This window comes from Xyrauchen texanus, chromosome 24 (genome assembly GCF_025860055.1).
Source record: "Xyrauchen texanus isolate HMW12.3.18 chromosome 24, RBS_HiC_50CHRs, whole genome shotgun sequence".
NCBI lineage: Eukaryota > Metazoa > Chordata > Actinopteri > Cypriniformes > Catostomidae > Xyrauchen > Xyrauchen texanus.
In genome coordinates, this window is record NC_068299.1 from 32,945,704 (window position 1) to 33,150,117 (window position 204,414).

The window sequence follows — 204,414 nt, forward strand, 5'->3', positions numbered from 1 at the left end:
GTTTTTTTTTAGATATGGTCCATGGTATTACCATGTTTTTTTTAGATATGGTCCATGAAATTACCATGTTTTTTTAGACATGGTCCATGATATTACCATGTTTTTTTTAGATATGGTCCATGATATTACCATGTTTTATTAGATATGGTCCATGGTATTACCATGTTTTTTTAGATATAGTCCATGATATTACCATGTTTTTTTTAGATATGGTCCATGGTATTACCATGTTTTTTTTAGATATGGTCCATGAAATTACCATGTTTTTTTTAGATATGGTCCATGGTATTACCATGTTTTTTTTAGATATGGTCCATGGTATTACCATGTTTTTTTTAGATATGGTCCATGATATTACCATGTTTTTTTTAGATATGGTCCATGATATTACCATGTTTTTTTTAGATATGGTCCATGATATTACCATGTTTTTTTTAGACATGGTCCATGATATTACCATGTTTTTTTTAGATATGGTCCATGATATTACCATGTTTTGTTTAGATATGGTCCATGGTATTACCATGTTTTTTAGATATGGTCCATGATATTACCATGTTTTTTTAGATATGGTCCATGATATTACCATGTTTTGTTTAGATATGATCCATGGTATTACCATGTTTTTTAGATATGGTCCATGATATTACCATGTTTTTTTTAGATATGGTCCATGATATTACCATGTTTTTTTTAGATATGGTCCATGAATGGCCATTGGGCGTGGCTAGAGTGCATATAAGCGTAGTTCGTAGGCTGGAACCCTGATTTTCATCTCTTCAGCGAAGCTCTTTGCATCTCTGAACTGGAAGCTGCTTCGCCGTTCGAGGGGCATCTAGCAAGCTTGGACAGTGCTCGAAGAAGCCGGCCGTCTTCGCCACCTTCAGCCATCCTGCGAGCTACGCCATCCGGCGACGTATCCTTTTTTAGAGCAAGCTAAGTTCCTCAGCGAACTTCACAAAAAGAGTATCGAGCGTCTTTTTAAAGATGCCTCGCACTTCCTGCGGCTCATGCCGCGCTCCTCTCAGCACCGGAGACCGCCACCTCATCTGCGCTCTCTGCCTGGGACGGGAACATGCAGAGCTCGCCCTCGCTGACGGCGGATGCGACCTCTGCGAGGAGCTTCCGATGTCGACCCTGCGGGCTCGACTCGAAGCATGCAACACCGAAGCCGCCGCGCCGCTTTTCGTTTCGCCGTGCAATAAGAAGCGCTGCTCCCAAAGGCTGCCGGAACCGGTGTTAGAAGCGACTGCCTCGCAGGAGCCTCTCCCTCAAGTCTTGCTTTCACCCTCCCCGCCCCCCCGGGACGCGCAATTGCCTCCGAGCGGCCGCACTGCTGCCATCTGGGATGACGAGGCGGAGGATAAGGGTTGCTGTTCCATCATGGCTTCGGACAGCGAGGAGTGGTCAGGCTCCCAAGCTTCCTCCTCGACCCAGGAATCCAGAGGATTCGGTAGCAGCACACCTTTGCCCGCCCTCCGCGAGATAGCGGTCTAAACCGGTGCTCCCGTCTAGGCCTGCAGAACTACTTCCGCCTGTGTTGGCCGCGCCTATGCCGCCGCCGGCCAAGCCGCATCTGCTCTGCATTCCATGGCCGTCTTACAGATCCTCCAAGCGGACCTCCTTCGAGAATGGGATGAGAAAGGCGGACACCCAGAGGCTGTTTCAGATCTAAGGAGCGCGACAGACAACGCGCCGCTCTCTCCGTCCGGTCTCTTCGGTTCCGCGGTGAGTGGCATTGCTGAACGTTTCACGGAAGTCCAGAAAGCCACCCAAGCCATGAATCTCTTCCTGCCTCGTCGCGCTAGCTCCTCTGCAGGCCGCCCACGTAACCAGCCTCCTGTATGAGCCTCTTCACAGCGCCCAGCTCAGCAAAGCCAGACTTTTCAGCGTCGATAGGGCGGCCGCCCTAGGTCACGCTCAGACAGCCGCCGCAGACCGCCGTCCCCCCGCAGGCCTTGGCCTAAGATTGCGTTGAAACCTGAGCAACCGAAGTCCTCCTAGCTTTGTTGAGAAAACGACGGCTCAGTCCCGCCGCAGCCGGACAGCCGTCAAAGCTTCGCCGTCTGTCAGTCCCCTTCTCTCAGGCTACTGCAGTGGTGGATTCAGCAGCCAACAAGCCGGTGATACTGCCCGCTTGCCTGCACTCAAATGCCGTTTTCACGGCGACCCAAAGAAATCTTGTAAAGAGCAAACATGTCTTATGTGTAGAAAATGTGCCCACAATCCAGTGTTCACCCCTACACACAAGCATTACACTTCCCGTGTTCCTATCAGAGCCCACTCACATAAAGCGGACACAGCCCGCTCGAGTGTTAGAGTCAATAAACGCGCCCACGAATCCGTGCGTGCGCCCCTTCTCTGGCCGCTCTGTCACACGACCAGCCTTGTGTAGAAAATGTGCCCACAATCCAGTGTTCACCTCTACACACAAGTATTACACTTCCCGTGTCCCGATCAGAGCCCACTCACATAAAGCGGACACAGCCCGCTCGAGTGTTAGAGTCAATAAACGCGCTCACGAATACGTCGCGCGCCCATTCTCTGCCCGCTCTGTCACACGGCCAGCAAACACTTCTCTGTATGTAAGTCCCGTGCCCGTGACTATGCTCGCGCATCACTTAACAGATGTGACTCTTTCCCCATTCACCTCAATCGGGAAGTCACTCACAGAACAGCCTGTCCCTGCTGTCTGTGAGCAGTCATGCATAAGCACAGTAAGCGCGCTCACACATTCTGTTCAGCGCGCTGTGTGCGGCAATCAGGGCGATTTGGCCATTCACCCTCTAGCGTTACGCTTCAAAGCGTGGGAAGCTATCCCAGGATATCCAAATGGGTGTTAAGCACAATAAAACAGGGCTATTTGCTACAGTTCGATCGCCGCCCTCCCCGCTTCAGAGCGTGGATCGAATCTATTGTGAACACAGAAGCAGCCTGCATGCTTCATTCAGAAATAGCAAACCTTCTGTGCAAAAGGGCCATAGAGAAAGTGCCGCCTTCGCTGAGCGAGTCGGGTTTTACAGCCGTTATTTTCTTGTTCCCAAGAAAGACGGCGGCCTCAGACCAATATTAGATCTCAGGGTTTAGAAGAAGGTGCTTGCAAAAAGACAGTTCAAAATGCTTACAATCAGGAAACTCCTCGTGCATACGCGCCAGGGGGACTGGTTTATCTCTCTCGATCTGAAAGATGCCTATTTTCAGATTCAGATAAATCCCCGTCACAGGCCATTCTTGAGATTCGCCTTCGACGGCCAGGTTTATCAATACACCGTCCTTCCGTTCGGCCTGTCTTTAGCACCCCGTACTTTCACGAAGTGCATGGATGCGGCGCTCGCACCCCTGCGGAGTCAGGGCTTGCGAATTCTGAACTATTTGGACGACTGGCTGATTATGGCACAGTCACATACGGAGCTTCTGTCTCACAGAACAGTTCTCCTCAGCCATCTGAACAGTCTGGGTCTTGCAGTCAATTGGACCAAGAGCTCACTACAGCCCAGTCAGGCAATTTCCTTCCTTGGAATAGAACTAGACTCCGTGGCAATGACGGTTCGCTTATCTACACAGCGTGCGCGCCGTGTTCAGCGACTAGCCGCGTCCTTTCAGATGAACAGCCTCACGCCTCTGAAAAAATTTCAGAGAGTGCTAGGTTACATGGCCTCAGCCGCAGCAGTACTTCAGCTGGGTTTACTGCGCATGCGCCCGCTTCAGCATTGGCTAAACACCCGCGCATCTCGCCGGGCTTGGGCCACAGGCCGCCAGCCGATCAAGGTGACTCAGACCTGTATTTCAGTTCTGCAGCCCTGGACAGTGGCCGAATGGTATCAGCGGGGAGTGACGATGGGAGCTGTATCTCGCCGAAAAGTCATCTCGACAGACGCATCCAACACGGGTTGGGGCGCGGTCTGCAAGGTCTCTCTGGTTTTTTTGGCCTATGGTCAGTTCAGGAAAAGCTCCTTCACAAAAATTGTCTGGAAATGATAGCGGTCGAGTATGCGCTTGTGCGCTTTCTCCCGGTCATTCAGGGTCACCACGTACTGGTCCGTTCGGACAACAGATCTGTGGTATCCTACCTAAACCGTCAGGGCGGTGTCAGATCCAGGAACCTCTTCCATCTGATGAAACGCATACTGAGTTGGTCCCAGTGCCACCTGCGCTCGCTGAGGGCGACGCACGTGCCAGGCCACCTGAATGACGGCCCAGACAGACTGTCCAGAGACAATATTCCCCCAGGGGAATGGTCCCTGCACGCTCAAACAGTCCAGAAGTTATGGCGCATATTCGGCAGAGCAGAGATAGACCTCTTTGCATCAAAAGAGAACTCTCACTGCCCAATATTTTTCTCGAAAAGCGAGGGCGCGCTGGCCCAGGACTGGCCCAACCGCCCGCTTTACGCCTTCCCTCCCGTCTCGCTATTGCCACAGGTAATGCAGAGGATCAGGGAAACGCGTCACTCGGTTCTCCTCATAGCCCCGCGTTGGGAGAATCAGACATGGTTCCCGAAGCTTACGCAGCTGTCACTGACAGCGCCGTGGCCCATCCCAGTGAGAGCAGATCTCCTCTTTCAAGCTCGCGGCACGATCTGCATTCCCACCCAGAGCGCTGGGCGCTGCACGCGTGGGTGATCAACGACTACCCATCGCTCTGCCAGAAGGGGTAATAAACACCATCATACACGCTAGAGCCCCTTCCACGAGAAGACTCTATGCGTCAAAATGGTCTGTGTTTTCAAAATGGTGCCCCGACAGAGACCTGGACCCACGGACATGTGGGGTGTCGTCGCTGCTCGTGTTTTTACAAAGAGCTGCTGGATAAGGGCAGATCCCCATCCACGCTCAAAGTGTATGTGGCGGCCGTTGCGGCGTTCGCTGAACCCCTGCACGTCCAGTCACTGGGAAAAAAACGAGCTGGTCATCCGCTTCCTCAGGGGAGCTAGAAGGATGAACCCCCCGCGCCCCCCATCGGTTCCTATCTGGGATCTTTCTATAGTTCTCGAAACTATGAAAGCCCCCCCTTTCGAACCGCTTCAATCCGTGGATTTGAAATACCTTTCACTCAAAACCGTTTTTCTGACTGCCCTGTCATCAGTCAAACGTGTGGGAGACCTTCACGCGCTGTCTGTCAGCGCTGCGTGTCTTGAGTTTGGACCAAGTGACTCCAAGATCATTTTAAAGCCTAGACACGGCTATGTTCCCAAGGTGATCGGTACTCCTTTCAGAGCACAGGTCATTTCCCTATCGGCGCTGCCAGCATCCAATAGCGAACGCGACGCCAATCTCCTTTGCCCAGTCAGAGCACTGAGATTGTATACTGCGCGCTCCGCCTCTTTCAGACGCTCTGAGCAGATTTTCGTTTCGTTCGGAGGGCGCACCAAAGGTCTCGCCGCCTCGAAACAGACATTGTCTAGATGGATAGTGGACGCTATTGCTGCCGCATACGAGTCAAAAGACCTGCCATGCCCGTTGGGCATTAGGGCTCACTCCACTAGAGGCATGGCCTCATCGTGAGCATGGTCCAGCGGGATATCCATTCACGACGTATGTGTGGCAGCTGGCTGGGCTTCCCCCTCCACCTTTGTCAGATTTTACAATCTGGAAGTGCCCGCCCTGCAGGCAAAACTACTAGCGGTTTAATACGCTACAGCTCCCCTGGTGAGTTGCACTGATGGGACTCATTCCACACAGACCGGCACCGCCGCTCTGTCGTTCCCTTCCCACAATGTGCTTATGTATTACACACACACTGGCCCGCACTCTTGCCGGCCAAATATTATTTCCCCACTCACAAGGGCTCCCCCGGGTCCCCCCACCCCCGGGGCTCATGCAGTGGATGCTTGGCGCGCACAGCGTTGACAATGGGTTCCCGTAGTGTAAGCTAGCTTACGCAATACGAGAGAACCTCTCGTAAGAGAACGAATCGGTTACCTAACGTAACCTCGGTTCTCTCTATACGAGGGAACGAGTATTGCGTAGCCGGCCGTGCTCGCGCCACGAGTGACTTTCGCTTCATTCAATGAAAACCAGGGTTCCAGCCTACGAACTATGCTTATATGCACTCTAGCCACGCCCATTTTGGCAGGCTTTGATGCAGTAAGCGCGCGGACGCCTCTCATTGGACGCGAGTTCGCCCAAGTTCGTCTATAGGCTGCAGCAGTTGCCGCAGAGCAACCAATGAGCTCGCTAGCTAGCCCGCTCAAGGTCTGCAGTTGCTGCACTGCGTTGACAAATGATACAAAATTAAGGATAATTTTTGGCTTCAATATCTCAGAAAAGATTAATCTTTCCCATAGCGTAAGCTAGCTTACGCAATACTCGTTCCCTCGTCTAGAGAGAACCGAGGTTACGTTAGGTAACCGATTCGTTTTTTTTTAGATATGGTCCATGATATTACCATGTTTTTTTTAGATATGGTCCATGATATTACCATGTTTTTTTTTTAGATATGGTCCATGGTATTACAATGTTTTTTTTTAGATATGGTCCATGATATTACCATGTTTTTTTAAGATATGGTCCATGGTATTACCATGTTTTTTAGATATGGTCCATGATATTACCATGGTTTTTTTAGATATGGTCCATGGTATTACCATGGTTTTTTTAGATATGGTCCATGGTATTACCATGTTTTTTTTAGATATGGTCCATGGTATTACCATGTTTTTTTAGATATGGTCCATGGTATTACCATGTTTTTTTAGATATGGTCCATGGTATGACCATGGTTTTTTAGATATGGTCCATGGTATGACCATGGTTTTTTTAGATATGGTCCATGGTACTACTATGTTTTTTTTAGATATGGTCCATGATATTACCATGTTTTTTTAGATATGGTCCATGATATTACCATGTTTTTTTTAGATATGGTCCATGGTATTACCATGGTTTTGTTAGATATGGTCCATGGTATTACCATGGTTTTTTTAGATATGGTCCATGATATTACCATGTTTTTTTTAGATATGGTCCATGGTATTACCGTGTTTTTTTTAGATATGGTCCATGGTATGACCATGGTTTTTTTAGATATGGTCCATGATATTACCATGTTTTTTTTAGATATGGTCCATGGTATTACCATGTTTTTTTAGACATGGTCCATGATATTACCATGTTTTTTTAGACATGGTCCATGATATTACCATGTTTTTTTAGACATGGTCCATGATATTACCATGTTTTTTTTAGATATGGTCCATGGTATTACCATGTTTTTTTAGACATGGTCCATGATATTACCATGTTTTTTTAGATATGGTCCATGGTATTACCATGTTTTTTTTTAGATATGGTCCATGGTATTACCATGTTTTTTTAGATATGGTCCATGATATTACCATGTTTTTTTAGATATGGTCCATGGTATTACCATGTTTTTTTAGATATGGTCCATGATATTACCATGTTTTTTTAGATATGGTCCATGGTATTACCATGGTTTTTTTTAGACATGGTCCATGGTATTACCATGTTATTTTAGATATGGTCCATGGTATTACCATGTTTTTTTTAGATATGGTCCATGGTATTACCATGTTTTTTTTTTAGATATGGTCCATGGTATTACCATGTTTTTTTTAGATATGGTCCATGGTATTACCATGTTTTTTTAGATATGGTCCATGGTGTTACCATGTTTTTTTTTTAGATATGGTCCATGATATTACCATGTTTTTTTAGATATGGTCCTTGATATTACATGTTTTTTTTTAGATATGGTCCATGATATTACCATGTTTTTTTAGATATGGTCCATGGTATTACCATGTGATATGTCCATGTTTTTTTTTAGATATGGTCCATGATATTACCATGTTTTTTTAGATATGGTCCATGGTATTACCATGTTTTTTTAGATATGGTCCATGATATTACCATGTTTTTTTTAGATATGGTCCATGGTATTACCATGTTTTTTTTAGATATGGTCCATGATATTACCATGTTTTTTTAGATATGGTCCATGATATTACCATGTTTTTTTTAGATATGGTCCATGATATTACCATGTTTTTTTTAGATATGGTCCATGATATTACCATGTTTTTTTTAGATATGGTCCATGATATTACCATGTTTTTTTAGACATGGTCCATGATATTACCATGTTTTTTTATACATGGTCCATGGTATTACCATGTTTTTTTTAGATATGGTCCATGGTATTACCATGGTTTTGTTAGATATGGTCCATGGTATTACCATGTTTTTTTTAGATATGGTCCATGGTATTACCATGGTTTTGTTAGATATGGTCCATGGTATTACCATGTTTTTTTTAGATATGGTCCATGGTATTACCATGGTTTTGTTAGATATGGTCCATGGTATTACCATGTTTTTTTTAGATATGGTCCATGATATTACCATGTTTTTTTATACATGGTCCATGGTATTACCATGTTTTTTTTAGATATGGTCCATGGTATTACCATGGTTTTGTTAGATATGGTCCATGGTATTACCATGTTTTTTTTAGATATGGTCCATGGTATTACCATGGTTTTGTTAGATATGGTCCATGGTATTACCATGTTTTTTTTAGATATGGTCCATGGTATTACCATGGTTTTGTTAGATATGGTCCATGGTATTACCATGTTTTTTTTTAGATATGGTCCATGATATTACCATGTTTTTTTAGATATGGTCCATGATATTACCATGTTTTTTTTAGACATGGTCCATGGTATTACCATGTTTTTTTTTAGATATGGTCCATGGTATTACCATGTTTTTTTTTTAGATATGGTCCATGGTATTACCATGTTTTTTTTAGATATGGTCCATGATATTACCATGTTGTTTTTAGATATGGTCCATGGTATGACCATGGTTTTTTAGACATGGTCCATGATATTACCATGTTTTTTTAGATCCATGGTATTACCATGTTTTTTTTAGACATGGTCCATGATATTACCATGTTTTTTAGATATGGTCCATGATATTACCATGTTTTTTTTAGATATGGTCCATGATATTACCATGTTTTTTTTAGATATGGTCCATGGTATTACCATGTTTTTTTAGACATGGTCCATGATATTACCATGTTTTTTTTAGATATGGTCCATGGTATTACCATGTTTTTTTTAGACATGGTCCATGATATTACCATGTTTTTTTTTAGATATGGTCCATGGTATTACCATGTTTTTTTTAGATATGGTCCATGATATTACCATGTTTTTTTTTAGATATGGTCCATGATATTACCATGTTTTTTTTAGATATGGTCCATGGTATTACCATGTTTTTTTTAGATATGGTCCATGATATTACCATGTTTTTTTAGACATGGTCCATGATATTACCATGTTTTTTTAGATATGGTCCATGGTATTACCATGTTTTTTTAGATATGGTCCATGGTATTACCATGTTTTTTTTAGATATGGTCCATGGTATTACCATGTTTTTTTAGATATGGTCCATGATATTACCATGTTTTTTTTAGATATGGTCCATGATATTACCATGTTTTTTTAGATATGGTCCATGGTATTACCATGTTTTTTTTAGATATGGTCCATGATATTACCATGTTTTTTTTAGATATGGTCCATGGTATTACCATGTTTTTTTTAGATATGGTCCATGATATTACCATGTTTTTTTAGATATGGTCCATGGTATTACCATGTTTTTTTAGACATGGTCCATGATATTACCATGTTTTTTTTAGATATGGTCCATGATATTACCATGTTTTTTTTAGATATGGTCCATGGTATTACCATGTTTTTTTTAGATATGGTCCATGGTATTACCATGTTTTTTTTAGATATGGTCCATGATATTACCATGTTTTTTTAGATATGGTCCATGGTATTACCATGTTTTTTTAGACATGGTCCATGATATTACCATGTTTTTTTTAGATATGGTCCATGGTATTACCATGTTTTTTTTAGATATGGTCCATGATATTACCATGTTTTTTTTAGATATGGTCCATGGTATTACCATGTTTTTTTTAGACATGGTCCATGATATTACCATGTTTTTTTTAGATATGGTCCATGGTATTACCATGTTTTTTTTAGATATGGTCCATGGTATTACCATGTTTTTTTTAGATATGGTCCATGATATTACCATGTTTTTTTTAGATATGGTCCATGATATTACCATGTTTTTTTAGATATGGTCCATGATATTACCATGTTTTTTTTAGATATGGTCCATGGTATTACCATGTTTTTTTTAGATATGGTCCATGATATTACCATGTTTTTTTTAGATATGGTCCATGGTATTACCATGTTTTTTTTAGATATGGTCCATGATATTACCATGTTTTTTTTAGATATGGTCCATGGTATTACCATGGTTTTTTTAGATATGGTCCATGATATTACCATGTTTTTTTTTAGATATGGTCCATGGTATTACCATGTTTTTTTTAGATATGGTCCATGGTATTACCATGGTTTTTTTAGACATGGTCCATGATATTACCATGTCTTTTTTTAGATATGGTCCACGGTATTACCATGTTTTTTTTTAGACATGGTCCATGATATTACCATGGTTTTTTTTTTTTTTATATTGTCCATGGTATTACCATGTTTTTTTTTTAGACATGGTCCACGGTATTACCATGTTTTTTTTTAGACATGGTCCATGATATTACCATGTTTTTTTTAGATATGGTCCATGATATTACCATGTTTTTTTTTTAGACATGGTCCATGGTATTACCATGTTTTTTTTTAGATATGGTCCATGGTATTACCATGTTTTTTTTAGATATGGTCCATGATATTACCATGTTTTTTTTTTAGACATGGTCCATGGTATTACCATGTTTTTTTTTAGATATGGTCCATGGTATTACCATGTTTTTTTTAGATATGGTCCATGATATTACCATGTTTTTTTTAGATATGGTCCATGGTATTACCATGTTTTTTTTTAGATATGGTCCATGGTATTACCATGTTTTTTTAGATATGGTCCATGATATTACCATGTTTTTTTTAGATATGGTCCATGATATTACCATGTTTTTTTTAGATATGGTCCATGGTATTACCATGTTTTTTTAGACATGGTCCATGATATTACCATGTTTTTTTTAGATATGGTCCATGGTATTACCATGGTTTTTTTTAGATATGGTCCATGATATTACCATGTTTTTTTTTAGATATGGTCCATGGTATTACCATGTTTTTTTTAGATATGGTCCATGGTATTACCATGGTTTTTTTAGATATGGTCCATGATATTACCATGTTTTTTTTAGATATGGTCCATGGTATTACCATGGTTTTTTAGATATGGTCCATGATATTACCATGTTTTTTTTAGATATGGTCCATGGTATTACCATGTTTTTTTAGATATGGTCCATGGTATTACCATGTTTTTTTTTAGATATGGTCCATGGTATTACCATGTTTTTTTTTAGATATGGTCCACGGTATTACCATGTTTTTTTTTAGATATGGTCCATGGTATTACCATGTTTTTTTTTAGATAGGGTCCATGATATTACCATGTTTTTTTTAGACATGGTCCATGATATTACCATGGTTTTTTTTTTTGATATTGTCCATGGTATTACCATGGTTTTTTTTTAGACATGGTCCACGGTATTACCATGTTTTTTTTTTTAGACATGGTCCATGATATTACCATGGTTTTTTTAGACATGGTCCATGATATTACCATGGTTTTTTTTTTAGATATGGTCCATGGTATTACCATGGTTTTTTTTAGACATGATCCATGATATTACCATGCTTTTTTTAGATATGGTCCATGGTATTACCATGGTTTTTGGATGTACTATCATAATACCATGTCTTTTTTGGACATGTGACATTTTAAACAGGTACCATGTTTGTTTGTGTTTTTGAGTTTTTTTTATGTAACATTGTAATACCATGTTTTTTTGTTTTTATTTTTTTTTACATATATCATGATAAAGGTTGTTTTTGGACATGCACCATGGTATTACCATGTTGTTTTATACATGGTCCATGGAATTAACATGGTTTTTGGACATCTACATGGTAATAACATGATTTTGGACAAAAATCAAGGTATTGAATTGTCTTGTTGGGTTTGTTTCATTGTATTACCTTGTTCTTTTGGGCACGGTCCACACACTGCTTTTTAAACATGGTATTACCTTGGTAACATGGTACCACTTCAGCACCACTGATGGTAATCAAAGGTAAATATTAGACTTTAAAAGTTAAGATTATCACAACCTACTTCAAAATCACATTTTATATATCAGGGAAAAAGGTTAGAAATACAGGACATTTGTGGCTGTGTATATCAGTGGCACAAATACCTGTTGGCTTCTTTCTCACACACTTGCGGGTGGCATGTTTCCAGCGCCCTCTTGCGTAGGCTGCCAGTTGAGCAACCGACCTCCCTGCATCTGTAACTGTTTTCACAGAAACTGGAGAAGCAATGACTGGCTGCACTGACTAGTCAAATACACACAGTAGTACAAACATTATCAGATGACTAAATAGTTTAGCTAAAGGTCAGTAGTTAAGCTCTGAGTGAAATCCACACAGAACTCTTGTTAAAGGTATCGAGGTGCTTCTCAATGTGTTGCAGGTCTCAGGTTGCAGACAGCGGGTGGGGTGTGGGTTTAGGATACCAAAATAAATTGGCTGACCAAATTTTAAAAGGGAGTAGACAACACTTTCCTTATCTTTTGTTGTTGACGTCAAAGGCAGTGTGTCTAATCAAGCTCTACAGTATTTTGCCACAAATCCATCAGGCATTTTTCAGAAGCTAGCCTTATTAGGCCGATGCCAACCTGGACATTTTGCATAACATGTTCAGATCCTCAAAAACCATGAACAAAAACAGGAAGTGTATAAGACTAATAGTTACTTAAATGCAGGTTTATTTGCAACAAGGATAAACATAGCTTGTGCCGTCCACAATGGGATTTGTGCAGGGAACTATTGTCTTAAATTTGGTACTGTCAAAGCAGTTCAATGGAAAGGAGGAGGCAAAAACTTGACAATATAACTAATATTTTAATCAAGAACTTATCCAAAAAGACGCACACAAAACACACACGGGGCAGCTGCCCATAAACGCTCTCTCTCTGTTGCACCACCGTCCGCAGTCGGCCTTTATACCTCTCTGAGGCTTGATTAGCCTGATAAGGGACCAGGTGTGAAGAATCACAGCCCGCCCTCCGCAGTCCAATATCTTGCTGAATTTTGCCATTGAAACTGTGGAGAATAGAGAGCACTCTGTCTTCACGAAACTCTCTCTCAACTGTTTGTAACTTTGACTTCGAGTCTTTGTCTATATTGGTCTTTTAGGTGAAGCTGTTTCCCACAATACGACCCAGACTAAATTAAATAGGGGTTCTTTTGAAACTACGAAACCCATGGTTTGTCTCCAACACAATGAGTGTAAATTATTGGCCGCAGAGAGCGTCCAATAAACCATCAAAATTCAATTTTGTACAATAAACAATCCTGAAGCAAAACCAGTTGAGAAGCACTGCTTTAGAGGATAAATTAAACAAAGATAGTGGTTTGGGTTGATTTCTCACCTGACTGGAGACTCCATCAATCAGTTCAAGCTCAAGACTTTTCCTGTCAGGTCCAACTCGCCTAATCCTCTTCATTCTTCTAATGTATTTTACCGAGAGCACTTGACTATATCTCCTCTACCTTCTAAAGATGCGAGGAGAGCCAACTTATAGCCAAATAAATAAAATGTACCCTTAAGTTACTAACCATAAGCCTAATATAGCACTAAGTTTAAAATAAGCAGCTTCCCTTCAGTATATCTTGAATATTTAGAGGAGAGATCTTCACTGATGTTCGTGAGGTCTTAAATAACGGTGTTTGTTGTCAGATTATTTGTTCTTTAGTTACCCACCCTGTGAGTCGACAAGCACATGTGTGTTACACATCAGCTCACAGCACTCATTTACACCCTCCCTGTAATAAACCATGATGAACTAACATTTGTCTTATAATGTTTAACTGGACATTGCAAGGTAACCCCTAACACAAGCACAAGCTAATGTTTAGGATATGTTTATGGCAGCTTATCAGACATTACATGTTCTGGGACTACAGATAATGACCATCGATGGCCATCTAATCACCATATAAACCAAACAACACACAGACAGGCTTATGCATGCACATTGCCCTTCAAAATGACACACTTATAAACAAAAGTGAGTGACACTGTTGTGCAGACAGTGAACAGTGAAAGACTGAAGTGGTAAATGCTTGACATGCCAGGAAATTAATGACATCTTCATTCATAGATATCAAATTAGATCAATAATAGAATAGTATTGTCTGGTAAAGGAACGTTTGTGAAGACAAACTTTGGATGTTGCTGAGACAAAGCCTAGTCTGAAAGTTTACAATAGTGTTTGACAGACAGACATATAAATAGAGAAAGACAGATAGATAGACAGACAGACAGACATAGAGATGATACAGATAGACAGACAGATAAATAAATAGAGAGCCAGACAGATTATAGACAGACAGACAGATAAATAACCAGATAGACAGACAGACAGACATATACACATAGAGAGAGGCAGACAGACAGAGATAGACAGACAGACAGAAAGATAAATATAGAGACAGAAAGACATATTGATAAGATAGACAGAAAGACAGACAGATAAATAGAGAGAGAGACAGAAAGATAGAGATAGACGGACAGACAGGCAGGCAGAGAAACAGACAGACAGACAGACAGACAGATAGATACATATACAGACAGACAGATAACTGGAAAGAAAGACAGACAGAGATAAAAAACAGACACAGACAGACAGACAATAAATAGAGACAGACAGACAGATATATACATATATATATATATATATGCAAACAGACAGATAGACAGACAAATAAATTGAGAGACAGACAGATCGATAGATAGATAGACAGATTGAGATAGATAGATAGACAGACAGATAAATAGAGAGACAGACAAATAAATAGACAGACAGATTGAGATAGATAGACAGACAGATGAATAGAGAGACAGACAGACAGATAAATAGAGAGACAGACAGACAGATAAATAGTGACAGACAGACAGATGGATCGATAGATAGATAGACAGACAGACAGATAAATAGTGACAGACAGACAGACAGATAGAGATAGATAGACAGACAGATGAATAGAGAGACAGACAGACATACTGATAGAGACAGATAGGTAAACAGACAGACAGACAGACAGACAGATAAATAGATGTTGGAATTCAGTGGCTAATGGATGGAAAACATGACTCACAGGATTCATTGAAACATTTTAATAAGATTGTGATACACATGATAACAATCAAAATATGTGTGGTTACCACAGATACATATGAATGTCAGCAGGATGATATGTATTATTAAATCATTAATAATGACTTGATAGTGTTCTGCAAGTGTTCCATTTGTTGCTATACAAACAAACAATGGTCTCCATTCCCTGAAGTTCAGCTCATGGTGCGAATGTATCTCGCTCATCCAAACCAGTGGTTGCTCATACATTCCCTGTTCCACTCCACACGACACAGCCAGCACCATTCAAACTTACACTGTGAACGCGAACACACCATGTGCATACAGCCGCCTGAGGAGATGATAAAAAGAGGATCAAACTGTCAGAAGATATGGACACATATATGATCTTCTTTTCAATGTTAAAGATAAAAAAATGATGTACAAATAATCCAACCACTGATAAAAAAGTTTGTAGGATAAACAATAGAATGCTCGATTGAAACTGTCATGTGTGGGAGACAGTGAAGCCCTGGCAATATACAGAATGGAATCTCTGTGTATGCTGACAGCAATTTAAAAACATTTCCATATATATATATATATATAAAATGTGAAACAGTATGCATTACATAACAATTAAAACAGTAGTATGCTTCATGAGCGCATTACATACATGTTTAATTCAGCAAGTGGTGTCCAGTTATCAACTTGAAAATGAATATCAAACTCAAACTCAAAAATACCTTAACTCTTAATAATCCAAACAAATAATGAGTCAAGAATGTTAAAAGTGTAGTTCACCCAAAATGAATAATTCTGTCATCATTACTAACTTTTCAGTCTTTCGAAACCTGTATGATTTTCTTTCTTCCATGAAACACAATTTTTTTTGACAGCAGCTTGTCCAAGTTGAATGGAACTGTTAAACTGTTATGACACTAAATAGTGACCACGCGAGAGATTTTCAAGGAAAGATTTTCATTGAATAATGACTTGAATTGCAGTCCTTTCCTCCTTTTCTCTTTTGTGATAACTTGACCTTTTAGTCATTTTTTTTCTACTTTCATTGAATGAAAAAGTGTCGAGTGCAGCTCGGACATTCTGCTAAATATCTTATTTTGCGCTTCATAAAAAAAAAAGCAAGGTTCATATGGGTTTGAAACATTTGTCATAATTTGTCAGTGAACTACTCCTTTAAAAATAGTCTCTGATATTACTTTTGGCTTCATTTATCCCACTGGAAATGGAAGGTCAAGTTAAAGGTGCACTAAGTAAGATTTAAGTTGTCTCTTATTTGTCCCATCGGTCTCAGTGGTACTTGTGGTTGTGGACTCTAGACTGACACCCATCGACCTGGATACTGGAAGTTTGTTTACTAAGTGCTGCCACTTTACACTGAATATATTTGTTTTGTTACTTTTAGTCTGTTTTTATCCATACCATAATACACACATCGCTATGGACAATGTCCTAAGGGTCATTCTTGTATTCAATCCAAATTAAGTTGCTGGACTGTGAGTGTGAGTGTGCATCTGCAGCTTACGAGCTCTCTACCCCTACTGGACACCGCCTTGTGCTCATGCTTGATATTCAATGTTGCGCTGCTTATCTGTGAGAGCTGCAGGGAGTAGCAGTTTGTTTCATGACCCCAGCAGGAACATCTTGTTTGGGCATTTTATCTTTAACTTTGCACTCATTCTGTTCGGACTGTCTGGTGGATCACATTCCTTTTAATCAATATCATACCATCACTCTGGACTATACTGTTGACATGTGCTCTGTTGTTGTCTGAAGTATATTGTGTTTGTTGTCATATTGTTTGGTCTAATTGTTTTGTTTACATGTGCTTTTGTGTTTGAGAATTAGCTGGAAGTTGTTATTATTTGTCTGTATGTTATTATTAATGTCATTATTAGTGGTAGTAACTCTGTCAATTGCATGGCACAGGTTGTCATGTGCTGTCAACATGGCAGCGCCCATGAGGGGCGACCCGCTCCATGTAAAATTAAACAGCTTTTATTAGGTTGCTGATATGACTGGAGTCTTCATCTATTGTGAGTGTACATCATTTCAACATATTTCTAAAAAGTTATTTTCATGTCTTTATGCGTAAAACTTTTTTAATTAGCAAAAACTTAGTGCACCTTTAAGTGCACTGCACTTGTTGAATGTGGCATATAGCATTCTACGCAGTTTGCTCTCTTGTGTCCTAGTATGCAAGCTCACTTGTTGCCTAGTATGCATACTGAAAACGTGAAGAAATAGTACAAGTAGTATGATGAATGTGCATTATTTCAAACACAGCTGCTGAGAAACTACAGATAGGTCAAGAGAAATGTCTCACCGTTCTTTTCCACAGGAACTTGGCATTTGGGGCAGGGGTGAGTGGTCTGGGCTATAGTGTCCTGTGAGGCCTGATCCCAGCGGGCACGGAGGGCTGCTTCCTCATCTACAATATAACTCTGAAAACACACACACACACACACACACACACACTTGTTTTTATATCATCGTGGGGACTTTTCATTGAATGCTATTACTTTTATACTTAATTATATTTTCAATCCATTAAACCTGCCCCTTAACCGAACACAAGCCTTTCTGCGTTTTTAGGTTTTCATAAAATCATTACATAAATGAAATGACCATGACATCACATTGCAGGCAACTGTGCTTCCAGGTTCTTCAGAGCAGCAGCTTTTAATGGTGGATAGGAGCAGCGCTGTGGTTTTAATAATTTTAAGCATTGTATAATCTAACAATGTTTGTTAAAAATTATTATTACGGTACTGTACACTCACCTAAAGGATTATTAGGAACACCATACTAAGTTTGACCCCCTTTCGCCTTCAGAACTGCCTTAATTCTACGTGGCATTGATTCAACAAGGTGCTGAAAGCATTCTTTAGAAAAGTTGGCCCATATTGATAGGATAGCATCTTGCAGTTGATGGAGATTTGTGGGATGCACATCCAGGGCACGAAGCTCCCGTTCCACCACATCCCAAAGATGCTTTATTGGGTTGAGATCTGGTGACTGTGGGGGCCATTTTAGTACAGTGAACTCATTGTCATGTTCAAGAAATCAATTTGAAATGATTTGAGCTTTGTGACATGGTGCATTATCCTGCTGGAATTAGCCATCAGAGGATGGATCCATGGTGGCCATAAAGGGATGGACATGGTCAGAAACAATGCTCAGGTAGGCCGTGGCATTTAAACGATGCCCAATTGGCACTAAGGGGCCTAAAGTGTGCCAAGAAAACATCCCCCACACCATTACACCACCACCACCAGCCTGCACAGTGGTAACAAGGCATGATGGATCCATGTTCTCATTCTGTTTACGCCAAATTCTGACTCTACCATCTGAATGTCTCAACAGAAATCGAGACTCATCAGACCAGGCAACATTTTTCCAGTCTTCAACTGTCCAATTTTGGTGAGCTCTTGCAAATTGTAGCCTCTTTTTCCTATTTGTAGTGGAGATGAGTGGTACCGGTGGGGTCTTCTGCTGTTGTAGCCCATCCGCCTCAAGGTTGTGCGTGTTGTGACTTCACAAATGCTTTGCTGCATACCTCGGTTGTAGCGAGTGGTTATTTCAGGCAAAGTTGCTCTTCTATCAGCTTGAATCAGTCGGCCCATTCTCCTCTGACCTCTAGCATCAACAAGGCATTTTCAGCCCACAGGACTGCCGCATACTGGATGTTTTTCCTTTTCACACCATTCTTTGTAAACCCTAGAAATGGTTGTGCGTGAAAATCCCAGTAACTGAGCAGATTGTGAAATACTCAGACCGGCCCGTCTGGCATCAACAACCATGCCATGCTCAAAATTGCTTAAATCACCTTTCTTTCCCATTCTGACATTCAGTTTGGAGTTCAGGAGATTGTCTTGACCAGGACCACACCCCTAAATGCATTGAAGCAACTGCCATGTGATTGGTTGATTAGATAATTGCATTAATGAGAAATTGAACAGGTGTTCCTAATAATCCTTTAGGTGAGTGTATATCTATAGTTTCTAGTGAAGAAAAATACGGTATGCAGCTTCCTTTTGTACTATCCACAAAACCAGTTTTAAACTGCATAGGAAAAAGATTTTGATTGATGTATGCCATCTCTGATATTCACATTCTCATTTGTTAACACCTCTAAAGCCTAAGACATGCAATTCGCTTCTTTACTGCGTAGATTATTGGTCAATTTTTAACAAATCAAATAACTTAAGGCATTCAAAATAAATATAAAGACATATTTTATTAGTATCAGTGGTGGAGTAGTGGTGGTGTAGTGGGCTAAAGCACTATACTGTTAAGCAGCCACCACCATTGTGTCCTTGAGCAAGGCACTTAACTCCAGGTTGCTCCGGGGGGATTGTCCCTGTAATAAAAGCACTGTAAGTCACTTTGGATAAAAGCATCTGCCAAATGCATAAATGTAAATGTAAAACATTCACAAGTCACAAACAGCCAGTACGTGCTGCAGTGATGAAGACGGGGTCTGGTACAGGACACATTTTCATATACTGTAGATTATAGATATTCATACAAGATCATTGTTAGGTCATTTTGGCCTCATATACACAGGTATGTTGCAGAGGTTGCAATTTGGAAATGATAAACAGCCGTTTGCAGTCATAGTCTGTGCGATTCCTTTCTTGAAATGTTCAAATCTACCAACAGCAGCTGCGTGCAGACGCAGTAACAATGACAGTGATCAGTGACACATAATTAGTTGGCGATTTATCTATGGTGATTCTGATGAATCTGGTCAGAAATGGGGTGTTTTAACCCATAAACAGCATTTTTTGGGGCATTTCCAGCTCAATTTTGAACAAAGTGCCCTGTTCTGGGGTGCCAAAAGAACCTGGAAGTGCTGCTGCAAGCATTAGTTTGTAAACAGTAACTTAATCTATAGTAGGTGTATTAAGCCATTTTCATCATGGGAATTGTTGGCTGGTCTCCATATTAAAAGTGATTTCAGATTTTACTATTCTTGTGTATACCAATGTAGGCAAAACCTAGCCCACACATACCAGAGATCAGACACCACACAGTAAGAGAGACAGAGGGAGAAATTATCTTAAAGAACCATTCGTCCTCTTTTATGATTATTTTATGAATCGAGTGATTTGTGGACGGCTTGTAGGCATTTTCGAGCACTGACACTCAGTTAGCTATATTCTCTGGATTTCTCGAGTCAAAAGAAAGAATATTTAAGCAGACAGAGTGTTTTCATCTTTTGGAATGACAGACTATATCCGCTAGCCTGCATAAATTGAACTGCATCCATGCATATGTGAGCAGGTTATACTAAAAGAGTGAAGATCTCACCTGCAGGGTACTGCCCGCCTCGAAGGCCGTCTTCTGTCTGCACTCTCCCTCGTGATACTCCTCCTTACAGTTCCTGCAAAATTCAAACTGAACGCAAACAACAAACCAGTTGCCAGCAATTAGTGACACCATACAAACCTTCTGAATGGATATCAAATAAATACAGTGGTCTCAAATGTGTTTGGATGTTTAAAAGTAATAGTTCGCCCAAAAATGAAAATTCTCTCATCGTTTACTCACCCTCATTCCATCACAGATGTGTATGACTTTCTTTTGTTTGCTGAACATAAAAAAAGATTTTAAAAGAATATTTCAGCTCTGTAGGTCCATGCAATATAAGTGAATGGTGACCAGAACTTTAAAGCTCAAAAAAGCACATAAATGCAGCATAAAATTGATCCATAATACTCCAGTGGTTAAATCCATGTTTTCTGAAGTGATACGATAGGTGTGGGTGAGAAACAGATCCATATTTAAGTCCATTTTTACAATATGCAATATTGTGGCAATATGAATGAAGGATGTGAATCAACAAAAACAAAAGAAAAAGAATGTGAAAGTAAAAGTGAAAGTTTATAGTAAAAAAAAACAAAAAGCCTTAAACATTGATCTGCTCTCACCCACACCTATCATATAACTTCTGAATATATGGATTAAACCACTGGAGTAGTATGGATTATTTTCATGATTCCTTTATGTGCTTTTTGGAACTTCAAAGTTCTGGTCGCAATTCACATACATTAAATGGACCAATATTCTTTTAAACATCTTTATTTGAGTTCTGCAGAAGAAAGAAAGTAATAAACATCTGGGATGACATTTGAGTGAGTAAACGATGAGGTTGAGCCATCCCTTCAAGTCAGACTTAAAAATGTAAGAATATTATTGCATTAGATAACAAATAACAAAGAATGTGGTATTTATTTTAAGGAAGCATGGAAAAAAGCACACTTTCAAGCTAAATCATTCCACAAAAAAAGTATATTAGGTTTTAAATGATAAAACGACAGATATAGTGTTCAAAATGAGGACACAAAATAAACTTTCTGGTAGTTAAAAGTTAGTGGAACCTGTCCATGGTTAATATGATGAAGTACACAAGTGGTTACTCTGCTAGGACATCTGATTTACTACATCCACTAAAAAAATCAAACACAGACACCAGTTGTTAACAAGTTGCTGCATAAATGGCTCAGAAAAGAGTATTTTCCTCTTGGCTTGATATTTTTTAGTATCTAATGAAATAACATTCATAATTTGTTAAGTGCAGTTTTATTGTCCAAATACATTTTTGATGCCACTTTATAGCTATTCAGAAACACATAATTCAGTATGAAGGACTTTAAAGATAACATTAAATAAATTACTTGTAACATTGTGCACAATTCATTCATTCTAAAGATAAGATATTTTATCTAAAGTGTGGTAATTCTTCTCCCTTGAAACAACTTGTCTTTTTCCCCGGGGTGTGGATGATGCAATTTTAACCAATAATATCAAAGTCTAACATGTTTCGCCTCTTTACAAGCCATTCAAATCCCATATCTTGAGGATATCCCACATAAAACATTTATATAAGCAGTTAAAACATTGCTCTGATTGTTTGAGCAACCTGACATGTCAACTTTTGGCTAAATCTTTTGGCAAATCCGTTTTGCTGAAAGGTGCAGAAATGATATCCATCACCTTTAAAGGTGCACTCAGTAATATTTATGTTGCACTGACACCTAGAAGCAGGTGTCTCAACAGGCGTAGATGCAGCATCACTCAGTTACTGATGTCATCATAGAAATGCACAATATGCTGTCAGCCATGATACATTTATTCTGCGAGTGAAAGCATCCAATAACAAGCATTATCAAGACATGGAGTAATATTCCGCTGGTCATAGGATCTTAACATGGCAGCACTCATGAATGTGCAACCAGATATATAGGATGAAGCAGCTTTTTCTATAAGACTGATAACAAATAAATAAAAAAATTCACCAAGAGTACAGGATATGACTTTATATTCTGATACAGGAACTGCATTTCCATGCAGCATCCAAAAGCCACATTAGGGGGCAGCCTTTCTCCATGATCCCCTTCTCAGCAAGCTTTGAAAGTGAGGAACCAAGACTCTGAGGTTTAGCACACATCTCTTCTCCAGCTCTTTTGGAGCTCTATGCTGATTTAGTATTTCTTCAGAGACTCACACTGCGAAGTTGAGAAGCATCATGTTTTTGAGCATTATTATTTGTGGTGCTCATGACAGATCCTCTCAAGATCTAGAGACAGACGTGTATTTGTTTTCGCTCTCGGCTGTAATGATGAGGAAACAGAGTTCATTTGACAGCCACTTTCTTTCGAATGTTTTCACCGCTGCTGTAATTTGTTCCCTCTTAGACATGCCACCATTCATGTTTATTACCCACATCGCTGGTGTCCTTCTCCAGCGTAACTGTTTCATATGGTGTCTGAGTCAGGAAGGATGAATTTGATGTGGAGAGTGGAACAGGCTGAAACCCCTCTTAGTGAAATTAATGGCACTTTACAGCCCTGAACAAAGTGTTATGAGTTCTTTACTTGTTTTAGTTATGGATTGTTAAGAAAGTTCTGGTTTTAAAGGAATAGTTCACCCAAAAATGTAAATTTAGTCATCATTTAATCACTCTGATGTTGTTTCAAACCTGTATGACTATCTTTCTTCAGTGAAATAAAAGGAGATGGCAATGTGTTATTTTTAGTCTTTTAGTATTTTAATTAATTAACCCTGTTAATTGTATTATGCTTTACCCTAATAAGAGTACAGTACTCTCAGCTGTTCAACACTGTGGCAGCGGGGGTGTGGTTAAGTGCCCATCCAGAGAGAGGGAAGCGGTAAGGGCACTTACACCTGAGCTAAATTATCCGCTCTCCCCGTGCTCACTGGAATTAGAGACAGGTGTTAGACATAATTTAGCTCAGATGTAAGTGCCCTTACCGCTTCCCTCTCTCCGGACGGGCACTTGACCACACCCCCGCTGCCACAAACGCATTTTATCATGACTCCATTCTGCACAATTCTGCAGATATTCACGCAAATCATACACCTACAGTATACCGAATATACACGCTCTTATATATGTGAGGATGTTGGGATACTTCATATGCCACTGCCTGAACCTTGGACTTAGGATAGATCTCACTGAAATGACCTGCCTGTTGAATTGCGATGCACCTCATTGATCTCTGCGTGCATCACCTCGGTCTAATGATGGACTACACTTGAAATTGAATACATACTGTAGACTATCAATTAATTGCCAAAAAAAAAAGCCTTCATCAGCCAACTAACAAAGGACAATGTGAACTTGAAACGATATGTGTTGTGAAAAGCACTATACAAATAAAAATGACTTGACTTTACATGTTGCATACAATTAAAACACTGTGGGCACTAAGCCATAAGGTGATTTGGTCTATGATCCAAAATGTATAAAAGCAATCAACTCTGTTGTGTGTATGTAGACTTAGACAGGATCTGACAGTGGCAGTGTGATGTGTGTTAAATAGAACGTCAGAGTGCAGCGGTAAAAGAGCTCTTAGATAGAGAGACTTCTCTGATCATCTGCCAGACTGATCTCTCTCTCTCTAACACACACACAAACACATGCTCACAATCTTGACCCAAATGTATGGCTTCGAGGTAATAATAGCATCTTTCTGATATACTATCCCCAGCACCCAGAGCAGCTATAGACACAAAAAGACAGAATAGAGTCAAAGACAGTAAGACAGAGATGGTACAACAGCAAGCTTCTAAATTTAACACACTCACAAACATGCCAGACATTTCGCTCTATGTTTCAATAAAAGTTACATTTAATTATCTTGCATGTTACATAATTTGCGTACAAAACAGGACATAAACTCTTGGAATGTCAAAGAAAAAGTCACATGTGTTATTTTTCATCAAAGTGTTGGAAAGGAGGTATAAACTTCAAAAAAATGTAGCTTGTCCATCTCAAAAGGTTAAAGCAAATATTATGTTGGTGCAAACTTTGTTCAAGTATTTTATGTTATCTGGGACAAGTCTGAAGACATGCTTTGTCTGGGAATTGTATGCATACATGTTTTGTTTTGTCTGGGATATGTCTAAAGACATATTTTGTTTTGTCTGGGGCAAGGCTGAAGACATGTTTAGTTTTTTTCTGGGGCATGTATGAAAATATAATTTGTTATGTTTGGAGATATTTAGTTTTGTTTGGGGAAAATCTGAAGACACATTTGTATTGCCTGGGGCATGTTAATAGACATGTTTTGTTTTGTCTGGGGCATGTCTGAAGACATATTTTGTTTGTATGGGACATGTATGAAGACACATTTTGTTTTGTCTGGGGCATGTCTGAAGACATTTTGTTTTGAATAGGGGATGTCTGAAGACATTTTGTTTTGTCTGGAGATAAATTTAGCATTGTCTGGGGCATATCTTGTCTGGGACAAAATCCTATGTTTTGTCTGGGGCATAACTGAAGATGTATTTTGTTTTGTCTGGGGACATTCTGAAGATATATTTTGTTTTGTCTGGAGCATGTTTAGAGACATGTTATGTTTTGTCTGGGGCATGTCTGAAGACATGTTTTGTTTTGGACATGTCAGTATACATGTTTTGTTTTGTCTGGGGCATGTCTGAAGACATATTTTGCTTGTATGGGACATGTCGGAAGAACTTATATTTTGTTTTGAATGGGGCATGTCGGAAGACATGTTTTGTCTGGGTCATGTCTAAAGACATTTTGTTTTGTCTGGGGCATTTATGAAGACATATTTTCTTTTTGCTGGGGCATGTCTAAAGACATACTGTATTTAATTAGGTCTGGGGCACGTCTGACATTGTCAGGAGACAAATTGTGTTTGGTCTGGGGCATATCTGGAGGCATGTTTTCTCTGTGACATGTCTAAAGACATATTATTCTGTGCCATTCTGGGCATGTCTGAAGATGTATTTTGTTTTGTCTGGGGCAATTCAGAAGACATATTTTGTTTTGTCTGAAGCATGTCTGGAGACATGTTTTGTTTTGTCTTGGGAATGTCTGAAGACATGTTTTGTTTAGTGTGGGACATGTCTGAAGACATATTTATCCTATATGGGACTTGTCTGAGGACATTTTTTTTTGTTTGGGACAGCGGTTGGCAACATTTTAGGAGAGCCATTTTTAATTATACTTGTTAATGGCTTGTTGCTCTCAAATTGTAGTTTTGAGTCACCATCATTGTGGTTGAATGCTGGGTTGAAAATCTTGAGCATGGATAGCATAGATGTATTTTTATTCACATCAAGGAGCAAAACAAACAAAACAAAACATGCATGCAGTCATATCCCAGACAAATCAAAACATGCCAAGACATTTTGTTTTGTCTGGGACAAGCAGGAGCCTTTTATGTTTTGTCTGAGGCATGTCTGACTTGTGTGATTTTGTTAATTTCTTGCAAAAGAAAAAAAACATTAAATACACAGGGTTTCAAGTAACATGGTTGCAGATTCTGCCTAATTTTAACCATCACTCACTAGTTAACTAGTTTGGCACCAAATATTAACTTGTATATTTCCCATAAAAGTTCATTTCTATCAGAAAGACTCACATACTTAAGTAAAGTTGGCATTTATTTGATAAATAATTTGAAACAGGAATGTAATGTCTCTTTTTGGCATAAGCCCCATCTGGTTGTCTGATGAAATTGCTACTCAAACTGTCAGAACCTGCTGGAGACAGGGGGTGAGGAGCCTACCCAAAAAGAAGAGCTAAAATACTACCCCCAAAAGAGAGGAGTCCCAGGCGGGTTATGAACCAGGTCTCGTGGACAAATTTCCAATCAGTTGAAGAGAAATGGAGATGTGAAACACTTAGAATTTGACAGTTGTGCATAAATTCTACAATATCACTGGCACGGTTTGTGAAATACCTTTGCAATGGGATAAGCCATGCTTGTGTTAACTGATGACAAAGGGGGGCATAGTTTTAGTAATATCCAATATTTTAGGATATCCATGCTTGAGTATGAACATTAATTATGCAGTATCTTTGTAGGAGGATAAACAACATTCATAGGGCCCAGTGATAAGTGCTGATAAGTACTGTTGAAACAAAAACAATGTATAAGTTTGAGCCCTATGTTAAGGGCGGCCGTTGTTTGTGCATAATCTTTGCCCAAAGATAACGCAATGGGATGGCCCCATGGTAAGGGTGAAGTTGTTGTGCAATACCCTTTGTGAAAAAAAATAATAGTTGATAATGAGCCCTCCGACAAGGGTGGCCGTTGTGCAGTATCTTTGCCAAAGGATGAATAATATAATGTGAGGCCCTACGATAAGGGCGACATTGTTGTACAATAGCTTTTATTGAAAGATAAACAACAATTGATTATGAGCCCTCCGATGGGGGTGGACGTTGTTTGTGGAATATCTTTCCCAAAAGATTAACAACATAACATAAAAAACTACAATAAGGGCAAAGTTGTTGTGCAATACCTTTTGTCGAAAGATAAACAACAGGATTATGGAAACCCTGGTGAGGAGGGCGGATATGATTATACGGTATCCTTGCAGGATGATAGACATGCTTGAAATTGATAATTGTGTGCTAACCCTACGGAATGAGAGGCCTCCATGAAAAAGGACTAGTAGTCTGAAGATTCAGGTTTCTCGTTGTGAAAAAAGAAATACCATTCCAGTGATTTAATATCAGGGACCAAAAAAGGAGGTCAGAACGACAGCCATCATCAATTGATATATTGTCGGAGAGGTGTTCCATGGAATGGGCTAACATGAGGAGGCAGGAGATTAAGGAGCGGCCTTGAGGAATGATACACATAGTGAAACTGAGGTGGGCCAAAAGTGATGAGAATGCGTTTGGAGACGGAAACTGACAGGAGAAATGACATGCAAACTGACCTGATCCTGTCTAGTTTGTCATGAGGCAAGGAAGCTTGCATGTTTTGGGACTCGGCCTCGATGCCGAGAAATTTGAGAGATGTAGTGAGGCTCATGGTTTTCTCACTGGAGAAGAGAACACGCAGCTTATGAACAGGCTTGATTAGAATATCCATACTGGAGTTGTGAACATAAAATGTTGACTCCTACTTAACACAGAAGAGGGGCAAGTCAGCAGGGTGAATGGGCATGATTTTGAAAGCGTCTTTCATGTCTTCTTTGGCGAGGAGGGCACCATGCCCTGCCTTGATCATTTATGGAATGGCATAATCAACTGAAGCGTAAAAATGCAAAAACAGATCTAGTGGAATCATGTCATTGACACTAGCCATGTCACCCGACAACGGCGTCTTTTCTTGCCTGAATATTTGCGAGTGGCTAGGCCGATAGGATTCACTCTAAAAAGACAGAAGCTGGGCTTCCCAAGATGGTATGGGTGAGCTGGTTCACCTGAGGCCTGGAGAGATCGGGGTTGATGGAGATGCCTTTGTCGACTAAACTTTTTAATATCCTTCCGAGAGCGCAGCGATCCCACTGAAATGCAAGTTGCAGATGAGTGCTGCGGCGAGGAGCTGTCTGATCCTGGATAGAAAGTAAGGAGTAGGGAATTAAATTAAATGTCCAGAGCGGGTATTAGCTCGTCGTGGAGTGAAACTGACTATTCGTCCGACATAGTAAATGTCGAACACTGAAACAGCAATGTGATAGATTGTAAACTGACTTATAAAGCAAGGACTGATACATGATTGGCTAGGAGCTACCTAGATAACAGCATAATGGTGATGTACAGCTGCAAGTCTTCCTGCTAGAACTACGCTAGGCTTACATTTCCCATAAAAAAGTTGAATCCTTTGTAACCAGTTGTAAAAATTTCTTAATACTTTACATTATTAAATCATTTATAAACAAGAGTGGAAATAAAAATGAAAATATATAAAAATAAATAAATAAAATACATAAGTAAAATAAAATTGACTTAATATAAACATGTTTTGTATTTGCTAAATTGCTTATCCCTTAACTCAAGTAGTAAAGAATGATGCTAGCATATTTAAGGTTGCCAGCTCTTTCTCCATCACCAAAAAAGGTTAGACGATCTTTCCTCTTGTGACACTTACACACCGACCACAACCACAAAACCCTCCCAAAATAAAACCAAAAAACAGGTCTAGAGCTGGTAGAAATTGCTCTATCGCCTGCAGCTTTCAGTGAGATCATCTCTAGTATTCAACACACAGCGTTGCTGATACAGTGCCCCTAAACCCCCAAACAAAAGAGAGGAAGGCGGTATAAAACTGTAGAGGAGATATAGAGAGGGGATATATTGATTTTTCTGTAAGTGAAGTAGGACAGGTAGGTTGCGAGGTGTACCTCAGGTCCAGAGCATGTAAAAAGCTCCCTCTATTTGTGTGTGTTTTTATGTGCCATCGTTGGTTTATATGTGCATGCTGGTGCCAATGGTTCATTACCGCCAACACCAATAAAGGCTTTATCTGCAGCTCACAGATGCAGTGCTGACCACACCACTGTCAGCTACCCGGTCAGAAAGCAGACACACACTTGCTCACTCTAACATTGCGCTCAAACTGATACTGTTAAAGTAGGTATTTTCAAAAGATAAGGGCACAACTCTCTAAATTCATAACTTATGAACATTGTCACAGACAAGGTCTCTACTTAAGGGAAAGGAGGAGTCGGGAACCGGCTGAGCAGTCAACGTAAACTTTTAATAAACAAATGAACAAAACACACACAAACACAAGACCGCTGCATACATCTCTCTCTCTCTGTCTCTCTCTCTCTCACACAAGACTGCTGCATACATTCTCTCTCTCTCTCTCTCTCTCTCTCAAACTGGCATCCCTGGCTCCTCTTTATACCTCCCCCTGCTGATTGGGCAGATTCAGCGCTGGGTGTCCATCGCTATAGACCGGCAACACCCTCATCCTCGTCACAAACATAAAAACACAGAAATGTACTACAATCCAGTGACAGGGGTGAAGGATTATGTTGAAAGGATAGCTAAAATGATTTTCTATTGCAAATATACATTTACATACAAATTAACCAATGTGAACTCATTGGTGTTTGTAGGTCTCCGTTCATAAATTGCGATTTTAGCACATGTTCAGTTTCATATGTTTAAAACATTTACATTTACATTTATGCATTTGGCAGACGCTTTTATCCAAAGCGACTTACAGTGCAATTATTACAGGGACAATCCCCCCGGAGCAACCTCCGCAACCTTGCTCAAGGGCACAATGGTGGTGGCCGTGGGGTTCGAACCAGCGACCTTCTGATTAACAGCCCTGTGCTTTAGCCACTACGCCACCATCACTCCAAAAAGACAAAGACTAAAAGTAACTCAAGTACTATCACACTCGCAACACCAATAGCCAATAATAATGTTTTAGATGCTATAAATAGATTGATATTGTACTTATACTGTATGTGTCTATTCAAAATTAAAACAATGTTTGTGTACACTTTTTAGCTCCAATGTTTAAAAAGACAAATTAATATAGCTTAAATGAATGAATGATTTAAGGTAGTGCTCTATAATGTAGGTCAACACTCAAAGTGGCCTCCTTTGACAGAGACAGACAGGAGCACAGATATCACCCTGCAGAAGCAATGAGGTTTGTGTCTAAAAACATGCAATTATCAGCACTAATGGCAGCTGAACTGCACCCTAATCTTTAATCGAATGGCTAATTAGAAAAAATCATGCAAATTGTGTGGTAATTACATCTTAATTGTGCCGTGATTGTTCGAGTGGGGTATGCAAGCGATAGAGGCCAGGGACAACACAAACACTAATTGTCAATGAAATGATTACAGATCATAGATTGGATGCGCTCTGTTTGACTGAAACCTGGCTTAACCCGGATGAATATATTAGTTTAAATGAATCTACTCCCCCAGGTTATTGTTATAAACATGAACCTCGTCTGAAGGGTCGAGGAGGAGGTGTTGCTACAATTTACAGTGAAGTTTTTGGTGTTACTCAGAGGACAGGATATAAATGTAAGTCTTTTGAACTAATAATGCTTAATGTGACACCGTCAAATACAAATATAAATAAAAAATCTCTGTAGTCCTTTACCCTTGCTACAGTGTATAGATCACCGGGCCTTATTCAGATTTCCTTAGTGAATTTGCAAATTTTTTATCAGATCTTGTAGTTACTGTAGATAGAGCCTTAATTGTTGGTGACTTCAACATTCACATAGATAATGAAAATGATACATTGGGATTAGCATTTATCGATATTCTCAACTCTCTTGGAGTCAGACAAAATGTAACAGGACCAACTCATCACCATAATCATACGCTAGATTTAATTCTTTCATATGGAGTTGATGTTGATAATATAGAAATTCTGCAGCAGAGTGATGACATCTCGGATCATTACCTCGTATCTTGCATGCTGCAATCAGCTAATGTTACTCAATCTACACCACGCTATCGTTCAGGTAGAACTATTCTTTCGACCACTAAAGATCACTTCACTAATACTCTTCCAGATCTATCTCATATACTCAATAAACCCCAAAGCCCAGAAGAACTTGATGAAATAACAAAAAATTTAAATGCAGTCTTCTCTAGCACCCTTGATGTTGTCGCCCCACTTCGATTAAAGAAAATTAAAGAAATAAGCCCTGCACCATGGTACAATGATCACACTCATGCTCTCAAGAGAGCAGCTCGGAAAATGGAGCGCATGTGGAAAAATACAAAATTAGAAGTATTTCAGGGTGCATGGAAGGATAGTGTCTGTAGCTACAAACACGCACTCAAAGCTGCCAGGTCAGCATATTTTAGTAAACTCATAGAAAATAACCACAACAATCCTAGATGTTTATTCAGTACTGTGGCTAAATTGGTTAGGAATAAAGCCTCAACCGAACCAGATATTACGTCACAGCTCAAGAGTAATGACTTCATGAATTTCTTTACAGATAAAATTGAAATAATCAGAAATAAAATTGGAATTATGCAATCATCTGTCATAGCACCTCAGAAAACAGTGTCGAATAATTTCCCTCATGTGCAACTTCAATCCTTCGCTATCATAGGTCATGAAGAGCTAACAAAACTTATCGAAACATCAAAAGCCACAACTTGTTTGTTAGATCCTATACCAACTAAGCTCTTAAAAGAGGTATCTCCTGTAATATCAGAACCTCTTCTTAATATCATTAACTCCTCGCTATGCTTAGGACATGTCCCAAGAAACTTTAAAATGGCAATTATCAAACCGCTAATTAAGAAGCCACAACTTGATCCTGGAGAATTTGCTAATTATAGACCGATTTCAAATCTCCCGTTTATGTCAAAAATACTAGAAAAGGTAGTATCCTCCCAAATATGTTCATTTCTACAGAGAAATAGTATATATGAAGAATTTCAATCAGGATTTAGGCCTCATCACAGTACAGAGACTGCACTTATCAGAGTTACAAATGACTTGCTCTTATCATCTGATCGCGGCTGCATTTCTCTTCTAGTGCTTTTAGATCTTAGTGCTGCATTCGACACGATAGATCACAACATTCTCTTGAATAGGCTGGAGAATTATGTTGGAATTTGTGGAGTGGCATTAGCATGGTTTAGGTCATATTTAGCAGACCGCTACCACTTTGTCTATTTAAATGAGGAATTGTCAAACCAAACAAAAGTAAAGTATGGAGTGCCACAGGGATCAGTTTTAGGGCCTCTGCTTTTCTCCATGTATATGCTTCCCCTGGGAGATATTATCAGGAATCGTGGAATAAGTTTCCACTGCTATGCTGACGATACACAACTTTATATTTCTTCAAAACCTGATGAGATTTCACAATTCTCAAAATTAGCAGAGTGTATCAATGAAATAAAAGATTGGATGGCCAGAAATTTCCTTCTACTCAATTCTGACAAAACAGAGGTTCTAATTATTGGACCAAAAAACTCTAAAAATAAGCCACTAAAATATAATTTGACTCTAGATGGATGTACTGTTACATCATCTTCAACAGCAAAGAACTTAGGTGTTATATTTGATACCAATCTGTCCTTTGAAAATCAAATTACAAATGTTTGTAGAACAGCATTCTTCCACCTAAGAAATATTGCTAAATTAAGGCATATGCTCTCGGTTGCTGATGCCGAAAAACTAATTCATGCGTTCATGACCTCAAGACTAGATTATTGTAATGCATTACTGGGAGGATGTCCAGCAAGATCAATAAATAAACTTCAATTGGTTCAAAATGCAGCAGCCAGAGTGCTGACGAGAACCAAGAAATATGATCATATTAGCCCCATTTTATCATCGTTACATTGGCTACCTGTTAAATTCCGTATTGATTTTAAAATTCTGTTAACTACGTACAATGCTTTGAATGGTCTAGCTCCGCAGTACTTAAGTGATCTTCTAACACGCTATATTCCAACACGTTCATTAAGATCGCAAAATTCTGGCCTATTAATAGTTCCTAGAATATCAAAATCCACTAAAGGAGGAAGATCCTTTTCATATTTGGCTCCTAAACTATGGAATAGTCTCCCAAACACTGTTCGAGATGCAGACACACTCTCTCAGTTTAAGTCTAGACTAAAGACTCATCTATTTAGCCAGGCATACACCTAATTTATCCCACAATTAGGCTGCTTTAGTTGGGTCTGCCAGAACCAGAAACCAGAAACATTGAGCATGATCTCTAACTCTGCAATAAATTCAATGGCATCTACGCTTACATCTTTTTATTTGTTTCCCTGTCTCAACCTCGGGACTCGTATCCTGAGGTCACCAGAACCGGCTGGATCCAGCAACATTCCTGCTTCATGTTGGACTCCACTGCTACATGTCGCAGAATGATGATGACTAAATGTAGCCGGTGCCAGCCAAACATCACTTCAATCTATTATGACGGACTTCAGAGTATGAAATTATGCCAACTCCAACCTGCATCACCTCGGTCTATTTATGGACTATGATCCTGAAATGAAATGCTTAGACTAACAATTGCCAACAAAAGCCTTCATCAGCCAATTAACAAGGACAATTGCATCTGTGAACTTCTGCAATTAATCAAGATGGACTTCAAAGACTTTGGTCATTAATCTTACAGTTCAAACACAATCTATGTTTAATCAATGACCCTTATCACTTAGTTTAATAATTTTAAACCATGATTTTACCTATACATAATTAATATTTACATTACATTCATAATGTTAGCCAGAGGGGAACTGGCCCCCCCACAGTGAGTCTGGTTTCTCCCAAGGTTATTTTCTCCATTAATCTACATCTTATGGAGTTTTGTGTTCCTTGCCACAGTCGCCTACAGCTTGCTCACTGGGGTTATTAATACAATTATAATTTAATTATTTATAAACACTATTAAAATTCGTATTTTATCTAAATTACACAATGATGATTAATTGACTTTATAGACATTACAGTTCTTATCGTCTGTTAATGCTAATATTCTGTAAAGCTGCTTTGAAACGATGTGTGTTGTGAAAGGCGCTATACAAATAAAATTGACTTGACTTGACAAACAGAAAAGCCATACTAAACTGGGACGTAAAGGTCAAAGGTTTCTAAACTTGGCAACTGTTGTCATATCAGGTTTGCTAATATATCTGTAATGTTACAAATGGGACTGTTGTGGACTTTTTTTGTGGACATTTTATACTTCTTGATTATAGGCAACATACACCATGTTAAAAGTGAAGTGTGCCATTTCTGCACCACTAACATCATCAAACAGAACTGAAAAAATTAAAATTTTCAAAGAGGTTTCCTGGATACTCCTCTCGTCTGCCATTGGTCTGTAAAAAGATAGTCCCGCCCCAAACTCACACTATTGGTTGAGTCAACATTGCTGTGTCAGCTTGTCAGAATGTTCAAAATGCAATGCAATGTTTGGATATAGTGTATTAGTGGCAGCTGATATTGTTAGGTCTGTTCTGAGGTCCGTGAAGAGGAACTCTGAAGGTCTTACCCCACAGCCGAGTCCATTCCCTAACTCACAGCAGACTCTTCTAACATCATCTTCAGGAAGCAGCCCAGCACCACATCCTGGGGCGGGACACAGCACACCTCCCATCTGAAGAACACACTCCTCCGCTGCATACTGCTGGTAACGCTCATACTGGAAAATACATTGAGAAAACAACAATCATAAATAGCGAAATTTCATTAAACAGTTTAGCCATATTGACGCATGTAATACTCGTGCGACCCCGCGACGTGGACATTGTGTTTTGGCTTCACTATATGCAAGGCATAATTGAAATTAATTTAAACCGACTCATCTTAGTTCAGAAGACTGTGGGATGTCAATTAAGGGTTAAACCGTTGAAGCACTGAGTCATGTGACAAAACAACATGACGCGATCACAGTGAAGTTTGTCTTTGGGAGAAATGCCAAGAAAACTGGTAAGAAACCTCATTGAGTTTTTACATTGAAACCTGTTTGAGTCAAAAGAATAGTCTCTAGTTTCAATTTTTATTTTTCCTTAGAAATCCTTTATTTACTGTGCATTATCACATTAAGGATCAATATATTGATCCAAAAGCTGAAAAATGTTGCTTTCAGAGGCTTTGTATGGAGTTAGGATGAAAATAAGGTGCATTTCGAACTGTTCTGAGATAAGTGGAAACAAAGAGCACACTGAAGATTAAGACTTTCACTAAATAGGGAGCATGCAGTCAAGTGCATTCACTCCAGTAGTCAAAATGATTTATGAGGGGGCGTGTCCAGAATTAGTTGACAGATGTTTATGTTTGATAACCACTGTGACAGGTTATTATCTTTCTTGTAAAGGAGGAAGCTGGAGCCGGATAAACAATTCACTTGAATCTTAATTTCTACACACTTTTCAGTATTTTCATCACTGTTTGCTTTTCAGCACAACATCCACACACATAGCTTTGTGCGTCTCTCTCTCTCTCCTCTGGTGGACTGAACTCTCACCGCAAACACAAACAGCTGTTAGAGATATTTTCTCACAGGTGTCAATCCTTACTGCTATTCATCTCGCGGCCATGCTCTCCACAGACATTGCTTGGAAACACCCCCATCACCACAGCGATGTAAAACAAGAGATGTTAAACAGGTAGGTAAATCGTGTCATAATATATAGGGAGCCTCCAAAAACAGCCTAGTCCTTCAAGAGAAAGGATCATTAGAGACTTGCCAATTTGCCAACAAATGGTTCAGCAAATGCCGAAGTGTCCTTGGGCAAGACACTGAACCCCAAGTTGCTCCTAATGGCAGGCTAGCACCTTGCATGGCAGCTCTGTCGCCATTGGTGTATGAGTGTGAATGTGTGTGTGAATGGGTGATTGGGACAGAGTGTAAAGCGCTTTGGTTAAAAAAAAGAGCTATATAAGTGCAGACCATTTACCATTTTTTTTTACCATCCAAGCTGTTATTACCATCAGGTCCAAAAGCCAGTGTCTGTGTGAGCCAGGGGTGTACCATGGCATGGGTAACTCGCACATCAGTGAGAACACCATGAATGCAGAGAGATATGTACAACTTTTGGAGCAACATTTACTGTCATCCAGCATTGTCTTTTCCAGGGACATCCCTGCATTTTCTAGCAGGACTGCCCAGATTTCAAGTGCATGGGTGTGTGAGCAAAGGGCGTGGGTACTAGATTGGCCTGCCTGCAGTCCTGACCTGTCTTCAACTGAAAATGTTTGGCGCTTTATGAAGCACGCCATACGGCAAAGAAGACCCCATAAAATTGTGCAACTAAAGACCTATATAATGGATGACTGGGGAAAAATTATATTTTCTAAACTTAAAAAACTTGTGACTTCAGTGCCCAAATGCTTAAAGGGTTAGTTCACCCAAAAATCCCATAATTTACTCACCCTCAATCCATCCTAGGTGTATACGACTTTCTTCTTTCAGCCAAACACAATCGTAGATATATTAAAAAATATCTTCCAAGCTTTATAATGGGAGTGAATGGTACCTTAGATTTTGAAGCCCCAAAAAGCACATCCATCCATCAAAAAAGTAATCTATTTGGCTACAGGGGTTTAATAAAGGCCTTCTGAAGTGAATCAATGCATTTTTGTTACAAAAATATCCATATTTATAACTTTATAAACTATAATCACTGGCTTCTGGTAACGGCCATCTGTGCATTCACAAGAAAGTAAAGTTCCGGCATACGATGTAGGCGTAGCATAAGCTCCGGTGAGCAGTGATGGGCATTCTGGCTCTTTTCAGTGAGCCGGCTCATTTGGCTCAGCTCACCAAAAAGAGCCGGCTCTTTTGGCTCCCAAACAGCTCTTTAAAAAAAATATGTTTTGTATTATTTCAAGTCAAAATGTTTGTGATAGTTTGACTATGATTGGTGTTTATTTTTTGTTCTTTGAATTAGTTAATCCTATTAATTTAAATCTTTTGATTATTGATATCTTAATTTTTTAATATTTGTATAGATTCCGCTCTTCTGATATGGGAGCAGACTCCCAATATTCACCTACAAGAGCTGGCTCTTAGTAACCACTTGTTCGCGAACAACCCATCACTACTGGTGAGATGTGATAAACACGGAAGCGCACGTTGTTTACAGCAAAGGAATACGGCGAAAAGAAGTGAGTTGTTTTAGCTATACTGTAGATTTGTATTAGTCTTAAAATGGTGTGTTTGTGCCTCTCTCCAGTTATTCCAATCATCCATTCATGGCAGCAAACACTCTCAGCCTCTGTTGGCATTAGCTCACATTTCCTGCATGAGCACCACCACGTCTCCCCGTACTCTCCGTCTACCAGATTCTTTTGTTTGTGTCGCTGCTACAGCCTCCTCCATCTCCTGGAGTTCCTGGTTGGTGTACTCTGGTTCAAACAAATAGTGCTGGGAAAAAAACTAAATCTCCTCTTCTCTTATATCAAAATCCACCGACATTATTCATTAAAAATCCTCATTGTTGTCTTCTAATTAGTGACCTGCGTTTTATTTTGCTCTATCCTCTGCGCTTCCGCGTTCGTCATTTCTCATTGAGCTTACGCTACGCCTATGTCATACACCGGAACTGGACTCTCTTGTGAACGCACGGATGGCTGTTAACCGAAGCCAGTGATTATAGTTTATAAAGTTATAAATATGGATATTTTTCTCACAAAAATGCATTGCTTCGCTTCAGAAGGCCTTTATTAACCCCTGGAGCCATATGGAATACTTTTTTGATGGATAGATACGCTTTTTTGGGCTTCAAAATCTAAGGTACCATTCACTCCCATTATAAAGCTTAGAAGAGCCAAGATATTATTTAATATAACTCTGATTGTGTTTGGCTGAAAGAAGAAAGTTATATATACCTAGGATGGCTTGAGGGTGAGTAAATTATGGGATAATTTTCATTGTTGGGTGAACTAACCCTTTAATAAGTGTTATTAGAAGAAATGGTGATGTTTCACAGTGGTAAACACTCGACTGTCCCAACTTTTTTGGAATGTGTTGCAATCATCTGATTTGAATTTACTGTACATTTTCAAACACATCTGGAAACATAATAAAAAATGTGATTAAAAAAGTCTGGCTATCTATAGCTTGGAATCATTTAAAATTGTACAACTTAGCTGATGAAATATGTGAACATCAATTTCACATGTTTATTAGGTGCTACTGGTTAAAAATAAAAAAGGAAATGGAAAATATACACAGCAGTCGCACTTGGGTCTCAGAAGCTTAAATAAATACAAAATTCAGCATTTTATACAAAAAAACACCAGCTATTATGCTTAAGCAGGCACTAAATGCAGTGGAATAGTGGTGCACCATATTTAAATTAAGTAATTATAATTCTCTCAGTGTGAACACGCCTGCTTTGTATGTAACAGGATTTTTATAAATTGAACCTTATTCACAAAAGTCAGCGATATTTGCCTGCCACATTTAACAATGCGCTATTTCCATACATGGAAATCAGGTGGTAAACAGATTTTTAGTTAAAAGTGAATGCAATCATGATAAAAGAGATTTATTATAAAGTGCATTCAGGTGTCTGGATCAATTCAGCATTGGAGTATTGTAATACAGCACAACTGTCTGGTTTCAGAAGTAAAATTACATACATTTATTTTAATAGACAAATTGATTTTTAATGTTAACTCTTTTATTTTTAATGATACACTTTTAAAAACAGACAAACAGTGGATATTAATCAATGGTAAAAAGTATGCCTCTGTTGGAGCCATCACTCTGCTTTATTTCAACTTGTTTAATAGCAGAATTTCTGGTGAAGAGCTACACTATCCATGATCATTAAGGAAAACAATCTACTAATCAATGAATTGCGGTGAACAAACCATGGCAAACCAGCCCTGCAGCGACCGCCCATTCCCATGAACCACGGTGAGTGACACAATTAAGTTGATCTCCCTACATTCTCAAAATATTTATACATTTCCATATATCTGGATATTTTGTAATACAATTAAAATATAGAAATATAGTGTTTCTATACTTATAATCAACAACTTTAAATCAAAAGTTTTATTATTTGTCCATGGTTTTTACTTCATTCACATCATTCACAATGCTTAATGGGATTGTAATTTATTCTTTCATTACAGATGTTAAGTACACACTCTTGTAGCTTTTTCTTTTTGTCCAATTTTCAAATACTTTAAAAAAATCTAAATTTGGAATGCTATGATTCACATCTGAGCTGCCAGATTTGGTTCATGGCTTAGAATTATGTTAAAGGACTTAATGAAATCTTTATTGAAAAAAATAAATAAAAAATGAATGAATGGGACAATACTTCCAGAACCAAGACAACTGATTGACAACTGAAGTGGGTTGGCACTGTAGTGCTCTATACAGTTCTAGCAAAGTATGCCAGATTGTGATAGTCTGCTGCAACCTCCATTTTAGGCATATTTGCACCATTATCTGACTTGTATAGTTTTAGTGAATTAAGTGCTAAAACAATGAAGAGAGCATGTGCAAATAAATTATGTTATCAGTGGATACAAATCACTCCTCGTAAGATTTCAGTTAAGTAAACTTCCAAACAACATGTCCTGAAGCATAATTGCACAAACATCACTAAAGATACGTTTCGAAGGTGTAACTTAACAGCTCAAATTGGTGCGAAAACTTCAAAGACCAAAAGCTGGCGAAGATGCAAGGGTGGTTGGCTTGACAGTATTGAAGAAAGGTAAGAAGGTGAGGGAGGGCTTAGTGAGGGGTGTGGGGACAGGCATATGGGCCAATTTAAAAGCCTCTCGCATGTGACAATCTGACAATCAGGCTGAACTTAGATTTCTCCTGAGCCTAGACCAGGACAGCGAAGGTTACTTAAAAGATGTGTGTGTGTGTGTGTGTGTGTGTGTGTGTGTGTGTGTGTGTGTGTGTGTGTGTGTGTGTGTGTGTGTGTGTGTGTGAGCGTGTATTTATCACTTTGTGGGGACCAAATGTCCCCATAAGGATAGTAAAACCTGAAATTTTTGACCTTGTGGGGACATTTTGTCGGTCCCCATGAGGAAAACAGCTTATAAATCATACTAAATTGTGTTTTTTGAAAATGTAAAAATGCAGAATGTTTTCTGTGAGGGTTAGGTTCAGGGGTAGGGTTAGGTTTAGGGGATAGAATATAAAGTTTGTACAGTATAAAAACCATTATGTCTATGGAAAGTCCCCATAAAACATGGAAACACAACATGCGTGTGTGTGTGTGTGTAAGTAAGAGAGACCTGCTACAAATCCAAACTTACCTGCTCATCTCCCAAGACTCGGAAATGATGAACCTCTTTAATGAGCGAGTCAGGACAGCCGGCTAGAGAGACAGAAATAAAGAAAAGAAAAGTAATACAGTCAGGATCATAGAGTTAGCATGGGCTAAAAAAAACTATGAAAAGCAGCTGAACTTAAAGTCAACAAGAAACTGCATTCTGAACCTGTTTTACTTGATCATAATCTGATGTATTTATGAGTGAAACAGGATATTGATCAATAAAAAAATTTAGGTTGGGTATTTTTATCAAGAATTGATTGGATTTTGCAAAGTGGCCGTTACATACCAAAAATCCAAAAGCCAAAAATCACTTCAGTCTATTATGATGGGCTTCGGAGGATTAACTTATGCCAACTCCAACCATAAGACATGGGATACTTCATATGCCATTGTCTGAACCTTGGATTTAGGATGGACCTCACCGGACCTCACCGAACCTCACCAACATTACCGGCCAGGTTGAACTGCATTTCACATCCCTGATCTCTGCCTGCATCACCTTGGTCTATTGATGGACTACGATCTTGAAATGGAATGCATAGACTAAAATTTGCCAACAAAAGCCTTCATCAGCCAATTAACAAGGACGATTACATCAATGTGAACTTCTGCAGTTAATCCAGGATGGACTTCAAAGACATTGGTCATTAATCTTACAGTTCAAACAAAATCGATGTTTAAACACTGACCCTTAACACTTACTTAGTTTAATAATTTTGAACCATGACTTTAACTATACATAGGTGGTATTTGCATTGTGTTCATGATGTTGGCCAGAGGGGAACTGGCCACAGTGAGTCTGGTTTCTCCCAAGTTTATTTTTCTCCATTAATCAACATCTTATGGAGTTTTGTGTTCCTTGCCACAGTCACCTTCAGCTTGCTCACTGGGGTTATCAATACAATTATATTTAATTACTTATTTTTAAACACGATTAACAATCATATTTTATCTAATTACACAATGATGATTCATCAACATTATAGACATTACAGTTTTATCTTCTGTTAATGCTTGATCTTCTGTAAAGCTGCTTTAAAACGATGTGTGTTGTGAAAGGCACTATAAAAATAAAATTGACTTGACTTGACTTGACATACCAGAAAATAACCTGAATGGAGATTAAGAGGGATTCGTGACATGCTGGTCATTGCAGCACACCATTCCTCATGAGACACAACAGGAAAAGACAATCACATAAATTAACATACATTACACTTCATGTCCCATACTAGCGAGTTGCACATACATAGATGCTAATGAGTGGCACTCTTTGGGAAGCCCACCACTTGCGATGCCGATACGCACACAACAGCCACCTCAGGGTCACGCTCTGAGAGGAGAGGCCATTTATTTGAGCCTCATAATCTCCAGGAGAGAGGAAAAGCTCCTTAATGAGGTGTAGAGTGAAAGAATTCCATCGTATTTTCCAGTCCATACACTGCTGAAAGCTAATTGGTTTGTTTAATGAAGCTTAACATTGTCTTTGTGTTTGTTTTTGAGTTGCCACAGTATGCAATAGACTGGCATGTCTTAAGGTCAATATCAGGTCAAAAATGACAAAAAAAGAAACAGCTTTCTCTACAAACTCATCAATCAATCATTGTTGTGAGGAATGAAGGCTATACAATGCTTGAAATTGACAAAAAACTGAAGATTTCATTCAAAGGTGTACACTACAGTCTTAAAAGACAAAGGACAACTGGCTCTAAGAAGGACAGAAAGAGATGTGGAAGGACAGATGTACAACTAAACAAGAGGATAAGTACATCAGAGTCTCTAGTTTGAGAAACAGATGCCTCACATGTCCTCAGATGACAGCTTCATTGAATTCTACCCGCTAAACACCAGTTTCATGTACAACAGTAAAGATAAGACTCAACTAAAGAAGACTCAGGGGTGCAGGCATTATGGGAAGAATTGCAAAGAAAAAGCCACTTTTCAAACAGAAAAACAAAAATAAAATGTTAGAGAGGGCAAAGAAACACAGACATTGGACAACAGTTAATTGGAAAAGAGTGTGATGGATCTTAACCCCATTGTGCTTTTGTGGGATCAGCTAGACTGTAAGGTGTGTGAGAAGTGCCCGACAAGACAGCCACATCTATGGCAAGTGCTACAGGAAGTGTGGGGTGAAATATCACCTGAGTATCTGTCCAAACTGACAGCTAGAACGCCAAGAATCTGCAAAACTTTCATTGCTTCACGTGCAGGATTTTTTGATGAGAACTATTTGATGTAGTTTTTGAAAAAAAAAAAAAGTGTAATAGTAATTTTTCATGTTATTAATGTGCTGGATATATATTGTGATCAGTTGAATGCCACTTTGGTGAATAAAAGTACCAATTTCCATAAGAGCTAAATTTGTACATTATTCCAAACTTTTGGCCACCAGTGTAGATGTAGAGATAAAGACAGATATCCTTTAGTGCTTACAGTACAACAGATGCTTTTCAAATTAGCTAGCAGAGAAAATTCACATCACAGTTCCATTCCCTGCTGATTCAATTTTGTGCGCAGTAGTGTTGGCTAAGTTGTTAGCCAATGCAGATGCTAACATCAATGGTGTTGCCACAAAGTAAAATCTGTCAATTTAAAACCCTTAACTGAATTTGTTATGAGTTGCAATCTAAATGCTAGTTAATCTTAATCCTGGTTGATCTTATTAATATTTCTAAATTATTTCTGGAGTGAGAGCTACTGATTTTCTGAAGTGCTGGCCTCCTCAACAAATGACATGAGATTGGGGCTGAAATATGACTGACAAGTGGCTGTTGGCAAATCTATTTGAAAACAACATAATTTAAGTCAGAGGTCGATTACCATTGGAACACGGAGGAGTAATCACAGGCACGCCAGCAACGATGAAAGAGAAGTAGACTATTTTATTTATATGAATTTCCACACCTGCATTACAATTTACATCTTGATGTAATCCTTCCTCATGATCAAACAGCGTGTTTTCATGAGATGAATGGGAGGCTGGAGTGGAGGTTGAAATGCAGGTGTGAAAAACTTCTCTCGCTGTTGCTTGCGTGCTTACCCCTCTGCATAATAAAAAATTAAGACAATATAAGAATTATTTAAGATTCCACACAATTTCGTGATCAGTAGTCGAATAAGCAAATTTGTGACATTAACGGTGTTAACTCATTTTGTACAAAAGGACAGGTTTTCTTTCTTTCATGGGGGCAACGGCACAGCCATTGACCATGAAAATAAAAAATGGCACTCCATCTCAAAAGATTGCCAACCCCTGATTTAAGTAATTCTGTTTGGTCAGAATTGGTTCTTTTAGTGCCACAGAAATTACACACTTCATCTTTAAAGCTTTTAAATACCACATAAAATTCCCCTGCTATACCTGACAGACATGACTGAAATCAGTGTCCTGAGAAATCACTTGTCTGTGACACCCCTAGGCTTTGTAATAATAAAAAAAAAATGCTTGTGTTAGCCAATCAGAAATCTTGGAGAGAGCTCTCTTCCAACCTCAATCAATGGCATGAGATGCTGAAGGGCTTATTTTCACAACTCTGTTTGGTGCTTCTGCCGAATAAATAGCTTATAGCAGCTTTAAAGTTTTTATTATTATTATTATTATTTCTGCACCACAAAATGCACTAAATGGAATTGCATAAAATGAGGATTGTTACCAAACAGGTTTCCATAAATTTTGTATCCTCTGTAACTACTTCTATCCACTTTCCGACCACCTTTTGGCTGGAAGTATTTTTTCCATATGGTTTTTATTTATATATAAAAAAAAATCTTCATTAAAGAGTGAACAAACCAACCAGCTCTGAGGTGATTCACAACATTACAAACTTTGATTTAAAGAAAAAAGTATTTGAAAATCAGACAAAAAGGTACAAGACTGCATTTTTGTGGTGGTGGGGGCATGGTTAAGCGCCAACTTGTGAATGTCTTAGCCTTGCGGTGTCTTAGATGTCATGAGGGAAAATTGGGAGGAGGGTAAAAATGACCTGATTTCAAAACACTACACATTGGGGAAACTATCACAGGAGAATTTTCTACAGGCTCAAGAACGTCAATCTGCATAACAGGGGAGCTCAGCTACGGGAATTTACACAGGTAGATAAAGTCCTTGTATTACTACCCACATCAAGCTCTAAATTACTCCCAAAGTGGCAAGGACCCTTTAAGGTCGGGGAAGTTGATTATGAGGTTAAACGAATGGATGGGGCGGAGCTTACTCAACCTCTTAAAACAGTGGAGGGAGGTGGTCCCTGTGGCTTTGTTGACAGTGGTACCAGAGAGTGAGGAGCTCGGGCCGGAGGTGAACATAACTGTTCCTGTAAAGCCAATTGTGGCACCCCGGTAAATTGCGGAGACCACCTCTCACCATCACAAGTCACGGACATAGCCCGGTTGCAAAGACAATTCTCAGATGTATTCTCACCTCTTCCCAGTTGCACGACCCTTATAAAACACCATATCAAAACAACCCCAGGGGTAGTGGAACACAGTTATCCCTACTGATTACCCAACACAAATAAAAGTGATTCATGAAGAATTAAAGGGCATGCTGGATATGGGGGTAATAGAAAAATTCCACAGTGACTGGGCCAGCTTGATTGTGCTGGTTCTGAAGAGCGACGACTCGGTCAAGTTCTGTGTGGATTATAGAAATATAATATAGTCTAAATTTGACGCATATCCAATGCCTCGTATGTACAAACTGCTTGATTGGTTGGGTGTGGCTTGCTTTATTCGACACTGGATTTAGGTTATTGGCAAATCCCCTAAACACCAATGTCCCATGAGCAAACAGTCTTCTCCACACCGTTTGGCTTACACCAATTCGTAACCCTTCCATTCGGTTTGTTTGGAGCCTCAGCTACGTTTCAGCACCTTATGGACTGAGTCCAAAGTCCGCACTCTGTGTACGCCGCTGCCTATCTGGATGACATCATTATATACAGTAATGATTGGCAGCGGCATACGCAGCATCTGGGGCGGTTCTGAGGTTGCTGTGACAGCGGGACTCAAGGCAAACCCTAAGAAGTGCACAATTAGATGGGTGGAGGTAAGGTATCTGGGGTTCCACTTGGATCACGGGCAGATGTGCCCCCAAATTGATAAGACTGCAGCAGGTGTAGCCTGCCCGAGACCCAAGACCAAAAAGTAGGTGAGACAGTTCCTGGGACTGGCTGGCTATTATAGGAGGTTTGTGCTTAATTATTCGGACGTCACCAGCCAGCTGACTGATCTCAGTAAAGCCACAGACCCTTTCCAGTGGTCGCAGTCATGCTAACATGCTTTTATGCAGGTAAAGGCTGCGCGTTGCTCTTGGCAGGCCAGATGGCTCCTGGCCTGAGTCAGGCAATGGGGGTATATGGTGGTGGGGGTGTGGTTAAGTGGCAGTTTGTGAATGGAGAGTGAGATCAGGATCATCACCTGGCAATGATTGTCTCTAACAGCTGTTTGTCATTGAGAGTGAGAGTGGGCTTTTAAGAGTAAGCCAGATGCCAGTGAGGCAGAGAGAGCTGCATAGAGCAGAGTTTTCCAGACTCTGGGAAATAAAGCCCTTTGATCTTGCCATCTCCCGCTTCCTCTCTTGTCACAAAAACGAAGAACTTTGTTAAAAAATTGTATAAGGGGGCCCACCTCGTCATGATGGAGCCTGTTGCTTCGGAGAGAGTTATTTGTGGTGTTGGACATCGTTTAATTAACTGCTGCCAGAAGACACTGATGAATGTATGTAATATCTCTGAAATGGCTGTTATACCCGTACGCCATAGCTAACGCCTGTGCTCAAAACAACTAGATTTGAGTTTAAACTTCAGAATGTCAAGGGCTATGTAGGAAAAATGTTGTACCTTTTGTTGGGCCAGTCACAAGCTATCGCACACCCATACCAACCAACGAGTATAATGCCATCATGCTTTACATGCACAAATGGTCAAAACACGTCAATAATATATGAATAAACAGTTCCATCACCTTAATGCGCATTTTAACTAATGCGAAACTCTAGAAAATCCACCTCCCCCTAGCGCAGTACATTTCTATGTGAATTGTGAGTTTATTCAAGCATTTCCAGTTGCAGGGATTCCATCCAAAATGTTTCACACTTTTTAAGCCCATTTCTAAAAATCCAAAAATACTAAAATATTTAAGAAAATACTAATTGTTGTGTGTTTCCATCCACTAAGTAATGCGCCTTGTCATGATGGAGAAGCTGAATGACCTCTCCCTGCGTTTGGCAAATTTTTCTTAATTTGATATTTTATGAAATGTATCCATGAGACACCGCAGAATAAGTGTAATATCTGATATAATGTTGGCTGAAATAGCTGCAGTGCCCACACACCGCCAGTCTCCGCATACCTGGGAGCGCCTGCTCTCAAAACTGTTCTGGTGGATTGTGAGGACCCAATTTATTGACCAGCTATGGGTTAAAAACTTCCAAATGACAAGTGATATGTTCAAAGGTTTGTGTGCCAAGGTCGCATCTTTTTGTGGACTTGTCACATCAAGCAATCATACACTCCTAATACATGCACGAATGGTCAAAACGCCATCATTTTGCGAATAAACCTTTTCCATTACCTTAATGCCCATTTTAACTGATGCAAAACTCTAGAAAATCCACCTCCTCCTAGCGCAGTACATTTTAAGCAAATTTAGAAAGTTTATTCGCATATCTAGCTTTTCCATTTAGTATTTCTAATGCGCAATTTCAAAATGCGCATTCAAAATAGTTGGATCGAGACCCAGCTACTGTCAACTACACTGAAGTATTATCTTAAATATAAAAATGATGTAACTGTAACTATTAAACAGCATTCAAACAGATACACCAGTGTAAATAAATGTAAATGTCTCCATGTAAATAAATGAATCAAAAACAATTGTGAACAGCAACATTTAACAAAATATTCAGCAACATATAAGATGTGAAATAATGCATAGAGCACTCTGTGTAGAACATAAAATGAATTGCCCTTTAATCCGGTTTATGTACATGAATACTCCAAACAAACCGATTCACTAAAATTAATTAAACTTACCAATGCTTCATATCAGAGGGAGAGGACGGTTTAGTAGTGCTTCATATCTATGACTCGTCTAAACAAACTGATTCACTAAAATTAATCTGACTTTTTAAAGATTCACACCCGCAGCCTTGGCCTCTCTCTCTCTCCCCTTCCCGTTTGAAGCGCTGCTCATCGCAGAGAGGATCAAGCATGGACCGGTAAGCCCGGCCGCAGAATGAGGCGGCTGGAATAAGAATATTTTCCCCAACTGAGTGATGGCGAACCAATGAGCAGAGTGCTTTGTTGATGCCATTATTGTCTCTGAATTCTATCAGGAGAATTCTATTTGTGAATCATGCGGGTGTTTTGACAAGAGAAGAGACATGCACTGCAACCTGTGCCCGATTTTTCAACGGTGGCATGGATGTCACTCTTTTCAGACAGCTGTTGGATCTACAAATGATGGTTTTGCCATCCAACCAAGCGCATTGCGTTAAGGAATGCCTTTGTGTTCACCGGCTCCGTTTGAACTTTCAGTCAATCCACTTATACAGTATGTAGCCATATGTAGCCATAACCCCATAATTGCACTGGCGAATGAGCATTGAATATTTTCAGCTTGAGTTTTGCCTCTGCCTCCATGACCAAGGGTTTCGGGGAATGCGTAATATAACTCAATGTACAATAAATATAGGTGTACACACAAGCCTGATTGGCCTGCTGTGTAATGAAGGGTGAGCCCCAATTTAGTGAACAAAATTGGACCATATAAACATATCCGTTTCTCCCCTTTTTGCCCTTCGGTCAGTATCGGGATGAGTTCACCATTGTACACAACCAGAATATGGTTCAGTTTCCCCCCCCGCAGCTTGCTCTGGTGAGCGAACATAAAAAAATACCAGTGCAAATGTTTATTCTTTCATCATCCCTGCTGCAAATACATTTCAGGACACTCATCGTTTATGCCTGATTTCAAATAGCACGGGTACCAAAGTCAGCACATATTGCTGGGCTCATTTGGTACGCTTTACTGGCTGTGATTCTCAGAATGAAGTTGAAATAACGCTAATGGCTGATGACTGGTGGCTTCAACAGAAGCATAAACCATCAATTAACAACCCCAGTGTCACGGTATTTAATCCTATGTCTCTTCCTTGTCTCGTGCCTTGTTCTTAGTGTGTGTTGTGTGGGTGCGTGAATGTGTGGGCGTGTTGTTTGTACCATGATTAGCGCTCTGCCGCAATCACTCCTCTCACCAGCTGTTACTCATTCCCATTCCCTTTAAATTCTCACCACTCTCTCATCTCCTTGTCAGATCGTTGTTTGTGATGTCCGGTGTTGTTCGCTCTTCAGAGTTCCAGTCCAGTTCTCTCGTTGTCCCTGTTTCGGTGTCCTGTTTGCTGTTACCCGGATTCGCCGTGTCTGTTCAACACTTCGCTTCACTCTTCTCACCACGATCATCTGACCATTGGAGACTCTGCGCCACTAGACCATCACCCCGGACTTTTCCCCTATCTTCTCAATTTGACTGTCAATAAACTAATTGTCAACTTGCAACTTGCTTCCTAGCTTCATTACGTCACACCCAGAGCTCATTGTAGGTTTGTATTTAAAGGTTTCTAAGTTATCGTAAAAATCAATTTGCCTATGGAGAAAATCAATGGGATGTTTACTTACAGAACCAGACTGTTGTGCTCTATTGTTCATTTAAACATTAGTCCCACTCAAAACTCATGCCATTAGTTGAGCAAGAAGTTGATATATTGGACTGCTCAAACTAACAAAGCAACACATTTAAAGCACCACAGAGCAACAGTGCTTACACTCATCAGGAAGTCTACAACCGGCTTAGATATTTTTGTCAATGAACATTAAAATAGGATAGTAGAGAATATTTTTTTGTTGTTAAAAAACAAAACAAAAAACAATGGATGGAACGTTTTAAAGGTCAGAGAGTAGCAACCTGTAACCTCTCAAGTCTCCAACAACACATACCATCCTGTGGGCTGCGGAATGCTAATGTTGCTAATATTCCTCCAAGGACACTAGCGCAAACTTCACCTCACTTTTCTTATGCAAATGTTGGCAGTGCTCACTAATCGTGCCGGACTCAACTGGGGACTCTCAAGCTAGCAGCCAATATTAGAATTATAGAGGGAAAAAAGACTCACATTTGCCTAAAAAATTATTAAAGACACAGACAATAGAGGGATGTAGTTACCATGGCAATGAAGGAGTGTGGTCTACTGAAAAGTGAACTCTTTCAGAATATAGAGACAAATCAAGCATAACTCATTCCTGTAAGAAGTGATCTAAGCTATGGCACAGCAGTTAGTGCTGTCACATCCATTAGACACATTGAAGCTGTGGTGGTCACACAGGTGACACAGGTTAAAGTCTGGCCTACGATGTGTCCTGATTCCATTTCATGTCACTTTCTGTCACTTTTTGTTTGCAATTGATTTTATTTTGTCATGCTGCAGGATCCACCATCTGCCTGGCAAAACTGAGATAAAACAACTGACAAATAAACAACAAAAAAAACCTCAGTATATCTCATGCTTGGCTAGTCAATATCTTTTAAGCTTCTCTTGCAATTTAATTGATCGATTGTACAATGTAGTTCAATTTTACTTACAAAAGCAAATGTATTACAACATCAATACAGACACCAGTGGTCTGCCTAATGGTGGCCTTTATTGCAAAACAAACATCTTTTGGTTGGTATGTAAACATATGGGGTCAATGGCGATTTAAATCCTCATATTTTAAACCTATTTTTTATGCACTGTAGAGTTAGGGAGTAACTAACTACAAGGAGTAATGCTACTAACTTTACTATTATTTTACTTTTCAGGATATTTCAGTAGCATGGCAGTAGTTCACCTATTTTCAAAACACTTCGGCTTTTCAAGCACTGAGCTACTTTTTTCAATGACTAGTGGTATAGCTTCACAAAATGCAACATTGCTTTGGTCACATTATTCCACACGCAGTAACACAGATGAGTGAGAGAGAGAGAGCCAAGAATGAATCAAATGCACTCAAATAAAATGACATTCTTTATATCTAGCATTGGGAAGTCCAAATCATTTTAGTGAATAGGTTCATTCGGACAGTTCATGTAAATAAAACTGGTTAAAATAATAAATTCTCTGATTCACTTACATTTGGGTTGGGAAGTTCAAAACATTCATTTAGATCAGGGGTGGGGAACATTTTTCCCTATTAAGAGCCATTTGAATATTTAAAAAATGATCCATGGGCCATCCAATTGCTAGTAATTTCTGATTGTAGGTTCATGTATGCATTCCATTACATGCTCAAGCACCAAGATAAAACACCAAAATGTTTGTCTATTACACAATAGTTTGCGTTATCATTTAAAATGATTTTTAATCATTATTTTAATTGTTAATTTTTTATTTATTTTTTACAGTTAATTGAATCAATTTTTGAAATATTATTTCTCAAATTATTTCTTAAATGGCATCATGGGCAGGTTAAAATGGTCTCACAGTTCCCCACCCCTGATTTAAATGGTTCATGTAAATGAACCTGTCCGTTTGTATAGAAAGTTCATGTAAGTTAACATGTTCAAATGAACAATTCTCAGATTCTCTAATATGTTGCATGGGGAAATCCAAAACAGTTAAGTGAATTAATTAATTCAGATGGTTCATGTTAATTAACCTGTTCAAGTTAACAATTCTAAAATTAACTTATACAGTATGTAGCGTTGGGAAATCTAAAACAGTTAATTGAATTGGTTCATTCAGATGGTTCATGTAAATGAACCTGTTCAAATAAACGATTCTCTTATATGTTGCATTGGTAAGTCCAAATCATTTTAGCGAATGTGTTCGATCAGACAGACGTAAATCAACCTGTCCAAAAAAAATCAATTCTCCAATTCTCTGATTCACTTATATGTAGCGTTGGGAAGTCCAAATAATTTTAGTGAATTGTTTCATATGGACAGTTCTTGTAAATGAACCGTTACCAAAACATTTTTTAAATCATTCTTCGATTCAATATATATATATATATCGCTGTGAAGGCTAAACAATTTAAGTGAATAAAACACTTAATTGAACAACAAGTGAACAGTTCATTATTAGTTCATGACACATAATGCATTAACAAATGTTAATTAATATAACCTTACTTTGTTATATGTAATTTAAATGTATATGTTTAATTTAATGTTGTAATTTTAGTTGTTTAATGATTCCCTTGTTAAGATCTTGTGATGTTGATGTGTTTTGTGCCAGATAAATAATGTTCTGATTGCAGAAATAAATATCAATATTAAATGTTTAAAAAAAGTTGAATAGCTTCAATGTATTTTTGTTGTTGTTGTTAGAACAGTAGCTTGTAGTGTAGCTAACATTTATTTAAAAGAGTAGCTGACTTTAAGTCAAGAATAGATTGTAGTTTGGGGATGTTACTGTAGGGAAGAGGGGGCACAAACTAACACCTTTTGGTTTCTTAAGTTTGTGTAAATACACTTGGTGTTCAATGTATTTGTGTTTTTTCATAATAATTTTACACATGTCTGGTACAAATATGTGGACTTATTTCATGAATATAGCTTGTACTTTTTTCGCCATCTAAAGTAAAATATTATGGTGAACGTCGTAACATCTGATGGGCAAATTTGTAACATGACCATTATGATGGCTTAAAATCCCCCTCTAACAACTATATCTGGTCTAATTAAATAAGTAGAAGATAAACTAAAATATGATGTCAATATAAACAATGCATTAACTTATATATTATAGCAATAATTTTGACACTTGATAATAAATCCACAACAAATCCACAGCATTGGCCAAATGAATACATTAATTGATCTCTCTCACACACACACACACGCATGCATTAAGGTGAATTATATAAATTATATACACTGGCGGCCAAAAGTTTGTAATAATGTTCAGATTTTGCTACTTCAGAAGTAAATTGGTACTTTAATTCACCAAAGTGACATTCAACTGGTCACAAATTATAGTCAGGACATTACTGATGTAAAAAACAGCACCATCACTACATTTTTGATGAAATCTAGACAAATCCCCATTTCCAGCAGCCATCACTCCAACACCTTATCCTTGAGTAATCATGCTAAATTGCTAATGTGGTACTAGAAAATAAATTGCCATTAAATCAAACACAGTTGAAAGCTATCTGGTTCATTAAATGAAGTTTAACATTGTCTTTGTGTTTGTTTTTGAGTTGCCACAGTATACAATAGACTGGCATGTCTTAAGCTCAATATTAGGTCAAAAATTACAAAAAAGAAACAACTTTCTCTAGAAACTCATCAGTCAATCATTGTTGTGAGGAATGAAGGCTATACAATGATTGAAATTGCCAAAAAACTGAAGATTTCATACAAAGGTGTACACTACAGTCTTCAAAGACAAAGGACAACTGGCTCTAAAAAGGACAGAAAGAGATGTGGAATGTCAGATGTACAACTAAACAAGAGGATAAGTACATAAGAGTCTCTAGTTTGAGAAATAGACGCCTCACATTTCCTCAGCTGACAGCTTCATTGAATTCTACCCGCTCAACACCAGTTTCGTGCACAACAGTAAAGAGAAGACTCAGGGGTGCAGGCCTTATGGGAAGAATTGCAAAGAAAAAGCCACTTTTGAAACAGAAAAACAAAAATAAAATGTTAGAGAGGGCAAAGAAACACAGACATTGGACAACAGTTAATTGGAAAAGAGTGTTATGGATCTTAACCCCATTGTGCTTTTGTGGGATCAGCTAGACTGTAAGGTGTGTGAGAAGTGCCCGACAAGACAGCCACACCTATGGCAAGTGTTACAGGAAGTGTGGGGTGAAATGTCACTGGAGAATCTGGACAACTGACAGCTAGAATGTCAAGGATCTGCAAAGCTGTTATTGCTGCATGTGGAGGATTTTTAGATGAGAACACTTTGAAGTAGTTTAAGAAGTTCAGAAAATTTTGTTCAAATTGTAATAGTAATTTTTCATGTTATTAATGTGCTGGATATACATTGTGATATACAATTACCAGAGAGAGAGAGAGAGAGAGAGAGAGAGAGAGAGAGAGAGAGATGCACGCAGCAGTTTTGTATGTGTGTGTTTTGTGCTATGCCGGAAAGCAGTTTTATATTGTGTTTTGTTCATTTGTTTATTAAAAGTTTACGTTGACTGCTCAGCCGGTTCCCGCCTCCTCCTTGCCAATTCTGTGAACATGTTACACTGGTGTCGAAACCCAGGAAAGGAGGAAGGACATGCTGTCCGGGAGAACTCACCGCTGCCATCTGCCGGGAAGCATAGGAGCTGCTGCCGTCTGCCAGGAGTTGCCGCTGCAATCCGGATGGCGCCCCAGCCTAATACACACACAGCAGTCTTGTGTGTGTATTTTGTGTTATGCTGGAAATCAGTTTTATGTTGTGTTTTGTTTATTTGTTTATTAAAAGTTTGCGTTGAGTGCTCAGCCGGTTCCCGTCGCCTCCTTGCCCATCCTGTGAACCCATTAGACCCTGCATTAGTTTGTGCCCCGCTCTCCCCTACCATTTTAAAGTAGCTTACCCAAAAATTATGCATGTACCATTTGGGGCGGATCAAAAGATGCAAGAGGAAGATCAAAGTTTGTCTCCAACCCTTCGTTTCAAAATCTATCAAGACCTCTGCATGCCAAACACACACTAACACTGCAACAGAGCGAGAGAGGGAAGTTACAAAGACAGCATAAGAAGCCTCACAAGACTATTAAGCCTCATTTAGCTTCTTCCATAGCTTAATTACTATTCGCAGTTTGCCTGCAGGGAGGCGGCTTAATGTATAGTGTTTCCTACTGTTTGACACAGCAGTTTGAGTCACACTCAAGAAATGTTTCAGGAAATGAAAGCAGCGGGGTCTACAGCAACTCTAAATTTAATCCAACCACAGGGGTTTGTTCGCTATTTAATGTGGATTGTACGGTTGAGGGATATTTTCAGTGATTTTCATAATTATTAAATTGTAGTCTATTCCACATAGAACACTATTGCATGCATTCAGAAGACTTGGAATATATTGCACAAGTCATATGTGCTAGTTTTGTGAATTTTGGATCTTGATACCACCTGCCTTTTATGTTCAACAGAAGTCATATGGGTTGGAAATGGCATCAGGGTGAGAAAAATAATAATAAAAAAAATTAATAAAAAAAAATAATAATAATAAAAAAATATATATATATAATGTATAAGTTGGACCAATGTCCTTTAAAGGAAAATCAGTTCACTTGTCGGCCATGTTGGTAAGATGCCCAGGCAGTGCATTTCCGAAACGTAAGATGGAAGAGTCGTTTATTGTCATGAGGAGAGCAATACCTGATTGGACGATTCAGTAATATTCATCAGGAAAATGCCACCTGATTGCTCTGACAAAATTTAACCTAACCCTAACCTAAACAAATCATTATGTATGTGTGACTCTTTAATATGGATGACTCTTCCCTTACCACCATACATTTCGGAAATCCGTGCCCAGGTAGTTATTTTCTATGAAGATAATTGACATGTAAGTACAACTTTTATTTACTGTACCTGAATGGAGAAAGACAGAAATCTCAAAACCAGTTTATGTTTCCAAAAAATAATTTAAATCACCTATATAATCTGACAACAATGCTATCATAAATTGTGAATACAATGCAATAATAAGATTCTTTGGTACAAATCATGCAAGAAATTATTTTTAATATACCGTCCATGCATACAGAGTAAATAAACTATTAAAAAGGTGTTTGACTCTTTCAACTTAACGCAGATACTTCGATTTCCACAGCCGCCATATTGGGTGTTAAAATTGTCCAATTATCTCATCCCCTTTTTATCATAGTTTGACCACATAGTAGAAAGAAAAAGTGTCCAGCATCTAGACAAAGTGTGGCTTTTTTGAAGAAGCTCAAATATGAGAAATATTTGATTTGTTTAACATTTTTGGTAACTGCATAATTCCTATTATTCCAGTAGATGTGTACAAACTTTTGATCGGTAGTGTAGCTCACTTGTGTGCAGACACAGTGACAGGCATTTTCATTCCAGGGACGGGGAGAGACTGGGAAACAGAAAACAGATGGTTTGCATTCCTGTGCATAAACCTGTTCTCAAAACGCAATCTATTGTTTGTCCTTTGAGTTGTCAGAAGATTTTCTCGAATATGCTTTACCTTGGGGACTTCAGTCAAATATAACATTACCTTTAGGTGATAACTTTGTTTGTTCTACTTGTTTTGATAGTTCAAAGAACAGCAAGAGCTATGAGTGTTTCAAGACACATAAAAAGTATTTTTCTTGTCTGGAAAGGTGGTTTGAAACTTTTTAAAATATTTGCAAACTGGCACATACACTCCTTGCCAGTGGTGCTGGATGCGGCATGATGAACGATTAGTGATGTAATGAAATGTCAATTGCTTATCTTATTAATTATGAACATTAAAAAGGTAATGATGACATTGCTGTGTAACCATCCTGAACTGCCCAGTCACATAAAATAGGATTGATAAATTATCTGCTCATTATCCAGGTAGGCATTTTATACATTTTATTATCACCCTACTAAGTTTGGTTGATGGGTTAAAAGTGTGGGGGTGCTACGGCCCCCCTGGTTCCGGCACCCCATAAAAATTTGGCGTGTTGCACTCTCCGCTGTAGATTATGCACGCATATCCTGACAAAGTCTCATCACCTAGTCTTTATCATCTCCAGCATACAGCCTCATAACCTTTGATATCCTGGCACAGGGGCCAAGGTCATTATTGTGGAAAACCTGTGTTTGACACTTCACATTTGACAGGCCTTTGTTGCTTTACCCTCCCTTCTCTCCCTCAAATTTGGATAATGGCTGAAATGCAAGAGGTGACCCCTGCAAATCTGACACACTCCCTTAAAGTCACCTTATCCTAACAAATCAAGCTCCGATTGTGCCCTGTTTCCCAAATTCGATCGGCCCGAATTAGCATTTGAAAGCCCAATCAGAAGCCAAGTACTTAAAGAATGCCTAAGTAAGTAGGTAATTAAAACCCCCTTATCCCACTTCCCTGACCACACTGTGAAAATCACAGCCTGGAATAATGACGTTTCCATTCAATAACAAGAATAAAATACTGACAGATATGCTAGCCTTTCTCTATACAGCCACAGCTTTCCAAAAAAACCAGGCTGAGATCACTAACAAAAGCAGGCCGTTGGCAGCCAGGCCCATTTACTCATTGAAAACGCTGACCAAACGTTGGTCAATGTTGGCTGTCCCTCCTCTTTTGAGTGCTTAGTGCCATTGTGTAAACATAGATTTTGATTATTCACAGGTTGACAAATTTAATTCACTCTTGAAAATCAACATAGTTTCTGACTCACTTAAGGTTTAACACGTCCATGCTTGTTATTGCGCATGCAAAAAAAAGCAGATCAACTGACTAAAATAAGATCCAATCAACTAACATAGTCTTCTGAGGATTGTGTCTTTCATATACGCAACATAGCACATCTGGGCAATTTTTGCATGTTTCCCTATATGAATATGCAGTTTAGAAGCACGCCTTGAACATACGCAAAATAAAGAGAGGCGTCTACAGTATGTAAATAGATTGAATTGCAGTCAAGCCTAGAAAGTCATTTCAGAAACTGTGACTGTGAGGTAATTGTGAGAGCAAATGAATATGACGAAAGGCATGTATTGTGCTGATTGATGCTGCTGATTGTTAAGATGCATTAATGTGATATTAAACTATTTCTCATGAAAAAAAAATCATTAATTTAAAGGTATAGATCACCCAAAAATGAAAGTTCTCTCATTATTTACTCACCCTCATGACATCCCAGGTGTGTATGACTTTCTTTCTTCACCAGAACACATTTGAAGGAAAATAGAAAAATATCTTCGCTCAGTAGGTCCTTAAAATGCAAGTGAATGGAGATTTCTCTTTTGAAGCTCCAAAAATCACAGACAGTCAGCATAAACATTATCCTAGGGCTGGGCGATACGGCCAAAAATATTATCACAATATTCTTTTTCATATCATTTAATATCGATATTTATCCCGATATACATTCAGATTTGTTCATCACACATTTGTTTTGAATTTCCAAGTTTGCAGAAGAAAAAAGACCTAAAGAGTAAAAATACTCAAAAAAACTGAATTGGGGGCCCAGACACTGCCAAAGCACTGGAGTCAGTGGATTTTCTACCAAAATATTAAAATATTTTATGTTTATCAATCAAGTGCATTTGGATATGAATGTTAAAAGACCATCTGTTCGTTTTGAAGCTTAATAACATCAATCCAATATTTGTTTGAATATTTTTATAATCAGATTACATATTTTTTTTATAGCTTTTTTACATTTTGATACACAAGTATGGGGGCATAGAAGCCCTTGTGACTGAGGAATGATACTGCAGGGGGTTCAGATTTATCCCCACAGAGAAAATTTAGAAGTCTGAATGGCCCATTTGATTATTTTGATTAAGTCAGAAAGACTAGGCTCCCAACTAATAATTTTATTGCCTTTGATGACATCTGTTTAATTTACACAAAATTAGAACAGAAATCTATTTGTTTATTATTAAAGGCTCGTAATATGCTGACTGATATAGAAGGAAAAAACATTATGGTCTAAAGGCATTTTGGAACCACGTTAATTTATGCGGCGGTGAAAATGAGGCAACGCATGCAGAGCGGGACAGGGCATAAATGAGGCGTTTGGTGCTACAGAAAAATATTCAGGAATACAGTGCAGAAAAATCAGATCTGGTGTACACAGCACTGCTGTTTTGTCATGCTGCCCACTAGAGAAGATGAGAGGGTGAAACTGTCGTCATGATTTCGATCACTCCGGGGTCTGGACCTAGGGGCGGCTGTGGCTCAGGTAGAGCGGGTCGGCCACTAATTGCAGGGTTGGCGGTTCGATTCCAGGCCCACATAACTCCACTTGCTGAAGTGTACTTGGGCAAGACACTGAACCCCAAGTTGCTTCCAATGGCAGGCTAGCACCTTGCATGGCAGCTCTGCTGTCATTGGAGTGTGAGTGCGAGTGTGAATGTGTGTGTGAATAGGTGAATGGGACACAGTGTAAAGCGCTTTGGTAACCTCTAAGGTTAAAAAAGGCACTACAGAATTGCAGACCATTTAGCATTTTAGCATTTTAATTATTAGCAAGTAAGCTAACGTTAGCAACTTAATACAGTCTGAGAAAGCCAAACTGCTTGCGTTTTTCTGCGACACGCACCTGATCATCAAGACGTAGAACACAGGCTAAATATCGAAAATCACAGATTCTTTTATCGCGATAAATATCAAGACCATTTTATCGCCCAGCCCTACATCATCCATACGACACCAGCTGTTAAATGAATGTCTTAAAAATCAACATGATCACTTTTGGTGTGAAAAACATAAATATTTAAGTACTTTTTAAACTCTAAATCATAATTCCGTTCAGGAGCTGTACTCGCATGTGATGTCAACGCATTGGCATTTGAAACATGCGAGAACTGATGAACTAAAGCAGCGCAGTTTCAAGTGAGAAGGAGGAATGCTGAGGCTTGGTTGGTTTTGGTTTGGATCTGTATTCATCTGTTTCTTTACTCAAAATGGTGACATTTGTGTGCTCATCCTGGATGTCTCAAGTGAGTGGAGACACAAGAGACCGCTTTAAATCTACACTCTCGTGAAGCTTACCGGAAGCGTTTGATTATAGTTAAAAAGTACTTAAATATTGTTCTATTTTGCACCAAAAATGACTGTATTGCTTTAGAAGACATTCATTTAACAGCTGGGGTCGTATTGATGACGTTTATGCTGACTGTCTGCGATTTTTGGAGCTTCAAAAGAGAAACCTCCATTCACTTGCATTTTAAGGATCTACTGAGCTAAGATATTGATCTATTTTTCTTCAAATGTATTCTGGTGAAGAAAGGAAGTCATACACACCTGGGATATCAAGAGGGCGAGTAAATAATGAGGGAATTTTCATTTTTGGGTGAACTAACCCTTTAATTATTCTAGAATACAAAATCATAACTAATAACACAAATGATGGCAATAATTATTATAACTCTAAGAAAACAAAAACTAACAATTTATGTCCAAATTATGTCCTATTTCAATGTTTCAAACATTGACTTTAACTGGTGAAACAGCTTGTAACCAATGGCTTTCTTTCTTCCTTGTTTATCTTGTGAGGTTCTCTCTCTCAGTGTGCTGCATTGGAAACCATGGTAAAGAATTTGTGGTTTGGAATTCAGATTTTGTTTTAGTATACATCCGTGCTGCGGTGGCTTAATGTGTAAATAATGCAGTATTTCCTTCTTTGTAAATTATGAATTTAGGCGATTTATAAACATGTTTTTTTATTTTGATGATGATTTCATCAGATTGTTTAAAAAAATATAAGCCTAATGTTTATAGCATTTATAATAAACGCCTTATCCTAGATTAGCCATTATCAAATAAAACTAAATAAAATGGTATTTAATGAGAGCTGTAAGTGAGCCGCATGGTTACATATGCAGAGGCAACTACTGAACGATTGGATTGTCCCAGGCTCTCCATCTGTATGGAACAGTATTTTTCAAACTGAGGCTAAATGTGTGACTGAACCAGTTGTAGCTATTATGCTTCTTTGAGGTGAAATTACCCTTCAAATGACTCTTTAAGATGAACTATTAAGACATGCGATTGGCACAACAGGTGTTTACCTGTCGATAACCAAGCCAGATTTGTATCTGCTTACCGGGATACTGACCTTACACTCTGTTCTTTTGTGATAACAAAGAAAGGCACCACACAGAGAGCTTTAAGAGGAATGCATTAGGAAGTAGTGTGGGATCAGGGTTCCCTTCACAAACTCTACATTAATGCACAGGTAAACCTGGAGCTGCTGATATTGTAGGGCTCTGCAGCTAGTTTTAAAAGAGATAATCATGGTGAGGGAATATGAGAGATAAAGAGAAAGTCTGAGACAAGTGGGTCAGTACTGTCAATAAGCCTAAATGCAGAGATAGCTTGTGTATATACCTGAGGACATGTGAACAGTCCACTGATCTAAATCGGACTAATCAAAGCTCACAGATCAGGTAAAGGATGTGACTGCTATACATAGAATAGGACCTTCACTTATTGCCATTTTACTGGCAAAAGGAATGTGTTTCTGTGAATTTCAAGCATCATCATTATAGTTTGTCGCCTTGTAAAATAAAACCGACCCTGTATAATTTTCTTTCTTCTGTGAAACACAAAAGAAAACGCCATGTAATAGTTTTGTGTAAGACATTTTTATCATTGATCAAATTACACAAATCACCAAGCTCATTGAGATTTACTCAATTTACCAATTTACTGTTTCAGGAAACACATTATCTTAAGAAAACAACATTTGTCAAACCATTTCATGGCACAACCCAATTTCAACATGTTCAATGCAAGAATAACATTTTGGGAAGTGTCTTTCTACCACTGTGGTTTGTCAGTAGGAATGTAAATGAGGTTCTAATGGCTGGGTGGGGTGGGCTTGAAACATCTGATACCCCCTTCCTGACTAACAGCAAAAATATAAAGGGGCACTCTGTCTCCCAGACTGATGGCTAAACGTTCAATGCTGCCAACACCCAAAATAGAAACAAGTGCCCCACCAAAAATTGTCTGATGAGAACTGTGAGGAAATTAATGATTTTGGTTTTGATTTTGATTCCTTTAATGATTCTGGTTCCTCAAAGTTTCCATAAACAGGGCAGTCTCATGACAAAAGCCTTCACCTTAGCGACTTGTCATTCCGTTCTCACCTCTGTTCAGAGGATTTCATCAGAGGCTCGGCAATCTTCCGATGTATTGAGTGTGTGTAATCGCAATATGTTTTACTACACTTATATATTAGTTTAGTTACATTATATTATCACATCAATATTTTAGATCCCCTAACACAACCCCACACCTACGCCTTACCAATTATAAACAATAATAAAAAGAAAACATGTAACAGGCAGGTAAAGTTAGATGCTAAAATAATATTAGTTGCATAACATTATTATATGGATATTTTTGTGAACCTAACCCCACACCAAAGCCTAAACCAAACCAATTCTCAACAACAGTACAAGACGTAACAATACAGCACATGCACATACATTCACAATGATTTATTCTAAAAATGACAAAAAAGCTTTTGAAAAAAAGAAGATTCTTTAAAAGTCTTCTGAAACCTCTGTGTGAGGAGCAGAGTGAAGGTTTTAATCACTGAAAAGTCAGTCACATCTTTAAAAGCAGTCACATCTCATTCATTAGAACACATCAGAATATTGCAGTCAGTCACATGACATGCGAGAGCCAATGGCATTTGACATCACTAATGTCAAAGTAGTTGTAAAGCTTCTTGAGGTGGCAATTTTTTAATGTTTAAAGGAGTCATGAAATCTCATTTTTATTATTTTAATATGTTCCCAGAGGTTCACTTATAATTTAAGTAAGTTATTGTGTTATAAAAAAATAAATAAAAAAATATCCAACAGTTTCTGACCCTCTGTTTTCGTGCTGCTTCTCTTTTAAGACTTGACAATAAACGCCCACTGTTATGATTGGCTCTCTGCTCTTAACTGACCTGCTCTTTCATTGCCATCTCACTACTGGTTGGGGCTACAGAAGGGATAAGCTAAATTAGGCATTGGTATGTTGTTGTGGAGGGGTTCAGATCCAAATGTCTACCACAGTGTGACATCACAAAGCGGAGGAAGTACAGAATGAGTCGTTTGGGAGCTTGGTTTCCAAAAATGCTCTTTATGCAGTGAGGAGGAAGTTTTAAGTTCTGAAACGTACAGTATGTTTCTATAGTAAAACAACCTCTTTAATGTTAAAAGATCAAGGAAAATTTGATTTGACCCCTTTAAAATACAGAGCAAGGGCGACATATTAGTGGTGTAGGCAAAAAGTCACTATAATTACGTTTCGTTATTAGAGTGTGTTGCCATTAACAACTGTTTCAGTACTTTTTAAGGAAGAAATATATATATACAGTATACACTCACCTAAAGGATTATTAGGAACACCTGTTCAATTTCTCATTAATGCAATTATCTAATCAACCAATCACATGGCAGTTGCTTCAATGCATTTAGGGGTGTGGTCCTGGTCAAGACAATCTCCTGAACTCCAAACTGAATGTCAGAATGGGAAAGAAAGGTGATTTAAGCAATTTTGAGCATGGCATGGTTGTTGGTGCCAGACGGGCCGGTCTGAGTATTTCACAATCTGCTCAGTTACTGGGATTTTCACGCACAACCATTTCTAGGGTTTACAAAGAATGGTGTGAAAAGGGAAAAACATCCAGTATGCGGCAGTCCTGTGGGCGAAAATGCCTTGTTGATGCTAGAGGTCAGAGGAGAATGGGCCGACTGATTCAAGCTGATAGAAGAGCAACTTTGCCTGAAATAACCACTCATTACAACCGAGATATGCAGCAAAGCATTTGTGGAGCCACAACACGCACAACCTTGAGGCGGATGGGCTACAACAGCAGCAGACCCCACCTGGTACCACTCATCTCCACTACAAATAGGAAAAAGAGGCTACAATTGGCAAGAGCTCACCAAAATTGGACAGTTGAAGACTGGAAAAATGTTGCCTGGTCTGATGAGTCTCGATTTCTGTTGAGACATTCAGATGGTAGAGTCAGAATTTCGTAAACAGAATGAGAACATGGATCCATCATGCCCTTTACCACTGTGCAGGCTGGTGGTGGTGGTGTAATGGTGTGGGGGATGTTTTCTTGGCACACTTTAGGCCCCTTAGTGCCAATTGGGCATCGTTTAAATGCCATGGCCTACCTGAGCATTGTTTCTGACCATGTCCATCCCTTTATGGCCACCATGTACCCATCCTCTGATGGCTACTTCCAGCAGGATAATGCACCATGTCACAAAGCTCGAATCATTTCAAACTGGTTTCTTGAACATGACAATGTTCTACACTGTACTAAAATGGCCCCCACAGTCACCAGATCTCAACCCAATAGAGCATCTTTGGGATGTGGTGGAACGGGAGCTTCATGCCCTGGATGTGCAACCCACAAATCTCCATCAACTGCAAGATGCTATTCTATCAATATGGGCCAACATTTCTAAAGAATGCTTTCAGCACCTTGTTGAATCAATGCCATGTAGAATTAAGGCAGTTCTGAAGGTGAAAGGGGGTCAAACACAGTATTAGTATGGTGTTCCTAATAATCCTTTAGGTGAGTGTATATATATATATATATATATAAATTAAATGCTTATTGCATGTGCAACCTTGCAGCAGATACATGTTAGAGAAAAGAATCAGCTCTTGGTTCCCAAGCCTATTTATCAGTTTTGAAAGTAGCAAAATAAAAAATAAAAATCAAACAAGAACATTTAATATATAAAGCTTTATCTTTTACACAGCCCTCTGGCCTTGTAAACAGCAATTCCATCCTTTATAGATATAAAATACTTTGTACTTATTTTGCTCGCTCTTGTGAAAGACAGTGGCCTGTCTAGACAAGGTCAGGCCTATGTCAAATGACCTCAGTTGCACTCACATCTCCCTCCTGACTCAAACTAACACAACTGAAGATCCAGAAAGCCTTTTGCACTCCTTACGGCCCTTCCACAACCATGAGTTAATCTCTAACGCACACAAACATGGCCTAACAGGACCACTGACAGGACTAGATCACACACACAAGCATGCAAACCCTCACACTAGCTCCCCAACTCCCAGTGTTGTCTACATAGACTTTGAAGTAGCGACTGAGTCAGTAGAGGAAAACAAGCAACACAGAGGATGCTTCTGTGGAGGTTTTATCAAATCATATCCTTTTACAGCACAGAGACAGAGAAGAGTAAAAGACTCCTGGGAAGAGAGCGAAGAAACTGCCAAACACCAGCCAGCAACAAAATGAGATTATTTCTGTAGGAAATAGTTGCAGTTGAACAAACCTGTTTGGTTTTGGGTGCGCACATATGCGTAACTTATTGGAATATGTACTTTTAAGCTTTCAAGAACCAAGATACAAATAAACACAAGTAAGAGGCACTTTTAAGAGGGAATATATGACATTATTAGTTTGAGTTTGTTATGGAACATCCACAGATATCAAAAGGACATGTTTATGACAAAGAAATGGAGCTAAACTGACAGAGATGGCTTTCACCTTCTATCCTTATAAAATAAGGAATGTTTTTGCTATATCTCCATGTGGGGAAGCAACCGACCCCTCCCTCTTGTCATCGTCAACCCACTTCTGAGGGCCATCCTTCAGCCAGGCTCATGACGGGACTGAGCAGGAGAGAGATGAGGCGCATAATTAATAGTTCATTTATTTAAATATAATGAAGCCTTGTTTAGGCAGCGGGGAACGAGACACACCTGATGTGTGTTCTCATCACCGCCACCATATAAATGTAGTTTGTGCCTCTTCTAAGGGAGCCAGCTTCTATTATCCATATGTGCACACACTGGCATCCTCGTAGGCCCAGGAGCAGAGTGGGGAGGGTTTGAGTTAAATGCATTGCCGGACCAGCTCCTCGGACCACCGGCGCACATTAGATGCAACATTGGGGAGGACAGCACATGTTGCAGTCGATGGGCTAGAGGCCAGCTGCTTTACCCTGTCACCAGCCATGGGCCTGGTAAGACAGGCCACCAAGGACGGAGATGCCCCATGTGCCTCGAATCATAGAGGGGAGCGTGTGCAGCATCAGACCCTGATTACGCCTGGGCCATTCCACAGACACTTCCCCGCCCTTCACAGAGCCCCGTCTCAATGCAAGAATGCCAGATTCCTCCTTTATTTTGAACACCATTCCTCCTGGACACTTTTTCCCTAATTATATGTTTATTATTCTTTTTAATAAATGCCTCTCCGAGGCTTGACGCCACACCCACGGTGTCTGTCTCTTGCTCACCCCGCAACACTCCACAATTGAAAAGAAAAACTGCATAAGGTGCGAATACAGAATTTCAGAGAAAATATTTGTAATTATGTCAGTGGAATTATTTTCCTAGAGCGCCCCTTAGAGGACAGGGAGAGATTATTTTCTGAAATAGTTTTGCATTCCCTTACAACAGTTTTGCACTCCGTTGCAATCCGTTTTTCATTCCTCTGCCATAGTTTTGTGTTCCATTCCCTCGCAATATTTAATTGTTCAATTGCAATAGTTTTACGTTCCTTTTACAACAGTTTTGCTTTACCTCACAAAAAGTTTAGCTTTCCCTTGAAATAGTTTTCAGTCCCTCACTAAAAGTGTTTTGTTCCCTTGCAATAGTTATGCGTTTCCACATAATAGTTTTATGTCCATCACAAAAAGTTTTGTGTTCCCACACAAAAAGTTTTGCATTCCATCAAATCTAGTTTTGCATTCCATCAAATAAAGTTTTGCATTCCATCAAATAAAGTTTTGCATTCCATCAAATAAAGTTTTGCATTCCATCAAATCTAGTTTTGCATTCCATCAAATAAAGTTTTGCATTCCATCAAATAAAGTTTTGCATTCCCACTGAATTGTTTGCATTCCCTCACAAAAAGTTTTGCATTCCATCAAATAAAGTTTTGCATTCCATCAAATAAAGTTTTGCATTCCATCAAATCTAGTTTTGCATTCCATCAAATAAAGTTTTGCATTCCATCAAATCTAGTTTTGCATTCCATCAAATCAAGTTTTGCATTCCATCAAATCAAGTTTTGCGTTCCATCAAATAAAGTTTTGCATTCCATCAAATATAATTTTGCATTCCATCAAATAAAGTTTTGCATTCCATCAAATCAAGTTTTGCATTCCATCAAATCAAGTTTTGCATTCCATCAAATCAAGTTTTGCATTCCATCAAATAAAGTTTTGCATTCCATCAAATATAATTTTGCATTCCATCAAATCAAGTTTTGCATTCCATCAAATCTAGTTTTGCATTCCATCAAATAAAGTTTTGCATTCCATCAAATATAATTTTGCATTCCATCAAATAAAGTTTTGCATTCCCACTGAATTGTTTGCATTCCCTCACAAAAAGTTTTGCATTCCCTCAAATAAAGTTTTGCATTCCATCAAATAAAGTTTTGCATTCCCACTGAATTGTTTGCATTCCATCACAAAAAGTTTTGCATTCCATCAAATCTAGTTTTGCATTCCATCAAATCTAGTTTTGCATTCCATCAAATAAAGTTTTGCATTCCATCAAATCTAGTTTTGCATTCCATCAAATCAAGTTTTGCATTCCATCAAATAATGTTTTGCGTTCCATCAAATCTAGTTTTGCATTCCATCAAATAAAGTTTTGCATTCCATCAAATCTAGTTTTGCATTCCATCAAATCAAGTTTTGCATTCCATCAAATAATGTTTTGCGTTCCATCAAATCAAGTTTTGCATTCCATCAAATAAAGTTTTGCATTTCATCAAATATAGTTTTGCATTCCATCAAATAAAGTTTTGCATTCCATCAAATCAAGTTTTGCATTCCATCAAATAACGTTTTGCATTCCATCAAATATAATTTTGCATTCCATCAAATAAAGTTTTGCATTTCATCAAATATAGTTTTGCATTCCATCAAATATAATTTTGCATTCCATCAAATATAATTTTGCATTCCATCAAATAACGTTTTGCATTTCATCAAATAACGTTTTGCATTCCATCAAATAACGTTTTGCATTCCATCAAATAACGTTTTGCATTTCATCAAATATACTTTTGCATTCCATCAAATATAGTTTTGCATTCCCACTGAATTGTTTGCATTCCCTCACAAAAGGTTTTGCATTCCTTCTCAAAAAGTTTTGCGTTCCATCAAATCAAGTTTTGCATTCCATCAAATCAAGTTTTGCATTCCATCAAATAAAGTTTTGCATTTCATCAAATAAAGTTTTGCATTCCATCAAATAAAGTTTTGCATTCCATCAAATCAAGTTTTGCATTCCATCTAATTTAGTTTTGCATTCCATCAAATCTAGTTTTGCATTCCCTCACAAAAAGTTTTGCGTTCCATCAAATCTAGTTTTGCATTCCATCAAATAAAGTTTTGCATTCCATCAAATATAATTTTGCTTTCCATCAAATATAGTTTTGCATTCCATCAAATATAATTTTGCATTCCATCAAATATAATTTTGCTTTCCATCAAATATAGTTTTGCATTCCATCAAATATAATTTTGCATTCCATCAAATATAATTTTGCATTTCATCAAATATAGTTTTGCATTCCATCAAATATAATTTTACATTCCATCAAATATAATTTTGCATTCCATCTAATATAATTTTGCATTCCATCAAATTTAGTTTTGCATTCCATCAAATATAATTTTGCATTCCATCAAATTTAGTTTTGCATTCCATCAAATATTATTTTGCATTCCATCAAATTTAGTTTTGCATTCCATGAAATATAGTTTTGCATTCCATCAAATAAAGTTTTGCATTCCATCAAATATAGTTTTGCATTCCATCCAATATAGTTTTGCATTACATCACAATAGTTTTGGCATCCCAAACAAAAAGTTTAGCATTTCCTCAACATTTTTGCATTCCCTCACATAAAATTTTGCGCTCCCTTACAATAGTTTAGCATTCCCTCTGAATAGTTTGTGTTTTAGAGAATTTGCAAATATTCGTCCCTATGAAAATATTTTCTTTTCTTATTTTGAGCATAAATCTAGCTAAATTGAATGAGGTTTCTACTTGAAAAATCGTATATATATATATATATATATATATATATATATATATATATATATATATATATATACACACAGGTGAAACTCGAAAAATTAGAATATCGTGCAAAAGTTCATTAATTTCAGTAATTCAACTTAAAAGGTGAAACTAATATATTATTTAGACTCATTACAAGCAAAGTAAGATATTTCAAGCCTTTATTTGATATCATTTTGATGATTATGGCTTACAGCTTATGAAAACCCCAAATTCAGAATCTCAGAAAATTAGAATATTACATGAAATCAATAAAAAAAGGATTTTAAATACAGAAATGTTGGCCCTCTGAAAAGTATAATCATGCATATGTACTCAGTACTTGGTTTGGGCCCCTTTTGCATTAATTACTGCCTCAATGCGGCGTGGCATGGATGCTATCAGCCTGTGGCACTGCTGAGGTGTTATGGAAGACCAAGATGCTTCAATAGAGGCCTTCAGCTCTTCTGCATTGTTTGGTCTCATGTCTCTCATCTTTCTCTTAGCAATGCCCCATAGATTCTCTATGGGGTTCAGGTCAGGCGAGTTTGCTGGCCAATCAAGCACAGTAATACCATGGTCATTGAACCAGGTTTTGGTACTTTTGGCAGTGTGGGCATGTGCCAAGTCCTGCTGGAAAATGAAGTCAGCATCTCCATAAAGCTTGTCTGCTGAAGGAAGCATGAAGTGCTCTAAAATGTCCCGGTAGACGGCTGCGTTGACTCTGGACTTAATAAAGCACAGTGGACCTACACCAGCCGATGACATGGTTCCCCAAATCAACACAGACTGTGGAAACTTCACACTGGACTTCAAGCATCTTGGATTGTGTGCCTCTCCATTCTTCCTCCAGACTCTGGGACCTTGGTTTCCAAATGAGATGCAAAATTTGCTCTCATCAGAAAAGAGGACTTTGGACCACTGAGCAACAGACCAGTTCTTTTTTTCTTTAGCCCAGGTAAGACGTTTGACATTTGAAGCCCATGTCCAGGACCCGTCTGTGTGTGGTGGCTCTTGATGCAGTAACTCCAGCCTCAGTCCACTCCTTGTGAAGCTCCCCCACACATTTGAATGGCCTTTTCCTGACAATCCTCTCCAGGCTACGGTCATCCCTGCTGCTTGTGCACCTTTTTCTCCCACACTTTTCCATTCCACTTAACTTTCTATTAATGTGCTTTGATACAGCACTTTGAGAACATCCAACTTCTTTTGCAATTACCTTTTGAGGCTTTCCCTCCTTGTGGAGGGTGTCAATGATGGTTTTCTGCACATCTGTCAGGTCAGCAGTCTTCCCCATGATTGTGAATTCAACTGAACCAGACTGAGAGACCACTTAAAGGCTCAGGAACCCTTTGCAGGTGTTTAGCTGATTAGAGTGTGACACTTTGAGCCTACAATACTGAACCTTTTCACAATATTCTAATTTTCTGAGATTCTGAATTTGGGGTTTTCATAAGCTGTAAGCCATAATCATCAAAATTATATCAAATAAAGGCTTGAAATATATTACTTTGCTTGTAATGAGTCTATATAATATATTAGTTTCACCTTTTAAGTTGAATTACTGAAATTAATGAACTTTTGCATGATATTCTAATTTTTCGAGTTTCACCTGTACACACACACACACACACACACCGATCAGCCACAACATTAAAACCACCTGTGTAGGTCCCCCTCGTGCCGCCAAAACACTGCCATCCTGCATCTCAGAATATCATTCTGAGATTTTATTCTTCACATCACAATTGTACAGAGGAGTTATCGGAGTTATCGTAGACTTTGACAGTTCAAACCAGTCTTGCAATTCTCTACTGACCTCTCTCATCAACAAAACATTCCCATCCACAGAACTGCAACTCACTGGATTTTTTTTGTTTTTGGCACCATTCTGAGTAGACTAGAGACTGTTTTGTGTGAAAATACCAGGAGATCAACAGTTACAGAAATACTCAAACCAGCCCGTATGGCACCAACAATCATGCCACAGTCCAAATCACTGAGATCAAAAGTGTTCCCCATTATGATAGTTGATGTGAACATTAACTGATGCTCCTGGCCTGTATCTGCATGATTTAAAGCACTGCACTGCTGCCACACAATTGGCTGATTAGATAATTGCATGGATAATTGTTGGTGCCAGATGGGCTGGTTTGAGTATTTCTGTAACTGCTGATCTCCTGGGATAATTCCCAAAGTCCAAGTTGGAGTATGACATATTGAAAGAACTAGGTTGCATATTCATTGCAAAGGGCATTAAATCTCTTAAACCTCATCCTCCACAATATTAATCAGCCATTAGACTGTGGCTATCCGCTTTCCTATATCAACCTTGAAGCTGTGTTAATGTTTGCATCAGAGCGTTGAACTCCATGCTTGCAGACAAAAATGTCTCATTCTGCATTTTGGTGATAGTTAAGAATTGATGTGCTTCTGTGGTGGACAGCCGTGGCTCCTCCCCTGGCGGACGGCAGCGGCGAGGACTCCACGACAGCGCATCCCTCCTACTTCCCGGGTTTCGGCACCAATGTAACAGGTAAAGGATGGGCAAGGAGGAGGCGTGAACCGGCAGAACAGTCAACATAACTTTAATTATATAAATGAAATTAAGCAAACATAAAAACACACACACACACACACACACACACACACACACACACACACACACACACACACACACACACACACACACACACACACACACAGTTGCCACGTGTCCTCTCCTGGCTGATTGGGCTGATTCAGCACCAGCCATACAGCCACGCCATCCTCCTCGTCACAATTCTATAAAAAAAAACATTATTTTGTTTGCCACAAAAAAATGAAAAAGGTCAATGGTGACCGAACATGCCCATGCCATTTTTGATAAAAGAACAGGTTTTGGGGCTTTATGTTGTTTGGCTGTGAACAACAAAGATGTCTCTTTCCAAACCAAAAAGGAAAGTGGATGATAAACACAGTTAAAAGAAAGATGGAAATTGCAGTATTTTTTTGTGGAGTTCAATGGAAAAGCCACCTGCCTGATATGCAAGGAGAAAGTTGCCCATTCTAAAGGAATATAATCTCAAGCGTCATTACTCGACTAAACATGGAGAACAGTATGAGAAGTACCAGGGAGACGAGAGGAAAGAATTAGTCAAGCAACTACAGAGAGGGTTAGCGTCTCAGCAAAGTCTTTTCCATAAAGCCAAGAAGGATGCTGTGAGTGAGTTAATTGGCAAAGCAGGAAAGCCATTCACCGAAGGCTGAAACGTTTCTGAAGGATTGCATGTTGCAAGTCGCTGATATTCCATGTCCAGAAAAGAAGAGATTGTTAAACAATATCTCTCTACCGGCGAAAATAGAGTTTTCACTGCCTACTCTGTGGCACAGGCAAAACCGACAATGCTCAGCTACCCATTTTCATCAGGGGTATTAATGACCAATTCAAAGTGACAGAAGAGTTGCTGAGTTTGTGTCCAATGCACGGCTGTTCCACATCCAAGAATATATTTCAGCAGCTGTGCGACACGATTGAGCGCGCTGGTTTGCCATTGTGGTAATGACTGGTAGACATTACCACTGATAGAGCCCCGTCTTTGACAGGCAAAAACAACGGACTGGTGGCACTGGTACAAAGAAAGTTACATGAGGAAAATGCAGACCAGCAGTTGTTCTGCACTGCATTATACACCAACAGGCACTGTGCAGCAAACGCTTGACATGGGAACATGTCATGTCTGTTTTCCTGAAATGTATCAATTGCATCAGGTCCAGGAGTTTACAGCATTCAGTAGTGATGAATATGCCTCTGCTATTGAAAACCTACAGCAGGAATTTGATTAGCATTTGCTGACTTCAGGGCACAATGTGACACTTTCCAGCTGTTTGCAGACCCCTTCTCAGCTGATGTGGAGAGTGTCCCAAGTGTGTTGCAAATGGAACGTATTGACTTGCAGTGAAAAGCAGACATGACTGGACACTTTCTGAGAGAATTACCTCCATCCTTCCTAGAGCTGTCTAAAGTGTTCAGTCTGGTAATGTGCCTTTTCGGAAGCACATATCTGAGTGAGAAACTTTTCTCGACTATGAACTTTAATAACTGAAATTACAGGTCCAAGCTTATTGATGCCCATCTTGAAGCTGTACTCAGGGTTTCAACTGTGACCTCCATCAGGGCAAATGTGGCTCAGCTGTGTGAGCAGAAGCGCAGCCAGATATCTGGCAACAAATAGAATAAAGTACAAATGTATTCAGAGATAGCATTTGTTAGTTCAGTGCAAGGATTCAATAAGTTATTTAAGACAAAATAAAGGAAAAAAAAGATGTATAAAATGTATAAAAAAAGTATAGAAACTAATAGAAATATATAGTTTTCTTTTGTTAAGTATGACGAAAATATGTTAGTAATGGAAACAAAAAAGTACATTTTCAGAAATATTCTTCTAAAAATGTCTTTTTAGTACTTGAATGTTGAAGTGGCCCTCCTATGAGACGACAATACCAGCAGTGGCCCCAAGCCAATTTGCCTTTGAGACCCCTGAAGTGTTGCTGTGTGTGTTTGTGGTGGGGCGGACACATTACAAAGGTTCTGCCCCAAGTGTTGGTTAAGGATGTATTAACATGTAAATGCAGACAGCACTGATTATAATATAATCATTACACAATTTTATACCATTTTGTTTTGAAGGTAAAATTTGTAATTTCTGCATGACCCCAAACAGAATTGCAAAAATGAATGCCTTCATTTTCAATGGGTTGGTCAAGAAGATTGTCCCACCTCAAACTCACACATTTGGTTGAGCTAATGTTGTTGTGTTGGGCTAGTAGGGATGCTCAAACAAACAGAGCAGTGTACTTATAGCATGACAAAGCCAGTTTACTCTTTTCGGGAAAAGTGCTGGGTGGATTACTTGTGAATTGTAATCAAGTACTGATTACAAATTACATGAAAAAAATGTGTAATATCGTAGATAAAATTTTGGGGGTAATCTAATACAATTACTTTTGGATTACTTTCAACCTAATTATGTGTGGTTTAATCGTTTGAGAGGTGCCTATGTCCACAAATTAAGAACAATTATAATCTAGGCCCTCCATCAGTAAAAGAATCAAACATGTTTGAGCTAAATAGCCATTTTTTTTTATTGGAGTTTCTAAAATTAAATACAGGTTCCCGGAGCACATCAACACAAATGTGGTCATGCAATTTCACCATTTTACAAACGCCATCCACGTGTGGTAAGAGATCAGACCAGTTGTATTTGTGAATCAGTTTCACAAAAACATATCAAAGTTACCACTACACCAGAAGTGCATTCATATACATTTTTGAAGCCGACCACAAAAGCAATATAAGAAAATAAAAGTAACTATACGGCAGTGTGGCAGGGCGGAGGGCGGGGCCGGGTTGTGATTATACACACCCGGTCCCTTATCAGGATAATTAAGCCTCCGAGAGGGATAAAGGCCAATGGCAGACGGTGGTGCAATGTGAGAGAGATAGTTTACGGAAATGTCCATCATGTGTGTGTTTGTGTCTTTTGTTTAAGTTTATAATTAAAATATTATTTATATTGTCAAGCCGGTTCTCACCTCCTCCTTTCCATTGAACAACATTACACTGGTGCCGAAGCCCGGTAAGGAAGAGGGATGCCCGTCGCGGGGTCCTCGACACTGCCGTCCACCCAGGGGAGCGCCGCTGCCATCCACCGGGGGAGGGAGTAGACCGACCGCCCGGACACGGTAAACGGCTACCGTCCGCAAGGCGAGTGGGGACTGGACTCCCCGATTGCCTGGAGCGATGGAGCTGCTGCCAGGGGCGGAGGAGAGCCCTGCCATCCCCCAGAAAGGCGGAGGGGTTGAAGGAAGACCGCCGTCCGCGAGGGGAGGAGGGAAGTGTCTCCCCGACTGCCTGGAGCGGTAGGGCCACTGCCAGGGGCGGAGGAGTGTCCCCATGAGTCGCCGAGAATGCGGAGGGGCGTTCTGACCACCGGGGGTCGTGAGTCGGACTGCGGTCCGCCCAGGGAGAAGTGGCTGTCATCCACCTGAGAGTGTGGAGAACTGATCGAGGACCATGTGACGGTGTATCGGAGATCCGGCGAGTAGGTTTTTTTTATCTCTCTCTCTCCTCTCTCTCTCTGCGTTGGCCTTTTCCCTCTCGTTTAAATTTTACAGTGTTTTTTGGGGGGGTACTAATACCCCCCATTTTAATTATGTCTGTTTCCCTCCCCTTGTCCCCTCCCTCGTCCAGGTAGATGGGGATGACCTGCCGGCAGACCAGGCTTAAAGCATGCCCTCCCCCAGGGAAGGGGGTGGTGTACATCAGCCTGGGGGATCCCCAGCCTGAGAGAACGAGGGAGGAATGTGGCAGGGTGGAGGGTGGGGCCAGGTCGTGATTATACACACCCCGTCCCTTATCAGGCTAATTAAGCCTCCGAGAGGGAGGTGGTGTGACGAGAGTTTACAGACATGTCCGTCATGTGTGTGTTTGTGTCTTTTGTTTAAGTTTATAATTAAAATATTATTTATATTGTCAAGCCGGTTCTTGCCTCCTCCTTTCCTCCTGAACAACGTTGCAGGCAGTAATCAAATTGAAAATAAAATGAAGTGTATTTATGCATTTTGATGTGTTTGTTGGACAAACCCTTCCAAAGACATTGCAACATGGTTTTATTACACACAGAGTGATAATTCAAATGATAATTGAAAGTTAAGTTGGTTAGATTTGCGATGTAAAGTAAGAAAAACATGCAAACATATCTCCAAATGCTTCTTTAGATTTGACGCAGAATCCTTCGCAATTGACAAGATATGAACTTTTGGAAGGCAGAGTTTAATCTCTGATTATGTAATCCAGATTACATGTAATCCATTACTACCCAGCATGGCAAGAATGTATTTAACATCAAAAAATTACTTTAAGGATGTTTAGATATTTTTACTGAAAAAAGACAAAATACTGATTAAGAAAATGTTTTTTTGCTGAGCACACTTATAACAGCTAGAATGAAAGGAGACTCGCACACACCTCTCACACCTACAGGACAGACTCCAACTAGCTCCCGAACATACTCGCATATTACAGGGGCTCTTTGTGGATAGCGAAGTCAAAATATCTCCATGGCAATACATGCAGCAAGAACCAATTGCCTCCACTTCAAAGGCTGAACCACTTAAAAGCGCTGCAGCCAGGAGAGAGTGAAGGATATGGAGAAAGTGAAGGAACACCTTATCTCCTCTCCTGATGGCAAAACCCTTTAGCAGGCATTACTTTCACAGCCGCTTCCTGTGCAGAAAACGCCCAGCTCATCAGTCCAAACACAAAGCCCACGCAGACTTTACCACTTGCTGACAGGATATACTCTCTCTCATTGATCTACTTACCCTTCCAGGTGAGTTAAACTCACGATACAATCCAAAAGCTAGGACATGAACTACATTTTTTCAGTACTTTGGTAAAAGGCTTGTGGCTTGAGAACTGCAAGGTTTATAAGTCCAACTTGGGTTTATACAACTCACCATGACTGATGCATAAAATTACAGTGTGGACCCCTTCTCTAGGCCCAATGAGTAGTGAAGACAACAGTGGGCCCCCTTCATCACAGGTCAAGGACAGCGTAGCACTGCATAGCCGGTTGTCCCGCCTCTGATGACAGTTCTTTTAACAAAGTTTAAAATTACAACTGACTTACTAGAAAAACCTGATATGTAAACTGAGACACATCCATTGGCCATTAATTAGAAAAACGTACCTTATTTAACAACATTACACATGTGTGATGCATGTAAGGAAAAGGGTGGGGTCAGGGGGAGGGACTAAGAGAGACAAGGAGATAGAAATAAGACAAATGCTAACTGCACCCAAACATGCAGCAAAAATCCATCAGAATTAAAACCCAATTTCCTCTTTAATATCTCGCTGAAACAGATAACAAAAAAAGTGTCTTTTTCATAAAGAGAGTGGCCGGTCAATCAATACCCTTATAAAAGCGTGGTTAGTGTCTCCTCAGCAGACCGACATTCTATATTTCTCTCGCAGAGCCTCCGGCATGCCGTTCGGCTGTGATAAAGGGGCCTCCAGATCTCATTTTTAATGTCCTTCTCCAGCATGAAGGGCAACTGACCAGACAAAGGGGCCGAGCTGTTGCATTCAGTATGAGAATAATGAGAAAAGGAAATGTCGTCTGATATGGTAGAGTGTGTTTGTAAAAAACATAAAAGTTTGAATAATAATTCTGGACTCGTGCTCTCCATTAGAGATAAAAACAATCAAATATGAGCTACTACTTCTAATGGACTAAATTATGATTCAATAGACTGTATTTGCAGTTTGAATCCTCTTTCATTGTTACAGATAATTACGCCTTGATGTTGCTACACTGGGTGAGTTTAGACTTGTGTAGACAAAGATATTTTAAAGGATATATGATGTGTAATATTTCATAAAATTCAAGTTAATGGGGTCCAAATGGTTCAAGTTCCAATAAGCACATAAAGGCAGTATAAAGCTAATCCATACGACACAAGTGGCTTAATCCATGTCTTCTGAAGCGATATGACCATTTTGGGTGTGAAAATGTAACTCCTTTTCTAGGGTTTTGACAATATGGTTATCTTACGATTCAGATGCACTTTATGACTTTGTTCATGATTCAATTTAATCTCAATTCAATAAAACAACACTTAAATGACAAAGTATGACAAACAGTCTGAGCTTAAAGGGGCATTCAGTAGTTCTCTAGCTAGCATTAGCATTGCTCTTCTTTGTGTACCTTTAGTACAGATACGACAGTGGTGTTAGACGCTGTACTGCCATCTATCGACATGGATCAGCATGATTGTCTCTGCTGCCCCCACCTGCTTTGGAATATCATTTGCATCTGGAAAATGTCAGAGTTTGAAGTAAATATTAAAGTTATTTATTACTACTATAATCTTATTGCTTTGCCTAAAAACATATGCTTTGGTTAAGGACAGATTATTTTTGTCCCTCATATCAAGAATCTTTGGAGACTAAATAAACCTGAAATTATAAATAAACCTTAGCCTGAAATAAACCTAAATTATTTAGCGGTACAGAAAGTTATGGTAAAGGAAAGATTAGAATGGTTTTTGATAATCAAATTTAGCATGTCCATTAATTTGTGTTTTGTTTCTAAGTAAACCAACGTCATGGTTCACTCAAAATACACAACAATCAATGTGCCAAGCTACTAAATGAACGAAGACGTATGCTGTTTCATAGTGGTTGGGGTAGATACAACCCAAAAATAATCTTTTTGCTCACTTCTTGCCTAACATCTTGTAAATTGCATATTGTCAACAGCTAAGTGTCTGTTGCGCTAATGCCTGTAAGGCTGTTGGGCTCATATTAATCATGTTGTCTGAATTCACCTGAACTGATTTGCTGAATCAAAATATGGACGTGACATGTGAGCAATAGCCAATGGGATTACTGCTTTTGGATTACTGAAGCAACCAGCTGGCAGAGGCTTCTACTGTGTTTTATAGGGATAGTTTACCCCAAAATTTTAATTCTCTCATCATTTACTCACCCTCATGCCATCCCAGATGTGAAATAATCCTTTAAGATGTAATATTCTGCTTTACTTTCAATGGGAAATATCAGTTTTAGATTTCCAAACAATCTTTTTACAATCAGAATAGAATACATGTAGAACAAGTAGTACTACAACAGATGGTATGGCCCCCACAGACCCGGATCTCAAAATAATTGAATCTGTCTGTGATTAAATGAAGAGACAGAAACCTGAGGCAAGTTCTCCAAGAAGCTTGGAACAACCTTGAAAAACTGCACAAGTGTTCCAACTGCACAAGTGTACATATTGGTGCAGTTTTAAAGGCATAGGGTTATCACACCAAATATATATTTTTTTATTTTGTGTGTGTGTGGGTATGTGTATATATATATATATATATATATATAGGGTTGAAGTCAGTTTACATACACGTAGGTTGAATTCATCAAATCTCACAATTTAACCACTCCACCGATTAAATATTAGCAAACTATAGTTTTGGCATGTCATTTAGAACATCAGCTTTGTGCATGACATTAGTAATTTTTCCAAAAATTGTTTACAGACAGATTGTTTCACTTTGAATTGACTATCTCACAATTACAGTGGGTCAGAAGTTTACAAACACTAAATTAACTGTGCCTTTGAGCAGCTTGTAAAAGTCCAGAAAATTATGTCAAGCCTTTAGGCAATTATATTCTGATAGGCTAATTGGCAAACTGGAGTCAATTAGAGGTGTACCTGTGGATGTATTTTAAGTCTACCTTCAAACTCAGTGTATCTTTGCTTGGCATCATGGGAAAATCAAATAAATCAGCCAAATCCACAGAAAAAGATTGTGGACTTCCACAAGTCTGGTTCATCCTTGGGGGAAATTTCTAAATGCCTGAAGGTACCATGTTCATCAGTACAAACAATAGTACACAAGTATAAACATCATGGGACCACAAAGCCATCATAGCACTCAGGAAGGAGACACATTCTGTCTCCTAGAGATGAACATAGTTTGGTGAGAAAAGTGCAAATCAATCCCAGAACAACATCAAAGGACCTTGTGAAAATGTTGGAGGAAACAGGTAGACAAGTATCTATATCCACAGTAAAACAAGACCTGTATTGACATCACCTGAAAGGCTGCTCAGCAAGAAGAAGCCACTGCTCCAAAACTGCCATAAAAAATGAAGACAGTTTGCAAGTGCACATGTGGATGAAGATCTTACTATTTGGAGAAATGTCCTCTGGTCTGATGAAACAAAAATGTAACTGTTTGGCCATAATGACCATCGTCATATTTGGAGGAAAAAAGGTGAGGCTTACAAGCCCAAGAACACCATCCCAACCATGAAGCATGGGGGTGGCAGAATCATGTTGTGGGGGTGCTTTGCTGCAGGAGGGATTGGTGCACTTCACAAAATAGATGGTATCATGAGGAAGGAAAATTATGTGGATATATTGAAGCAACATTTCAAGACATCAGCCAGAAAGTTAAAGCTCGGTCACAAATGGGTCTTCCAAAAGGACAATGACCACAAGCATACTTCCAAAGTTGTGGCAAAATGGCTTAAGGACAACAAAGTTTTGTGATTGGAGTGGCCATCACAAAGGCCTCTTCCTCAATCCGATTTTGTGGAAAAATTTGTGGGCAGAACTGAAAAAGCGTGAGCGAGCAAGGAGGCCTACAAACCTGATTCAGTTACACCAGTTCTGTATGGAGGCCAAATGGGCCAAAATTCCAGCGACGTACTGTGAGAAGCTTATGGAAGGCTATCCGAAACGTCTGACCCAAGTTAAACAATTTAAAGGCAATGCTACCAAATACTAACAAAGCGTACTGCAAACTTCTGACCCACTGGGAATGTGACGAAATAAGTAAAACTGAAATAAATAATTCTGGATTCACTCAGCACGCCCTGGATTCGAACTTGCGACTCCAGGTGTGTAAGTATACACACTGTATATATATTTTATATTTATTTATTTTTTCCTTTTTTTAACAATCGTTTCAGTCAATCCCCCCACAATACAAGCACTCTCTCTCTAGTCACTGTGAGAAGGGGCTGTGTTCTCTAGTGCAGAGGTGGAGTGTATGGACCGCCCCCACCTATACCTCCACACCTTCTCAATGCTCCTGACAGGTGGTGTTTGCCTCCCAGACAGATTGCACCTCAATCTGGCTTCTGATGGAAGTTAAATGTTTTTGTCTTTCTTCATTCCCTTGCCCAAACTTCCAACCCTCTAATTATCTACTAATTATCTCTTTGATTAAGGAGAGTGTGTGCGTGTGTGACAGTGACTGTGGTGAGGATTAATGGAGCAGTTGTTCCAGTGCATTGATGACACACTAGGTGTGTCCCAAACCATACACGTCTGCCCTATTCTACACCATTTTGTTGTGTAAGTAGTGCAAGTAGTATGTGTACACTGAAAAAGCAACAAAAACTAGTGTACTATGCGTACTCAGATGGTGCACTTTTTCAACCGTATGGAATGTTGGACACTTCATGCACTCATCTCACGCAGCTTGCCGTAGCGGAAGGGGGTGGGGTTACCGGCAGCGATGGTGATCTGGCAAAACAGTTGTAAATAATGGAGAATATGACAACTAGCAAAACTTCTGTGAAGCCAGCACCTTACAAAAGTCAGATAAATGCTTTATCCTCTTACCATGCTGTGTGAATATGTACAGTATATTATTGAGATATAGGTGCTGAATATAGGGTGGCTAGTGCTGAAGCTAGCGGCAACACATCACATGTGTTTGAAATGCCAATTCCATCAACTGTCTTATGGCGAATGTTTCCCTGCAGTAAAAAAAAGTAAGTGTTCGATTTGGGATGATACCACACATTGAAATAGTATGCATAGTATATTTTGTGCACAGTGTATAATGTCGCTTGGGACATAGCTATTGATACCAGTATGAATTAAGTGTATTCACTGCAAGACACTGATGCAGCGAAGACACTTAAAGGCATAAAATTACAAAACTTAAACAAAAAGATCTTCCAAAATGGCTGAAGCATTCTGGGACAAGTATTGGACCCTGGTTTATGACTTAAGAGGACAGTTCACCCAAAAATGTAAATGATGTCATCATAAATACAGTATATGCAGGTAGCCTAAACATAGCTGTTTACAGTTGTAAATAATTATGTAACTACATAGTTATGTATTGATATATTGGAGCATGCTGTATAAAATAAAATGTAATTCATTCATTTAGGAATTAACAGTGAGGAAAACGTGCCTTGTTATTTTGAATATGTTTTTTTTTCTTTATGTCGGCCAGCCGTAATTTCAATTAATATTTATCACAACCACAAACAATCAAAATGATCACATTGAGATTCTAAATGTATCAGGGTTTAATTTATAGAACTCTAAAGTAGGATTTGTTTTAGAGTCCAGCCTCTTAATAATCAAAGCGTTTCCCAACGGGTGTCCCAATAAGGTCCTTTGAAGTTCAACATCTCAACATCTCCTCGATAAAGAAAGTGTAACATCGCTGATTGGGATAAAGCTATTTCCATATTAAAGTTTCTTTCTGATGGCTCAATTTGAACCTTAGCAGTCTTTCATAACTGCACTGTCACGAGTTTGAGTGTTTCTGCCGACACATTCTCATTAACAATGTTTCTTAGAAGCCTGATGTCAAGGTCCTGCTGGAAGTTTTCTGGGCTGGACTTATGCCTCATAAGTGTTTGTAAGGTGTTTATAAGTGTACAGTGGCCCCCAAAAGTATTTGGATACTTGAGTCACACTAAAAATATTGTTAGGTAACAAACCAATAAGTAGCATCAGCAATCAAATAACGCTAGAGATTTTCTAAGAAATAGCTACAATTTTCAACTGGTGTCAAGCTGATTTTCAGTTAGCCTGATCTCATGAACATTACGTGATCATGGCAACATTTGAAAGTACGTGCCTTATTACAAGTTTGGCTATATTTTCCAAGTGAAATGTCCAGCGGGGGGCGCCAAAAGCGAGTGAAATGGTGTCATAATCAGAAGATGTTTTTAAGGTTAATATTTTATAGAGGACTTAATGAGTAAAATATATCTCCCTAACCTAAACTTTAACCTAAACCTAACCAAAGATGATCTAAAATCAAATAAGAGGTGAACAAAACAGACATTCTTAACCTAAACCAACACCTCAACCTAACCAATAGTGTCCAAAAAGAAAATGCTAAATTAAAAGCACATTTTCTGAAACAACCACACAATTTTGTGTCACTTCTGATACTTTTGTTTCATATGTTCTTCCAAGATCAAAGTCCAATACTATCTGGTGCGCTATGGCATATGCTAATCACATTGGAATAAGTGTGTAAATGTAGGTGAGTGTGATAAAATGTGTAGTTTTTCAAATGATGCATTATAGTAAAAGTGTTTTGATATCATAACATAGCAGTGTGTGAGTATATGTATGAAAAATAAGTGTTTATGAAGACATAATCAGCCATTGCACTTGTAAATTGTGTGGAAGTTAATAAAATGTGCAGATGTTGTAGCTCCTCTAGTGTTAATTTCATCAAGAAACTGCAACCATTTTAATATGTGGCTCAAGTTTCCAAATACTTTTAGGGGCTACTGTATATGTGAACACATGTTGAGCTGGATGACTGGCTGCTAGTCAGCGTGCCTGGATATCAAGAAGATATCGCTTCTTTTCTTTCATTCATCATTCACTGGCATTGGATTTCGGGAAATTCTACGTGACTTTTGTATTCTATTATTAATCAGTTTGCCCCTTTAAACCCAGCCCACTTTATCACATTAAACATAAACACAAAGAACTAGCGTTCAGCGACACAGAGGCCAGGCTTTGAGCTTCAAAGCCAGTCGACCTACAGAGCCATGAGTGTGTGTGTGTGTGTGTGTATGGCTACTGAAAACCCTCGCTGGAGCACTGTAACTCATTTTTCTGGATGCAGAAAGTTTCATATTCACAGTAAAACTGTAACCTTTGCCATCAGAGGACACCCGAGCACTGCTGCACTTCTACTGTTTGTTTGCATCAAAGCCCTACCATAGCAACGCAGAGAAGTATATACTACTGTAAATGTTCAAATCCATACTGAGAGAGAAAGGGAAAGAAATAGAGAAAGAAAAGTACTGTTGCTTCACTAAAGATGATTGTTGCTGCTAGATCAATTTACTTTGCTAGATTTACAATTTACTTTTTACTTAATCAAATTAAACTAAAGCAACAAAATTCTAGAACATTTGATTTTATTGCATTCTATCCATTTAAATTTGTAAAATCAAAGCTTACTAAATCCATTTGAGTTGGGACTACACTGGTGGCCAAAGGTTTGGAATAATGTACAAATTTTGCTCTTATGGAAAGACATTGGTACTTTTATTCACCAAAGTGGCATTCAACTGATCACAATATATAGTCAGGACATTAATAATGTGATAATTTACAATTACAATTTGAAAAAAACTCAAGTGTTCTCATCAAACAATCCTCCACGTGCAGCAATGACAGTTTTGCAGATTCTTGGCATTCTAGCTGTCAGTTTGTCCAGATACTCAGGTGACATTTCACCCCACACTTCCTGTAGCACTTGCCATAGATGTGGCTGTCTTGTCGGGCACTTCTCATGCACCTTACAGTCTAGCTGATCCCACAAAGCTCAATGGGGTTAAGATCCATTACACTCTTTTCCATTTATCTGTTATCCAATGTCTGTGTTTCTTTGCACACTCTAAAAAATTATTTTTGTTTTTCTGATTCAAAAGTGGCTTTTTCTTTGCAATTCTTCCCATAAGGCCTGCACCCTGAGTCTTCTCTTTACTGTTGTACATGAAACAACCAAATTGGCAATTTAGCATGATTACTCAAGGATAAGGTGTTGGAGTGATGGTTGCTGGAAATGGGGCCTGTCTAGATTTGATCAAAAATGACTTTTTTCAAATAATGATGGTGCTCTTTTTTACATCAGTAATGTCCTGACTATACTTTGTGATCAGTTGAAAGCCACTTTGGTGAATTTAAGTACCAATTTCCTTCCGCAATCGCAAAATCTATACATTATACCAAACTTTTGGCTGCCAGTGTACTTTAATACTTTTTGTGGTGTAATGAATCTAGGCATGGGATTTTCATTTCTCAGCATGCTTTGCATGGGACTCGAGATTGACAAGTGTTGAAATTAGGTATTATTTTATACATTTGTGAGCAAGATGAGAATAGTAGAAGATTTGTTAATGCTTAATTGCAATGCAGTATATTGTTAGTATATTGGTATTTAAAAAGAGTGCCTGGTATACTGGAGTTTTGAGTTAAGTTTTTGAGACTTAACTAAAAACCATGCATAAAATTAATTTTCTCAACATGTACACACATGTTGCTGACATATTATTTTAGCAGAGTTTGTGCTGAATACAGTGTTATCAGACTTTAGCCATTAATATGTTTTTAAGCAACTGAAAAAAGCACAAATGTCAAGGCATGTCAAAACTTCTCCAGGGCCCAAAACAGCCTCAGAGGGTTAAGTTTTGAACGAGTATATTGCATGGAATCAAAAGCACAATAGTCATTCACAACCAAAATAGGTCTAATGATCCTTTATTCAAATATGCATTACTTCAATTTTTCTAAGAGACTTCAGCATGTTTAATCATCATAAGCTTTTCCCCACAAATGACAACAGAGCATCTCTATCATACTGTGAACGGCTGTGCAGATACATTTATCAAGCTATACAAAAGAAGCTATAAAAAATAACAATGACTTCCACTAATTTTTGTATGTCATTGTAATGTGTGGTCATCACTTACTTATATTCATGTTTCATTCGGCCCCTTTTCCTGTTGAACAAGATCACCAAACTGAACAAATGACATGCAGCTCCACCTCTCGTTCAGCCAAACAGCAGACCTTGTTCATAACTGATTCGTTCAATTTATTCGCGATTGAGTGTACCAGTACATTCAGTTAATACATGAGCGACATGACCGACTAGTTCAGCCAAGCGTATTCATTCAGCAGGTCAAACCAATAATATGCAATGATACACAGCCAGCTCTCAAATGCTATTGGCTTGCACTTTAGTCAGTCTTGGAAAGCAGGACAAATCAACAAAAATGGAATTTGCATGTCCACAAATGTACAAAGACACTTTAAAAATAGAGTTTATATACCATAACCGTTTTCACCATAAATGGCTGATCTTATTTTTTTTAATATTTTGTCAAATTCTTGGCTTGACTTTTACCAAGACATAAATAACTTCCTCTTTCCATTCGTAATTCATGTAATTTAACTTTATAGTCTTCAATTATGTTTACACATTCAAACATTAGGGATTATGTGCATACATATAAACTTGTTTTATTAAATTTCACACCTTTCAATCCTTGTTCAGTGTGACTAACTCACATGCCGAACGTAATGCCTTCTCTCATTCACTCAGTCATCACTTTCACAAAAGTGATGACAGGGATTCGTTCATTTCTTTTGGCGATGAGTTTATTAGTATAATCTGTTAGTTCATTAACAAGATGTCTCATCTCGTTCTGACTTAAATGACTGACTTGACTAGTTCAATGAAGGGGTGTACTTGTTCAGTGGGTCAAACCAATGAAATCCTCCATCACAAACCTGATGAAGTTGAGTTAAAACTACAATAGTAAATTAATCTGACTTTATCCAACAAATGATGTTGGCTTCAAGTTAGGGTAATAACTTCATTTTTTGAGTGCTAGTTTCACCTCCCCCTTACCTTGTCTACCTAATTCCAATTCTATGCCGCCCTCCTCCATCAAAATGTGATGTTTTCATTGTTTATTTTATTTTCACAACATTGTTCCCTTTCTAAGAAGATAAATTAATCTTTCCAGAAAATCTTCTCAAACACACTGAGCAGTGCATGCCTTTACAGAGACAGCAAGAACAAAAGCTGATAAAAATCCCAAAAGGCCAATACATTTACACAAACAAATGTAATCCCTACAAGAATACTGATGTACCATTTACAAAGTTCCAGCATTTTCTAAACCAGATAGTTGCCATGGATTATTTAAACACCAAAGACAATGATTATTATATGAAAACTACTAAAGGCCAGGAGCAGGATTTATATGATAATCTCCAAGCTCAGTGCACCTCCCTGCTGAAACATTAAAAGGAATAGTTCACCCAAACATTACTGCTCTTTCTGAACAACAGTTCATAGTGACCACAGCTGGCTAGCTCTAAAAAGGTTTCATTATAGTATTGGCTAGCACCTAACTATCAATTTAATTAACTATGCAGTATATAGTATGTGTACACCCCTAAAGGATCATCAGTCTTCCCCAAATCTCCACTACTATAAGCTAAAGTGATCTGAGCAGATGGCAAAGAAGTCTGACTTGAATTGACTCTCTGATTGGTGTTAGAAGTGGCTGCAGGCAGTCAGTGGTATTTAAGGATATTTTTCTGTGCTGATAAAATGTCAAGGTTGCCTCCAACAGGTGTTGCAGCAATACCAATTTATCTAGCGTCGCACCAGCCAATGGGGCGGTTGAGCTCAGTTAACATGCAACTGTGCACATATCACTGTCTGATAAGTGTGCCCACACAGAGACATGCAGCACACCATCTCACACTGACTCAGAGTTCCTAAAATTGGGAATTGCTGCATGTGTGTGTAAGGTGATATAGGGCTGGTTGATGTGAGGAAAATTCGAGATGATTTTAAACGTTATTTAAAATTAAGCAACGTATTTTGAAATACTTTCTGTTAGAGTTACTAAGTTTGATTCATTACCATGACTCAAAGAGACAGAGAGAGTGAGAGAGAGAGAGAGAGAGAGAGAGAGAGAGAGAGAGAACAAAAGGAGTGGCCAAGAAAGAGAAACAGACAGAGAGAAAAAACAGAGATGATAGAGAAGGGAAGTATAGACCTCATTCAAGCTATCACCATCTTTGACTTTTAATAGGAATGACAACAAGGCAGTGAGGGATAGATGTACTGCAGTTTAAAGTGTTTATGGATCGTTCTGCAGACAAAACATTGAAAAAATATATTTCTAAGAACATTCAGTAGACAAAAAACTCCAGACAACAAGAGTTGTGGAAAATCAGATGTGATCAAGGAGCTTTTTGCTGCTTTATACCGTTTGTGCCATTGAAGAGATAGTAAGTCTATCCCTCACAGCCTCATTGTCTTTCACATTAAAATTCACTGAGTTCTGAAATTTATAGGGACACGTTTTATATAAGGATACAATGTAATTATTATGTACATATGTGTTGTTGCATTGTTCTTACATTTTATGTACCTGCATTTATTTACCTCTGTATTTAAACTGTTAACCTTACACCTAATCCAGGGGTTGGCAACCTCTTTTGAGAAAAGGTCAATGAGAATTGGTGAGTGGATTTGCAAAAGGAGAAGGAATGCCCACTCTCATTCAGATTTTTTCTTTGGAGCCGAGTGGTTCAGCCAAACTGAATATTACTGCTGTACCATTCACATCTTAAGAAGCGTATGTTGTTGGATATACAGCGCATTTCCAGCGGCTTTCTCTTCTTCTGCACGACGAGTGTAGATTTCGCCCCTGGGCGCTTCGACAGCGCTAAAAGTTTGTATATTCCTGCTAAATAGTATATTTTCTCTATTAGAGCACAAACATTGACATTGAACGTATTTTTAAAGAAACGTCTTTATAAAGATGCCTTTCCGTCTTTGTGTGATTCCTTCTTCCGAAGTGAGAAATCGGAGAGCGCACTGGTGATGTCAGATGGCGAGGACACCACTGGGCTGCCACCTTTGAGTCTGCCCGAAGTTTGAGGCTGTCGCAGAACTGACCGACATGCTTTCCAGGGCCACCGTGAGAATCGGGTTGGACTGAAACCCTCCACCCTCCCCTGAATGTTCACCCTTGCCATCTTCTCCTTTGGTGTCAGCAGCGGCTGAGGTTGCTGCAGGCAGCCTCAATGCTACAGCGGACACTCCAGCCCCAGGTGGTCCAGCTGATTTGGAGTTGATTTTGAAAAGCACAGGTAGACAGTTCGCTTCCCAGGAATCCCCCCATTATCCGCTCTGGTATTCCTTGACGAGAGCCCCCCTCAGGACAGACACGCTGGCACACAGATGGCCCCGGGGGCTGCACATATATGCATTCCCCCTCAGTGGGCCTAATTGCACAGACCCTGTGCAAGTTCAGGGAGGATGATGAATGAGTCACCCTTGTGGCCCCATATTGGCCCACCCAGACTTGGTTCTCGGACCTCACGCTCCTCGCAAAAGCACCTCCCTGGAAGATTCCCCTGAGGAAGGACCTGCTTTATCAGGGATGGGGCACCATTTGGCACATGTGCCGAGACCTCTGGAACCTCCACGTCTGGCCCTTGGAGAGGACGCAGAAGACCTAAGAGGCCTACCACCAGCAGTGGTAGACATGATCACTTAGTCCAGAGCTCCCTCTATGAGGCAGCTTTATTCCCTGAAGTGCAGCTTGTTCATGAATTGGTGTTCTTCCAGAGCCGAAGACCCCTAGAGATGCGCAGTTGGGTCAGTGCTTTCCTTCCTACAGGAGAGACTGGAGGGGCAGCTGTCCCCCTCCACCTTGAAGGTATATGTAGCCGCTATAGTGGCTAACCATGACGCAGTGGATGGTAAGTCCCTGGGGAAGCCCAACCTGATCATCAGGTTCCTCAGAGGCACCTGGAGGCTGAATCCTCCAAGGCCATGCCTCTTCCCCTCATGGGATCTCTCTGCAGTCCTCCTGGGCCATCGGGGAGCCCCCTTTGAGCCCCTAGAGTAAGTCAGTCTCTTTGAAGACGGCCCTCACCTTCATCAAGAGGGTTGGGGACCTGCAAGCGTTTTCTGTCAGCGACATTTGCCTGGAGTTTGGTTCGGCAACCCAACCCTGTCGTTGCTGTGTCCGGTGAGTGCTTTGCGCACCTACTTGGATCGCACGCAGTGCTTTAGACGCTCTTTGTCTTCTTTGGCGGATAGCGGAAAAGGGAATTCTGTCTCGAAACAAAGGCTTGCCCACTGGATCGTGGATGCCATCGCTCTGGCATACCAGGCCCAGGCTGTACCCGACCCTTTGGAAATACGAGCACACTGTACTAGGAGTGTGGCATCCTTGTGGGCACTGGCCTATGGTACCTCTCTAGCAGACATCTTTAGAGTAGTGGGCTGGGCAACACCCAATACATTTGCGAGATTTTACTATCTCCGGGTTGATCCGGTTTCATCCCGTGTTTTGTCAGATACGAACAGGTAGAGTTAGGTTATACGGAACAACTGGCTGGGTGTATCGCTTGCATATAGCGCCCTTCCCCTCCTCTGAGGCAAAAGCGTGCACTTTTACCCCCAGTCGAGTTCATGGTTGTGGACCATGGATGTCCTTCCTCCCTAGCCCTATGGCTCGTGATTTCGGCAGAGGAGTTCGCAGCTAGACCTGCAACGAGTACTAATATGCCCTGTTCTGGGATAGTTGTTACACAGGTGATGATTACTCAGGTAAACCCCTGTGATGTATTTTCCGCTGTACGCTCTTCCGGTCGGCAGAGCCTCATTTCCCTTGGGGAGCCCTCTCTGCCCCCGGCCACCGTGTTTGTAGAGCTCCTCAAAATTAGCACAAAACCTTAATGAGAGTGGGCATTCCTTCTCCTTTTATACCCGTATGTCTGAAGGAGTGGCATGCAAATTCCACTTGCCAATTCTCATTGGCCTTTTCTCAAAAGAATAGTGGTGTTCAGGGCTCTCAAGAGCGACCCCTAGTGTCACTACATCGACACAACTTCTAGTTCCCTCCATTAGGGAACGGAAGTTATAACTGTAACAAAGACGTTTTCCTTATTACATCACATGTTGTTCTGAAAACAAAAAGATACAAATAAATCACAGAATGTATGCTGTCATCCACGCAGTCTGACCAAAGCAAAGCGGGCAAGTTTATTCGCGCGATTACCCGAAAGTGACGCGCTGCCGGCTCTGATGTGTGAATGGCTTGCATGCGCACGGTGAGTCTCGTCACAATTTAATAGTGTTTATTACATTTCCCTCCCAATCAGCTCATAAAAACACGGTGCGTAATCACGGGTAAGGATTACATCAAGATGTAGACTGGAATGCTGGTGTGTAATTTATATAAATAAATTAGTCTACTCCTCTCGCTGTTGCTGGCGTGCCAGTGATTATCAGGACTGTGGGAGGTCCTGCAGATGGTGATTGGTCAAAAATCTGCATTGAGTAAGGAAAACATCTCCACAGCCCCCATAAGTAAACAACTAGCTGCTAGATTGCTACGCAGAGGATTGCGATAACTTTACAATTACCTTAACAGAAATAACATATAACAAAGTATCCAAAGAGAATCACCAGTTTCACGCATGTGTGTGTGATTTCATCAGGAGACATGCTTTGAGTTTTCATCGCATGTGTACTTTGGGCATTCTGTCTAAGATCTCCTTTTGTGGTTCGTGAAAGCAATTGTATTTTTTTATGAACTTTTTTAGTAACTATTTAAATGTAATGATGCAGGTTTACTAACAGGAGGAAAGGGGTATCACATCCTTCTATTCCACACAGAACGGTGTCGCTGTCTTGTGCCCCACACCTACATACGTTACTGAAAGGCAAGCTGTCAACCAATGAAGGTGTGTGACTAAATATTAAGTGGAGATTTTCTGCTTTTGAGGTTATCTTGTAATGTGGCATTATGTTAAAGCTCAGATCAAAGAAGGTTAAGGGTGTGCTAGCTTCTGCTGGATTTTCTAGAAAAAGCTTTTTGAGCTTGCGCGATGCCGTTTATCAGAGGCAGCCGATCATTTCTTCACATTTCCCAGATGGGTCTCCTACGCTAGCTCACTCTTTCATCCGTGCCGTTTGGACAAGCATGCTTTGGCTGGACTGTTATAAGTTGTTTAAAATTGGAAATGGCATTTGAGGCTGATGTCTGACCTTTCTACATAATCTCTTGTCTAAAGTCATACACACAGCGATAGAAAGTTTCAGACCCTTTCATTTTTTCACATATGTTTGAAAAATTTCTCAAAGAGATTTTAAAACACAGCAAAGCATTTTACCCATGGAATGTAAACAACCCATTAAATTTGGGTCGTAAACAACTTATCTTAACCCGCACCAAAAGCAATAAACAGGATTTTAAAACATATCCTAAGAGATATGACACTTTAACGTTGGGAATTAAAAAACCTGTAGGTGTGAACAGGGGTATGTGCTTAAATTGAAATAGAGAAACATGCTTTTTACCAACAGAATGGCGAAGTTACAGCATCTACCAACTGGGGTGAACTGCCAATGCAAACCATCCAAACCCTGATACTGTTCCTTGCCATCAACATCATACTCATCCTGTCTTTACTGGCTGTAACCAAAGCTAAACTGTAGGTATTGTAGAAATTGTGAGAACAGAAAAAGTATAACCAGTGACAGAGAACAGGAAAGGAAGTGCATGGCAGCACGACAAATGAAGGAGTGCAAGGGCAAGACAGAGGTAGATACAGAGAGATACAGGGATTGTGAGAGATTGCTGGGGTGTTCTGGCTGATAGGGGGTCAATGCTTCTCCCCAGAGCCCCATTACTGGGTGGCATTAATGGATGTGGAGGGCCAACAGGGGCATGGAGAGGGCCCAGAGAGAGAGAGATTGTGTGTGCAGCTCTGTGTGTGTAAGAGAAGAAGAACAATTTGATAGTATCTCCTCTTCACTGCAGCCACCAACACACCATCAATCACTGCCAAACACTGCCAGTGTGTGGAAACACACACACACACACACACACACACACACACACACACACAGCAAAATGCAAACTCTAAAACACCAATACACACACACACACACACACACACACACACACACACACACACACACACACACACACTCACACTATAGGGCTTGAATAAGTGCTCATTTTTACAAATCAACTAGTCGCCCAAAAAGGCCAGGAGTTTCAAACAAGGGGTCACAAGGGCAGAGAATTTGAGATAATTTTTTTCAATTTTACAATATGTTAACATTCTAACTGGTGTAGGGCACTTAGAAGGGAGCACAATCTATGCTGTAGGATCGTTCCAAACTGAATTTCCAAAAAGAATTACTTAAAAAGTGAGTTCTGAAAGAACGTTATCACCTTTCAGCCCTCTGAAGCTCTCACAGCAGGGTAATTGCCTTTGAAGGGAATAGGGCATAGGGAAGATAACTTTTTAATGGAACACGGGAGTTGGATGCAAAGAAAGTGGCTGGAGTCTATTTAGATTTTTAACGCATGCATTTTTTTTTAGGTTTCTCGGCAAGTAAAGCAAGAGTAAGTGTTCTTTAGTCTTTATATTCAGTGTATTGTGATTTAAACCATTGATATATTGTGATCTTTTCCTCACTTGTTTCTCATTCATCTCCACTGAACTTGCACAACGGCTTAAGCCTCGTCGTAAATATGTCAACACACCAAAGAAACCTGAGCCCATCAATGAAATTCAAGGGAAATGTAAGTGCAGCATAGTTCAAGCGGGAAGACTAGCAGCTATACATCATCGTACCATTAGCTAGGTAACTCCTAGCCAATCACAGGTAAGCCATTGCTTTATAAGTCTACTCACAATATCTCATTGCTGTGTCAGTGTGCTAACACGGCAAGCTCCACCACCCCACCACCACCAGTTGATTCTCGTCCTGCACAGGAGTAGGATCCTTACTACTATAATTTCTTCGGACCGCCAGATGGGGCTTACGCCAAAGAGAGTCATTACATTTCTGTTTTATATTCATCAAATAAATGTCATCTTAAATTTCATTCAAGTCTGCAAGTCTTCCTGATAGAACTTAACATTTAACTCTGCTTTCTAAGACATAGATTGGAAATCATGAAATTAATAACAATTATTTTATTCTATTGAATGTTTTAAACAGTAAGAAACAAAAACCAAGAAAACTGGTTTGTATTTAACATGCATTGTGAACAAAAAGTGCTCCTTCCTAACTTTATTTCCACTTTTCCATAATTCCAAATATATTTGGCCTTTACACCTTATTATATTAAACTATTGTCATGCAGCCACACTGAGGCGACATCCACACCAATCAACATTAATACATTTGAGAATACACCTATGGCATGTTTACCTGCACATGGCAAGGAGTAACCCACTACTGGCTCATGGGTAAACTGTCGCTCATTGAGTCTGGTCACACAGTACAGGTGGAAGCACTCCAGGCAGATGACGTGACACTCAACGCACTGAAACACCAGAACTGGAGTCCTGTAACACACAGTAAGGCCTGAATCTTATTAGCATTGCATACATTTTAAAAACGATCACTACCATTATACCGTGTCCTTACAATTCTCCTGGAAAATAGATAGGACATAATGGACCAAATGGATACTAAGTGACCAACACAGAGTTTTGTCTGACAAAATACTTGTCACAATCACATCTGGTTAAGACAAAAGTTCAGATTAACATGGAAGACATTGCTTTTATTTTTTGCCGATTTGTCGCATCACGCCAGGTTAAAACACAGTATTAGTCCAAATTTAGAAAAGGAGTAGAGCGACCAGATGACCTGTTAAAACCGGAAAGTCCAGATTTTCCGATCCGTGTCCCATGTTCCAATGGAAGTACAGTCGGAATGCCGTTTGTCCCAATAATCAATCATATCAGGGTTTCTGCAGCTATCATCAAATGTAATTTAATGCTTTTTAATGCCTTTTTAATGGCATTTTTTAAATTTGTAATGCCATACACGACCCAAGACTAACCACGGATACATACATACATACATATATATATATATATATATATATATATATATATATATATATATATATATATATATATATATATATATATATATATATACACACACACACATACAATACATTTTTAAAATACCCATGTCCCAAATTCTGAATTGTAACCATTCAATTTTACAATGATGCTATGATGATAATCTTGGATATTTGAGAAAATCTACATAATTTCAATAAACTGGACAGTGAAGGAAAAACTCTGAAACTCAGAACTTTTAAAGGCTGGAACTTAATGTATGCTGAATTAATGTGCTATAGAGCTTACATAGTTTTAACTTTGTGTAAATAAGAGAATTAATCCATGTGCCTTAGTTTGTTCACTTTTAGTTCCAACTCCGACTCAACGTTTTTCAATTCATTGCATTTGTCCTTGAATCTCCTCAGAGTATTCGATTTTGTAATAATTTGAATCATTAGAGTGTTAAATTTGTTTTCGGCCTGCTCAGATAGTTGATCAGCATCCTTCTTAAAGCAGGCACACAGCTCCGTCAACATCTCCCTTTTATTTTTCAGTTCTTCCAGCTCATCTTCCAATGCTTTTCTCTTAAGTCCACGCTTGGCACCCTCTCTCTACCTCCTCTCTTCATCAAGGTAGATCCTGTATCTGGTCCTGGCTGAGGCTACAGAAGCCAGTAGTTCCTTTGTGAGGGACACTTTGAGTGAACCAAAAGTGAACAACAACAACAACAACCGCCATTCGCCACTAAGTGGCGGTGACGTCACCACGACCCTTGTGCCAGGCTATGTGCACGTTAAGGCCACGTGAAGTGTCGAACGCCCGCTGGCAGGAGGTCACGGGACAGATCCAACAGGTGACATGGGTCGAATGACTGAGATGACTGGCTGATGCACCACTTGTGCCCTCTACTGTGCCAACGTGCTGTGCTTTAGCCACCCTGCGCTCTGCTCGTTGTTGTGAGTGTCGCTCCTCTGCGCTCCGTTGTTGCAGCATGTTGTGGCAAGCAGCATCCTTCACAAGCCTCCTCCAAAGAGGCCGATCTTGACACTGCTGGTACCAGTCATCGGCAAGTCCACACAGCTCCACATCCTCCTATACCACATCACTCCATCTCTTCTCCAGCCCGTGCTGCGCCCGCTTAGCCCCCTCTATCCGGTCAAACAAAAACTGTTTAGGCATGCGGTGGCCAGGCATGCGGGCTACATGACCCAGCCAACGCAACCTTGCCTGCCGGAGGAGCTCACCGATGGGACTTTGTCCACATCTTTCAAAGATTTGTGAGCTCCTCACACAATCCAGCCTGGTTAAACCCAGGATGGATCTTAGGCAGGCCCACACACACACACACGCGCACACTTGGTCACAGACTAGTCTCTGGGCCTCAACAGTTTCTTCTTTTATGTTGCAAGTCTCTACTTCCCTGTTCACAGAGAAGCCTCTCTCTACTGTAACTTTCCCATGAGATAAGAGCAAGAGGCGTTGAAAGAAACTCCGAAGCTCAGGATATGTCTGGTTGAGAGTTTGATGGAGAAAAGCATCAAGTCGTTACTCCATGGGTTTGAAAGAGAGGAACTAATCACTTTTGCCATGCAGAGAGAGAAAGCTGTCAAATTGTTGCACAACAGCATCACCTGCAACACACAAACACAAAAATCAAGTCATTAAATCACATCACTTTAAACAAATGGCTATTTATTTATACAGATGTCACATTGGTACATGAGGAATTTGAACATGAGGAAGACTCATTAGGTGTTAAAATATTTAACACCTAATCATTTACCTTATTTAATTAAGCTTTATTTAATTAAGCACACACATTTAAATAAAACACAAAATTAAACTAATCCTCAAATTATCTTAAGATCAAAGTATATAATGAGAATATAGTTACAAAGCTGTGCATAACCTTTATTTTGAATCTATCTCTATAACATTCCTGCCAGCTGAAACCCTTCCTGTCAACTGCTTGTCCTGCAGAAATCATTGAACAAGAGACTTCATCTTTCCCTTGCACCATTCTGGGTCTCTGCTCATCATGGAGGGGTCTAAGCATGCAATCTGCCTGACAGTGGGGTATTTCAAAGGGCTCCTAAATGTGAGGGCAGTGAGTTCACTAACCCTGTTGCTTGATTTGCTCTGAAGAGCCTACCAAGGAGGGATAGCACACATCATGCAAGTAATATATAGGGAATGAATACAGTAGTTTTAAGTTTTATATGTATACATATAAAACAGTAACAATGCATTACCTTAAGGACAGAGTCAGCACCCAAGCCAATGTCAGCGTGGCTTGCACTGACCCATTTCTTCTGCTCATCAAAGTCAAGTTTGGTCAGTCTAAAGGGAGTGATGTCTTTGAGTAGCTCCAATTGATGACACGTCTCGCCAGACTCAAAGTCACAAAATGTGACTAGTTATTTAACATCCAGTTAACCAGCTTTGTTATTCCATCCTACACAGGTATTATATTCAATTATTCAATGTAGTATACCCACTTCAAAAGATCATACAACAAAAAATAGAAATTAGCCATTTAAATGAAGCAGAAATTAGATTATTACCATCATCAACTCTGTCAAGTCTCCGACAGAAATGGCAGGATTTGAATAAACAAAAAGTTCTGGATATCACCATGAAAAACTGAAGTTTGGCTAAGATCAGGGGATCTTTATTTGCTAATTGAATTGTTTCAAAAGAAGAGGTTCCAGGGTTTGGAAGTTCTTCTCTATGGACTGCCTCCACATACTCTTTAAGCTTTGGCCATACGTCAATGGCTCTCTGAAACAGGCAGGAGATGCTTCAGGTCTAATAGGCGCACACATTCCTAAGAATAGAAATAAATAAATGATTTGACATCAAATAGAACAACTAAAATTTTTATATACTCTTATAATTTCAAAAATAGCTTTTTAAAGTACAATCTAAAGGCAATACGATTCACTGAGGAATGACAAAGACATCATGTATGTCGATTATGTATTCTAGATTTGCAATAAAAACATGGAATACTATATGCACTAATCAATACAAAGAGCACTGTAATACTTTTATATAAAACCTGTATCTTCATCCTTAATTCATCCAAACACAATTCCATTATCAAAAAAGTACAACTATACTTACTTAATGTTGCAGCAGATCCTCAGTCTTTGAATATCCCATGAACTGTGATCCAAGATAACGGGACTGGACACAACCAGCCTCGCAAAATTTTATTTTTTGTCGACTGGTTGAAACTATCATCAAACATCAACACAAATGCTCCTGGTATTGTTAATCGCAGAAATCGATTTTATGGGGCAAGTCCAAATTTTAAAATGTAGCTGGTTTTGTCCTTTCCACAGGTGAAAGATTTGGCTAGATGTGAATCAGGAATCATTGCCTGGAACAACTCAGAAGCACCTTCATTGGATGCGTATGAGTGGTGCTGCATGGCAGTGTTCTGACACCAGAGCACCTCTGCCTGCAGCGTTGCATTCTAACCAAACGCTGCTCGAAGGCTGCTCGATTTTCCTTCGGTAGCGACTCCGCAGGAAGCGGTGGTCACTACAGCAGTAGTTGTGGTGTTTGTGGTGGTAGTAGTAGTTGCTGAAGAGGTTACTTTGTCAGTCACAGCAAAGTAACTAGACATATTTAATTGCTGTATGCCTTTTATGGCTGATTTGTGGCCATAGGACTGCATATGAGATTTAACAGCATTGACACATACAGTGAGGAAAATAAGTATTTGAACACCCTGCTATTTTGCAAGTTCTCCCACTTAGAAATCATGGAGGGGTCTGAAATTGTCATCGTAGGTGCATGTCCACTGTGAGAGACATAATCTAAAAAAAAATAATCCAGAAATCACAATGTATGATTTTTTAACTATTTATTTGTATGATACAGCTGCAAATAAGTATTTGAACACCTGAGAAAATCAATGTTAATATTTGGTACAGTAGCCTTTGTTTGCAATTACAGAGGTCAAACGTTTCCTGTAGTTTTTCACCAGATTTGCACACACTGCAGGAGGGATTTTGGCCCACTCCTCCACACAGATCTTCTCTAGATCAGTCAGGTTTCTGGGCTGTTGCTGAGAAACACAGAGTTTGAGCTCCCTCCAAAGATTCTCTATTGGGTTTAGGTCTGGAGACTGGCTAGGCCACGCCAGAACCTTGATATGCTTCTTAAAGAGCCACTCCTTGGTTATCCTGGCTGTGTGCTTCGGGTCATTGTCATGTTGGAAGCCCCAGCCTCAACCCATCTTCAATGCTCTAACTGAGGGAAGGAGGCTGTTCCCCAAAATCTCGCAATACATGGCCCCGGTCATCCTCTCCTTAATACAGTGCAGTCGCCCTGTCCCATGTGCAGAAAAACACCCCCAAAGCATGATGCTACCACCCCCATGCTTCACAGTAGGGATGGTGTTCTTGGGATGGTACTCATCATTCTTCTTCCTCCAAACACGGTTAGTGGAATTATGACCAAAAAGTTCTATTTTGGTCTCATCTGACCACATGACTTTCTCCCATGACTCCTCTGGATCATCCAAATGGTCATTGGCAAACTTAAGACGGGCCTTGACATGTGCTGGTTTATGCAGGGGAACCTTCCGTGCCATGCATGATTTCAAACCATGACATCTTAGTGTATTACCAACAGTAACCTTGGAAAGGTGGTCCCAGCTCTTTTCAGGTCATTGACCAGCTCCTCCCGTGTAGTTCTGGGCTGATTTCTCACCTTTCTTAGGATCATTGAGACCCCACGAGGTGAGATCTTGCATGGAGCCCCAGTCCGAGGGAGATTGACAGTCATGTTTAGCTTCTTCCATTTTCTAATGATTGCTCCAACAGTGGACCTTTTTTCACCAAGCTGCTTGGCAATTTCCCTGTAGCCCTTTCCAGCCTTGTGGAGGTGTACAATTTTGTCTCTAGTGTCTTTTGACAGCTCTTTGGTCTTGGCCATGTTAGTATTTGGATTCTTACTGATTGTATGGGGTGGACAGGTGTCTATATGCAGCTAACGACCTCAAACAGGTGCATCTAATTTAGGATAATAAATGAAGTGGAGGTGGACATTTTAAAGGCAGACTAACAGGTCTTTGAGGGTCAGAATTCTAGCTGATAGACAGGTGTTCAAATACTTATTTGCAGCTGTATCATACAAATAAATAGTTAAAAAATCATACATTGTGATTTCTGGATTTTGTTTTTTTTAGATTATGTCTCTCACAGTGGACATGCACCTACGATGACAATTTCAGACCCCTCCATGATTTCCAAGTGGGAGAACTTGCAAAATAGCAGGGTGTTCAAATACTTATTTTCCTCACTGTATTGTACCTAGCTTAAATACTTGCAAATACTGCAATACTGCAAAATCCTTCTCCATGTTGACCACCAACGGGCTGCAACCATGTCCTAAATTTTTCATCTTCCAGCCACTTTTGCTGGAATTTGCACTTCCCCATTTCTTTGCTCTAAGTCCAAGCCCGCCGCTGTCTAAACATTCGGCGTTACAGAAATTTTGCACCAGCCGGAGGCACTTACCAAACTGGTTCTGCGTGTTTATCACACCAGTGTACATATTTTGCGACAGCAAATCCAAGTTATTAATTATGAAGGCAATATTTAAAATAAATTGTTAATATCATTTTTTCAAAACAAACACAATTTTTTAATGTATGTAGGAGTAACATTTAGTGCTATATTGTGCCATTTAAGGCCTTAATTTTCGCAAAATCCATTTAATAACTTTTAACGCTTTTCAATGCCCCGCGGAAACCCTGCCTGTAAGTGCACTTAGTGACACCTATTGGTCAGGATGCTGCATCATTACCAATGCCATTATAGAAATTCACTATGCACAGTCATCCAGGATGCATTTAATCCATGAACGAAAGTGTCCAATAACAGGGCAGTTACTGGGATTAAGCGAGTAATATTCAGATGGTCATATAATGCTAACATGGCTGCCCCCATGAGGCGCCCCTGTCCCATGTAGAATAAAAAAAACTTTTAGAAGGTTAATGATATGACTGACCACCATCTCAAATGAGTGGCAATAATTTTATACATATGCTTTAAAATTACTATTCGTTTCTTTATAAGTACCAAAAAAAAATAGTGAGTGTACCTTTAAATGTTTTACAAAATTTACATTGCTGTGTTTCATGCTTTTTTTTTTGTCAGGATAAACAAGCAACGAGTAGCGAGAGGATCATTCATTTCCACAGTCAGAATCACACACATACCAAAATAGTAATATGTCCTGTTGCATCCCGATTCTTTGTCATGGTTAGCTGGTCACCCTAAAAAGAGTCATTTCAGAGTAATTTTCATTTTACGAATTTAGTACTAAAAAGCTTTATGCATTGGTGATGTATCTTATTTTTAATTAGAATTAAGTAACTAACCCAACTCCCCTCTACTCATTACTGTTGTTACCCATTATTGAAGTAAAAAAAAAAACAATCCTTTAAAATATTTTTTTCATTTAAATAATCAAATTCCAATTTGTCACACATTTAAAATAAAAAAGCGAAAATTGCCATTACATTTAGGCAATTCGAACTGAAGTGATTGGGGCAAGTGCATAAACTACACACTGTTTCAAAAGTAGAGTCACAAGACTTAATGTAAACACTATGCATGTTAACATGACTTTAGTGTGATGAAATCTCTTATCTACATGATTTTAGTGTAATAAACTTGCTTATATGGTTTACAGCATTGAATCATCATGGCAATGAAAGTATTAAAATTGGATATGACTAATCAAACAGCAGATACGGTAAGCAATTTTATAACACTTAATCATGTTGACACTAAAGTTTACATCTTGTAAATAGTCTTTTGATACAATGTGTATTTTATTGGTATTAACTGGCCCCATTCACCTCTACCGTAAGCACCTTGCCTTACTTTTGTTTTAAATAAACGAAGGGCATTTCGAAATGATGCTTTGTGTTAATCAATAATAAGCCACAAATTCTGTTGATTGATCTTAACTTGCATTAAATCCAGAACCCCCAGTACAACAAATACAACAATTATGTATAAACACTTTTACCATTTTACCATAAATTGGTATTAAAAGAAATGTTAATGGCCCTAAAAACATGCATAATAGAAAATATATTTTGACATGTATTCTTGACAGGTTTTGTGAGATTTTCGTAAGAAGAACCCACCAAAGAACAATTTGCATTAAATGGGGCTGCTGGGAGAATGGCAAGGGTGGGGTTTTAGTTTAGACATGTTGCTCATTCAAAACCTTTGGGAAAACCAGAACTGTCCTTGACGACCCTTATTATTTTAGCGTAGTACGCAAAACTCACAACAATTTTCTCTCCATCTCTTAAGAACTCCCCCTTCACTCGCAAATCCCAACTCACTTGAATGTAAGTCACCCTGCTAACACTGAGTTCCACCTCTCTGACCCATCTTCTGCCTCTATTGAGAGAGACTGCCCGTGTCCTTGTCAGTGCCCTTTTAAACAAATGGAGGAGATCTCTGAGGAGGAAGAAGAGAGCAGTGGAGGATGGCGGAAAAACAAAGCCCTACTCAGGAAGGTAATTGCGGCGCTACTTCAATCAGCCCTTGATTTCAATGGTTGTTGTTGGTGATTGTGCTCCATTGTGTGGTTTTCTACAGACGTTCGCCCGCCCCGACCCTCTTTGCGAGAACAGCAGGTAGGAGCGCTGCCACAGGACTGCCCCACTAATAGTCGACCTTCAACTGCAGGTCACTCAGCACACTCTTCTTTAGAAAATGTCTGCGATTGATTGAACAACTGCACAGCAGGAGGCAGATGTAGGTTGGAGATTATGGGGTTGGGGGCTTGCCTTCAAAAATGTTTGATTCAACCACTGTTTACTTCTCCAATGTCTTCCGATTGGTCTGCCAACCTGGTTTGTTTGCAAAGTTACTGTTCCTACTTAATTATTCGTCAACTGTTTTATCAACTGAACCTTGTGTGATGCTTTAAGATTTTACCATCAAGTTTTAGAAAGCAAAACGCTGCATGACTTCCTACTTGGAAAAGTGCAACAGCATTTAGGAACTCAACTTTCTAACTTGGAAACTCCACAATTCCAATTCTGTGTGGGTGACATCACAGCTAAGAGACACAACAGACTGTTTAGTTACACAAACTGAAGGCACTTACCTCTTATCGGACTTTCCACACTGGAGTGGACGCACTGTTTAAAATGGTGGTGGACATTGCGGTTTCTATAGTGAACGTTTTCCCAATTTTTTTAAAATTTACTTGTTCATTGAACTGTCGCAATCGTGCTATATGGCCCTAAATCAGCACTGCTGTGCATATATATATATATATATATATATATATATATATATATATATATATATATATGGATAGATGTATGTGTGATCCAGCGGCATCCCAAAACAAAGAGGATGAATTCCTTCTAATTGAGTTGGAATAAAGGAAGACACTCCATGGAAAGTGGAACCTGAATGCACTAAAACGGTAGTTCTTGTGCATGCAAATTTTGCCTGCAGGCATTTAAAATTGGACACATTACAGCTTGCTCGATATCTCCATTTAGATAGGGGTACACTGAGCTTAAAAAATAGGTAGTGGAGGATTTTAAGTATATATTAAAATATTTTAAATTTTTACTTTCATTTTATATATAAGATTTTGTCAATTGTTGATCATGGATTCATTGAAATCTGCTTTGGAGCTTAATTTAAAGGAAAAAAATGTAAGAATGATTTGGATCATCTAATGTTCTCTGCTTTTTCAATTTGATGAAGTCACGCTCTTAATACCTTGCTTTCTGATTTATGTGTGGTAGCATTGCCAATATTGTTGTGCTATACTTTGGGTTTGATCTGTGACCAATCATGCCAGATAAACTGGAAAATAAAGTCCCCACCTCCGATATGGAGGCAGAACGAAGCAAACATTGTAAACAGTTTTGCTCAGATGCTCTGATCTCTAAAAAATATTCATAAGTCATTAAGAAAATGGTAAATGAGGGTTTTAATTCTGATTGAAAAGTAGAACAGTTTTGGAGTTGTATGTGTGTATTCTTGGGTTAGTAAGATGGGAGGAGTGCCATTAAACCCAGAGGGAAAAATTGTAGAAGTGGTAGAAGGTGTTCAGAAAGTTATGGCAGTACAGGAGAAAATTGCTGAAATTTCAGGCATGATATCTGTCACAATCTACATGATCTGGGAAATGGTTTGGGAGCTCTATTTAAACAATTGGAAGAATTAAAAAAAGACAAAGATAACAAATTGGCAGCTGTGGTATCAGTCCCCTCTGCTCCAGGGCTCTCTTATGAGCAGACGTTAGATAAAAGCTCAATCTTCCCATCTGTGAAAAATCAAAGCCCATATAGTGAAGAGGAATTTCCCCTTCCCTATGTAAACGAAGCCGATGTTCAGATCACAAAGACCGACAAAGCAGAAAGTCAGCAGGTGCAAATCACAATTTTTAGGGATACAAACTATACTTACACCACTGAAAAAGGTGAGTATTGGCCCCATCAGAAAAGGAGCCGATTCTGATCCAGGAAATGCAGAAATGGGTGCGGCAGCAATAATGGCTACTGCTGGATTACCCATTTTTCACCAGAAACAGGTTGTTGAGCTAAAGGATTCTTGCGCTCTCCCAACAGAGAGGGCCATTATCAAAGTTACAGGACACTCCCTGGAAAACTCCTTTGAATCAAAGTGAAACAACGCAATTGATCCGATCTGGCTTCTCTTTTGAGAAAGCGCACAGACAGTGTTGAGGTTCTCTCTCTTTCTCTCATGGATAAGGAAGATGTGGGTGTAAAGGATAAATAATTGTTTTTAACTTTATGATATTGATCATGGGGATGAGAAGGAGCAATGGACTAAGTTGGGTGCACAATTAAATCTTGATGGACTATGGAAGTTTAATGATCGTATGCCTTACATCTTTTTGTGTTGAACTCATATGTTTGTATCACAGTTTGGCTCATGCAGGTCATGTAAAACAGCATTTCATGATTTCAAAACATGGTGGTGGCCAAAGAGGTCCGCTTGCATTGACTTTTGTAAAAGATGTCTAGTATACTTGAAGGTAAAATCCCCATTAAAACTCAAAATTCCTTTGGGGCATGCTCCCAGGCCACAGGGCCCATGGACACATTTACAAACTGTTTTCACTGGTCCTTTACCTCCTAGTGGGATTGTATATACATATTAATGTTTGTTGATTTGTTCTCAAGGTGGAGGCTTTTCCACTGAGAAACTGCATGGCAGATGCCACAGCCAAAACAAAGCTTAATGAGGTATTCCTTAGATGGGGACTGCCTTTGCAAATTGATTCAGATCAGTGAACTCATTTGACTGGTAATATAGTGAGAAATGTCATGAAATTTATGGGAGTCAGACAGCATCTCCACATACCTTTTAGACTGTGCAGTTTAGTGGTTCTGTGGAGCGTACAAATCGTACTCTTAAAATTGCTCTGAGAAAGAGAGTGCTGGAGTGGGGGAAGGAATGGCACTCAGCCTTGCCAATGATTCTCTTTAGCATGAGGGCTAGCCAAAACAAAACAATTCATCTTAGCCATTTTGAGTTCATGACAGGCAGATACATGCATCTTTCGTGGGATGCTCCTTTGCAACATGAGGGTCCTACTACAGGACTATGAAAGATGCTCTTAAAAAATATTTGAAGGTTTTGGATCAAAGTTTGAAAGCTACTTGAGTAAGTGTCATTATTAGACAGACCGAAAAAGATTAAAAAAGATTAAAAACAAACACAAAATCTCCCTGAAGTTGGAGATAAAGTTATGTTGCAGCATTAATTTTTTTTGATGACATTTGCCACACTTATAACACAAGTTATATGCTGCAATTATATGTATATGCCCCACAGAGTAAATTTAGGGTAACACTTTACAAAAAGGTTCCATTTGTTAACATTATTTAACAACATTACCGTAGTTAACATGAACTCACTAACTTTATGTTAGTTACAACATATACTATTAAAAAAAAAATCATTATAAAATCAAAAGTTGTAATAGTTAACATGAATGTACTATGAACTAACATGAACTAACAATAAAATATCATATTTGTATTAACTAAAATTATGATTAATAAATGCTGTAAAAAATATATTGTTAATTGTTTGTTCATGATACCTAATGCATAAATTAATGATAAAGTTATGAAACCTTTTAGAGTTACCAAAATTACATAAAACTTGTCTAAATTGTGAATTTCTAACATTTATTTGTTTTGAAACAGTTATGAATAGTTCTGTCGTCAATATCAAAAGGTCATTGTGACATACAGGTAAGCAGTATAAACCATGAGAGCATCACACACAGCAGGAGATACTTTCAAAAATAAGAAAAATATCCATTACAAGCTGTAAAACTGCTCCAGAGAGAAACTAGTTGATTCCATTATTTTACTACAAATTGGGATTGTGAAGTTTAAGACTGCCGTTCATCATGGGTTAAATACTCATGTCTAAATATTCCTGAGGGTCAAACATTAAATCCAGCAGCCTATCACACAATTGTTAATTCAAGTTGTACGTAAATGTTTTCAAATGGACGTTGAAGCAATAGTGACTTATTGGCTTGGTCACTCCCCAAATTATCCAGAGAGCACCCTCAAATTACAGAGAGGCCGGTGGGGAAACAGAAGGGACTTGAATGTATTTGATGCTAATTTCACTATTCACAGTTGGATTCCAAAATCCCAAGAACAAGAAAATTCCAGTGCATGTAATTCTGTAAAACTGATTCGCTTACAAATCAGTTATTAGAATAGAACAACTCCATGATCATTTAGAAAGAAAATGTCAGAACCCCACATCCATGGTTTATAATACAACTGTTTGGATGCATTTGAATATGTGTCACTTGATTAAGGAAATTATCGCCAGTAGGATCATCAAATCACTTGCGCCTGTGTCAGTTATTGATCTTGAATGGAAAGATTACAAGCCTATTTCAAGCCTATTTAAGTTTTCATGTGGTCTCGGGTTTCAGATGTAGCTCTAGGAGATGAGTGGTTTGATCAATAATTTTTTTGTTGTTGTTGCAATTTCTAAGACCAATTCCTTCTGTACAAGAGTTAAGGGATCTCAATCCAAATCCAAAACTGGGTAATTTTCCAAATTCTAAATAGTTAATGCTTTTGATTCTGATTTCTCACACAAAGTGTGCATATATTGACTCCTGTGTAGCTGAATTACAGAACAAAACTGAGTATTATCCTAAACTGAATTCTAAACTCACACAAGAAACTTACATTGGCACGTTTCTCAAACAGATCAAAACAAATGATGCATTTGCAGGATATGAATATCTAAATTCTGCCTGGCTTGGATCGGATGGTAAACCATTTTTATCTGACCCTGAAGGACCTACCGCTTTAGCCATAGCATACGTAGATGTTTGCCTTTACTGTTGGTAGTGTTTTCACTGACATCTCAGAATCTGTTGAGGAATTTGTTGAAGAGGATGGGAGAATTTTGTGGAAGCTTCAGAAACAATAATAGTTGGTTTCGGGAGATATCTATAGTATGCCTTCGGTGCACTAATGGGACTAATTGCCCTTTTCTTAATTGTATGGATGATGTTTTGCTTTAGCTTTTCATGTGTGTTCAAGTCTGCTTGCAGAACTGTTAACCCCTCTGAAGAGGATGAATGTCTGGGGAAGCTGGCATCGAACCTCAGGACCCACTTGAGGGAAGAATAACCAGTGCCCTGTTGTGAGTGGGAGAGCCTCTACATGGGGACCAGAATTTTTAGGTTCTGGCATGTCCTCACTTGTAGACCACTGTAGGGTATTTGACCCAACACTGGTCTAAAACGGGGGAGTGAAGGGGTGAATAGCCAATTTGCTTTTACAAGTTATATCTCATATTTTGTCTCCATTTATTCTTATTATATTAATCAATTTTCTATTTTCATTTTACAATAAGGTGCAATTAACATGTATGTCATCTGAGGGGTGACTGAGGTTCTGGCCCCATTCCAGGAATTCAATAAAAGTGATTATTTATTTAGCTGAAGGATATGCATTCCTGGAGGATATGCATTTATATTGAACTGCATTTATTCACAAAAATATATATCCGTTATAATTATTACATAATTAATCCACTATTCTAAAACCGTTTGATTCTATGTTAATCCAATCATTATTTATTGAATGAGAGAGAGATTTTAGTTATGATTTTATTATTATCTATGTTTTTTATATGGTTAGAAAAGTAGCCATTAAATACAAGATAATCATTGTGAGCTAAAACTTTGAGTTTCTTTATGTGAATTTGTTGTTTGGTGTCATATTAGGTGACTATGTGCTGCGTTTGACATTGTGTGTGCTTTGTTTTTAATTTCATTTTGTCTTGCTTTTTGCAGATGTGGAGGTCCCACGTTCCATTGAGATTAACAAGGCCTCCCGTCCTAGAGACAACGCTTACCCGTTGCAATGTCTAACTCATTCAGTGTTTGGATTTGTTTTATGGTGAATGTAACATGCGTCTCTGCCATAGTCAAAAACCTCAAAGGATTTTAATTACTTTCCTTGCTATCTTCTGGATAGTGAAAGAGGAGCGGTCATAACATATTGCTAACCTGAGATATCTGCACATAAGTTCTGTAAAACCAGTGATGGGAGCTAATTAAAGTTATGGCTAACTAACTGTTGTTTGCACAAAGGTGGAAACAGACCATATTTGTAAAGTGTTAGGATGTTTGAAGTAAGTGACTTCTTAGAAAGTGTTGTACTGTGACACCTCTAATTCAATTTGTAAATGACTATAATTGCTTGTGAATGTTTCTGACTTAAGGATTTTATTTCTTCTGTATTTCTGAACTACTGGATCCCATTGACTTCTGATGCTAATTGGAACTGCAGAGAACAATCAGTAAACGCTCTCAATTGATTGCAAACCTGATTATGAGTTTTTATTCCTCAATATTCATATTGGGGACCCAACTGATACCACCAGCACCACATACACATATCCATAACATATTCACATGTGCGGTGTTAGTCAAGCACACGTTTGGCATGTTAAAGAGATGGTTCTGGATCACAGAGTGATGATGTATGGTCCCGGCAGAGTGCGTCAGATTAAAACAAATAGATAAAGTAACTTAGTATGGGATAGTTTTTCCCTTTGATTTCTTTAAATGTTTGGGTACCCTTGTGGGTAAACATGCAGACAGCTTTTTACAGAAAGAAGAATCAATGTTGCACTCAATGTTGATGTCTTCAAACAGTTGATGAGACCAAATATTCTCAATCTGGACTCTGACCAGGCCAAAACATGAGCCTGATGGACTTGTTCTCAAGCCACTTCTCGGTGGTCTTTGCAGTGTGGACAAGACCATTATCTTTTTTTCTGCAATATTCTCCTGTACTCCAAAACATTAATTTACTTTTCAAAGTGAAGCAGCTCACCAGTACCAGCAGCTAAAAAGGCTCCCCTCACAATGATTCCTCTTTCTCCATGCTTCACTGTGGTAAAGATGCATTCATTATTGTATATCTCACCAAATGTTCAAAGACACCTCTCTGGAGCATCACCCTGCAACTCAAATCGTGATTCATCACTCCACACAGCTCTGCTGTCCCACCCTAAATCAAACATTCCATAATCTGCAAAAAACGTAATTCTTCCTTTGATGATTTTCTGAGACAACAATGGCTTTTCAACTCATCTTTGAGACACAAAACCTGCATTAGATAACCTTTTGGTTATTGTTCTTCTCTCGAAAGAGACCTACTTTCTGAGGTCTTGAATTATGCTGTCAGTTTCAGTAGGTGTTTCAGTAGGTGGTCATCCCAAAAATGAAGAGTCTCTGGGCCTTCCAGATCCTATCTTTCTGGCAACATCACCTGTTGTTTCAAAGCATTGACCTATTCTCTTAATAGCTGATAGAGAAATAGGGATTTTCTCTGCCTTCAGGGATTTTCTTGTAAACTTCAGAATAGCTACAGCTGGCTTGACGCAGACCAGCTATGTGTTTTCTGCCCCTGCATGATATTTAGCTTTTTTTGGAGCAGATTTTCTCACTCCATTACCTTGGGACTTATAACACTGCATATTGTAGATCTCTCCCTGCTCTATCACTCCTGGTTCCATTTATAAGCTTGTTATTAGGCCTTTGATGGGTTGCATCAGGTGTGGCAATCACCAAATAATGATTCATCTTTTAAGAAAAAAAAAAACATCCCAGAAGATGAAGATTTTAATGTATTTATTTGTATTTTTTTGACATGTGTGAGTATGAATTTTATATAAAATATTTCAATCATTATCATGATTTTACCTTAGCATGCAAGAAGACAATATAAGTGAATTTCCCGTTTCCAGCTTTTTCCCAAACAGTTCACTGCAGCATGAGCTGTGGTGACACAGAAGTGCACCAGGAGTGCATTTGCTTAATTATTGCTAATTTCCTGACCAATGATTTGTTGTGGACACCAATAAAAGCTTAATATTTTGCAATTTGTGCAGTACTCAGTGCATGCATAATGCATTCAGCAGTGATTTTGTGGGACTTCTGGGCCATTGTCTGATCTGCGTAGTCGCTTTAGTGAATTGGGTGCTTAACCAGCGCAGATGGCATAGGCAAATAAACAGTGCTTTTACCAGGCATAATTCATTCTTAGTGAATACCCCTCTCAGATTAACATGGAACAGCTTTTATCCCTTAATTTGACACACCTGGCTATGATAGTACTACAGATTTTTGGACCAATGAGATTTCCCTGTGGGCGGATCTACAAGCACAAAGAGACTAAAAGAGAAACAAATGTTTTTGTTAAAATGTTTCGTTGTGCATTGATTGTCACAAACACTCAAATTGATGTGGAACAGGTATAATCGCTGTATATAGCTTATCTTAACACGCCCGGTTATGACAGTGCTAAATATTTTCCGACCAATGACATTTCACGGGGGGTGGAGCTACCTAGCACAAGACAAAAAGAGAAACCAAGCTACTGCAAAAAAACCACAACAACTAGCTAATGTTTTGTCGTGCATTGCTTGTTGCGGATATGGTCTTGGTAAGAACGAAAACTCAAAACGTAGATTAACATGCAAGAGATCATGTTTATCGCTTGTCACTTTATCATATCATGCCTAGTTAAAAGAGTGTTATGTCAGTGAGAATAATGCTGCAACAAAGTGACTGATTCACTCGCTATATTTTCGAGGGTTAACCTATGAATCTCAGTTCAATCTTTCTGATGGGTTAAAATACTCACATGATGTCCGTGCAGGCGATGCAGGGGACTCTGCGTGTGTTGGGCATTATCAGGTCCAGAGCTACAGATGTGTCATTATCACAAGTGGGATGGGCAGCACATTTCAAGTAGAACTCCTGGAAGGAGCACAAATTGGACATACTCATGCCCTGCAAAGTCACCACTAACAGTCTGAAACAACTCCACTGTAGTGCTTTTTATGGATTTCCCACATGATGATAGTGTTATTGGACCCAACTGGCTTACACCTACCAATTTAGCCTAACCAGTGCAAAGTTTTCTTTGTCTGCCAAGCAGTACAACGAATCAACATAATGGATGAATGAAATACAAAAGAAAAATTGTCTCCATTGAAATTGTAGATTTATGAAACAGACAGTTCAGGCTCAAGATTCTGATTGGTCAAGCGGCGTTCAAAGCTGTTTAATAATGCAAATAAATGCACACCTGTTTGAAGATTGAAGCACCAAGATGATACATTAACCATAAACAGACTACAGTTAGGTAACCTACCGTATCTGTAAAGTAGACTGTTTAGAGTTATTATAATGATTTAATATAATTTATCATATTTTTACTGATTATTATGATTAATACATTTGACTATTTATTGAACATTAGTGCCTTTAATCATATTGCAACAATTAACCATGAGAAGGCAAAAGTTACTGTGATTTCACTATGGTTAGGATTACGCTTTGCATGGCTTACTGTTTTAATAAAGATTTATCTGAATCATTGTCCTGAATCATAGTCTTGAATCCCATGTGCCTATAAAGTGACAAATTAATAGCAATACAATCAAATTGTTGCAGTCTCACCGCCATTCTGCCATCACAGTCTCGTGACTGACAAACTCCATGAATCCTGTTCGGCAGAAGGACGTCATCCCAGCAGCACGGTCCCTACAGACACATGACAGAACATCAGAGATACGGTAAACAGCAGGTATAATATACAGTATCAGTCACAGGAAGAGAATGATGGTAATTGAAAAGACAAGTAAAGGGCAGCAGAGGAATGAGGAATTGAGTGGGGTCAAAAGACAGTACAGACTCAAAGAGAATTAGATCAAAAGTCCAAAACCTTGAAATGCAACGCTAACTCATACACTTCTGATTACCCAAACAAGCGCTTATGATCTCAAAGGAACAGTTATAACACCCAAAAATGAAAAGGCTGTCATGATTTATTCGTCCTCTTGTGTGTCGTTCCAAACCCATATGCTGTTATTTTTTTTTTCTGTACAATGACCGTTCATAGATGATGTGACTGTCAAGTTCCTTAAAGGACAAAAAAGCCCCATTAACCTAGTCCATATGACTCCATAAAAGCCATTAAATTGTATGTGTGAGGCACAGATTTTTTCACGTGTTCGTGTCATCAGATCCGACTCTGATTGCTTTAACTGATGATGTGTTTGCGCTGCAGCATGTTCTTTTGCAATTTATATCTGATATCTAATGCAATTGCTGGTTTGTATGTTAAGAGCATTCAACACACAATAAAGAGTGATGCAACTTTAGGTACTAGCATTTATTTCTAACAACCATACATTACAAAGTTATCATTTCCATTGTTTATTAGGACTGTCGATTTAACACATTAATTCAGTGTCATTAGTTATATAGAAAATTATGTGTTAAAAACATTTACACAATTAATCATATCCTCGGACCACAATGTGAAATATTCCTACTATCAGAGCAATTCAAGCTTAAACTACTACCGGTTTTCAGCAGGGGGCAGTAAGCGAAACTCCAGCTGTTTAGGCAATGCACAGCTGTACAGACAACAAACCACACTCAGACTGCATAGAAATTGTGTAATGTCACAATATGTACTGTGCTTGATGAATGGAGTACTTCTCGTCTGGTAAAACAGTTCATTCTTTATGTATTTACTTGAGTAGTATGAACAGACTTCTGACATATTTAATCTGGTGACGTGGGTATTGACCCGTGACCCGAATATATGACATCTTAACAACAACAACGAAAATAACCTACTCTGGTTTTGTTAAATAAGCACCATTTAGGCACAAGGAACAACTTTCTTAACTGAAGAGTTACACTTATGATTAAAAAGAGCCCTCCAACTCACGGTTCACCACCTTTTTTAAAATCCAGAGCTTTGAGCATGACGCCTGTGGGATCGTCCGATTATGGGATCGTAAATTCGAACGCCACCAGTGGTGGAGCTAGAGAGCTACCCCATTGACCACCCCACTCGCAGTTGCTGTTTTAGTCATTTTATTTTTGGTAATTTTTTGGCACAATTTAGTTCTTTAGAGGTGAAATCAACTCTGTACAAAACCAAGGTCGCCAAACCTCTCCGTCACAAGTGTCATTGTATCCACTCCACCACCCTCCCCCAGCCCCCACACACACACAGTCCGACGATATAAAAATGCTGCCCGAACATTTCTGTGCCACCACAGACTGATCGCTTGCCCCTGCCTAGCCACCCTTTTGAAAAACTCCTGGCTCTGCCCCTGAACAGCACTTCAGAATCTCGCTGGAAATAGCATGTTGATTAGGTATTTCTCTTGTATTGTATGTCATGTTTTATAAATACAGAGGATTCTGACATACTACTCTATTGGTATACTGTTTTTGGCATACTATCTAGTAGGGAAGTATGGATTATGAATATTCTGACACAGCGTCAGGTTTGCTTGACACAGCAACAGCACAAGATGAAGATGCAATCTTAAACACAGCTGGACACAGCACAATTTCGAATGCAGGGATCTAAATGCAAAAATCAAAATTATTATACTTATAATATACAGTATATTTATAATTATTTAAATATAACTACTTATAATTACTTAATCATTATATATTGAATAATTTTTATTTGAGGCAGATTTATAGAAGTATATATGTGATTAATTGCGATAAATCTGATTAATTAATCGGAATATCATGTAATTAATTCGATTAAACGTTTTATCGGTTGACAGCCCTGTTTTTAAATTTATAATGCATTTAGATGAGGACCCTAAAATTAAAACTCATGTCTGTAATTTATTTTATATGTATACATATGTCATGGGTAAATTGTTACACTCAATATTTAAGTCATTTAAAAAAGTGGTTCCTGGATAATCAAACTCTAGGGTAAAAGATTATTCTGTTTCATCAATTTTAAGTTAGTCTTAAAAAAGGAATTGTAATTAATGAAACAGCAAGGTCATGAGAGCAATGCGAAAAGTAGGCTATAATTTTTTTATTTTTTTAATGTTCAAATTTATAATTTTTTGTATTATTATTTTTATTTTTGTAGAGTATTGCCCTGTCATTTTTTTATGTATTTAAAAATGCGCTATATGTAACATTGTTTGTTTTGTATTTTATCAACAAAAAATGAGACAGTCTGAGTGAACTGCTACTACTAGAAACCACAAATGTGTGCTTTCATCCAATCGAGTTACATAAAACCATTTTCTTTGCTTTATCATCCCAGGGAAATTATTGGAAACTGAGGTACGGTTGTTTAGAGTAAGTATTTCTGATGAATTGTACATTCAAAAACAACAATAATTCTGCCCTGTGGTTGCTGCCATTGATAAAGGATTTACCAGAAGTTTCTGCAATCCAACAAACCCTCAAAGGAGTGGAACTACCCTCTGTGAATAAAGGTCTATTGTTGTTCTCTGATTAATTTACTTCCATTAAAGCTTTCTAAATTCATTTGTGTTCATGTGTAGAATGTAAAAATGGCACCTAAACGCATCACTCCAGGTAGTACGTATTTGAACATTAGAACATCAATGGTTCTCACATTTGTATTAACCAAATGTGAAGCGCCAATTCAAAAATGGAGAATGAAATTTGAGAGCTGCAGCGGAGGACAACATTTTCATTAAGTAGGAAATTTTTCAAAGGAATATTTGGTCTTTTCCTCACACAAAGTTAGCACACTGCTTCAGATAACATGGAGTTGCATAAAGATTCTTCAGAAATCCTTCTATTGCATTCCACTGCAAAAATAACTGTATACCGGTTTGGAGAAACAAGATGATGAGTAATTAATGACAGAATTTTTGAATGAACAATTCCATTAAAACCACCGCCATTATCCGGTTTCCATTCTCTACCTGCCACCTTCCCTTCCCACTCATCCTTGTCCTTCTGCTAGATTAAGACACCTTTTCCATCCATAATTGTTTTGGGACAACGTCCCCCCTTCCTCCGCCCAACACCTACTGGGCCTGATAAGCATAAGCATTTAAACATTTGACAGGGTCCTTAATAAGCAAGAGAAAAGGTTAAGAAAATCATTACTCGCCCACAGGGGGAGCAGGAGTGGGTGAGAGGAAGGAGGGAGGGCGCAGTGATGAAAAGGCATGACGTGATGGACGAGCCTAGAGATTACACGAAGACACCAACTTAGAGACAGCAAGAAAAGGTCACAAAGGCTCCTGACATGTCTGCTAAAAAAAAACGCAAGCGCACACACGCACGCGGCGCTGTGAATGTAAATGATTAATGAGGAAAACAGCTATGAATTATTCACCAACACACCTCCAATATTGTCTCCCCTCCCTCTATTAACGTATTTTCTGTCCTCTCGATGGAAGACAATAAACATAGCAGTCTCAGAAAGCCTTAATTACATTATTGTTAAACAACCAAGGTTGTGTCTCTGAGCCAGCTGTGAGGATTTTACTTCCTGTATGCTGCAGAGACACATCTGATACACACAGGCTGTCTCTCGTTTGGAAGGATGCATCCTCCGGAGGTCACATTTGTCGGCCGCATACATCATCGAGGCTGTCTCATTTCAGAAACGCAAGTAGGACACTTTGAATGCAGCCTTCGAATGCAACCTTCTTTCACGAGAATTCAGAGGATGCATGAGGTGTATCCTTCGTGGGCACTCACAACCCACAAATCTTTGCTTAAACAGAAATATCTTAAAATGTATTGAATTATATATGAATTAATATATAATTAAAATAAAGTATTAGACTAAAAGTACACCTGTAAAAATCTATTTTCTTTTATCTTTACATCCTTATTACCTCATACATTCCCTTCTCACTCAAAGCACTCGCACTTGTTAAAGAGTGGCGTGCTGTCATAGCAACCATGTTATGTTCCGTTTCAATCCAATTTCATTTCCTTTGACTTTGGGGGTTGTGACGGGGGGAGGGAGAGGCCGGGTTGTGATTCTACACACCCGGTCCTTTACACTTGTGCCGAAGACCCGGGAAGGAGGAGGGATATGCCATAGTGGAGTTCTCACCGCTACCATTCAAGTCAAGTCAAGTGGTTTTTATAGTCGTTCAACCATATACAGTTAGATCAGTACACAGCAAAACGAGACAACGTTCCTCCAGGACCATGGTGCTACAAAAAACAACATAGGACAAACACAGAACAACATGAGACTACACAGGCTATATAACATTTCTACATAAAGTGCATGTGCAAAAAAGTATGGGATAGTACAATAAATTACTGAAAGGAACAGGTCAATAGGCACAGTAAGAGACAGTGCTGCGCCGACCAGCACACATTTGTAATCTGAGTAGTGCAAAAAGCCACTTTCTAAAAATGCCAAATATAAACATAACATACTATGAAATAGTGTTCTATGGACATTGCAGTTGTTGAGGTAGCTGTTATTGAGGTAGCAGCCAGGTATAAGTGACAATGAATTAAAGTGCAACTCTGGACATGTGCAAAAGTTGGATGGGGTACAGGTGTGTGTGTGTCAGTCCAGTCTCTGAGTATTGAGGAGTCTGATGGCTTGGGGGAAGAAGCTGTTACACAGTCTGGCCGTGAGGGCCCGAATGCTTCGGTACCTCTTGCCAGATGGCAAGAGGGTGAAGAGTTTGTGTGAGGGGTGTGTGGGGTCATCCACAATGCTGGTTGCTTTGCAGATGCAGCAATTTGTGTAAATGTCTTTGATGGAGGGAAGAGAGACCCTGATGATCTTCTCAGCTGTCCTCACTACCTCTGCAGGGCTTTCCGGTCCGAAATAGTGCAAATCCCAAACCAGGCAGTGATGCAGCTGCTCAGGATGCTCTCAATAGTCCCTCTATAGAATGTAGTGAGGATGGGGGTGGGAGATGTGCTTTCCTCAGCCTTCGAAGAAAGTAGAGACACTGCTGGGCTTTCTTGGTGATAGAGCTGGTGTTGAGGGACCAGGTGAGGTTCTCTGCCATGTGAACACCAAGGAATTTGGTGCTCTTGATGATCTCCACAGAGGAGCCATTGATGTTCAGCAGAGAGCAGTCACTCTGTGCTCTCCTAAAGTCAACAACCATCTCTTTTGTTTTGTCCACACTGAGAAACAGGTTATTTGCTCTACATCAGTCTGTTAGCCGCTGCACCTCCGCTCTGTATGCTGACTCATAGTTCTTGCTGAGTGTAGCGGTCAGGGCCACAGCCAGGGGCGGAGGAGACCCCTACCAGCTGCTGAAACGAGGCAGGGTCTGAGACCGCCGACCCTGAGCGGGGAGGGGCTCACTGTCGACCGCATGGATCCGCTGCTAGGGTCAGGGAGACCCCTTCTGTTCCCCGAGAACACGGCGGGGCGTTCTGTCCACAAGGGAGACGCGGCAAGGGAGACGCGGCTGTCGTCCACTAGAGGGTGGAGGAGTGGCCGAGGACCAAGCTACGGTGTATCGGAGAACCGGCGAGTAAGTGTTTTTATTTCTTTCTCTCTTTCTCCTCTCTCTCTCGCCCACTGCCGCTCCGTGTTGGCCTTTTCCCTCTCTTTTAAATTTTACAGTTTTTTGGGGGGGGGGGGACTACACTGTTACAGGAAGTACCCCCTATTTTAATTATTTTTGTTTCCCTCCCCCTGTCCCCTCCCAGATTCAGGAAGGCAGGGATGACCAGCTGGCAGACGGGGCTTAGGGCACGCCCTCCCCCAGGGAAAGAGGGGGAGGGATGTACATCATGCCAGGGGCTCCCCAGCCTGAGAGAAAGAGGGAGGAATGTGGCAGGGCGGAGGGTGGTGCCGGGTTGTGATTCTACACACCCAGTCCCTTATCAGGCTAATCAAGCCACCAAGAGGGATAAAGGCCGACTGCGGACGGTGGTGCAGAGAGAGAGAGAGAGAGATCATTTATGGGCAGCTGACCGTCATTGTGTTTGTTTGTCTCACCTTCTCACCTCCTCCTTTCCATTGAACTCCTTTACAGGGGTATTTCTTTACAATTGGAACAAGACAAACATTATAATTAAAAGCACTAACTAAAGCCTTAGGACACAATGAGATATTTAATGTCATTCCTCCATTTCACATTATTGTGTTCTTGAGAAAAACATGCCAAGGATCATTTCTATTAACATTCAAAGTGCAAAGAAAATAGTAACAGTCATAAAAATAAGCATTTTTTTCCCAATACAGGCATAATGCAGCAATGTAGCTTTTGAAGATCTTGGCATAAAAACAGCACAAAATTTTTTCAAAAGCCAATGCTGGATGTTTAAGCTAAAAGTTGCTGATATAGATTAATGTATTTTAAGTGCTGCAAAGTCTGAAATCTCCAAAGGCCCGAACTAACTAATTCTGATTGCAAGTGCATAAACTTTGCAGCCTTCTTCTCCTAAGCATATTTAGAAACATTTCTCTGGAGAGACTTAGATGAGAAGAGCTGGAACCCATTCCAGAGCCTGGGGATGCTACGAGCCAGACGCATCACAAGATTGGCACAAGAATAGGGGCAGCACTGGCACAGAGACAGTGGACAAACAGCTTCTCAGTGCCGGCGACCACCGTAAGCCAGAAGAAAAGGCAGGTGCAGATTAGCAACGTGTCAGTCAGCCTTCCCAAACTGCGGCAGAATCCGAAGAGTTGGGAATGCTGCCCACGCACAAGGAAAGAAAGTCCATACGGACCGAAAGATAACTGGCCACAGGCGGAACAGGGGAGGAATGGGGTTTATGACAGCCCGTGTAAGAGCAGCAAGATGTGGGTTTGTGCTGTTCTCTATTCATACTGCAGGCGAAGAAGTGTCACTGCTGGTTAGTTATGAGACTTTGGGCAAATGTTTTTGGTTGCAATGGTTATGAATGTGCATTACGGAATTGCAGATGTTGGGACAGCTACAGTGTTTTTTTCAATTGTATCAAGTGTCTTCAATAGTGATATGTCCAAAATCTTATACTACAATAAAAGTAATTTTATATCAATTTATTATTAATTTTGTGGGAAATTCAGCCAAAAACAGGATTGCAAAATCTGGTTTCCGCAAAGCATTCATTTTCTCCGTTGGTGAATTGATTTTTAACGATAACTTATAAACTTTTAAAGACAGACCTACAATGAGCTCTGAGGTTGTTAATCTTCATAATTGTTCTATTGAAGCCATCAGTCTCTGTAAATTAAACTTAATACAAAATAGCAAAATTACTAGTGAAGAACCAGAGGGGGAAAATCCACCAATCGGAGAATCGCAACAAATGAGCTCTGTAGGAACCGCCAACTCCCACCATGAATATATTTGCTGATTTTTGCATGATTATATTAACATATATATAAATATTTTGCAATAAAAATTGAATTATTTTATTTCTATACTCATATTAAACAACTGTAAATCAACAGTTTAATTTGATTACTTAATTCGCACAGCTTCATGGGAATGTAGTTCATTCCTTCATTAAAGATATTAAGTACACATACAGTTCAGCTGTCTTTTTATTTGATTTTCAAATACTTTTTTTACTTCAAATGAAAGTTTGTTATGTTGTGATTCATGAGCTGGTTGGTTTTAATTAAGACTCATTTTTGATAATCTTTGTATTAGATGCTTTATAAATGACTCAACATAAAACAAAAGTCTCAAAAGAGTAAAACAAACATTCGAAAAAGGGATGGTTCTGACTTTAAACTCTGGTTGGATGAGCCGCATACGAAGGTGTCGATAATCACAAATCTGTGACACTTGTACGCACACCTTGAACTTCTAGGCCATCATACCGCCCAGCCCTAGTCTACATGTTGTCCGCAGTGAATGACCAGAACTGAAAATGGTATGAGTATACAAATGGACTCATTATAGAAAGATATCTGTACTTGTTCATACCCTGCTGAGTGTGAGGGTGCCTTGTTTGCAGTCTCTGCAGCGAACACGAAGTTTTCCAGGCTGGATGGCCTTGCAGACCATCTTACAGAACACGTAGAAACTGCTGTGGGCTTTTGATTCTGTAAGAACAAAGTAAACATCAAATAAGGCAAATTAATTAGAAAGTTTCAATGTTAAAATACTCCTATTCCACTTTAATGTGCAGATTATATGAAAATCTTAGGTAAATTACCATGTATGTTGAGTGGTCTGACATGTTTGGCTCTATTTTAAGAGCACTATACCTTAAGCGCTATGTGAGATAGCATACGCTATCAGTGGGCATGGCCATGAAGTTCGTGCAAGCTGTCACGATTCCCTTGTTGTCTGCCCTGGGTTTCACTTGTCCTTGTTAAAAGAACTACACTTCCCATGATCCCCGGACCTCATCACTGCCAGCCCTGTGTCATTGTGCTCACCTGATTGTAGTTTGTCATCATTATGTCTCCAGTGTATATAAACCCTGTTTGTTCTCCATTCCCCTGTCGATCGTTGATGTATGTGGATGCCTGTTTCCCGTCTATATTACCCCATCTGTTAACTCTTCCGTGTTTTTGTTTTACTGTTTCCCATCGTGGATGTTTTCTTTGTTTGTGTGTTTTCGTGTTGCCCTATTATTCGAATAAAGTATCGCTGCGTTTAGATCCTCGCCCCTTGTCTGTCTTCCTGCTCACCTGCACATCATAACACAAGCATGCGCTAAGTCTAGGCACAAGTGGGTTAGCGAATTGTGCGTGTAAAGTGCTTATGGGCTGGGTCAAGTGCAATAACATTCTGAGGTTCTTCTCCGTTCATTGCAGTGCTGCATCCTATTATATATTCACTTCCTGTCAAGCAACATCTATATAAACCAAGACAGCCTTGTCATAAGAATTTGGTATAAATTTGGTGTAAATGAGCTGTATGAAATGCATCCCCTGCTCTGTGTGTTTATTTGTAATACATTTTTAGTTATAGTTTCATTTCTATACAGTGTCCTTGAGCTTGGAAAGGCGCTATACAAATTAACATTGTTTTTATTATTATTATCAATTATATAGATTTACTGACTCAATCATGGCTATCACAAATCAGGGATCGATAGCTCTTCGATATTATCTGCTGGTGGAATCCCCAAACGGCAAATGCAGGAACTGAGTTTAGACTTTGCGCCAAAAATAGACGTGGTTATCAAACGTTTTAGCACAATGATCTATTTCTCTGGAAAATTGCAAATTGCACTTTGCGCCACTTCCTTAACATACAATACACAGTTTATGCGCATAGTACACCTACAAAAATTGTGCTTAGAATTAGCGCTCTCACAATCAGATAACACATAATGCACAGTCGCTGCATGTAGTTTGTTGACAGTCTGTTGACTTTGGTCTCAACCCTAAACCCAACCCAACCCTAAAGTTAGGGGTGGTCATATCTGTTTGTCCAAATAATTAGAAACAGTAGAATTGTTTGTAAAACCAGTTTGGTCATTGTTTTTGTAATTCAAATTGGTGCCACTATGTTATTAGTTTTTCCATATTTAAAAAAATGCTTGTCTTCATAAACTTTTAGCAAAATGTAATAACTTGCTCTGCCTCTAATATTAATTTATTTTCATCAGACGTCACAAATCCCTCTTACTTTTTGATCCACTTCCCTCCAACCACCTAGGTCCATTCTGGCCTATAATACCCACTTTTGCATCCAAATCAAGTCGTGCCCAACATTTTTCTCATTGAATATCTAATTTCACATTTCACTCGATTACGGAAGGACATTGGGCTGAAACAAACAGTATTCCACATTGACTTCAATGTATTCAACACAGTCTCTTAGTTAAGGAATGCATGCAAGGGAGAAGCCAAGAAAATTGTTAAATTGAATTTTAGCAGGAGCATCTGACCCTGATAAATGTGGCTTTCGATTGATTTTCTTTTGAATCCCTTGGATCTTGTCCTCCTGAGTTTAAATCTATGGAGTGTTTTGAGCAGTTATAAGTGGGTTGGTTAGAGTACAGAGTAGAGGATAAAAACAAGGTGCATCAGGGCTTCCACTATCACCACACCACAATCCAAGCTCACAATCCAATTAGCTATGAAAGAAGACCTAGACGTCTTCCTGGCTTATGTTTTAGTTTAGAAAGGACACACGCACACGCACACACACACGCACTTGAGAGCAGTGTTCTCATTAGAGCTAAAAGCATGGGGCAGCAAGGAGGTATACGATACCTTGACACGGCTGACAATAAATCGAGTGGAGTGGGTTTTATAAGACAGGCACCCTATTATTTATGATTTCGGCTGGATTCCTCTATTATGCTAATGCTTTTACTGGGAGGAGGGTTGGATAAAAGAGATGGTGTGATTGGACTAAGTAGCTGAGCGGGACGCCAGCCAGAGTGAGGTTGAAAAGGGAAGGACAGGTAGAGGACAGCTCGTAAAAGCAGTGCCATTGTGGCAGATGACAGCATCCACATCAGCAACCTGTGCACTTACAAAAACATTCAAACATTCTCTCTGGGAGCACCATATTACTTCTGAAAAAGAGGGCCACAAAAGCCCCAACAGTGCAGGAACTAATGTAAATAAAAGGATATACAGTAAATACAAAAAATACAAAAATGCCAGGTGTAGGAAATATGTCAAAAGTGCCGGTATTTTGGTTATACATTGATAATAGTCTGCAGAAAAGGTAACGGTACCAGTCTTTCTTGTCTGACAGACAGCTTGCAACCTTTGAATGTGAATTTGCATGCAAGCTCTTTTAAGGGCGCTCATTCTTTGTTGTAATGAATCTTTGCACAGGAACGGTCAAATGTACCAATGGTACTTGCACTAATGGTCAAATATCTTGTCTTTGCGAGGTATTAGGCTAGAAACATAATTTAGGCAAGCACATGAATGAAGATGAAGTCCAGTTGAACATACTAAACATGTACTAAATGTGCGTTCTCACTTTACTGTTGCAGTAACAAAGCTCAATTTTTAAAGGGGCAATAGAGTTGTTCAACAATCTGCACCTGTAACATAGAGGTGTATATATTAAAGTAAGTTGCTATACTGTAAATATATTGACTTAATTCAGCAATTCTCTTCAAACTGTTGAAAGAGAAATATCACCATAAAAGTGGACATTCGCATTTATATCTGCTATAGCGCCCCTTGTGGCAATGCTGAAATTGCATGCATACATACCTTGTGTTATGAATTGCAGTATGACACTTTTTGGAATGCAACAAAAACAAACTTGTGTAGCTAGAAACGTCTGCATTCACATGCTTGCGCAGTGTGTTTCGGGCTTTGTTGTAAACTCATTTGGTTATGCCTAACGTCAATGTAAACAGGTGGGACAAAATAATTTGATAATGTCATATTATTGCATCTATTCATTAAGCCTTCCAGAACTGGTGACTTGACCCTTAAATATATATTTTGGCTAGACTGATTTATACACACAAAAAACACATAAAACATAGCCATACCTGTATTCCCGACAGAGTCGCCTGGGCTAGATGCATCTGTCTCCAAGATGACAGCCAGCCCATTGAATGTGGTGTTCAGACGGGAGCTGCTAAGGTCAAGTCGGGTCAAACTTTCCCCCCCGCCGCCCAGTCTATGCTGCAAGACGAGCTCAGACCGGTGGGCAGAGCTCGGTGGTGGCAGAACCACATGAACCGTGCTCTGCTCGGGGAGATCACAGCCCTGTCAAAGAAGAAGACAAAAAGCTAATGTTTTTGCACACTTCAGAACAACCATATCTGCTACAGTATGTCAAATATCATTGTTTGAATAGTGTCAGGGGTTAAGATCCCACTCACTAATTTGTTATGTGGGATTAGAAATCCACAGTATTTAGTTGAGCCAGAGGTAGACAGTTAGTAGTACTATTTATGATGAATGAACCAGGTTCAATTCCCATGCTGGAATAATTATTTTTTTTTTTACTTTTTAAATAAATCATGTAGAATATGAAAAAATAAATGTGGCATATAAATATTTTAACTACCATCAGATATGTAATATGTATATTTTACGTGTCTCATATCTACTGAAATTACTGATGAAGTCAAGTCAATATTATTTGTATAGCGCCTTTCACAACACACATCGTTACAAAACAGCTTTACAGAAAAAAAGGCATTAACAGAAGATAAAACTGTAATGTCTATAATGTTGATGAATCATCATTGTGTAGTTTGATAAAATAGGATTGCGAATTGTGTTTAAAAATAAGTAATTAAATAATAACTGTATTTATAACCCCAGTGTGTAAGCCGAAGACAACTGTGGCAAGGAACACAAAACTCCATAAGATGTTGATTAATGGAGAAAAATAAACTTGGGAGAAACCAGACTCACTGTGAGGGCCAGTTCCCTCTGGTTGTTAAGGGTCAGTGTTTAAACAAAGATTTTGTAAGAACTGTAAAATTAATGACTAATATCTTTGAAGTCCATCCTGAATTAACTGCAGAAGTTTACATTGTCCTTGTAGTTGGCTGATGGGTTTTGTTGGCAATCAATTGATAGTCTATGTATTCAATTATAAGAGTGTATTCCATCATTAGACCGAGGTGATGCAGGCAGAGATCAGTGAGTTGCATAACAGTTCAATCGGCTGGTAATTTCGGTGAGGTCTATCCTAAGTCCAAGGTTCAGGCAATGGCATAAAGAATAATATTTGATTACATTTTAAACTTAATAACAGTCGGTTTTGATTGAACAAGTTACTTTCTGATTTCAAAATAAATGCAAAGACATATTTAAGTTTTACATTATTATTATTTTCTGCATATTCTTTCACAAGCACTATATGGAACGGTGGAGACAGTGGTGGAGCACTTTGGAAATTAGTCGTTTGCTATCGGAGTTGGTGCAATTCCTTCATGAAATGTTTAAATCTACAATCACCAGTTGCAGGGCAAGGGGTTTCATTATAGCAGAAGCAGCAACAATGATGATCCCAGGATCTTGACGTGGCTAGCACCATCACTTGAGCTACAGCAGTCTTAAACAGTAATCTTCCCCTTTGACAAAATTTATAAAATTGTATATAGGCCTACATAGTTTTTTAAACAAATGTACAATATGTACGCTGGTGGACAAAAGTTTGGAATAATGTACAGATTTTGCTGTATCAGAAGGAAATTGGTCATTTTATTCACAAAAGTGGCATTCATCTGGTCACAAATTATAGTCAGGACATATAGCTTAACATTGTCTTTGTGTTTGTTTTTGAGTTGCCACAGTATGCAATAGACCGGCATGTCTTAATGTCAATATTGGGTCAAAAATTGCAAAAAAATAAACAGCTTTCTCTAGAAACTCATCAATCATTGTTTTGTCATACACAGAAATAAAGGCTATACAATGCTTGAAATTGAAGATTTCATACAAAGGTGTACACTACAGGCTTCAAAGACAAAGGACAACTGGCTCTAAGAAGGACAGAAAGAGATGTGGAAGGCCCAGATTTAAAACTAAACAAGAGGATAAGAACATCAGAGTCTCTATTTTGAGAAACAGACACCTCACATGTCCTCAGCTGACAGCTTCATTGAATTCTACCCGCTCAACACCAGTTTCATGTAGAACAGTAAAGAGAAGACTCAGGGGTGCAGGCCTTATGGGAAGAATTGCAAAGAAAAAGACACTTTTGAAACAGAAAATCAAAAAGAAAAGGTTAGAGTGGGCAAAGAAACGCAGACAATGGACAACAGATAATTGGAAAAGAGAGTTATGGATCTTAACCCCATTGAGCTTTGTGGGATCAGCTAGACTGTAAGGTGTGTGAGAAGTGTCTGAATAGTGGCAAGTGCTACAGGAACACAACTATGGCAAGTGCTACAGGAAGCATGGTATCTGTATCTGGACAAACTGACAAAATGCCAAGGATCTACAAAGCTGTTATTGCTGCATGTGGAGGATTTTTAGATGAGAACTCTGAAGTAGTTTAAGTAGTAGTAGTATTTTTTCAAATTGTAATAGTAATTTTTCATGTTATTAATGTGCTGATTATACATTGTGATCAGTTGAATGCCACTTTGGTGAATAAAAGAACCAATTTCTTTCCATAAGAGCAAAATCTGTAAATTATTCCAAACTTTTGGCCGCCAGAGTGTGTGTGTGTGTGTGTGTGTGTGTGTGTGTGTGTGTATATATACTGTATATATACACTAAAACAGCAGTACATCGCCACTTATTTGAAGTTTGATCAGGTATTGTCCTCTAGTGTTATATTTTCTAAATTAATGATATATCAGGTGTTGGAGCAATTCACCAATGATGATCAACAACCTTAAATTCAGTCTGACATGCTTTAAATATTTCTATTAATCATATGAAACTGTATTTTGTTTGTCCTTATGACAAAGGGATTACTTAACTGTTTTTAGCCTTTGATTGTGATAAACTTGCATCACATGTCTCAATAAGAAACTGCACGTCACAGACACATCAAACTGATATCATGTTGAACTCGTATTAATGGACAGGATTTTGTTCCACATATTTTCAGATTTTCTACGTATTTGTCACTACATGAGTTCTCCGATATTGTTTCTCCCTCTATATAACATGTCTACTGAGGCAGAATATTTGTATGAAAGAACAGAGGCAGAGTTATATGGCTTTATGATTGATTTGCGAGAGAACAGGACACATTTTGAGCGTGTACACGCACTCTCTGAACAAGAGCAGGGAGATTTCATAGAGCAGCGTACACTGAATATGATTCTCGCACAACCACTACATGGATGCGCAGTGTCATTCCCATTCTGTAAATATAGATAAAGAGTAAGTGGAACCGGTTTCCACGTTCCACGTGAGTCAGGTTTTTAATTCTCCACAAACAATAGTCACTTTTCAATTACACACAACAAAAGGTTTGCTTTTCAGCATATAAAAATAAAGTGCTGCTTTTTAGCTTCTACAAAACACTCAGTAGCAGACATGCAATCTCTCGTGTGCCCCTCTCTCCCTCTTTCAGTGGACTGGGCAGTCTTTTATTTCCCCGACTCTCACGGTGAACATAGAAACAGTAAATAGAAACAATTCATCTCAGGTGGATGTCCTTACTGCTTTACCTCTCCCCAGACAGGCACTCGATCATGCCCTCACCTCTACAGGTATGTTTAGCAATTTCAGATGGAAAACCAATGTTCAATAATTTTTATTATATAACAAGAAGTGTTTTTTATTTATTTATTATTATTATTGTTTTTTGGGGTCAGGAAAATGACAAAGATATCATGCATTATGTGAAGCATTTCTAAACTGAACAATTCCCTTAAGCATTCATTTGATTTCAGAAATATACTCCCTTAATTCCTCATCAGGATAAGCTAGATAAGCATTGTGGGAATGTTCAGAAGTTGCTCTAAAGCTTTACATAATTTCTTTAGTGTGTATTTAAAGTGTGACAATTTAATTTTGTCATTATTTTCTCACTCTCTTGTCATGCTAAACTTTTTTGCTGTTATCTTACTATTTTTCTTAAGCATATTCATAGCAGCTCTTTTCATAAAGTGACCATGGCTGTCGAGCTCCCTATAAGAGAAAAAAAGAAAACTCATAAAAGCACCTTTAAATTAGTCCAAACTTCTTGTGCATTATATTCCAAGTTTTCTGAAGCCATACAAAAGCTTGGTGTGAGGAAAAGAAAAAAAACAAATCAAATGACACGAGGGTGGCAGACTTTCGATTTTGTGGGTGAAACGTACCTTTAAAACAACCAAGAGACCCATTCAATCCAACATATATTTTTACAATACTTTCCATTCATAAAATCCAACTTTGATCCAATGCCCTTAGCAATTATAAAAATGTTAATGGTCTAGAATTTTTTATGCAAATCAGACAAAAGACAGCACTATCTGACAGGCCAATGTTGTCTGCAAGAGCAATAAAGATGTAAATCTCATCTGGTCAATTTCCCCCAGCAATCGCTTGGGTTTTTTAATGATATACATTAAAGAAAGACCTTCTCACTCCAGGTGAATGGGCCACCAGCTAAGCCTTATCACAGTTGCCTTTCAGAAAGTACAGTTCTTATACAGGCTCAAACAACAATAGGCCACATGCTGTAAAATTGAGCGGCCATATCAACACATTTCTCTAGACCCCTGTAGAGAAATGCGTGAATAGAAATTAGCATTGATAATCGGGTACATGATGAATGCTTTAAAGATAGCTGTGACATCAAATATGCTGGTCAATATCAATTTAGTTGCGCAGCAGTGCATTTTTGACTTTACATTTGTATTCCATGACAAAAGTAGCATTAGACAACAGCATTTCAGTTAGATGACCCTCCTGATTTAAATCATAAAGCTATAGTCTATACACGTGATAACCTCTAATTCACATTAATGGAGCAGCCAGTTTGCCTGACAACTCCTGGGCTCAGACTAAAGGGTAACGCTTTGGGCAAAATAACACTGCAAATGCACTCTGAGATAAAAACCAATTTCCAGAAAGTGAACTTGTGACATTTAGAAAAAGCATTGATCCAAACCAAACACATACACAACAAGAAAATTGTGCTCAAAACTGAGAGACGGGGAAAACTGTCATAACCTCAGAATGGATTCTTGCCGACAAGCGCATTTGAGGTAGTCAAGCCTCCTTTGAGTCGACTTTTTATTTAAATGTATTTCTCTTATTTTTTTTAAGTATGGTTGCTTTGAGGACAGTACAGTGCATGAAAAGAGGACTAGTATTCTCCTGTATACACCACTGAATTTTAAGAGTATCAACGAGTATAACAGACCGTGCTTGCCAAATTCTACCAGTACATATATTTCTGTAAAAATATCAATTTGAATGTACTGTATGTTGCTGAGGTACTCTTTCATACCTTTTTCCAATTGTGACATTCTCTTGGGAGAGCCTGATCAACAAGTCGGGACACTGTGCATTTGCAATGACTTTGCTTTTTAAAGACACAAAGCGACTGAATTTCAATTCTGAGAGCGTGGAGACAATCAATTTGTCTTTCATCCCGAATCATAAGCAACCCAAGAGAGTCTGGACCATTTCTCAAGGTCATTTATGGTCATCGCTGGCCCGTGTACATCAGGACACAACACATTCATCTACATTTCATCTTGAAGTGTCACTGGATTGGCAACGGTAGTGAGCTGAATACTAACTGTGCCTGATTAGAAGATATTTTTACTTTGAATTAAAACCGCAAGTTGAAAAATAGATGTGCCACAAAGGTTGGGTCCTTGATAATATTGGTATTATTTTTCAAGAATGTTATTTTATACTTTCTTTTTTTGGCGATACTCATTTCAACGAATGTCCTCTGTTTTACATAAAATGAAAACATTTAAACACTTGTAAATAAGGTTGCTGAGAAGATAAAAATTAGAAATCTGTTAAAAAAAATCTTTTTTTAAAACACATGTATCAAGTTCATTGAAATGTAACACTTGTGTCCATGTAGTTTTCATACATTTGTTTTAAAAACATGAATGGCATTGGGGAGGGGGTTTAGGGTTGGCTGCTGCTCTGGAAATAAAAAAAAAAATACCCCTTAACATTTTCGTCATTACTTTCGTTAATTAGATTAACACAGAATATGATGGTTTGACAGTACATAACAGGGGTGCTGCAACACTAACAAGGACCCCAGCACCCCTACTTCCCGCAGCTATGGTCACGAATATTACAACCCTTTCTCAATCAAATACTGCTGCTTGTGCAAGAGCATTGTGCATCAATGTGTACACCAAAGGTAAATGTAAATGGTAAATGGTCGTCACTTATAGAGCACCTTGTTTTTAACCTTAGCGGTTACCAATGCGCTTTTGCACTGTGTCCCATTCACCCAATCACACACACTCACACTGATACACCAATGATGGCAGAGCTGTCATGCTAGGCACTAGCCTGCCATTGGGAGCAACTTGAGGTTCAGTGTCTTGCCCAAGGACACTTCGGCATGTGGAGTCGTGTGGACCGGGAATCGAACCGTCAACCCTGAGATTAGTGGCCGACCCGCTCTACCACCTGAGCCACGGCCGCCCCAAAGGCACCCTCTGGTGCCAGTTTACGATGTATCTGGCAAGCGCATTGCTTTCAACAAAAACTTCTGAAGAGCATCGGAACTGTATCAGTTTGAAATTATATGTCGGGGTGCAATGTTACTATCATGAATTGATATGACAGAACACACTGTACTCTGCTGAAGTTTCCTTCCTGGTGTATTCCGATTGCTTTGTGTAAAGAATGGACGCAAATTTAGTTTTTATTGACCGATTGCGGGTCCCCGGCACCAGCCTCAACAAATCCCGCTCTTGGCTCTTCTAACAAATTCAAAAAATGCCACCTCTTGCGATTCTTCCAGACTGATTGCAACAAGCTTAAGTTCGGATGTATCTTTTGAATGAGATGTGACCGCCGTAGAGCTCATAGCTAGGATCAAGATGTCACATTCACAGAGGGAGATTCTGAGCAATTAAAACCTTCAGTTTCATACAGTGCTATTGTATGGTTTGGAATACTATAAAGTGGGAAAACAATTTTTTATTATTGCAACTGTACTTTTGTGCTTGATACATCTTTAACATAGTTGAGAAATGTTTGTGTTTAGTTGTAGAGGTGGGGTCGGGGGCTCATTCAGTAAATGTCTATATAATAATGTAATGTAAATCAAATTCTTGTGACTTTATTTACCCAACAGTTACATGTTTTGTATTGTTGATAATCAGTCAGGTTTAGGAACCAGATTGGGTTAGGGGATCTAAAATATCTTTAGCTATGATAATCTATCTATACTAGTATATTTAGAAGTATAATAAAGCATATTGTTGGTAAACATGCAATAATATCAAAAGATTGACAGTGACACCTCCCTTATGAGTCTGCCCTGGCTGATAGGATATATGGATGATAGAGGCTGCTCTCTGTGTATGAAGATCAACACACTGGGCTCTTGCACAAGTATTCAATGCCTCGGAAGTGAGAACGGGTTGAATATCAAGATGTTCCTAGGGTTACTCCATTTGACCTGAACAAAATGTGCCTTTTCATTTATTTATTTTTTCAGAATGGCTACCTGCATGTTGGTTACACAAACTGATTTTGATTTGGTGAAAATTTTTAAATCTAAATTGTTTCACTGCTTATTTAAAAAAAAACAAAACAATAGTAAACTTGTATTCCAATGTACACTCACCTAAAGGATTATTAGGAACACCATACTAATACTGTGTTTGACCCCCTTTTGCCTTCAGAACTGCCTTAATTCTACGTGGCATTGATTCAACAAGGTGCTGAAAGCATTCTATAGAAATGTTGGCCCATATTGATAGGATAGCATCTTGCAGTTGATGGAGATTTGTGGGATGCACATCCAGGGCATGAAGCTCCCGTTCCACCACATCCCAAAGATGCTCTATTGGCTTGAGATCTGGTGACTGTGGGGGCCATTTTAGTACAGTGAACTCATTGCCATGTTCAAGAAACCAATTTGAAATGATTCGAGCTTTGTGACATGGTGCATTATCCTGCTGGAAGTAGCCATCAGAGGATGGGTACATGGTGGCCATAAAGGGATGGACATGGTCAGAAACAATGCTCAGGTAGGCCGTGGCATTTAAACGATGCCCAATTGGCACTAAGGGGCCTAAAGTGTGCCAAGAAAACATCCCCCACACCACTACACCACCACCACCAGCCTGCACAGTGGTAACAAGGCATGATGGATCCATGTTCTCATTCTGTTTACGCCAAATTCTGACTCTACCATCTGAATGTCTCAACAGAAATCGAGACTCATCAGACCAGGCAACATTTTTCCAGTCTTCAACTGTCCAATTTTGGTGAGCTCTTGCAAATTGTAGCCTCTTTTTCCTATTTGTAGTGGAGATGAGTGGTACCCGGTGGGGTCTTCTGCTGTTGTAGCCCATCCGCCTCAAGGTTGTGCATGTTGTGGCTTCACAAATGCTTTGCTGCATACCTCGGTTGTAACGAGTGGTTATTTCAGGCAAAGTTGCTCTTCTATCAGCTTCAATCAGTCGGCCCATTCTCCTCTGACCTCTAGCATCAACAAGGCATTTTCACCCACAGGACTGCCGCATACTGGATGTTTTTCACTTTCACACCATTCTTTGTAAACCCTAGAAATGGTTTTTCGTGAAAATCCCAGTAACTGAGCAGATTGTGAAATACTCAGACCGGCCCGTCTGGCATCAACAACCATGCCACGCTCAAAATTGCTTAAATCACCTTTCTTTCCCATTCTGACATTCAGTTTGGAGTTCAGGAGATTGTCTTGACCAGGACCACACCCCTAAATGCATTGAAGCAACTGCCATGTGATTGGTTGATTAGATAATTGCATTAATGAGAAATTGAACAGGTGTTCCTAATAATCCTTTAGGTGAGTGTATTTTGACAAAGATAAAAAAATCCTTCACTTTTAACGATTTAAATAATTAATACATGTCTATTTTTTTATTTAAAAAATTCAGATGACTTGGAATATAACAAATGAGTCATATGGTGCTATTTGGCAGCCGATAGTCACTGGATGCTTTCATTGCATGGAAAACATTGGCTTGGGCACTGTTAAAAATTTCTCCTTTTGTGTTGCACATTGAAAGAAAAACACACAAATTTGGAATGACAGTGGAGGGGGAGTCACAGCTAGGGAGCCACTTAACATCCACTCACTCTGTCAGTTCTATCAGAGACCGGTATGCGTCTCTGGAGAACAGGTGACAATGTGAGTCTGCTGAGGTAGGGTCTTATGAGGCAGATCAGTTCTCTATGCAGACAGATGGTATGAGAGCTGGGATTTGAGATACAGGGCCTTAGAGGACCATGTTACAAAATGAGCTAGGAGTTACAACTTCTTTGAACCTCGTTCACGAAAGTGCAGCGGCTCGACGCCAAACAACAGGTGATGATGCGGCGTAAAGCCTATAATATCCTCATCACAAGTGTATGAATGCAGAGACTTCTACCTTTGTGTGCTTGATTTCATGCTTCGGCTGCTCCGAAATGTGACAGATTTCGTAATGCAACTACAAGTAAAATAGGGGGCATTTGTGTAAAAAGTCTGCTTTTATGGTAAAATTATCTTTCAGGTTGACTACTGTCTTGGCAGAGCAACAGTTTGAAAACAATCTTGCTGAGTAATTTCATGCGTTTATTCGGATCGGATTGCTTTCCGATTGAAAAAGCTCACTCCATTTCCACCTGACCACTTCAATGTGTCTCCGCCAAATGGATATAAATCCGATCTTCAATTCCCGTGCTATATGCACATAACACAGAGTTCAATTCTGTGATTATGCTAATGCAGGGCAGAAAATGTAAAAGCTGTGATTTATGATTTAATTCTAAGTGACTTTGAACAGTTTGCGTGTTTCTGTTTGTGTTAGCGCTGTGCATTTCCCCCCTCTGGGCTTCTCGTAGGTAAGATGCGTCAAGCGCTTCAGCTGCACTCATTGCCAGAGTTTAGTTTCAGTTTCTTCAGCCACCTGCATCAAATAAATTAAGAAAAATAGTCCTGTCTTTCATGCAACGTGCATCCTTGTTATTATGTATAGCATGACGCATTCCCTATGCAAATATTCGGTAGCAGCTGTAATATTTACCGTTTTCCCTAAGCTAATGTAGCGATGTTTGAGCGGAGTTAAGTTTACATATGTGTCTTGAACAGCCAGATGCATTTACACTTGACCACTTTCATCTGGAATGCGTCTCAAACCACCTCCTGAAGTTGTTTGAGCGATCGGATTGCAGTCCGTCTCGGATGCTTTTCGGAGGGCATTTACACCTGGTCTTTTCACGATCGGATAGCTTTCCGATGTGAAGAAGTGGCTAAGTGTAAATAGGCTAATAGATCTTAAAAACATGCTTTTAGCTGTGTAGACATTTTAATTGAAGTCCCCTTTGAGTATCGCCATATTAATGCAAGAATGTGCACTATGGCCCAAAACATATTTAACGCAAGAAAATGTATACCAACACTTCTTGCTACACAAGTTCTATTTCATGCTTGTTGCATTCTGGAATGTGCACGAGAACAATGAGAGTTATGGTGATTGGCTACTTGGTGAGGCAGGAGGCAAGGGCCTGGATGACTCCTCTCAGACAGGAAGAGTCCTTGACGCTGAATGCATGTGGTAACCTTCAGAGCACCGGCATTTATCAGTATAGCTCATTCAGTGCGTGTGGAGAGTGTGATAGAAGGAGGGCGAGACAGAGAGCGAAATGAGGGGAGATGAGCAGTTTGGAAAATAAAGGTAATAACAGTAAGCAAAAACAATGGGTCAGAGAGGAATACAAAAGAAAGAACAAGAAAATGCAAGAAAAGCAATGTGAAGAAAGAATGGAATGGAGCGATGTAAGCACACAGGAATGAATGAAGGGAAATATTTCATATAAAATATAAAAAGATGAAATAATTATAATATAAAAATTAAATTTCACACTTTTAAGAGTCCTCCAAAAAACGGGAACTGGTTTAACATCTACTATAATATGATATTTTTTTCAGAATAAAGAGCTACTTTTAAATGGCCTTCAAGGGAGAAATATAATTTTTGCCCAATCAATGGTGTAGTTACAACAATTACCAGCCGGAATTAACTGCAGATGCTAACCAGTCAAACTCTGACCCGATTTTTCCCATTCATGTTCTCTATAGGCATTTCAGAAAATTCTTCAATTATTCATTTTAAACCTTGAATCAATGTAACCAGCTCCAAGATGTATCACAACTTTGATTCGAAGGAAAAATGTATTTGAAACGTGGAGAAAATAGGCAGGTGAAGTATTGCAAATGTTCAAATTCAAGTTTTAAAAAGAAGTCAGAGGACAGATGTCATATAAAGATACACATCCTACAAATGGGACAGGATGTTCCACTGCTCATCCAACAACAAACAAGTGAGTTTAATATTATTAGCTGTTTTGCTTTTAAAAAGATCAATTGAAAGACAGCGCGCTGTGTATTTGTGTGCAGCTACTATCAGCGTGGCAAACTTTGAGAAGTTGTGTCTAATACCCTCCTCATCATTTAAAGAAATAGTTCACCCAAAAGTGAACATTGTCTCATCATTTTCTCACCCTCATGCGATCTTAGATGTGTATGAATTACAGTTTTGGAGTTTGTGCTTATTTACATGTCATGCTCCCGTATTATTTGAACTATAATTAAGGATGAAATAAAGATATATCGCCAAGCTGTGATCTGTGTTTCTATCAGACACTCGAGCTGTAGCGCTCCTCTCGTCTCGCATGTCATCATTATAGTTTTATATGATCTCAAGATATGTTAAATGCCATCAAGCGACTATTCGACACTGGCAACACCAATCCACCAATGGCAACATTTGTTAGTGTTTTCCACGAAGACACCCACCAGAGTTTTGTAGACAGCCGGAGACGGCACGAAATTTGACAGAGGCGGCCGCCTAGTAATTCTCTATGCAGAAAAAACCCTGATAAAGCAAACATAAAAGTAATCCATATGACTCCAGCGGCTAAATCCAAATCTTCAGAGGTGATATAGTAGGTGTGGGTGAGAAAAATAACAATATAAGTCTTTTTTTTCCCCTAAATCTCCACGTTCACATTCTCTTTCAGATGTGAAACTGAAACTAAGCAGGCACCACATGTGACTTTCAGATGTAAAAGTGAAAGTGGAGATTTAGAGTTAATAAAAGGACTGACATTTTTATCTGTTTCTCCCCCAATTATGTCTGAAGATATAAATGTAACTACTGGAGTCTTATGGATTACTTCTTTGTTCCTGTTATTATTCAGGTTGATTTGTGAGGTGTTGAGGGCAGATTAAAGCACAGTATGTTTTTTGGAGTCTGTTGGTGACTGACAGACAATGGATTGCTTTAATAAACTGTTGCAGAAGAAAAAAACTGCTTGATGCCGTGAACTACATGTTGCACGGCCACAAAAATTATATTTATGCACTTCTGAACAGACTCCAAGCACTCTGATAACATTGAAGCACATCATTCTGCACTTGGGATGCAGATAAGCCGTGTTGTGCCCTATATATGTTTATTATATACCTCCTATTTATTTGTTGTGCTTTTATCGGTTACCTTATTTTAGGGCACTTAGTGTTCATATATAGCATCCACTAACACGTTCAGTTGTTATATGATATTATATGATTGATTATATGATATGACTTTTTTGCTTCAGTGCTGTTGCATAAAATGTAAATGTGCAAATAATCATAAAACCAGTTGTAACGGTGGCGGGTACTAAATTTAAATTAATAATTTAAAATCAAATTCAGGTGCCAGACAGGTTTGGGCCCGTCAAAATGAATACCTTTGACACAGTTAGCTCTTAAAGACACCAATTACATGCAATAAAAATTCAAATTTCAAAGCATAAGTGTATTATTCAAAAAGCATGAAGAAAACAGTAAACAAAAAGGCAAGGAGTCCTAGACTCACACAAACAAAATACCAGCAATAATCATAAATACATAAATCACAACAGAACAAAACACCCAACAATAATTATTAATGTGTGTGTCTGATGTTCCAAGGAATCACCTGACGCTTCCCCTTTAGACCTTTAGTTTTCCATCACACCTTGACCACAGAGATCTTCGGCAGTTGCAGCTCCTCGTGCCGCCCCACTTTTAATCAAGAAGTGCAATCAACAGCCATGTCTCCTATGCAACCAAATTGGCACAGTTGCAAGGGAGGGTAGAATCACATGGGGTAACCTCCTCGTGGTCGCTATAATGTGGTTCGTTCTCAGTAGGGCGCTTGGTGAGTTGAGTGTGGATGCTGCGGTGGTTGGCGTGAAGCCTCCACACGCACAATGTCTCTTGTGGGTTGACGGTCTCAGACGTGGAGGCAGCTGGGATTCATCCTCCACCACCCGGATTGAGGCGAGTCACTACGCCACCACGAGGACTTAAAAGAGCAATGGAAATTGGGCATTCCAAATTGGGTGAAAAAGGGGAAAAAAATCCCCCCCAAACACAAGTGTAATCAACGGCTATGAAAATCCTGGCCTCACTCTCTGGTGATGAGCACGGTCAAATTAGTCCCTTTGTTGTTTCTTCCTCTCTCCCCCGATCACGTTCCTTATCCACATCACAGTGCAATATAAAACTTTCTCCTTACTCAGCTTGGCACACCTTAACTTCACCACACCCCAGTCTCAAACCTCTCTTGTCCCCTGTTGAACGTCTGCTCTCCTGTTCTTGCTTTATTACTGCCACCTGGCAATCTAACGAGCAGCCACTGTAGGTAGTGGTGGTGGATCCTTAAAGGGGCAGTGCACAGTTCTGCTCTGCCATACAGTAAACCGCATTTTTTTCTCAGACTGTAATCTAACCTTCTAAAACTCACACCATGGCATCCCTAATTGAGATTAAAAGGAATGCTAATGAATAGTTCCCTCCAGATAATATAGACTTCCTTGGTTTATATGTATACATTGTCTGACTGTCTGGCACAGTTAAAGCAGATACAGACAACTGTAAGTAGGTGAAATTAAGGATGAGTTGATCGTAGCATCAGACTGTGACAGTGAGAAACATATATAATGTGAGACCCAGCAGCTAAGAGCTGTAAAATTAACCGGTTACACACTCCAGAAGCACTCAGTACATAAAACACACACACACACACACACACACACACACACACACACACACACGCACGCACATGAAAAGACAACACAATTCCAGGCCAACTCTTTTTAATTAGTGAGGGTATTATCTGTGCTCCAGTAAATTCACAGCACAATAAAACTGGGGGAAGAAGATGAGAGCTTATTAAACAAACTCAGTGAATTTACAGCATATTGATTTAAGGTGAAAACCTGCTGCTGGAGTCATCACTTCAGAGCCACTTGAGAATACAGCAGCAAGAAAAAAAAACACAAGGATTCTAATGCAATTTATACACTCAAAATCCTTTAGACTTGTTTCAATTTCAGGCAAACATAAGACCACTAACAGATCCTGTGCCCGAAGGGACCCGCCAAACTGTCAGGCTGGGTTTAAAAAGAATAGTTCACCCGAAAATGAAAATTCAGTCAGAATTACCTCAGCATCATATGGTTCCAAACCTAAATGATTATAGTTCTGATGCAGAACACAAAAGATGATGTTTTAATGAAGATAGCAGTCCATCTTTTCAATACAATACAATAGTCCTGATGGATAACGCAACACGATATCCGGAAGCAGTTCTGCTACGCAATATCTAAGCATGTAGTGTTGCAGAGGCACTCTTCAAAATTATCTCCCGAGTGGGGATTCCGAAAGAAATCGGCTACAGGAATTTAAACCAGGAGATAACGTTTTTTAATTGCTGACCACATAGAGCTTGAAATTACTCGCGAAGTGGCAAGGGCCTTTTGAGGTCACACGGTGATTTGGGGAAGTCAACTATGAGGTGGTCCGTATGGATAGGGGCCGGGCATGTCAGATTAACCACCTCAACCTCCTAAAACCATGGAGAGAGGCCACACTGATCTCATAAAACACCACATCGAGACAAGTCCAGGGGTAGTGGTACGTAGTCGTCCCTACCGCTTACCTGAACACAAGAAATGTTAGTACGAGAAGATTTAAAGGCCATGCTCCGATATGGGGTCCAGCCCGTTGGTTCTGGTACCAAAGAGTGATGGCTTGGTCTGGTTCTGTGTGGATTATATGAAAGTTAACACAGTGTCAAAATGTTATGCTTATCTAATGCCTCGTATTGACGAACTGCTCGATTGGCTGGGTGCGGCTCACTTTTATTCAACAACGGAGTTGACAAAGGGATATTGGCAGATGAAAAAACGGCCTTCTCCACACCTTATGTTTTACACATTTGTGACCCTTCTGTTCGTGTTTTTGGCCCCCAGCTACGTATCAGCGCCTTATGGACAGGGTCCTCAGACCGCAAGCTGCGTATGCTGCTGCTCATTTGGATGACATCATTATGTATAGTAGTGACTGGCAGCGGCACATGCAGCACCCCAGTCTGAGGTCACTGCGATGAGTGGTGCTCACAATAAACCCGAAGAAGTGCACAACTGGGTGGGTGAAGGTACGGTATCTGGGGTTCAACTTGGGTAATGGTCAGGTGCGGCCCCAAATTGATAAAACTGCAGCGATTGCGACCTGCCCGAGACCCAAGACCAAAAAGGAGTTGAGAAAGTAGCTGGGGATGGCTGGCTATTATCAAAGGTTTGTGCCTAATTATTCAAACGTCACCAGCCCACTGACTGATCTCACTAAAAAGGGAGTTCCAGACCCTGGAGTAAGCAGACCGGATGGTTCCCCCAGTCTGTGTCATGCGGTAGAGGTATGTGGAGGTGAGGGCGTGGTCGAGTGTTCGTCTGGGGAGAGAGGAAGCAGGGTTTTCACCTGAGACAAATTGCTGGTAATTGCTTTTTCTATGTTCCATATAGTGTGGGAGAGAGAAACAGACACTGTGAAGCTGTGTGTGTGCACGTGACTGGGAGAGACACCTGAAGCTATATGTGTGTTGGCCATTGCCGTATTTTTTTGCCCTGTGAAGCTTCACCGTTAAGCATGATGCAAACGTTTTCATGTTGTTGAGAATAAAGAGTGATATCCCTGAGTTGGAATCGCCGTCTCCCACTTCCTCATTCGTTGAACCTTGTTACACGTGCTCTCAAAAGACACAAACACCTGAATGACATGAGCGCACATCACCCACACAATAAGGCAATATGCGCTCATGCCAACCAAAAGATAAGACGAGAGAATGCATGGCAATGCCAACAAAGCCTGAGCATACATAGTGAGGCAAAAAACATACAATGCATGCAACAGGCAACAACACGAGACAAGATACCTGTGCGAGAGTTCGGCCATAAATAAACACGACAGCTTAAACTGAAGTGACAATGTCTTAGAACCTCAGCACAACGTTAAGACAGATCGTGACCCTGCGCACAGCGCAAAGCAAAAGCAACAAGAAGCACGTCCGCGGTCATGAGAGACAGACACAAACGATTGACGTGCATGCCACCATGATGACATAAGTGCAATGCACTCACGCCAATAAAAGACAAGACATTGAGCATGAGTGTTCGGATCACGACACCAAACCCAAAACCGAACCAGACAGGGAAGTCAGGATCCAGACACCATGCTCCGGACAGGAAACACAAGAACCACCGAAGAGCACACGGCAGGGAAACCAGAACCGAAGCCGTGCACTCACACAAAGAAAGAAAACTAAATACAAGACAGACACAGAACAATGATGTCACTAACTTGTAACAGAAAAACCCAGACTGACAAAGTGTTAGGATCGTGACATACAGTACATGTAAACAGGAATGCTGTTTTCTCGCAATAACCCATAAGTGTCCATGTAAACGTAGTCAGTGACTGTGTGAACATAGTCTATCTGCCAACAACCAGGCATACTGTAAAGGGATCAGTGGAAAGGAGGAGGCGAGAACCGGCTTTTCAATATAAATAATAGTTTAATGAGAAACTTAAAAGAAGACACAAACACACACATGACGGACATGTCCGCTAATGATCTCTCTCTCCTGCACGATCCTCTGCAGTCGACCTTTATACCTCGCCCCTGGCAGCGGTTTTCCAGCTCCAGGCGGTCGCCAGTGAGCCCCTCCCCGCTCGCGAGTCGGCGGTCTTAAACCCCGCTGGGTTTCAGCGGCCGGTAGGCAACTCTTGCGCAGCCTGGCAGTGGCCCTGACCGCTCCAGGCGGTCGGTTAGGAGCCCCTTCTTCCCTCGCGGTCGGCGGCCATCATCCTTTTTCAGGCGGCTGGGCTCCTCGTCCCCCGGCAGATGGCCGCGGCTGCTCCGTTGGGGTGGACGGTAGTGGCGAGAACTCTACTACGGCGTATCCCTTCTCCTTCCTGGGCTTCGGCACCAGTGTAAAGGGATCACTGGAAAGGAGGAGGCGTGATCCGGCTTTTCAATATAAATAATAGTTTAATGATAAACTTAAAAGAAGACACAAACACACACATGACGGACATGTCCGCTAACAATCTCTCTCTCCCGCACGATCCTCTGCAGTCGACCTTTATACCTCAGAGGCTTGATTAGCCTAATACGGGACCGGGTGTGTATGATCACGACTCGGCCCCGCCCTCCGCCCTGCCACACATACCTAGGAGAATTGGTGGTATTGATTTGGCTTTTTTTTTTCTGCTTACTGGTTTTTGTATGTTATATAATAAATAAAAGAAAACTAATACAATTAAGTTAATGAAAACTATTTTTGAAATAATTTTTGAAGACTTGCTTTGTCAAGTGCCTAAAATTCTTTCACAGTACTGTAGTTTGTGAAATAGCTGGTACTTATTACTTTTGGAGGGACATAAATTCTGGCAAAGTCTACACACCGTTTCTGTTTGTTCTTTTTTTCACATCAGTCTATTGATGAGATAACAACTGTTACAGGTAACCCTATTCTAAATGGCACAGAAAAACAAAACAAAACTGTGATTGGTTGCTTTCCATGTTGGTCAGACAGAGCTTTCCTGTCTAAGTGGCCTGTTCTCGACCAGAATAAGCTGCAATATGGACCAGACTTTGTACTGCTAGTCAAAAGTCTGAGTCTGAAGACTACTGAAGGAGTAACAGAATATCCAAACGTCATTTGCGTTTGTTTAAAAAAAAACACTTGTCAGCACATCTCAGACAACACATACTATACAAAAGATGAATGTTTTGAAAATTTCTAGGACGTCAATTTTTATATAATAAAACTTATTGGGGACTGGGGCTGCCAGGCACCAAAATAACAAAGAATCATAAAAGTTGTACATTGGATATATTATGGCTTTTTTTGTGTGAAGCCATACAATGGCTTTATGAGACAAAGAGACCAAGTCACATTCACTGAAAATGTTTCCTTTCCTGTAGCTCTCAAATCAGATATGGTGCCTATTGCTGTGTCATACTGCTAATGTGTTTGTGAGAGAGTGTGTGTATATGGGGAACTAAAAGTGCCTCTTAATGCTTTGGTGTGTGAGTTTGTGTGTGTTTTAATGCATAATTATGAAGGTTACGGTTAATGAAGCACTGCAGACTAAAGTTTAGGAGATCTGTTGGCTCTGTCAGATTGCTGAGCCCCACAGATACTCCTTTATCAGATTGCTGAGAGAGAGGGAAAGAGTGAGGGAGAGATAGACACCAACTAAGCGAAAGCATTAGAAAGAGAGAGAAAATTGATAAATGGAAAGCTTTGTAATAACAAGTTGTCGGAGTCTAATACAGGGTTTGACCCTATACAAGTTGTTACCTTGCTTACAAAGAGCAACCTAATTATCCAAACACAACTGCACAAAAGAGCGAGAGAAAGAACGAGGAGATGGAATAAGGGTTTACCTGAAGTGTGGATTCGTTGCAGAGCTCTCTTCCAGCAAAAATGACCCGGAGTTGATCATGCTGTACACCCTGTAGACGCCCCACCGCCTCTTTCAGCTCTGCTACACTTGAACCCTGTTCCAACTCTACCGGAAACCCATGGGTCGAATTAAACCGCACATAAACTAAGAAAAGGAAAATAAAAAGAGAGATAAGTGGTTTGACTGGGGTTTGAAGGTCAAGAGAGATGACCCACATCATGTACCAGAGAAAATAGATTTATAGGGTATAGAACAGGGTATATGGTTTATATAATCAGCATATAAGGTATAGAACATGGAATAGGGTTTATATAAACAGAATATAAGGTATAGAACAGGGTATATGGTTTATATAAACAGAATATAAGGTATAGAACAGGGTATATGGTTTACATAAACAGAATATAAGGTATAGAACAGGGTATGTGGTTTAAACTGAATATAAGGTATAGAACAGGGTATATGGTTTACATAAACTGAATATAAGGTATAGAACAGGGTATATGGTTTATATAAACAGAATATAAGGTATAGAACAGGGTATGTGGTTTAAACTGAATATAAGGTATAGAACAGGGTATATGGTTTATATAAACTGAATATAAGGTATAGAACAGGGTATATGGTTTACATAAACAGAATATAAGGTATAGAACAGGGTATATGGTTTATATAAACAGAATATAAGGTATAGAACAGGGTATGTGGTTTAAACTGAATATAAGGTATAGAACAGGGTATATGGTTTATATAAACAGAATATAAGGTATAGAACAGGGTATATGGTTTACATAAACAGAATATAAGGTATAGAACAGGGTATATGGTTTATAAACTGAATATAAGGTATAGAACAGGGTATATGGTTTACATAAACAGAATATAAGGTATAGAACAGGGTATATGGTTTATATAAACAGAATATAAGGTATAGAACAGGGTATGTGGTTTAAACTGAATATAAGGTATAGAACAGGGTATATGGTTTACATAAACAGAATATAAGGTATAGAACAGGGTATATGGTTTATATAAACAGAATATAAGGTATAGAACAGGGTATGTGGTTTAAACTGAATATAAGGTATAGAACAGGGTATATGGTTTATATAAACAGAATATAAGGTATAGAACAGGGTATGTGGTTTAAACTGAATATAAGGTATAGAACAGGGTATATGGTTTATATAAACAGAATATAAGGTATAGAACAGGGTATATGGTTTATATAAACATAATATAAGGTATAGAACAGGGTATATGGTTTATATAAACATAATATAAGGTATAGAACAGGGTATATGGTTTACATAAACAGGATGAATGTATAGAACAGGGCATAGGGTTCATATAAATAGAATATAGGGTATAGAACAGGGTTTATGGTTTATATTAACAGGACATAAGATAAAGAACAGGATAAATGGTTTATATGAAAAGTATATAGGGTGTAGAATATGTTATATGGTCAATATATATGGTTTATAGGTATAGAATAGGGTACTAGGAATAAATAAACAGGATATAGGGTATAAAACAGGGTATATGGTATATAGAAAAATTAAAACAGGAAGAAAGTAAACGCTTTCTTATAAAAAAAATTAAAGTGAGACAGACCAGTCAAACAGTGCAAACATGCAACAGACATGATCAAGACAATGTTTGAATGTGAGCCGGACACAAATGAGAGACTTCAGACAGGAGTCAGCGATAGAGGGAGGCGGAGGGGATGAGGACAGAATAGGTGACCGACAGAGACAAAGAGAGCCATTTTAAAATTCAGTTTGCACCATACCGCCCCTGAAAATCCACAAACCCCTTCATTAAGATGATGGCGATTTGGTGACTTTTTCTTGCTATCATTTCTGCTTATTATTTTCATTGAAATGAGTCAACTTTCTCAGAGCCCCCAGAGGCACAGAGATAAACTCTGAAATGGAAAAATGAGTTATCAGAAAATATATCCTGCACTAAAATTACACTTTATGGAGAAACCTGAAAAGAGAAGACGGGTGTGAGGTGTTTGTTCTCTACATCCATACTTAATTAGCATTGACTCAATATTTGTCCTGACTGGATTTGACTATGTTGGAACATGCCATTGTAAACAATACATCAGCATATCCATGTTGAAAAGATCAGCTTTATACCAGCCAGGTGGTAGTTGGTTTTAACTGGTCTAGATGGTCTCCTAACCAGGACATGGTGGTGTTAAGATGGACTAGCTCAGCCATGATTGAGCAGCCATATCACCCTGTAGCTCTAGACAGGTTGCCGCTGAAGCCAAGCATGGTTGAGCCTGGTCAGTATCTGGATGGGAGACCTCCTGAGGAAAACTAAATTTGATGCTGAAAGAGGTGTTAGTGAGGCCAGCAGGGGGTGCTTAGACAGTATAGTGATGGGGACCCTGTACTGTAAAAAGGCACCGTCTTTAGGATGTGACATAACTCTATGTGGTCATTAAAAATCTCCCCATTGGACCTAATCAATCATGTCCTCTTAATTATCCCCATCCATGAATTGGCTGTATCACTCTACTCTCCACCAGCAGATGGTGTGTGGTGAGTGTTCTGGCGCACTATGGCTGCCGTTGAATCATCCAGGTGGATGCTGCACACTGGTGGTGGTTGACGAGAACCCCCCTTTCACTATGTAAAGCACTTTGAGTGTAGTGTCAGAAAAGTGCTATATACTGTAAGTTTAACATTAATTATTCACATATTCATTCTAGCTGGTCTTCCATCCTGGCCTAGCTGGTTTAAGCCGGTCTTCTACCCTGGCCAAGCTGGTGTTTAGCTGATTTAATTGGTTGAGCAGCTGGTCTCCCAACCTGAAGCACCTGACAAGTGCCCAAAACTCCTCTATAACCATCAAAACAGACAAGGCTAATTAATCTTCATCACAGATGAACTTTTACATTAAGAGACTATATCAGATGTGACAAATGAAAAACAGCAGAAATCATTATCAGGTCATTTTTGCCTTGAGCGCCCATTTATTTCTGACCCTGGTACGTATACAACAGGATATAGGATATAGAAAAAGGTTTAGGGTATATAGGGGAATAACTGGATATAGGGTTTAGAGTATATTTACTTTTTGACATAAACATAGTCAGAGAAACACACACAGAGAGAGAGAGAGAGAGAGAGAGAGAGAGAGAGAGAGAGACTTGTTGATGAAGACTCAATATCAATCCATAGCTCTTCAAGGAAATTGCATCTGGTGATATTGTTGACTTTAGCATAGAGGGGGAAAAGGTTGCACTGATTGCTACTAAATGACAAAAGCTGAGGTTCTTACTTCATTCTTTAAGAGGCGGTTGAGTGATTGCTTGTTGTTAAAGCGTGACATTCTCTAATAAAGGCATTCTGTAAACCACATTTAGAGCCAAATTACACTTAAACCAAATGCAAGCCAAAAATACAACAAATCATATCAGAGGACATGGAGACAAAACATGCATTTTGGATGGCTTGGAATGGCAAATACAAGTAATCTTTAATAAAATTAGAAATTGTCATAGTGCATTAACTAATGTAACTTTTTATTTTAAAAATGTATTAGTATACAGTACATGTGTATGTTGACATTAACATTAACCAAGATGATGTAAATGTATTTTTCATTATTAGGTCATGTTAACTAATGTCGTTAACTAATGTTAACAAATGGAACCTTATTGTAAACTGTTACCGAAATAACTGAAGTGAGGAATTTTGAGGAGTTTATTAATTCTGGTTCTGATTAGATTCTTCTTAATGATTCCAAATCCTTATTGGTTCCATTAACAAATATTACATGTGAGGAAGAAACACTTAGAAATAAGAAATGTGATTCTTATTGCCAGAGTCTGTTGCCAGATAATGAGACCATTTCAGATTTTAAGAGCAAATATTACAAATCTGAGATAAATGTAATACAATTCTTGCAAAAGTTGTGTTTACACCAACTTTTTAATAACTTATAAATGAGATAAAAAGAACCTGAATAAGAGCTAAATTATCTGAATAGGAACCAGTTCTTGGTTCAGAACTATTTTTGGAAAAACATGAGGGTGAGGAAATAATGACAGATTTGTCATTTTTGGGTGAAATATCCCTTAACTGTCACAAATACAATGTGAGTATTTCAGCATATTGTTAAAAATGCCTCTTCTTTTATTAGATACATCAAAACTGCTTGATTTCTTCATGCTGCATTACCAAGCAAGCTTTAATGTCAGGGCAACTGCTCTATTTCCATTCTGACAATTTCTACGGATTAAGTTAAGAATAGCAATGACTGTGTTAAAGATAAGTCCATATCGAGCTTGGAGCTGAAGTTAGGGCAGGTCGGGATTGACGTGGTGTCGTGCTGATTTCCATAATCTCATCTCTCATTGTTTTGTCTGCCTTCCAGAAGGATAACAAATGAGTAAATTCCCCCCTTGTCATGTTTCATCACAGCAGGAGTCAGTTTGCCGAGCGCATCGCGACGTGCATGGACTGTCAGTGTTTTTCGTCAGTCAGCGAGAGTGACAGAATGAAATCATCACCACTCCAGTGGGCCCGATTACATAGCGACAAGAGGCCGGACTCTAAAATCGGTGCCAGTTCAATCCACTGCAAGTAAATGAAACCTGCAGATCTCCAGATAGAACTGCTTTGTGACATTTTTCAAGAACTACTATGGTTGAATTTTTAAAAACAAGGATGGCATTTGTGATACAAAACTCAAAGAAGGAAGCAAACATTTTAACACGCCACCTTGAAATTTATGCTACAGTATAAGCCCTTTAAACATTTATGTAAACATGGATCGGTGCATCCCTAGTTTTGAGACAGATTTTGGTTCATGTTTACATTAAATGTTTAAAGGTCGGATCCTGGATCGGTATCGGCTCCGATACTGAAGCTTTTAGACGGATCAGGTATAGGTCCGACGAGCCCGATCCAAATCTGATACTGTGTGTTAGTCATGTTAGTTACTGTCAAGCTCCAAAAATGACATAAAAGAACCATAAAAACACAATTAAAGTAGTTCATATGACTCATGCATTTTATTCAAAGCCACTTAAAGATGTAAAATAGCTCTGTGAATCACAAAAGTCTTTGTTTAATAAGTAAATATATAAAATGCACAGCGCAGCTCCAGTGCGTCATGAATGGTGCTGCTCTGTTTACACACACACTCACGGCTATTTTTAGCCTTCATGCAGTGCACAATATTTGAGCACTACTCACGAACAACATCTCAGATGTAGATGCTCAATAGTTCGGTTCACTTATAACATGCATTTAGAACGGCACCGGAGATGCATTTTACCAGAATATGAATAAGAAGCAAATTAAACTGTTTGATGTGAACTTGCCTACAAACAGACACATACAGGACTTCCTGGAGAGTTTAGAATGTCAAAATAAAAGTACAAGGGTTTAAAAGTTAAAGGTGCACGATTGAAATATATTACTATATATTTATATTATATTATTATTTGTTTATAAATGATAATAATATTTAAGTTGAATGGGTTCCAAAAATTAATGGTGTGAATGAAAGTGAGCTGATATCTTATAACTAAATTGAACAAAAAAGAGATCTGAATCATTTAAAGTCCAGAAACAAGTTGAAAAAAATCTACTGATGACTTATACTGGAATTACTGTTAATTTTGCTGCTACATTATCCAGTATACTAGTTAATAATAAAGTGTTTCTTAATAAGCTATACATTTATATTGAAATAATGTGTAGTTAGAGGTTTGTGTTTCTTTACAAATTAAAGAGTACACTCAATTAGTTCCACACAATAACTGTAAAGATATTATAAACTAATTATGCAAAAAACAACACTGGTATCAGATCGGGATCGGGATTGGTATCAGCCGATTCTAAGATTCAGTGGTATCGGTGCATCCCAACTCAAAACAGCATCTACATTTATTCAAGCAGTGAGAATTTTAATTAATCCCAGTGAATTGAATCTTTTGTATCCATTCACCGAAAAGATTTGTCAAAAAATCTGCTGATTCCATCTGCTAATGACATTGCCGCCATATACTATACACTTGAGCCAAAGTAACAAGCCAAATAAATCACTTCTGCTATCACCCCATGCCTTGGTTCCATTGGACCATGACATTAGAAATGGTTTGAAGCATTTAACATATATTTGTGGAGGCAAGCCTGAGCAAAAGGTAAACTGAAAAGATAAGTAGGGGTGAGATTGAGAGAGATGCATACAGAATGCATCTACCTGAACATGTATCTGTGAACAAATGTGTAGGACATTAAAGTCTTATTTAATTTTGTAGAATGTGTTCCTGCATTTTTACATTTGAAAGCACTTGAGAAGGACCTTGAATATGGTTTACTTCAGTTCCTTGAGTGCACTGATCAAACACTTACTGAACAAGATAAACCCTCCCGTTCATAATGGTTTTACTGCTAAATGTAATATTTACTTCATTTTCTAGAAAAAGGCCAATGTGACCAATTCGTAAATGTGGCAGACAACTCCAACATGAACATTTATGTAAATGCAGAGGACTGTAATTTTTACTTACTTTTTTAAATTATAGACTTCTGAGGTTCTGAATAATGCCCAAAATGTTGCATGACGTTCAGTGTTATTCCTTCTAGAAAGACCATGAAGGTCTGCTCTTGCATTGGTCACAAATCAAGCAATTTAACATGATTTACCCAAGTAGGACAACATCCATGTTGGTACAGGAACATCAATTCTGCCAAAAAATGGGTTTGAAATTAGGGTTTGGGGCCATCCATGTGGACACCTTTGACCTTTGATCCAGTTGCTTTTCAGCATCTTGTATCAATAGCACAGTGTTTTCGAGACGCTGGGTCAAGTTATATGACATTCAACACATTTCGAGACACCTGCATTCTGTTCTGCTTGTTGCACTCTCAAATCAAATCATTGATCAACTCCTGTATACAGAGACTAAAGATAATGTGATAACATTAAACCCTTATTGGTTCTCGTACCATGACATCATGATGATTTGGTTACAAGACACACAAGAACCAATGAGGCACCAATGAAACACAGGGTTCATACACATTTTAACCAATACTTTTCCATGACTTTTCCATGACATTTCAATGACTTTTCGGCACATTTCCATGACTATGTATTCCTCAAAATGTCAGTCAACATTATAAGAATAAAAATATGTGTTTAAGTTTACCCTCAGAGGTTTAACAATAAAATGGATGACAATGTATGTGGTTCAATACAAAATACACATTTATTTAAACGCAAACATAGTGCAAGATCTTTGAAGGACACAGGATAAAATACATAAGTAAAATGTACATAAGTGTCCTGATAAAACACAGCAACTGCAAATTAACAACTAATTGGGCAGTAGTGGAGATTGAACAGTGAATGCACAACTAGAGTTTAATCTTTTTTTCACCCTACTTAAGTTTACAACACATATGGAGGACATAACCTTCCATTTTTAAACACACACACACACACACACACACACACACACTTCACTTTTTCATTTCTGCAAGCTTTTCATCAATTTGCTTCTCAATGTTGAACAGAGCAGCTCTTTTTTCCTTTGCTGTCCGACGGAAACTGTTTGATTTGGAAATTAACGTTAGACAACTTGTTTTTTCTGCTTTCTCTGACAATTCATCAGCAGATTTTTCGAGGGCAAACACATCTGTCTCAATGGTGGCCCTCTTCTTTTTCAGACCTTGGAGTTCGTCACTAAGCTTCTTCCGCTTTAAGTCTACTGCATCCTGTTTTGACACTCTTTTTTGTTCATCAAGGTAGCCATGATATCTTTGCCTGGCTCCTCCTGCTGACAGAAGCAAATCTTTTGTGATGGCTACATTTGATACACCTCCAACAGACCTGACATGGTCAACAATGAGCCTTTGAGCTACCAAAGACAATTCCTTCTGATTTTCCACAATTAGCTCTTTATTTATTGAGAATCCTCTCTCTACACTTGCCTGTCCATGAGACAGCACAAGTACAACCTTCACTACATCCCACAGTCTGGAAAAAGAGGGGTTGGTCCCCATTGTCTCATACAGCAGTGTGTCCACACGCTCTGCTTTGGGGTCAAAATCCCTGAATTTAGTCTGTAATTTAGCCAAATCACAAAACTCCCGGAACTCTCTCATCACATCATCACATACAGTGCTGTTTACATGTTTAGCCTCCACAATACTGCGTAGTACTATCATCATTTGTCTAACACACTGTTCCTTAGATTTGGCCATGTGTCTCGGGTCTAAGCATTGTAGGCATCTTACTAAGGTGTGTTTCACAGGAGCCTTTGCCAGCAGCTTGTCAAGAAGATTCATCAGAAGTTTCTTACTGTCCAATCTTATCTCTAGGGACTGCTTATCTGAAACCTTTTTAGTGAACTTAAGTTGCTTTAGTGTAGATTCTGCAGTGAACCCAAGGTCAATTTGAGAAGCATCTTTGTGCAGGTTACGGTCCTGGTAAGGCACATTCAGGAGCTTGAGTGTGGATGATTCCTTCAGGTGCGTGTCCACCACAAATCGGCCCATGAGTCCTGCAAACAATAAAAATAAGGGGTATATATGCTACTTCAGTGTCATTACTCAATAAAATGTTTTAATCTTTTAACTATCAAAAAAAAAAATATAACAAAAACATGTATGATTATAATTATAATTATAAATCAATAATGCTACTGATGATTCTGATTCTCTAATCGATTCTTAATTGCACTGTGTGGAAAAATAAAGTCATATACTTTGAAAAAAAAGAAGTTTTTTTTTTAATTATTTTAAAGCTTAAGCAAACTGTTTTTTGTAATTTATGTAATACATTTTTTTTTAGTAATTTATGTAATAAATAAAACCTTATTGTAAAGTGTTACAGATTCAGATGTCTCCTGAGTTCACTGTTGGAAAGATCAGTTGTTTCAACCATTAATTAAAATTAATCGGTTGAAAGGAGTCATTAGTTTGCTGAATTGGACGTGTCCTGTGCGTTGTGTGAGACTCCCAGCAGTTAGGACATGGACATCCAAGATTTGTGTCAACACAAAACATTTCATCACTGGCTATTATTTTTTTTTTTAATTGTTTCATTGTTTCAGATTTCTCATGTCTGTGAGGTATATTTCGGTTAATTTATGTTGAGATGCGCTCAAGTTCAAGTGACCGTGCGGCGCCTCCATGTCATGATTATGACTGCTATATTTTCTTCTTATTTATTAAATCCAGGCAATTGGTTGATGATTTAAAAAATAATAATTAAGATACATTTTATACAAAACGAAATTCACTTTAAAGAAAAGGCTTTCTACAAAACACTACGTAGGCTAATGAGTCAAAATCATATCTGACCCACTTCATGTCTCCCGATAAAAAACATAATAATATTTTAACAAATATGATACAAAAATCATAATACAGTCGGTTATATTTAAAAAAAAAAATCAGTAGAGCCTATAAACGCAAACGTTTAATTGGCCTACACATTAAGCATTTTCCTCCCATAGAAAACAATTAAGAACACTTGGCTTAATGCAGATTAGAATGTCACAGCATATGTAGAAATAATGAGATAAGATGTCGAAAAAACGAGATATGTTGCTTCCAGTCCGCGAGTGACATCAATTACATTTTGGAAGTAATTTGTCCAACAATGTCAATAAATTCAACTTAGAAAACAAGTAACATATGGCAATTGGATTTAATGTTTAAGCTTACCTTTGATCAGTCTAGTCATGTCCTCAGCAAGGAATGGCAGCATTGGTTGGTCCGTCTGATACATGTTGAGAAAGGGCTCAATTTCTCGCGCAATGCTGATGAATATGCCAACCTTTACAGTGAAGAGAGGATCAGCACACCGGTTCTTCACCTCCTCAAACAATTTCACCTTTGGATTGGGGAGTTCGCCTCTCCCTACCATCTCCACGTATCGTTTCACATGCGGCCAGAGTTGTAATCCTCTGTCCGCTACGTTAACATTCTCGACCCACCGGTGCTTGCAAAACTTTAGCATGCTCGTGCTGCATCCAGTCGCTGTCACAAAGTCCTCGTGCCGGGCTGGGGAGTCGTGAAACAGCCAGTAGAGACAAGAAAGTCCATGTTCAATGTCCCATCCAATCGCTTTACATCCGCCTCTAAATGCATTGTGCAGTATATGCAAACCGCACGACCCGATGTTGATAAGTGACTTTCCCACATCAATCTGCAGCTGCTTTTGAAGGATTTCAAACACTTTCCAATTCACGTTCGGTCCATCCATCGAGATTTGGATGAGGTTGGTCATTCCGAGCTGTGAAAGCAAGTTGTTGAGTTTCTCAACAACATCTTTGGCGGTTGAATGCCCCAGGAACTCTGAACCGATGTATTTGGTCTTCACATTGGGCCCGGTCCCATAGCCTGACATGGACATCTAACTGTTTAGTCTGTAGGTAATTATTCAGGCTCTCATCAAATAAAAGTACATAAGACATCTGTGTAGTGACTGTCTTCAAAGTGAGCTGTTTAAAATAAGGAGCCAATCCAAAATTACACAAGTAAGCACACTTACGTTCCCCACACGCTAAATTTGGCTGCCAACTGACTGTCAGGAAACATAGCTCTGAAAAGTGCGCTGACATCCTCGCATCGATTTAAAAGAATAGTGGGAGTTTGCGACTTTTAACGCCCACAATACCTCGGCCCTTAACGCGTCTTGTCTATCATTTGAGATAGTCCCTTGTCTTGTGCCTTCAACCTGACTCGTGATGGAAGAACCTGCAATTAGCCTAACATTGGTCGATGTCGCCGGAGGAGAAAAGAAGCTAGTGATAGTCATGCTTGAGCCTTCACGCGCAGCCTTAACTGCCTGGTGCTTGGCGCCTTTAGCATGGCTAGTGAGCTGATTCTCCCATATTAGAGATGTCAATTATCTTAGAACATAGTCCACATCTCGCTTTCCTCGGGTCCTGGACCTTTTCGAGCCATGTATTGTATGTTTCCAAGTGAAGCCAGACATTGTTAAATCTACACTTTCCTGGCATTTCAATTAAATTTAATTTATGTCAGCACCGACTTAGCCTCAGGCAACGAGTGAATCGGAAGTGAACAGAACGCTTTGTCGCCCGAATATAAGGACATTTAAGACAACGAGAAATATTTTTTTATTAAACAGTTTTTGTATTAATCACATATTACTGTGTTAAAAATGAATTAAAATTAAAAAAAAAAAAATCAATGACTTTTCCAAAACTTTCTGTGCCTTTTTATTTTTTCAAAACCTTTCCAGGCCTGGAATTTGCATTTTTCAAATTCCATAACTTTTCCAGGTTTTTTCAAAACGTACGAACCCTGGAAACAAAATGAACCATTGATTTGACGTGTTACCATATTTGATTTGTGCATTAGTTTTGGTCAGTTCCTCATAAGTGATTGTATTCTTTCAGAAGCCTTGGAAAATTACGCACAAATTCCATGAATGAATTTCATAATATTTGTAGGTGCTTTTTAAGCTTTAAAATGAGTCACTATTAGGGGTGTAACAGTAAGAGATTTTCACGGAATGATAACAGACACAAAAAATGCCACAGTATTACGGTATCACTGTATGTAGACATGCTGGTTAAAAGTCATGTTCGCTACCGTGAATGAGCTGATGTCAACGGTTTGAAAACTTTAGTCACTATAAACTGCTTTTGCATGGAAATCATCACAAGCGATCGCTTGTGGTCTTGCTCGCCATGTACACGAGCAGCTCTACAACCAGCCACTGGAACTGACCACGTTCACTGAATGCCTAAAGAAAAGCTCTATTTAGCAGCTCAGGAAGAAGAAAATCTACCTGCCAGCCATCTTATAATGAAATGTGTGTTATTTACAGATAAAATGCCAGGACTATAATTCCAAGAAATCAGAGAGAAGAAAAGAGTGCAAGACAGACGAGGCAGTGCACTGTCAATCAAAAGAGGGGCGACCGGGGTTTCATGACCAGCCAATGATTTGTGCCCGCCTGGAGTGGCAGGCGGCCAGATCAATCTAGGCCGCACACAGTCAGTAATATGAAGACAGATTGGCTTAATTCTGTACTGCAGCTTCTGAGAGAAATAGAGTCTGGGGACTCTTTAGCTTTGGAGCCAGACAGGGAGGAGGAGGAGGAGGAGGAGGAGGAGAAGCAAGGAGACAGAAAGAGGCAGGGTCAGAAGAATGTTTAATGAAGGTAAGATGGAGAAATTACGCCAAAGAGGGTGAAGAATACTTCAATGTATGGGACACTGATGGACTCCTTGTGTTCTAGGGATGATTAAGGATGGTCAACTAGTCGATTAGCCATCCAACATCACACTAGGTGATTAGTGAGGTCAACCAGAAAATCTTAAGGAGGTCATCATTGTGATTAACTTTTTGCATGCTAACAGTATAAAAGACAGAAAAGGACGATATTTTATGCAAGTATGTGAATGCAGACGCTACTAGATCAGTAAGCTTGATTTAGTGCGTTGCTGCATTTCAAAATGTGTCAGACATAACACAACACAAGCACGCATTGAAGTTGCCACAAGGGGCTACCTTAGTCGACATTAGTTTGAACTGTCCACTTTTACTGAGTTTATCTTTTAAAGGGATAGTTCACCCAAAAACGAAAATTCTCTCATCATTTACTCACCCTCATGCCATCCCAGATGTGTATGACTTTCTTTTTTCAGCAGAACGCACTTGAAGAAAAATCGATCTTCGCTCAGTGGGTATTTAAAATGCAAGTGGATGGGGATAAGACTTTTGATGCTCCAAAAATCACAGACAGGCAGAATAAACGTCATCCATACTGACTCCAGATGTTCAATTAATGTCTTCTAAAGCAATACGATCGCGTTTGGTGTGAAAATGATCAATATTTAAGTACTTTTTAACAATAAATCTACTACTGTCAGGAGCAGTATGCACGTGTGACGCATTATAGACATCTTATTTTTTTATCATTTGTCATCTACTCCTTGGTAAACACCACAGGTTTCACGAAGGCATGAGCTGGCACATTTAGGAGCAAATGCTCAAATTTCTCACTAGCACAACATTTCATGTTTCAAGTCATTTCAAGTTCATTTTGATTTGGACGTGACCAAAAGTGCTGTCGTCCATGCCATTGATTACTGTGCAAATACTTTCTCCATTGACATCAGTTTGTCCAATTCATAGCGATCTGCGGAGACTCGCTTCGAGAACCAGCACTAAAGAGGGGGCACTATCGCACCGATTGATTGATTGATTGACAGCATATTAAATAAATCAGTACTAATTAGAGCCAATGTCTCGCATCACGTGACTTTCGCTGTATTCGGCAGTTACACCGCCTCACATTCACGCCACGCTATACATTTCTGAATGAGATCATAGTGAGCTGAAGGGAGGCGTGAGAGACTCTGCCTCCAACTGAAACTTTATCCACTGGGTGTTGATGTTTGAAAGAGTGACTGCAGAAAGAAAACAGCTACACACATTATTTGGGTTCACATTTCATAATATTTTATTATTCTATTTATGTACAGTCGTTTAATTGTCTTACCAGAATTTTTGAGGAGACACTGCCTCCGTTGACAACTCGAAGGATTCGCTACTGGATCATAACATGCCAACGCGAATACATCACACGAGAGATCGAGTGAGCTCAGTGTCTCGTGAATGCGTATACTGCTACTGACCAGAAGCGTTGGTTTAAAGTTACGTTTTTTGCACCAAAAGTGATCGTATCACTTTAAAAGTCATTAAATTAACAACTGGAGTCGTATCAGTGATGTTTATGTGGACTGTCTGTGATTTTTGGAGCTTCAAATGGTCTGAGAACCATACACTTGCCTTATAATGACCTACTATTTTTCCATTTTCTTCAAATGTGTTCTGCTGAAGAAAGTCATACACACCTGGAATGACAGGAGAGTTAGTAAATGAAGGTTACTCGATCACCCCTTTGAGAACTGAGTTTTGTTACAGCCACAGCAACCGGACCGCATGTTGCCAATGTGTTGGTTAAGTGCTCGCAAAGTATATTTCTGGCTTAAACCTCTGCCTCTAAACAGCCATTAATGCAGTGCTTTTGTGCCAAATTCATCACCTTCAACAATATAGTTCAAAAGTTACTGTCAGACAATAAATCACATGCTGTTCCTGTTACTGTGAATAATCCGAAGGTCTCTTTGTTTTGTGAGGACTATGACTGTTCTGTGCAATAAAATGCTACAGATATTTAGTCAATTTATTTGTTGAATATCTGACAGTAACCCTATGTGTTCCCAGATTCTGTGTGCACTCTTTTTTTCAATTGTTTATGTACAAATACATACAGATGTACAAGTATTTGTTTTTATGCATCACATATCCCTCTGTTTTTCCTAGCATATCATGCCATAAGTGCTGCAAATTTTGGACAGATTTTGGACAGACTGTCAACATTTTTTAAAAACCTGTCACGAAACCCCTGTGTTCTGTTCTATTGTTTTGCTCCCTCCAACTGTTTGCAAAAGCAAGAATAATCCTATGAGAACATTATGAACATTATGAAGTGCCTGATTGGAGAGTCTTGACCTGGTTGAAATGACTCTTAAACCTCCATAATTATACAGGGCATTCTTAACACCAACAACCCACAGACTAGCCAATTTTGATCCAAATCTGTATTACATTTTACACATCCCCATCACGTTCATGGAAATATGAAGGTGATTACTGTGAGAACACCATTGGAACATTGGCTGACATTGCAGGCCACCTCGGATCGGTCTACTTGCCATTGATTAGCAATAAAGCTCAGCCACAGCCCTGACAAAAGCACCATAAAATACTGCCAACTCCATTGCCTCTAATTTCCACTACCATAACAATAAATAAGATTGATTCTACCATTCCAGAACTCCATTTGAGCAATTAAGAGAACAAATACTACTGTAAGGCTTTTTCATTCTCCACCTCACTACTTTTAGAGATATGACTGAAGGACAAAAATAGACAGCCTTGTTTGGGCCACAAATCAATGGTCATGATACAGAACTACAGTACCTATATTGCTGTCCATCTATCCAAATGGAGGGTAAGGCTGGGGGTGGAAGGAAATAAGGGGAGAAATAAGAAAGGCTGAATTGGAGTAGAAGATGAGATGCCAGCAATCTCAAATTGATTCCGCCGAGCATTGTTCATCGGGTACACAGTTACAGTTGAAGTCAGAAGTTACACATTAGCCAAATACATTTAAACTCAGTTTTTCACAATTCCTGACATTTAATCATAGAGAACATTCCCTGTCTTAGGTCTTTTAGGATCACTACTTTATTTTAAGAATGTGAAATAGTAGAAAGAATTATTTATTTCAGCTTATATTTCTTTCATCACATTCCCAGTGGGTCAGAAGTTTGCATACGCTTTGTTAGTATTTGGTATCATTGCCTTTAAACTGTCTAACTTGGGTCAAACATTTTGGGTAGCCTTCTCACAATAAGTTGCTGGAATTTTGGTCCATTCCTCCATCAGAACTGGTGAGTCAGGTTTGTAGACCTCCTTGATCACACACGCTTTTTCAGTTCTGCTCACACGTTTTTTATCAGATTGAGGTCAAGGCTTTGTGATGGCCACTCCAATAACTTGACTTTGTTGTCCTTAAGCCATTTTGCCACAACTTTGGAGGTATGCTTGGGGTCATTGTCCATTTGGAAGACCCATTTGTGACAGAGCTTTAACTTCCTGGCTTATGTCTTGAGATGTTGCTTCAATATATCCACATAAATATTCTTCCATGATGCCATCTATTTTGTGAAGTGTACCAATCCCTCCTGCAGTAAAGCACCCCCACAACATGATGCTGCCACCCCCATGCTTCACGATTGGGATGGTGTTCTTCAGCTTGCAAGCCTTTTTCTTCAAACATAACGATGGTCATTATGGCCAAACAGTTACATTTTTGTTTCATCAGAACAGAGGACATTTCTCCAAAAAGTAAAATGTGCACTTTCATACTGTAGTCTGCCTTTTTTTTTTGTGGTGGTGGTTTTGGAGCAGTGGCTTCTTCCTTGCTGAGTAGCCTTTCAGGTTATGTCTTGCTTTACTGTGGATATAGATCCTTGTCTACCTGTTTCCTCAAGCATCTTCACAAGGTCCTTTGCTGTTGTCTGGGATTGATTTGCACTTTTTGCACCAAACTATGTTCATCTTTAGGAGACAGAATGTGTCTCCTTCCTGAGCGGTATGATGGCTGGGTGGTTCTTTTGATTTTCCCATGATGTCAAGCAGAGGCACTGAATTTGAAGGTAGGCCTTAAAATACATCCACAGGTACACCTCATATCAGAAGAAGGGCAGAACATTTTTAAAATACTTTCTCCTACACTAAGCAACACACTCTCCCTATGAAACGTCTCTGAGGAAACTTTTTCCTGCACCACCAAAATGCCATCCTAGGTCCGCATTTTAAATGTCATTCTTATGATGCTTTTAACTCATTTCAGGGCATTCCATTGCTATACCCAAGGTTACATTTTGAAATTAAATAACATTATAGGGCTGAACGATTTCGACAAAAAAATCTTGATTATTTAAAAAAAAAAATTGTGATTGTGATTTGAACTGCGATATGATAAAAAGAAAAAGAAAAAGTGTGATTACTTTTAACCCAGATTAAACCCAGATTTATGTTTTGGCCATGCTTTCCCATCGACCGGAAATACTGTTCTAGAACAGTTCACACATCTAAAAAGAACCAAACTAAATTAAAAAAATGAGAAACATGGAGTAAGAAATATATTATTGTATCATAATTATTATCATTATTACTAAAAAGATGTATTATTATTATTATTCAAAAGTAATTTACTTTTTTAATAATTTCTTAACTTACTACGCAGGGTCTCGTTACCCAAATGTAAGTTTCAATAGATTGCAAAAATGATCTTATAATTACAGGCTGTTTCTTAAAAGCATCTTAACTTAAGTAGAACTAGAAAATGGTTGTAGATTTATGAGTGCTGAGGAGTACATGTAGAGTAGCGTTATGACATAAACTTATGCAGACACCTGCAGGATATGAGCAAAATTACACTTAATATAATTAAATAGTGAGTTAATGTTGACTTTCTTACAATTTATACAGTAGCCTAGTTTATTTATATTTAAATGATTATAATTATATTGATCTGCTTGAAATCAACTACATAGGCCTATTTTTATTATATTATATTTTATTATATAATATTACATAATTTAAAAATATTTCATAATATAGATAACTATGTGGTGGTTATACACTGGTGGTGGTTGAGGAGATTCCCCCTATACAATGTAAAGCGCTTTGAGTGCCTAGAAAAGCGCTATATAAATGCAAGGAATTATTATTATTATTAAATAACATTAACAAAATGTCTTGTAAAAAAGTTGCCATATTTTTAATCAAAAGAATACTTTCTAGGGAATTGTGTGCAGTACTGCGTATTTTGTACAAAGTGGTCGCATGATTGCATTACAAATTAAATAAAGAGGGAATGGAGATGTTATATTTAAAGGGAAACTGTTTATCATGGCTCTTCTTCTCACATTCTTCTTAGACAACATCCCCATCTTGCTCTCTGACACCCAAGGACACTGTAGCCCGCATCACAGATTTGTTGTTCTGCATTTATGTCCCCGGTATCACTGGGTGAATGTATGTACATGTACCCTATGTAAGTGCTTCCATCATCTTACTGTGCACTTACAATAGGCCTGTTTGCAACGTATTATATATACATACAGTGGTGGCCAAAAATATTGGCACCCTTGATAGATATGAGCAAAGAAGGCTGAGAAAAATATGTCTTTATTGTTTATCTTTTTGATATTTCATTCAATATTTTCACAAAAATATATGCTCTAATTGATATCAAACAATTGCAAACACAAAACAAATATGTGTGGCACAATGATTGGCACCCTTTTACATTGTGAAACCTCCCTTGGCCAAGATAACAGCTCTGAGTCTTCTCCTATAATGCATAATGAGGTTGGAGAACACATGACAAGGGATCTGAGACCATTCCTCCATACAGAATCTCTCCAGATCCACATGGTGAACTCTCCTCTTCAGTTCACCCCACAGGTTTTTTATGGGGTTCAGGTCAGGAGACTGGGATGGCCATGGCAGAACCTTGATTTTTTGGTCAGTGAACCATTTTTGTGTTGATTTTGATGTGTGTTTAGGATCACTGTCTTGCTGGATGATCCAACCATTTCCCATTTTAAGTTTTCTGTGCTTGGAGAGATTTAGACACGCACTCTCTTCCAGGTCGATTCTTGACATCTATATTTGATTGGAACTTCTTAATTAATGCCCTGATGGTGGAAATGGGTATTTTTTATTCTTTAGCTATTTTCATTCAGCCATTTTCCATTTTGTGAAGCTCAACAACCTTTTGCTGCACATAATAACTTTATTATTTGATCTTACCTATTGTGATAGATGACTAACCGTGCGTTCACACCAGAAGCGGCGAGAGTGTCAAAATTCACTCTGGCTGCCCTGTCTTCAATGCTCGAGGACGCTCGTGGACACTCTGACGTAGTTGAAATATGCAGCAACGTTTGTTCAGAATGCTTTGTTTTGTGAACCATATTCAAAGGGGCCGCAATTTAAACATCCAGACATGTCGACCATTTACAAGTAGCGTATATCCTCTTTAAAATGTGAAAATAAGAAATCGATCGATGGCAGAAAGTAATTAAAATTATAATTGTTTGTTATCAAAATAAAATAAATTTGTAATAATAACTGTGGTCTTGGCTGTTTTATATCCCTGTAAGCAAACAGGGACAGATCATTTATTACTGGGAAACCCGCCAAGGCAATAATTATTTTCTCCTCCATTTCATCTTCGGAACTAATGTTTGGTGGGAACCAAAGTTTACACTGTTGTGTTCTCTAGACTTCGCTAGAGCGGAGCACTTCTATATTCCAATAGGTTGCCGCCGAACCGCGTCACAGCTCATTACCATAATGTTGACTGCACTTGACGCCCACACCGCCCAAGACTCGCCGCGCCGCTTCTCGCCGCCAAGAGATGCTGGCTGTCATTGAAAATGAATGACTTCCGGTATATTTGACGCTCTCGCTGCCTCTGGTGTCAATGCACGGTAAGGGAATTTGGCTTGTTTGTTAATTCATATTTATACCCCTCTGAAACAGGAAGTCATGGCTGAACAATTTTATGTTCCTAGTCACCCAGGTGTACTAAAAAAAATGTAAAATATGAATGGGAATATACAGTGCATCCGGAAAGTATTCACAGCGCTTCGCTTTTTCAACATTTTGTTATGTTACAGCCTTATTCCAATTATTATAATTTTTTTTACAGTGTAAATTACAACCTTTTTAAATTGTAAAACATATATACTACTGACACTGAGCTTATATATATATATTCTTCACTGACACTGAGCTTGTACCTCAACCCACAGATGAATATGTGTAAACGAAACATTGCCATTAAACATATATATGATGAACAAAGCGGTGATTGTGTTAAAATAATACAGTATATCATAGCCTAATGCACATTTCCATGCAAGGTAAATTATGTATTTATTAAGTGATGAGCGTTACTATATGGTCACATTTCAGCACTCACACAGGGACAGCGACTCTTAAACACTATGTACGATTTTGTTTTTGTAAGAAACGAACATTTCATTAATGAGCGAGTACACCAACAACCCGTCTTCCAAATTCAGTTCGAAGGGCGGAGTTTTTCATAGAGTTTTTTTTTTTTTTAACTCTATGTTTGTCAAGTTCTGAATAAAGAGAAAATAATACAAGAGGAAGTTTTCTTGATAATTCACTTGATTTTTAAAAAATAGCCATTACAATATGGTTATTTAATATACAAACATTTTTATTGATTTATTTTAACTATATGGTAATATATCTCGTTATCGTGATATAAAATGTGTGATATCGTGATATAAGATTTTGGTCATATCGCCTACCCTTAATTCTGAAGTTGCATTACTACGCCTAAAATGTATTTTTTTCTCCACTGATGGATAACTTTAGGGTTTTGTTTGGGGGTTGAGTTTGAAAAATCTCTTCACTATATTACAGCCCTTACAGCTGAAAACAACTCGCCCATTGGCGACCATCTGTGGAAATTACACCTGGAAAATGGAGCTCACACGTGCCCATACACCCAACAACTATTACCGCATTGGCCACTTGGGGAAGTGCTTTACATTTCGGGAGGTAGACACTGAATATAGCTAAAGAATTGTCAACCTACTGTTTCCATTTCACTGTGAGATAAGTCTGGATTATTTTCGCAATTAAGTTTGGTGCTGCTAGTACCCAAAATGTATACACTGCAACTTGGTGATGTGAACTGCTATTGATGATGTACTGTATACCCTAATTTGCATCCTTGCATGCTCATCACAGATTATGAACATAACAGATTTTATCATCTCCGATAAGGGAAATTCATGCATCACTTGTGAAGGCAACAAACTGACAGGCGGATCAAATGGTGTTGATGATTTTGGACACAAGAGTATGACTGTCTGTCTGTCACAGCCCATCACAGAGGCACAGGTTGGGCGGAAAAGCAGATCATTAACAATGGTAATTAAGTAGTGAGACTCGGACTGTGCCTGTGGTGTTGGAGCCAGTACACCTGAGGGACCACAGAGACACACATGCACAAATCCCTGACTTCAACCCACAAACACCTGACGAACCACCAGCTGATCAATGTAAAAGATAAGGCACTTAAACAAAAGAACAAGACAACATGAAAAAGAACGAGCTGCTTGATTGACTCTTTACGGATGAATGCATTAAAATCAAGCATACAGTAAACACAAACAACTGTGATTGGTGCATCCTGAACAGCGCTGACAAAAGTAACAGGTGCCTCATGAAATTGCCATTTATGTACCTCTTCAGAAGACATCGGGACAATAATTTACACATGAATAATGATGCTGAGAATTTTTTATAATCATTCAAATTAAAATAAAATATATTATAAAGTAAAAAAAAATACATTAAGTGGTAAAATTGTCCAATTGATAGCCTGGACATTTTTGATTTTCTGAAAGTTGATAGGGACATGACAGGAACAAACCCAGACACCTTTGAACAATGGGCAAAACTTTACTTAAGTTTTTCCCCACTTTCTATGGCTAAAATTGGCTTTTTTTTTTGTAGGTAAATGCTCGACTCAACTGCACATCCAAGCACAGAAACTTATTGTGTGGAGCAGTGCACGCTTATTTATTAGCGGGATGCATGTCCAGGGCATAATAGACAAGGGAGCAGATGTACTGTACAGACAATGGAGACTTCACCCGCAAGCAGTGAACCAGGTGTGTGAGAGATACAAGGAGGCAGCTGTATCTCTTCGAATCGGCTGAAAACACTTACTCACTGACATCTGAACCAGATTCAAAAGCAAAACTGCAAAAGAGAGACCCCATTTGTGAGCGACAGTGACTGAGAAGGACCCGTTCAGCAAGCTGCAGACAGGTATACTTGTAGAAACTGAACAGCAGCCAGAGATTTTTAAGGTCCTTGAATAACGTATAACATGTGAGTACGATTTTTAATCTTTGCTGTAATGTATCATGTACCATAAGTTAATCACAATTAATCACAGAAAACTGTGTGATTAATTAGTTACTGCCCTAGTACTTAATTAACTGACTTCTCCAAAAACTGGTTATATATAAGCATTTTTAGTTGATCTATACTGTGATATAGCCTTTACCATTAATGTGATATAAACCTACTCATCCTGTGTTATACTGTAACATGTGGGTTATAAAGGCCACCCCTAACACACACACATACACATTCAATGCACTGTAATTTTTCCCATTCTTTAATTCTACGAGTGAGAAATTTCTCACCCGTGTCCTGCTTACGTCCTTCACGTTAGGCCTGGGGCTGCTGTCGCCGCCGTCTCATATTTGCATGAGATCCTGTGTAACCAATTCCAATTCAAGGCGGAATTTGTTTTCCAGGCCCCATCCTCAAGTTTTAATTATAAAGTGGGGCTTTCAGAAAAGGCGCCCAACGTGTTTCAGGTGGCTATTCACTCACTGGCACAACTGAACCATGAAATTATTCATAGGTCTAACCATTGACTAAACAATAAATCATTAATTCAGGGAAAATGGATCAAAGTGAGGTATTCAGGGAATGGGATTGGGGTGCTAACAGTGCAAGGGGAAAAAGCATTAGTATGTAAACTTGCAGCAAGACCATACACACAAATTTCAGGTATTTTAGAGACATTGCAAAACTAATAATGAGAATTTTGTGCTCGGGAAGAAAATAAAGACCACAGACTTTGAGCAATAATTACTTTAAATGTTTCTAGTCACGGTTGAAAAAAATTATATGTATTTTGTTGAGTCATTTAGTTGACTCAAAAATGAAAATTCTGTCAACATTTACTCATCCTTATGTCCTTCCAAAGCCCTATGACTTTCTTACTTCCGTGGAAAATAAAAGGTGAATTTTTTGTCAATAACCAGGCCATTCTTTCCTATATAATGAAAGTGGATGAGGACTGGGGCTGTCGAGCTACAAAATGACTAAGAAACTCATAAATGTGTTCCATAGGATTGGTGCGTTACACTCCAAGTCTTTAAAAACCATCCGATAGCTTGTGTGAGGAGCAGATAGAATTTAAGTGGTTACTCACTGAAAACCCTGAAAAATGAAAGAAGTAAATGAGTAGGATCTTTTCATTATGTCAACTGATCCAGTTCACAAAATTGTTCTGAAAAATTTGTTTTCCAGTCGGATGGATATGTTTCTCTTAATGACATCATTTTATAATATGTTTAGCATACTAAGCTACATTATGGCTTCAGAAGACTTAGAATATAGCAGGCAAGTTGTGTGGACTATTTCACTGTTTTTTTTTTTTGGTGTCGTTTGTCCTTTCTGGAGCTTGACAAACCCTGGTCACTATGAACTGATGTTATATTTATACAAATATCTACTTTTGTGTCCCACTGAAAAAAGAAAAAAAGCATAGCGGTTTGGAACAACATGTCAGTGAACAAATAATGAGAGAATTCTTATTTCTGAGTGAACAATTCCTTTAAGTTTTAAGCTCCAGAGGCCTTTTAAACTGTTATTTACTGTAGCCATTCAGTCACGGCGCACGTATTCCATTATCTTTAAACCGTTCCACTAAATGACAGCATTTGGGACATAAACGACCTTGCAGGCCCTTAAAAGTGGCCTAATGATAGACATTAAGCTCTGGCGACAAACATTTCTGTGCAAATCTACTCACTCTGCACTAGTATTGATTGACAGGAGTACAGTCATTATCCTGTTCAATTTCACCAATGGCTCTGGAATGTGTGGGGGTAATTAGATACCAGTACATACACCCTGGTGTTGTGGTATCTATCCTCTTTACTCACTTTCTTCAACATATGCTATTTATTGCCACACTTTGCTTTCAGCGACTCCATCTATTTCTCTGATTCTCATGACAGCTCGCTTGGAGATATGAAAACCTGTGATTGACACACCAATTTCCTTTCTGCCAGCACACACCAAAGCGCCGATTTCTCAAAGTCTCTTCTCAATCTGCGCCTTGGGTAGAACCAATAAAATATGAGTGAAAAGACACATCAGGCTTCAGATAAAGTGCTAAAAGACCTACTGCATGTTAATATGTGATTAAAATAGACACAATTTTAATTCCCTCTTGGCAGACCTAAAAGGGGTAAATATTGTGTCGTTTAATCTCAAATTTCTTCTTTTTAAAGACCACCAGGTTATAAAAAGCTTTGAAACGTTGTAAGATGTAAATGGAAAATTAGTCATTTCCATGTTGAGTGGGGAATGAACTGAATTTCTACGAAAGCATAAGATTTCTGCTTAGTCTCTTGAAAATCTATTGTGCTTGAGCCTGGCTGGTTCGGAGAGTGTACGCGTGGTGCTTGGCCAGGTATCAGTGACTGAATGTGAACTTTCATTCCACATGAAACTGGGTCTAAACACAAATTCCAAAATATAACAGAGGAATTCGATTTACTAGACTCAAATCCAATAAAAAAAAAGAATATTAATTCAGCAGTTTGGGAGCATTTGCATGAAGTTACTATCAGCGTGGTAAACTTGAGGTTGCATCTTAAATCATCCTCATTATTAAAGCATTGCTTGTGTACAAATTCACCCTATTCAACAATAAATGTCATTTTAAGGGTGTGTTCACACTTGTAGTTTGGTTCTCTTGGTCCGGACCACAAAAGAAAATTATACATTTAGTCCTGGTTTGCTTAGTGTTCACACTGGCATTTTTAACACCGAACCTAAATATACAAAACAAAAGGCATAAGTATAAGGTCACAACCTGATTGGACTGCTTTTATGACGTATATTTTGGGAAGGAACTTGCCGAACATCCAAAAAAATGCTGGCTTCTGGGCTAAATGTGCTCGTTAGATTTATGTATACCACACAAAAATATGCATTACCATCTGAGAACAAATTAAGAGATAATATTTGTAAAGGAGTCAAAACAGCACCAGGAATTCCTCCGTTGCACACACAAACAAAGATATGCTCCAAGGAGATGGCAGTTCTGACGCCTGTACCGAACTGTAATGGGAAACATAGCTCCCATGATGAGAAGGACCAGGTATGCTTGAGCATTCTGTCCTTTGAAATCAAAGAATCAAGTACAGTACAGACATCACATTCTGCTATTGGTCCGATTACAAGTCTTTGGTCCAGGCTGTGTTCATATATTAGTCAAACCGCACGAGAGTTCGTTTGGAAGCAGACCAAGACTCACTATTCAAGGGGTCTCGGTCTGCTCGTTTGGTGCGCACCAAGGTTCAGATGGTAGCGTTCGCACTTGTTCAAATGAACCGCAATAACAGAGCAATCACACCAGAGTTTGTTTTAATTAAACCAAACCTGCCAAGTGTGAACAGACCTTTAATCGTCTGCTGTAAGAAATGTTCCTGTTTTTATTCATAGTCCACAGGTTTATTTGTGAGGTGTTAAAGGACCGATTAAAGCACAGTATTTTTATGGAGTCTATTGCGGACTGGTGTCTGACAGACAACGGATTGTTTTAAAGGGGTCATGTCAGGAGGAATCAAATTGTCCTTGATATTTTGACAACAAGGTGTCTTTCTACAATAACAACTACATTTTAGAACACAAAATGTAATCCCCAATGCAATAAATGCATTTATTGAAACTCAGCTGCCAAAATGCATTGTTCTCTACTTTCCTAATATTGTGATGTCACAAAGGGTACTCATTCATTCATGACCGCCTCTACAGCAACAACATGAAATCCTACTTTACATCAGCACACCTTTGGCCCCGCCCACTGGCCCTGGGTCTCAGCTCATACTCAGAGAAAGAGAGAGAGCAGGACAAACAGGCCTAGTGTGGCCTAACTATTCCTAAACATAAAAGGGGACACATCTAGACTATTTTGAATTATTTTGTATATAAACATGCACTACACCAACGTTTTTGACTGTTGTCAGGTCTCTGGCACTGCTTTTAAAAGATGCGGTGTCAAGTTACAACTCTGAAAGGGAGATGCCATTCAGTTTCATTAAGATGCTGCCTCTTGTTGTTTTGTGCACAAACTGCTCAACAAGCTGTTCTTTCGCCCATCTGTTGGTGTATGTAAACATGCACTAGATGGACGTCTTTGATAGTTTTGATGCATTTCCAGAGATGTGCATTTCAGTGCAGGATGATACTGGAAACTGGATTTGTGCATCATCGTTGTGCTTTGGACTATGTGTGTGCATCATATGGATGTGTCTTCAGCGCATTTCAGTGTGGAATGCATGATTTATTGACTTGTATCAGTGTGATTGCTTGTAAACCATTAATAAAATGATTCAAGCTTTGCTAAGGAATTGTTCTTGAAGGATGGGGAAGTTAAAACACTTGGATGAATTCGCATGAATTTCACAGCATCACAGGCCACTCTGGCATGTGGTATTTGCTTTCTACCAATTTATGTCAGCTTGTAAAATACATTGAAACACGTCTGTGTGTTGGTCAATGGATGACTACACCAGAGTGCGTTGCAGCAAAAGTTTAAATGTTTTCAACTTTTGGTCGCATGATGGAGCTTCACTATCGGAAACCCTTGCGTTTTCTCTCTCCATCCTGCTGATACACCATCCCTATTGAAATTAATGCATTTGCAGTATTCTCTGATGCAGCGTTAACTCTAGTGTGTAGCAACTGATACTTCCATGGAAGAAAGCATCATTGATTATAAATGGTTTGTAAAGCTTCTCACAGGAAGGAGGACAGGAAACAGGTCTTCAGCACAAGGTAAGCTTTTAATTCTCTTTGGTTTTACAGTATTTCTAACACACCCACAATATAATGCCAAACACTGAGTTTGCTTGTCGTCTCTCTCTGACTGGAGGCTCTGTGTCTGCTTTTATGCCGCTCTCCTCGTGCTCACTGGAATTAGAGACAGGTGTTAGGCATAATTTAGCTCAGGTGTAAGCGCCCTTACCGCTTTCCTCTCCCGGATGGGTGCTTAACCACGCCCCCACTGCCACATGGTTCTTTTGCTTTTGACGTGATGCGACTCTCACATCCAGTGCAGACGGTGTAGGATATTAAATGCAGAAGAGCAAACAATTGCTGCTATATGACTTTGTAAAGGGATTAATGGAAAGTAGGAGGCAATAACCGGCTTGACAATATAAATAATAATTGTAATATCTAAACCTGAACAAAAAGACACAAACACACATATGACGTTCAGCTGCCCGTAAACGATCTTTATCTGTTGCACCACCATCAGGCTTAATTATCCTGATAAGGGACAAGGTGTGTATAATCATGACCCGGCCCTGCCCTCCGCCCTGTCACCCCTCGTTTTCTCAGGCTGGGGAGTCCCCAGCATGACGTACATCCCCCACCCCTCTTTCCCTGGGGGAGGGTGTGACTTAAGCCCCGTCTGCCGGCAGGTCATCCCCGCCTTCCTGAATCTGGGAGGGGATGGGGGAGGGAAACAATAATAATAAAAATATGTGTGGGGTGGGTGGTTTAACAGTGTAGTACCCGCCCTTCCTGTAACAGTGTAGTACCCCCCCCCCCCACCAAAAAACACTGTAAAATTTAAAAGAGAGGGAAAAGGCCAACATGGAGTGGCAGTGGGAGAGAGAGAGGAAAGAGAGCGTTCTCGGGGAACAGAATGGATCTTCCCCGCACCAAACGATCTCTCTCTCTGTCACACCACCATCCGCAGTTGGCCTTTATCCCTCTTGGAGGCTTAATTAGCCTGATAAGGGACAGGGTTGAATCTAGAAAACCCAAACTTCTAATCCTGGAATTCCTCAATGTCATAAATTAAAAGATTCTGCTTGACTAAATGCCAAGAAGTCTAGCTGAAGCTCACATCTGGCAAATAAAATGAACAAAAGGGACTTTTGTCAGACATTGGACACATGACTTGAGAACTTCAGAGGAAATACCCCCACATTTAATGGTTATCGCCTGACACTGGCATCTAGGCCATCTCTGCAACTAGACCCCAAGTGCAGAGGTTACAGGCAATAAAAGACAGAGAACACACTCCCTGGAAACCCTGGGAAAGGCTTAAAATACACAGTTTTTGTCCTTCTATATAAACCAATTCACTACACTTAAACTAGACTCATCAGATCACGAGACATTGTGACCATTATTCTGCAAACAGCAGCTAAAAAGGAATCCATGAATATTTCACACAAAGTAGCATTACTTGTGTTCTAACCCTCTAAAATGTACAGAATGCATTTCGACCCAAAATGTACACAATATCTAGCCTTGCTAGATAATTCAGAAAATTACTTTGAACTGTGTTATTTTATAACTGACACATTTATGATTATAGCCTGATGTACCTTTTATAATATGTTTAGTGATTTGTAATCACTTATAACTGACAAATCAATTATGTGTGGTGGCAATTATCAGTGGTGGCTCAGCGGTTAAGGCTCTGGGTTACTGACCAAAGATCAGGGGTTCAAGCCCCAACACCACAGAGACACCACTGTTGGGCCCTTGAGCAAGGCCCTTGAACCTATCTGTTCCAGGGGCGCTGTATCATGGCTGACCCTGCACCCTGACCCCAGCTTAGCTGGGATATGTGAAAAAATAAATAATTTCACCATGCAAAAATGTATGTATAATGTGTGACAATTGATCAATTTATTTTATAATTTTTTTATTTATGTTTACTATCATTGAAATTCTTTCTGCATTTTAGGAATGTTTATATTCATTAATGTTCTATTCAGTTGTATCCAGGATATAAAAGTTCATGATTAAACATGCACTATTATGAGCCAGAACTTTGTAAGAATCCTCCACACAAAGGAATGAAAAATCTACTTTGACAGACCAGTCGACCATGTGACTCTGAAAAGCCACTTCGGATTGACTCGGGACACCATTGGAGAGTGGTTCTCTCGAGAACCGTCGTCACCGGCCGCCTTCATCCCTCGCACGCCCCCATCAGGCCGATCGGGGACCGGGTGTGCGACATTCTAGCCCGGCCCCGCCCCCCTCCGCTCCACACTCCTCCCGGCGTTACCTCAGGCCGGGGTGCCACCGACATGACCTACATCGCATGGTCCTCGAACACTCCTTCACACTCTCCGGCTGACGACGGCCGCTCCTCTCCGGGTCAAACCTCCGACCCCAGCGGACAGAACGGCCCTCCACTTTTCTGGCGGCACGTGGGGACACTCCTCCACCCCTGGCAGCGGCCCTACCGCTCCAGGTGGTCGGGAAGTTGCTTCAATCCTCCGGCGGTCTTCTCTCGACCCCTCCACGTCTCTGGGGACGGCAGGGCACTCCTACGCCCACGGCAGCGCCTCCCTCGCTCCAGGCGGTCGGGGAATCCAGTCCCTACTCGCCCCGTGGACGACGGCCGTTCCCCGCGTCTGGGCGAATGGGCTACTCCGTCGCACGGCAGATGGCAGCGCCTCTCCCCTGGGTGGACAGCACTGTCGAAGACTCTGCGACGGGCATCCCTCCTCCTTCCCGGGTTTTGGCACCAATGTAAGGGGGTTAAGATGGGCAAGGTGGAGGCGAGAACCGGCTTTTCAATATAAATAATAATTTAATTAAATTCAAAAGCACAAACATAAACACACACACGACGGACATGCCAGTAATTCTCTCTCTCTCGCATTTGTCCTGCCCTCTGCCTGGCTGGTCTGTGAGGCTGTTACTTTGGCAACAGAGCTCACAAGGTCTATTGTCTATGTAAAGCTGCTTTCACACTGCCAGCTACTTTGTCGTTGCATGTCGCCAGTGGCTGCTGGTTAGGTCGCTAGTGGTGTGTATGGAGAGTAGCCTTTCCTCCATCTTTCTATCACTGCAGGAGCTGAGTGAGCTCTACCATCTTCTCTCGTATTGACTTCATTTGCATAAAGTTAAACATTTCTCAACTTTGTCACATCGCTGGACAAGTCCACATCCGGTCGCCAACAGTCGCTGTCGCTTGTGTCACCGGAAGTCACCAGCTCTCATTAGATGAGGTAGTATTGTCGCTGCATGTCACTGGCATTGTGAACGCAGCTTAAGGCGGAGTGCGTCACAATTTGAACTTTCAACGCACGTGAAACTCTCAAAATGAAAACGTGGTGGAACAATGTGATCTCCCAGAGTTGTATACGCCGAAGAAGCAAATTAAATGAGCTAATTAGGAGCATTTTGTCTTTCTAAAAAATTACAAGTATCCAGTATGCAAAACGTGCAGACAAAAAGTGGTGAAAACATCTAATATGTTCCAGCACCTGAGGGATCACCACCCAGAGATTCATGCCCAGATGAAGGTAATAATTTTAAAAACACAGTAAATATTCTATGTAGTGTACTACTTACAAAATTCACCAAATTCACTTTCAACGTTCACTACAAGTTCCTATACAAATCTTAAACAACCCTATGACACCAGGCTTTTGTAGACAGAAGAGGAGATGAGATCATATCAAGGGTTTAACTAGATCCCATAGCCATGCCACGTTTATTAAATTATTAGAAAAATTTTAATTGGGTATAATAATAATAATAATAATAATAATATAGGTGTTATTAGTTATTCTAATACTATATAGAGTAGGCCTAATATATTTCTGTAATTTCTTTATGTAATTACAATAACAATTATTTTTATTATAATAATTAATATTATTATCAAGTGCTGAAATTTGCCATGGATAGTGAGTATTGAGCACAAATTTAATCAATCCCACATGTTCCACGTTCATAACATGGGTAATTTCCACACTATCTTATTCATTTTAACATGTAGCTGAGAACTGGAAACTAATCTTGTATTTGTATCAAACTGTAATTCCACAATCTGTGCGAATAATTCAGCTTTTCCGCATCTCTCTTTTCCTCTCTCTCATATGCAACTTTCGGCAGCTCATTAAACGTGTGTGAGCGTGCGCAGTAATGAAGCACATATTAACTTAAGATTTTACAGCTCTATAAACCTGTTCATACGACATGAGAATAGCATTGTACTGCCTCTCTCTGTAAGCGAGCGATGCGTTTAAACTATCGCTCCTTTTTATAATCAATAAAGCTGTCAACACTGCAAGTGCGCAACATTGGGGCGATCTAGTATTGTCGGCTTTCATATCGTGGTGCTCCATAACAAAAATACAGCACAAAGAAAGGCAGAAATATTGCAATAAATAAATAAATGCCTTGTATGCAACCAGAACTACTCAGCTGCAGGGTGAATAGAAACAGTTAAACAGCTATTAGGCTTCATCTCTCATCGCAGGGCAGTTTTAATAAATATGAAACAATTAAAATATAAAAAACTTCTATAATATAGTAATATTAATACTATAATATTAATAATATAGGCTACATAACAAGCAAATATTTTCAATCTATCTTTAATATATATTAAAAAAATAATAATAATATATATATATATACATAAGCAAGTTTCTCTTTTGTCAACATTTAACTTACATTTGTAATGTAACTGTTGAGTATTAACTTGTACTGTTAAAGTGATAGTTCACTCGAAAATAAAAATTCTGTGGACCCACTTTATATTAGATAGATATATTAGACGTCCCTGTGTGACGTTAATGGATTTCTTTTGGAGGTTTTTTTTCCCTCTCTCCCTTTTATCTCTCGGTTTTTGTCTTAAACTTTTTGCAGATTCTGGTTGGTTTACGCTACTGCCAATCATCCGAGTTGATGACGTCACCGTGATGCCTATGCCCATAACCGGAAGCCCGCGATCATTTAAAAGGGCACGCAGACGCCAACACGGGGAGCTCGCTCCGCATTCAGATTCTTACGAATGCTTTTTGAATGTCTCTCTTGATGTTTTGATTGACTGTGGGTTTTGACACGGTAACGTTATTGTTGGACTGTTTTAATGTACTTGTTGGTGGAAAAGGAGGTAAGTTCTGTCACGTGATATACATTTGTGCACACGTAGAACGAATTACTGTATAATCACACTAGGCTAGGGGCAAGTGCCACCTGCTGTATTTCTACTTTTTGTCAGTTAGTATAGCCTAAATACGACGTCACGGACATTGAAGATTTTTGGTTTCAACATTTTCTTTTTCTGCTTTTAGGTAGGCTTACTAAACCAAACCCCCCCCCCCATTCTGCAGTGTTCGTTGTGCACGGTGTAATATAGTGAAACATAACCATTCTTTCCGAATGGTTTTATGTTGTAAACGGTACAAGGTTGGTATTGTAATAAATCTGTGCAATATACTTTTACTACACTGTTTCCGTCTACCTCATTCACCCTCTCCCACTGTATAAACGGTGTGTTTTGTGCTTTCGGTGGGACAATGTCGCTCTCCCCACTACCTAGACAACGATAAACAGGGGAGGGACGTAACATTAATGGGGGCTCGTCTAGGATATTTCTAATTAATCCTGGACATTCAAATTTAGATTATAATTTATCTAACCCCACTCAGAGGCATTGCTGCTATTTTATACTGGGAGTGTGGTGAGTGCACGGTAGTGTACTGTGATTCTGCAGTGGCATAATGTCATTTAATTTGCAACACTTTGTTGAGCACCCGACTGTAGAACAGTTAGAAAAATGTAGAAAAGATGATTTGTTGACAATAGCAAATTACTATCAAATTGCAGTGACTAAGCAATCTTTGAAAAAGGAGATTAGGTCAATCATATATGACAGGTTGGTTGAGCTGAATGTGCTCCTGTTTCCAGAGGCGGAGGATGCGGTGGTAGTTGGCGCAGATGATAGATCACCTACAAGGATGAGTGCGGATGAAATGGTGGTTGAACCGGACACCGACGTCAGGTCCGGTTTACCACCATTTGAACCGTTCTCTCCAATGTCTACAGGTTCAAAAGGGGATGCGCGACTAAAAGTCAGTTTAGCCCGATTGCAACTGGAGACACAGGAGAAAACACAGGCCCGTCAGGCTGAGATGGAGCTGAGATTAGAAATTCGCAGATTAGAGATAGAGGCGGAGAAACAGGTAAAAATGCGACAGTTGGAGCTCGAAGCAATGAAGATTTTGGGTGGCTCTGCTGCGCAGCTAGGTCTCCCTCAAATTCCTACCGTCTCCCCAGCTGTTGTTCCACCACTATCAACTGAGTCATTTGATGTTAGTAAACATATTACGTTGGTCCCACATTTTAGAGAGACCGAGGTTGACTCCTATTTTAATGCTTTCGAGCGCATTGCTATGTCACTTCGTTGGCCAAAAGATGTTTGGGCTCTTTTACTTCAGTGCAGGCTGGTTGGAAAGGCGCAAGAGGTCTTTTCCACTCTTTCGATAGAAGACAGTTTGAAATATGAAACTGTAAAATTAGCAATATTGCGTGCATATGAGCTTGTTCCGGAGGCGTATAGACAAAAATTCAGGGGTCATAAGAAGAATTCCAGTCAGACATTTGTTGAATTTGCACGAGAGAAAAGTCTCTTGTTTGATAGATGGTGCAGCGCGAGTAAAGCTGATGATTTTGAGCTACTGAGAGAGTTAATCTTGCTTGAGGAATTCAAGGAATGTGCACCTGAGCGTGTGGTTGTATACATAAATGAGCAAAAAGTAACCTCACTTTCCCAAGCTGATGTCTTGGCAGATGAGTTTGTGCTTACCCATAAGAGTGTATTTTCAGTAGCGCGTTCTGAAAAGAATGTAATCGGTACCCCGTCCCAAAATCAAACTGCCCACTCAAAATCTGGAGCTTCACCGACAAAGGAAGTAAGAGAGTGTTTTTACTGTCATAAACCGGGACATTTGATCGCTGATTGTCTCGTGCTAAAGCGCAAACAGCAGACACAGCATTCTAAAAGTGTTGCACTAGTGAAGACCGTTCAGATACACGAAACATCTGGTGATATTCTTGATGCACATTATAAACCTTTTGTTATGACGGGACTTGTTTCTCTGTCTGGTGAGGCAGCTGATCAGAGAGAAGTACACATTCTAAGGGATACAGGGGCTGAACAGTCATTGATGGTGTCCGATGTTCTGCCATTTTCGAATGAGTCATATTGCGGCTCAAGTATCCTAGTTCGAGGCATCGAAATGCAAGTGATGCAAGTTCCTTTGCACTGTGTACACTTAGACTGCACACTAGTTACGGGTTTTGTAAAGGTCGGTGTCCGTAATTCACTTCCTGTGAAAGGAATCACCTTTATTTTAGGGAATGACTTGGCGGGAGGCTAAGTCATACCAATACCTGAAGTAACAGACGCTCCACGGCCATGCTTATTTTCAGGTGATGTGTCTAATAAGTATCCCGAAGTTTTCCCCGCATGCGCAGTTACGCGCGCGCAGGCAGCGAAAATGACAGGCGGTGTCACTTTGGCTGACACTTGTGTGGGAGAGAGTTTTGTGAATGAGGTGCTAATTCCTCAGCCTAATGTGAAGTTGAAAACTATATAAAATTCTAGTTTGAAAAACTCAGAAAGTGTGTCGGAGAGTTTTAATTATTTAATCTTGCCTATTACCCGTTCTCAGATTATTGCTGCACAGAAAAAAGATCCGTCACTTCGAACATGTTTTTCGGCGGTTGTCAGTCCGGAAGCTGCCAAGGACAGACATGCAGCATATTTTTTAGACAATGAATTACTGATGCGAAAATGGTGTTCTGGAGATGATGACTTGGACTGGAATGTGGTATATCAGGTAGTCGTTCCAGATGGGTATCGCTCACATGTATTATGTTTAGCACATGAACATGTATTATCTGGACATCTGGGAGTGACTAAAACCTATAATCGTATCCTCCAACATTTTTTCTGGCCAGGTTTGAAGCGTGATGTGACCCAATTTTGTCGCACTTGTCACACCTGTCAGTTAACAGGGAAGCCGGATCAATTGATTCCTCCTGCTCCGCTTTTCCCGATTCCAGTTATGGGTGAAGCATTTAAAGAAGTGTTGATTGATTGTGTTGGGCCGTTACCAAAAACAAAGTCTGGTAATCAGTATCTGTGCACTATTATGTGTAAAGCAACAAGGTTTCCCGAGGCCATACCACTGCGTAAAATGACGGCGCCTGTAATTTTAAAAACATTAATAAAATTTTTCTCTACCTTTGGTCTACCGAGAGTTATTCAGACAGACCAGGGAACAAATTTTCTGTCACAGGTTTTTGATCAAACATTAAAATCTCTGTCCATAGAACACCGGGTCTCTAGTGCATAACACCCCGAAAGCCAAGGCGCAATTGAAAGGTTTCATCAAACCTTGAAGTCAATGCTCCGAAAATACTGCCTAGAAACGGGTAAAAATTGGGATGAAGGTGTTCCTTTAGTGTTATTTGCCAGTACAGGAGTCATTAGGTTTTAGCCCAGCTGAGTTGGTATTTGGACACCATGTCCGAGGCCCACTCAAAGTACTTAAAGACAAGATGCTGGAAATTGACTCTGGGTCTATTTCTTACTTATCTAGGTAAACAGGTGGGACAGGGACAGGTGAAGCCGGTTGAGGCAAAAGTTGCGGCGATCACTGGATTCCCTATACCTGTAACTCGACGGGAGTTACGGCGGTTCCTAGGTATGGCGGGATACTACCGTGGTTTCTGTAAGAATTTGTCTACGGTAGTAGCACCCCTCACCAATTTACTCAGTCCAAAGCAACCTTTCCGTTGGTCAGAAGATTGCCAAATTGCATTTCAGAATGTAAAGACTCTCTTATACAGCACTCCTGTCTTGGCTGCTCCGAACTTCGAAAAACGTTTTAAATTAGAAGTTGATGCGAGTGCTTGCAGTGCTGGAGCAGTTCTCCTCCAAGAGGATAGAGATAGAATAGACCATCCCGTTTGCTACTTCTCAAAGAAGTTTAACAAATATCAGAAGAACTATTCTACAATTGAGAAGGAAACTTTAGCACTACTGTTAGCATTGCAATTCTTTGAAGTATATTTAGGCTCTTCTAGTTTGCCTATTGTGGTGTACACCGATCATAATCCGCTTGTTTTTCTGTCTCGTATGTTTAACACGAATCAGCGCCTCATGCGTTGGTCCTTGGTTGTACAGGTTTATAGCCTAGACGTCCGACATAAAAAAGGATCCGCGAATGTTTTGTCGATGCTCTTTCGAGAGTATAAATGTTCTAGGTGAGCAATCTGTTTTTTTTTTACAAACCACATATGTTTGTTCTTTATTGTGGGGGTGTTACGTCCCTGTGTGACGTTAATGGATTTCTTTTGGAGGTTTTTTTCCCTCTCTCCCTTTTTCCTCTCGGTTTTTGTCTTAAACTTTTTGCAGATTCTGGTTGGTTTACGCTACTGCCAATCATCCGAGTTGATGACGTTACCGTGATGCCTATGCCCATAACCGGAAGCCCGCGATCATTTAAAAGGGCACGCAGACGCCAACACGGGAAGCTCGCTCCACATTCAGATTCTTACGAATGCTTTTTGAACGTCTCTCTTGATGTTTTGATTGACTGTGGGTTTTGACACGGTAACGTTATTGTTGGACTGTTTTAATGTACTTGTTTTGGCTGGGTGGAAAAGGAGGTAAGTTCTGTCACGTGATATACATTTGTGCACACGTAGAACGAATTACTGTATAATCACACTAGGCTAGGGGCAAGTGCCACCTGCTGTATTTCTACTTTTTGTCAGTTAGTATAGCCTAAATACGATGTCACGGACGTTGAAGATTTTTGGTTTCAACATTTTCTTTTTCTGCTTTTAGGTAGGCTTACTAAACCAAACGATTAGGAAAATTGGTTTTGTGTTTATTCATTTCTTTGATTTGGCACTGTCCTATTCCTCCCCCAACAAGGTTGGTATTGTAATAAATCTGTGCAGTATACTTTTACTACAATGTTTCCGTCTACCTCATTCACCCTCTCCCACTGTATAAATGGTGTGTTTTGTGCTTTCAGTGGGACAATGTCGCTCTCCCCACTACCTAGACAACAATAAACAGGGGAGGGACGTAACACCTTAACTACTATGTACTTAACATTACTTAGCATGTTGTTGCATTGTAATTACATTTAAAGTACTTGCATTTAATGATATTTGTACCCTTACTCCAAAACCGAAACATACATAGTCTTGTATGTATACAATAGTAGTTAAGGCCACCTAACATAAAGTGGTGGCCACCTATTACCAATTCTGTCATCACTTACTCATCTTCGCATTGTTGCAAACCTGTATAACTTTCTTTCTTCCACTGAACTTAAAACGAAAGTTAGAGAGAATGTTAGTTTCAGACACCATTCACTTTTATTGTATGTAAAGTAAGATGCAGTGACAGTGAATGGTGACCGAGACATACTGCCTAAAATCTCCTTTGGTGTTCTACGGAAGAGACAAATTAATGCAGACTTGAAGTGAATAATGACAGAAGCTTTATTTTTGGGTGAACTGCCCTCTAACTACCTTTTAAAGTATTTGTTAGAGGGATCCGCCAAGAACAAGAACATAATGTTAGTCAGCACATGACTGCATTACGTGTTCCTGGGAAACAAGTGACTGAAGAGAAGGGCTGTAATGTAGACTGTATACTTGTAGCCTCTGCATCATATTTAGGTGAGATTTTTGTACAATTTCAGATGTTTTAGTATTACAAATTGTATAAGCATTTCCCCCGCTGCATGAGCTGAATTCTGTAGGAAACACTGGTGCATAGTGAATATGACATTTACTCAGCACATGTGAAGCGCTTTTACTTTGAAGTTGCATGAGCCAGTGCAAGCAGAAATCTCCTGAGAGTTTAAAAGGCCTGGATGTCACGGACTGACCATAATAATTTGTGAATCTGAAGAACTTTTGACATGAAGAAAACATTGGATTTTCGTGAGCTTCATGTATTACATCTGATTAAATGAGATATCTGCATATTTGTAGATGGTATATAATAGAAGTTTTATAGATATTTGCCTTTTATAATTAGAAAAGAAAGTTAAAAGTTACAGGGAACTGCTGAAGAGAGGCTGATAGAATACGTGCTTTAGATGTAAATAAATGAGCGCTCCACAGGATGCTGGATCTGCTCAAGTTTCGTGAGGTTTGTGTTTTACATCTGTTTAAATGAGATATGTGCATATTTGCAGATGTTATATGATATTAGTTTTATTGATATTTGCCTTTTTATCATTAGACAAGACTGGAAACTGTTGAGGAGAGTGAGGGAGCATGAAACAGGCGAGCACTTTAACATTATAAGCTCAAACGCGTCTGGCTCTGATATGTGGGCCGTATAAATGACACTGTGTTGCACACCAGTCTATTATTGTAGAAACATGATGGCACGTAACAACAAAACAAACCGTGACTGGTCGTTTACATGTCTCAGTCGGTTCACGTGCAAGCAGGCGATTCTCAGTGCCCTCAAGAAACAAATAGACCAAACATGGAAATGCATCGGCCTCTTCGTATAATGATCGACCACTAATATAGACTCCCTCATGCTGTTGCCCACTTTGCATACTTTCTGTCCTAAATAGTATGGATGATTAGAATGAGAGCACATTAAATCACATTAGAATTAGTATGACATGGCGTCCTAATGAAATTCTTTTCAAAATGTGTATCCATGCATGATTTTTGCCTAATACTGCAACAACCAGGGGTTATTATATGGGTTTTTAGAGGTAGGGAAACCCTACAGAAATAGAATGCAATGACAAGCAAAATGAACCGCTAATACTTAGTTATTTTTCTTTTATGAATCGGAGATTCCGGAATTCCGTTCCCGACCATTTCACCTCAATTTAACCCCTGCCAAATGTATTAACCTTAATGATAAAAAAAAAATATCCCTTTTTTTTTTTTTATCAATACTGGCAACACTGTCATACAACACACTCAAAAGTATGTACTTTTGTGTTACAAGTGAAGTACATCATTTTAGTGTGTAGTACAAGTATGCAGTTCTCTATTCCTAAAATAGCCCTCTTAATAAGCCTATTTCAACATTCAAAAATCTAATTAAATAATGACCACCGGACTAAATAGGTCTGCACAAAGACTGTGCATTCTGATTGTAATTTAATCAATATTATTTGATATTCCACGCACCCTTAAGACTTGCACAATTGCCCCATCCTTCTGTTTTGCATTCAGAATCACTTCACAATGGTTCACTCTGACAGTGAGAATACGTCGAAGCACACTACCTCAAAGCTACTTTCTGCTTTGGACACCCAGAAAAAGAGTTAAGATGAATGTGGATACATATTAAAGCAAATTATTCTTTGCCCACAGTCAGTCTGGAGGCAGGAGAGACACTTAACTGCAAAAATCAATAGCAATTTATTCTCCTCTTGGACTCCAAACACACAGAGTAAATAATCCTGTCCCCTGCACTCCCGTCCCGAGAGAGAACCAGCAAACTGCTCTCTCTTTTTCTCCACTGTCTTCCCTTTGACACTAAATTTCTCTCACTCTCTCTCTGACTGAATTTATAAGCAGACCTCCCTGACCCTCCCAATCACTTCCACTTTCACAGATATCCACTGTCAATTTGGCTCAACCCCTCTTCAGCAGAGGACAGCACAGGAAAAACATTAACACTTGACCCAATACAAGAGCAGCTTGTTTTGGATCCTGGCTACATCTGATGGCTACACCAGCCTGATCTGACTTGACTTGCCTATTTTCATTTCAAGAAAATGTCTTGGTCCAAATTTAAGATCAAAAAGCACATCATGGTAGCTTAAAAGTAATCCATAAGACACCAGTGGTTTAATCCATGACTTCTGAAATGATATGATATGGCGTGGGTGTGTAAAAGATCATTATTTAAAGGTGCACTCAGCGATTCCTGAGAAACACTGTTATATTTGAATTAAACTGCCAAAACAAACACACCCCTCCCTTCAGTGCTCCGTTGGAAGCTTGTCTGGCCTTTTTCTCTTGGTATATTTCTTAGCCATTTGTCCTCCTTGGAGTTTAGAAAGTTTGAATCAACCAGATTTGCAGTCGAATGAATTGTCCTTACGCTCTGCCCCCCCAATCCTGTGCATGTGGAAGAACCACCACCCCCTGTTGCTGTTTGTGAGTGAATGATGAGAGAATTTTCATTTTTGGGTGAACTATTCTAGTATTTTAGACTTTAACTGTTTAATTTTAAAACAGTTAATTGCTAAAATGAGCACTTCCATAATGGTTATGCCCACTCAATAAAAACAGTAAATCTAAAATCAGCAAAAAAATAAACACTAACAAAGGATTTAGAATGCTACTAGCCCTGAAGCAGTTCCGGTATCATTAACGGATCCTATAAATAAGGATCTGAGTTAACATAATTTCTCAAAGAGCATCAAACTTTTCCCTGAAGTGACCCATCCAGACGTGCTGTTGATACTGAGCGTCTACGCAAGAGAGGAAATAAAACTGTATCATAATGTACATGCTCACAATTATTTCCTCTGTGGAGAGATCGGGAAAATTGGTTTGCTCCTATTATAACCAATGAAGCTGTTCAGTGAAGCTGTCTGCGTGACCTGGGGTTTTTATTGTAAATTTTTTTTTTCTAGTTTCTTTCTTCTGCATTGCTTACTACTCAGGCTACTCTGAGATCTGAGCAGCGCAACACTGCAGATATTGTTGACTTGTGTGATAAATTGCTTGTTACGTTCCTCATTTGTATGTCGTTTTGGATAAAAGCATCTGCTACATGACTAAATGCCATTGTCAATGAGATAAGATGTGTGCTGCAGTTGTTATTACTGCACATATGCAGCCCTCTCGCTTCACTCCTGTGGTTCATGCGTCCATTTGTAGTTGCTCTTTCGAAGATCTAAACACTTTAATTTTCGTTAGTTCCAGGCATTCAAGAACATTCAGCCACCCAACAACATTATCCAAATTTTAATAATGATATATAATTACAATCTTGTTAACGTTAGTAATGTTAATCGTGTTAAAGTCACTGTAAATAAAGCACCTCCCGCTGTTGTTTTGAATGATTTCGACAATTAGCAGGAACTGTTTTAGGGACAAAGACGTCCCTTCCTTAAACCAATGAAAAGTCCTTGAAATGGATGTTGAGTGTTGAGAATGCATGTAAAACAAGGTTTTTGTAAGCGTTGCTCAAGCCCAGAACATCTCTGGCCTTTGTTGTTGTTGTTAGAAGGGAGTGGGTCCTGTCATAGTATCTCAACAGTAGTTTTTAGACTTTATTTTTCTCTAAACAACCGTGGCTTTATTTGCTCTTAAACACGTTTGTTTTTTTCACATTTTGCACTTCCACACAATAAATCATAATTCTGGAATACCACTCCTGCTTCATGGTGTCTCCTTACGACTGCATTGGTCCCTAACATGGCACAAATACATAAATATAGAGATATACACTCACCGAGCACTTTATTAAGAACACTAGGTCCTAATAAAGTGCCCGGCATGGTCTTCTGCTGTTGCAGCCCATCCGCCTCATGGTTTGACGTGTTTTGCATTCTGAGATGCTATATGTACAGAGCGGTTATCCGAGTTACCGCAGCCTTTCTGTCAGCTCAAAATACAGAAATACTCAAACCAGCCTGTCTGACACCAACATCATGCCACAGTCGAAATCACTGAGATCACATGTTTTCCCCATTCTGATGGTTGATGTGAATATTAACTGAAGCTCCTGACCTGTATTTGCATGATTTTATACATTACACTGCTGCCAAATTATTGGCTGATTAGATAAATCACATGAATATGTAGGTGTAATGTTCCTAATAAAGTGCTCGGTGAGTGTATAATCAATATAGTCAAAAATCTTTTTCGGTTTTTTTTGTTATCGTCCAGCCCATCTGGCATTTCCATCAAGAAATGCAAATCTAGCTTTGTTTACGCTCACTGAAACCACATAGCATACAATTCAAGCCAATGTAATTCTTTTCTGAATAAAAATCATATACGGATTACTTCCGGCAAGAAAAAACAGACTTTTGGTTCTGTTGAACATGCTCTTGCTGTCAAGGCAGGAGTCAATTCTCCTCGCAGCTCAGTCAATATAAAAACAGACTTACGTGACATGACTATTGATATTGTTTCAATAGCAGAAGATGCTACGCCTGAGGGTGGAAGCGTGCTGCTTGATTCATACTCATTCTGCCAGACAAGCGCCAGTCAGTTCACTCAAACCAAATCCCTGTCTCGTGGGGATCTGTGAGCCCTGTACCGACACGCCGGAGACACTCAAAAAGACACAATCAATGCACAGCGGTCCAAAGGGAGACACAGACCGAAAGGCTCTAACGATTTATTTCAGATTAAACATTGAGATAATTTTTTCAGAAATAATCAAGGAAAATAAAAGAAAATGTAATATGACGGGTCTTAAAATTATGTGAGCCACCCAAAAAAAACAACAATAAAAAAAATCTAAACAACTGAAATACAGGAGAAAGTTTTAACAGAAACTTCTGTCTGGTAAAGACCAACTCAATATGATTTTGGGAGTGTGGCTGATTTAGAAGAGTATTGATAAGTTATTATAGGGTTAGGTCACCAAAAATGAAAACTCTCTCCTCATTTGCTCACACTCATACCATCCCAGGTGTGTATGACTTTCTTTCTTCACCAGAACACAAACAAAGATTTGTTTGAAAAATATCTCAGCTCTGTAAAGTGAAAGGAGACCAAAATTTTGAAGCTCCAAAAAGCACATAAAGGCAGCATAAATGTAATCCATACAACTCCAGTGGTTAAATCTAGGAACGTGTCCTGATTGTTGACTGTGGTGATGTGGGCGTGGCCGAGCGATGTCTGTGGAGAGCGAGGCCGAGAGAGGAAGAACGGTAAGGATTAACACCTGTCTCTCTCTCTCTCCCTCCCCCTCTTTCTCTTCATCCTGTTCCTGTTCCCCAGAAATGGGGAATTCATACCACAAAACCAGTTGCCCCGTCCCATGAGCCGTTCAACCCACTGGTTTTACCTAACCCTCTCTGCTCTACCCCACAGGCTGGTGAATCTGCTGTTGCGGGTGCAAGCTTGAAGTCTGGGCCAGTCTGCTGAGCTTTGGGGGACCTGGGTATTTCTAGGACCGATGCACCATGATGGAGGTGGAGACATTGGTCCAGGGCCCCAACGTGCCATAGGCCGCCCCCGATCGATCAGGAGCGTACCGGATACTGGTGAGTATTAAGGGGGGTACATATCAAGCCTTGGTGGATTCAGGTTGTAATCAAACCTCCATTCAACAAAGCCTGTTTCAATCCAAGGCTTTAGATACAAAGATAAGGTGAAGATAAGGTGTGTGCACAAGGATATTCAAAATTTTCCACAGGTGTCAATCCTTACCGTCCTTCCTCTCCCGGCCTCGCTCTCCACAGATGTTGCTCGGCTAAGCCCACATCACCACATCGACATTGAGTAATATCAAAATCACTATTCGGCTATTCTACGTGTGCAATTCAGGTGTACAACCTAACCTAACAAGCTCAACCAGTTCCAACATACCGTCAGATTTTCCTGCAGAGTTTGGGTCAGTTTTTCAAGTATAGGGCGAGTTAAGGCTGTTCACACATGCTTTTATGTGCATCTGCGCTGTTTCTCTATTATAGATCAGTAATCGTGACACTCACTGGACAGACGTCTTTGACTGTTGAGCTGGCTGATTCTCCCTTTTTTCTTTCAACACCTTTTTATACACGGAGTAAAGTTAAAAAGACTTGCATTTTTCTAAACGTATCTCAAAACAACTGCGTTGTTTCATTCATTGTGCTGCGCTCTGACGAAGATTACTTTATGTGACTGTTACAACATTAAACATGATTCCAGTTTGTTTTTCACCGAGCAAAGTTTCAGCACTTGGTAAACATTAAGACAGTGTTTGTCCCATTTTGCTCTGGTGTGCATATTTATTACAAGTTCAGTGTAATTTTATTTTAAACCATTTAAAAATCAAAGCACCCCAAAGAGGTTCTTTATCTGCTGCAGTGCCACTCCACGTACATGATAATATTTGTGTTTTTTGCCTCACGGATGTGTGAACCTGCCTGGGCAGAGCGCATACAGTATACAGGTAGTGACAGTTTGATCATTTTTGTTTGACTTTTGTGAGTTTTATCATTTGAAGATGTATGCATTGTTCTATTTAGACTCATAGCTCACTGTGCACTTTATTTGCTGCAGTTTTAAATCGTGTATGAGGAAATTCCATTACAATAAACATTCTTAATTCCCGTGTCCTGACTTCACACAAAAAATCAATTAACCATTCATGAAACATCACGGTTACCCAAATGTTAAAAATGGTAACAGTGCATATCCCTAGTTAAATCCATGTCGTCTGAAGCGATATGATAGGTGAGACTGAGAAACAGATCAATATTCAAGTTCATTTGAACAGTGAGAACAGACCAAAACCTAACTTCTTTTCCACTATAAAGCTTGACATCTGCAGTCTCTTTGGTTATCATGATTTCAAGCTTTATTACACTTCCTAGTGCTATCTAGTGGTCCTCACATGCGTCAATTGTAATCAAGCTTAAAATCATGATTGTGCCAAGAGACTGCAATGGTAAGATGTACAGTGAAAAATAGAAAATAAATAAAAGAGTTACATTTTGTTCTGTTCTCACCCAAAACCGATTGGGTCACTTCAGATGACATGGATAAAGCAACGGGAGTCATATGGATTACTTTTATGCTGCCTTTTTGTGCTATTTTGAAGCTTCAAAGTTCTGCTACCATTCACTTACATTGTTTGGGCCTACAGAGCTAAAATATTCTTCTAAATATCTTTGTTTGTGTTCTGCTTAAGAAAGAAAGTCATACACACCTGGAATGGCATGAGGGTGAATAAATGATGAGAGAATTTCATTTTTGGGTAAACTATCCCTTTAACTTTGCAATACAAATGAAGAAGACTCCACTTCAGAGAGGAAATTTCAGGTCAAAATTAAACAACATTTGCAACCCATTTTACTTCTGTGAACTGACTTTTCTCTGTAAAAAGGAAAATAATAACGTGATATATCTAGGGATGAGAATATCAAAAAGACTGACCACACCTGCATAGCAAGCAGCATACGAAAAACACTCAGAAATGCTTAGCAACGACATATCTCCCTGGAAACAAGGTAGGCTAATAAACAAGAATAAAATGTAGGACAGGACTTAACTGGAATTATTTGGACTTAATAGGGCAGGAATTCATTGGATCTTGAAAAGTGGGCATTACATAACAGAATAAAACAGGTGGTTTTAGAGGGGTTGAGGGAGGTATCTGTGACATCAGAAGAAATGTAGGCATTTTTTTCAAGAAACAATGGTCACTATTAGACCAGGAATGTGTTTTAAAAAGTAATTAGGGTCTATTTTGATTTAATGTGTATGTATGTGTATGTGTGTGTGTGTGTGTGTGTGTGTGTGTGTGTGTGTGTGTGTGTCAAATCGCAGACAAGCAAACAACAAGGCTTATGGTCTATTTACTTTCGCTCACAACGAATAATATTTGTAATCATTTATGCAATCTATTGTGTGTGTGTGTGTGTGTGTGTGTGTGTGTGTGTGTTTGTCACAACGAATAATATTTGTAATCATTTATGCAATCTATTGTGTGTGTGTGTGTGTGTGTGTGTGTGTGTGTGTGTGTGTGTGTGTGTGTGTGTGTGTGTGTGTGTGTCAGTCACAACGAATAATATTTGTAATCATTTGTGCAGTCTATTGCGTTTGCCTCCTGCCTTCATCTTCACAATAAACTATAGCTCAAAAGTGCTGATATCTTTATACAGTTTTAGCCTATTTTTAAGATTTACACATTTCAAACTTCATCTACTTTGGATGCTCAAACTGCTGTCCGTGATCGATAAAGGCGTATTTTGGCCGTAGTTTTTCTATATAGCTATAACCTTTATGCCGAGATGCATGTGCCTCTATTTTTATATGGTTATGTTTTGATAAACCTGTGTGTTTTGCAATAAATATCGCGATAATAGTAAAAGCAGCTCCAGTTGACACATAGGGTACATAGGGTATGATATCAAGCCCAACGAAAAACAAAGATATTTATTATAGCCTGCTGGCTGCCCTGGTCTAACGTATCATGGATAAATAACGTCTTACCGATCATAATGAGATAAATGTCGCTCCCCGGTTTACTCCAGTTTGACTTTGGTGTTTGTTGACATGTTGCAAGCGCGCTGACAGCTCCACAGCCGAAAGAGTGCCTGGGAAATGGAGTCCTACTACATATACGTTCCAGTGGTAAATTAATTTACATATAAAATGAAGAACAATACAGTATATTAATTTATCTTAACTTATTAAAGATACAATATGAAGAGTAAATAATTCTAATGGGTATTACAGGTAAACGCGGTAAAGACATAGGTGGTGAAGAACTACATTTCCTGGTTTGAATAACGTCATTCGAGAGTAGTTGAAAAAGCAAATTTTGCACGTGGTGTGTTTTGAAAGTGAAGAAAATAGCGTGGAACGATGCTGTTAATAATTTTGTAAAATTATGCATGACATAATCAGTCATCGAGTGCCTAATTCGAGGCACACATCCTATCCTGAAAAGGGTAAATAAAAAGGTTTGAAATAATCTTGACATCTCAGGACCATCTGTCAAACCAAATATTAACTCTTTAAATGTATTTATTTTTAATTTTCTGTCCATTTCTGAATACAGATTTTATTTGATTTTTCAAGCTATAAATAATAAATAAATAAATAGAATGATGTTATTTACCTTGGGGGTCTCAATTTTAATGAAATTGTTTTGTTTTGCTTTGCTTTGCTTTATTTTGTTTTTCTTGTCTTTGCTTTGTTTTGCTTTATTTTATTTTGCTTTGCTTTATTTTGTTTTTCTTTTCTTTGTTTTGTTTTGCTTTTTTTTTGTTTGTTTAATCAGGCAGCAACAGAATTGCGTGCAAAATGTGTGACAGATTTACAGTGTGCATTTCTGGTAATTAGTACAATTTAATTAAAATATGTTTTTTATACATTCATTTATATCAAAATTATAACATTGTTGTAATTGCTGGATACAGTCGAGAAGGTCAAGACCTACAAGTCGGACGAATTCAATATTTTAAGGTTGCTACTGTACCTACTTTGTATGCTTTTTTTTATTATTGTTTTATATTTGATAATGATATTTAACATTAACATAATTTATAGAAAATAGTTTTTCTAACAATAATTAACATTATCTGGTCCTTGCTTGAAAAAAACTGGGATTTGTGCTTTTACTTAAAAAAAAAGAAGGTAACTGGGACACAAATTTGTGCCTTATTGTTGGAAAGTGCAGCATACTTGGTTCTTATCCTCTATTAAGACATCTTTTTGCAGCAAGATTTGGCATGACAAGAAAGTGTATGTCCGTAAAGCTGTCTTAAATATCAAAACAATTGACCTGTTGGTCAGATCAGCTTCCATAGGTTTTGTGTTTCATAGTCTTTTTGTCTTTACCCTAGAAAAAAGTATAATTAGCTAAAGGATATTTTAATATACAACAATTTGACTATTACAACCAACATGCCATTCTATTCGTTGTGTTAGGAAATGTACCTTCACAAGGTTTTTCTTTATTCTGTGACCTAACTTTTGAGTCACTTATAATTTGTATAAAATTAGAAACAAGTAAAAGTTGAATTAGCTGCAAAGTCCCTCCCAAATTCTTTCTGGATCACACATATTATAATATAGATTATTTAGTGTAACGGTCCTGTCACTCTATCAGTCTGGGGTTTTGTCTGACATGGCCGTGACATCATCGTCCCATGTTTGTCTTGTGTTTTGTTGTCTGTCTTTGTTTGAGCGTACAGTTTCAGTTGAATTCACTGCCGTGTGCACTTCGGTCTGTCTTGTTTCATGTCAGGAGCATGGTGTCTGGATCCTGACTTCCTGTCTGGTTCAGTGTCGGTCTGTGACGGGATACGGACACTCATGCTCCATGTCTGTCTGTTATTGATGTGGGTGCATTACGCTTATGTCATCTTGGCAGTATGCATTCCTGTCAGTAGTTTATGTCTGTCTTTCACGAGCATGGGTGTGCCTTGCGTTGCGCTCACGTTGCGCTGCATGCCCCGGTCACGAGCTGTTATGTGTTTCATATCCGGAGCATGGTGTCTGAATCCCTACTTCCCTGTCTGGTTCAGTTTCAGTCTGTGTCGGGGTCCGGACAATCATGCTCCATTTTCTGTGTCTGTCTTTTGCGACCGCGGATGCACGTTGTGTTCGCTTTGCACTGTGCGCCCAGGTCGCGAGCTGTCTTCAAGTTGTGCTGAGGTTTGGCCACTTTGGTCCGAGATTTCATGTTTGTGTTTGGCCAAACTCTCGCACAGGTGTCCTGTCTTGTTTTGTCACCTGTAGCGTGCATCACGTGTTTGCCTCGCATGTACGCTATGTCAGGTTTCGTTTAACACCTCCTTGTTTGCTTATTATTCGTTTATTTGCCTTCCTGTCCCTGTTAACATGTTTGATTCCTCTCCCTATTTTAGTCTCCTCATGCTTGTTGTCCAGTGCCAGTTCTTCTTGTTTTCAGTCTTGTGTGCTGTTGTATCTAGTCGGTCTTTAATGTTCCATGTAGGTCCCGTCTTGTTGGTCTGTTGGTCCTGTTTTTTATTCCCATCCCTACCTCGGTCCGGTCGGTTTTCCCTGCCCCAGCCTGAATAATGTTTCCTTTTTTTCCCCCTTCAGGGTAGTTTATGTTATTTGTTTTTCCCCATTGTGGGAGTTTGAGTTTCCCTCTATTTTTAGTATTTAATAAATGTCCTGTTTTTTACCGCTGCTTTGGGTCCTGTCTATGCAAATCCATGACAATCTTGTTTAACCAGACTTTTGAATGAATGACATGACTGACTAAAGCAACCAACCACAGTTTGTTTTGTTTTTACTTGCCATTTAGGGGTACATTTATCCAGGGCTGTACTGGCAATCTGGAATACCAGATATTTTCCCGGTGGGCCGACGCACTTTGGGTGCGTCCGCAAAATGTACCGAATGGGCTGCGATGAGCAAAAATGAGCCGCCGCGTTATGCAGAACAGACCACAAAATGACGCTGCGATATGCAGCAAAGGACGGTGAGCATTTCTCTTCCCAGTCCCGCCCTGCGTTTATCTGAAATATTTGAAACCACCCTAATAAACCAGCTGAATGCACAAACTCATTAACAGCAGTATCGGTCCACAATCGGTTGTAAAATAGCACAGACTTTGTGATCAGAAGTCATTCCAAAAGCAATACAAACTTATTATTTCACAGACATAACTCAAACATATACTATACTGTATATACAAACAGAATAAACTGCTTAAGAATATCTTGTTAACTTGCTTCTAAGTGCCTCAAACAAAACTATGAATGTCTTTCAAGAAATGTAATGCCACTAATCTTGCACACTTTGGCTAATCCAGGTATTAGTTCTTCACTAAAAGTGCTTAGTGTTGCAGCCTTTTAACTTTTGAAAAATGTTTCATTATTTTTTCTTTCAAGTTGTTTATGTGCATTATGCATCTGTACAACCGAGACTGACCATACATGTCCACTGGAGTGAAAGAAATCTGCTCAATGCCACTCACAACTCTAGAGAGGGGTGTGTTTGTAGTATGTGAAGCCAGTGCATCACTGCTTTCAATACACAGTCAGTAAAATCATCATATATCTGCACGATTACAGTTGGTAATATGCTAAATGTATTTCTAAATGCCCTAAGTGTACATACGGTGTTGATTTATTACACTTTACCCCATACCTGTTAGCATTTTGCAGTCATACGCATGAGTTTTTTTTTTTTTTTTTTTGTTATTACATATTCAATACTGCAAAGTATTTAAATCTGTGCTGCTCCAAACTTGCAGGATAGTGGATTCAACTGCACCGAATGAATATTGTTTTGCAGTCATCCGTTTCAAAATCATAGCTCCCAATTGGAGCAAAACTCATTAGTATGCTGTTTCTCCATGAAAATATAAACAACTGAATGGTTTCCTAAATCAGCATTCCCTGGCCATAAATAAGACTAAGGATATTGTGAAGTTCCATATAAGATGGTTGCTGTACAGCAAAAGTCACCATAAAAGCCTCCAAGTATATAACTAAGCTTTGGAGCAACCCTCATAGGTTATTAGACGGGGTGTTCATTTACTTGGTCTTTAACTCTAAAGTTCATTGCATATTTTGATTTGCACTGTCAACGGGATGTATCATTGAATTCAAAGACAGTGCCATTTAACTCTTCCAAATAAGATGTGGCCTATTCCAGAATGGCTGGTCCTGTTTGAAGCTGCATTATACAGGGATGTTTGTTGTGTACACTTTAATACATGCAGGAACCTGTTCAATCTGGAAGACCAGCAAATGATTTAAACATCATTAATATTCAAATTGAAAAATCATCAATGTTATGTTTTCTACATCTCTTCAGATATGATGTGGCATATGACAACCTTACTTGCATGGTAAAATGACTGAATAAACAGGATTCAATTTGCATATTAATGAGGTAGATAACAGATTATAATATTTTGCCTTTTCCCTCAAGGGAGAGAATGCTTTTTAGATGTTTTCTTTACCAGGAATGGCTGATTGCTTTAAAGAAATAATAATAATAAAAACTAAAAAAGCAATAGCAGTTAATTTGATCTTGTGTTCATCAGAACTGAGTAAAAGGTTTTACTCCCATGAAAGATCCATGCACCTGAGGTACTGCTGATACAATCATGCATCTTTTCAGTTTGTAGCACATGCCAGCGATTATTACTGCCTTCAAGTCATGTCGGTATGATAGATTTATGAGATGAGTGCATCTGAACGCCACCGCAGTGTAATTGTGATTACAGTGTAATTACCTGTTGGAAACTCCAAATTATTTTTGAGCAGTGACTTTCCAAGTTGGACGTGTGTCCGTTGAAGAATCATGATGGGATCTTATTCAGCTGTGCAAAGGCAACAGAAATGATGACTGAAATGTAGTGTTAGACATTATCTGTCCTGTTATAGATGGGTTTGATTTAACTATGCTGATATTCAGAGAAAACTGAGCATGACATTGCAGAAACTATCAAATCCACACAAAACCCACTTAACTTTGAAGGCATTCAAAGTTTCAGTCTAAAGTTTCAGTGTTGGTGTATTTACTGTGTTTTTGCATTTGGTAGGGCAGAATTGGTATTGGTTATAAATAGTAGTATAACTGTGAATTTTAACTGTACATTTAGTTTGTACACATTATTTATACTGTTAAAGAAAAACAGCAAAAAACTTGTAAGAAACATTAAACTCATTAAGATGCTGCCTTATAAAATCTTTGTTGGTAAGTGAAAAGGAGAGAATGAAACATGATATGGCTTAATGTTCCCATTTTATTCTTTCCAAAATCACTTAAAAGCAAATCACAATGTAATTATGATTTACAAACTCAGCATTTGTTCCACAGGAGGCCAGCTGTCTACAATGCTGTTCAAATATGGAGGCATTTCTTCTAAATGCAGGCTTTGTTAGGAAAAGGACCATTCTGAGAACTGTCATTTTCGTTGTCCGTCAACTTAAAAGTGGACATACATTTGCACAATGAGACCTGTTGGCTAAAATGTATTTCTGCATTCACAAATGTCAAGTGTTTTTAAAAATGACAAAGTTCAGGAAAGGAACGATTGAGATGTGAAAATGCTTGAGACATTTATGTAAACTCACTTCTTCTTTAACTTTAAATGTGAGATTTTTTTATCAACATTTTCTTTTATTTATGTATTTTTTTATTACTTTTTATATGTACCTAATTTATTTATAACTTCTCAATACTGCCAGCAACCCATTTAGTACCAGTTTTCAAAGTGACATTACTATGAAAAAAGATAATAAATTGTATTTATTTATTTATTTATTTTATTTAGTGCCGTCAGAATTAGTTTCCATCACTTTTAAGCAATATCAGCATAGAACATCACCATAAACTTATTACAGGGACATGCATTGCACTGCTGCATTTTTAGACACTGTGTCAAGTTAAAATAGTTCAAAACAGTTATCGATGCACATGCGTTCTGTTCTGTTCTGTTCCATTCGTTGTGCCACATCTAGCTTTTTTAATGGAAAATGCTTTCAGTCTGAAAGGACAAACCACTGCAAATGATTAAGTGATAGTCTGAATGAATCTGACTGAATTGCAAATCAATTTTGTTAACCTGTTAGGCTAATTTACTGAAAAGAATCGACTCAAAAGAGTGATTCATTCATGAATCAGGCCTTTCTAGTTCTGATTCTACAAAGCTGCCAGAAAGATTCCACACTTGTTCGAGTCCGAGTCAACATCAATTCCAAATGCTCCTGAGTACATGACAAGACCAAGACCATAAAAATTTGGTCTCGAGGCCTTGTCCAGTCTTGAGTATTACAACACATGAACCCAGTGTAATAACAGACTGGAAGCACCCTATTTCATGAGACCACCTCAGATGTTATAGAAGAGACCACATCTATCGCCCACTTGAATGTAAACCCAGTAGTGTATTTTGGGATGTTCCGATGACTCTCTATCTCATTTCAGCAGAGTTCAGCTATGGGATGTAGCCAAGCAGCAATGGTTGCAGTTTGAAATTGATAATAAATAAAAAAAGTCTCATTGTCCTTTTTTTATTTGTATCGAGAGACAGCATAATTCCCATTTTATGGAGATTCTTACAATTGTACAGACTCTTTACTTACTTTATGTTTCGATTTTAGAGGTTGGACCAGACCATAAAACCCTTCACATTTAAAAGCAGTACCTCAGACTACAGCTCCAGTTACTCTGGTTTCAAGTTTAGGGACTGTCAAGAGAGATGGATGCAGAAAATCAATGGCACAAAGTCATAGTAGCAATAAGTAAGGAGTTTGAGTAATTGGAGTTAGTGACCTCTACTAAAATGTAAGCAAGAGTCCACTGAGTGAAAGTCGTTGTTGTGGCATCTCTTGTGTATATTTCACCAGGAAACTGCTGTAAGTAGTGAGCATCATGGCATCATGAGCCACATAACAATCATTTTGCCAAAAATGTAGTTACAGTATGTGATCTTATGAGACTAGGTTGCATATCTGACGTGTCTAGCCAAGCGCTCCACAAGGATCTTATACAACGCCAGTGGCAATTTCTCAGGGCCAGCAAAGCCTTCTCTGCTGGCGTAACATGCCAAATAAATCTATATTTTTTTCAACCTTTTTGCCTATGTATTTGCAGTTGCTTTCAACTCTAATTTCTAATTCATCTACAAATTAATTATTTAATCTACAAATCAGAATTTATTCCTCGACGTTTACGAGCAAATGTGACAACTGTTTCACAAATCGCATGCATGAAGCCGAGCTCATTAGCTGAAGCAGCGCGTGAGTCTGAGCTCCTCCCCCTCAGGCCTTCAGAATTCAGAAGTCAGATTCATCAGCCAATCAGATTAATTTATTTGTTCTTGGTGGGTGTGGTCTTTAGGATATGTCCCAGTCGAGGCCTTCTAGCTGGCCTTGAGTGACGCAATCACACTTTAAGTGATGTGCGTAATTTGAAAGCGAAGAGCGCGAGATCTTGCTGACAAGTCGGCTGTCACCACTGACACAACACCATGGAGAAAGATATCCTCATGGATTTGAAACACGCGATGTTCTGCATGATTGTACGATTGATGAATTAAACAGGAAAGGAGGACTGATTTTCACTTCAGGTAAATTGCAGTGCTTTTTGCATTGTTATATCAACATCAGGAGATTTCTATGTGTAAATTAGGCTGCTGGAGCATTCAGTGTCGGATCAAGTTTTGAAAAGAAACCATGTACCCTGACGAAACAAAATGTATTGCAAGCAAAATTTAAATCGCAAATATAATTAGAGAGCTTTTTTGGTATTAGACCTCCTTGGTTCTGGCTTTCGTGCATGGACATGTTTTTTAAATGTCAATTGGTATAATAAGTTGACGGCCACATACTTGCATATGGTGTCTTATTCATTGTGAAACTGTTTTCTTAATGGCATGAATTGCACTGAATGCCTAGACTTAAGATTGCAGTTGCCGCGGCTGTACGACGCTAATCAAATTCTGGCAAAAGACAAATTAGTTCACCTATATTTCTGAAAATCACAAAAGAATATAAATGCTGATGCAGGTGTCATCTTTATGCACATAGAGTCAGAGACTAAATGTCAGTGGTGTTCTCCTGTGATAGGTTATGAATATCTGGACACCTGTTCTTACCACTGAAAGCTCTTTGTCCTCTCGGTGTCCATTCATCCTCTGGGACTTAAGCCCTCGCTGAGCTCGGGTAAGATAAAGGCAGGTGTGAGGGGCTTCAGTCAATACAAAGATCGATGTCTCCACAGGAAAAGCTGACTCTCCATGGCTGGCTTTTCAGTGGAGTGTTTCTAGCATCATGTGTCTCACATTTTGTCATTCTTCGTCTGTGCTTCTCTATCTTTTATACACTGCTCATCTGATCTTGACCTTTTCCAAATTTTTTGTTGTCACGTAGTATTTCGTTCTTTTTCTATTTTGTGGTTTCCTTTCTGTGAGGCTTTTTTCCAATGCTTCATCTCTTAAAAAGAATGCATTGTTGTTTGTTTATAAAATTATTATTTATTTAATTCATCAAATGGAAGCGCATCTAGGCTCAAGTGTTTACTAAACAGAACACTCGTGGCTGCATGCCAATGCATCACAGCAGAGATGGTATAAGGAAGAAATTGCAATGCTGAACATGGCGATATGGGACATGAAGTCCTGTTTTTCAGATAAATTGTTTAGGAAAGTCCTAAAAAGTGGTTATAACATGATTTAAGTTTAAAGGTAAAAAAATAATGATTGTTTTCCAACAGGTTTCTTGAACACTTCCCCCATCTTCCAATGCTTAAACAAATAGATATTCTCTATCCCAAATTCACTCCATTGGTTAAACCAATGTAGTTATATTTGGATGGTTAGAGATGCTCAAACAACAACAATCTTTTGAGATCGCTGCAGAGCCAGTGTTAACACTTTTCATGGAAATCAACCTACGAATGGCATACTCTGTCTCTGCGCATTAACCTGAGATAAGAAGGAATTATTTAAACATGATTTTAGCTGCAGGAGCTTCATTTATTTAATGAGATATATTGGTAATGGAAATACGTTATTGTTTGGAATTAGGCTTGGAAAACAGTTCTGGATATTTCAATCTCACATCATAATATTAGATATTATATAGAAATAACTCCACTGGAGTGTTAGCCAAGATGGCTGCCAACTGACTGGCTTCAGAAAGGCCTTTGATCGCTGGATCACAGACCTTTCTGCTAGTTTTCTTAAGAAACATTGTTAAATACCGACTTATGTGGTGCATGGTGGAAACGATCATACACAAGCCAGTACACTTTCCCCAGATCCCTTCAAACTCAAGACCTGTTCACATGATTAGTTTGAGCGCTTCAGCACACTAATCAACATAAGTCAGTGACTGCCACTTGAAAATTATTTTAAAGTGACTTGTTGTACATATCACGGCAGATTTTACAAGGTTGCTAAGAAGCAAGATGGCGGAAAGTGTATACAGTAAACAGTGATTTTGAGCTTAAAACAGAAACCATTCTGGCTGAATTTTATAATACATTGTAAAAAGTAAAAAGGATACACTTGGTGAATTTAAATTAGTTTAAAAACAGGGACTATAAAAATAAAATAAAGAAATCATGTGGCATTCAAGATCTTTTCAATGTGAACATTCAGGTCTGTGTAAGCTAACATTGATGCCTATAGCTAGTTGATGCTTCGCTCTATAGACTTCAGTGTATTGAACAACACTTTCTGCCATATACCGCCAATCCAGTTCAAAGCCCCTAAAAAAATTATCTTCTCATGAATAACTCTTAGCTTGCTCTTATACTACTGCCTCTGTGAAGTTCCACTCATATATAGATGCTCTTATCCATTCTGCCTATGATTTACTTATCAAAGCTTCCCATCCACTTCTATAAGCTCTCTTTATTCATTCAATATCTCTTCTGCTATTTTACACAGATCCACAGAAATATTATTTTCTGTGTCTGTTATCTCTGCTTGCAATATTTCCATTTCTGACAGCAAATCATCAACACGATCAGCGTGTATCTCAGAGGTGTTTCAAGAATCGGAATGCATCAGGATGTGAATGATTCGAGAGGAAAAACCTTTCAAAAGCAGAATGAGGATCGAGAGTGGGGTAGCTTTCCAATAACAGCCAGGGGGCTTTTTCCGACAGGCTGATCTCTCTCATTCATCATCATTTGGCTTTTTAATGGTCTGACAGCTCTGGCAACGTTGAGGAACTGCTGTGTTTCTCACTCTGTCCCTCCATCTCACTCATGAGCCTCCAACTGTTGTCGCAGTGTCGCTCTTTCCCTCTGCAGATGCCATGCTGGCCTGTTTCCCATTGGCATGCAGGGGCCAGATTGGTACCGGGAACAACTCCAAGCTGTCATAGTTTCACTTCAGATCCAGGAAACAGTAGCAGGGCGGGTACAGAGACTGACAAATATACTGTGCATGTCAGAGATTAGGGAAAAAAAGTAATTTTGTCGCATTTGTGTGTGTGCTGGTGAGCTTGTGCCTTTGCACTCAATGATTGTCAGGATAATGCTGTTCGCTCCGAGGGTGAAGGAGATTTAAAACACACACAGGATGCTTCTGCTTTGGGTAAATAATAAAGCAATATTCCCTCATAAAACACACAATGGGAAAATGCTAGCAGTAGTAACAGTTCTAAGCACGGTGCCACTAATGGTACCAGTAGAATTTCCACTTGAGCACGGTTTGGTGTGGTATGATTACTGGTGGAATGCTTTTACTGACGTGGTGACTTACAATTGGTTACTTACTTGCTGGGTTGATCCATTTAAATCCTGATTTTTCCACACCACAAAGAAGAAAGAAACCATTACTATGTCAACAAATATGGATGGGTTCAGAACGGTATGGTTCTGCAATGGAAACTGTTCCTCATTGTTGTATGTAAAGCTACAAGTGCTGTAGATCACAGAGGAGTGTTAGCTACCTACCCCTAGCTGTTTATTAACAATGCAGTGTTATGGTTCCAAAGTTCATACGTTGATTTACAGATTCATGACTCATTGACTATGTTCATACAGCAACATAAAATGGTTGGAAGTTGTTTTAGAGTGTTACATGTTCAGAAACAGTTCGGTTATAAACGAGAGTGACAACCTCTTCAACCAAAGTGACTCCCTTACATTTTCTACACTCACACTGAAACTTGAATGCAAGTTTGGAAACTTGACAGATTAAAGGCAGTGGAAGTGAGCCAAAATAGTTTAGAACAAACTGTGTGAACATAGCCACTGAGATACAAAGTTAATCTACAAAGTTCTCGAAAAGTATTCACACTCCACTGAGTATTTCTCTTCTGTTTTGAGTATTATTTGCAAAATATAATTAAACTATCTTTAAATATGGTCTTTTCCACTCAGCTGAAGTAATTTGCTGTGATGTTAAATGAGTCAAATTATAGAGGTGTTTCAGAATTATATTGAAAATCAAATCTTAAAATTTAATTAAAGAGAAATATTGAAACCATTTGTTACAGTGGCATAAATTGTCTTGGGAATTCAAGTATTTTGAGTGAACACTATTTTAACAAGCTACAAGTGCTAATTTTGAATCCACCTGTGTGCTACCTGTTCCATAGGCAATGGACATTTCCATAGGAAACTTTTCCTAGACAGCAATGAGATTTTTTGCCTTCTAAAGAGAAGAGATTTAAGAAAAAAAAAAAAAATCGAACTTCTGAAGTCTCCAGCATGTCCTGAGAAAAAGACCCAAGTATTTGCACAAACATCTCCTCAACCATTTCATAAGAGAGCTCTACAATGTCACAAACTGTGCTCCTATTGGCCAAGATGACTGTCTGCAAGGTAAAGGTCTACAGACTTTTTATTTCTCCTAAGGAATCCTGAGAGAAACATCTGAGATACATTAATTAATAATTGAAACACACAGTAACAGAGAACTCGTAAACTACGAAAGAGCATCCTATTAGCAATACTACTTAGCTACACTGCAGACTAACCTACTAACAAAAAGTCAATATCTAACTAGTAATCTAACTACATTGAACATTTATAAGAAAAAATGTTTTTTTTTAAATGTGTAAATATATGAAGATTTTTAAATCTAATTGCAGAATTAAATACATGCAGAATCAAACGAGCAGGGAACTAGTAGTTAATTTACAGAAACCATCCGAACGATCCCTTTCACTAAAATGAATTGGACTTCCCAACGCTACATATAAGTGAATCATTGAAATATTATTTTAACCAGTTCATTTAACCGAAATACACAAAGGCAGGGTAGTTTCTAGACAAAGTTTCTAGACAGTTTCTCAACAAAGGCGAACTAGGCAGTCGCCTAGGGCGCAACCAGCTTGTAGTGGCACCAATGCGGAAGCCCCCCTACACCCACGACCCCCACCACCCCAATGATGGGATCACCAATGATGAGATCGCTCTGGCAGACAGGAGCTCCAATGATGAGGTTGCCGAACATTTTTCCATTGATTTCTCTGAGATTGCTGGGAGTCAAGTAAGGGTTCTATTACCCAGCACAGCGCCTATTTTCTCTTCTCTAACGTGGAGTATTAATCCGGACTCCCTAAGGGCATCACATCCCTCATGTCTACAATGTAGGTGAAAAGTGAGGCTCCGTTCAATTATCTCCAGTTGAAGACAAAATCAAGTATGACAGTTTCCATTCTCCCAAAAGCAACTTTGTTCCCTTTCTTGTCTTTTGTCATGCTAGAGGGGGACTGCATCTATGACAGCAATTATTCTTATGCAATTTAACACAAGAAGTGACATTGAGGCAAACGCATTACGGGGTATATGGCAACTTGAAAGGGCGAACATGAAATGAACAAAGTTCATTTTTGTATAGGGTTCTGATATTAAATCACAATTGCTCTTGAGACAGCGACTATTAGCAGCACTTGTAAAGTCAAGCATCACTAAGTTTACAGCTCTTACTAAGTGTTATGGGTTTGTTCTAAACACCTAACCCTAAATATTAATCTTTGGCATGGAAGGCTGGCATCCCAGTAGCCAAATTATAGTCACAGGTAATTTCTTATTAATGTTAATTCTTTTTTCATTCAAAATGCACATGCATAAAAGTAATTACAGTACTATTTACCTACAACCCCAATTCCGAAAAAGTTGGGACGTATGAAAAATGCTAATAAAAACAAAAAGGGGTGATTTGTAAATTATATTCACTTTTTTATTTAAATGTTTTGTATGCACAGTAATTTCAAATCAGATGATTGCATCTCGCTCCAAAAAAGTTGGGACAGACGAGTGTTTTCCAATGTGAAACATTACCATTTGTTTTAATAACACTTATTAAGCATTTGGGCAAGTTGATCTAGTTTAGAAAGTGGAATTTCCCCCCATTCATCCATAATGTAGGTCTTTAGCTGCACAATTGTACAGGGTCTTTGTTGTTGAATGATGTGCTTCGTAACGCAGTACATTCTCAATTGGAGACAGGTCAGGACTGCAGGCAGGCCAATCCAGCACTCACACTCTATTTTCACACAGCCGTCCACTTGTAATCCGGGCAGTATGTGATTTGAAGTTGGCTTGCTGGAAAATGCAGGGACGTCCCTGGAAAAGAAGGTGCTGGATGACAGTGTATGTTGCTCCAAAATTTTTACATATCTGTCTGCATTCATGGTGTTCTCACAGATATGCTAGTTCCCCATGCCATGGGCACTGACACATCCCTGGTCCAGACAGACACTGACTTTTGGACCTGACGCTAATAAAAGCTTGGATGGTCCTTTTCCTCTTTGGCCTAGAGAATACGACGGCTGTGTTTTTTAAAAACTTTTTGAAATGTGGGCTCATTGGACCAAAAAACCCAGTTCCACTGTTCTACTTTCCATCTAAGGTGAGAATGTGTCCAAAGAAGTTGGCAGTGCTTCTGGACAGTGTTAATGTAGGGCTTCTGCTTTGCATAGTTAAGTCTTAACTTGCATCTGTGGATGCAGTGGTGAAGGGTGTTGACTAACAAAGGTTTACTAAAGTGATCCCAATCCCTTGTCCATGATATCCATTACAGATGAATGGTGTTTTTTTTTTTAAGACAGTGACGTCTGAGGGATCAGAAATCACATGCATTCAGAAGTAGTTTTCGTCTTGACCATATTCCTTGAATCTTTTAACTATATTGTGCACTTTAGAGGCTAAAATGCCGATAATCCTTCCAATTTGTCTTTAGGGAACATTGTTCTCATAGTGCTGCATTATTTGCTGAAGCATCTATTGGAAAATTTGCAAGTCTCTAATGATCTTTGCTCTTGAAGGACTGAGCTGTTTTTGGAGGCTTCTTATACAGTACTATGACACAATTACCTCACCTGTTTAACAACTCCTATTTCACATCACCTTGTTATTTAAACTCGTCAAATTGTTCTTAGTCTTAAAGTGTTCCTGTCTCAAGCCTGTTGCAATCAACTGATTTGAAATTACATAATACATAATATTATGTGTAGCTGTAGTGCTTTCAATATCATTTACTGTTATTTGTTTTTATTAGCATTTTTCATACTGCCAACTTTTTGGGAATTGGGGTTGTACAAAATTACTTATTTCATTACTACTAATTACATTAGAACTTTAATTAGAACAGAAAACAGAAAATGGACTGGAGGGATAACAACAGGGATAACACTGGAGCTAAAGAAACAGACACAGACTTGTACACAGCAGTTGTGACAGTCAGGGCAGTATGGCCGGACGAGACAGCAATAGACATGTCTGCGGACTCTCTGTGGACTCAGGTGAGGAAGTGGCATCTCAGGGACGGTGATTGCGGGGAGTGGAGAAGGCATCTCCACCGTCCTAACAGGAGCCTACAGGTACAGTATGCCTTTCTCCCTCACCTCCTCCTCTTCTTTGGGTGCATGTTTAGGGTCCATGGTGGTGGACTCTGGCGTGGCTGCCATAGTGGAGAGCTTTGGGATTAAGATCATTGGGATGAAGTCCACTGTAATACTGAGGTCCTCATCTGCCACTCCCACAATACATGGTGAACAACTGAAAGTACAACTGAAAGTTGTAAAACAAAGTCCATGTACTGAGCTAAAGTCCAATTTATACCACTTCCAGGCAACATTGAATAAATGGACTAGTTTAAGTTAGCACAGAACATTTCTTCGAGGGCGTCCTCATAAAAATTCCCCTGATCACTTACATCATGTCTACAAAAGGCACGTCCTTTGATGTGGTGCGACGCAATGGCTTGAGGCTGTCTACACTGGATGCATTGACACAAACATTCTAATCCGTTTGATTTGTGTAGTGGAAAATCAAAGACTTATATAATATATGAGAATAATATAAGAATTAAGAATAAGAATAATATAAGTAATACAAGAATAAATTAAGTGCAGTTAATTGTAAGAAGTGAAAGACAAAAATATTGAAAACAAATCATAAAATAAAAAGAACCAGGACAAAACGTGACTATTACAAACGGAACAAAACAAAGAACATAGTTACAAAGTATAAAATCTGCCTGCCTGCCTGGCTGCCTATACTGTCCTCCGTGTGCCACCAAAACATCATGTTTCTCAAACCATTCCCAAATGATGTGTAAATGGCCACAGCCATCAGGGAATATCATTGCCATTGTTTAGGTAGGTGACACATGTCAAATTGATGTCCACAAGAATGGCCGGACACAGTGTTTCACAGCAGAACATTGCCAAGAGCATTACACTCCCTCCACCGGCTTGTCGTCTTTCCAAAGTGTATCTTGGTGCCATCACTTCCCCAGGTAAACGGCACACAAGTACATTGTCATCCACGTGATGTAAAAGAAAACTGGAATCAGCGGACCAGGCAAACTTCTTCCACTGCTCAATGGTCCAGTTCTGATGCTCACATGCCCATTGTAGGCACATTTGACAGTGGACTGGGGTCATCATGGGCACTCTTACCGGTTTCTATGCAGCCCTATTCATAGCAGGGTGTGATGCACTGTGTGTTGTGACACATTCCTCCTGTAACCATTATTCAAAATCTTTTTGACTTGTGCCACAGTAGACTATCTGTCAGTTCAGACCAGAATGGATAGCCTTCGTTGCCCTTGTGCATCGATGAGCCTTGGGTGCCCAACACCCTGTCGCCAGTTTGTGGTTTGTCGGTAGGTACTCAGCACTGCTGACCGGGAGCACACAAACCTTGCCATTTCAAAGATGCTCTGACCCAGTCTTGTGGCATAACAATTTGGCCATTGTCTTAAGTTGCTCAGGTCTTTACTCTTGCCCATTTCTTCTGCAACACGTTGACTACGTGAACTGATTGTTCGCGTACAATCTAATCTACCAGACCTTGACATGTGGCCTTGTTAGGAAATGATCAACATTATACGCTTCACCTGTGGGTGGTCAAAATGATTTGGCTCATCAGTGTATCTATCTATCTTTCTATCCAAAATATTAAGGCTTTTTTTTTTTTTTTTACTTTTAAGACTTTTTTACTAAAAAAACTAATTTTCAAAAGTCAACCCAATTCTGAGAGCTTTATTTACATTAAGAAGTGTTTTGATAGGATCTCTACGCATAACTGCACATACTACCTACTGTATAATTTCCTGTCAGCTCAGTTTGGGATGATTGTGACCTCATAAGGGCAAGATGCGTTTTAAAAAGTAATTTTCACCTGGTCCCAAGGGAACTAGAGAACAGAATGGTGGAGGAATATTGTGAGCCCAGCCTGGCATTCACTTGCTTGGGGCTATGATGTAAATGTCACCCCAATGAAAATTCTTCTAAATTTCATATCTCTGTTCATTTTCACTCTCATTAACGCATTAAAGATTTTGAAGGTCAGCAATGAAACATTTGATGTTGAATTGCATCTTTAAGGAGCCACAACAGGTCAAATTATTAAAGCTGACATTAAGACACATTTCTCTGCTTAGCAGCAGAGGGCAAAATGTGATTTAGCTATTCACCATCCAAGCCACAATCAACTGATGTCTTTTTAAAACAGATGATGTGCTGATCTCAGTTTAAAACAAAGATACAGCGCCCTTTTATGTAATTAAAGGAATAGTTCAGCCAAAATTGAAAATTCTGTAATTATTTACATGTTTCATAAAGTGTAATAGCTTTTTCATTTCTTGAAGGTAAATTGTGTGCATTAGAGAGTGCTGACCTCATGGTCAAGCTCTCAAATTATTCACTGTCTTCAGGGGTTATATATCACCTTTTACCTCCTTTTTTACATCACCGCAGCCATAATCCTCTTTAGCACATGAGGCTCATGTATCCAGCTTCAGCTTTCTTATGTCCTTTTTTCTGTGATTATGATGCTTTTCATCAATAAGAAAGCACCATCTTAGCCCGTTTTAATCATGCAGGTACACACACAGGTCATTCAACATCTTCCCGCTCATATACACATCCTCTCATTGTTCCCTCCTACAGATTTAAAGGGAGACTCATCCTCATGTTGTTCCTAATTCGTATGCTGTCCTTTTTTCTGTGGAACACAAAAGGAAAATCTGAGGACACTTTACGCAGCTCTTTTCCATACAATTACAGTTCAGTACAGTGCAACATGATCACATAGAAAGTCATCATAATTGTTTCAGAGAGTTCTGGTACCCTAAGATCAGCCACATTATGCTGACTCACCGACAAGCACCATCTCCCATCAGACATGTTTGCATCGGTTGCAGTGTGCTTACCTTCCCCTGCGGCATGACCGGAAGTGTGTTGCGTCAGCAGTGTGGCAGACTCGGGTTAAGATCCTGCCTTGAAATAATCGCATTTTCACTCCAATGATCGTTAGGTTTAGGTTTGGGTTCGGGATACAGTTTATAAAACATGCATTCTTCCTCACTTTCTCCTCATAGCTGAAAACAACTCATTTTTCACTTTTGTCACCCCTCCGTGGACATGTAATTTGGAAAATGGAGCTCACATGTCCCCATAAGCCCAACAACACTTACTGC

General features: G+C 39.2%; 1 protein-coding gene across 1 annotated transcript; it reads right to left on the reverse strand.

Annotated features, from left to right (window-relative positions):
* Nucleotides 1-15,293: 15,293 nt before the first annotated feature.
* On the reverse strand, nucleotides 15,294-186,600 carry LOC127618215 (E3 ubiquitin-protein ligase parkin-like). Its single transcript, XM_052090547.1, has 12 exons — nucleotides 186,513-186,600; nucleotides 140,990-141,153; nucleotides 122,123-122,342; nucleotides 118,621-118,739; nucleotides 110,387-110,470; nucleotides 109,566-109,681; nucleotides 92,667-92,803; nucleotides 40,286-40,347; nucleotides 34,542-34,691; nucleotides 20,593-20,679; nucleotides 17,603-17,720; nucleotides 15,294-15,607 (listed from the first exon to the last, which is right to left on the reverse strand). Exons 1-12 carry the CDS (start codon nucleotides 186,517-186,519, stop codon nucleotides 15,498-15,500), a joined length of 1,374 nt encoding a protein of 457 aa, XP_051946507.1. The 5' UTR covers nucleotides 186,520-186,600; the 3' UTR covers nucleotides 15,294-15,497.
* Between the last annotated feature and the right edge of the window lie 17,814 nt (nucleotides 186,601-204,414).

Coding starts and splice junctions, on each gene's coding strand:
- LOC127618215 (XM_052090547.1), bottom strand. Junction 118,740..122,122: donor CGACTCTGTCGGGAATACAG/GTATGGCTATGT, acceptor TTGTTCTTACAG/AATCAAAAGCCCACAGCAGT. Junction 20,680..34,541: donor GGAATGGACTCGGCTGTGGG/GTAAGACCTTCA, acceptor GTTTGCGTTCAG/TTTGAATTTTGCAGGAACTG.